The sequence below is a fragment of the Mercenaria mercenaria genome, chromosome 5 (genome assembly GCF_021730395.1).
Source record: "Mercenaria mercenaria strain notata chromosome 5, MADL_Memer_1, whole genome shotgun sequence".
NCBI classification, from domain to species: domain Eukaryota; kingdom Metazoa; phylum Mollusca; class Bivalvia; order Venerida; family Veneridae; genus Mercenaria; species Mercenaria mercenaria.
Genome location: NC_069365.1, coordinates 68,594,442 through 68,882,799, shown reverse-complemented (window position 1 = coordinate 68,882,799; position 288,358 = coordinate 68,594,442). Strand labels below are relative to the sequence as shown.

The window sequence follows — 288,358 nt, the reverse complement described above, 5'->3', positions numbered from 1 at the left end:
TGTCCAATGGGAATTTGTTATTCCCAAACTGACCAATTAGAAATTACCATAAGCTACAAGTATAATGTGTTGTAGATATTTGTCAGTTCTAGCGTGCACTTATTTAGCACTGTATGAATTTCAAGTTTGAAAATGGCTACGGGAGAAAATTGTGACGAGAATAGAACACGGAGTTATGTTATGGAAGATAGAATGATGGAACATTTAGAGGATTTAATTTCTACAAAATTTGCTTGTTTTGAGGAAAAACTTGTCAAAACGCAGAAAAACATTGCCGACAATCAGATTACAACAATACAACAGGACATTTTATGTAATGACAATTACACGTTTAAGAGAAAGAGCTGCGAGGACCAATTCAAATTCAACGTTAAAGTGACGAAAACACTGAAGGACGCAGACACCAAAATTAAAGGCTTAGAAATGAACGAGGCGTCAAAAAGCATCGCAGAAGGTTTGCAACTTCTTCATAGTCGACAAAAATTGATACGAATTGCCGGTTCATCAGATCTTGGTTGGTCAGTTGTTAAAGAATACCAAGCCAATCCGTTAGCTTCAGACTTGGAAGACGAGAAGAAAAAAGCTAGAGCAGAAAGTCGAGCGAACATAAAATTGAAGGCTAAACGATCTTCTACGACTTACAGGCGTTTCGGAGGAAGATTCGTACCTTACACGAGTACTTCTCAGACTCCTCAACAAATGAAGACCGGAACAAGCATTCCAACGATAAACAACGGTAGCGTTGGTAGAACAAACAGGCCTGGACTATGTTTTGGTTGGGTAAACCTGGTCATTGGAAGTTTGAGTGCAGGAGTAACGAAAACAAGATGTATGATAAGATAAGTAGAAATTTTAATTCATTTGATTCTGTAAAGAGCAAATATTGTTCAGATACAAAAGATATGCAGTGTAGCCCTATACGGGCCTCAGAAATAAAATAGGCATGTCCAATAAAAATAGCAGTGTAGAGTCTATTTATAGCGTGGGTAATTACACGCCAGTAGAGGGAGTATCGTCAGTAGGGCGTTTGAAGGATTGTATGCCAGAATGGGATAAAATTGATGTTGATATCTACATAAAAAATGCCATCCAGAACGGATATAAGCTTCCGTTAAAAATTTTGCCAGGTGATTGTTTACTAAAGAATAATAAATCTGCTAAGGATCGTCCGCAATTTGTTGCAGAAGAAGTATCTTGTTTATTAGGAAAAGGGTGCATATCAGAAGTTCACGAAAAGCCGTGTTTGTAAATCCATTGCCCGTTGCTGTCGGAAAACAGGAAAGTTGCGTTTAGTTTTGGACTATAGACATATAAATCCTCATTTAGTAAAATTTAGATATAAATATGAAGATGTTTTGACAGCAGCAGGTTTATTTCAGAGGGAAGATTATTTGTTTACATTTGATTTGAAATCCGCTTATCACATTATTGAAATTGTTGAGGAACATAAAAAATTTCTAGGATTTTCATGGGTGAATGCTGAAGGCAATAGAATGTATTATGTCTTTAATGTACTACCTTTTGGATTAGCAACAGCTGGTTTCATTTTTTCGAAACTTATGCGAGTACCGGTGAGGCTTATCAGGTCACAGGGTAAACAAGTTGTGATGCTTTTAGATGATGGGATAGGGGGACATAGTTCTTTAGAATGTGCGAAAACTCGGAGTTTTGAGGTACATGGTCTTGATAAAATTAGGGTTTTTGATAGCTGAAAATAAATGCATTTGGGAGCCCAAGCAAGAGGCAGTCTGGCTAGGTTATATTTGGAAAATGTTATTTGGCACATTACATGCTACAGAAAAGAGAATATGTCGTTTAGAAAATGCTTTTGATTCTATGTTTTTTTCAAATGAGAGGAGATAGTGTAAATGTAATACCGGCGCGATTTTTGGCGTCAGTGATCGGACAAGTTGTGTCTTTACAGAATGCAACTGGGAAACTTGTACTTTTTAAGACAAGATCTCTGTATCATTGTTTGGACACTCGTTCTAGTTGGAACGGATATGTTTTTTGTTGATAAGAATGCTATAATTGAGCTTCAGTTCTGGAAAGACAACGTTAGAGGTCTGAATGCTAAAGGCAATGATTTGTATAATGATATTGTATATGATATACAGTGTTTTTCTGATGCCTCGATTAGCGGTTACGGAGGCTACATCGCCCTTTGTGAGGGTGACTTAGTTGAAGGCAGTATGGTAACAGGAAACTGGAATGAAAATAAAACATTTGAAAGCTCCACATGGAGAGAAATGGAATCTGTAGAGAGGGTACTGAAAAGTAACGAAAATTTATTGCAAAACAAGGCAGTAAAAATATTTTGTGATAATAAAAACGTAATTTCTATTTCAGATAAAGGTAGCAAAGTTCCAAAGCTTCACAAGATAGCAGAACGCATACAAACTTTTTGTAAATTTAAAACATGTCACTTTTATTTCAGAATGGATTCCAAGAGAGCATAATGTCGAAGCAGACCGTTATAGCAGAATGTTTGATAATGACGACTGGAAAATTCAGTAATGGGTTTTTCATTTGCTAGATAAAGAATGGGGGTCACATAATGTGGATCGATTTGCTTCAAATCTCAACCCACAATGCATAAGATTTAATTGTGAATGTTGTTGCCCAGGTTGTGCAGGAGTTAATGCATTTGAGCAGTCGTGGAGAGAGGGGCTGAGCTGGTGGGTTCCACCTCCAAAATTGATATGTAAAGTTATAGCCAAATTCCAGAAAAAGAAAGCTAGTGGTACTCTGATAGTTCCAAGATAGAAATCTGCGCCATTTTGGCCTTTATTATGTGATGAAAGGGAAATTTTCAGGTCTTTCACTGAGGAATATAAAACATTGCCAAAAGATGATGTTATTGTTTCCGGTTTGGGTAACAACGGTGTTTTTGCAGAAAATCCATTGAAATTCTCAATGATGGCATTGAAAATAAGAAATTGATATTTTCTTTTATTGTAGAAGAACAGAGCAAGAGGAAGATTTATATCTGCTAAGTTCAGTAGAAAGTATAATGAGAGCTGGTTTATTATATGATTTTTAATATTTTCAGGAGTCGAATTAAGATCCAACATCGTAAGAAAACTATAGGAATCTGGTTGTAGCGATTTTTCTAAAGTTGACAGTTTATGTGATCACTTGTTAAAATGTAAAAGTGAAAACACTACAAAGACATATAACTCTGGATACAAGAGACAGAAGGTATACTGTAGTAACAAAGGATATACAGCTTTGCCAGCAAGTCCAATTTTAGTGGCTGTATATTTAACTGAACTTTTATATTCTTCATCATCATATCATACGAGTTCTAAGGCTTTTTACGGTATAAAATGGGCTCACGAGCTTAATGGGTTAGACGACCCAACCAGAAATTCATTCGTTAAAAACTTATTGAAATCAGCAAAGCGCACTTCAAGAAAACCAACTACTAAGAAAGACCCAGCAACGTCAGAAATAATCATAGAACTGTGTGAAAGGTTCGCATCATCAGAAGATTTAAGTACTGTCAGAAATGTGTGCATGATAACTACTGCATATGCAGGTGTTTTTTTAGATTGGATGAGTTAAATAACATTCTAGCTTAAAACTGCTGTTATTGTCACTTTTCGGGGTGTTTTAACAGGAGAGAAAACGTGTGTTAACAGAGAGATTCTCGCGCTCACGTGCTGTTATAACACCTTTTATATATCCACGTTCCGTGGCAAAGCGTAAACGCATTACGGCCCCAAAACGGATAATTCAAAATGAAATGACGTCAACGTGACAAAACAACGTAGACTTTTCCGCGCATTTCATGGAAATTCAATGACGTTGAGTGACAATATATTAATTCACATATTTTTTACGCGTTTTCTGCTAGAATAGCGTTAGCGCATGTTCTTTTCGTGTTATAACATCTGCAGAATCCCGAGGGATTGGTTGGTACCCGAGCCCGTTAGAGCGTTATAACACGAAAAAACATGCGTTATCCCTACATAAGATGCAAAGATATTTCTTTTGCTGAAAATTATTTTAAGATATATATCAGCAAAAGTAAAACTGATCAGTACAGATTTGGTAATGAAATTTTAATCAGTAAAGGAGTTACAGTAGCATGTCCATTTTCACTGTTAAGGAATCGCATGTGTTTGGCAAGCATTGATACTTCAACTGAAGGTTTTTTGTTTAAACCAGTTTTTAAATCAAAATGTGTCAGTAAATATATATATAAAGACAAAAAGATTAGTTATACGCGAGCCAATGAATGTATTGTTAAGCTTTTTAAAGAAGTGGCTCCAGATCTTAATATTGGTCTTCATTCGTTAAGGTCCGGTGGTGTTTCCACTGCAGCAAATAACAATGTTAATGACAGATGTTTAGAGAGGCATGGAAGGTGAAAGACTGAATTTGCAAAAGATATGTATGTTTCAGATTCAGTTGAAAACAGATTAAAAAATTTCACAGTGTTTGAGTATTTAGTTAAAACAGTTGAAATTTAACTTAAATGATAAAGAGGAATTCTTTTTATTTGTTGGTTAGGCGTGCTGCTTTAAGTATAGTATTTTCTTATTAAAAAATTGTAACTTCAAATGTGTACATGTAAACGGGAGTAACATATTTATTTATATATATATGTGTTAAACATGGATTATCTTGGCAAAATCAGATGCATTAAAAATTTTATTGAGCATTTGTTGTTGAATATTTCCTTCAACAGTTAAACTTTTTATAGTTGTTTTAAGTAAGGAATTTATTGGTAGGACTAGGTAGAACATTTGCTTTGTACATGTAAAAGATGGTATCATGAATTATCTATATGCAGGTGTTTAATACAAGGTCTTTAAAAAATGGTTCTAGCCAGAGTGCACAGCTACAAGGGCAAAATAGAGTTTGTGTTTAGTTTTATTTATAGCGAGCTCGAAGAGCAGGCCCGAAGGGGCCTGCTCGAGAATCGAGCTATACGGTAACGCAAGTATACTTGCACACTTGTTGATGGATTTGAAAAGTTTCGTCGGAAGTTTTTAAAAAGCGCACCCTAGCGGATAGGTGCTCACAGGAAGTACTTCTTTCCGGAGTGAATACAGAACTTCATTCAAATGCTAAAAAATATTCATTACTCAACAATAATGAAAGAATGATTTCCAGTTGTTTGAAAAAAAAATATTGTTTTCATTTAAAAGATCAAGCATCGGCCAGAAAATGGAAAAAATGTCATTAATAAGCAGAAAGAAACGGGAACGCGGTAATGACGTCACCGTGACACCGGCTTCCCATAAATTTTGCAACGTATGATATTCACTGTTACAGGTAGGGTGACACTAAATGTAGACTTTTTCAAGTGAATAGGTTCTCCTGAATTCTTGTGACTAGTGAATAGTTCCTTTGTGATCAATAAATGATGCATACTATTTTTAGCTAAATCCGATTTCTTTGAGCTCGCTTTGAGGCTTTGCCTTATTTCATATTAATTCTAATATGGCTAATAATGCTTTAATCATCACAACGATGTTATGTTGACGTCACGTCAACGTGATATTTAGCGCCATGTACGCATCAAGAAATAGCCCTTTAAAATTTCATGAAATATTTTACTTAATAACATGTTTCAAACGAAATGTCACATTGCACAAATGTTTTGAATAATTTATACACATACTGAATTAGTTATTCGCATTGCTGAATAATTCGCAATAATTTTCGCTCGAACTGAATTCTGCCGCAAGACGTATTACCGTTTCCGGTCCTGGCGTGTTTTAACAAATACCTACTATTGGCGCCATGCTTGCGCGAAGAAACAGTTCCATCATATTTGATATAAATTTTACAATAGTGAACATATTAGAATCGCCCTCGTGAAATTATTACGCCCGACGTATAACCGCCCATCGTGTATAAATAGTGATAAAGCACTGAAATAGAAGCTAGTGTGTGTGAATGTGATTATAACATGCAATGATTCACAAAAAGTAATGCTAAAATAGTTAATGCATCCTATGTAATGCTAATTAAATGATTTATTTTGACAAAAATCAGTAATGTTAATTTAATGCCAATTTATTCCGAGTGATGTTAATTTAATGCCAGATAATTATTAACAAGCCTGGTCAATAGTATAGTTTGTTTGAAGGGAACAGTCCATCATATAAATTCAGTTTAAGTATGCGCAGAAAGAAAGCTGTTATATGACAACTTCCCAATTTCCACCACTCATGTCGTTATTAATTTAATTAACATGAAAAACTCGTTTTCATCGTATAAAGTAATAGAGGATATTTGTTTGTTTTTGTGTAAGATCGAAATATATTTCACCGAGTGAACACTATAATGCAATATTTTTACAAGTGGCGCAGCCACGAGTGAAAATGTAAATTATGGTGTTAACGAGTGAAATATATTTCGATTTTACACTAAGACAATCAAATTTTCTTTTTATTTTATTCATTTTAATGGTTTTAACAAAATTATATCCAGTTTGTCAGCGCAACGTCACGTGCATCGTATCTGACGTCATAATACCGTGACGTCAGAATATCTTTGTAGAAAAAATGTAAATAGTTCTATTATGTTTCCTGAAATACAAAAAAAAAAATGCTGCGGTTCAAATAATGTGAATTTACTCTGGTAACATACTTGATTTTTACATGTTTAATGCTAGAATAGCGTTAGCGCATGTTCTTTTTGGTTTGTAACATCTTTAGAATCCCGAGGGATTGATTGGTATTCCTGCCCGGATAAAATGCCACTGATTTAACAAAATCATACAAATCACGACAGTACGAGACGATGCCAAATCTGTGCCAAATCTGTGTTCTGGCGGGGGCGCCAGAAGGCAGAACGACACTATCAGAAATCAGTTACCATATTTAACGGACACAAAATCTAGCCCTTTTAAATGTCAAGTAGAACCAATGTATTTTGAATGCGGCTCTGTCCTTCCATGAAAATACTCAAAATTAGAAAATGATATTTTTTATTCGCAAGTCAGAATTAACGCTTATCTGCGGATTTTATTTTTTTTTAATATGATACCTAGCTTGTACTCGTATCTTTAGTGTGAAGTGCGCAATTGTTTTCGTAGTCTTCGTAACGTAACGTGATTGTAGTGAGAGCTCTAAATTGGAAAATGTCTAAATTGATGATAAAACGAAAGATTCAAATATTCAAACTCAGTCCGACAAAAGACCACCAATTTTACCACTTGGGTATCACAAACGATTGCATAGTCGGCGAAAATCAGTTTTTTAAAGGCATGTATTTTATTCTAGCATACATGTTACATTTATTTCAGCGACCGAAATAACAGTAACAAGAACGTCCTTCTCCACAAAGACATCGACAACGACCACAACTTACACTACGACCTCGTCAACGACTATTTCTGCGACAACAACCACGACCGTCACCAGCTCGATAACAACCACCTCGACATCGTCTCGGAAGCTTACAGCCATCGTACCATGGAAATTGACAAGCTCATCAACTACGCTGATTGAAACTACCACAATTAGTTATACTCAATTAGTGCAGGTGACCAATCCCGCTGTAGGAGACCCGTATGGGTCTGACACCGTCGTATGTTCAGATCTTTTCGCCGTACCTGCCGCTGAAGCTACTGCTGGAAATAATGTTTTCCATTATGTTGTGTCAACACCGACTGCAGTTATTTCGGCAACAGCACACGTAATGTGCATGCCGTCTACTACATCATTTATTTAGTCAAAAGAAGCATTTCTAGAAAATCTTTGAGAACTTCTACAAATAATCAAGTCACATTTTCTTAATGAAGGGGTTAAGTTTACCAACACATTCATTCGGCCAGAAACCTGTCAATATAGACCGCCTTGCTATAACAACCGTTAATGGCAGTGCACCTGTAAAAGTAGATCACCTGAAAATAAAAGGCAAATATGGGTCTCTCCAAGGATATATATTTACTGTATGTTTGCCTTTATTCATAACATTGCATATTTTATGTTTGTTTAAAAATGACAATGTACGCCTTGATAAAACGCAAAATTATGCTTATATTCAAGAATAAATTAATGTAGACATTAAGCCAAGGTGGATACCTGTATGGTTTTTGTATTCAGACGACAAAGTATTTAGTGATCTTTACCACAAGGCAAGAATAGACAAAAGGTAAAAAAGATGAAAAACAATGCATCGAAATTTCATATAGTTTTACCATGTGATGCTTTTTAATGCTGCTAGACACGTATGATTTTATTGACATTTACACCAAAATCCACACTCGATGTATAAATTTCTGTAACAGACACTTTGAAAATGTTTAAGCGCAATTATTTCATAAATAATGTAATAAGCCCTTATTTTTATACTTGTCAAAATGTTTTAAAGAAAACGAACACGCACCACTCTGGTAAATTCGCTTTTATTGTGTAATTTGAGTCTGAAGTGGGCAATGTGTATTTGATTTCGATATCTAACAATCGCGTGAAAATATTTTTTAAGCTTATATCTGTTAAATATGTGTTGTTTTTTTCTGCAAATGTTTTTGGGATATTTGTATTTCTAAAGTTATTAGACCTGAGCCTTTGAATACGAAATTCCTGAATTATTTTTTGAAATTATTAATAAGAATGGTACAAATAGCGGTCTTCAGTATGTAACAGCTAATTAATAGGTTGGTACAAAATGGGCGCAAACAAATGCAGTAGAATACTTCTTAAATTTTTATTACTCTATTTTCAACATGCATAAAGGTATGTTTCTATGACAGGCTTGTTATTTGAAGCCTTGATGTATAACATTAACCTTTATCCCTGGTGAATAAAAGTATAAAACATCGTAAATACGTTTCTTGAAGAAACATATATACAAGACCTCCATCGAAGTAAACTTTTGGCCTTGGCCGAGGATAAGCCATATTTTCCCGTACGATATTCATGAACATCTGTCTGAAAAAAAAACAACAACATGTGACGTTCAAATACATATATATTGCAATACCTTCTTTTAAATGTATTTTCATAACCTATCCGCTAGCTAATGCTATATAAATACACTACAGAAACGCAGTTGGGTAATCAATTTACTATATACATTCTAAGTACTGTGAATAGTGATACATTAAAGACGTACTACAACTCGCTGACCTACTTCCCTACCCCCTACCCCTATACGTTTCATCAACAGTCAATCTCTTTTCAGTATATTTTTAAAAAACATAGATAAATAGAGGATATTTGTTTGTTTTGAGTGAATATGGAATACATCTCACTGGGAAGTGAGAAAATTTCAAATATTTTCACGAGCGCGTGAATGCGTTAATTCATACGCTACTATAACAGAAAAGCGCCTTAAAGAAAAACCTTCGTTTTTCTTTATATCTTCAACAAATTGAAGAATAAGGAATGGAAGAAAAAGAATCAATCACTAGCAGCGGGTAAAGATGGGAATTTCCGACATGAAGGTAACTGCTTAGGCGGTAACGAGGCTCCTGCCCCTCCTTACTTTATGAAGTTTGACGGTTGTGGGTCAAATGCTTCTCAGATTATTGATTGGAATTTGATTTTAGCCAGTGCTTTAGCAACTGGCTATAGTTCTAAATTAACTATCAAGTTTTGAGTTTCTATGTGGCCGCATCACACAAATATTCTGGACGTGTAAAAAAATAGTCCCATATTTGTTTTTATAATCTTGGTATTGTTTGAGTGTGAGCAACTGAGGACTACTGTTTTAAAACAAGCAGTACATGGATTCTACAATTATGAACTTTATATTCACATTCGAAATATTCGGGATCACTCCTCCCTGGGGTTTAGGGTTAGGGTTGAAATTGGCCCCACCTGGGTCAAACTTAGTTTTGCACATCTAGAGTTGTATAGGGAAAACCTCTAAAATCTTCTTGTCTTGAACAACAATGTACAGAGCTTAGATATTTGGCATGTAGCATTGTCTAATGGACCTCTACCAGCATTGTTTAATTCATGACCGGTCTATGCACAATGTAATATTGATTCCAGGTGTTTCGGTTGAAATATCACTCAATAAGCACTGGCTAGTAGTTCATTCAGGGCTTTGATTTTAAGTTCAGACCCATACCTTGACTGCGGGGAATCACAAAATAATCTCTTAACCAAAATAAAAATATGAATAATATGGGATACTATTGAAGAATCTTTAGCTGAAAATCTAAAATATAGCCTATCATATGCCAACATACATGTACCCTAAAATTACAACGATTTCAATCACAATCACCTTCTGATTATCTGGAACACTTTAGGAAACTTATACTTATTATTTTCCTAAGTGTTTGTAATTACAGGATATCTATCATTATTGTCAACTACATGATAATTTAACAATTTTCATTAGGCACATGATAGGCTATGTTTAAATTTCATATCTTATCATGACAGGAAATTTATTCATGTTCATCAAAAAATAACTTTGGTTTAGAGATTATTTTGATAATGTGATTCCCCACAGTGATATTGGTCACAAATTTAATAGGAGTAATCTACTGACCACGACCTGTGTGCATACGCTATTTTCACATTAAAGTGCACAAGCATTGCAGTCAAGTAGTAAAAACAGGTCGAAAGATTTCCTGCGACCAGAAGTAATACAGACCAGAAATTATTATGGCTGTATGTGTGACCACTCAGCCTAAAAAAGTTACTTATGGGTGAATAGTAACTATATTTCCCTTTCATGTATAATCAAGAACTGAAATGTTTTTTTCGGTGTTCATGCGAAATGAACGACAGAATAGGATCGGCAAATCCATAAATCGCGCTATTCGCCAATCTTAATCTGTCGTTCATTTCGCCTGATTCGCCAGCTGGGTTACTTCCCCACATGAAGAATTCAACGAGTGAGGCTCGAACCCACATCGGCATGGGACAAGTGATTCGAAGTCAGTTAACCACTCGGCCACGGAGGCTCCCCGAAATGGTTCTTTTTGAACTAGCTCGAAAGAGAACATAACAATGCTCTACAAATAAAGTTGGATGATAATCCATAAGGTGGATCATCAGAAGATGCCGTAAGAATGTATTTCAATTTTTAGCTATAGCAGTCCCTAAGAAGGGATGGGTGCCTCCATTTGAAAATAAAATTGGGAAGAGGATCTTATACTAATGCTACAGACTAACTTTGACGAGAATACATGGCGGGGTACGTGTGAAGAAGTCGTTATAAGGTACCGTATAAGTACTTTTTCTGCGGGGATAAGTACTTATACGGTATTTAAATTTTTAGCTTTTACTGACCCTTCAAAATGGGCGAGTATCCGCTTCACCCAAACTTGGGAAAAGACCATCAATGATACTACAAATCAAATTTGGAAAGATCCATTAAGCGGTTCATGAAAAGTTGTCTAAATAATCACTTCAAAATATATAATCGAGACAGTTTGACTGGAGTAAAAGCGTGACAAACGCTTTTCGATTTTCATCGTAAAAAGTAGTAAAAACAGCAATTTTTTTTGTTGTTGTTGTCGAACGATCTGGAGACATACCGCTTTAAGGGTCGCATGTCCACTTTTTAACAAAGTTTGGAGAGAATTTCATTATCATCCGTCTGAGCATATTAGATTGAGATCCATCAAGCGACTCATGAGAAAACAAATGTTCTGTGGTATTTCTAAATTTTTTTGGCTGTAATGGCAACGAGTGCCCTCCCCCACCCCCCAATTTAGACAAAATTTAAAGCTGACATTACAATAGTGCTATATACCACGCTTGAAGATCTATCAAGCGGTTCATGAGAAGAAGTCGTTTGAATATATTTATATCTTTAGCTCAAGATGTCCCTAAAGGGAGGAGAAGAAGTCGTTTAATGGTACTACTGTATTTAACACTAGCAACCCGAAAAACGAACCAAATGCTTCTGTTTCAACAAATTTATCGAGAGGATCTGAATGTTCATAAATGCAGTAAACTGCCTCCATTTGAACAAAACAGGGTGCAGATTCTATAATGATGCTTCAGACCAAGTTTGATGAAGATCAATCAAGCAGTTCCTGAGAAGTTATTTAGAAGTGTTTTTATTTTCAGTTTTAACAGTGCCTGAAAGGTGCCGAGTGCTCCCATTTAAATAAAGTTCTGATACGACCTCATAATAATTACAACAGAGGTATTTTAGCTCTAGTGGCCCCTAAATAGGGTAACTTGTCCTGATACAAAAAACACGAGGGCCAAGATGGACATGACATAGGTCGCTCACCTAAGTAACACACCATAACAGTGTAAATATGTTTGACCTAGTGAATTCATGGAGACAAATATTCTGACCAATTTTCATTAAGATTGGACCAAAAATGAGGCCTCTTGAGTGTAAACAAACATTTTCTTTGTTTTGACCTAGTGACCTAGTTCGTGACCCAACATGACCCAGATTATTAATCATCCAAGATTTGACAAAATCAAACATTCTGACAAAGTTTCGGGAATATTGGAGCAAAAGAGTCGCCTCTAAAGTGTATACAAGTTTTTCCTTTTATTTAACCTTGTGACCTAGTTTTTAACCTCACGTGACCCAGATTCAAAATCATCAAGACTCCATAATAAAAAAAACATTTTGACCAAGTTTTATTACGATTGAATCAAAGATGTGGCCCCATGAATGTAAACCTGCTTTTTCTTGGATTTGACCTGATGGCCTAGTTTTAGACTCAATGTGACCCAGATGACGATTCTTCTAAAATTTTATGAAAACAAACATTCGTGTTTCATGAATATCAACTGAAAAATGCAGCTCCTATTACATACACAAGATTTTTCTTTGATTTGCCCAGGTGACCTAGTTTTTGCCCCAGGTGACCCAGATTCGAAACTGATCTAGATTCATCAAGAAAATCATTCTGTTCAAATTTCACGAATATCCAATCAACAAGAGGGACACGATGGCCCTAGGTCGCTCACCTGAGAAACACACCATAACAGTGTAAACATGTTTGACCTAGTGATTTCATTAAATCAAATATTTTCACAAATTTTCATTAAAATTGGAGCAAAAATCTTGAGTGTAAACAAGTATTTTCTTTGATCTGACATAGTGACCTAGTTTTTTAGATGACCTATATTTGATCTTGACATAGATTTCATCAAGGCTATCATTCTGACCAAATTTCATGAAGATCAATTGGAAAGCACAGCCTCTATAGCATACACAAGGTTTCTCTTTGATTTGACCTTGTGACCTAGTTTTGACCCAAGATTACCCATATTCGTACTTGACCTAGATTTCTTCAAGGCAACCATTCTGACGAAATTTTATGAAAACCTAGTGTAAAATGCAGCCCCTATAGCATACACAAAGTCTTCCATTGATTTGATATGACCTCGTTTTTTACCCCAGATGACCCATTTTCGAACTTGACCTAGATTTCTTAAAGGCTATTATTCTGACAAAAAACTATGAAGATCAATTGAAAAATACAGCCTCTATCGCATACAGCAGGTTTTCTTTGATTTAAACTAGTGACTTAGTTTTTGACCCCAGGTGATCCATATTCGACCTTGACCTAGATTTCATCAAGGCAACCATTCTGACCAAAATTTATGAATATCCAGTGTAAAATACTGCCCCTATTGCGTACACAAGGTTTTTCTTTAATTTGACCTGGTGACCTAGTTTTTTAAACCAGATAACTCACATTCAAAATTGACTTATATTTCATCCAGACAAACATTCTGATCAAATTTCATGAAGATTCGTTGTAAAATGCAGTCCCTATTGCATACGCAAGCTTTTTCTTTCATATCATGATCAAGTGACCTACTTTTTGACCCCAGATGACCCATATTCGAACGTGACCTAGATTTAATCAAGGTAATCGTTCTGACAAATTTCATGAAGATCAGTTGAAAAAGTAAAGCCTCTATCGCATACACAAGGATTTTCTTTGATTTGACCTAGTTTTTGAACCCAGATAACCCAATTTCGAACTTGGCCTAAATTTTATCAAAGTTATCATTCTGACAAAATTTCATGAAGATCAGTTGAAAAATACAGTCTCTATCGCATACACAAGGTTTTTCATTGATTTGACCTAATGACCTAGTTTTTTACCACAGATGACCCATTTTAGAGCTTATCCTAGTTTTTATCAAGGTTATCATTCTGACAAAAATCCATGAAGATCAATTGGAAAATACAGCCTCTATCGCATACACAAGGTAAATGTTTGATTTGACCTAGCGACCTAGTTTTTGACCACAGATGACCCATTTTCTAACTTGGCCTAGATTTCATCAAGTTTATCATTCTGACAAAAATCATGAAGATGAATTGAAAAATACAGCCTTTATCGCAAACACAAGGTTATCCTTTGTTCTTGACCTAGTGACCTAGTTTTTGATTCCAGATGACGACAGGCGACAGACAGATGCCGGACATTGAGCAATCACAAAAACTCACCGGAGCATTGCTAAGGTGAGCTAAAAATGCAGCACATACTGCACACAGTTTTTCTTTGATTTGACCGGGTGACATAGTTTTTTAGCCTAGTGACCTTGTTTATAATTCGACATTACCCAGATTCAATCTTTGCCTAAAGATGACCAAGTCAAACATTCTGACCAAGTTTCTTAAAGATAGGGTCAAACATGTGGCGTCTAGAGTGTTAACAAGCTTTTCCTCTGATTTGACAGGGTGATCTAGTATTGACCCACGATTACCCTGATTCGAACTTGGCCTAGAGATCAAGACAATTAATCTGACCAGTTCTCATGAATGTCAAACTTAAACTGTGGACTCTAACAAGACTTTCCTTTGATCTGGTCTACTGATCTTGTTTTAGACCCGACATGACTCAGTTTCAAAATTGGCTTAGAGATCAACAAGACAAACATTCTGACCAAACGATTGTGTCACAACTGTGGCCTCTAGAGTGTTAACAAAATTTTCCTTTGATTTGACCAGGTGACCTAGTTTTTGACCCCACATGACTCAGATTCATATTTGACTTAGAGGTCATCAAGACAAACATTCCGACCAACTCTCATGAGTTTCAATCTTAAGACATGTCAGGCTATAACAGACCAACTTTGATGAAATTCTGACCAGTCATTTCATAGGAGATGTTATAACAAGAGCTGTCACAGGAGACAGCGTGCTCGACTATTTCGATGCTGGATAGTGAAACTAGGCACATCTGAGGTAACTAGAGCTGTAACTGAAGTGTTTAATGACTCCAATTCTGGATAAGATATTGCACAATAGCCTGAGTATATGTCAAAAATATCAACTTAAAGTAATAAGAGAGGTAAAGATAAAATGTATCAAAACACTATATAAGCATATCCTAAGCAAAAAGGGGCATAATTCATTAAATATTGGGCCAGAGTTATGCAGCTTGTTTCATATAGTGTGGGTGATGATGTTGAACAACTATTTTAAGTCTGAATCAAATCCATTCAGTAATAACAGAGAAAAAATGCATAAAACTTTAACCTGAAATTCTAAGTAAGAAGGGGAATAATTCATGAAAAATGGTGCCAGAGTTATGCACCTTATGTCATATGATGTGGGTGACGATGTTTGAATCAAATCCATTCAGTAATAACAGAGGTAGAGTGAAAGTGCATCAAAACTTTAACCTGAAAATCTAAGTGAATGGGGGGATAATTCATGAAATATTGGTGCCAGAGTTATGGCCCTTCTGTCAGATGATGTGGATGATGATGAGGAATAAATATTTCAAGTTTGAATCAAATCCATCAAGTAATTACAGAGATAAGTTGAAACAAGAGGACCATGATGGTCCTGAATCGCTCACCTGTCCCCACATGACCCAGTTTTAAACCGAGTATGATGTCGTTTTTTTTCTATTATTTGACATTGTGACCTAGTTTTTGAGCTCATGTGACCCAGTGTTGAATCTGACCTAGATATTATCAAGATAAAAATTCTAACCAATTTTCATGAAGATCCACTGAAAAATATGGCCTCTAGAGAGGTCACAAGATTTTTATTATTTGACCTACTGACCTAGTTATTGACGGCACGTGACCCAGTTTCGAAACTGACCTAGATATCATCAAGGTGAACATTCTGACCAATTTTCATGAAGATCCATTGAAATGTATGGCCTCTAGAGAGGTCACAAGGTTTTTCTATTTTTAGACCTACTGACCGTTTTTGAATGCAGTTGACCCAGTTTCAAACCCGACCTAGATATCATCAAGATGAACATTCAGACCAGTTTTCATATAGATCCGATGAAAAATATGGCCTCTAGAGAGGTCGAAGGCTTTTTTGTTATTTGACCTACTGACCTAGTTATTAAAAACACGTGACCAAGTTTCGAATAAGACCTAGATATCATCAAGGTGAACATTCTGACTTACTTTCATGAAGATCCATTGAAAAGTATGGCCTCTAGAGAGGTCACAAGGTTTTTCTATTTTTAGACCTACTGACCTAGTTTTTGACCGCAGTTGAACCAGTTTCGAACTTGACCTAGATATCATCAAGATAAAAATTCTGACCAATTTTCATACAGATCCCGTGAAAAATATGGCCTCTAGAGAGGTCACAAGCAAAAGTTTACACACGCACGCACGGACGCACGTACGACGGACGTTGCGTGATCACAAAAGCTCACATTGTCACTGTGACATGTGAGCTAAAAAGAGAAAGTGTAAAACAAGAGCTGTCTGATGACAGCGCGCTCGACTATTCGAAGAATTGATTGAAGAATGGTGTCAAAATATTTCCACGGATATTCAGACAAAAGAAACAAGAGATCACAGAGTGATCTTGGCGCCCACCAATGTGCCATTTTTGAGTGTTCCAAATTTCAAGACTTACTGACTAGCTCAAGGTCAAATTTCATTTCCGTACACAACACTGTGCATGTGGTCCAAATTCGAAAGCTGTAGCTTGAGAAATGTGAAAGTAGGTCACTAGATCAATCTTAAGGTCAAAGTTTAATTCGGTACACAAAACTATGCAAGTGGTCCAAATTTGAAGGCTGTAGCTTGAGAAATGTGAAAGTAGGTCACTAAGTCAAAATCAAGGTCAAATTTCACTTCAGAAACAAATCTATGCATGTAGTCCAAAATTGAAGCCTGTACCTTCAAAAATGTGAAAGTAGGTCACTAGGTCAATGAAAAGGTCAAAGTTTGTTTTGGTACACAATCCTATTCATGTGGTCTAAATTTGAAGCCTGTAGCTACAGAAATGTGAAAGTAGGTCACTATGTCAATCTTAAGGTCAAAGTTCATTTCAGTACACAAAACTACGCAAGTGGTCCAAATTTGAAGGCTGTAGCTTGAGAAATGTGAAAGCAGGTCACTAGGTCAATGTAAAGGTCAAAGTTTGTTTCGGTACACAAAACCATGCATGTGGTCTAAATTTGAAGCCTGTAGCTACAGAAATGTGAAAGTAGGTCACTAGGTCAATCTTAAGGTCAAAGTTCATTTCGGTACACAAAACTATGCAAGTGGTCCAAATTTGAAGGCTGTAGCTTGAGAAATGTGAAAGTAGGTCACTAGGTCAAAATCAAGGTCAAATTTTATTTTGGAATACAGAACTATGCATGTGGTCCAAATTTGAAGCCTGTACCTTCAAAAATGTGAAAGTAGGTCACTAGGTCAATGTAAAGGTTAAAGTTTGTTTCGGTACATAAAACCATGCATGTGGTCCAAATTTGAAGGCTGTAGCTTGAGAAATGTGAAAGTAGGTCACTAGGTCAAAATCAATGTCAAATTTCATTTCGGAACACGAAATTATGCATGTGGTCCAAATTTGAAGCCTGTACCTTCAAAAATGTGAAAGTAGGTCACTAGGTCAATGTCAAGGTCAAAGTTTATATCAGTGCACAAAACTATGCATGTGGTCCAAATTTGAAGGTTGTAGCTACAGAAATGTGAAAGTAGGTCACAAGGTCAAAATCAAGGTCAACTCATGTCAAGGTTCATCTTGCCACTCAAAACCATACATGTGGTCCAAATTTGAATGTTGTAGGTTATTGACAAGAAGTTTTTAAAAGCTTTTCCCTATATAAGTCTATATGAACCATGTGACCCCAGGGCGGGGCCATATTTGACCTAGGGGGATAATTTTAACAAACTTGGTAGAGAACCACCAGGCGATGCTACATTACAATATCAAAGCCCTAGGCTTTGTGGTTTGGACAAGAAGATTTTCAAAGTTTTTCCCTATATAAGTCTATGTAAACCATGTGACCCCTGGGCGGGGCCATATTTGACCCTAAGGGGATAATTTGAACAATCTTAGTAGAAGACCACTAGATGATGTCACATACAAAATATCAAAGCCCTAGGCCCTGTGGTTTTGGACAAGAGGTTTTTCAAAGTTTTTCCCTATATAAGTCTATATAAACCATGTGACCCCCGGGCGGGGCCATATTAGACCCCAGGGAAATAATTTCAATCATCTTGGTAGAGGACCACTAGATGATGCTTCATACCAAATATCAAAGCCCTAGGTTCTGTGGTTTTGGCCAAGAAGGTTTTCAAAGTTTTTCCCTATATAAATCTATGTAAATTATAGAAATAAACAAAGGGCCATAACTTACTAAAAATTTGTTGAACCATTCTGATTTTCAGGGGGACACAACTAGGGTACCAATACATCATTCTGACAACGTTTGGTCAAAATCCCCCTGGTAGTTTCTGAGGAGATGCGATAACGAGAAATTGTTAACGGAAGGACGGACGGACGGACGGACGGAAGGACGCCGGACCACGGACGCAGAGTGATTTGAATAGCCCACCATCTGATGATGGTGGGCTAATAAATAGATTAGACAAACAATGTTCCTGTATTACTTTGATTTCGATAAGTCTTGCACTAAATGGCAATATATGAGCCAATTTCAAAGTCCAAAAAGGGCCATAATTCAGTCAAAATAGTTATGTACTCTTGCCTACAGATGGAAATCATAATGATAAACTAGTGTTCAAAGTTTAAAAGCCATATGTCAAATAGTTTTGACAAAACATGGACTTGTATGGAAACAGAACCAATTTCAAAGTCCAAAATGGGCCATAATTCAGCCAAAATAGATGACAGAGTTATGTTCTCTTTCCTACAGATAGAGACTATTATACTAAACAAGTGATAAAAGTTTCAAAGCCATATGTCAAACACTTTACAAAAAATATGAACTGGTACGAAAAACTTAACCAAGATTTCTCAGTCAAAAAGGGCCATAATTCAGCCAAAATCCTTGATAGAGTTATGTACTCTTGCCTATAACTGGACATGGTGATGGTAAACAGATGTTGAAAGTTTCAAAGCTTTATCTCAAAAGACTTTGTCAAAATATGAACTGGTACGAAATATTAACCCAGATTTCTAAGTCAAAAAGGGCCATAATTCAGCCAAAATCCTTGATGGAGTTATGTACTCTTGCCTATAACTGGACATGGTGATGGTAACCAAGTGTTGAAAGTTTCAAAGCTTTATCTCAAAAGACATTGTCAAAATATGAACTGGTACGAAAAACTTAACCATGATTTCTAAGTCAAAAGGGGCCATAATTCAGCCAAAATCCTTGATAGAGTTATGTACTCTTGCCTATAACTGGACATGGTGATGGTAAACAGATGTTGAAAGTTTCAAAGCTTTATCTCAAAAGACTTTGTCAAAATATGAACTGGTACGAAATATTAACCCAGATTTCTAAGTCAAAAAGGGCCATAATTCAGCCAAAATCCTTGATGGAGTTATGTACTCTTGCCTATAACTGGACATGGTGATGGTAACCAAGTGTTGAAAGTTTCAAAGCTTTATCTCAAAAGACTTTGTCAAAATATGAACTGGTACGAAAAACTTAACCATGATTTCTAAGTCAAAAGGGGCCATAATTCAGTCAAATTCCTTGATGGAGTTATGTGCTCTTGCCTATAACTGGACATGGTGATGGTAAACAAGTGTTGAAAGTTTCAAAGCTTTATCTCAAAAGACTTAGTCAAGATGTGGACTGGTACGAAATATTAACCCAGATTTCTAAGTCAAAAAGGGCCATAATTCAGCCAAAATCCTTGATGGAGTTATGTGCTCTTGCCTATAACTGGACATGGTGATGGTAAACAAGTGTTGAAAGTTTCAAAGCTTTACCTCAAAGACTTTGTCAAAATATGAACTGGTACGAAAAACTTAACCATGATTTCTAAGTCAAAAGGGGCCATAATTCAGCCAAAATCCTTGATGGAGTTATGTGCTCTTGCCTATAACTGGCCATGATGATGGTAAACAAGTGTTGAAAGTTTCAAAGCTTTATCTCAAAAGACTTTGTCAAAATGTGGACTGGTACGAAAAACTTAACCCAAGGTGTGACTTAACCCGTGGTGAGTAGGATAGCTCTACTTATTCTTCGATTAGTCGAGCTAAAAACTTTAACCAAGGTGGGGACATGGAAAGACGGGACCTGACTCACCTGAGAGTCGTGCATGACACATTGTCTCATGAAGAGGAACTTTTAGGCAAGGTAATATCAAAATTGTTGAGTTTAATACAGAAAAGACAGGAAAAAATCCTACTGACCTTTGTCCTCAGTGTAGCCTTGACCTATAAGCTAGATAAGTTTCACAAGGCACATTGTCTCATTATGGGGAAAGTTTGTGCAAAGTAATCCCTTAATGAATGATTGAGTTATATAATGGACAGAAAAAAACCCTGCAGACATTGACCTCTAAATGCGACCTTATATAACCATGTGACCTTTATATAACCATTGATATTGGGGACTGGGTCTATGCATGGCATGTTCTCTTGTTATAAGGAACATCATGTAATATCAAAATCCATTTATGGATGGAATAGTTATGGACAAGACACCAAAGTGTGGACTAAAAACATGTCACAATTTAACCATCCAAAATGAAAGATTGACAATAAACAAAGGACCATCATGGTCCTGAATCGCTCACCTGTCCCCACATGACCCAGTTTTGAACTGAGTATGACGTCGGTTTTTTCTATTATTTGACATAGTGACCCAGTTTTTGAGCTCATGTGACCCAGTTTTGATCTTGACCTAGATATCATAGAGATATAAATTCTGATCAATTTTCATGAAGATCAATTGAAATATATGGCATCTAGAGAGGTCACAAGGTTTTTCTATTATTTGACCTAATGACCTAGTTTTTGAAAGCACGTGATCCAGTTTCGAACTTGACCTAGATATCGTCAAGGTGAACATTCTCACCAATTTTTATCAAGATCTCATGAAAATTATGGCCTCTAGAGAGGTCACAAGGTTTTTCTATTATTTGACCTAATGACCTAGTTTTTCAAGGCATGTGACCCAGTTCTGAAACTGACTTAGATATCATCAAGGTGAACATTCTCACCAATTTTCATGAAGATCTCATGAAAAATACGGCCTCTAGAGAGGTCACATGGTTTTTCTATTTTTAGACCTACTGACCTAGTTTTTGACCGCACGTGACCCACTTTCGAAACTGACCTAGATATCATCAAGATGAACATTCTGATCAATTTTCATGAAGATGCATTGAAAAATATGGCCTCTAGAGAGGTCACAAGGTTTTTCTATTTTTAGACCTACTGACCTTGTTTTGGACCGCATGTGACCTAGTTCTGAACTTGACCTAGATATCATCAAGGTGAACATTCTGACCAATTTTCATGAAGATCCACTGAAAAATATGGCCTCTAGAGAGGTCACAAGGTTTTTCTATTTTTAGACCTACTGACCTAGTTTTTGACCACATGTGACCCACTTTCAAACTTGATCTAGATATCATCAAAGTGAACATTCAGACCAACTTTCATGAAGATCCATTGAAAAATATGGCCTCTAGAGAGGTCACAAGGTTTTTCTATTTTTAGACCTACTGACCTTGTTTTGGACCGCATGTGACCTAGTTCTGAACTTGACCTAGATATCATCAAGGTGAACATTCTGACCAATTTTCATGAAGATCCACTGAAAAATATGGCCTCTAGAGAGGTCACAAGGTTTTTCTATTTTTAGACCTACTGACCTAGTTTTTAACCGCACGTGACCCAGTTTCGAACTTGACCTAGATATCATCAAGATGAACATTCAGACCAACTTTCATAAAGATCCCATTAAAAATGTGACCTCTAGAGTGGTCACAAGCAGAAGTTTACGGACGGACGCACACATGCACAGATGGACGGACGCCAAGTGCATGTGACCTACTTTCGAACTTGACCTAGATATCATCAAAGTGAACATTCAGACCAACTTTTATGAAGATCCATTGAAAAATATGGCCTCTAGGGAGGTCACAATGTTTTTCTATTTTTAGACCTACTGACCTAGTTTTTGAACGCACATAACCCAGTTTCAAACTTGACCTAGATATCATCAAGATGAACATTCTGACCAACTTTCATAAAGATTCCATGAAAAATGTGACCTCTATAGTGGTCACAAGCAAAAGTTTACGGACACACGGACGGACGCCACACGATCACAAAAGCTCACCTTGTCACTTTGTGACTGGTGATCTAAAAACTAGTGTTACAAGTTCTGTTAAGTTTATGGTAATCATAAGAAAACTTAAAATTTAAGATTTGTATAGTTTATTCTGTAGCAAATATTCAAGTAAAGGAAACAAGAGGACCATGATGGTCCTGAATCGCTCACCTCTTCCCACATGACCCAGTTTTGAGTATGATGTCATTTTTTCTATTATTTGACATAGTGACCTAGTTTTTGAGCACATGTGACCCTGTTTTGAACTTGACCTAGATATTATCAAGATAAAAATTCTGACCAATTTTCATGAAGATCCTTTGAAAAATATGGTCTCTAGAAAGGTCACAATGTTTTTCTATTATTTGACCTACTGACCTAGTTTTCGAAGGTACGTGACCCTGTTCTGAACTTTATCTAGATATCATCAAGGTGAACATTCTCACTAATTTTCATGAAGATCTCATGAAAAATATGGCCTCTAGAGAGGTCACAAGGTTTTTCTATTTTCATACCTACTGGCCTAGTTTTTGACCGCACGTGACCCAGTTTCTAAACTGACCTAGATATCATCAAGGTGAACATTCAGATCAATTTTCATGAAGATCCATTGAAATGGCCTCTAGAGAGGTCAAAAGATTTTTCTAATTTTAGACCTACTGACTTAGTTTTTGACCGCAGTTGACCCATTTTCAAACTTGACCTAGATATCATCAAGATGAACACTCGGGCCAACTTTCATACAGATCCCATGAAAACTATGGCCTCTAGAGAGGTCACAAGGTTTTTTTATTATTTGACCTACTGACCTAGTTTTTTAAGGCACGCGACCTAGTTTTAAACTTGACCTAGATATCATCAAGGTGAATACTCTGACCAATTTTCATGAAGATCCATTCAAGGGTATGGCCTCTAGAGAGGTCACAAGGTTTTTCTATTTCAAGACCTACTGACCTAGTTTTTGATCGCAGTTGACCCAGTTTCAAACTTGACCTATATATCATCAAGATAAACATTCAGACCAACTTTCATACAGATCCCATGAAAAATATGGCCTCTAGAGAGGTCACGTTTTTTCATTATTTGACCTACTGACCTACTTTTTGATGGCACGTGACCCACTTTCGAACTTGACCTAGATATCATCAAGATGAACATTTTGACCAATTGTTATGGAGATCCATTCACAAGTATGGCCTCTAGAGAGGTCACAAGGTTTTTCTATTTTTAGACCTACTGACCTAGTTTTGACTGCACATGACCCTGTTTCAAATCCGACCTAGATATCATCAAGATGAACATTCAGACCAACTTTCATACAGATCCCATGAAAAATATGGCCTTTAGAGAGGTAACAAGGTTTTTCTATTATTTGACCTACTGACCTAGTTTCTGACGGCACGTGACCCAGTTTCGAACTTGACCTAGATATCATCAAGATGAACATTCAGACCAACTTTCATACAGATCCAATGAAAAGTATGGCCTCTAGAGAGGTCACAAGGTTTTTCTATTATTTGACCTACTGACCTAGTTTTTGAGGGCATGTGAACAACTTTCGAACTTGACCTAGATATCATCAAGGTGAACATTCTGACCAATTTTCATGAAAATCTCATGAAATATATGGCCTCTAGAGAGGTCACAAGGTTTTTCTATTTTTAGACCTACTGACCTAGTTTTTGACCGCACGTGACCCAGTTTCGAACTTGACCTAGATATTATCAAGATGAACATTCAGACCAACTTCCATACAGATTCCATGAAAAATATGGCCTTTAGAGAGGTCACAAGGTTTTTCTATTATTTGACCTACTGACCTAGTTTTTGATGGCACGTGACCCAGTTTCGAACTTTACCTAGATATCATCAACGTGAACATTCTGACTAATTTTCATGAAGATCTTCTGAAATATATGGCCTCTAGAGAGGTCACAATGTTTTTCTATTTTAAGACCTACTGACCTAGTTTTTGATAGCACGTGACCCAGTTTCGAACTTGACCTAGATATCATCAAGGTGAACATTCTGACCAATTTTCATGAAGATCTTGTGAAATATATGGCCTCTAGAGAGGTCACAAGGTTTTTCTATTTTTAGACCTACTGACCTAGTTTTTGATCGAACGTGACCAAGTTTCGAACTTGACCTAGATATCATCAAGATGAACATTCTGACTAACTTTCATAAAGATCCCACAAAAAATGTGACCTCTAGAGTGGTCACAAGCAAAAGTTTATGGACGGACGCACGGACGAATGCACGGACGACGGACGCTGCGTGATCACAAAAGCTAACAAGAGGACCATGATGGTCCTGAATCGCTCATCTCTTCCCACATGACCCAGTTTTGAGTATGACGTCGTTTTTTCTATTATTTGACATAGTGACCTAGTTTTTGAGCTCATGTGACCCAGTTTTGAACTTGACCTAGATATTATCAAGATAAAAATTCTGACCAATTTTCATGAAGATCCATTGAAAAATATAGTCTCTAGAGAGGCCACAAGGTTTTTCTATTATTTGACCTATTGACCTAGTTTTCGAAGGTACGTGACCCTGTTTTGAACTTTACATAGATATCATCAAGGTGAACATTCTCACTAATTTTCATGAAGATCTCATGAAAAATATGGCCTCTAGAGAGGTCACAAGGTTTTTCTATTTTTATACCTACTGGCCTAGTTTTTGACCGCACGTGACCCAGTTTCGAAACTGACCTAGATATCATCAAGGTGAATATTCAGATCAATTTTCATGAAGATCCATTGAAAAATATGGCCTCTAGAGAGGTCAAAAGATTTTAATAATTTTAGACCTACTGACCTAGTTTTTGATAGCAGTTGACCCAGTTTCAAACTTGACCTAGATATCATCAAGATGAACATTCAGACCAACTTTCATACAGATCCCATGAAAAGTATGGCCTCTAGAGAGGTCACAAGGTTTTTTTATTATTTGACCTACTGACCTAGTTTTTTAAGGCACATGACCAAGTTTCAAACTTGACCTAGATATCATCAAGGTGAACATTCTGACCAATTTTTATGGAGATCCATTCACAAGTATGGCCTCTAGAGAGGTCACAAGGTTTTTCTATTTTTAGACCTACTGACCTAGTTTTTGACCGCACATGACCCTGTTTCGAACTTGACCTAGATATCATCAAGATGAACATTCAGACCAATTTTCATACAGATCCCATGAAAAATATGGCCTTTAGAGAGGTCACAAGGTTTTTTTATTATTTGACCTACTGACCTAGTTTTTGATGGCAAGTGACCAACTTTCGAACTTGATCTAGATATCATCAAGATGAACATTCTGACCAACTTTCATACAGATCCCATTAAAAATATGGCCTCTAGAGAGGTCACAAGGTTTTTCTATTATTTGACCTACTGACCTAGTTTTTGATGGCACGTGACCCACTTTCGAACTTGACCTAGATATCATCAAGATGAACATTCTGACCAATTTTCATGAAGATCTCATGAAATATATGGCCTCTAGAGAGGTCACAAGGTTTTTCTATTTTGAGCCCTACTGACCTGGTTTTTACCGTACGTGACCCAGTTTCGAACTTGACCTAGATATTATCAAGATGAACATTCAGACCAACTTTCATACAGATCCCATGAAAAATATGGCCTTTAGAGAGGTCACAAGGTTTTTCTATTATTTGACCTACTGACCTAGTTTTTGGTGACCCAGTTTCGAACTTGACCTAGATATCATCAAGGTGAACATTCTGACCAATTTTCATGAAGATCTTGTGAAATATATGGCCTATAGTGAGGTCACAAGGTTTTTCTATTTTTAGACCTACTGACCTAGTTTTTGATGGAACGTGACCCAGTTTCGAACTTGACCTAGATATCATCAAGGTGAACATTCTGACCAATTTTCATGAAAATCTTTTGAAATATATGGCCTCTAGAGAGGTCACAAGGTTTTTCTATTTTTAGACCTACTGACCTAGTTTTTGACGGCACGTGACCCAGTTTCGAACTTGACCTAGATATCATCAAGATGAACATTCTGACCAACTTTCATAAAGATCCCATGAAAAATGTGACCTCTAGAGTGGTCACAAGCAAAAGTTTACGGACGGACGCACGGACGGACGACGGACGACGGACACCGCACGATCACAAAAGCTCACCTTGTCACTTTGTGACAGGTGAGCTAAAAATAGATATTATGTTATAGGAAATAACTCTAGATTTTGTAGGTATCAAATTTATTTTTTCTTACTGTGTATTCCCTTCTTAACACCCCAGGGGATTACATTAAGAAGTACTTTTAAGTTTTTGTTATTTTTGACACTTTAAAAGTAAATATAAATTAAAAACCGTGCTAATAATGAATGAACTTTTGCCTTTATAGCACAACAATAGTGCTAGTATTCGCATATGACCTAACTTACCTTATTTTTATTTTTTTATAAATAGTAAGGGTGGGGCTTTTATTATTGGCAGGGCTTTAATTAGGGAATATACAGTATTTCTTTACAAAACATTTATTTTTTAAATCTATGTCTTGACTTTATGGACAATGTTGTTTTGGAAAACTTTTAGCACATTTTCTAACAGTATTCTTTTATTTCAGAAGATCAAGTTTTTTAGTTTCTGCAAAACTTCTTTGACACTAATTATTTCACCAGAAATTCTATACAATTGCTCACCTGAGTATATTGAACCACATGTTTCAATGGCAAACTGATGCTAAAATATTAGAAAGTAGATCAGTAGGTCACACTTATGGTCAATGAAAGACAGTTTAAAGATTGGTGTGCAAAACTGTACATGTCATCCAAATTTCACGGCTGGATCTTAAACTAAAGTGGTCACAAGCAAAAGTTTATGCACGGGCACACGACAACGTAGACTTACTGACCTACTTTTTGACTGCAGCTGACCCAGTTTCGAACTTGACCTAGATATCATCTAGATGAATATTCAGACCAACTTTCATACAGATCCCATGAAAAATATCGCCTCTAGAGAGGTCACAAGCTTTTTTCTATTATTTGACCTACTGACCTACCTTTTTACGGCATGTGACCTCGTTTCGAATTTGAACTAGATATTATCAAAGTGAACATTCTGAACAATTTTCATGAAGATCCATTGAAAAGTATGGACTCTAAAGAGGTCAAAAGGTTTTTTTTTTTTAGACCTACTGACCTAGTTTTTGAACGCATGTGACTGAGTTTCGAACACGACCTAGATATCATCAAGGTGAACACTCTAACCAATTTTCATGAAGATCCATTGAAAAATATGACCTCTAGAGAGGTCACAAGGTTTTTCTATTTTCAGACCTACTGACCTAGATTTTGACCGCAGTTTACCCAGTTTTAAACTTGACCTAGATATCATCAAGATGTACATTCTGACCAATTTTCATGAAGATCCATTGAAAAATATGGCCTCTAGGGAGGTCACAAGGATTTTCTATTTTTAGACCTACTGACCTATTTTTTAAACGCAGTTGACCAAGTTTCAAACTTGACCTAGATATCGTCTAGATGAATATTCAGACCAACTTTCATACAGATCCCATGATAAATATCGCCTCTAGAGAGGTCACAAGGTTTTTCTATTATTTGACCTACTGACCTAGTTTTTGATGTCACGTGACCCTATTTTGAAACTGAACTAGATATCATCAAGGTGAACATTCTGACCAAATTTCATGAAGATCTGTTGAAAAGTATGGCCTCTAAGGAGGTCACAAGGTTTCTCTTTTTTTAAACCTACTGACCTAGTTTTTGACTGCACGTGACCCAGTTTCAAACTTGACCTAGATATCATCCAGGTGAACATTCTGACCAACTTTCATGAAGATCCCATGAAAAATGTGATGGACGACGGACGACAGATGCTGCTTGATCACAAAAGCTCACCTTGTCACTTTGTGACAGGTGAGCTAAAAACATGTAAACATGAATTGGCAGACATCTTTTTCCCAATGGACCACAAACAGGCTACATTAAACAACAAATCCGTGATCCTAAAGTATTTCACAGGTTTTTTTTATATTATTTTCATGGTTTATTCCCACTAAACCAAACACATTAATAAATTTATGGTATGAACTTCCTTTTTTAAAAAATCTGCAAATATATATTTTTAAACTTCAAAATATGTGAAAAAAATGTCTTTTTTAAAATCTGTAAAAAAATTTCCTTTAAAAATCTGTGTACAAAATATATCTTTATCTTTAATCTTTGGAAAAAATGCTCTTAATTTAACATATGTGAAAAAATCTTTAAAATCTGTGAAAAATTGTTCTTTCCCTTTAAAATATGTGAAAAAAGTCTCTCTTTTTTGAAATCTGTGAAAAAAGTAAATCTACACACATTGTTATAATTCATTAATATGAGAATGAAACACACAAGAAAACAATCATTCTGCCTTAATCACAATAATGAACAAGAGCTCCGCCAAGCGGGGCAATATATGCCCGAAGGATTACATCATAGGATGAGAGCAAAATTTAAAGAACTTGACTGTTGTAGCCCAAAGGAGTGGAACAACAAAAGGAAAACTTCAAAAAACAAATCTAAGTCCACAAAAAAATATTTAAAGTCCACAAAAGAAAAATCCTTATCAGGTACAGGTATGTAAAAATACACCTAAATATTAGAGGTACCATCCATGTTGTACCACAGAAAAGTGGTCTCGGTTTTTCCCTACGGCCAATAATAAAAAAAATTCAAAATAAGCTATTTATAGTAACATAAAAGGGAAGTAATTCAAAAAAAATTTATTGTAAGTGAACAAACAAGAGCTGTCTCCATAGGATGACACATGCCCCCGATGGCACTTTGAATGAAAAGTTATGGCCGATGTTAGAGTTTAGGACCTTTGACCTACGGACCTGGGTCTTGCGCGCGACACGTCGTCTTACTGTGGTACACATTCATGCCCAATAATTTTAAAATCCATGCATGAATGACAAAGATATGAACCGGACACGCCCATCAATGCACTATCATGAAATATGACCTTTAACGTCTAAGTGTGACCTTGACCTTTGAGCTACGGACCTGGGTCTTGCGTGCGACACATCGTCTTACTGTGGTACACATTCATGCCAAGTTATTTAAAAATCCATCCATGGATGACAAAGATATGGACCGGACACGAATGCACTATCATGGAAAATGACCTTTAACGTCTAAGTGTGACCTTGACCTTTGAGCTACGGACCTGGGTCTTGCGCACGACATGTCGTCTTACTGTGGTACACATTCTTGCCAAGTTATTTGAAAATCAATCCATGGATGACAAAGATATGGACGGGACACGAATGCACATCATGAAAAATGACCTTTAACGTCTAAGTGTGACCTTGACCTTGAGCTACGGACCTGGGTCTTGCGCGCGACAAGTCGTCTTACAGTGGTACACATTTATGCCAATTTATTTGAAAATCCATCCATCGATGACAAAGATATGGACCGGACACGAAAATTGCGGACAGACCGACAGACGGTTCAAAAACTATATGCCTCCCCTCAGGGGCATAAAAAGAGATCTGCCAAATAAAAACAAGAGCACTGCAATGCATAGCATTATACACAAAGCAAAGTCATATATGACCTTTGACCCTTAAGTGTGACCTTGAACTTGAAGCAAGTCATCCGGAACATGTGCTCTGCATGTTGTCTTGGTGTGGTGAACATTTCTGCCAAGTTTGTTTGAAATCCTTCCAGCAGTTCAAGAGTTACAGAGCGGACATGAAACAAACTGGTATGACTTTTGACCCCTAAGTGTGACCTTGACCTTGAAGCAAGTCATCCGGAACATGCGCTCTGCATGTTGTCTTGGTGTGGTGAACATTTGTGTCAAGTTTCTTTGAAATCCTTCAAGGGGTTCAAGAGTTACAGAGCGGACACAAAACAAACTGATATGACTTTTGACTCCTAAGTGTGACAATGACCTTGAAGCAAGACATCCAAAACATGTGCTCTGCAAGTGGTCTCGGTGTAGTGAACATTTGTGTCAAATTTCCTTGAAATCCTTCAAGGGGTTCAAGAGTTATAGAGCGGACACGAAATTGCTAACAGACGGACGGACAGACAGACACCAGCGTCATAACATAATACGTCCCTTCTGGCATATAAAAATGATTGAAAGCAACTAATTATATCAACACAGTGAATATCATACTTGATGTTCTCAAAGAGTTGACAAACATTAACACTTCAGTCTCCAAACTTCCACAGTTATTGAATTGACCACAACAGTAGATACTTATGATTAGGTTAAAGGTTTTCAATAACATTTGAGCAACATTTTATGACGCATTCCAGTTTTCATATATTCAGTTAGAGATTTATTTGATAAATAAATATTACCTAGATTTAGATCCCTACTGGAAATGTATATTCTATTACATTTTGTGATTTTTTTAATTACCTCTCTTTTATATAAAAGTATCTAAAAGGTGGACGATTTATTTAGATTTCAACATAACTTCTAGTTTTACATTTGCATTTGATAAATATTGGGATATTTCAACTACCTGAAACAAAAGGCAAGTTTTGAAACAGCGTGTATCTTCAAAATTCATCTATTTCTAATATATCTTGGTTGCGCAACCAATATAGGCAAAGGGAGGTAATAACAATCTTATAAACTTGCATTTCTAATAAAATTTGGCAAAATATATACTTGTCCATGCAAATCTTTGACAAATTAGATAAAATAGTGCTTCTATTAATATCATTCCTTATGCAATATATATCCATTAAATTTATACTTATGCTAAAATAGTGTATCTTGGTTGAGCAACCAGGATAGAAAAAAAAAATTTAAAAATACTTCCAGTGAAATTCATACATGTATTAAGACCTCAGTGAACACACATAAGTGTACATGTAAATGATTAGTTGATGTAATTTTAAACAAATCCATCAGTTAATTCAAATCTGGTTAACCAACTTTAAGTTTCAAGGGGCATAACTCAAAATACCCATATGTTATTTTTTTTTCAAAACTGAACAAAATCTTTCATTTATTACTAGTGGATAAATAGTAGTTCTATGCAAAAGGATTCTGGGAGTAAAATGAAGAAGTTATATATTATAAATTTCATAGAAACATTTGTTCAGCCAGTAAATTAAAATAAAAGCATGCAGAAAAGTTTTTTACAACATAATAGTAACAATTTTGTTGTTTTAAAGTTACAGCCAACTCTAAAAAATATGTATAATGTAATTTTTTTTTAAAATCGACTTTCCCCTAAAAAAGTTGTATCTGTTTTGAAAAGACTGAGATTTAGACGTACATCCGAAGAAACCGTACTTCTGTATTTAATATGCATGATAACAGTGTAAAAACAGCGGCAAAACAAGGAAAGCCTTTTCAAAAATATCACTTCCCTAGAGAAAATAAGTTAAAGATTATACATTTGTATGATACAAGTAATGTGTATGTACACAAGATCAAAGGTGTCTGACAATATTTTGTGGTATGTTATAAACTGAGTATTGAACTTAGAAGCCCTTGAAGGTTGTACATAATTAATTGAGCCATGCCATGAGAAAACCAACATAGTGCGTTTGCGACCAGCATGGATCCAGACCAGCCTGCGCATACGCGCAGACTGGTCAGGATCCATGCTGTTCGCTACAGGTTTCTCCAATCCCAATAGGCTTTAAAAGCAAACAGCAAGGATCCTGACCAGACTGCGCGGATGCGGAGGCTGGGCTGGATCCATGCTGGTCACAAACCCACTCTGTTGATTTTCTCATGGCACGGCTCAATTATCTATGTCAGTATATCAGTCCTTCCATGACAAAACCTGTATAAATGACAAAAAATCAAAATTGAGAAAACCAAGTATTAATGTATAACATTCTTTTACCAATCAAATCTGAAAATTTTGAGAAATCGTCTTCACTTTTTCAAGACTTACAATAATTTCAGTTAATGTCTGAATGCATTTAACCTTTAGCTTGCTTGCGGCAAGTAAATCTGTCTTTGCGACCGGTGCAGACCAAGATCAGCTTGCACATCCATGCAGCCTGATCTTGGTCTGCACTGTTTACTAAGCAGTCAGTAAATTTCAGTGAACACCCATTTGAATAATAAATGGTACTGCCCAAATTGAATATAAGACCAGTCCATTTTAGAAATTTAGTGACGTCAACAATGCTGTGAAAGTAGTATCACATCATAGTGCAAAGCATGTATATTTCATGCCCTTACATGTCAAATTATATATATCACTACGGAATTTTGGTTTCTATGGCAATGCAAACAACATTTATTAAATATACTGACTTGTGTCAGAGGGCTGAAGTACAATACGTTACTAGTTTCTAGTTTCTGCATGAACACGAAAACAATGATTTTCCAGTGTTTTAAACAATTTATTATGCAACACTTACATCATGAAACTATTAAATACAGGTTTTTTTTTTCTCATGGAATGGCCCTTACATAGTAAACAGTTGGTTTTGAAAACTTTCACTATTTACTGCAATTAAATTGCAGCCATTTTAATAATTTTATTCTTACCTTTAGTCTACTGTCCAGATGCAACTGGTTCTGCCTTTGTAACAACCAGTGCAGACCAAGATCAGTCTGCACATCTGTGCAGTCCGATCATGGTCTGCACTGTTCGCTATTCTGTCAATGAATTTTCAGTGAACACCCCTTTGAATAATAAGTGGTACTGCCTAAATTGAATAACGGACCAGTCCATTTTAGAAATTTAGCAGGCTAAAGGTTAAAATTAATTACAACAATAAAATCTAATTTTATTCTGTCGTTCACTAAACATTCAGCAAGTCTACCCGAGACTTCAAAGTTCAACAATACATTCATGCATTTCCAACTAGCAATTTAGACCTGTCAGAATTTTGATTTGGTAAGTGCAAAATTAGCTCCCTGATATACACAATATAATCAAGAAACATTCACACTTAATCTAAAAACATTTAAAGAATAATAATGTTTTAAAAATGAAAGAACCATTGGAATCATTATAAGAAAATATTGAATATAATTATGTTATAGTTATGTTGTTAGTTACAACAACCACCGCTTTGTTTTGGTTTCCGACTCAAATCTACAGTATTTCCATGCTGTGGTTTTTCATCCATTAATTCTTCGATTTCTTTTAACCGTTCTACTGCAGCTTTAAAAGCAGTGTCTACATTCGTGGAATCTTTTGCACTAGTCTCATAATATGGACAATGCCCGTTTTGGTTACACCAGTCACGTACCATTTCCTCATTTACCACACGATTTTCAACATCAACTTTATTTCCTATAATCACAAATGGGAAAGCATTTCCATCTTGTATATCTGCGTAATATAAGAACTCTTTTTTCCACATAGATAAGTTTTTAAAACTCTGCATATCATCCACTGCAAAGGTGAGCAAACAGCAATCGGCTCCACGGTAAAACGGCGTTCTTAATGATTTAAAGCGTTCTTGACCAGCTGTGTCCCAAATCTGCATTGTGTATGTTTCCGTATCCACGGTAACATCTTTATTCAGGAATTCGACTCCAATGGTATGGAATGACTGGGCATCAAACTTGTTACTAACAAACCGATTCATCAAGGAACTCTTTCCAACTCCTCCATCCCCAAGCAGGACAACTTTTAACAGCTTTGACTTTCCCGACATCTCGTCTATCCACTGAAAGATGTAAAAAAAATAACATACATTCACAGTTGTACAAAATATTCAAGCTCTAAAGGCATCAAAAGAGTGCTGGTATAAATCCAAGTCTTGTTACCAGCCATATATATTCCTTAGAGGAATTAACATATATGTAAAGCAAGTTACTTATAACATTTTTGTGCTGCTCTATTTTGAATTTAGCCACTAATTGTTCACACTTTTAGGCAAATATTTTTTCTCAAAAAATTCATTAAATGTGGATACTGTGAAAATGACCAGTGATAAAAACTAGATGACAAGATTTTTGCAAAAAAATACTTATCAATTGCAGTAGGGATTGAATCACTGCAATGATTTTTTGAGATAATGGAGAATACCAACATCACTTCTTGCCTTTTTTACCAAAATCTAGCACTCATTTTTAACACTCTCGTTCATTTTCAAAGCTACACACATACTTCATGCCAAACTTGGTGGAAATGAAAATTTTGAAAAAATTCTCCCAGATTGTAGGCAAGAAGCTATAAGGAAGATGCTCAATAAAATAACAACACAACAGCTGATATTATGTACCTATTGTATATATGAGCTGCACCATGAGAAAACCAACATAGTGGGTTTGCGACCAGCATGGATTCTGACCAGCCTGCACATCCGCGCTGCTGAGTGAGTCTGGTCAGGATCCATGCTGTTCGCTGTCAAAGCCTATATATCAATTACAGAAACCATTAGTGAACAGCATGGATCCTGACCAGACTGCGCAGACTGGTCAGGATCCATGCTGGTCGCAAACCCACTATGTTGGTTTTCTCATGGCGCGGCTCATTATATCAGCATTATCAGGGTGGCTAACTAATGTGACTTTTGGATACCGCACACACAGAGAAAATGTCCCGATTCAGGTAATATTTTGCCAATAGTTTCCTTCTTACTTGACAGAAATTCATTAAATAAAGTGCGTCCATTAAGACAACAAAATAAGTGCTTCCCACTGCATTATGAGTGTCTGCCATCAATTGCCCATCTGATTTTCTTGGACTGTGTAGATATAGATAACACATACACTTTCACAGTTGGGCGAAGCGTTTGATGAAAGTACTTAGAACTGCTTGCAGACATTTTGCGAGGAGTAAACTACTCATTCTGCTGTTTTAGACGCTCTTTACCTTATGAAAATCCGTCAAGTAAAAAGGAAAGTATAGGCAAAATATTAGCTGAGACATCCTCTCTTGTGTGTATGGTCACTTAAGTCAAGTGAGTTGGCCATCCTGATTTATGATGTATAATAATACATCTTTTTCTGAACTGTTTAGACAGGTGTACAAATTTTTGCTCTCTGAAAATTTCATTTTTTTAAAAACAGTATCATAAACCAGTATTAATTAATATTTCATTTGTTTGCTTTTATTTGTTTTGTGTTTAGCTCCATTTTTCAACAGCTTTTCAGTGATGTAACTGCAGGCACTTAACCTAACTACAATGTACTGTTCCTGGATTCTGTACTAATACTAACTTGTTCTCGGCAAGTTACTGCCAACTTCTCCACATGAATCAGAGGTGGACGACAAAATGAACTTAGACACAATGTCTTTTATCAAATCAGGGAGAACGTAGCCCAGACCAGGTATCAAATTTACAACCCCAGGTGGATAAATAGATTTGTGCTCTCCTTATTGAGCTAAGTGGACGGAATTAATATATATATTTTTTTTTTCAATCCATGTTTTATGGGTATAACGTTTCACAATTCGAAGTACAACTAAATTTCCTTTTATTTTGCGCAGGACCTTTCAAAAATAGTCATTTTGAGTGACCCTGCTTTGCGTCAGATTTTTCCCTGTGTGACTGATACAGAATTTAGCTTTTCCACATATTTTAGAGTTTACTAGAGTTGCCTCTTAAAGGGACCCCAAACATTTTAGGCGAAAAAAAAATCCTCTTAAAAATCCATAAAAAGTGAGTACTCTGAAAGTGACCGATTTTACAAACTTATTGACATAAGAGTTTTAATGTAAGGTATTCTTATAAATAACCAAAAATACTGAAGGTAGTAAATCACTCTTTTGAAATAATGCAGAAAATTTACATTCTTCTTGCATTTTTACCAATATCTAACATTTATTTTCACCCATTTTGTCATATTTCAGTGTTAGATATACATTCTGATTCAACACCAAACTTGGTGGAAATGAACATGCTGAAAAATTTCACCCAACCTGTTGGGGGGAGTACCCGGTAGCTTTAAAGCAATAGAAAATCTTAACACAAATAAGAGAAGTCAAACTTCAAAAATATACTGATAATTTTTACCTTTAGGTTTGGATTGCCACTTTTCATTTTTCCAGCATTTCTCTTTATTTTAAATTCTTTTATCTTATCTCCCTCCATTTTAAAATTGCTTGATAAAATCTGTGAATTTTAACTTAATCAAATCTGTCAATATTAACACATTTTCCAAAATAAATGCACATATGTTTTGAAATTAAGTCTGACAAGAAATGTTTTTACTGTCTTTAACGCATTAGATAGACTGTCTTTTTTTAGTCACAACAACTAAACTGCTTGCTGACAACACAAAATGTATCGAAAACAATAGTTTTCATTTGGTGAATTTACCCTCTTCATTACAATAGTTTAACAGTTTTGACAATTACCGATTGTAATGTTATAGTAAGACAAAAAGGGACATTGTTGGAGAGATGCACGTTTTAACAATCAAATCTGCCCCAAGCTAATTAATATCCATCAAACTTACAAATGGTATATAGATCTTTTATTGAGACGTTCTTTTATAATGACAGATAAGGTGATTGACATATCTGATCAAGTAATCAGTATTGCTGAACAACTGACCACAACATTCTCCAAAAACTGCTATCGCAAAAATTGACTGGTTTGCCGCACATATCAAACCATCAACTGTCTAGATGCATTATCTTCATCATCACACTATGAGCAAAATAGACAATTTTCTTAGTCAATGAGTATTTTTCTTCTTCAAATTCATCTTATTTACCAAGTGTTATTTTTTCTGGAAATGGTCAGGTTTTAGCAGAATCATAATTTTCATTCATTTATAAATGAGTGCTAAAAACATTCAGAGACATGTTTAATGTACATATTTATGAGCAATCAATTGACACTCATGTGTTCATAGGATATTTTCCCCAATAAATCTACATTGAATTTCCTTAAAAGAAGGCTCTCCCAAAGCAAAAAAAAAAAGTATGTTTTTTTTCCCAATTCTGAACTTTAAATTCCCAAATGAGTGTTCAACCTTTCAGGGTTCTTGCTGTTTAACAATAGATTTTCTACATTATCTGTCGATTTTTGGTTATCTAAACAAAACACATTTGAATATATTACACTTAAGGAAAGCACCTGTTTATACATTATATAAAGAAACTTACAATTTTTCCCAATTAAGACAATATTGGAGAGCATTTTCCCAATTCCACCGATGTTAGTGGTATTCCCAAAATGATGATAAAAAGCTTGGTTTATATAGCTCAAATATAGTGAAACACTGACTACTAAAGCATCATGATCTTGGCTCACCTGAGGAATTCAAGTAAGTCCCTAACCCATTACATGTTCTTTGGATTCTATTTGCTAGAAACCCAGGATAAGTTGAGCCCTATGACCTGCTTCACTTTAATGAAAGAATCTGTGTGAATGTTTTCTTTTTCCTTGAGGTCAAGCAGTTAATATTGTCTTGAATTATAATTAAAATTTAGTTTGAAATGAATAGCGCAGATTACTCAAAAACTCATCTTAACTGGAGCCCAGAACAGTGTGATGGTTAAGCAGAGATATGTAAGTATTAATTATACATTAATTTGAGCAGTGCCATGAGGAAACCTGAAGATAGTGCGTTTGCGACCGGCTTGGATCTGCGCAGTCACATCCATGCTGTTTGCTTCCAAAGCCTATTTCAATTTGAGAAACCATTAGCGAACAGTATGGATCCTGATCAGACTGTGTGGATGCATATGCTGGTCTGGATCCATGCTGATCGCAAATGCACTATGTTGGTTTTCTCATAGTGCGCCTCAAATTATACATGAATTTCACCTTCATTTCTACTCTACAACTTCTACTGTTATATGCTCATTCCCAGCATTTGGTGTCTTCAGAATTTACTCGTAATTAAAAATTACAGGACTGTACAAATATATTTTTTTAGGAAGTGTCTAGACATCTGTTACAGTACATGCAAAATGTAAATTACCAAGGGATACCCACCAATGAGATTGTTGACCAACATGTTCTTAGAACTGGACACCTAGTCCGTAGTCCACCTTTACCTATAGGAAGTGTCTAGGGGTACGGATCCATACCTCTAGACAAGCCTGTTAGAGGTTTTCTAGGGGTACGAACCTCCGTTTTTTAGAGATTAAGGGTCATTTTCGTTTCAAATTTTGTTGAAAATGAAATAACAAATAAGACTTCATCAGTATTCACCTAAAATTTGGATCTAAATGGTTAACATAACAGCGTTCATCCAATTTGTTTCATTTTCTTTCGGAACATAAATAACCGAGACACACCAAATAAATCACGAAGATTCGAACTAGCAGAAAAAAGATATAAAGATTAAACAAAATAATATTAAATATCTTGGGAAAAAATCTATTTTAATTGATAATTAACCCTAAGTGTTTTTATGTTTTTCACACATTTGGTAGCCGATACGAGATACGAGGGACGTTTTCACAAACAGTTTCTTTTACTTAATGTCGCTTAATTGATTATTAAACAATCAGTTCCGTGCCGATTATCATTATACCGTGTTAAATAACAAAATAAATAGGTGCATATTATTATGCCTATTTTTTTTTTTTTTTTATTTGTTGAATTTCAAACAGAATGCATTAAAGGAATAGATTCATTCATTCATCTAGCTGTTATCAACAGTTTTAATCGGCACGGAACAGTGTATTCATTTGGAGTTCCTCGGTTATTTAGGTTTTGAAAGAGAAGGTAAACAATTGGGTGAATGCTGGTAACTTTAAACCATTTAGATCCAAGTTTTAAGTGAAGACTGGTTAAGTCTTATTTTTTATTTCATTTTCAACAAAATTTAAGATATAAATAACCCTAAATCTTCAGAAAAAGGAGGTCCGTACCCCTAGAAAACCCCGAACAGGCTTGTCTAGAGGTACGGATCCGTACCTCTAGAATCAGATTCTAGAGGTACGGATCCGTACCCCTAGACATAATCATTTCCTTACATATATCCTCCTGGGATTTTCTACAGTATCTTGTAATCAATTACATTTGTACCTCAAATTCACAGGTGCTTTGAGCACTGCCAAACAAAGGTGCTAGACACATAATCAAATATTTTACTTAATAGACCTACATATGTATATAATAGACTATAATATGTAGTCTATTATATACATATATAGGTCTATTAAATAAAATATTTGGTTATGTGTCTACTGTGCTGCTAAGGGGCAGAAAACCCTTTTCAGACATTAAATATCTTTATGACTGTGATTCACTAGTTAAATAATCATTTAACCCACATTCAAACCAGACTGCACATAACAGTTTTACTAGCATGTCATGCATTCTGGAAAGAGTCTTTAGACTAAATATAATTTGTTGGGAATAATTTACCCCACCCGCTTTCTGTTCTCTAGTATTGTGTCTTGTGACAATTATTAGGTAAAAATTGTATCCGATAAGTTGTCTAGTGTACCAGCTTTCAAAATCTAAATATAATATATAATACCAACCAACAGAATTTCACGAGAAAACAACTAAAACCTCATTTATGTGTTATTTGTTAAACACAACTTTTGACAGCATGACGTCATCCATGATCATGTGACTGATCACATGAGGCTTCCGCGTTTAGGCCGAAAAAATAATTCTTAATTTATCGCCATCCACATAATAAAGTGCGGGCGAAGAAAATTTCATGTGTGTGTGCTTGTAACTGTTTTTTTTTAAACCTAAGAAATGATGTTTTTCATAAACCAGTTTTACCTTGTAAATAATTAACGCGTGCAGCTGTTTGGTCAACCAAATCTGTATATTTTTCGTGAATTCAATCAAGGAGGTAGAATCTAATATAGAGATGGAGTGCGGACGAAAGCACTTCAAAGGTACACTGTGTGGCACCGCGGCTTTGTTATCCTCTGATAAGTACCTGACAATCAGTAGCAGTTAGGTGTTAATCACATATCATGTTGCTCCTTACGGAGTTTTAATATCGAGTGAGACCCGATAAACGGCCGAAATAGTCCGATACAGAGCTGGAAGGTGAAACCCTCCCACCCTCTAGGGATTTTTGTAGACCCCATTATTTTTGAAGCCCCTTGTATGTAGATCATATTTCTGAATTCTGCCATCTGGCAAGCGGGTTCTCTATGAGTTACAGCTTCCCAGATAGCAGACATGCGTTGGCCCAACGTTGGGCCAACGGCAGACTCTTCGTTGGCCCAACGAAGATTTCCGACGTTGGCCCAACGCCATTTTGCTAATTGGCGCAACGTTGGCCCAACGGTTGGTACACCGTTGGCCCAACGACTGGTATCCTACACTCATCGTTGGCCCTCCATTGGGCCAACAACTGATATCCTACACTCATCGTTGGCCCTCCATTGGGCCAACAACTGATATCCTACACTCATCGTTGGCTCTCCATTGGGCCAACAGCATTTTTTCGTCTATCACGGTTGGTCCAACGTTGGGCCAACTCTGTTTCTTTGTTGGCCAAAGATGGATGCCAACGCTATCCCAACGATGGATGCCAACGCTATCCCAACGATTACGAAATTGAAGAAAGACTAAAACTAGCATTGTTTAATACATGTTTTATTTTCAAATAGTTGTGATTTTGTTAACATTTAACAAAAAGAAATCTAACATTTATTTAAAGTTTGTTTGCAATTTTCCTGAAGAAATATAACAGAATATTTCAACACTACAACATGTAAAATATTGTTTCCAGTCTTTTATAAATCTTAATATTTTTCTTATTGCAGTCACTAATTAAATCCTACTAAAGTGAATTACTGTCTGTATATTAACTCATTATATATCCAAGTTCTGTTTGTTTGTTTTCTTTTCTCACTGAAGTTGCAGCTTTTTATATTTTTATTTTTTCCTGTGCACCACAGTACTAGGCACTCCATTATTACTCCCTTGAACAGCACCCTGTAAAAAAAACAAAAATCATAATGTTGATTAAACCATCTACGTCAAATTGATAACAATAACCAATGTATGAAATTAATTTTTGTCTGTATTTAACCAAGAAAAATATGTTAGAATTAACAAGAAAATGAGTTATTTTATTTACAGAATTTAATACTCAACACAAATACCATCCGCCAGCTTTAGATATTAGTATTTAACATATGTTCAAGTCATATGGATATAACATGCATACAGGACATAAAAAGAAATTCTGTATAAGATTCCATAACTTTATCAAAAAATATTTTTAAAAAAACTTCTACTTACAGTTTATAGCTGGAAGACCGGGTTTTTGTTAAACCTAGACCTATCACATGTATAATAGTTTCCTTTACTTCACATGTCTAAAAAGCTAGAAATCTGGCCTAGAGAGTAAAATTGACCACATTTTCTGGGATTTCTTACATAACTCGGGTTAACGAGAGTTCATGCTCTGGAATATTCAACAGATTTATTGTAAACATTTTATGATTGTATAAAATTAGATATTTGTTAAAGAGTTAGTAAGGGTTTTTTTCAATACTTTTTTCACAATTTTTTCAAGGTAGTAGATTTGAAATAGTTCAAAATATTATTACGGCTGCAGATAAGTTTTTAGTTTAATTAGCCCAAATTTAACTGATTACGAATTGGTGCAGAAAAGTGTTTAATAATTAATTAAATATTGCATGTTACAGCTACACAACCTGTGTATACCTGTGGGGGCTTGTGATAAAACAGTGACCTGTACAATATACAATTATTATATTATTACTTCTAATGGACCAACGTTGGCCCAACGTTGGGCCAACAATGTTTTCTCTGTATAAGTCTTTCCCTGAAAATCAATATCGGGCCAATGCAGAGATATCTGTGACTGAAATTTAAAGTTGGTTCAACGTTGGCCCAACAGCTGTATTTACAATACTTATCAATCATTGTTGGGCCAACAGTGGCCCAACAACGATTATCCTTTGACGGTTTTCCGTCGTTGGCCCAATGACTTCATGTTTACAGGGTTGTTATTTACGTTACCTTAACAATTATTTAATAAACGATAAAACTGTAATGTGGTGATTTATATGGTAGAAACAATCAAAATCAACAGCAAGTGGGTTTAGTAATATGCAGATTATGATGTTGTCAATGTTCCGGCTTAGTTTTGTTCTCTAAATCGATCAATTCATTTTGTAATTTACGTTACCATTCTGTTTTTATAAAAAATACTCATATCAATTAATTCAATAGGTTTAATTGTCAGAAAATATCAGATATGTCTGAAGTAAAGTATTTTCAGATACACATTACATTAGTATTTAAGAATTTAGCGTTCAACAGTTTTCAGAACAAGTATGTTACCATTATTATATACGTTACTAAAATTCACGGTATATTATTTTCATTTCTCAGTCAGTAGATTGTTTATGTAATCCTAATAATGATGTTCAAACTTAGATAATGCGAGTATCTTATCAAGTTCGAACTAGTTTGATAGAAAAATGCATATAGCCCAGCACTGACATTGTAACCTACGTTACGATACGTTACTGAATGTGTATTTTAGTAATTGAAAAATACACGCTTACAACCAAATAAATTCACATAAATCAAATTTGAGAAACAATTAAGTTGAGGGGTTCAGTCACCTAAGTCATCATAATCACTGTCTGTTTCGTATATGGTGTCAATTATTTTGGTCATGTCTACTTCTTCATAGTCATCATCAGAGTCACATGTTGCTGATGTGTCACAAATAATTTCAGCTAGTTCTTGAAGTACTATATTATCGGAACACCAGTCATATGCTAACAAATTTTCTGATTCAAATTTCTATCAACTTTCATCTACTTGAATTTGTTAAATTGATAGTTCACACGTGTTATGTGCATTCTATGACAACTGGCACAGTGGAAATAGACTCATGTCCATACCATTATATGTACTTGGGACATTGCCAGCACGTACTTGATACTTTGCGAGAAACATGTCATATATAAGTTTGTTGATGTTATTGTATTCAACAATCCATATATTGCACAGACAATATTTTCGATGCTGTTAAACAGGTCATCAGATCAGTGATGTCTGGTAATGTTGCAACATACACCTGGTTTTTCTCTACTAATTTATATAGTGGTGCTACTTTCCCTGTGCGAACAAAAGCACCAGTTATGTCAGCCAGTCAGATGGTGGGTGTATTGCAAGCAGAATTGAGCAGATTCTTTCTCCTTTGCTTATTTAGATGTTGTGAGCATTTAAATGGCATCTCTTATTGCCTGGTCCAGTGTAAAATAAAACAGTACTTTGTATTTTTGAAGATATCACCAATAACACAAATGCATCTGTATCTGAGGATCTAACTTTGATTGAGCTTGAACTTTGTTCCCATCTTCACTTGTGAGTAAATAACACTTTTCACCATTGACAAAATACAGTTGTCTTCTCTTCATCTTTAGTGCATAGGAATCACATTTTCATTGTTCGAAAATTAGACTGATCACTTTGTTTTGTTTTCACTATTTGACATGGATGCTTTTCAGTCACGAGGACTGTAAGTGTCAGTTACAAAATCAACTCAAGCTGTCTTAGGTAGTTGACTGAACACAACTTCGGCTACGTCTTGGAATGTTGCAGGAATGGTTAGTAAGCTTTGCAGCAGGACGTTATTGTCAATCAACAAAACAATGTCATCATTTTGGACGGTTGCAGCCTCTACATAGTGAAGTAGTTTTGACTCGTCTGTTTTCATTGGCATTCCAGTCGCAGTAGCTATAACGGCCAGGTGACAGGTCCTAGAGGAAAAGAAAGTGTCAATTCTAGATCTATGCTGTGCTGAACAGCAAAAAGTACCAACTGTTCATATACGTTACGTTCTGCTCTTATCTGTAGTATTTTGTTTTTAGAATTGGTTACTTTTCTTTTAACTTCAGCTGTGGAAAATGTTATAAGTTTTCTTCTCTTAATGGGGTCTTGGAAAGGAACTGATTTTTCAACCAATCTTCTTTTCATAATCCATCCATTGTCTTTACACCTATTTCAGTTGCCTTAAGGTCATGAGTGACTTCTGCTTTCGCAGGAATACCAGACAACACACAGTAAATTTCATCTTTGTTGGTTTTTTTTTCAGCCTGGAATGGCTTTGTGAAGGATTCTATGCCATTATAACCCTGTTAACTTCCTCTTCACGCATGCCTATCAGGTTATACTTCTTTGTGGTTGGACATGTCTTCTCTATGTATGTCTGCATTCTGAAGTGTTGCTTCAACATACCTTGCTCTGTAATGACGAATCATGCACCAGTAGATATATGCAGCATAGTTTCTACTGAAACCAAGTATGCCAACCTCAGACTTTTCATGTCTGTTAATTGTCTGCAATGTAGTAATATCTACAGCATTTCTCAATGCCGGTACAGAAGACATAGATACACTAAAATCATTACTTTGGAGTAGCTCTTCTGCACCTGGATCAATATTCATCAATGTCAACAGGTAAGCAAGGAGGTAGCGAGCAAAATTATTGTGGTCAAATGCGAAGAACAAAGAGCACAGTTTGTACAGAGATGCTATATGTAAATCTAGAGAATTAATGCATTGATGAGCAACAATATCATATGAATTAGGTCTACATGCATTGACCAAAATTGAGCAGTTTGGCCACTTTCACCCTTTCTGACTTCTGAATTGAACTGCTCATGTCTGTTGAAATACTCTTAAAAGTCAGGAGAGTTATTATTTCAAACACCTTTTCTTTGCATGGACTTTCAGTCCATTTCTGTAATATTAGTGTCTTCTGAAATGCTTTCCTTACGGGGTTCTGTTTCTTCAGACTTGCATAGAAGCAAACACTCAAGAGCTTCCATTACAGTCCTGTGTACATTTATGGTATGGTTGTAGCGTTTACCTGGTAATACTTCATCAAGTGACCCACTAGAACAAGTTCCTGATTCTATTACAAGTTCTGCAAGACCATTGCCCTTCATCAATTTTCCTATAGGCCCAAATATAGAGCAGATTGTGTGAAACACACCCATTCTAACAATAATGTTACCAAATCCATCTCTAGACTGCAGAACCAAAGAATATGCATTCTTAGCAACAGCCGAGTCACATGTCACTATAGTATATTTCTGACCAACTTCATTACTTGCATCTACTGATGTTTTTAACATATGCTGGACTGTAGCATTATCATTGATTGAATAATTTGAAGGTGCCATATATAAGAAGCAAGTTGGAGCACTCACTCTTTGCAAATCAGTTCACACATTTATATATTTATTTATTTATTTATTTATTTCATTTTATTTCATTTCATTTCGTTTTCAACTCAATGAAATCAGTTTCATTTCACATGAAAAATGATTTTTTGTTAATCTTGATGGTAAATTCATTTTGAAGAAAATTATATACAATTTATCTAATGAGTAATTTTCGTTACATAGATTTATAATTTGTGATATATTTATGTTTTAAAATATATTATACATATTTATGAAATTTGTACATGTTACATATCTGTTTAAACAAAATATTTTACCACAACCCAAATAGTTTTCGACTTTTTAAAACAAATAATTATTATAAATTTGAAACTCATATTGTCAACATTATGTTATTTTATCTTCTTTACTATACATTACCGCTTATTTTTTATTAATAATTAGAAATATTTTACAACCAGTATAATTATGGCAAGTTCTTATCTGTTATAACAACAACTTCTTTTTATAACACTTTTTACATAGACACTTCAAACAAAATATAAAATCACATAGTTATATTTTCAATTTTCATTACAATTTTTGGTAACGTACATTTGATAACGTAAAGCACATGCCTATAAGTGTCAAATTTACCTGCAAAATATAAATCTGTATATTCTTTCTTTATATATTGATATATTGTGTAGCTAGTAAACCATTTATGGCTAACTGTAGTGCCAGACAGTATTTTCTAGAAATTATAAATGGTAACGTATAAAGCAGGCTCTAACGTAAAAAGAACCCGACTGCTAAGAGGCAGACTTTCTGGAATGATAGCTTATATTATATGCTTTAAGAAAATCATAGCTTAGAAATATCCCTAGAGGAGGGGATGGGGGATTATTTTCAGCTCAAGGTCTATATGACTTACTACCACATCTATGATTTTTACCACTTTTCTTGGACTTAATTAATACCTAGGTGATTATTGCCTGTGAAACCTGAAATCAGTTTTCACTACAGGGAACCACGAGGATCCACTGACTATCATTACCAAATGTTATCTCGGGGGCAATTACCAATCATACAAGATAAGATCAAGTAACATTTTATTGTGTAATTTCATATATAAATACATGCAACTGGAAACTAGTCTACTTTCACTCAGTATAATATATTAATATAAACAAGTATTTTCACTTTGTCAGTAACTGTCCGATACTATTCTTTTTTATTTATTCAATAATTGTCCGATTATGTATACAATCACAATCACAAGATTAATTAATGTATCATGTATCAAGACTTTTAATCAAGTAAATGATTTTAAATCACTGTCCAATATGTTCTGTTTTTGTCATTTTCTGTTGCCATCCATTGAAACAGCATTGGCAAACACATTGTGTTCAAGTTTGGTGAAGATCGGATAAGAAATGTTCGACTTAGAATGCGAACAAGATTTGTGACAGACGGACGGACACACAGACAGACAGGAATAAATCAATATGTTGGTGAGAGAGGCATAATAATTCATCATTATGTTCAGTGGGTTTAGAGCGCCACATACACACTCTCACTCGTATACGGACACGAAATGTGTTTATTATTAATAAGTCGTTTAATAAAAAGAACAACTACTGACAGTCTCACTTTAATCTAGTGCTGTCCCAAGGTGCGCAAAATTGAAGGGCCATTATTCTGAAATTACTTAATTTTTGCTTAACTTATATTTCACAAAATCTTTATTTTTGCTTTTATTAATTCATTGATATTTTTTATTGAAAATGCATTAGAGACCCCTAAACATACTTTTAATGCAACATTTGAAACACTAATGAAAAGTGTCATTAACATGCCTGGATCCTGCCAATTTTCTCAGAGGTGGTCCGACCGACCCCTCACTATGACAAACATCTGTCTCTTTTTATACACTAAACAAACTGATTTTTTGTGGATGCTAGCCGTTTACAAATACAAGGTTGCCAAATTTTTTGTTGAACAGGCTGAAGGAGAAAATTAGCCGACCAGCTAGGAGGGTCCGGGGCATGCCCACCCTGGAAAAAAAAATGAAATTCAGCGCTTCATTTCCTGCATTCTGGGACATTTTAGGAGCATTTAAGAACACCTTTTCAACTGCAATTTTATATACAATATACCCCTTATTTTCACGTTTTTATGAGCTCACCTGTAAAATTTAAGAAAAATAATAAAGGTAAGTTTTCTTAGAGGTAAAATTCTTTATTTCTTTGAGATAATTAACATGAATATGAATTACGTCGAGGTCATATGTACCAGCAGCAACATACACTTTGAATGCGGTCCTAATGTTGCCTTTTTCGAAAAACCATTTTCTTTCCTTATTCTCTCCTTTTAGCTCGACTGTTCGAAGAATAGTCTAGCCTTCGAATAGTCTAGCTATTCTAATCACCCTGGGCGTCGGCGTCACACCTTGGTTAAAGTTTTGCATGCAAGTACATACAGATATTATTTAAAGGCATATAGCTTTGAAACTTATTTTTTCTTTTTTTATTTAGGTCAATTACCAACCTCACTGGGTCAAGTTCCATAACTCTGACATGTATTTTGAGCAAATATGCCCCCTTTTGGACTTAGAAAATCCTGGTTAAAGTTTTACATGCAAGTTACTATCTCCAAAACTAATGCAGATATTGAATTGAAACTTCACATGTGTCTTCGGGGAAATAAAACTAGTTGATAGTACCAAGACCCATAACTCTGACCTTCATTTTGGCCAAATTATGCCCCCTTTTTGACTTAGAAAATCCTGGTTAAAGTTTTGCGTGCAAGTACATACAGCTATTTCTAAAAGGCATATAGATTTGAAACTTATTTTTCCTTTTTCTAGATCAATTACCAACCTCACTGGGCCAAGTCCAATAACTCTGACATGTGTTTTGGGCAAATTATGCCCCCTTTTGGACTTAGAAAATCATGGTTAAAGTTTTGCGTGCAAGTACATACAGCTATTTCTAAAAGGCATATAGATTTGAAACTTATTTTTCCTTTTTCTAGATCAATTACCAACCTCACTGGGCCAAGTCCAATAACTCTGACATGTGTTTTGGGCAAATTATGCCCCCTTTTGGACTTAGAAAATCCTGGTTAAGTTTTACATGCAAATTGCTACATGTATCTCCAAAACTAATGCAGATATTGAATTGAAACTTCACATGTGATTTTGGGGTTATAAAACTAGTTGGTAACATCAAGTCCCATAACTCTGATCTGCATTTTGGCCAAATTATGCCCCCTTTGGACTTAGAAAATCCTCATAATGTCTAATTTTGATTTCATATATTCTTTTTAACATATCATCTGGGATCATCACAAAATAAATCTATTTTATTTATTATTTCCTGGTTCTTATCTCAGTGTGCACATGGTACAGCACCCCAGAAACAGCACTGCTGACCCAGCATGATAATTTGATTTTTATTACTGGTAGTCAATTAACCTAATTAGTGGTACTGATAACTAGAGCATCAGGATGATGCTGGATTTGTCTGTAAGTCGTAGGACTGGATACTGGGATCGAGATGTTCCGATATTTTCCGTTTAGTAACTACACACATTCTGACGTCGTTTTGTAAATGCTGACATTTCGGCAATTAACATTGACGAAATGCATGCATTTTACATGTCTCCCACGACCATGCAATTATAATTGGTATACATGTTGGAAAGACTTTATTATAAGTCCTACTTATAGTGGCAAATAATGATTACGAAAATGACGATTTTTGAGGGATTTTCTTTTCCGATGAATTAATTCAAGAAACAGGGACGTAGAGTGATTCTGACAATTACTGGCCATATTGTCCAAGTGAACAGCCAAACGATATGGAAATGATTAACTGCGAACATGTAAAAGGCACATTCCCCAAATTTATTAAATTGATAGATATTTATCCTATCTTTTTATTTTACAACAATTATGAATTTGAAACTACTGTATCAATTTTACTCTTTTGGGTCCAATAACCTTACTTAAAAACTCTCATAGTTTTAAAAGTAGTTTCTCAGTAAATCTTACAAAACGCATATAAAACTCGTTACTTATGAGGGGTTTTATACATGAAATATCATTTAATATGTGCTGTGATGTTATTGTTTGTACAGTTAAGAGTTTATTGTCATTTGAAATCTATGATGTAAATAGTAATTGTCATAATACTTCGTTTGTTTTGTTGGAAATCTAAAAACATTTGGCCATTTTGCAGGTAAACAGGTGTTAATGCGTGACGTCACGGCGATCTCTCCTATAGGGTACCCTAAATAATCATCTTAAAACTTCAACATTTTTTTCAACTGGGTATCATACAGAAAAATAAGTCCATTACTGTGACTGTACAGTCATACATACATTGAAAAGGCTTGATGAAATGATTAAAAAATAGACTTTTCCTTAAATATATAATACATTTATGCATCCTTAAAGGTGTTTCAGGTAGCAGAAAAATGCATCTTTTCATGTGCCATATTAAAAAATATTCGCCATCGGGAGGGGTATCCCTCCCCCCTCCCCCCTCCCTGCAAAGGAATCCTGCACGCAGGCCTGGACCTCGAGATCGTGCGACAAAAATAGAGAGAAACAAGAAATATCTTTAAAAATGATGGTCGGCGAATTGTAATTAGGAAAGAAGTTTATGAGTTTTTCATCTAACATTCATCTTTCATCTAACATTTTTCAAATCACCGCATTTTAACAATTTAAATGGTTCTCTTTTAATTTTTCGCAAAGGTTTCGTAGGGTTGCAATTTTGTTTCGTTTATCCTTAGACGAATAATTACAGCAGTAGATTGATGAAGATTCATGAAGCGGTTCATGAGAAGAGGTCATTAAACGTGTTTATATTTTTAGCTAAATTGGTCCCTATCCCCATTTGTAACAAAATAGCAGGAGACTTTACGATATTGTTACACATCGAGTTTGATAAAAATCCATTACATTTTAGTGGTAAATGCGAAGAAAGGCATATCTACTTTTAGCTATAGTGGTCCCTAATAGGGCCCAAGTTCCTATATAATTAAATTTGGAAGAGAACCGTATAATGATGCTCCAGACCAAGTATGACAAAGATCCACCAAGTTGTTCATGAGGCGCTGTATAAAGGCATTTCTAGTTTTAGCTCTAGCAGCCCCTAAAAGGGGTTAAATGTCCCAGCTGAACAAAGTTGGCTGCGGGCCTAATAAAGATGCTACAAATCAAGTTAGATTAGAATACATGAGAACAAATCAATTAAAGGATTGTTTTATTTATTATTTTTATTTATTTCTAAAATAGGCCAACTGATCCCGCTTTAACAAATGCATATTCGCTATTCATGAATCTTTGGACAATGACGTCACACCAATAAAAATGTGAAGGTCAAGCAAAACATACAATTTTAATTATTTTAATATTTCTGTTTCATAAGCAAAGTTTGACCGTAGTCATATCACATAGATAAACTGTATGCAGCGTACCTTCATTTCAGTGTAATGAGATTCAGTCATTATATAGCATATATATAATAAAACAGATTTCAACTGAGTTCAATATTTGCATACCATACTAAAGAAAAATATTCATATATAATAAATCAGTTAAATAATTTATAACAAATATATCAAAGCAAACAAGTACACATTTTAATATGCAATCTGAATAAGTCAAAAAAGCAAGAAACCTTTTCGTATAAAGACGACAATTGTAACAAAGAAAATCTTTTAAAAAGCACTTCTCAACATTAAAGACTCTTATCACACCCTTATTCATGTGATACGCAGACCGTATTCAGCTCTTTCTTTAATTTGATATATGTTGGTATTTGAACAGGTTTTTATCATATTTATTAAACTTACTTATCATTTTGAGATATATCAATATTCTTGCTAAATATACTGAGCCAAAGTTAGCTTTAAACAGCGTCGTTTAGGATAAACGTTGTCTACATTTCACTCAGCGCAGCACAATCAACAGAGTGAAAGAAATTGACACTCTCGTCCAATCAGGCAGAGTGTTGCATAAATCTTCCATTTTGATAAATTATCTATAATGCGTTATCAAGTAGTTTGATTTGCAAACTGAAGTCACGTGGCATAGGTAACGAAAACGAATTTAGACGGCGTCGCCGAAAAAGTTCCAATTTAACAGTGAGATTTCACACCAGTTTCAAATCTGCGGAATAAATTAGATAATCAAATAAATAAATAGATAATTGAATATACGAAGAATGAGACTGGTAACTGAATAGCTACTTAAATAAATAAAATTTAAAATAGTTAAGTCGAACGACTTATATAAACTTGTAATCAAGATCAATAACATAAAATATGCAGTCTTAAAACATGATCGATATTCAAAATGCTCACAATTGCTCACGTTGTTAATACCCAGTAAATGAAAATTTGATACCTTGACTTTAATTCAACACGTCTACATTTTTTAGGAAATTTTAGGAAATTTAAAAGAATTTAGTTTAAAACGACTAAGTACTTACTTTACTGAGTCACAGCTGTCTGAAGGGGTTACAATATCACAGAAATGCATGCATAGTACATTTATTCTACCGATGAATTCCCTGCAGTGCGCATTGTTTATATTAATTAGTTTCAATATATGACACGCGCGCATATGTCACCCACAACTTCCGTTTTGTTGAAATTTTGATGCATCTGCTGATTGACGATAAAACCGCGGTGCCACACAGTGTGTTCAAAGGATGATGTTAATTACATGTAAAATAGTGATAATTAGGTGTCTGTGGTGATATCTCTCGTAGGATTCTGAAAGGAGCTCAGCAAGGAACAACATGTGGTATAATAAATAATCAGCACCAATTATCTCGTCCGCACTCCATCTCTATATTACCTCCATGATTCAATATCCTCGGGGTGGGGGGGGGGGGGGGGGGGGGGGGGGGGGGGGGGAGGTATTGGAGAAGGTTGGACCTTTTTGGATGTGTGTGATAGGTTTGATAACGTCACTTTTATTGTCACGGATGTATTTTTGTCCGTGCGTCCGTGTGTCCGTCCGAAGTTCGTGACGCGCGTAGCTCAAAAAGTATTTGATATAAATTGATGAAACCTTGTATGAGTCTTTATCATAATATGAACTTGTGCACCTCCTTTTTTTTCTGACCCCGCCCCCTATTTTTAGAGTTATGGCCCTTGAAGTAGTCAAAAACGCACATTTTCACCTTATGACGTGCCTATCTCAAAAAGTATTTCATATGAATTGATTAAACCTTGTATGAGTCTTTGTCATGATATGATCCTGCGCACCTCCTATTTTTTGTCTGGCTCCGCCCCCTATTTTCAGAGTTATGTTCCCTAAAATAGTCAAAAATGCCCATTTTCACCTTTTGACGCACCTATAGCTCAAAAAGTATTTAATATAAATGGTTGAATACTTGCATAAGTCTTTATTATGATATAAACTTGCACAACTTTTGTTTTTCTAGCCGGCTCCACCCACTATTTTTAAAGTTATGTCCCCTGAAATAGTAAAATAAAACGCGCATTTTCACCTAATTATGTGCCTAACTCTAAACGTATTTAATGTAAATTCATGAAACCTTGCTCGAGTCTTTATCATGATGTGACCTTTAACACTTGGCATTCATCTTGAGAATCTTTGCGCTTATTACAGAGTTATGGCCCTTGAAATAGCCAAAAAAGTGGATTTTTTGTTTGTGATGCTCATAGTTCAAAAATATATGGACTAGAATAATGAATCCTTTGCATAAAATGTTTGTTTACTAGGCTAAACCCCATTAACACTGCAAACATTTGAATTATTGCCCCTTATTTGTGACAAATGTACCAATGGGGGGCACACCATGTGTCCTACAGACACATTCTAGTTGTAACTGGAATATTCTGAAAGTTTTATAATAATCTTTCAACTAATTATGCCAAAGTTGGCATTAATGATTTTATTTTTAAAACTTTGACTGAACTTTGCTATGGAAAATATCCTATCAAAATTGTTTTTGGAAGACAAATTCAAAACTTGGATCTATCAATTAAACTATTCCGAAAAAAACTAAAAACGTTCATGCTTCTAAAACATGTGAAGTAAAACTAATTTTGATCACACGTCGCAAAAATAAAGATTGCTAAATGATTTGCAAAGTAGTAGAATAACGTAAGCTCCAACAACTTTTTACAATAGACTTACGGTTCTTTTGCATTTAATCACAAGATAAAACGGGCTACGGCGTATGTGTTCACATTTTATATGAGCATCATGTCATTTTTTGTACCTGTGGGCTCTCCGAGGGAGGCCGTGAGAAATCCGAACGGACGCTGCGCGGAGATTATGCGGATATTGAGCAATCATCGCGCGGCAACCGTAAAGTGGCCGCACCATTACCGTGCGCAGCCCCGATATTGGCAAAACATGCGCAAAAACTCACGGCGGCTGCACCGTCACCGTATCTTCTCAACGCAGCCTCTGCACGGAAGCCGTACGGACGTCGTACAATTTCCGTGGGAAGCTTCTGGAGGCTGCACGAAGACTGCACAGAAATCTCCGCGCAGCGTCCGTTCGGATTTCTCCCGGCCTCCCATGATAATACTAGTTTACATAAGTAATTCATTTAATACTTTGCAAATCATTTAGCAACCTTTATTTTTGCGACGTGCTATTGCCGTGACAGGTACTGCACAGGCAGCGAGCGATAACCTTGTGGGCCGTGCGAAGGTTCCACGAGTCTACAATCTCCTTACGATTTTATTGGGCATCATGTACACGGAAAATCGTGCGTTGGCTGCACGATCAGTGCGCTGCCCCCTAACGATGCCCCTGCGGGGATTGTGCAAAGCAACCTGCGACATGTCTACTGGCTTATGATTTTTTTTTTTTCATATTTTAAAACTTTTCGCTGAACAAAATCTTAGAGGCTGCGTAGCCCGTGAATCCGTACGCAAATCGCACTGCCACCTCCTGTCTCCGCACGGAAATGAGGATACGGACAATCTACGGGCTCTGCAGATGCATCGCAGGCCAAATGTGACACAGGTATAACACTGATGTTTTAAAGCAGTACTCATACCCGGGTCGCACTATAATTACGGTTTTAATATGTCCTACTCTTTACAAAACCTCGAAGTTTGGCATTAGAGCTGCACGCGGAAGGAAAGTGACCTTTCAGTATTAAGCTATCGGGTGCCATGTATGATATTGTCACGTGTACACATTTTTCTAAACAATTCATTTAGTCGTGCAGATCGTCGAAATATCTATACAAGAGAACAAGCCGGCAGTGTAAATTGTATTATATTACTTACAACCAAATTGTCCAAACACTTAGTAATACATATATCTTTCTTCGCTCGACTGATCGTGTTCAGGTTGTGAATCATTTTCTGCCCTTCGTATGTACGTACGTTCGTTCGGACGTCCGTCGCCCACACTTTTATTCAAGCGGCATTTCCCAAATACTCTACACAGAATTTAGTGTGGTTGTAATGCAAGCTTATTTATAGTCACCACCGTAAGCCCATATGGGCGACTCCTCCAGAAGACGGTCAGTATTTTTAAGTGGGAGGATAGTGCAAGATGGTAGACGCTTTAATTCCAGAAGCTTCCCTTGTCCTTTAATATGCCAGATGTAAAGCACCCATACACGGGACACTTATCCGATTGTTAGTACGTGCGTGGGTGTATTAAGCATATTTATTGTCTAACCGCGGGTATGCAACTCCTTAAAGACCCACCACAACCCAGTGACCTACTTTTTCCTCCTACACGAACTTCGTGCTAATCATTCTGATAATTCTGGTATAAATACAGCTATGGTAAACGATTACAGGTGGTCCACTTAGGCCTTTCCTGAATTAACGTGTTTTCACAACTTCACCATTTATTTAGTCAATCTTTTTTAATATACACTGACGAGATAAAGAAACGCCTCATTCAAACTCGGTATACAATTTTTCGTTAACCGTGATTCAAAATTAGAAAAGAACAATTCCATTCGCAAATTAGATGCTTTACAAGAATTTATGGTCAGTAAGAAATCATTTCATTGTCGCATTAAGCTTAAATCTTGAATTTTAATAGCCCGGCCGGAGAAATTGCATTAGAAAAATCAGTAGCGCGTGTGGCCACCTCAGCTAGCAACCACAGCAGCAAGGCGACGCCTCATAGAGCCGCACCAGTTGCGTAACAGATACCGTGGGATTCTGGCCCACTCCTAGTGCAGCGCTGCTACCAGTTCCCGGACGTTTGCTGGCTGGGGTTGACGTTGGCGTAACCGCCGTCCGAGATAATCCCACGCGTGTTCAATCGGATTGCAGTCCGGTGAACACGCCGGCCAAGGTAAAACATTAATGTTTCTAGCCTGTAGAAAGTCCCTGGTGACGCGTGCAACGTGAGGTCGCGCGTTGTCGTGCTGATAGACTAATCCTTGACGTTGACGGAATAAAGGGACAATTACATGACGTAATATCTGGTCGATGTAACGCCTGGCTGTGAGATTACCTTGGCAAACGACGAGTTGGGACTTAAACCTATGGTTGATTGCTGCCCAAACCATTACTACACCTCCACCGTAACGATTGTGCTCCAAAAAGCAATTGTTTGCGTAGCGTTCATGGCGTCGTCTATAGACACGGATACGTCCGTCGGCATTCCACAAGTCGAAACGCGACTCGTCACTGAACACTACGTTCTGCCAACGCTGGCCGCGATGGTTGCGGGCCCAAATAAGACGTTGGTGACGGTGGCGTAACGATAGAATTAGACCGCGGTAGGGCCTACGACAGGTAATTCCGCGTTCTCTGAGTCGATTTCTCACTGTTTGTCGACTAATTGGACGTCCACGGTTACCTACAACTATACGTGACGTAGATTGCGCCGTCACAAATCTGTCACGTAAATAACGTTGACGTATATAATTATCCTGTCGTATTGACGTTACACGCGGTCTACCTGAACGTGGTCTATCGATAGACGTTCCCGTGTCTCTAACACGTCGAATTAGACGCACAATTGTCGAACGAGAGACGTTAAAACGTCTAGCAACTTGTTCCTGCGTTCGCCCACATTCAAGCATAGCCAAAACCTGAGCCCTCTCTTCAGAATTCAGCCTCGGCATTACGAAAACTAATGTTTTTTTTTCAGAGAATAGCTGAAAATATGGTTGTGTGTCGTATTACACATGTACATGTGCAAAAATCGTTCAATCAAACCACATGGTTTACATGCACGGACTGCACGAGGAAATCATGACCAGGTACATGAAGTGAATAAATGGCTGAATGAAATCGCGCGAGTTTTTGTTCACTGTGTTTGTCGGTCAGAGTACATGTAGATTTACTACATTTCACAACAATTAAAAGCGTTAGGAAAAAAATAACGCCAAATTTCAATGAGGCGTTTCTTTATCTCGTCAGTATAGTTTTAAAGACATAACAGCTATCGTACACAGAAGGAACAAAGTGTGGTCTAAAATCACCGTAATATATCACGTTATTGTGTATACTGCTACATCAATTTAGTGATATATTTAGACATTAAACACTTCGTCTTGGCCTTATATACGTCAACGTCAATTTGCAAATACAGAAAAACTGCAGCTACTGTATTGTTTTTCTAAATTTTTTCGTGCAAATCATGTGTAATTACCATCATGGAAATACAAAAGAATACAGTGGTGTGGCGCTCTTTAAAGACGCACCACAAAATAACTGTATTCTTTTGTATTTCCAGGATGGTAATTATACATGATTTGCATGAAAAAAGTACGAAGTACAAGTATCTACTAGCAAATTTACTGTGACATATTTAAGGCCAAGACAATGTGTTTAATGTCTAAACATTTTATTGGCTGAATGCAGCATTAGAGGCACCACAAAATAACTGTATTCTTTTGTTTCCATGATGGTAATTATACATGCTTTGCATGCATTGACAGTGACATATATTAGGCCAAGACAATGTGTGTAATGTCTTTACATTTTATTGAATAACTGTAGCAATGTGTACAGAAATCAGTGTATTTAGTGAAATTTCAATCACATTTTGTTTCTACAGTGTAGTTATTCATCTATGTTTTTGAAACTATGCTGAAGGTTTCGATGGAGGCCTTGAGAAACAAAAATCAAACACCATCAAATCATAGAAAGAAAGAGTTGTTTGACATGAAAATTGAACAGCATGTAAAACATGTATATTACTTTACGAAACAAGTGTCAGTGTACTGATATAAACATTGAATTCCGGAAAAGGGCTGCCTAAAGGGGCTCCACTTCCAGACAGTTAAACGCCTTTAAAAACTCATCATTTTCAAAGAACTGTTACACATGTTTGTTTTGATGCATTTGCAATAGCGTGCGAGTGGTGAAATTTCACGTAACAAGGTGGAACATAGTTTTCAGCAATTGTTTATCTTTTTTTCTTTACAAATGGCATTCATTTTCAAAGGGAGACAACTTTTTCTCAAAGATTACTTAAAATAATCGGAAAAAGTTGTTTCCCTTTGAAAATGAATGCCATTTGTACTTAAAATAATCGGGAACAGTTGTCTCCCTTTGAAAATGAATGTCATTTGTAAAGAAATAAAGATAAACAATTGCTGAAAACTGTGTTCCAACTTGTTATGCGAAATTTCACCACTCGCACGCTATTGCAAATGCATCAAAACGAACATGTGTAACTGTTCTTTGAAAATGGTGAGTTTTTAAAGGCGTTTAACTGTCCGGAAGTGGAACCCCTTTAGGCAGCCCTTTTCCGGAATTCAATGTTTATATCAGTATACTGACACTTGTTTCGTAAAGTAATATAAATGTTTTACATGCTGTTCAATTTTCATGTCAAACAACTCTTTCTTTCTATGATTTGGTGTTGTTTGATTTTTGTTTCTCAAGGCCTCCATCGAAACCTTAAAAGAGATTGACTGAATAAGTTTGCAGATGAAGTTATCAAAACACATTTATTCAGGAATGGCCTAAATTGTCCACATGAAAACTTGCAGTATAACCCTATATTACATGTATTTCAAGAATGATTTTCATGAAGTTTTTGTGGGTGAAAAAAGTAGGTCACTAGGTCGTGGTGGGTCTTTAAGAGCAGTATTTGATATATTAAGCAGAGTTCAGATCAGTCTTTCTTTCTACTGGGTAAGATAGTTATTTATCAAGGTTTTTAAACCTATACTGAAAAGCGATTGACTGAATAAGTTTGCTGATGAAGTTGTGAAAACATAATAATTCAGGGAAGGCCTAAATTGTCCACCTGTCATCATGTAATATAGCTTATTATACCAGTATTATCAGAATGATTTTCACAAAGTTAAGTAGGTCACTATATTGTGGTGTGTCTTTAAAAACCCACCACAACCTAGTGACATTTCTGTTCCTCCCCCATGAACTTCTGCAAATCATTCTATTACTGGTATAATACAGCTATGGTGGACAACGTAGGTTCTCCTTGAATAAATGTGTTTTCAGCAACTTCATCTGAAAAGGTATTCAGTCATTTTCTTTTCATTATAGTTTTAAAAACATAGAATAATAATTTTCTTAGAGTTTTCTTTAGAAACAAAGTATGGTCTAAACTCACCTTAATCTTTCAAGAAATGTTCATTTAATAATATATTTAGACTTGTAACACATTGTTTTGGCCTTTAATATATATGTCACTGTCAGTTTATAACAAGATACTTGTTATTTGGGAAATACATTCAGCCTTCGTGATTAGGTTACTACAAATTCAAAACCATGTTTAACTTGCCAACAAAGCAGGCAAAACTAAAACCTATTTCCATTCTAACATGTTCGAATTACACCAGAAAGGGATACTAATCTGGAATCCTTTTTTAAGCAGAATAACCAAAAGTAGGTCATTCTGTGAAATGTGTTTTAATCGACAAGACAATACATCAAATAACCCTTCTTTGTTTCTATAAAAGAAAATCTTAAAGTGTTAGAATTCTCATTTTTTTTCATCCAAACCATAATAATCAGCATCATGGAAATACAAAAGACTACAGTTATTCAGTGGCATGTCTTTAAGAAGGCTGTTAGTAACTTCTAATGGGAGGATGGTGCAAGGCATGTGTAGAGTGAGTGAGTTGGGTTTTACTGCGACTCGACACAAAATGGTCATATATCGCCGATGACATGTATAGAAGACATAAGATTTTAGAAGATTCATTCTTTTAACGTGCCTGATGTAGAGCACCCATACACGGAACTTTTATCCCAGTTGTAGTGATATAACAGTAGTTTAGAACGAGTGGGGGCTCAAACCCAAGACCTTTGGTTTCGTAGTCGGACAGTGATATCATTAGACGACTGTGTTCGCTCTCACATAGAAATCTGGATCTTGCCCAAAACCTGATCTTGTTTACCTGCATATGTAACGGGGAAACAGAAAAATCTTCAAATGACGTACCTTTTTCTACACATCTCGTCAAATTTTAAATGTTCTATGGGTGTCCCTCTACTAACAGTATTAAATTATTTGTACGACATATTACTGCACGACTGTATAAATAGTGTTTAAACACTGTTTTGCTTTACATTATTTTGTTTCTATATATCTTTTATTGTAAAATATAGATAAAGTATGATAGAAATGTTTTCTATTGGTGCATGTATGGATTATGGTTGTCATGCCAGGACCGAAAATGGTAATGTGTCTTATGGAAACCATTAGGGCATAAATGCTCATGACAATGGACAATTGTGTGAAGTTTCTAACACTTCCAATTAGTGGGTACTGAGACACCAGCTTATATACAAAAACTTAACAAAAAAAAACAACTGCTACATCAAAAAGGGGCATAATTCTGTAGAAATGCAAAGCAGAGTTATGGAATCTGAGCACTGCAAGTCAGATCATCACAGTGAACAAGCGTGTGAAGTTTCAGTCCATTCCCATTAGTGGGTACTGAGATACCAGCTTTCATAAAAAACCTTAACAAAAAAGTCGAAAAAATGGCATAATTTTGTAAAAAAAGCATGGTAGAATTATTGAACCTGTGCAATGTAATACACTTTATCACAGTGAATAAGTGTGTGAAATTTCAATCCATTCCCACATGTGGTTACTGAAATACAAGCTAACATACAAAACTTAACCAAATCGGGACGCTGATGCCGACGCATGGGTGAGTCCAATAGCTCTACCTATTCTTTGAATAGGCAAGATAAAAACGGCAGTGAAAACAGGTGTATGATTTCTGGAAATCACATGTATTTTTTGAGGGGTTGGTTTTCTGTTTCAGAATTCAACACTGACCAGACATAGTTCCATATAGGCACTAGGGATGCAGGCTTGCATATCTGTACAATGGTAGTCAAAGGGAGCCATTAAAAGTTTTAACTGTGTTCGCTACATTGGAGTGTTTTGTATTGCTTTGGTTTCTTAATGTGTGGGAAAACATTTGTAACTTCTTACATACAGTGTAATTGAACAAACTAGATGTGTGTCCATAGGACACTGGTACCCCCCACTTCCTATCACTGTACATGGTTTTATGATTCAAGGTGAATTTTTTTTTTAAGATATATGCAAAATTTTAAGCATTTTATGTCTCTTTTCACTAAGTCAAGGACCTTTGCTCTGGTCTTACTTGGAACAACTTCACAATCATGCTATATAACAATCCTCTACTGTGGGCTCTTAAATTCATGCAATATCTTTGTTGCAAAGTAAATAATTCTAACGTTATACATAATCATTTTACACTTTATTATGAATGATATAAATTTCTTCTTTGGCACATAAATTAATGAACATTTTAATGCAGTAACAAAGATAATAAGAGCTGTCTGAGGACAGCAATGCTCGACTATTCAACAGCCTTGTCAACTGAATGAATATTAAAGTCCATAATTTTGTAAAATTGCAAAACAGGGTTATGGAACCTGTAAAATGCATATCAGCTCATGACAATTGACAATTATGTGAAGTTTCAATCCATTCCCATACGTGGGTACTGACATACCAGCTTACAATAAAAAACTTAACCAAAAACAAGAGCTGTCACTAATGGTGGCAAATGCCCCGCAGCATATTGACCTCTGACCTGGTGACCCCAAAGTCAGTAGCGGCGGTGTACTCAATAAGTACTACCAGCATGTGAGGTTTGAAGGTCCTGGGTGAAGTGGTTCGCATGTGAAGTGCCTTCATGCAAAAAGTTAATGTTGGCCCCTGTGACCTTGACCTTTGACCTGGTGACCCCAAAGTCAGTAGGGGTGGTGTACTTAATAAGTACTATCAGCATGTGAAGTTAGAAGGTCCTGGGTGTAGTGGTTCGCGAGTAAAGTGCCTTCATGCAGAAAGATAACGTTGGCCCCTGTGACCTTGAACTTTGACCTGGTGATCCCAAAGTCAGTAGGGGTGGTGTACTTAATAAGTGCTATCAGCACGTGAAGTTTGAAGGTCCTGGGTGTAGTGGTTCGCGAGTAAAGTGCCTTCATGCAGAAAGTAAACGTTGGCCCCTGTGACCTTGACCTTTGACCTGGTGACCCCAAAGTCAGTAGGGGTGGTGTACTCAATAAGTACTATCAGCATGTAAAGTTTGAAGGTCCTGGGTGAAGTGGTTCGCATGTGAAGTGCCTTCATGCAAAAAGTTAATGTTGGCCCCTGTGACCTTGACCTTTGACCTGGTGACCCCAAAGTCAGTAGGGGTGGTGTACTTAATAAGTACTATCAGCATGTGAAGTTGAAGATCCTGGGTGTAGTGGTTCACGAGTAAAGTGCCTTCATGCAGAAAGATAACTTTGACCCCTGTGACCTTGACCTTTGACGTGGTGACCCATAAGTCAGTAGGGGTGGTGTACAAACGAACTAACTAACTAACGAACGAACAAACGGACGGACGGACAGTTGAAAACTAATATGCCTCCCTTCGGGGGCATAAAAATGCTATGTCAAAAAAGGGCATAATTTTGTAAAATTGCAAAGCAGAGTTATGGAACCTGTGCACTGCACGTCAGATCATCACAGTGAACAAGTGTGTGAAGTTTTAATCCATTCCCACAAGTTGTTACTGAGATACCAGCTTACATTATAAAAACTTTACTAAATCAGAAAGCGGATGCCGACACATGGGCGAGTCCAATAGCTCTACCTATTCTTTGAATAGCTGTGCAAAATATGATGCCACAGAAGATGCCACACACTCAATATGAAATTTCTAATATCAACATGGAAAACATACGATGTTTCAGTTTCCACTGTAACTAAATGAAGTTCAAAAAATATAATGCACTAACACCACTTTCAACTTTTCATTTATCACATATCTTAGAAAAGTTATAGCTTGACTTGTTCCATAATTTAAGATTATGGTCATACAGCAGACTGGTCCATTTCTTAGACTGGTAAGTGATGAGATCATCCAGCAGACTGGTCCATTGCTTCTATGTCTGACTGGTTTCTCCTCTTATGTTCATTTACACTTGTCTGTAATGGTAATAATATTATTAATCCATATAATGAATATTAAAATACATGATAAAAACTTAATCTCTTATAGGAAGTGGATTCAAAATAGAATAAATTTATAGTGCAGAAGCAAAAAGGTGGCTTTAGAACTGGCCGCTAGCGACTGTACACTTACATACCTTCTGTCTATCTATTACTGCTTTTAACACTGCCATTTTCATTCAAATTCCCACAACTCATACTGAATTTTTTTTTTTAGACAAAGTCTTCCTTTGAACTCCTTTGTTTGTAATTCCGCAAATAATTTAGACTTGCCACTCTTGGTCTGGCTGTGCTAAATCCCAGTTATAACACCAGGTTTACAACTTCACATGCTGAATAACAATCCTGTGAGATTTGATGACTCTAAGTCAAAAACTTTCTGAGATATACACAACACAAATTCAGACGAGTGGACAGACGAGAGCAATCCAAGTGCTCCCCCCTCCCCCATCCACACACACACAAATCAAAAACGAAATGTAATTTTCCTACCTCAAATGTTCGGAGAACATGTTCACATACAGTGTTCAGATCTTTCAATCCTTTCCTTAGAACATCAGTAGCTGGCTTACCTGATGTGAACAAAGTAACAATACAATTTTAGACTTTCTACATTCAAATCAAAGAAGTCTGCATTATGTTCTAAAACCTCTTAATTGAAGTTATTATCTATATCTTTAACATTTACTCTTTACTTGCTCAAAAAATAATTAGTAAACATTTCATAAAATTTAAATGCAAACTTAAACTTGACCATGCAAAATGCTGTTGGAAGGAAACATTTGTCCAGTTTTTTACAGAGCAGCTGTAGACTTATCTTTACACATAATCACAATTCAAAACAAGAGCACCGCCTACAGGTGCCATCACTCCTCTGCAAGTGCTGGACAATATGTAGGAAAAGAGTTTTAGTTCAAATACAAAAATGGCCATAATTCTGACAAAATGCAGGTTAGAGTTTTAGGCTGTCATTGATTGGGTCTTAGGCATATCGACGATACAGATATATCAGAAGACAAATATCGACGATATATCGATTATTAAGTTAGATTAACGACCCATTTGTTCATATGCATACTATATACCTTCCTGTAAATGATATTTTTAGTTTTACTGCCTACTTTTCATATTTCTGTTTGACTGTGTTGTATTTGTATTTATGAAATAAAAGAAATAAATAAAAATTAATAACATCTTTCATTTTTATTTTGCCTTCACTCCTTTTTTTTGCATTTATCCAAATTTACAACTTTGTGAACTTAAGTTGTTTTTTAGGGTCTGAGTGTTTATTTGGATAGATTTTTGTTTCTGTAAAATATCGATTTTTGAAAATGGGAATCGATAATCGATCAACAAAAAAATATCGTTGATACATCAATATCGTTTCTATCGATGACAGCCCTATTAGAGTTATGGTTCCTGGCCTATATAGTCAACTAATGATGATAAACAAGTGTGCAAAGTTTCAAAGCTGTAGCTCTCACAGTTTCTGAGAAAAGGTGAACCTAAAAAAAATTAATTTTTTACCAACGCTGACACCAATGATCAAGTGACTATGTACATGTATATACACAAGTTGAAGTGTTCACTCTATCTGATATGCGTTTCATATGCCTGATTCTCTTAAGTCTTTATTTGACGACTTATTATATATGCTGCAAGCAAATTAAACTACATGTAGAAAATTATGTTTATGCAAAGTGTAATTACTTTAATATAAATAAAAGTGAAAAAAAGTTTTGTTATGTTCTGTTCAGAAACTTACCATATGTTTGTACACGAAAATTAATTTTTTCCTCTGATGGATGCGGGATACTGTAACCACAAAATTGTGTGTCTGGGCTGAATTAGAAATCATACTTGTCACAGTATACATAGCTGAGAAGACTTGTTGTAGTGACGTTATTGCCGCTGACAGTCAAAACTACTAAGAAATTTGTCTGACGAGAATGAAAATATTCAGGCCTTTTCATGAGAGGTTTGTTCTCTAAGTAACAGAATCATTTAAAAGAAGTTATGCTGTATCCTCATTTCTAAATAACAGGTTACACATACAGTAAGTAGCTTATGTAACAAAATATCATATTAGTTAAAATTCTAATATGCTTGTTTCTCTTAAAACATGCTTATGCTTCAACGACATCATGAAAACATGTGATGACATCAATGTTTTTGTTACCACCAAGAAAGAGCGCAACTATATTTTTTCTACTGTTTTAAATAAAGAGCATATTAGAATCAAACTAATGTTTTGAAAAATTGTGTTTTATTTAAAGCAATACACTAAAAATTGATAATACAATGGCAGAATAATTCACTCAGGCTACGCTCTCATGAAATTATTCTGCAGACATATAACCTCTTTTCGTGTATTAATAACATTAAACAAGAGCTCGTAGAACACGAAATGCCCTCCTTGATGCATTCAGTAATTGCACAAGAACCAGGAATTATTTGCTCACTGTAAACAGAAGTTCCATTATTCTGGTTCAATGTGACCTTGACCTTTGAACTATTGACCTCAAAATCTACAGGGGTCATCTGCTGATCATGATCAACCTCCCCATTAAGTTTCATGATCATAGGCCCAAGCGTTCTCAAGGTATCGTCCAGAAAGGGTTTAACTGTTCCGGGTCAATGTAACCTTGACCTTAGGCCTACTGACTTCAAAATCTATAGGGGTCATCTACAGGTCATGACCAATCTCCCATCAAGTTTCGTGATCCTAGGCCCAAGTGTATTCAAATTATCATCCAGGAACGGTTTAACTATTCCGGGTCACTGTAACCTTGACCTAAGACCTACTGACCTACAAGTCAATAGGGTCATCTGCTGGTCAAGATTAAGTTATCTATCAACTTTAATGATCCTTGGCCCAAGCATTCTTGAGTTATCATCTGGAAACCGTTTAACTGTTCCTGGCCAATAGGACCTTGAACTTTGACCTAATGACCTAAAAATCAATAGTGGTCATCTGCTGGTCACGACCAACCTCCCTATCAATTTTCCTGACCCTAGGGCCAAGCATTCTCGAGTTATCATCTTGAAACTGTTTAAATGTTCCAGGTCACTGTGACCTTGACCTTTGACATACCAATCTCAAAATCAATAGGGGTCATCTGCTTGTGATGACCAACCTCCTTATCAACTTTCATGATCCTAGGCCCAAGTTATCTTGAGTTATCATCCGGAAACCGTTTAACTGTTCAGGGTCACTGCGATCTTGAATGATCGTTGACCTACTAACCTCAAAATCAATAGGGGTCATCTACTGGTCATGACCAACCTCCCTATCAACTTTCATGATGACCCTCTAGAGGCCAAAGCGTTCTTAGTTACCATCCGGAAACCATTTAACTGTTCAGGGTCACTGTGACCTTAACCTTTGACAGACTGATCTCAAAATCAATAGGGGTCATCTGCTGGTGATGACCAACCCCCTTAATAACTTTCATGATCCTAGGCCCAAGTGTTCTTGAGTTATCATCCAGAAACCGTTTAACTGTTCAGGGTCACTGTGACCTTGACCTTTGACATACTGATCTCAAAATCGATAGGGGTCATCTGCTGGTGGTGACCAACCTCCTTATCAACTTTCATGATCCTAGGCCCAAGCGTTCTTGAGTTATCATCCAGAAACGGATTGGTCTACATACAGACTGACTGACCAACCGACATCTGCAAAACAATGTACCCCTCCTTCTTCAAAGGGGGGTATAAACAATGTTTTTCTATACATTATTTCTTAAATGAAAGTATGTACATGTGTGTTTACACATACATCTTTTAATAGCTTTTTTTTCTCATAAAGTTACAGAAATGTAATGTCAATATTGTAACTAGAGATGCCTTTGAGAAAAGCGCATGTCTCCCTCAACTGCCCCTATGAAAAATGTTAGTTTCTCTAGATGTTTTAGACGAGTGGATCCAATTAGATGGTCTGGATGAGTGGATCCAATCAGTAATTCAAGGGCCATAAATCAAAAGTGCCAGGCTAGGCAGATTTGGCTAGTTATTGAACTTGGGTAAGGTCTTATGGCCAAACACATTTTGTTCAAGTTTGGTGAAGATCGGATGAGAAATGTTTGACTTAGAGAGCGGACAAGAGTAAACAGATGGATTTTTTCAGTAATCCAAGGGCCGTAACTCTAAAATGCATGGACTGATTTGGCTAGGTATCGAACTTGGCCGAGGTCTCATGGTCAAACACTTTTTGTTCAAGTTTGGTGAAGATCGGATAAGAAATGTTCAACTTAGAGTGCGGACAAGAGTAAAAAGGCCGATTTTTTCGATAATTCACGGGCCGAAACTCCAAAATGCCTGGACTGATTTGGCTAGTTATCAAACTTGGCCGAGGTCTCATGGTCAAACACATTTTGTTCAAGTTTGGTGAAAATCGGATGAGAAATGTTTGATTAAGAGTGCGGACATGAATAAAAAGGCCAATTTTTCGATAATTCAAGGGCCGTAACTCCAAAATACCTGGACCGGTTTGGCTAGTTATCGAACTTGGCCGAGGTCTCATGGTCAAACACATTTTGTTCAAGTTTGGTGAAAATCGGATGAGAACTGTTCGACTTAGAGTGCGGACAAGCTTTGTGACAGACACGCACACACACACACACACACACACACACACACACACACAGACTGGAGTAAATCAATATGTCTCCCACACCACTGTGTGGTGGATTTATTTATTTATTTTGTTGGGTTTAACGTCGCACCGACACAATTTTAGGTCATATGGCGACTTTCCAGCTTTAATGGTGGAGGAAGACCCAGGTGCCCATCGTGCACTATTTCATCACGAGCGGCCCTGGGTAGAACACACGACCTTCCGTAAGCCAGCTGGATGGCTTCCTCACGTGAAGATTCTAGCCAAATGAGGTTTCGAACCACATCGATGAGGGGCAAATGGTTTGAGTCAACGACTCTAACCACTTGGCCACGGAGGCCCCCTGTGTGGTGGAAGACATAATAAAACACAGACAAAGATGAGATGTACCAGTAACATTCCTTGTCAACTAATTATGCAAAATGTCTCTAAATTTTCAAAAATATGCGATAGATATTGTGACTCTTACTTTTTCATGATGACATATCTCAACGAGTTACCAAGTGTGTGGTCTTCATTATTTAGTACAAATGTCTGGCATGTTTCATCTTCTTCACCACCCTCAGTAGGCATCTGCAAAATATGCACTTGTAATACAGTTTTGATAACAAGAAGTTTTATACCAGAAAATGCCCTTCCCCTGCATTTTCACAGAAAAAAATATGTTTGCTTTCATTTTCTTGTTTTGGAGAAGGGTGTGGAGGGGCATGTAGTCATAAGAAAATGTAAACAATAAATAGAAATGGCTCATTAGACATTTTGATCACTAGCTTTACCAGTAACCACATAAAACAAGGTGCTCCGTTCAATAAATGCTTGATGCCCCCGGTGGCATCCGTGTCGATACAAAGCAACCTAAGTCCAAAACGAGGTCAAGTTCAAGGTCAAGGTCAAACTGAGGTCAGGTGATGTCTGAAGATGAGGAATGGTCACAGGTTACATCTGCATTAGTATCAAGTCATTCTAGTTAGGGGTATTGATGCTAGACGAAACTGTCCCATTTGGTTAACCTCGTACGGATGGACTAAAGAAACGGACGGACAGGACAATCACTATATGCCTCCTGCATCAGTAGATGCCGCGGGCATAAAAACTTTAACAAGAGCACCGCCTTGCAGGTGCTGACACTCATCTGATTTTTTTGTATAATAGAAAAATGTCCTACCCATGATTTTCTAAATCCAAAAAGGGCCATAATTCTTGCAAAAAGCAGGATGGAGTTATGTTTCTTGCTGTACAGGGTCAGCTTATGATTGTGAACAAGAGTTGCAAGTTTTAAAGCAATAGCTTTGATAGTTTATGAGAAAAGCTGACCTAAACATAAAACTTAACCAATAAATCTGACATTTTCTAAGTCCAAAAGGAGCCATAATTCTTGCAAAAAGCAGAATGCAGTTATGTTTCTTGCTGTAAAGGGACAGCTATTGATGGTGAACAAGTGTTGCAAGTTTCAAAGCAATACCTTTGATAATTTAGGAGAAAAGCTGACCTATCCATAAAACTTAACCAAGCAACGCCGACGCCGATCAAGTAATGACAATAACTCATCATTTTTTTTCAAAAAATCAGATGAGCTAAAAATGAAGAAATTAATAAAAACAGCATCTTTTGCAAAATACAATGCCTCCTACAGTGTTAATTCAGGAGTACACAGTACACATAAGAATTTTTTTACTCCTTTTGACCTTGACCTTGCAGGAAAACAGATTCTATACAGCACAATCATGTCACAAAGTTGTGATGAATACCTATGCCAATTTTAAATATGGAGCATAAATATGACTTGGAATTTGGACAAACCGTGTCCTCACACAAAATAATACTTCGACGTTTCTAAAATACAAAACTGTTTACTAGGAAATCATTCACTGCTTAAAGAAGAAGTATGACTCGCTACCATGGGGTGGGGGCAGTATCTGATTTAGTGTACAATAACTCGTAGTATTACTTATTTTGTATAACTCAAGAAAGTTAAAAACGCAACATCCATTTTTATGGTGATTTTTTTTTTCTGTGATAACTGGGGCATGACCATTGTCATCTTTAAACATGGAGCCCATGCTGTATGTTATATTAAACAAAATCCACAGCAAGTTTTAAATTTTTTTATTAAATGCTGAAATTGAGTAAAATTGAGCACATATGAAAATGTTTTGCATTTGCAAGAATCAACTCAAACTTTTATAACTGAAAATCCTGGTCAGTTTGATATTCCGTATAGACAACAAATTTCTGTATATATTATTAATTGCATTGTGACTAATTTATAGCAATTTTGCTGACAACATAAGAAAAACAAGAGGACCATGATGGTCCTGAATCGCTCACCTGTTCCCGCATGACCCAGTTTTGAGTATGACGTCGTTTGTTCTATTATTTGACAAAGTGACCTAGTTTTTGAGCTCATGTGACCCAGTTTTGAGCTTGACCTAGATATCATCAAGATAAAAATTCTGACCAATTTTCATGAAAATCCATTGAAAAATATGGCCTCTAGAGAGGTCACAAGGTTTTTTTATTATTTGACCTACTGACCTAGTTTTTGATGGCACGTGACCCAGTTTCAAACTTGACCTAGATATCACCAAGGTGAACATTCTGACCAATTTTCATGAAAATCCATTCAAGGGTATGGCCTCTAGAGAGGTCACAAGGTTTTTCGATTTTAAGACCTACTGACCTAGTTTTTGATCGCAGTTGACCCAGTTTCAAACCTGATCTATATATCATCAAGATAAACATTCAGACCAACTTTCATACAGATCCCATAAAAAATATGACCTCTAGAGAGGTCAAAAGGTTTTTTCATTATTTGACCTACTGACCTACTTTTTGAAGACATGTGACCCACTTTCGAACTTGACCTAGATATCATCAAGATGAACATTCTGAACAATTTTTATGAAGATCCATTCACAAGTATGGCCTCGAGAGAGGTCACAAGGTTTTTCTATTTTTAGACCTACTGACCTAGTTTTTGATCGCATGTGACCCAGTTTTGAACTTGACCTAGATATCATCAAGATGAACATTCAGACCAACTTTCATACAGATCCCATGAAAAATATGGCCTTTAGAGAGGTCACAAGGTTTTTCTATTATTTGACGTACTGACCTAGTTTTTGACCGCATGTGACCCAGTTTCGAATTTGACCTAGATATCATCAAGATGAACATTCAGACCAACTTTCATACAGATCCCATGAAAAATATGGCCTTTAGAGAGGTCACAAGGTTTTTCTATTATTTGACCTACTGACCTAGTTTTTGATGGCACGTGACCCAGTTTCAAATCTGACCTAGATATCATCAAGATGAACATTCTGACCAATTTTCATGAAGATCTTGTGAAATATATGGCCTCTAGAGAGGTCACAAGGTTTTTCTATTTTTAGACCTACTGACCTAGTTTTTGACCGCATGTGATCCAGTTTCGAACTTGACCTAGATATCATCAAGGTGAACATTCTGATCAACTTTCATAAAGTTACCATGAAAAATATGGCCTTTAGAGAGGTCACAAGGTTTTTCTATTATTTGACCTACTGACCTAGTTTTTGATGGCACGTGACCCAGTTTCGAACTTGACCTAGATATCATCAAGGTGAACATTCTGAGCAATTTTCATGAAGATCTTGTGAAATATATGGCCTCTAGAGAGGTCACAAGGTTTTTCTATTTTTAGACCTACTGACCTAGTTTTTGATAGCACGTGACCCAGTTTCGAACTTGACCTAGATATCATCAAGGTGAACATTCTGACCAATTTTCATAAAGATTCCATGAAAAATGTGACCTCTAGAGTGGTCACAAGCAAAAGTTTACGCACGGACGGACGGACGCTGCACGATCACAAAAGCTCACCTTGTCACTTTGTGACAGGTGAGCTAACAAGAGCCGTAAGACAGCCAATGCTTGACTATTTGAATTGTTGTCCAAGACGCATGAATATTACCCTAAATTTTAAAATATCGAATTGTTGTCCAAGATGCATGAATATTACCCTAAATTTTAAAATATCTATAGAGTTTCAATGTTTTGGAGATAGTAACTTGCATGCAAAACTTTAGCTAGGATCTTCTTAGTCCAAAAGGGGCATAATTTGGCCAAAATGCATGTCAGAGTTATGGAACTTGATGCTATCACCTATTTTTATATCCCCAAAGACACACGTGAAGTTTTAATTCAACATCTGCATTAGTTTTGGAGATAGTAACTTGCACACAAAACTTTTAACAGGAAATTTCAAGTCCAAAAGGGTGCATAATTTGGCCAAAATACATGTCAAGAGTTATGGGACTTGACCAAGTGAGGTTGGTAACTGACCAAGAAAAAGAAAATATAAGTTTAAAAGCTATATGTTTTTAAATGATAACCATAATATACTTGCATGCAAAACTTAACCAAGGTATGACGCTGACGCCAATGCCAGGGTGTGTAGAATAGCTATACTATTTAAAATAGTCTTCGAATAGTCAAGTTAAATTAAGGACTTTTTGAAAATTTAGTAAAATGACAATATTTTCATCAATCTGCGTTCAAATCACATAAAATTTTCAGTGTGTCAGTTTAATGTACCATACCTTCTAGAAAGTAACAAACAGAATTATATCATTTGACAACTTTAGGCAAATAAGAGCTGTCACAGGATAGTGAAACTGGGCACATTTGATGACGCTGGAGCTGTCACATGGGTGTTTAATGACTCCAAAATGGATGAAATATTGGATAATAGCTTGAGTCTGTGTCAAAAGTATTAAGTAATAAGAGAGATAAGGATCAAGTGTATCAAAACATTAAATATTAAATATAATTCTCAGCAAAAAGGGGACATAATTCATGAAATATTGGTGCAACAGTGATGCACCTTGTGTCATGCTGAATCAAATCCAATTTGTAATAACTTGAGATATATTGAAAATGCATCAAAATTAACCTTTAACTCTAAGTAAAAGGGGCATAATTCATGAAAAATTGGTGCCAGAGTTATGGACCTTGTGTCATATGATGTGGGTGATAAGGTGGAACAACTATTTTAAGTTTGAATCAAATCCATTCAGTAATAATTGAGTTAGAGTGAAAGTGCATCAACCTGAAATTGTAAGTAAAAACGGGGATAATTCATGAAATGTTGGTGCAAGAGTTACGGCCCTTGTGTCATATGATGTGAGTGATGATGTTGAACAACTATTTTAAGTTTGAATCAAATCTATTTTGTAATAACTGAGATAGAGTAAAAGTGCACAAAAACTTTAACCTGAAATTCTAAGTAAAAATGGGGGATAATTCATGTAATACTGGTGCAAGAGTTATGGCTCTTGTGTCATATGATGTGAGTGATGTTGTTGAACAACTACTTTAAGTTTGAATCAAATCCACTTAGTAATAATTGAGATAAAGTGAAAGTGCACCAAAACTTTAACCTTAAATTCTAAGTAAAAAGGGGGGATAAATCATGAAATATTTGTGCCAGAGTTGTGACCCTTGTCAATGTGCCATATGATGTGGGTGATGATGTTGAACAACTATTTTAAGTTTGAATTAAATCCATTTGGTAATAACTGAGATAAAGTGAAAGTGCACCAAAACTTTAACCTAGAATTCTTAATAAAGGGGGATAATTCATGAAATATTGGTGCTACAGTTATGACCCTTGTGCCATGTGATGTGGGTGATGATGAGGAACAACTATTTTAAGTTTGAAGTTAAACAGGGATATCCAAATAAAACTAAATGTTACACACTTTCTTTGTTGTACCTAAAGACAAGGACAGAAATAATCCTAAACTTACGAAAAGTTTTGATGCTTTTAAAAGTAAGGTGTAAAAAAAAAAAAAATTGTTTGTTTCCGGTATCCCGACCTACCCTAAGCTTTTGGCCCGACCCTAAATGTTTTTATGGCCTTGGAGAAAATCTTTTTCAACTTTTTAACAAAAAGTTGAAAAACTGCACTTTTTATGCTTTTAACATGGCCAGTGATGTTAGAAATCAACTTACTGATGCTCTAAAGGCATAACCCCCTTATTTGTATTTATTTTTTGACACAAAAAATAATTTCCGAAAAGTCTCCCTTAATAAAAAAAATTCCGACCTACCTACCCTAATTTTTTTGAGCATGTTACCGGAAACAAAGAATTTTTTTTTAGGCCTAAGTTTGGACCTCACAACCAAAGGGGTAAAATGGACCCATTGGATATAAGCTTTTCGCTTAAATAAATGGGTTATCCATAGGTCCCTTGCATTTTAAGAACATATGTAATTTAATAGGAAGTGTCTAGTCGTCCGGTAACCGGACGCCTAGCCTGCATTCTAGTCGTCCGGTTACCGGACGGCTAGCAAATCCTCAGAGGGAATTTTCTAGTCGTACGGTAATTGATTTCTTAATGAATAAGTAATGATTCTATATAGTTTTAAATGTTATTTACTTAAAATATCAATACCTATCTGATTTTACAGTCGATTAAACGCAAGAGATCATGTTTGTTTTCTATTTTTAGAAATGATAGAACATTGATCGCCGAACGTCCGTATGCTATTTTGTAAAATGTGATGTTTTTTTCTAACGGCCTAAACTTTAAATATTAAAACACACATTTTTCAAGAATGGAAAGCTTAAAAAAGCAATTCATTCGTTAATTTTGACTATAAATATTTCAAAATAAAATGGATTAATTATGACGCTTAACTACTGTTTTGTCTAGTCGTCTGGTAACCGGACGCCTAGCCTGCGTTCTAGTCGTCCGGTTACCGGACGGCTAGCAAATCCTCAGGGAATTTTCTAGTCGTACAGTAATTGATTTCTTAATGAATAAGTAATGATTTTATATAGTTTTAAATGTTATTTACTTAAAATATCAATACCTATCTGATTTTACAGTCGATTAAACGCAAGAGATCGTGTTTGTTTTCAAATCAGTTGATATTCTATTTTTAGAAATGACAGAACATTGATCGCCGAACGTCCGTATGCTATTTTGTAAAAAGTGATGTTTTTTTCTAACGGCCTAAACTTTAAATATTAAAACACAAATTTTTCTATATTTTTTGAAGAATGGAAAGCTTAAAAAAGCAATTCATTCGTTAATTTTGACTATAAATATTTCAAAATAAAATGGATTAATTATGACGCTTAAGGAGGTAGTTTACCTTGATATTTGTAAGTGCGCATGTCCAACCGGAAGCTAACGTGACGATTTACGACGTCGTTTACGACAAACTAAATGTGTTTGTATATCATTTCTTCTGGAAATTAATCTTGAACCTGCCTCCGATCTTATGTTTAATGGTTTAATAATGCAGAAATAATGAATGAATTGCCGCAGAAATGCTTCAAAACATTGTTGCCTTAAATTGACGTCATGACATTACGTGTCAGTTACCGCGCAAAATTAATAGCTTTTATTTTGAAAGTACGTTATTCTGTGCTTTTTCTTTATTTGAATTATTTTTAAACAGCCATTATTTGCTGAAATACTTTTTATTAGTCTTTTGCTCTGAAAAAATGATCAATATTTTGCTTCTTTTATGTAATCATATTGACATGTTATGCGGAATGTAAGAAAATGGATGATGGTAACTGATGTGATTGGGAATATAGTTGGCTGAAAGGTAACTTATTACGGTCATTTACAAATAAAAATTGGGCAGTTTGATTTGTTATACCTATTTCCCAGTTTCCGTTGATAATTTGTTACTTAAATACTAAAACTAAGCTCTAAAATTGTTCAAATTTCAGTATAAAATTGTGGTGTCTTGAATTAAATTGACGTTACCATGGAAACGAAACCCGTGACCTATATGTCTAATTGTAAAATTCAAAACCGTTGACACTGGTCTATTTAAGGAACACAGCTTGGGTTTTTTATTTTCATTTCAACAATATCCATGAGAATAATAGCAGCCTGCAGAACGATTTCTCAATAAAAATGTCATACGACGGGCACTGCTGTAAGTATTTTAAGCTGTGAAATTTGATTAACTGCAATTCATACGAAAATATTACTAACGTTAGAAATAAGATGTTTTAAAGCTACATTAACAAGAAAGATAATTTTATATAATATTTTATTTATAAGAAATTACGATAAAAAGCAACATATAAGCTGTTTTAAACATCTCTGTTGCCATGGTTACTCTAAAATTTAAGAAAAACATAGTACCATGTAAAGTTCTTGGTATTTTGCTAATCATATTACCCAAATATTCCATGTTGGTCAATAACAGAATGGCACTGAAGTCGTCGAAAAACCTGTTTTCATACATAATTTTTAAAAAAATGAAAGAAAATGCGTTACCATGGAAACACGAGCCCCGCGACATATACATTTTAAGCTTTTATTAGAAAGCTAATGCGCATACTAGTAAAACTATTAATTATGCAGACTTCTACGGATAACAATGAAACCAAAATACACTGAAAAGTGTTAAATATCCGTATTTTCCTTCTTCTTTCTATATAAAATACCTTTAGAGGGTCATGTATTTCAAACCTGGATAAAAATTTTACTTGAAGGGACAGAGATAAACGGAACTGGATTGTAGCAGTTAAAACATTAAATTACACGAAATACAAACAAGCACCGCTTGCGGGTGCTGAACTCATCTGATTTTTTGGTATAAAGAATATTGTCTTACCATGATTTTCTAAGTTTAAAAGGCCCCATTCTTGCAAAAAGGCATTAGAGTTATGTTCTTGAAAGTAATGTCAATTATATGGAAAACTGTTGCAAGTTTAAAGAATAGCTTTGATGTTTATCAGTGAAAAGTTGCTTAAAAATATACTCAAACCAAGAAATGATTTTTAAGTCAAAGGGACGTTAATGATTGCAAAAGCGGAGAGTTCATGTTTGTTGCTGTACAGTCAGCTTATGTGTGAACAGTTGTTGCAGTTTCAAGCAAATTTGATAGTTTAGAGAACATAGTTGACCTAAACATAAAACTTAACAAAATCTGATATTTTCTAAGTCAAAAGGGGCATAAAATCTTGCAAATGCAGGTTGGAGTTAGTTCTTGCTGTACGGGTCAGCTTATGATGGTGAACAGTGTTGCAGTTTTAAAGCAATCTTTAAGTTAGATAACAAGCTGACCTAAACATAAAACTACCAATGAAACTGATTTTTAAAGTCCAAAAGGGGCATATTCTTGCAAAAATGTTCAGAGAGTTATGTTCTTGATGTACAGGGTATTTGCTTTATGGTATGAACAAGTATTCAAAAGTTTTAACGCAATGAGCTTGGTATGTTTTGGAGGTGAAAAGTTACCTAAACATAAAACTTAAACAACGAAATCTAAATATTTTATAAGAAAAAGGGTCCAAAATCCTTGCATATAGCAAGATGGAGTTTATGTTTTTGATGTACAGGTTTGTTATGATGGTGAACAAGTCTTCCAAGTTTCAAGAATTACATTTAGTTAGGAGAAAAGCTGACTTAGAACATAAAACTTAACATGCACGCGACGAGATGCCACGCGACTCCACGCGACAACCGCTCAAGTGATGACAATAATTCATCATTTTTTCAAAAATCAGATGAGCTAAAAAATATGCGTTAATAATCTGAAATTACCTTTAACAAGGTACTACTCCTAAATATTTTTATATAAAGTTTTGAACACACGCTGCCATTTTAATTAGTGCATTAAAAAGTTATCATAAAAAGATGTTGGGAATCTAATATGAAATTTGAAAGTACTTCAAAATGTTTTAAGTTTTGAAAATCCAGTGAAAAAGTAATGTATAAAATTAAAAATTCTGATCCCATAAAAGCTCTAGATGACAGATTTTAATAAGTGACGTCACGTGATCTCGCCATTATTGAGTTCGGCAAACTTCCATTTTATTTTAGGCTGAACAATGCAGTGATTTATTGTAAACGTTTATAGTATGTATTTACACAAAATTTTGTTTGCAGATAGTATCGATATCTTAAGTAAATGACATTAAAACTATATAAAATCATGTCTTAATCTTTAGGAAATCAATTACCGGACGACTAGAAAATCCCCTGAGGATTTGCTAGCCGTCCGGTAACCGGACGACTAGAACGCAGGCTAGGCGTCTGGTTACCGGATGGCTAGACACTTCCAGTTTAATAATTTTTTAGTAATAACATTTGGTAAAGTAAAGTATCCCACTTGTGATACTGTGCTATTTTTAGAAGAGAAAAGTGATTTCTTTTTAGAAAATATGTTTTATGAAGTTATGTCTATGATATTTATATATTGTAATTTGTTCTTTTATGCTATGACGTAAATATAAATAAATCGTACTTTATGTACGAAATGACTCGGGGACGTGTGTTTGTCAAGCGTGCAATAACCAAGACGACTGAAATTGTAAATTAAAGAAATATTCTGAACACCACAAAAAATTTGATAAGTAGAAGGAATTATAAGCGTACAACAAATAGTTTCCTTTTCTCTTTATCAACTTCTGGAGTTTTATGTGGTTTAGATGCGCTGTTTTGTATTTTCGAAGTCATTTTTTCACGTTGTGCAAATTCAGTCTGTATGAACAAATGCTTGAGTTTTAGAATGGTTGCAAAAGTTTAATCCTCTGTTCGCGAAAGAATTGCCCAAGGATTACAACCATTAAACCAGTCAGTCATGTGTTAGTGATGTCATTTCCCAAGTAAACAGAGGCTGTCAAAATAGTGAAAGTAGGAAGAAACTTTATTTAATACAGGTTGAATAATTGACTTTAACGTAAAGATCGAATCAATAAAATTATATGAATAAATAAAGGAATATACCAATTGTTAAAAGAAGCCTGCCATTTTTGCAGCTGACAAAAGTTAAAAAAGGCAGTGGCCCAGAGTCCAGAGGTCTGTTTACCAGACCCCTGGACAACCTGTGTAGAGCTGTTTAGAGGTCCGGTAATCAGTATGAATAATGAAAACTGAAAATGTTGACCAAATATTAGGACGTTTCGGTACAGCGCTAGCGTGGTAACTTTTGACTGTCGCTATCTCTGTCACACCCAAACTTATTCTGCTTATTTCTGTTAGGAAATTCCCAATTAAAATCCATTGGGAACGTTTTCTGGTACATATACAATGTATTTGTAATGATTACATCTCTGATAAGGAATTTATGTTGACATTAAAGCATAAACTTACCTCGTGACGCCATTTTATGAATATATTTTTTTGTGTTTTAAATTGTTCCTGTAATTTAGTGTCATATCGGCAGTCTTCTGTTATTGAAACCAATTATGGATTAAGTTCAACCCATATGAAGTTTCTACATGAATATTAATGTTTAATTTATTAAAGCAAGTAAGTCTGACCAGTATATTACAATGTATGACTTTTTTTGGATTTCTTAAAGTCTACATTTTCCTAACAGTAAAATGCAGATACGGGTAAGGCTTAGAGGAATCATAAAATAAGTCATCCCGATAAATGAGTAAGGCTACGGAAAATGGTATTTGCAGAAGTATAGTCAAATAATTTAACAGTCAGATCGTTTTATAATGTGACGGGTTGAATCTTGCTGTCAAAACTTCCAAGGACCAAAATAATTGAGGATAAATCCCAGTACACCGTCATATAAAGTTATTGGTTTTGTCACTTGAGCATATTGCCATATAGATGCAGTTAAAGTTAATCATGCACAGTACATACATATAGGTTTAAATCACCAGACAATTCGTATTTTGGAAATTATAATATCTCCCCCAAACTGATTGAGACATTATTGTTTTTGCCCAGCCTTCCATCTGTCTGTCACACTTCATTTCTGATCAATAACTGGAAAACAATTGACCTAGAACCTTCAAACTTAATAGGATGGCAGGGCTTATGGAGTAGACGACCCCTATTGTTTTTATGGTCACTCCATCAAAGGTCAAGGTCCCAGGGGCGTGAACATGGAAAACCATTTCCGATCAATAACTTGAGAACCACTTGAGCCAGAATATTAACACTTCATAGGATGAGTGGTCATGCAGAGTAGATGACCCCTATTGATTTTGGGGTCATTCTGATAAAGGTCAAGGTCACAGGGGCCTGAACATGGGAAACCATTTCCAATCAATAACTTGAGAACCACTTAACCTAGAATGTTAAAACTTCATAGGATGAGTGGTCATGCAGACTAGATGACCCTATTGATTTTTGGGTCACTCTGGTAAAGGTCACGGTCACAGAGGCCTGAACATGGAGAACCATTTCCGATCAATAACTTCAGAACCACTTGACCCAGAATGTTGAAACTTAATAGGATGATTGGACATGCAGAGTAGATGACCCATATTGAATTTGGGGTCACTCTTTTAAAGGTTAAGGTCGAATCAGACAGAACATGAAAATCCATTCCTGGTCAATACCTTGAGAAGAATTTGATCTAGAACCTTCAGGGGCTTATAGAGTAGACGACCCCTATTGCTTTTGGGTTTTGGGGTCACTCCATCGAAGGTCAAGGTCACAGGGGCCTGAACATGGAAAACCATTACCGATACAACTTGACCCTTTATGTTAAAACTTCATAGGATGAGTGGTCATGCAGAGTAGATGACCCCTATTGATTTTAGGGTCACTCTACTAAAGGTCAAGGTTACAGCAGACAGAACATGGAAATCCATTTCCGGCCAATAACTTGAGAACCGTTTCACCTAGAACATTCAAACTTCATAGAGTGATAGAACTTACAGAGTAGATGACCCCTATTGTTTTTGGGTCACTCCATCAATGGTCAAGGTCACAGGTGGCTGAACATAGAAAATGCTTTTCAGTCAATAACTTGAGAACCACTTGACCCAGAATGTTGAAACATAATAGGATGATTGGACTTGCAGAGTATTGATTTTTGGGTCACTCAATTAAAGGCCAAGGACACATGGGCCTGAACATGGAAAACCATTTCTAATTCTTAACTTGAGTACCACAAGGCCCAGAATGTTGAAACTTAGTGGGATGATTGGACATGCCAAGTAGATGATTCCTATTGCAGCCAACCATCAGTGTCTCTTTGACTTTCACTCCTGTCCTGTATTGACTTCTTGCCTATACAACTATGCATTTGGGGAGACATGGGCTTTTTATGCCCCCACCACTTTGGGGGGGCATATAGATTTGCTCTTGTCCGTCCGTCCTTCCGTCCATCCTTCCGAAAATGTTGTGTCGCGCGTAGCTCTGAAAGTCTTTGACGTAGAGTCATAAAACTTTACAGGAATGTTGGTCAGCATGTGTAGTTGTGCACCTGGGGTTTCGCGTCCGGATTCATTTAGTCATGTAGAAGTTATGGCCCCTGACTTTGTAAAAATTGGTCATTTTAATGTTGTGTCGCGCCTAGCTCCAAAAGTATATGACCTAGAGTCACAAAACTTTACAGGCATGTTGGTCAGCATGTGTAGTTGTGCACCTGGGGTTTCGCGTCCTGATTCGTCCAGTCATGTAGGAGTTATGGCCCCTGACTTAGTAAAAAATTGGTCATTTTAATGTTGTGTCGTGCATAGCTCCAAAAGTATTTGACCTAGAGTCACCAAAGTTTACAGGAATGTTGGTCAGCATGTGCAGTTATGCACCTGGGGTTTCATGTCCGGATTCATCTAGTCATGTAGGAGTCATGGCCCCTGACTTAGTAAAAAATTGGTCATTTTAATGTTGTGTCGCACATAGCTCCAAAAGTATTTGACCTAAGAATCACCAAAGTTTACAGGAATGTTGGTCAGCATATGCAGTTGTGCACCTGGGGTTTCAAACCAGATTCATTCAGTCATGTTGGAGTTATAGCCACTGACTTAGTTAAAAATGAGTCATTTTAATGTTGTGTCGTGCATAGCTCCAAAAGTATTTGACCTAGAGTCACCAAAGTTTACAGGAATGTTGGTCAGCATGTGCAGTTGTGCACCTGGGTTTTCGCATCCGGATTCATTTAGTATTGTAGGAGTTCTGGCCCCTGACCTGGGAAAAAATTGTCATTTTTGGCCCCTGACCTGGGAAAAAATTGTCATTTTAATGTCATGTAGTGGGGGCATCTGTGTCCCATGGACACATTTCTAGTTTACAGGGCGTCAAGTTACCTATATTTTCCTATATTTTAGCCCTCTACCTATAATAACCTATAAAATCCTATATTTTGCCAAAATACCTATAAATACCTATAATCTGGAAATTTTGTGGTAAGCAAGGAATACAAAGGTCATTCAGACCATTAAAAAAGAAGTAATTCTATGATAATTGAGTTTATAAATATGCTGTTACCTTTTAGGCATTGAAATTTGTATTCCTTTCAGGTGTAGCGACCCTGCCCAGCCCAGCTTTAGGAAAGCTTTAAGTAATGGAAGTTCTTTTTTCAGTTGGAATATTTTCCATTTCTTAAAGCTTTCATGTCTGTAATTGATGCTGAAATTTTGTCAAGGGAGATGCATTTTGATGAAAATATGACTGTTAATATTGTGGATGAATGGAAGGTATATCAAACAGATGATTTGAAAGAAGAAGATAGAATTGACCATTATTGGAGACAAGTGTTTGTGAAGAAGCTTGATAGTGGGCAGCTCAAGTACAGATTTTTACCCCAACTTGTCAAGAAAGCTCCGGTATTACCACATGGAAATTCAGAGGTTGAGAGAAGTTTGTCAGTGAACACTAGTGTAGTGACTAAGGACAGAGTTGCCTTAGGTGAGAAAACTGTTACTGCCATCAGAACTGTGAAGGACATAGTTAAGTTCAGTGATCCTGTAGATGAGCAACCTCACAAAATACCATTAAACAGTGAAATACTTCTGGCAGCAAAAATGGCCCATAACAAGTATAAACAGAGGATTGAGACAGAAAAAGAAGAAAGAGAGAAAAAGAAACAGGAGAGAGAGAAAGAAAGGCTTGAAAAGAAAAGACTGGAAGAACTTGCAACAGAAGAGAAGAATAAGACCTCCTCCATGCTTGAAAAAGAAAAAGCACTGCTCAAAAAAGAAATGGAGATTCAGACAAGGTTGACAGTAGCAGAGGAACTGTTAAAAGATGGGAACAAAAAGCTTTCTAAAGCTGTTGAAAGTAGTGACATGAAAGGTGCTTCTGTAGCACAAATGATGATAGCAACAGCCACATCAAAGATAGAGGGTATAAAAAAGGAAATGGACAGGGTACGTGAAAACCTAAGGGAAGTTGAGCAGCAAAAGAGACAGTTACTGGTTAACAGACTAGATAAGTGCAGTTCTAAATCATCAAGCAAAGGAAAGAAACAAGAATCAGCCATGTCAAGTTCCAAAAGCTCTGCCACTGCTTCAACAAGAACTTCAAAATCTGAACCAGATAAGCAAGCTGCCTCTTCTTCCAAGTCAAGTCCTTCATCAGAAAAGCATTCATCCAAGAGAAAGAATGAAGATAAAGAAACAGATGCCAAGAAATCCAAGAAGGTCTTATGTAACAATATTATAGGACCCTGGGTCAAGGGACTCCATTTGTTATCATGTTTACAGAGATCATGGTATTTATAAGTATGAAACTGTTGTAATTTTGTTCTGTAGATGGTTTGATTATAATTGTTTTCTTTTTCATTCGTGTACAAATGCAGGCCCAACACAATATTTTATACTTGTATTAACAATGTACTGATATATCTTGTTAGCAATATGGCTTGGTTTGCCTAATTCCCTGTTAAACTGATTTGAGTACCAGTATTGGTAAAGTTTTGTTTGTTGGTGAATTAATAGTTTATTATGAAAGTAAGATACATGTTAAAATGTTATTTGTTTAAAATCATAAAAGTAGCCACTTTTTCTGTTCCTTTGTATTTTATGTTTAATAAAAGAGAGTGCTGGTAGGTGGTGGAGGAGGATAAAACACTTGTCTGACTTGTTTTCTTCATTATAAGCAACCTATATAATCCTATATTTCTGGCCCCCAAATACCTATATTTCAGGATCCTACCTATATTTTTGACTCCCAAAAGCACTTGACGCCCTGAGTTTACAAAAGCATCTTCTAGTTTGATCATTTTTACATAAATCAACGAGGAATTAAATCCCCTTTTGATACATGTAAGTTTTATTTGAATTTATCTCATATTCGCAACAAAATCCCGAAATCAGCAGCGATAACAATTTCATCGGAAATTTCCTCCACTATTTTGGTCTTTCGAGTGTTTAACATGTGTGGAGATATTGCCCATAAGAAAAATAACTCAATATTTCCTTAGTCTAAGGATCGCATCAAATTAGTTGGAAATTATCACAGACAGGAAACTTCCATTTATTGGTCAAAAACAGGTGATGATCTTGTTTACATTGCAAGTGACCATAAAGGGAAGTATTTTAATACTTTAATCGCTAGAGAAACTTGATCGCAAATTTAATAAATTATTAATAGTGATAAAACCATAATAAATTTGTGCATAGTAATACAATCTTTCCTCAATTTAGTGTTTTTCTCGGGATTGAAGGATTGAAATAATAAACTGTTGTTTTTCTTTAGTATTTAAGACTTGATTTGTGCTCGTGCCGAATTTGTTTACTGCTAGAGTAAGTCTCCAGCCAGCATGAGAGCTGTTTACAAAAATGGTTATAAAAAAGAAAACGTAATAATGGCAAGTTTATGATAACAAATTATAGCTTTTCCTCGGCAATTATCATAAATACTTGTAATACAACACAGTGCAGTACAAGACTAGATATTGTCAGATTACCGGACATCTAGACTCCGGGTCTAGAGGTCCGGTTACCGGACCCCTGGGCACTTCCTTTAAAAAATGTCTGTTTGTGCTACTTGGTTTTTCTATTGATATTTCTTTTTACAGACATTCTGTAAATAAACCGACAATCCATAAATTTAAAAATTTGTCAGTCTATAAATCTACGGGACTTATTGATTGTTCATTCATTTACAGAATATCTGTAAAAACAACGAAATCTGAGACCAGATTGCACTCGTTGAATTGAATTAAATTGAAATATATGATATAAAGCAATGTTTCTAAAATGTTTTTGTTACAGGATGCCTATCCTATTTTGTACCGTGGCACGAGGAACGACAGTCCTTGCTAAGTATGCAAGCTGTGCAGGAAACTTCACTGAAGTTACGGAACAGATCCTTGCAAAAATTCCACCAGATAACTCCAAACTTACATATTCACATGGAAGGTAAGGTGATTTCCTACCACAAACATTAAGGGCACATGTAGATATTTATTCTGGTATACCTATATTTATGAAATGTGTCATTGTCTTGTTGTTTCTGTTTTAATATTTCATAAATTCGACTTCTTAAAGTGTTCAACTTTTAAATCAATCTTGAAGCTCACAAAATTATTTAAATAACAATTTATATGTAATATTTACAAAATTTACAGTTCTCTTTCCTCTTTCTGTTTCATACATATTGTTTTAATTGATCCATACTTTCAAAGTTTTAAATCTTTTGAATAACACTTTACAGATTGTCAACTTCAGATGATTGTTGGAATAGTAAAACATTCTACTGTAATATCCCCTCGTATTATATACCTCTAATATGAAATAAGGCACTGCCTCAATCGGGAATCGATCCGACTTCAACTCATCACATAAGATTTGAAAAGAACTATCTAATGACAGCATCAATTCAGTATCATTTTAAAGGTAGATTTTGGAATAAAAACAACACTGCCCATATTTGAACTGATGTGCAAGACGTTGCGGTTCAGACAAGTTACGTGGACGCTTATTAGGCACAAGGAAAAAGCGTATTCTTCCAAAAAATCTGTAGTCAGATGCTCTGTACACGTGCCGGAGGGACACATTTTTTAAATTCGATCGTATATATCTCATTCAGTATATCGCATGTTACCGTAGAGGGATCGATCCCGATTTTCGTCGCTTTGCGATGAAAATACAGTAGGACTGATTCCCTATAGATTCTGTAAAAAATTCGGCTTGTATTTGACAAGTAAATATAAACAGACAGAAAAAAATCCATATTGTACCTTTTGTATTGTATGTTCCCAGACTACTTTCATTAATATGTGTGACCTGACACAGTTCTATAAATAGCACTCATAAAAACTGCACTAAGATCCATTTTAACATCTATAAACATTGAAGATTTTGTTCAATACTAAAACAGTGAGTCATTATAACTGTAGCTAGATCTCAAGGATTTTGCAAGGTTGGATTACACTCGGCGCTTGCGCACCTCATGAGATCCGATCTGGCAAAAATCCATTGGAGCTGAATACAGCATCCCATATCGAGCTACTATAATTACAATAACCCTATTATATTTAGCACCTAGTCCAAGGGCAACACTTGGTAAATTGCTAGTAGGTTCTATATCAGATGACGACAGGAAAGTAATATAAATGTGAAAAATGACAAGCTATGTGTCACATCTTGTGTTTGTTATAGTTACCCACAGGTTGCCTATATGGACAACTCCTGCAAAGAAAATGTTAAATATTTTAGGTTTCGTAGAAAAGTGCATGATGCAGAAGGTACTCTAGTTCCAGAAGTTACCACTGTTGCACGGTTTAAGGCACACTACAAGTTACTTTACATTAAACATCTGAAAGGCTATTAATAATTATGTTTCCCACCACACAGTGGTGTGGGAGACATATTGATTTACTCCTGTCTGTGTGTGTGTGTGTGTGTGTGTGTGTGTGTGTGTCTGTCAGTCTGTCAGTAACAAAGCTTGTCTGAACATTTCTCATCCGATCTTCACCAAACTTGAACAAAATGTGTTTGCCAATAAGTCCTCGGCCAAGTTCGATAACTAGCCAAATCGGCCCAGGCACTTTGGAATTATGGCCCTTGAAACTTGTTTTTGATAATCAAAGCACACAAAGTCTGATAAGGCAGTTGAGGTCTTGGTGCATGGTTGATCCATGTACTACTATTCAGATGATTAGGCAGTTGTGGGAGACATGCGCTTTTCTCAAAGGCAGCTCCATTTTTTTATGAAGAGTTCAGATGCCATTGGGGTTTGAAACCACAGCCTTCTGCTTGTGAAGCCAGCTCTTTAATGATAGTGCTACATGTATAAAGAACTTGTATTTGAATAGTTTACCAGAGTCCTAGGCAACAAGACTGAGCTTAAAGACCAGTCTTAGATATCCAGCTTTTGATTGGTTCTTTCTGAGCCTAAATTTGAAATTGACCAATGGCAGTGTTATATTAGTCAGAACTTAGTTAGGTAATTTTTAATTCTTCTCTTTTTCAGTTACTTATTTCATTACATCTGTGAGGATAGAATAGTCTACCTCTGTATAACTGATGATGTAAGTACAATTTTCTGAAAGTCAACTCATTTACTGTTTTACCAGTACATACATTTCTTACACATAAATTATGTCATGGGAAACTATGGAACATAGTATTATGCTTTCTTTTAACATCTTAGATATAGTTCAGAAATATCCTATCAAATGAAATGCAGAAATATTCGTAGTTAAGAAATTGGTTGCTTGTAAGAGGTAAACATGAAATACAAGTTTGGTTGGACTGAGGGAATTATATAGCCAGTCTGAGTATGTATATGAAAAATGTAACAAGTGAAGAAAAATATGCAATTTTTTGTGTGTGTGTGTGTGTATTCTGATGAAACAATTTTTGCGCAATAGAGAGTATTTTCCTTGCGCATCATTTCTTTTTCAACTGTAGATATATTTATTCCTCCTTTAGAGGAGAGGGGATGTATTGTTTTGTTCATGTTGGTCAGTTAGTCAGTCTGTTTAGATACTGGTGTCTGATTAATCACTAGAGAATGCTTCTGTATATAGTGGTCATACTGCAAAGGTTGATTGCCTTTGGCCAGTAGATGACCCCATTTGTTTGAGGGTTAGAAGGTCAAGGGGTCAGAAGGTCAAAGGGTTTCTGATTAATAACTGGAGAACTTGTGGGCTTACAGTGGTGGTACTTCATAGGATGGTTAGTTATGGTCACTAGATGACCTGTATTGATTTTAGGATCAGTAAGTTAAAGGTCAAGGTCACAATGACCTTTAAATGCAACTAACCCCTGTTTGTTATTTTATATCTTTTCAAATGACAGGTTTGATTATTGTAAATCAGCATTTTATGTCTATAACACTAGAACTTGTGACAACTCAGATTATGATTCTAGGTCTTTTGAAGCTCATTAAAGAGATTTCTTATTTTTTTCTTTAACCCTTAGCTTGCTGACGGCAAGTGATTCTGCCTTTGCGACTAGTGCAGACCAAGGTCAGCCTGCACATCCGTGCAGTCTGATCATGGTCTGCACTGTTCGCTATTCAGTCAGTAAATTTTTAGTAAACACCCCTTCAAATGATAAATGGTACTGCCCAAATTGGAAGATGGACCAGTTCGTTATAGAAATTTAGCATGGTAAGGGTTAAACCTGTCCTTTATTCTAACCTGTAATGATCTTTGTTGGTGTAGTATATGTAGACATACAATTGAAACTTGGTATCATTTAATCAAATTTCAAAGGGACTGAGCATTTTTCATTGTGATTCGACTTAAGTTCAATAAAGTGCAGGTGTTTTATACTAAAAAGTGTTGCCATAGTCTCCTGTATATATGCACATGTAAGTGTAGAAAATAACATTTTAAATTTTGAGAGTACATACCAATTTGAAACACATTTTATTTGTAGTTGATTGTTTGATTGCAGTGCATGACAGTGTTTTTAGCTCACCTGTCACATGGTGACAAGGTGAGCTTTTGAGATCGCCCTTCGTCCGCCGTTGTCCGTTGGCATCCATCCACAATTTCTTGTTAACACGATAGAGACCACATTTTGCAACTGATTTTAATCAAACTTGCACAAAACGTGTATTGGCATGATATCTCGGTTCCTTTCGAAAATGGGCCAGATCCCATCATAGGTTCCAGAGTTATGGCCCCTTAAAGGGCCAAAATTTGCTATTTTGGCTTGTGAACATGACAGAGACCACATTTTGCAATTAGTTTTAATCAAACTTGCACAAAACGTGTATTGGCATAGTATCTTGTTCCTGTTGAAAACTGGCCAGATCTCATCATGGGTTCCAGAGTTATGGCCCCTTAAAGGGCCAAAATTTGCTATTTTGGCTATTGCAGCCTTATAGAGACTTCATTTATGGTTTGATTTGATACAAACTTGCAAGATATCTTTAACATCAATAGATCTTGGATTCCATGATGAATCCATCAGATCCAGTCATAGGTTCTGGAATTACGTCCCCTAATTGACCCCTGAAAGAGCCAAAACTTGTGAACACAATAGAAGTGCCATTTTACATTTGTTTTTAACCACACTTATACACAACTTAAGTCACAATAAGATTTCGGTTCCTTTCAAAAACCGGCTAGATTCCTTTATGGATTCTAAAGTTACTGCCCAAATTTTGTATTTTGGCCCTTTCAGCCATATAGAGGTTTCATTTATGCTTTAATTTGATGCAGACTTTGCACAGAATGTTTACCTTGATGATCTCTAGACCAGGTTTGAAACTTGGTCATGTGGGGTCAAAAACTAGGTCACCAGGTCAAATCAAAGGACAATCTTGTTAACACCCTAGAGGCCACATTTATGACCCTATCTTCATGAAACTTGGTTAGAATGTTTATCTTGATGATTCCTAGGCCAAGTTCAAAACTGGGTCATATGGGGTCAAAAACTACGTCACTGCTCAAATCAAAGGAAAAGCTTGTTAACACTCCTGAGGGTCACACTTATGATGCTATCTTCATGGAACTTGGTCAGAATGTTTATCTTAATGATTCCTAGGCCAAGTTTGACACTGGGTCATGTGGGATCACAAACTAGGTCACCTGCTCAAATCAAAGGAAAAGCTTGTTAACACTCTTGAGGCCACATTTATGACCTTATCTTCATGAAACTTGGTCAGAATGTTTATCTTGATGATTCCAAGGCCAAGTTTAATAGGTGAGCGATATAGGGTCATCATGACCCTCTTGTTTTATTTGTTTACATTAATTAACCCTTAGCTTGCTGGCGGCAAGTGATTCTGCCTTTGCGACCAGTGCAGACCAAGATCAGCCTGCACATCCGTGCAGTCTGATCATGGTCTGCACTGTTCGCTATTCAGTCAGTAAATTTTTAGTAAACACCCCTTCAAATGATAAATGGTACTGCCCAAATTGGAAGTTGGACCAGTCCATCATAGAAATTTAGCATGGTAAGGGTTAATAGAGAATGCATAACTGTCAAACTTCATATGATGATTGCCTGTGGTCAGTAACTCATGAAAGGCTTGACAGATTTAAATAATTTTTGGTACACAGGTGTAACATCATGAAATACAGCTCAAGTTCAACTTTGGCTACAAACTGCCAATTTTTTGAAGTTGTTATGGCCCCTTTTCAACTCAAAATTTGCCATACTTCTGCGACAAGGCCATATTGTGGGGGTATTATTTGTCAATCTTGTGACAGTTCTAGTTGTTTTTAGTGTCATCACACAATGGTCAAGTTCACAGCATGATTAAAATTGAAAATTACCTACCCATAACCAGTAACCTTCAACAGTGCATCTGGGTGGTTGGGGAGGGGGCATATGTGTATAACACTTGTTTTTAGCTCAATGCTCAGGTGAGTTTTTGTGATTGCTCGATGTCCGGCGTCTGTCTGTCTATCGTCTGTCCGTCAACATTTAGCTTGTGTATGCGATAGGCCAAGTTCGAAATCTAGGCCAAGTTCAAAATGGGTCATCTGGGGTCAAAATCTAGGTCACTAGGTCAAATCAAAGAAAAACCTTGTGTATGCGATAGAGGCTGTATTTTTCAACGGATGTTCATGAAATTTTGTCAGAATGATAACCTTGATGAATTCTAGGCTAAGTTCAAAAATGGGTCATCTCGGGTCAAAAACTAGGTCACTAGGTCAAATCAAAGAAAAACCTTGCATATGCAATAGAGGCTGTATTTTTCAATTGATCTTCATGAAATTTGGTCAGAATGATTACCTTGATGAAATCTAGCCCAGTTCGAAAATGGGTCATCTTGGGTCAAACAGTAGGTCACTAGGTCAAATCAAAGAGAAACCTTTTGTATGCGATAGAAGGTGTATTTTTCAATTGATCTTCATGAAATTTGGTCAGAATGATTGCCTTGATGAAATTTAGGTTGAGATTGAATGTGGGTCATCAGGGGTCAAAAACTAGGTCACTAGGTCAAATCAAAGAAAAATCTTGTGTATGCAATAGAGGCTGTATTTTTTAATTGGTCTTCGTGAAATTTGGTCAGAATGATTGCCTTGATGAAATCTAGGCAGTGTTTGAATATGGGTCATCTTTGATCAAAAACTAGGTCAAATCAAAGAAAAACCTTGTGTATGGAATAGAGGCTGTATTTTTCAATTGATCTTCATGAAATTTAGTCAGAATGATTGCCTTGATCAAATCTAGGTTGATTTTGAATATGGGTCATTTAGTAACAAAAACTAGGTCATTAGGTCAAGTCAAAGAAAAACCTTGTGTATGCAATAGAAGCTGTACTTTTCAATTGATCTTCATAAAATTTGGTCAGAATGATTGCCTTGATGAAATCTAGGTTGAATTCGAATATGGGTCATCTCGGGTCAAAAAGTAGGTCACGAGGTCAGATCAAAGAAAAACCTTGTGTATGCAATAGAGGCTGTATTTTTCAATTGATCTTTATGAAATTAAGTCAGAATAATTGCCTTGATGTAATCTAGTTTGCGGCTGAATATGGGTCATCTTGGGTCAAAAAGTAGGTCACTAGGTCAAATCAAAGTAAAACCTTGTGTATGTGATAGAAGCTGTATTTTTCAATTGATCTTCATGAAATTGGGTCAGAATAATTGCCTTGATGAAATCTAGGTCGAGTTTGAATATGGGTCATCTGGGGTTAAAAATTAGGTCACTAGGTCAAATCAAAGAAAAAACTTGTGTATGCTGTAGAGGCTGTAATTATTGTCAGTTGATCTTGATGAAATTGGGTCAGAATGATCGCCTTGATGAAATCTAGGCCGTGTTTGAATATGGGTCATCTGGGGTCAAGAACTAGGTCACTAGGTCATATCAAAGAAAATACTTGTTTAAACTCGAGACCACATTTTGGGTCCAATCCTAATGAAAATTTGTCAGAATATTTGTTTCCATGTAATCACTAGGTCAAACGTTTACACTGTTATAGTGTGTTTCTCAGATGAGCAACCTAGGGCCATCTTGGCCCTCTTGTTTAAAGTGGTCTTGTTACTACTTCCTATAGCTGGACTTGGAGGTAAAGACATGATTCACAGCATTTTGAAATGTATCTACAACAGTTTTAATAGTAATGACCAATTCGCTTCTCTTAATACTGCTTGCGAGACATTTTATGCATATGGTACGGACATATGCTGTAACACTATGAGTCGTAGTCTATGACTTTCTGTTTGCCAGTAGTGTAATCTTTCTATGCACCCTGGAAGTAGGCATAATGTGATAGTTATCACTGTTTGTTAGCATGTCTTTCTGTCTGAACAACATTGCATCTCAGCTTTACTTTTTATACGCATGTCTCTGAAAGAGGGGGCGTATTATTTGAACATCCATGGCGGGCAGGTGGTCGGCATCCAAAGCATGTCCGCTCTCTAAGTCGAACAGTTTTCATCCAATCTTCACCAAACTTGCTGACAATGTTTGTGTGCATAATATCTCGGCCAAGTTCGATAACTAGCCAAATCACCCCAGGCACTCTTGGATTATGGCCCTTGAATTACTCAAAAAACTGCGAATTTAGCCTTGTCCGCTTATGGCCCTTGAATTACTCGAAAAAAACTGCAAATTTAGCCTTGTCTGCTCTCTTAAGTCGAACAGTTTTCATCCAACCTTCACCAACTTTGCTGACAATGTTTGTGGGCATAATATCTCGGCCAAGTTCGATATCCAGCCAAATCGCCCCAGGCACTCTTGGATTATGGCCCTTGAATTACTCGAAAAACTTCAAATTTAGCCTTGTCCGTTCTCTTAAGTGGAACAGTTTTCATCCGATCTTCACCAAACTTGCTGACAATGTTTGTGGGCATAATATTTCAGCTAAGTTCGATAATCAGCCAAATCGCCCCAGGCACTCTTGGATTATGTCCCTTGAATTACTCAAAAGTCTGTGAATTTAGCCTTGTCTGCTCTCTTAAGTCGAACAGTTTTCATCCAATCTTCACCAGACTTGCTGACAATGTTTGTGGGCATAATATTTCAGCCAAGTTTGATAACCAGCCAAATCGCCCCAGGCACTCTTAGATTATGGCCCTTGAATTCCTAGAAAAACTGCAAATTTAGCCTTGTCCGCTCTCTAAGACGAACCGATGTATTTTGTGACAGTCTGGCACTCTTTTTAAGCAATTCAAGGGATTCCACTGAAACCTTTCAGTCCCCTCTGGTTAAGACTATAGATTTGCACATTGCCCACTTGACAGTCTAAATTTTATCCCATTCTTGTCTAGTCAATAATTCTTTCAAGGGATTTTGCTCAAAGGTCATGGTCACATCTAGAATTTCAAGATTTTATGTCATTTTTCTTGTCCAGACTTTTTTTCTATCCATAGATAGATACTCGAATAATAGCTTCTCACTAACATTCTCTAGAACAAGATGATGTTTCACATTCAAGACCTAGGCCTCTAACTCACAGCTCAATGTCAGTCTTGGAGGTCAAAGATATTTGGTCAGAGGTGACTTTGTGAACAGTTTTTTTTACATTTTTAATAAACATTTTCAGTAGCATATTTCTGGAACCAAATTCATTGTATAGAAATTTAGAAACAAAATTTTAAGTCTTTGAAACTTAATAATAATGTTCTCATCAGATTTACTTCCCTTTATAATGATTGTAATGATAGTTTTAAAAGATAATCTCATTCGTTTCTATTACTTCTTTTTTTTCCCAGAACTAAAATTACTATGATTAGGTTTAAGTCCTGTGTATGGGTGCTTTACACCTGGCAAACTATAGAACCTGGGAAGCTTCTAGAACTGCAGCATCTTCTGTATCTATAATATTATGCACTGTCCTCCCACTTACAGTTACTATAAGCTTACACACACAGAGTAGTAATGATATCTGACGGCAAAACCAGCAATCGTGAGTTCAGTCTACCGCTCATCCAGCTACGAATGAGAAGTTCCTAACAATGGTATAAGAGTCTCAGTTGTGTAGATGCTTTCACATGTACAACATGTACAGGAGTCAGATCTGTACTTCAGAGGTCAAGGTCACAGACGAGGACCTAATCCTGTTTCTGGTGTGCTGTTTCAGGATCACCAATGTCTCATAAACATATTTCTTGTTCCCTTTCTATTTGCAAAAGAAATCATAATAAGAAATGGCTTATTCTCATGTTTAAAGTGGTATTAGATAACCATGTATGAAAGAATGTGCTTTGGAAAAACTCATTTTAATATATATGTATTTATTTTACCTCCGCAAAACCAGAATTTTTGATTAATTCATCCTTTGACTTTCTGTTGTTTCCTTAATCCTTGAAAAAATTCTGACACCTTTTGACCAGTGGCAGTGTAGCTCTTCATTTCTTCATAATGAATTTGAATTTCTTTAGCCATTAGTTAAAGTACCAGTATATATCTTAACTAATTATTTCATAATTGTACACTGGTCCTTGTACTTGCATTTGCCAAGTGCTGAAATTTATAAAAAGTGTTTAGCCTGATTGAAAAATTGTGTATTAAGATAATTTTGAATATTTTTTCAGGCGATTACCTCTTATTAGTTGTCATATACAAACAAAACAAACTGTAATGAGTATTAAATTGTATGCTGTGGAGCGTTTGTATCATAAATAATCAAGACAAGGCCACCGGTACAGCAAAATACCAGTCATTCCTCGAGGTCATACGGTGTAAAGAAAACTGCTTGCGATGTCATGATTTCAAGAAGCCCAAACAATAAAAAGTATTTTAAAAAAACAGCCTAGACCCACATGACTTCCCAAGAGAGCCCGTATTCTTGAGCCACTGATGCTTGAGAAACCGGTTTCTCTGTATATTTTTTTCATATGAGCCATGGGAAAAACAACATAGTGGGTTTGCGACAAGCATGGATCCAGACCAGCCTGCGCATCTGCGCAGTCTGGTCAGGATCCATGCTGTTTGCTAATGGTTTCTATAATTGCAGTAAGGCTTTAAAAGCGAACAGCATGGATCCTGACCAGACTGCGCGGATGGGCAGGCTGGTCTGGATCCATGCTGGTCGCAAACCCACTATGTTGGTTTTCTCATGTCACGGCTCATTATTATGATTCTATCATCATTTCAGTTTTTCTATTTAAACTTTCAGGATTATGAAAGAGCCAAGGCATTCTCATTTTTGTCAGAAATCAAAAGAAAGTAAGATTTTTTCTTCATTCTCTCTCTTTGTATATCTTAGTGAAACCTATTTTTTGCTAATTATACCCACAGGTACAAAGTATATGGGGGTTATATTGAAGTCATGCAATTTCATGTCAGTCAGTCTGTCTGTCCATCTGTAAATCAATAATTCCTTTCTGAAGGTATATTTCTGAAACAATTTCATGGATTTTCCAGTACCATAACTATACATAAATGTTAATTCACCATGATAATTCAGCAAAAATCAGGTGTGACTACTCCATATTGTCTGAACTGCTGGAAGGATTTTCATAAAACTAGTGTCAATTGTTTGACTCATCAGCACAATGTGCAAAGCAGACAACCCAAGTCCAAGATCAAGTCACACTGGGAGGTCAAAATTCAGATAGTTTTATTTCAGATTGGCTGATTGATTTTCAGATAATTTTTCATAAATGTTCACCATGATAATATGACAAGAATCATAGATGACCCAAGTCACAAGGTCAAGGTCAAACTTTAAAATAAAAGCTATCTTTTGCGTCTGCTTCATATCGTATATACCACTGGAAGGATTTTTGTAAAAGTAGGTCTTCAAGATGACATGCAGAGTTTACAAACCTGGTCAGGAGATCAAAGATCAAGGTCAAACTTGGATATCAAATGTCATGATCATAGCACTTTACCTTACAGATATCAAAGCTGTATCTAGAGGTATAAATCATCTTCACTGATAGCTCTAGTTGATTTTAGATTTACTACTTACTACCTTTATATCTATATATATTTCTTAATTCAATATCTTTGTTAGTGTCATTTCTGAGTCTAAAGCCTTTTGTAACTGCACCCATTTTAATAAATATAGATAAGTACATTGTAAATGTCTAGGTCATTTCTCAGAAATCCTTTTGCACAGTTTTTCCATGAGTTTTTAATCTAAAAATTTTAAAATCCTTTGCTGTAGACTTTTTTTTAATCATTCCAAATTTTGAGGATCATTTTGTAAGTTTATTTGCATGATGACAAATGACATACCTAACATAGGAATAAATGCTTTATTCCCCTCATAAATGGTAAAAATGGGAAAGATAATCATAATATTTATATTTAGGTTCCAGATGCAGTATGGTGTGCGGGCACAGACTGCACTACCGTATGCAATGAACAGTGAGTTCAGCCGAGTAATGGCAACACAGATGGTTTGTATCTTACAGCCAGACTTTTACAGTAAAACTTCTGTTTAAAGCCCATAGCATTAAAACCTGCTTTCAGAGGTCACCTGTGAACAAGGGCAGCACTTCCTTTCACAAAGGGCAGTTTTTAAAGACAGGTGTGACTGGCCTTACACTAATTCCTATAATTTTCTTGGAGAAGGTTACCTTGTTTCTTTTACTATACTCAGTCAGCAGAGCATAAGTAAAATCCAAGAGATTTTTTATATACCAACATATATTGTCACCAAACTTCAATATTTCATTTTTGAAAGAAATCTGTAATATGCGATTATGAACATTTTTGCTTTTAGACATTTTTTACCTACATGTACTTTCTATATACCATGTATGTTTTCTTCAGAGAGTGTCATCAGATAGCAGTAGTAATTCAGCAGATAAAGTGGAAAAGGTACAAGGCCAAGTGGATGAATTGAAAGGAATCACCTTCCTGAGATGGTCAGAATATAGGTATGTTAATGTTTAGAAACTAATTGGATGAAAGTGCTTTACCTTCTGATATCATACAGATTAATGCAGATGAGGCACTGAATAGATTGTAAAGGCGTCATGCTATCACTGGCGATGTACCTTCCTTGAAACATTGCCAGATAATAGATTGTATGGGTCACTGGAGCTGTACCTTCCTGAGATCGTTGCGAGATAATAGTTGTAATGGGTCACTGGAGCTGTACCTTCCTGAAATCGTTGCGAGATAATAGTTGTAATGGGTCACTGGAGCTGTACTTTCCTGAGATCATTGCCAGATAATAGTTGTAATGGGTCACTGGAGCTGTACCTTCCCTTAATCATTGCCGGATTATACAATATGTCATTGTGTGTGATCACTAGAGGTATTCACAAATGTTCCTTAAAAGACCCTTTACTAAATTCTTTCAATTACACAATATTGCCCCCAGTGGACAGCGCTGGTTTTGCCTATATATCTGTATAGAAAACTTTGATAACCTTACAAACCACTGGCCAGATTTCAAAATAAATGTACACAACTATTATTATGAAACGTAAGCAATGGTGAGCGATTTAGGGTCCATCATGGCCAACAATTTCTAAAAAAATCTTCTTCTTCAAAACCACTGTGCAGATTTACACCAAACTTCACAGGAATTTTCCTTGGGTGCCCCCCCCCCCCCCCTTTCAAAATTGCCCAAAGAATTGAAATTCATGCAGAACTTTGGTTACCATGGCAACCGAAAGGAAAATCTTTTAAAATCTTCTCCTCAGAAACTATCAGGCGGATTTCAAAAATACTTTGTAGAAAATTAATGATCTCTAGGTGACCCTCTATCAAGATTGTTCAAGCCGCTGCGTTTCGCTAAAAAACATGGCTGCTAGAGGGTGGGGCTTGTTTTCCCAGTATGGCTATAATGTAAAATTAAATTATGTTAAATTTATGTGTTCAAATGGATTCCATGTTTATCTAGGCAGATAGCTAGTGAACTTGTTCATAGTTACTCTTACTTGCAAGCAAAGGGAAAATTCCTACCTGATGTTATCCATGTTCATTTTACAAAAATGGCTTCCAAAGACACATTTCATGAGGTATGCTGGTGTGACATACATCTTCATTCAAGATGTCTCTTTTTATTTTGCCATATCAACAGCTATGCAAATTTTTTATTATTCTGATGCTGAATGACTTTAAATTTGACCTACTGACCTACTCTGAATAATTTAGCATCAGCTTCGATATTTGGACCATGTTCACAGATTTCAATGCTTTATTTAATCTTCTGACCTACTTTCTTGTTATTGATGATACCGTATGTAAGCAATATTACTCAGGTGAGTGACCCAGAGTCTTCATGACCCTCTTGTTATTATTTCAGATCAAATAGCAGATAGAGGTGAAAGATTGGAACTTTTAGTGGACAAAACAGAAGATCTCAGCGCTAATGTAAGTTTCTGCTGATTCATATGTACTGTAAAATCATTAATTTTCATTGGGGACTAATTTTTTGTGGACTTTATAGATGCATCAATCAACAGAATTAAATCCCAATAAACAATTATAATTCCCATGCAGTTTATCTTTCTTAAATGACGTTTTCTGTTCCTCTAAGGACATACCCCTTCAAAAGAATTAACCTGTTTTAAAAAAAAATGATTTAATTAAAAAATGAATGAAGTTTTACTGATTTTTGTGAGACAGGTATTAGATGCTATTAAATATGCTTCATTATACCAGCTTACTGCAATAAATGTGGTACTTGTGTCATTTTATAAAGCATTTTTGCAATAATTTATTGAAAAAGAGCAGTTTGCATAAGCCCTTACCTTGCTAAATTTCTATAATGAACTTGTCCATCTTCCAATTTGGACAGAACCATTGACTGTTGAAATGGGGTGCTTACCAAAAAGATACTGGCTGAATAGAGAACAGTGCAGATCATGATCAGACTGCATGGATGTGCAGACTGATCATGATCTACACTGGTCGCAAAGGCAAAAACCTGTTGTGTCCAGCATGGTAAGGGTTAACTTTGTCTTATACATAATGGAAAGGTAATTTTTGTGTGTTTATTTCAGGCTGTTACTTTTAAGAAAACCAGCAGGAATCTTGCACGATCACTCTGGTGGAAAAATATTAAGATAACTATCATAATTGCTGTTGTTATAATTGTAAGTATGCGGATATATGTAGTGGGGCTGTGCGCGAAACTATTGTAACTGTACATAAATAAAGAACCAGATACAGCAGTTTTGCACCCAGCCCTTAAATTTGCATACTGTCTATTTCTGTTGATATGAGAATTGTCAATAATGGTATCAGATCCAGGAATATTGGATAGGTAGATTGACTGCTATCGTTACTGCTGAAAATAACACCATTTGAATAAACGAAGTATATACTGGCTAAGATCCTACAATCGGACACTTTTGGCATATTTTTCACGATAAATCAAGAGATAGATATATCTAGTGGTTGAAATTTCGCATGAACAAAGCTAGGTTCTCCTCCCAACTAAAGAGCTAATTTGTTAACTTCTAAAATTAGGTCAAGTACTTTTTTGAGGCCTGAACAAAGGGCCACCAAATCACACTGTTTTAAGGTCAAACAGTACCATGTTTATGGACAGAAAGTGTCACTTTATTGATTTTCAATTTACGTTCAGCATTAATTGAATTAAACTTTATTTTCAACCAAGGGGAAGTATATATAGTCGTACAGTGTCTGAGTCATAGAATTACCTCTCTTGAATCGATAATTTTATCGTATCTCTCCAGACTAAATCTTTTAAAATTTCACTTTTCGAAGTGGATATTTTGATATGAAAATGTGTTTTAGGGTTATCAAAATCATGCACTAAATTATCAAAGCTGTATTTCCCAGGTTTAAGTTTTTACTAAACGTCTTGTCTGCTTACCTCAAATTTGCATGGGGGATTTAGATTTAATGGCGGGACCCTACGGAAATACTGCGCATGCACATCGCACCACTTCCGACTTTCCCCAACATGTAAACATACTTCATGAGTGCAGACGAAATGAAATGTAGCATTTCTTGTAAAATAAGTAAATTTATCCGTTGTAACTTTGCTGTGTTGTTGAAAATCAAGCGTCCATTTGATTGTAAACAGATAAGAAGGTTAAAGACCGAAATAAAGCATTTACGGGCCTGTCCGGTTTGGTGGTCGTCCGGATTTCATGGTCGCCAACCAGTAAAATGATCCTATGGAAGCATAGAACACAACCAAGCAAAATAATAGCAAACTCGGTCTGGTTGTGTTCGTGAGAAGTAATGAAGGGTGCAGCATCCCTCGCACCCCTAGCACCGGCTTAAGTGAAGGTCTATTACTGTGAAATCATTAATATTCGTTGGGGACTAATTTTCGTGGATTTCGTGGTTGGTTCAATCCACGAAATTTAATCCCAATGAAACAGTAAAATTCCCATTCATTTAATGTTCAAAAGTTGAAATCCACGAATTCATATCCCCACTAAATTGCCGTTTTGACCAAAACCACGAAATTTCATTCCCACGAAATTAAATGATTTTACAGTATAGTAAAATTAAAAGGACTCCTTGGTCCCGAAAAAACATTGAAATAATATAACAACACTGAGTCCAAGTACAGGGAGGATATTTACAGCTGCTACAGGGCACTTCAGAACAGAACTCATTTTGCCCTGCATTTTTGTAAAAAATGTATAGCCATCGTTCTACATCTGTCCATCAGTACATCTGTTTATCAAGAAATTACATTGTGGGTCCTTACATTCCTGGATTGCTTCTAACAGTATCCTTTCTCCAAGGAGAGAAGACTTTTGAAAAGTTAGAACTTTGAAATTTTCTGTAGGAAATTTAGGATGTTGACCAAAAGGCAGTGTGTTAAAGTCAAAGACATTCTGCATTTGAAAACTAAGCATATATTTTTATGACTATGTACAATGATTATAATATGAATTTTCTTCTTCAGGTTGTAATATACTTCATAGTATCAGCTGCATGTGGAGGGTTAGATTGGCCATGCACGAGAAAATGATAATGAACAGTTACCTTATAGTGTCACGTGTATAAAGACAACATGATTACAGATACAACTGCAGTATCTAGTGTTTATTCTCTTGTGATAACAGCCCAATTTATTGAAGAAAAAAATCATAATTAAGAATTCAGTGAATGTACAGTCATGTGCCAGATCAAAAGTTCACTAAACCATTTTTTCGCCACAGACTTGCAATGCATTTCAAGGCTGTATGAAAACTGCTATTTTCTATTAATACTTAACACGTAGTGCGACAAAACAGCACAAATTTGAATTTTAGATTTTTCCAATGGAATTTTGTAAACTGACAAAATTAGATTTTATTATTTCCGTCAGGTAGTATTCTGTATGATGTACATTGGTTTTAATAAACAGTCAAAGTTCATTTGCTCGAACTCATATAGAGAGATTTTGCTCGGACTCGATGATGAGACGAGCTAAGGGTGGTGTTCAGATTGTCCGAGTTCGAGCAAATGAGGTTCAACTAACTGTATTTTACAGGTAGCATAATAGTTTTCATTTTGTATGTTTGAATCATTTAGATATAATGAAGTGCAAAACAGTAGTGTTTATGAAAATATGAGAAATATATTTGAGTCTTTAGGTAAAATTGTATAATAAATATCGGTGGAGCACATGACTGCAGTGGGTTGGGACATGTTGACGGGAGGCAGTGTCCTAGAGCTAAATTTATAATGCAGAGAAGAGAATCGATGTTGGGAACACTTAACATACAGACAATCTCATACACTGTGTATCATTATATTTGAATATTTGCATACATTTTTTATGACCCCCTAGGGAGGCTTATTTTACTCCAGCTGTTCTTCAATATGTTAGTTAATCTGTCTATCTGAAAAGCCTAGTGTCTTGGCTATAACTCGTAACTCTATTAGAGAGATTCCAATGAAACTTGACACAAATGATGAACATGAGAAGGTTTTTTTTTTTTTGTTGAGCAAGAGTCATACCTTTACCTCCAATGACATGCTAAAATGGAAGGAATGTAAGTCTTGATACTTACTCTTCAGCAAGAGCACTCAACTTCAGGGGTATTCACACATACTAGAGACATTTATTATTTTGAAAAACAAAGGATTTTTTTTTCATAGTTTACAGAAAACAGAAAAGACTATTTTCAAAAATTCAACGTTTAGTTACTATGGATATTTGATCAATACTGTTGTAGTAATGTAGTGATGTAGTATGGGTTGTACAGTAACTTAACTTCTTAAAGCCCCAGTTGATGTATATCAAGTAACTTATAAAATTTGGGGTTAATTATCGGTACCAGTGTTGGTTTTGACCAAAACACACAGTCGATGACCATTTATTTATACTTGAACATTTACCAGAATATTGTTACTGAAGCAATTGAGTTGTCACCTTTTGCTAATTTGTTGGCCAGTTGAGTTAAGTGTTTGTTTACATTCTAGTGACCTCTGGACAAAGGTTATTGGGAATTGAATATGGGTTGCATTAGGATTATGGGCTATATTGATATGTATGTGAAGTCTTAATCTATGTCAAAGTTAATTTTGTTAATAGCAACCTGACTAACAGGTAGATGATTCCTGTAGGAAAGGTCAGATTCAAAATAAACATATGGCTGATGAATTCAACATTATATATCCAGGATATAATCCTTATCATGCTGGACACGATTTGTTCTGCCATTTCGACCAGTGTAGATCATAATCAGCCAGCACATCTGTGCAGTCTGATCATGATCTGCACTGTTTGCCATTCATTCTGTATCTTTTTGGCAAGCTCCCCTTTAAACAGTTAATGGTATGGTCCAAAATGAAAGAATGGACAAGTTCATTATAGAAATTCAGCAGGGTAATAGTTAAAATGATTTGATTTATTACATATCCATTTGGTTAAATGCATGTGTTCTATTAATTTGATTCTATATACCTTTATAAGGGTTTTAAAAAAATTCTAAATTATATTTATAGCACTTTCTTTTTTTTGCATAATATATGCAATTTTTATTGCATTTTGTGTAATGCACATTCAAGTATGCAAAAATTTTCAGTTTGGAATGTATTGCACAACATGTTGATATAAATTGAAGGTTTCGGAAAAAAAAATACATAGATGGAAGTATTCAAGTTTGTCAGATAATGCCTGTTAAGGTAAAAAAAAAAACAGCTATTCTGTACAAAAAGGGTTTTTAAGTATGTCCTGCAAATTTAACTTTTAACATATATTGTCTGTACATGCTTTTTTGTTCATGAAAGTATTTAAAAGATTGAATGCAGAATGTGTGAATACACCATTTTAGCCATACCATGAGAAAACCAACGTAATGTCTTTGTTACCAGCATGGATCCAGACCAGCCTGTGCATCCCTGCATTCTGATAAGGATCCATGCGGTTCACTAACAGTTTCTCTAATTGCAATAGGATTTGAAAGCTAACACAATGGATCCTGACCAGACTGCGCAGATGCGCAGGCTGGTCTGGATCCATGCTGGTTGCAAAGCCAGTATATTAGTTTTCTCATGGCGTGGCTCATTTTTATCCTGCACATCATCAGTCAGACAAACTGCACTGACAATTGTAATTTGTCAATTTCCTATCTTAATAAGACTTTTTTGCTTGATGTCCAGGGCCCATATTCATAAAGCTCCAAAGGGAAAATTTTCCCTAAGGGACTAACTAAGGGAAATGTTCCAAAGCATTTTGTGAACAATCGTCAAGATAGTTGGAATGTCTAACAATATTGTCTTATAGAGTCTGGCATAGTAATGAAGATTATCAATAAATCTTATAAAGTTTACACTTTTCTTTTGTGCTATGTTGTTTAGGAAATTTTACAAAGTTAAGGATTTTTCTAGGTTTTCTCCTTAGGAGCTTAATGAATACGAGCCAAGACCATTTGAATGACAACTGTTGGAGAGTTGTTTAGCAAAGGAACCAATACAGCTCCTTAGAATGAATGAATGAATGAGTTGGGTTTTAACGCAAATCAACACAAAAAGGTCATATATCTCCGAGAAAAACGATGTTATGTGTTAAAACCTGTCAGAATGTTATAATGTATAAAATACTCCGCTACATTTGACTTTTGAAACCTTGTGACCTTAGCTTTATTTAAATATATTACTGGTTGATGGAACAGCCTGTTAACCTTTACCTTAATGATGGCAATTTAGCCGGGTACAGGTTAAATACCACTTCTTTCTGTGTAGCACCACTGTTGTAAACCTGGTTAGTGGTTACATACTGGGCTCATTTTAATTTGTTGTGTTGAAGAAACATATTTTCATGAATATATGTTAAAAGTGTGGCGTTTTCAGTAAAATAGGGCTTACTGAAATAAATGGGCTAGTTCCTAGTTTTTGTACATACAACTGGATTTTTTTCATCAAAGATTTATTGTATATAAATTTTCATTTATATTCAGAATTCATTAACATATACTTGCTATGTTCCATATTAAACACATTGTGCTTATGATTATTATTTAATAAAACACACACTTTTGTTATTACTTGTATATTGTGTTAGTGTTATAATATTTCAGCTGCAGTAAAATCTGTTATTTTTACTTCGCTTTACTGTAAAATTGTTTAATTTTGCGGAGGACTAAATTTTGTTGATTTCTTTTTTGATGAAATCAAATCCAAATGAACAAGTAAAGTGCCTATTCCTTTCTATGTGCAAAGGTCAAAGTCCACAAATTTATATTCTCATGAAATACTGTAAAATCATTGAATTTTGTGGGCATGAAATTTTGTGGTTTTTGTCAAAACGGCAATTTCGTGGGGATATGAATTTGTGGATTTCAACTTTTGAATATAAAATGAATGAGAATTTTACTTTTTCGTTGGGATTAAATTTCGTGGATTGATCATGAAAATTAATCCCCTACAAATATTAATGATTTCGCAGTAGCGGTTTTGATCGAAATCATTAAATTCAGTTTGGTCAAGATTACTTGAACAAGAGCTCGTAGAACACAAAATGCCACCCTTGATGCATTCAGTAACTGCGCAATAAACAGAAATTACTTGGTCGCTGTGCACTGGACGTTTGATGTACTGACCTCAAATCAATAATTATGGGCCATTTAGTGACCTCAGTATCCATTGTGATCTTAGACCAAAGCATTCTCTAGTTTATTTATTTATTTGGGTTTTACGGTGCACCAACACAGTATAGGTTATATGGCACCAAACAGGACTACAAATTTTGGTTCCACATCTCATTTACATCAAAATAAAAACATGAGGTATGGAATCAAAATTTGCATACCTGCTGGAATCACAGAGTTACTGTAAAACCAAGTGTTAAGACCCTATTAGTCACCTCTTACGATCATGCAAGGGTAAGGCAGTGGATCCAATTCTTTTCATACACAGATCGTCCCAGAACCGCATGGGGCGCATTCTGTAGTTATCTGGCAAAAAAACGTTCTACTGTTCTAGGTCAGTGTGCCCTTGATCTTTGACCTATTGACCTCAAAATCAATAGGGGTCATCTGTTGGTCATGATCAACCTCGTTATTAAGTTTTGTGATCCTAGGCCCAAGCATTCCCAAACTATTGTCTGGAAACAGTTTAACTCTTCCGGGTCATTTGACCTTGACCTTTTGACCACAAAATCAAAAGGAGTCATCTTCTGGTCATGGTAAACCTCCCTATTAAGTTTCATGATTCTAGACATAAGCATTCTCAAGCTATCGTCTGGAAACAGTTTAACTGTGACCTTGACCCTTTGACGTACTGACCTCAAAACCAATAAAGGTCATCTGCTGGTCATGATCAACTTCCCTATCAAGTGTTTCGTAATCCTTCTCAAGTTACCATCCAGAAACATTTTTCCAGGTCACTGATACTTTGACCTTTGCTCCACTGACCTTAAAATCAATAGGGGTCATATGCTGGTCATGGTCAACCTCCCGATCAACCTTTATGACCCTAGGCCTAAGCGTTCTCGAGTTTCATCCCGAAACCGTTTAATTGTTCTGGGTCACTGTGACCTTGACCTTTGACCTATTGACCTCAAAATCAATAGGGGTCATCTGCTGGTCATGACCAACCTCCGTGTTAACTTTCATGATTCTAGGCCCAAGCGTTCTTTAGTTATCATCTGGAAACCGTATAACTGTTCAGGATCACCGTGACCTTGAAATTTGATCTACTGACCTCAAAATCAATTACGGTCATCCGGTGGTCATAACCAATCTCCCTATCAACTTCCATGATCCTACTCCCAAGAATTCTTGAGTTACTATCCGGAAAACGATTGGTCTACGGACAGACAGACAGACTGACCGACCGACTGACATCTGCAAAACAATATACCCCTCCTTCGAAGTGGTGGGGGCATAAAAATGAAGTTTCTACTGTAATCACAAGGTACTTTATCATAGGCGACAATCTAAGTTTGGTCATGATTACTTGAAAAATGATTTGATTTGATTTGATTTAGGCTTTACGGCGCACCAACACAGTATAGGCATGAGGTATGGATTCAACTTTTATACCTGCTTGAATTACAGAGTAACAGCAGCAAAGTGTTCAGACCAATTTAGTCGCCTCTTACGATCATACAAAGGTAAGATAGTAGTTTCAATTCTTTTCATACACAGATCGTCCTAGAACCACATGGGGCTGATTGAAAAATGAATCTTCTACTGTAACCAAAAGTTTGTTTTAATCAGAGGGGAAGCTTAGAACATTCCGAGTCTGACAAACAAGAGCATTGCTAAGCAGAGCAATATACGCCTGAAGGCAGCTGTGGAGTCTAGTGCTGTTTAGCTAAGCATAATAGTCACTTCAAATTAAAAGATTCTGTTTAGGCAATGTGTTTAATGCTATATCATATGTTGTACTCGGTACCGGTAACAGTTTTGTGAGCATCATGTGTTTTAACTTTGCAACAATCAACCTTCTGATGGAAATGTTTTTGTACTCCTGGTCACTGTGATCTTGACCTTTGACTTAGTAGCCTCAAAATATTGAGGGGTCATCTACTACCCCAAGTTCGAGAATCATACATGTAGGTCATAGCCTTCTCACAGTTACTGTTACCTTGACCTAGTGACCTCAGAATCAATAGGGGTCATCCACTGTCCATGGCCATTGTGGCTATCAAGTTTGAGAATCGTGGATCAAGACGTTCTCCAGCTATTGGTCAGAAACATGTTTTGTAATAATGGTCAAACTGGGTGACTAGAGGTCATCTTCTGCCCATGGCAATATGCCTACCAAGTTTGAGGATCATTGATAATATGGGTGAAAGGAAAAGACCCGGTGCACAGCTTCACATGCTAATTAACATTCCTGTAAATTTCATGTCTATAGGTGATATACTTTAAGAGAAGCGCACAACACAAGTTTAAAACAGCTAATTCAAGGGTCGCAAAACCCAAGGTGCACAATTTCACATGCTGATAAACATTTCTGTAAAGTTTCAGGTCTCTTATAGTATGTGTAATACTTCTCGAGCTATGCAAGACACACCAAAAAAGCAGACGGACGGACGGTCATAAAAAGTAAAACAAAACTAAAAGTTTTATTTTTCAAGGTATAAAAATAGACATAATTCTTAAAAAAATGAGTGAGTTATGGTTCTTGTCCCAAGACTCCCTTTCCCTTTCAAATCACTTGACCATTAGCCACCAGATTAACTGACTATAAGTCATCAAATTATGTGACCATAAAGCAGCAGATTTCTTGACCATTAACCACCAGGTTGATTGACCATAAGGCACCAGATTACTTGACCATAATCCATCAGATTGACTGACCATAAGTTACCAGATTACTTGACCATTAGCCACCAGATTGACTGACCATAAGCCACCAAATTGACTGACCATATATTACCAAATTACTTGACCATAAGCCACCAGATTGACTGACCGTAAGCCACCAGATTACTTGACCATTAGCCACCAGACTGACTGACCATAGGTCACCAGATAATTTGACCATTAGCCACAGATTGACCGACCACAAGCCACCAGATTGAGTGATCATAAGTTAACAGATTGAATGACCATTAGCCACCAGATTGCTGACCATTAGCCTTCAGATTAATTGACCGTTAGCCACCAGATTGACTGACCATAAGGCACCATATCAGTTGACCATTGACCACCAGATTAACTGACCATAAGGCACCATATCAGTTGACCATAGATCACCAGACTGACTGATCATAAGCCACCAGATTAGTTGATCATTAGCCACCAGATTGACTGACCATAAGCCACCAGATATTGTCCATGATAATGACATGTTAGTGATAGGAAGACACCTTTGTTTCAAGGTTTGACTCATTTATGTTAGAGACTTTTTCCACAAGCAGTTTGTTTTCTTACTGCATAATAAGACAATAAATGAATCTACACATTTTTGTTCATTTTTGTTCACTCCATCTTTCAAAGCTATAAGAGGCACCGCGGGTGTTCTGGCGATACGTAACCACTGATGTTTTATAGATCACAGACAGAATATGTAGTTGGTGTTTATCACAATCCCAAAGACAATGTCCTGGAAAAAAAAGCATTAGGAGAGCATCTGCTCCAGGTTTTGATTCCTTGCTCAGTTCAAAGACTAATGGAAACATGCCAGGAAAATCGCCCAGCATCACGAAGACATCTAACATCTCTTGTAACAGTGACTTGTTTCTCAATGGTTTCCTCAAATAGTTGCAGTGACCTTAACGATGATGATGGAGTATACTCAGTATAAGGCCCATTGAAAAGCGTATCTGCATCAGACAAACCTACATTACCAGAAATCAATTCCAACATGGTATTGCTTCTGCAATGGAATGGAAGTGCCATATACTTTATGTCATCCCAAGAAAGGACATTTGTGTGCAACACGAGGTTCTGGATCAAACAGAACACCCACTCCTTGTCTTGGCCATTCTTCATATCACCTTTCATTGCAAACTCGTTAGCATTATTGGGCTCATGAGGTAGATGACTGTTGTTGTTTTTGATGCTAGTAGTAAGTCGAATGTCATGGTCACAGGGGTATGGACATTGAAAGCGGTTGATGCTCAATTATTTCAGAACAGCTTGGCCCAGATCATTTAAACTTGATTGAATGATTAGGCTTTTGTAGTAGATGTCTCTTATTCTTTTTGGGGTCAGTAAGATCAAGATCCAAGGGGCATGAACCTTGAAAACATTATCCGCTCAATAACTTGAGAACCACCTGACCAAGAACATACAAACTTGGTAGCATGACTGGGGTTTTGAAGTAGATGACCACTATCATTTTATTGGTCAATAGGTCGAATGTCAAGGTCACATGAGCCTGAAATTTGAAAAAGGTTTCTGCTCATAACTGAAGAACCACTTGACTTTTAACGTTCAAACTCGATAGCATAATAGGGCTTATGAAGTAAATGAGCTCTAATGTTTTGTAAGTCAAGGTCACTTGAGCCTGAACCTTAGAAACAGTTTCTGATCAATAACTTCACGGCCATTTAACCAAAAACCTTCAAACTTGATAGCATGATTGGGCTTATGAAGTAGATGACCCCTATTGTATTGGGGCCACTAGGCCAAATATTAACAGGGACCTGAACATTGCAAACTTTCACTGTAAGGTAACTTAACCCAGATCCTTTAAATTCGAAAACATGATTGGGCTTATGATATAGATGACTTTTACTGTTTTTTGGCTCAGTAAGTCAAGGTAACAAAGGTTTGAACATTGACAACAGTTTTTGCTGAATAATTTCAGAAAACTCAAAAACTCGATAGCATAACTGGGCTTAGAAAATGGATGACCCCTTTTGTATTTGGGTCAATAGGTCAAAGGTCAAGGTCACAGGGACCTGTACATTGAAAACTATTTCTATACGGTCAGAGAACCACTTGACCAAGGATCTTCGAAGTTGATAACATTATTAGGCTTATGAAAGGTCAAGGTCAAAGGGGTCTGAACCTTGAAAACGGTTTCCACTCAATAACTTGAGAACCACTTGACCCAGTTTCTTCAAACCTTACAGCAAGATTGAGCTTATGAAGTAGATGATCCCCATTGTTTTGGGGTTAGAAGGTCAAGTACAAGGTCATAGTGATCACGGGACTGAAAAAGGGACAACCCGTCATGGAGGGGGCGTGGGGAGGCATACGTGTTTTACAAACAGCTCTTGTTGATATAGGTATTTGTATTTACTTATATCATTTGGAATACCAAATAATACCAAATAATTTCGGCCAGAGTTTAATTGATTAAACTGCATTATTTCTGTTGAACCCACTTCTTTGTAAAGGTTAGTCACATTGAGTTGGTATATGGAGTTGATGTTTTTGTGATCTCACAACTGCTTTTCTGAATGACAATTGTTAAATTCACCCTTGTATTATCAGACGCTCCAATTTCAGAAGCTTCCCTGGTTTTTAGCATGCAAAATGTAAAGCACCCAAACAAAGGACTTTATCCCAGTGTTAATCATTTTAGCTGGAGAAGTAGAAGGTCGAACTCACGACTCCTGGTTTGATAGTCTGACCGTGTTACTACTGGACCGCTGCGTTTGCTCCAAATAACTCTTTGTCTGTAAACATATTTATAGCTGTCAATGTTAACCTATATGGACGACTCCCTAAGAAAATTGTTAGTACTGTTAATATGTCGATAATGCAAGATAAAGGAGATACTGCAATCCAAGAAGCTTAATTCCCTTGTTCTTTAGTGTGCCAGCTGTAAAGCACCCACACAGTCGAGACTCTTATTTCAGTGTAAGTATTTTGTAGATGGAGGAACGGGGGATTTAACTCAAGGCTCATGGTTTTGTAGTCTGACAGTGTTACCACTGGACCACAGCGTCTGCTCTCATAATACACAGTGCTCGCTGCTGCCAATCGACATATATTATGCCAAATGGCGATTATTTTACGAAAATGTCGCGAAAAAAAATCCAAAAATGTCGAGAGAAATTGGCGATTATTTTATACTGGAGCTGCAAAAAAATATCATCAAAAATTTGCTTTATAACACGGTTTGTTTATCGACATAGAGCGCATGCCTCTAGGCGATTATTGACATTACACAACAAGAGCGTGTTAATTACCTGTAAATCGACTGCTGGTGCAAAATGCACGGGAGTCTCGTGATAATATAATTATGCCTTTAATAATTCCAATCGTTTAAAGTGTAAATAATATTACTCGTTTAGTTTTAAAGGGTAAGGAAAGCCTGACAATAAGTTAATTTTATATGAAAGCCATCTTCAAGCCTTTTATACCGCTGTGAGAATTTTTAAAAGCGGACCACTATTGAAAAAGATATGGCAGTTTGAAATTTAAGAAACTGGCTGATCATGGAGGCAGCCATTTTAGTGTGTTTATGACGTCATTTACACACTGCTGAATTCTTTATTTAGCAAATAACCTTTTAAATAGATTAATTTTCATGTTTTTGAGTGTAAGGTGTAAAACATGATAATTTCTTTCAATATAGCTGGAAAAAGTAGAGAAATTACTTTACTTAAATAAGTAAATACAGTTCAAATGTGTATCTAGAAATTTGATAAATCCGCCATTTTGTTTTTTGTTGCCATGGAAACAAAGTTGCCGCCAATTTGACCAAATATTTAAATGCTCATAACTTTCTCATTCTTAAGGGGGGATGGGGGAGGCAACCAGATAATTTGCAATTTTATGCTTAAGAGAGAGTCAGGAGTCGATGCTGGACGTCCAACGAGAGATCGTTTTTAATATTCATGCCAAGGTATTTTGCTGAGGCGACAGACTATTGTAACATGGTTACAGTTCCAACTATTGTCACCAGGTATTGATAATAGGCGCGTAGCTGGGACATTTTTCAGGGGGCCGGGGTATCCACCCGTTGATTATTTTTTTTTAATGTGAGAACGGCAAATGGTACATTTTAACGTATATTTGAAGCATAAATATTGCACGAATAAGTTATTCCTTCTCATTTCTTTTATATAAAATGTATTGCTTTACTAGATATTCGTGTAATATTGCACATCTTAGTTGTGGTTCATGTAGGCCTACATGTGTAAATATTTATTTAAAACAGATGGTTCGTGGTAACACAATTTCAAAATATCATTATGACTGGATATATCATTCAAGGGATATGTCTATAAGTATATATACGATAGTTGTTAAAACGAATTTTGCCATAACTCAAGCTTTGCCATCGCAATTCTTCGCTTCACGTATCGCCTGCCTATGATGGGGAAGAGTGACACGCGAAATGACGATGGCGAAGCGCGAGATCATGATGGCAAAGTTCGAAATTAAGCAACGTTCGAGACTTCACGCTTAGCTTTCACGCTCTGCTTTCTCTATGAATATGAAAAGCGCGAGGCCACGACGGCGCATGTTAGCGAAGCGTGAAGAGAGAAATAACGGTGGCGAAGCGTGAGATCACGATGGCTAAGTGCGAAATTAAGAAAATCTCGAGATTTGCACTTGTGATCTTGTGCTTTGCCGTCATGATTTCGTGTTTCGCCGTCGTGATCGAACGCTATGCTTATCTCCTGTGCATGATGAAGAAGCACAAAATGCAAAATTATGTTTGCGAAGCGCAAGACTGCAATGGCGAAGCGCGAAATTACGGAAAATTCAAAATTTCGCGCTTCGCCATTGTGATCTCGTACCTCGCCATTGTGTTTTCACGCTATACAGTTAACTTCAAATATAACGAACAGAGTTATAATGAATTTCCGGTAATTTTTTGGTTATAATTAAGGAACAATTTAAAATGTCCCTACAATGTAAAACAAAATGGTTATAGCAAACATGATTATAGAAAATATCGGATGTAAGGAACATATTTCCATGTCCCAATGTTAAAACATACATTGAAATAACATATATTAGGCTATAGCGAACCCAAAATAGTCCTTTTAAGAAGTTTTATACAAGGGTTGAACATAAGCATTGGGTAGACATTGTACTAACGTACTGATTCATAAAACAAATATTAAAAACATGAGCGTGATTGTTGATATATCTCAACGACATCTAAAACCAAGTATTACACTAAAATTTTGAAGGACATGTTTTAGAATGTTGTTTAAGGTCTTCTGAAATATATTACATATAATTTAGCTACCTAGATCTATAAGGCCATTGAAAAAAACTGTAAGAAAGAACATATTTATCTCACTGTGAATTGGTTGTCAGATTCTGTAATATCGTTTGACTTGTACCGGTGTCAAACCTTGGCGTAGGATTTAACTAGGTGTTATTATTTGATTTCTATAATGTCTTATCTTCTACAACATTAGGACCATGGAATAATTGATAATTTTATACATTTAAATACAATTATAAGATATATCTATGATATCTGAAAATTACATAATAATTATTATGCGTGGCAAATTACGTCTGCAATGTTATACAAATTGTCCTATTAGTGTTGAAAATGTCTCTTTGTTGATTTCTCAGCTAAAAGCTTATCAATTTTTGACATTGTAATATTATTTTATTATAGAAATTTGACTCTTTAAAACCGTTAGCACAGACGGCGTATGAATGTAATATTCCACATGGTCAGGATTATTACAAAATAAGAAATCAAATAGTAGGATAATGACTGTACCTAAATTGTTATAACAAAGGCAATTATTGGTGAATTTAAATGCACGTTAAATCAACTAATTTTATAAACCAGGGCCCAGTTGTTCGAAACTTTAACAGGCGATTAAGCTAACGGTTGATTAACTTTTAGGGTTATTTTTTCGGCATTTCAGAAGACTTTGAACAAGAGCTGTCCATAAGACAGCGCGCTCGACTTTTCTCAGTGCTAGACTCTGAATTAAAGCTTTACCAGTAAAAACTTTATGAAACTTTAACCAAAAGATTCTAAGTTAAAAAGGGGCATAACTATGACAAAATTCAAATCAGAGTTATTTGAGATCATTTCTCCTGGTGTAGACTTTGATAATAAATAACTATTTTAAGTTCCAAGTAAATAGCTTTGACAATTACAGAGATATTTGACTTAATCAAAAACTTTAATCAAAAATTCTAAGTTAAGATGGGGGCATAACTCTGTCAAAATTCAAATTAGAGTTATGGGGATTGTTTCTTCTGGTGTAGACTTGCATAGTAAATAACTATTTTAAGTTTCAAGTCAATAGCTTTGATAGTAACAGAGATATTTGACTTCATCAAAAACTTTAACCAAAAAATTCCAAGTCAAAAAGGGGCATACCTCCATCAAAATTCAATCAGAGTTATAGGGATTGTTTCTCCTGGTGTAGACTTTGATAATAAATAACTATTTTAAGTTTCAAGTCAATATCTTTGATAGTAACAGAGATATTTGACTTAATCAAAAACTTTAACCAAAAATTCTAAGTTAAAAAGAGGGCATAACTCTGTCAAAATTCAAATCAGCTCAAAAGGATGTTCTGCAAATTGAATAAAGAATTTTTTATGAAAAAAATATCCCCTGAAGAGCTTGGGTAATATATATATATATAGTTTTTGGAGAATAGATTTCAGCTTATTGACTGAATAAAAAGTATCCCTTTGATAAGTTTTTCACCGTTTGATCTTCTTGATGTATTATATCTCCTTCATAAATAATTTATAAACCTTTGTGTGCTGGAAGTCATGGATTGGTGCCCTCCCCATGTCGTACCAAAGAAATGAATCAAAGCCTTGAGACGTCTGGTGGTTGCGGGTTTTGGTAGATTTATTTTCTATTTAAATGCCAATCTATAAATATACATGAATGAGAAACAAATACAAATGTGCCTCCTATCCATACCCAACTTTTTTCTTCTTAGGCGTCTTATCAAGCTATCCGCAGCGGGGTGCGAGAACAGCCGCCGCAGAGACTTTCTGATATCAGACAGACCTCTGATTTACATTGAAATATAGAAGGATTAAATTTTGTTTTGACCATTCTTATTTCCTGCTTTGATATTTAAATTTATCACTGTTCCTACCATAAAATTCATTTTCTTATCTTTCCACTGGTGTATTTTTTATTAATGTAACACTATTTCTTCTTGCTTCCAATTTCATTTGAAATCAACCATAGTATTTCCCTATGTAACCTATATAAAATGCAAGCAAACCACGTCTTTCGCTAACTTTAAAGGACATTTAATACTGTTTGTCCTCTGAATCAAATTTTATCACTGTTATGACGTGAAAGTATAACAAACAAAGAGAATGATGATACAAAAATATTTAAAGTAATTCAATAGCATCTTGCTTCCATTTGCATTTAAAAACGGCTAAAATTGCATTTTAGCCACTCTGCCCAAAATGTCCGAGTTATGTTCTGATAAGAGTCTCTGCCTTGCTTGAAGTGTTCCGTAGTAGAGGCAAAGATGTTAGAATTATCATAGCTGGAATTCAATTGTATAGCTTAAGTTTTTTGACTGATTGTTTAAAAATAAAAGATAAAATATTGCCTTTATCACATTTTGCGTTACATATCGTTTATTTTATGTAAAAAAAAAAAAAACTAGTGTCAAATATTACTGTGTATTGCGATCAATGTCAAAGCCACGTGTCATTGTTGCTGTCAAAAATGTAAATTGTCGCAACCACGTGTCATTAAAATATTCGGGGTTTTAGATGTAACAGATTGTTACATGTGAAATGTCAATAATCACAGTTTTGTAAATTTAACATCCGCGCTACACTGTGACTGACATAATATATCGGTTGCATTTTTGTAAAAGTGAAATAAATGAGATATTAGTGCCTGCGAAATAAAAATAGTATAACTTTTGAGATTCAGTTCAGAAAAAAAATATCAGAATTCTTATCGGCTTTTACAGAGTTTTCGCTTCCATAGTTATTCATAAGAATCAGATTAATGCATAACAGAATAAATCACAGCTATATGAACATATGACTGTATTATTTTTATTGTTATTATATGTATTACAAGACTGCTATGATATAATTGACTGATAGATAAATTTAGCACTACTGGAAGTATATAAAATATACTACTGACACACAGATTCGAGTACTTAATTTTATTATCATGTTTACGAAGCTTACAGTCGAACAAATAATTGTCAAAACTATTTTAAGTCTAAATGTGAACGATGGACTGATATGATATATCTTTTAACTTGATATCTTTTAATTTAAAATGGATTTTAGTATTACAGTAATATTGCTTTTAAAATAAAATAGCATATAGCAGGTTGACTTTTTGCTTAGTATTTACATATATAAGCGTGTAATGTGTTTCTGATTAATAGCAAAGTGTTAAGTATAGTAGCTGTCAGCATGATCATACCATAAAACCTCTGTAAACACAGCAGGTATCCGCGCCTGTATAAGGGTCAGTTATAAAAAGAAAAGCTTTATGATGAAAAGAAATGAAAGAAAATTAACTAGATTCTTTAATAAATCATCATATTTCTATACTAAAAATCTATCCTATAACGTTAATTTTTTTGGAAATTTTTATGAATACTTTGGTCACAGAAATGCGAATTTACATAACTGCATGCAGTGTGCGCTATCCATACTGATATACAACCAGATGTTCTGTTGCGCAACACATTATACTTAATTAACTAAGCAAATGCAAATGAGATAGCGGTCAGATAAACCTAAAAATAGAACTTAATTATTTGACTGGTGTCTTAAATTGTCATTTCTTTCTGTACTGTTACATATTGTAAATACATGTGTTTTTAATTGCTGCAAGTAAAAGTTTCCACAATATGTCAGACTGCCTTAGTCCATTTCATAGCTTGTACTCAAATATAATCTTCCATTTAATAACCAGGCATCTCCGCATCGAAAAAAAGCCTAGAAGCGAAATGTTATTGTAACACTAAATGTTACAAGTCGAGTTTTAAAAGCTGTTGATGAATAAAAATTATCTTATCTGTATATTTTTAATTCACAATCTGAATGTTTTCAATTAAAATTTCATTCACATATCACTGCTGAAAATGATTTTATGATTTTAATTTATATGACTATATTTACATCGTAGCTATGTTTTAATGAGGTTGGTTATTTATTCTGTTCATATTTGAGGTGATCATGAAAATATTTTATCCAATAAAATTCTTGCATTAAATATACGGACTCCCATTCCGTCCTTCCTATTCTTTTATGGATGATAATGACAACACTGTTTATTGTTGAGCACTCTCGCATACCAGAGCTCTACCATGGTTCTCCGGTTCGTCTCGGGTACCATGTCGAACATCTGATGAATGAGAATGATTGGTGATAAGATACGTTAAGTTACCTTACGGGTAGATAAGGGGAGAAACTCGCATATCTAATTTGTCTTATCAACGGTAGATACAGGGTATTGTCCCTTGGTGAAAGAAGACTTTAGTTTGACATGCGAAGATGAACTCTGCCTGACCTAGCTTGTGATGTAATCATGGGCTGAAAACCTTATCATTGATAGATCTTATATAATCTAAATGGTCAGTGTGAATGGACACAGGTTGAATCAGAACGGCTTGGTCACTGATAATTCATCCGCATTGTTCATGAATGGGACTATTTTGTGTAGCACATGAACATCCTTTGGATGTGACTTGGAATAAAATAAAGATGCTATGATTGTCAGAAATACACTTGTAACTTTGGTAGCGGGGTAAACCCCGCAACCAAAAATGGTGCTAGTAGCTTCCTGGCTTGCGGCTCAATATTAAGAGGAAAGTACTAGGACTGGTCAGCCTGGTGCCAGTATTGTTTAACTGGGTGAGGGTATTCTAATGATGCAGCACTACAAAGCTTGGTATTGTGCCAATGGCTACAAGTAGGCACCATCGTTTATATGACTGAAATATTGTTGAAAAAGACGCTAAACCGGAACACAAAAACACGCAAACAATAAATGCATTTTGTAAAAACTTTGGTTTTACACATCTTTTTGGAAAAGAAAGCCTTTTAATTTTGAATTACAATTTGGAGCGATCGCAGGCAAAATATTCATTGAAGATCGGAACTTTTTCTAACACAAAATTCAGTTTCTAATATTTTTGAAACCTCAGAACTTTTTTTAAACAATGTTAAAGTTGTCTGGATGAAATGACTGTAAGCAGAGAAATGCTTACCTGTTTCAGTTTTCAGTCATTTAGGATCTGATAATTTTTAAGAATCTTGTTTAAGGTCTTCTGAAATATAATACATATAATTTAGTTACCTATTATGCCACTAAAAATTATGTAATCACCAATGATAAAGAAAGAAGATATTTGATTCCTATTTGATTTTATTTTCTTCAATAATGTGACCATGGAATAATTGATAATTGTTTACACTTAAGTACAATTATAAGATATATCAGATATCTATATCTATATCTATTCTGTGGCGTCTGAAAATAACTTAATAACCATTATGCGTGAAAATAATGTCTGCAGTATTATATAATATATCCTATTCAAAATTTCTTTTAGACTTGAAAGCCCCCAATTTTATTTTTTTTCAATTTTTGATATTGTGCTATAGTTCTATTATAGAAGTTTGCCTTTTTAAACCGTTAGCATAGACGGCATATGATTGTGATATTTCACATGTTCAGGATTATTACAAAGTAAGTAATCAAATAGTAGGATAGAGGGCTCTAGATAACGAAATAAATTGCAAAACTGTATCTAAATTGTTAAACAGAATAGGAAGTAAGCAATGATTGTGTATGTTGCATAATATATACTTCTTATTGCAACGAAAGAGATTATTTAGAGACAATTTAATTGTGTATACTTGCCAAATTTTTACTATAGTACGCAGCTGCGTATCTGCGTAAAGGCAGCTACGTGCCTGACTATGTAAAGTGATGATGATATAGAAGTTTTTCTTAGATCGTTTATGCTTTGTGTGCAGATGATACTGTTATTTAATCCGATAGTGAACACGAATTACAACTAGATTTGAATGCTATGTCTAATTATTGTAATATTTGGGGCCTGCAAGTTAATTCTGCTAAAACTAAGATTATTGTCTTTTGGAAAAATAAAAGGGGCCTAAGAAACATTCCAGATTTTGAATTAGATAATAATAGTTTAGAAAGTGTTGACCATTTTATTTATTTAGGTGTACAGTTCTTTTATAATGGTAAATTTAGCTTGACTAAACGGCACCTGGTCGATCAAGCCAGAAAGGCTATGTTTTCTTAAAAAAGGCAAAAAGGTTATCAAAAAGACACGTTAACTGGCACTTCCTATTGATATGCAGTAAAGTTGGTTTAATACTATAGATGCTCCAATCATTTTGTATGGGTCGGAGGTATGGGGTATAGAAAATGTTTATATTGTTGGTAGATTCCAACTTGAATATTGTAAACTCGTTCTTAATCTTAAGTGGAGCACACCAAATTGAATGATTTATGGTGAGCTTGGTATAACCCCTTTGTCACTGCAAATTATATACTAGTCGTATTTTTAATTACTGGTGTAAAGTTCTTAATGCTGAAAATGAAAAGATATGTAATACGTTGTATAAAAACATCGTTAATGCTATATATACACATGAAAATGTAAATTAAGACTGGATTCGGTATATTAAAAACACATTTGTCAAATGTTTGGTTACACCAACAAGTTTTGTCACCAACATTGTTTAAGAATATTGTTAACTTCAGGCTTAAAGATCAATTTATCAATTTGTTAAACAATGGAAAAGTACACTAACCAACTCTAGTAAATGTCTCAATTATTTTACCCGCCTGCTTAGCTCAGTAGGGAGAGCGTTGGTCTACGGATCGCGGGGTCGTGGGTTCGATCCTCGGGCGGGACGTATGTTCTCCGTGACTATTTGATAAACGAAATTGTGTCTGAAATCAGTATACCTCCACCTCTGATTCATGTGGGGAAGTTGGCAGTTATTTGCGGAGAACAGGTTTGTACTGGTACAGAAACCAGGAACACTGGTTAGGTTAACTGCCCGCCGTTACATGACTGAAATACTGTTGAAAAACGGAGTTAAACTCAAAACAAACAAACAAACAATTATCGTATTTACAAAGAGGATTTTGTTTTTGAAAAATATTCCAGCATTTTGTCATTGGATCTAGTTAACACTTTTTGTAGGTGCATGAATCACAAATTACCTATTGAAAAGGGAAGATTCTTTAATATAGATAGAAATCTTAGAACTTGTAATATATATGCAACCGAAATGCTTTAGGTGATGAATTTCATTATCTTTTTAAGTGTAATCATTTTACGGTTGAAAGAAGGAAATATTTAAAAAGAGTACTATTATAAAAATCCAAATGCTGTCAAATTTTCACAGCTAATGACCAGTACCGACAAAGTAGTTTTAATAAAACTTTCAGTCTTTTGTAAACATATCATGTCCATATGCAAATCACTGCCGTAAAATCTCTCATTCTCCGTTTATATTACATATATGTATAAAAGAGGATATTTGCTTGTTTCGGTGTAGGACTTGGGTGTCTTTTGCGAGCGAGCACCAGGTGCGGTATTTTCACAAGTGGCTTGGCTACGAGTGGGGATGTGGAATGTGGTGTTCGCGAGTGGGGAATTTTACAGAACGATTTGATGAAACTTGAGAGAGATCCACACAAGTAGTCGTCAAGCCGTACATGAGTAAAAGTTGATTAAAAGTTTGTTTTTTTGTTTTTTTTTTATTTTAGCACCGGGATTTTGGATCAAGACCTTGCTAACATTTTGAAATAAACTGATCGGCAGCACAGACAATTGTTTGTTACAATTTCAACATGTTTTCAAAGTGCACTTTTTGCAACGAATGTTCCATATATTACAAGAATTACAGGAATCGAAATAATAGTCGAGTCGACTTTTAAAATAGCACATACCTATCATAGGTGCTAAAATAAAAAAAAAATCAGCTTTTAATCAACTTTTACTCATATACGGCTTGACAGTAGCATACTTGTGTGGATCTCTCTCAAGTTTCATCAAATGGTTCAGTAAAATTCTTGGGACCACATGAGCTCAAGATATGAACCCTTTAAACTTAAATCAAACGACCTGTAATTTACAAATAAAGTTACGATGGTCTAGATTGAAACCGATTTTAATGATTAAGTATCAATTAGAAGCTTAAGCATAATCGAATGTTTACATAATTGTAATATTGAATGAACAGATTTCCTACAGAATTGCCTGAACTTCGACTACGAGCTTGACAAAAGCATCGGCATAAAATGCTTTCTTTTCTCTAACATGATGCCTAGACCACATTCAAGTTTGTTCAAATGGTTCCACTTAACCCCTTTAGAAAGAGACGTTCAGATCTAAAAATGAAAACAAAAATTTAAAGAACTACTTCTGATGCAGTAATTGATGGATATTCACCAAAATTGGCCTGAAGCATGCAGGGTCTTTTTGCTTTACAGCAGATAGGGACACTAGAGCTAAAAATAGAAAGATCCTTAAACAACTGCTTATGAAACATTTCATGAATAATACTTGCTGAACTCGATTTGAGGCCCGCATGTTTAGCCCTCTCTCAAGTTGTTCAAATGGTTTCACATATGACTACATTTTGGGGCTGTCACAGCCAAAACAGAAACCATGTAAATAACTTTGAATGAACTTCTGAACAGATATTCACCAAACTTGGCAAGAAGCAAGGTTGAAAGTTCAATGTCCTCCTCAAGGGAGTGACTTATGCCCATTTGAGCCTCTTGAGTACTGGCACAAATTATGCTAGGTGTTGAAAGTTAGCCATCATGTTTAAAGTTTCAAGTTTATTGATAAAGTCAATGCCCTTTAAGGGCACCTGACAACAACAACATAAACAGTAACAAAATAATGAAATTGGCAAAAATGGCATGATATTCAAGTGTGACAGCATGAAATATTAGTTACTGTATGTTTTCCGAAAGTGATGGAGAACAGAATGTGGTAAAACCAGCAATTTTCGCAGTGAAAAAAAGTCAAATATATCTTCACTGAAATGGGTAAATTAGTCAAAACATGCATTAAAAAGAAAGAAACTTTGCCTGCTCCATATGCACGACCTAAATATCCCCACTCACGAACACCACATTCCACATCCACACTCGTAGCTTAGCCACTTGTGAAAATACCGCACCTGGTGCTCACTCGCAAAAGACACACCAGTCCTACACCGAAACAAACAAATATCCTCTTTATACATGTATGTAATATAAAAGGAGAATGAGAGATTTTACGGCAGTTATTTGCATATGGACATGATATGTTTACAAAAGATTGAAAGTTTTATTAATACTAATTTGTCGGTACTGGTCATTAGCTGTGAAAATTTGACAACGTTTGGATTTTTAGCCCGACTATTCATAAAATAGTAGAACTATTGGGCTCGCCCATGCGTCGGCGTCCGCGTCTGCGTCGGCGTCCGCGTCCCGATTTGGTTAAGTTTTTGTATGTAAGCTGGTATCTAAGCAACCACTTGTGGGAATAGATTGAAACTTCACACACTTATTAACTGTGATTTCACAGGTTCCATAACTCTATTTTGCTTTTTTACAAAATTATGCCCCTTTTTCGACTTAGAATTTTTTGGTTAAGGTTTTGTATGTAAGCTGGTATCTCAGTACTCACTAATTGGAATGGATTGAAACTTCATACACTTGTTCACTGTCATGATCTGACATGCACAAAGCAGGTCCAATAACTTTATTTGCTTTTTTACAAAATTATGCCCCTTTTTCAACATAGAAATTTTTGGTTAAGTTTTTGTATGTAAGCTGGTATCTCAGTATCAACTAATGGGAAAGGATTGAAACTTCACACACTTGTTCACTGTCATGATATGACATGCAGTGCAAAGGGTCAATAACTCAACTTCGCATTTTACAAAATTATGCCCTTTTTTCAACTTAGGAGTTTTGGGTTAAATTCTTATATGTAAGCTGGTATCTCAGTATCCACTAATGGGAATGGATTGAAACTTCACACACTTGTCCACTGTCATGAGCTGATAATTTAGCACTATGCAGGTTGCATAACCCTATTTTGCTTTTTTACTAAATTATGTCCCTTTTTCGACTTTCGTATTCATTCAATCGACAAGGCCGTTGAATAATCGAGCGTTGCTGTCCTCCGACAGCTCTTGTTATAATTGTACTCTTTTTACATATTTCCTTCTTTCAACTTTAAAATGATTACACTTAAAAAGATAATGAAATTCATCACCTAAAGTATTTTGGTTGCATAGATTACAAGTTCTAAGATTTCTATCTATATTAAATAATCTTCCCTTTTCAATAGGTAATTTGTGATTCATGCACCTAAATTTACAAAAAAGTATTAGCTAAATCCAATGACAAAATGCTGAAATATTTTTCAAAAACAAAAATCCTCTTTGTAAATACGATAATTTACTAGAGTTAACAAAATATTCTTAAACAATGTTGGTGACAAAACTTGTTGGTGTAACCAAAAATTTGACAAATGTGTTCTTAATATACAGAATCCAGTCTAAATTTACACTGTTACAAAACGGCGTTAACCCCAAAACAAACAAACAAACAAAACATTTTCATGTGTATATAGCATAAAAGATGTTTTTATATAACATATTACATATCTTATCATTTTTAGCTTTAAGAACTTTACACCAGTAATTAAAAATACGACTACTGTGCAATTTGCAGTGACAAAGGGGTTATACAAAGCTCACCATAAATCATACAATTTGGTGTTCGCCGCTTAAGATTAGGAACGGGTTTACAATATTTAAGTTGGAATCTAACAATAATATCAACATTTTCTATACCCCATACCTTCGACACATATAAAATGATTGGAGCAATCATAGTATTAAACAAACTTAACTGCATATCATTAATAAGTGCCAGTTTACGTGCCTTTTTGAAAACATAGTCTTTCTGGCTTGATCAACCAGGTGCCTTTTGTCAAGCCGAATTTACCGTTATAAAAGAACTGTACACCTAGATAATTAAAATGGTCAACACTTTCTAAAATATTATTATCTAATTTAAAATCTGGAATGTTTCTTAGGCCCCTTTTATTTTTCCAAAAGACAACAATCTTAGTTTTAGCAGAATTAACTTGCAGGCCCGAAATATTACAATAATTAGACATAGCATTCAAATCTAATTGTAATTCGTGTTCACTATCAGGCAAAATAACAGTATCATCTGCACACAAAGCATAAACAATCTAAGAAAACTTCTATATCATCATCACTTTACATAGTGTTAACATTATCAGATAAAAACTGAAGACCGCTATATCGATGGGACATAAACTCATTCAAATCATTCAAAAACAATAAGAATAACACAGGAGATATGTTTTCACTCTGACGGACATCAGACTGACTCGCAAAGAAGTCTGATAATTTGTTATTACCTCTGGCACACGATTTAGCTTTTCCATACATATCATATATTATTTTGAAAAAATTACCCTCTATATTGTAACTGAGTAGCTTCTGCCATAAGGCCACTCTGTTCACAGAATCGAACACTTTCCTATGATCTATAAATGAACAATATAACTTTCTGTTCTGAGCTAAATACATGTCAGTTAACATTTTTAAAGAAAATATATGTTAACATTTTTAAAGAAAATATATGGTCGATTGCACAATATTTTTTTTTCTAAATCCAGCCTGCTCTTCACAAAGAATATATATTATATCTTCCTATAAATTATTTAATCTAATATTTAACACAGAAATAAATTTTGTTTGCCAAAACAGCTAAGAATCGTTATCCCTCTGTAGGGATCAGGGTCATTAATATCACCTTTATCTTTATACAGTGGTAAAATAATTCCTCTACTCTAGATTTCAGGGAACATACCTGCATCTAATAATATATACTGAAAAACTTACAAAACACAGGTAACATAGATACATGAGAATGTTTTAAGTACTCAATCAAAACATCAAACAAAGAGGCTGACTTATTGTTTTTCAACAAATTAATAGCTTTTTGCATTTCACTTTCTGAAAAAGGTGCATTTAATTCTTCGTTTTAATTATTTATATTTTGCAAGTCGATATCGATAGAATTATCATCTCAATCAACAAGGTTTCCGTTTAATTTACTGAAATGTTCATAAAAGACATCACTAGAAATTTTACTACTAATAATATTCTGTTTATCACCAGAATATTTGTTCAACAGGCTCCAAAAGGATATAGGATCAGAATGCTTCAAGCTTTTTAGCTTATGCACAATTTGATTATTAAACAATTTCAGTTTCTTATTTCTTTCTTTCTAATATTTTCTACTTTGAACAATTGTTGATACTCACAACCTTGAAACTGCTTATTTGCTAATAATTCCAGCTACTATTAATAAAAGCAATTTGATTGGTTAAGCGTTGAGGAACACCTTTATATTCCTACATGTTAGATTTAATGCCGAATCAGGTAGCACTGATATTAGAAAAAAAAAATGTGATAACTTTCTTATGTAATTTTAACAAAACGTATATAAACGTGACCACTTATTGTCCTAGTTAAATCATTTCCTATCCGATGAATTATTGGTTTCACGAAATGTTTGGTGTGTAGAGCAATGTTATTTAAATAAAAAATGAAAAATCTATGCAGAAACATGCTAGGATTACAATTCTTGCTTTCTGATGTTCATGCACGTGTAATCTGGGCCTACCTTTCATCGAACACTTTTTTAAATAACATTTAATTGGAGCTTTATTCATTATGTGCATTTGGGGCTCATGAACAGGCTCAATCAAACCGAGCCTGCAACATTTTCGTTTTTCTCGTGTTGAGCGACCTGTGAAGTTTCCACTTTTTTCTTAATTATTACCACAGCAGCGTTGTTTGTGCCGTGTGGCGGCCGTAAAAAGTCTCCCCGTACATTCAATCAGGGCTGTTATATTTCGATCTTCTCAGATCGTTCAGCACAACTTTTATGTCGTGTTATTGGTACTATTTAGTTTCTCAACATGACAATTTCGGCCTGGGTGGTTCCAATACTCCCGCTTTCATAGCCTTGGGTATTGTATAATCACCACTTGGATATGGTGCCTGCTTTTTAATTTTGTCTTTTGACAGTTCCTGTGATACGCAGGCTCCATAACCTCAGATCCCCTTTCTAAATTCCATTTTGTTTAGTTCTGCCCATTGTTTTCTCGTTTGGGGCAAACCTATTATTTTATCTGGGGACCAAACGCCGCTCTTCATGGAATTACACGCCTCAACACGTGTATCATTGAAGGTTTCATGTACACCTCCGTTTGAATACATCTGTGGATGTCTCTAAATTGCTTTTTGTTCTTTTAGCATGTGTAAATGTTGAGTTCTGCTCAACCCGGGGCTAGAGGGCGTGGACGGTAGCATACATTTCCACTACCGTCCATGAACAGGCTCAATCAAACCGAGCCTGCAACATTTTCGTTTTTGTCGTGTTGAGCGACTTGTGAAGTTTCCACTTTTTTCTATTTTATTACCACAGCAGCGTTGTTTGTGCCGTGTGGCGGCCGTAAAAAGTCTCCCCGTACATTCAATCAGGGCTGTTATGTTTCGATCTTCTCAGATCGTTCAGCACGACTTTTATGTCGTGTTATTGGTACTATTTAGTTTCTCAACATGACCATTTCGGCCTGGGTGGTTCCAATACTCCCGCTTTCATAGCCTTGGGTATTGTATAATCACCCCTTGGATATGGTGCCAGCTTTTTAATTTTGTCTTTTGACAGTTTCTGTGATACGCAGGCTCCATAACCTCAGATCCCCTTTCTAAATTCCAGTTTGTTAGTTCTGCCCATTGTTTTCTCGTTTGGGGCAAACCTATTATTTTATCTGGGGACCAAACGCCGCTCTTCATGGAATTACACGCCTCAACACGTGTATCATTGAAGGTTCCATGTTCACCGCCGTTTGAATACATCTGTGGATGTCTCTAAATTGCTTTTTGTACTTTTAGCATGTGTAAATGTTGAGTTCTGCTCAACCCGGGGCTAGAGGGCGTGGACGGTAGCATGCATTTCCACTACCGTCCATGAACAGGCTCAATCAAACCGAGCCTGCAACATTTTCGTTTTTGTCGTGTTGAGCGACCTGTGAAGTTTCCACTTTTTTTCTATTTCATTGTGTGCATTATTCGTCATGATTCACACATGCATGAACACCAGAAAAATATTTTAATTCGTAAAGAAATGAATTATCATCCATTGTACTTATAATTGCAGAAAAAAAATGCAATCTAGGCCTATAGCAACCATTAACAAAGAGCTTTATTTTATTCAATGCACGATGATGTATTAGGTTAGAAACAACAAATTCATTTTTCATAGACTCGATTAGAACATTATGCTTTCTGTAAATCGAAACATGCATATCTAATCCAATTTCTTTTCAAGAACTATCTTAATTCCATTCACGGATACTTGAAACCTAATATTTTTATGTCCTGTATGGGCTGTCTACTATAATGTTGTATATAGTCGATACAGAACATTAAATATTATTTTTCAGTGTAGTTTAAAACCCATATAGAATATTAAATAGTGTATGTTTCTTATGGGATCCATATACACAGACTAACATCAACAAGGTCGAACAGGTGCAAAGAAGAGCAGCACGATATTTTACAGGGGGTTATAGACGTACCAGCAGTGTTACAGCCATGCTTGAATGTTTATCCAGTGGCCAAGTCTCAAAGAACGTCGCGAGACCAGTAAAACAATCATACTCTATAAAGTAGTGTATCAACTTATTGCTATTCCATCAGTTCCATATCTAATCAGGACAAATATCACGTCAACAAGAAGTCACAGCATGTGCTTCATCGTCCCGCATTCAAGACTTCTACTTCACAAGGGTTCCTTCTTCCCAAGTGCAATCAATACGGCTATGGAACAGTCTTCCAGAGTCAGTAGTAGCAGCCAGTACCATCGAGGACTTTTAAGTCTGGGCTGCTATTATCATCACTAAATTAATCTTAAAACTATTTTTACTTTTAATTGTAAAAAGGACATTTAAAATTCACTTGCTGCCCTTGCAACACATGCATGTACAGTCACAATTCCGAGAATACTCATCTTGAGGTTTGGAGTTCAACAGAAGAAGAAGAAGAAGAATTTCAAATAACTATAGAGGTTCGCCAAAATATTGGACGAAAGACATATACTTTTCGTCCGAATGATTTATGTTTACACCGGTAGCAAGGCGGAAGAAAAACGTCTCATGAAACTTTTTTCAAGACACATAATATGTAAAATATGAGAGAGGATGTGCGGTATTTGGTGAAGTAAGTCTACTTAATACCAGTGTTATTTGTATGTTAAAAATCGAAATTGGAAAACAATTCTAAGAAGGTAATGACTTTCCACTGCATTTTATATTAGATTTATAATTTACAATAAGATTATTCCTATTAAATTTTAAGTCTATATTTTGTATAGAATATAACTGGGAGCGCGTAACGCCCTACCGTACATTTAGTGTCCGGTACAATGATAACGGGGAATATACACAAGATTTTGTAACGTAAAGTTTCATTGGTTAAATTTTATGACGTTGACACACCTTTACGCACCAGGTTTCATTCTCGGCGACAAAAAAAGTTGCGAAAAACGCATTTGTGACTCCAGAAGGCTTTGTCAGAATCTGTTCTTTTACAGGTAACAGTATTACAATCAAATTTAATGGAAAAAATTAGTACAGATGCAGAGAACAAGATAGTATTTTGCATTTAGTATTCCCGCCTGTCAACGCTCAAGGTATGGACAAAATGCGGAAGTGACTGCGTCTTGGCAGGTAATAATGATTACCGTTCAGAATCGCTAATTTTGGTGTATTGCCAAAATGAGGTCACTCCAGTTATATATGCAGCCTCATTGCAGCTTTTGAAGAAGTTTCTTGCTCACCTGGGATATTTATCATGTGTTATATTTAACTTAACTCTAGATCGAGCACTATGCAACTTCAACTATATTTTTACTTGCACATACCAAAGAAGTATAAAATACACAGAATGGCAACTTGCTGTAATCTCGCAAGATTAGTAAAAACAAACATCGGCGAGCATGGAGTTATAATTTGTACCTTTAAAACTACAATTACAGCAAGTTGCCATTCTGTGTATTTTATACTTTAAAATACATGTTAGCCTCTAAAACAACATTAGTTTAATGTGAAATAGTTTTAAGACGCATAGTACACGTTTCTTACCTTCAAAAGAAGCATGGTCATACGATGATAATTAATTTACCGATGAATAATTGCTTTCGCATACAAAATGGCGCGTGGAGAACGCGTCACTTCCGGTAAAGGAGATCTCATTCAGTAAAAACTGTTGTGTCACGTTTTTTTGGCGAGATTTGCTCTATATGCCTTTCAGGTTGCCGATCTATTTATTTGTTCTTTGCACATACCCAAATTTTGGTTGCCCAAATATAGCATGATTAAGTGATGAGATACTGCAACAAAAACAGCAATGCAGGATAGGGGTTCCATTTGACATGGGACCCCCGGTCCAGGCCCAGGAGATTTTCAAAAGGGAAGTGGCTAGGGGTCCGGTAATAATATATATCTACTGTATTCCTTGATAAGATAATTGCTGGTAAAAGTTATGATAAGTTATCATAATGTTGCCATTATTGTTTTTTTTTGGTAAATATTTTATTTATCAGAGCTCCAGATAAGATGCGTATTTGCGTAAATACGTTTTAAAATTTACGAAAAACGCATTAAAAATTAATCCTAAGCGTACCGTTACGCATTGAAAAATCGGGATACGTATTTTACTCGATTAGAGTGCGTATTCCAATTTTATCGTAAATCAAGCACATCCATATTGTAATCGAGTATACAACAAACAAAAATGGCGTCTCGTGCCAAGCGAGGACGGTATCGTAAAGAAATATTTGCTTCTTCTTCGTCAAGTATATTGAATTATGTGAAACGAGATGAATCAGAAGACGCTCTTAGGATTGCTAAATCCGTAATTTATGATGTATTATGTTCAAGTGTTGAAAAAGCCGAGAAAAAGTTGAGGCATCATGCAGATGTGTCTGAAAAAACACTGACCGGCTGGCAATTAAAATATCACTGGCTTTTGATAGACCGTAGTGGTGACGAAGTGATATTAAGATGTAGTGTTTGCAAAAACAAAAAGTTAGATCTATCTGGGCGAATGAAGGGTCGACAAATATTCAGAAAAATAGCATTGATAGACATAGCACGTCCACTGAACACATTAATGCCGAACACAAAATTAAACAAACAGACGAACAAAAAGGTGATGAATTAGACACTAGTGATATTGATTTAGGAATGCCAGTAGATAAAGAAGACTTGATATTGTTTAGAACAGTTTTCTATGCTGCATCAGAGGAACTGCCAACTGTAAAAGTGAATTCTTTGCTTGAGTTACAAAGGTTGAATGGGGCTTCCATCACATATCGAAACCTTAGTTGGGATACACTCTCAGAAATTCAGAAATATATTTGTACTATTATCAAAAGGGATTTGATTGAACACATCCGGGAATCAGATTTCTATGCTATTATGATAGACGAAAGCACTGATTTGACTGTGCAAAAGCATCTCTCAATTTGTGTAAGGTATGTCAACAAAGGTGAGCCAGTAACAGAATTCTTAGGGAACATTGGTCTGGAAGATGGAAAAGCACACACTGTTGTAGCAGCTCTTATAAACTACCTGAATGAGCTCCAAATTGACGCATCAAAAATGGTTTCATTAGCAACTGACGGAGCTGCAACAATGATGGGTAAGAAGACAGGTGTAGGAGTCCAGTTAAAGTCCAAATATTCCCCTTTCTTAATACAAACTCACTGTATTGCTCACCGTTTAAATTTGGCAGTGTCTGACTCGATCAAGAAGGACAAAGTACTTGAAAAGTTTAGGGATAAGTTTAATTCACTGTATAATTTTATGAGTGCATCCAGTAATCGAACAACTAAGTTGAAGAAGATGCAAGACCTGCTTGAAGAACCACAGCTGACCATCAAAGAACCACATAGTATTCGATGGCTTGGTCTAAGAAATGCAGTTGCTGCAGTGTATGATAGTTATAACTCTGTATGTGCAACTCTTTCAAGCATTGGTGAGTCTGAAAATAACACAACCTCAATTGGTTTGTTTAAATACTTCACCGACTACAAAACTGTTCTTCTTGTAGCTTTTATGCTGGATATTCATCAGGAGTTGGCTGACCTAAGCTTGCAGCTACAAAAACAAAGTATTGTTTTCAGTGAAGTTGAAGCCCTGATAGATGGAACTTTAGGTAAACTGGAACATTTCAAGTCAAATGATGGGACCTGCCTGGCAGAGATGAAAGCGTGCATTACCATTGAAACTGATACTGATGGAAAGAAATATGCTACTTTAAATGGAGAAAAATTGTTACGGTACAAAGACAGTACTGAAAATGAGCTTCAACGACTGCGAGAAAGCTATGTGTCTTGTTTACAGAAAAATATAAAGCAGAGGTTTAGAAAAGAAGATAGTACAATATTGAATTATTTCAGTCTTGTCTTGGAACCATCCATTGTAAATAGTTCAAGACCAAATGAAAGTGAAGATGCTGTGGAAGCCCTAGGAATGTTCTATGGTGATGAAAAGACAGTTACTGTTATTCATGGAAATTTTGAGTGTGGATTACAGGAAGAAAATAAGAATGTTGTTGACAAGTTGCTGGATAGGGACAAATTAGTGCAAGAGTGGCCAAAGTTAAAAGGAATGTTAACAGGATGCTATAAAGGATTGTCAGCTAAAGCTGTTTGTCAAAGGGTTATACAGATACATTCTGACAAGGGACTTGTGGAGTTTTCAAAACTGTGTAGGATAGGTCTTTGTATAGCTATTACAAGTGTTGAGTGTGAGAGGAGCTTTAGCACTCAAAACCGCTTAAAAAACAAATTCAGAGCCTCTCTGAAAGATGAGAACCTTGACAATCTTATTTCAATCCAAATGAGCCAAATTCCTTTCATCTCGTATGAGCCTAGACGTGCAGTACTACTGTGGGAAGCAAAGAAAAAGAGAAGGAAGAGTAGGCTTCGCCAGGAGTACAAACCTAGAGACAAAATGGCAAAAATATGCCCTTAACTTTAAATGTAGTAAAAACTGACTAAATTCAGTGACAAGCATTAGTTGTTAAATTGTTACTTTTAAAGTTATATAACAGTTCATTCACTACACAAGGAGTGTCATGTTTAACAACATTATTGGCTAATGCACAGGTAGTGCTATGTATATGTTAACTGTAAGAAAAACATTATTTGCCAAGGCACAGAAAGTACAGTGCTTTGTACATAAAACTGCAAGTGAAACTAGAGGTATGTACCAAGAGTTTTATGATTTTGATAATATGATATAATAAATAGTTATTACCCTTTGAATGATTTTGAAAACTGAAAAACCATTTAGAAATTTTAAAATACCCTTTGAAAAAAAAATCAAGGAGTAAAGTACCATTTGAAAAAAAAATTAGGGGGTAAACTACCCTTTAACCTAAAATCTTATCTGGAGCTCTGTTTATAATTAATCTCACTCGGGTTCGAGGCATATCTATTGAAGATGGAATTTTAAAACAACGATTTCCAGTAATCACCGTTATTTATCTACTCTAGCAATAAAACGAACTCTGCAATTCATGAGCAAAATCCATGTCTTAAAATACCAAAGAAAACATTATAAGTTTATTATTTTATATATCAGTCCCGAGAAAAACAAAGCTTAATTCCGATCACGGCATACAAACTGCCATTTGTTGAATTCGCGATCGTATTTTTCTCGGATATAAAGGATTATAAATACTTTTGTTTCCTGTGACTTATCATGCATTTAAAACAACAAGAAATATAAGAGAACAAAGCTTTAAAATCATCTTCCGTTTTTAGAATATAGTCTGCTCTTTGTAAATACAATTTTTGGTATTCATATTGATTACCGGACCTCTAGCCTGCCCTGTATTGATGTCTAGAGGTCTGGTAACAGGACCTCTAGACTCTGGGTCTAGAGGTCCGGTTACTGGACCCCTAGCCTGTGCCTTTCAAAAGACCCGCAAAGGACCCAGCATGTTACTTGCCTGTGCGTCACTCAGGACCCGGGGGCATTTTTCTTTGATAATCCTTTCACTACCATTATTTCATACAATAAAACTGTATCCATGATTAACTTGTGTATTCCAAATAAACACTCGTAGTTCTGGCTACCATAACTTAACTGATGTTATTTTTATATTCTGATGGTTGCGTCCATTAAGACTAAGAGATCAAAAACAGCATAAATTATAACATCTCTGAAGCTGAATTATTTTAGCTATCACAGTCACAGAAAACACGCATACACTAATAATGATATGCGTGACGTAAGCAGTAAGGTATGGAAGGCGGAGTTGAACCACTGTTGACAGGTGATAAATTAAAACAGCTACCTTCAGTCACTTTTTAGCTCGACTATTCATAGAATAGTGAGCTATTGCACTCGCCCATGCGTCGGCGTCGGCGTCCGCGTCCGCGTCCCGATTTTGGTTAAGGTTTTGTATGTAAGCTGGTATCTCAGTAACCACTTGTGGGAATGGATTGAAACTTCACACACTTATTCACTGTGACAAACTGACTTACATTGCACAGGTTCCATAACTCTATTTTGCTTTTTTACAAAATTATGCCCCTTTTTCGACTTAGAAATTTTTGGTTAAGGTTTTGTATGTAAGCTGGTAACTCAGTAACCACTTGTGGGAATGGATTGAAACTTCACACACTTATTCACTGTGATGAACTGATCTACATTGCACAGGTTCCATAACTCTATTTTGCTTTTTTACAAAATTATGCCCCTTTTTCGACTTTGAAATTTTTGGTTAAGGTTTTGTATGTAAGCTGGTATCTCAGTACATACTAATGGGAATGGATTGAAACTTCACATACTTGTTCACTATCATGATCTGACATGCACTAAGCAAGTCCCATAACTCTACTCTCTTTTTTTTCAAAATTATGCCCCTTTTTCGACTTAGCAGTTTTTGGTTAAATTTTTGTATGTAATCTGATATCTCAGTATCCACTAATTGGAATGGATTGAAACTTCACACACTTGTTCACTGTCATGATCTAACATGCACTGTGAAGGTCCCATAACTCTACTTGGCATTTTTACAAAATTATGCCCCTTTGACTTACCAGTTTTTTGTTAAGTTTTTGTATGTAAGCTGGTATCTCAGTATCCACAAATTGGAAAGGATTGAAACTTCACACACTTGTTCACTGTCATGATATGACATGCAGTACAGAGGTTCAATACCTCTACTTTGCATTTTACAAAGTTATGCCCCTTTTTCAACTTTTGTATTCATTCAATTGACAAGGCTGTTGAATAGTCGAGCGTTGCTGTCCTCCGACAGCTCTTGTTACCTTTATTATCAGCCCATTGACAGTTTTGCAAGCTTGTCAACTTGACTGGGATACGCAATGGCCAAATTTCAGCTCCATCTACTTCACCCGAGCAGTGTGAAGGAGGTTACATCACTTTGTGCTTATACATTCTCTTTTGTGCTTTGAAAAGTACCTTGTGGACTTACCTTTCAGTTTTCATTAAATCCAGTTAATTTTACTCGTATTTTTAAAAACACTTTAAAACTCCCAGATTAAGATACATGTACATGTGATAAAAATAACTAACTGAAATTCACGCACATTTTGGCAGTTGTACATGGCTCACGCTGTCAGTCGCCATTATCGCCATCTGCGATTATTTTATTTATATGGCCAATATTTTTATGCGCCCCCCTCCCTGTCAAAGCAGGAGGGGTATATTGTTTTGCAGATGCCGGCCGCTTGGTAGGTCGCTTGGTCTGTCAGTTGGTATGTAGACCAATCCATTTCCGGATGATAACTCAAGAACTCTTGGGCCTAGGATCATGAAAGTTGATAGGGAGGTTAGTCATGACCAGCAGATGACCCCTATTGACTTTGAGGTCAGTAGGTCAAAGGTCGAGGTCACAGTGACCAGGAAAAATTTAACTGTTTCTGGATGATAACTCAAGAACCCTTGGGCCTAGGATTACGAAAGTTGATAGGGAGGTTGGTCATGATCAGCAGATGACCGCTATTGATTTTTACTTGAGAGCTTTAATTATGTCTCCCCCAGGAGACATATTGTTTTTGCCCTGTCCGTCCGTCCGTACGTACGTCACACTTCATTTCCGACCCCTAACAATTTTGGGGTCACTCTGTGAAAGGTCAAGGTCACAGGGGCCTGAACATTGAAAACCATTTCCGGTCAGTAACTTGAGAACCACTTGACCCAGAATGATGAAACTTCATAGGATGATTGGTCATGCAGAGTAGATGACCCCTACCGATTTAAGGGTGACTCTGTTAAAGGTCAAGGCCACAAGGACCTGAACATGGAAAACCATTTCCAATCAATAACTTGAGAACCTCTTGACCCAGAATGTTGAAACTTCATATGATGATTGTTCATGCAGAGTAAATGACCCCTAATGTTTTTGGGGTCACTCCGTTAAAGGTCAAGGTCACAGAGGTCTGAACATTGATAACCAGTTCATATCAATAACTTGAGAACCACTTGACCTAGAATGTTGAAACTTCATAGGATGATTGAACATGCAGAGTAGATGACCCCTATTGATTTTGGGGTCAGTCTATTAAAGGTCAAGGTCACAGTGGCCTGTTCATGTAAAATCATTTTTTTGGAAATAACTTGAGAACCACTTGACCTACAATGTTGAAACTTAATAGGATAATTGGACATGCAGAGTAGATGACCCCTACTTATTTTGAGGTCACTTGATCAAAGGTCAAGGTCACAGGAGCCTGAACAGTGACTTGAGAACCACTAGGCCAAGAGTGTTGAAATTTAGCGGGATGACTGGACATGCCAAGTAGATGATCCCTATTGCAGCCAACCATCAGTGTCTCTTTGACTTTCACTCCTGACCCCTATTAACTTCTTGCCTATAGGACTTTGCATTTGGGGAGACATGCGCTTTTTTTACAAAAGCATTTTCTAGTTTATATTTGAGCCGTGCCATGAGAAAACCCAACATAGTGGGTTTGCGACCAGCATGGATCCAGACCAGCCTGTGCATCCGTGCAGTCTGGTCAGGATCCATGCTGTTCACTTACTAACAGTTTCTCTAATTAAAATAGGCTTTAAAAGTGAACAGCATGGATCCTGACTAGACTGCGCAGATGCGCAGGCTGGTCTGGAACTATGCTGGTCACAAACCCACTATATTGGTTTTCTCATGGCGCGGCTCATTTAACCTTAGTGCATGCATGGAAAGGCTTTTAAAGCTCAGGTGAGATATTGTGATCGCTCGATGTCAGGCGCCCGTCTGTCTGTCTGTTGTCTGTCAAAATTCAGCTTGTGTATGCGATAGAGGCTGTATTTTCAATTGATCTTCATAAAATTAGGTCAAAATGATTGCCTTCATAAAATCTAGGTCCAATTAGAATATAGGTCATCTGGGGTCAAAAACTAGGTCACTAGGTCAAATCAAAGAGAAACCTTGTGTATGCGATAGAGGCTGTATTTTTAGCTCGACTATTCAAAGAATAGTCTAGCTATTCTACTCACCCTGGCGTCGGTGTTGGCGTCGGCGTCACACCTTGGTTAAGTTTTTGCATGCAAGTACATACAGCCATCAGTTAAAGGCATATAGCTTTGAAACTTATTTTTTCTTTTTCTAGGTCAATAACAAACCTCTCTGGGACAAGTCCCATAACTCTGACATGTATTTTGAGCAAATTATGCCCCCTTTTGGACTTAGAAAATTTTGGTTAAAGTTTTACATGCAAGTTAGTATCTCCAAAACTAATGCAGATATTGATTTGAATCTTCACGTGTCTTCGGGGTTATAAAACTAGTTGATAGCAGCAAGTCCCATAACTCCGACCTTCATTTTGGCCAAATTATGCCCCCTTTTGGACTTAGAAAATTCTGGTTAAAGTTTTGCGTGCAAGTACATACACCTATTTCTAAAAGGCATATAGATTTGAAACTTATTTTTTCCTTTTCTAGATCAATTACCAACCTCACTGGGTCAAGTTCCATAACTCTGACATGTTTTTTGAGCAAATTATGCCCCCTTTTAGACTTAGAAAATTTTGGTTAAAGTTTTACATGCAAGTTATTATCTCCAAAACTAATGCAGATATTGAATTGAAATGTGCCTAAGGGGTTATAAAACTAGTTGATAGCAGCAAGTCCCATAACTGATATGCATTTTGGTCAAATTATTCCCCCTTTTGAACTTAAAACTCTTTTGATATTTAACCATTTTTAGGTAATATTTTCCTGCCTCTGGGACAATATTTCGAATAGTCGAGCTTGGCTGTCTTATGGACAGCTCTTGTTCAGTTGATCTTAATGAAATTTGGTCAGAATGATTGCCTTGATGAAATCGAGGTTAAATTTAAAAATATGGGTCATCTGGGGTCAAAAACTAGGTCACTAGGTCATATCAAAGAAAATACTTGTTTAAACTCGAGAGACCACATTTTTGGTCTAATCCTAATGAAAATTGGCCAGAATATTTGTTTCCATGAAATCACTAGGTCAAATATGTTTACACTGTTATGGTGTGTTTATCAGGTGAGCGACCTTGGGCCATCTTGGCCCTCTTGTTTATTGAGGAACAGAGTTTGAACACGTGATTCATAGTTCAGAGCAGACAATGTTGCCACTGCATAACTGCATCAGCTCTTTACATCATAATAATGTATAATTAGTGTATTTATATCCATTCCTCTTGTCAGAATGCCTTTTACATTTATAATTACATGTACTTTCATTTAATCTACTGAATTTGTGAAAAATCAAAACAACCATTGGTCAAGACCCAAAGCTTAGATGTTTCTTATGTAGTATTGTTCAGTGGTTCTCTTCCAAGTTCATTCAAGACTAGCCCCTGGGGTCAAACTTGGTTCTGCCCGTAGAAGTCATCCTCGGGCAGGGCGTATGTTCTCTGTGACTATTTGATAAACGGCATTGTGTCTGAAATCATTAGTCCTCCACCGTTGATTCATGTGGGGAAGTTGGCAGTTATTTGCAGAGAACAGGTTTGTACTGGTACAGAATCCAGGAACACTAGTTAGGTTAACTGCCCGCCGTTACTTGACTGAAATACTGTTGAAAAATGGCTTTAAACCCAAAACAAACAAACAAACAAACACTTGTTTCACCTTCACTTATGAAGAAAAACTTCTAAAAATTCTTTCTTGTTTAAAACCACAGTGCTTAAAATTGGGACATTAAGCAGAGGTTCTCTACCAATGAATCATAATTATACTGTGAAATCATTAATATTCGTAGGGGACTAATTTTTCGTGGGTTTTGTAGTTTAGTCAATCCACGAAATTTAATTCCAACGAACAAGTAAAATTCCCATTCATTTTATGTTCAAAAGTTGAAATCCACGAATTCATATCCCCATGAAATTGCCGTTTTGACCAAAAACACGAAATTTTATGCCCACGAAATTAAATGATTTTATAGTACCTATTTGTATTAGGTGAGTGATTAAGGGCAATCATGACACTCTTGTTTAAATTTCTCACATTTACATCATACTATGTTGTAATAATACCTTGGTATGTTGTAATAATACCTTGGTAAAATTTTCAAATAGATCAGGGCCTTGTCCTTCTGACAGCTAGTATTTCTACAAATAATATAACAAATTTAAAACACATACTATTACCTAAGGTAAGGAAATTACTGCTGGTCAGTTCTTTTCCCACCTAGCCAGTACTTGACCAGTAAGATGGGGGTGGGGAAATGAAATTGACCAGTCCGTTCTTTTCCCCCTAGCAAGTACTTGCTCTGTTAGGTGGGGGAAGAAATTGACTGGTCAGTTCTTTCCCCCCAAGCCAGTACATGACCTGTCGGGTGGGGAGAATAAATAGACCAGTCAGTTCTTTCCCCTCTAGCCAGTACTTGACCTGTGGGGTGGGGAGAAGAAATTGACCAGTTAGTTCTTTCCCCCTAGCCAGTACTTGCTCTGTTAGGTGGTACTGGCTAGGGGGGAAAGAACTGACTTGTCAGTTTCTTCCCCCAGTGACCTGACAGGTCAAGTATATGCTGGGGGGAAGAACTGACCGGTTAATTTCTTCTCCCCACCAGACACGTCAAGTATTGGCTAGGAGGGAAAGAACTGACTGGTCAATTTTTACTCCATCCTGATAGGTCAAGTACTGGCTAGGAGGGAAAGAACTGACAGGTCCAATTCATTTCCCACCCGACAGGTCAAGTACTGGCTAGGGGGGAAAGAACTGACCAGTCAATTTCTTCCCCCACTTAACAGAGCAAGTACTTGCTAGGGGGGAAAGAACTCACTGGTCAGTTTCATTTCCCCAGCTGACAGATAAAATACTGGCTAGGGGAAAAAGAACTGACTGGTCAATTTCTTCTCCTCACCCCACAGGTCAAGTACTAGTTAGTGGGGAAAGAACTGACTGGTCAATTTCTTCCCCCACCTGACAGGTCAGGTACTGGCTAGGGGGGAAAGAACTGACTTGTCAATTTCTTCCCCCACCTGATAGGTCAAGTATATGCTAGGGAGGAAAGAACTGACCGGTCAGTTTCTTCTCCCCACCTGACACGTCAAGTATTGGCTAGAGGGGAAAGAACTGACGGGCAAATTTCTTCCCTACCTGGCAGATCAAGTATATGCTAGGGGGAAAAGAACTGACTGGTCAATTTCTTCTCCCCACCCAACAGGTCAAGTACTGGCTGGGAGGGTGGGGGGGGGGGGGGGGGGGGGGGAGAACTGACCGGCCAGTTTCTTCCACCACCTGACAGGTCAAGTACTGGCTTTTGGGGAAAGAACTGACTGGTCAATTTCTTCCCCCACCTGATAGGTCAAGCACATGCAAGTGGGAAAGAACTGACCAGTCAATTTCTTCTCCAACTTAACAGGTCAGAAAAAAGGTCAAGTACATTCTAGGGTGGTCTATTTCTTCCCCGCGCCTGACAGATATTAAATAATAATGGCAATCAAACAGAACTTAAAAAATTTGATTTGACAAAAAAAACATTGATTAAAGTTACAAAAAAGAAACATATAGCTTTATTCAAATAAAAAAACAATACCTATTTCATCTGAAATTTAAATGGAAAATGAATAGACACTATAGTCTTGTATCCCTAATAACAATACTGAAAGAAACTAGTACTTGAAGGGAAAACTTGACTCAGAAAACTAATTCCAAGGGGGGAAAAAACTGACTAGGGGGGACTAGTCAGTTTTTTCCCTGGGGAAAGAACTGACTGGGGAGGGGAAACTGGGCTGTTACACCAGTATTTTGGAAAATTATCAAATTACCATTGTTCAGGGTGAGCTTAGTATGGGGTGGATGGTCCGTCGTCCGTCCATAAACTTTTACTTTAAACGACATCTCCTCATAAACCGCTAGGCCAATTTCATCCAAACTTCACAGGAATTTTCCTTGGGTGAAGCTCTACAAAAATTGTTCAAAGAATTGAATTCCATGCAGAACTCTGGTTGCCATGGCAACTGAAAGGAAAAACTTTAAAAATCTTCTCAAAAACAAGAAGCCCTAGAGCTTAGATATTTGGTATGAAGCATTGCCTAGTGGACTTCTACCAAATTTGTTCAAATCATGACCCCGGGGTCAAAATTGACCCCACCCAAGGGGTCATATGATTTTACATAGGAAAATCTTAAAAAATCTTCTTCTCAAAAACCAGAAGCCCTAGAGCTTAGATATTTGACATGTAGCATTGCCTAGTGGACCTCTACTAAAATTGTTCAAATCATGACCCCGGGGTCAAAATTGACCCCGCCCCAGGGGTCACTTGATTTTACATAGGAAAATCTTCAAAAATTTTCTAAAAATAAACCAGAAGGCCTAGATCTTAGATATTTGACATGTAGCATTGCCTAGTGGAACTCTACAAAATTTGTTCAAACCTTGACCCCCCCATGGTCAAATTGACCCAGCTCCAGGGGTTACTTGATTGTACATAGGGAAATCTTCATAAATTTGCTAAAAATAAACCAGAAGGCCTATATCTTAGATATTTGATATGTAACATTGCCTAGTAGACTTCTACAAACTTTATTCAAATCATGACCCCCGGGGTAAAATTGACCCCTCCCCAGCAGTAACTTAATTGTACATCGGAAAATCTTCAAAAAAAATTCTGAAATTTGGATGACATGTACTTGCATGCCGATCTTTAAATAGATTTTCAGTGACCATCAATGTGACCTACTGACCTACTTTCTTGTTTTCTAAGATACAGCCTTGAAATTTGGATGACATGTACAGTTTTGCACACTGATCTTAAAACTGACTTTCAGTGACCATGAATGTGACCTACTGACCTACTTTCTTAATATTTTAGCATCAGTTTGACATTTGAAACATGTAGCTCATATAACCCAGGTGAGCGATTCAGGGTCATCATGACCCTCTTGTTTTTAGCTCACATGTCACAAAGTGACAGTGTGAGCTTTTGTGATCGCGCAGCGTCCGTCGTCCGTGCGTCCGTCCGTGCGTCTGTGCGTAAACTTTTGCTTGTGACCTCTCTAGAGGTCACATTTTTCATGGGATCTTTATGAAAATTGGTCAGAATGTTCATCTTGATGATATCTAGGTCAAGTTCGAAACTGGGTCACGTGCGGTCAAAAACTAGGTCAGTTGGTCTAAAAATAGAAAAACCTTGTGACCTCTCTAGAGGCCATATTTTTCACAAGATCTTCATGAAAATTAGTCAGAATGTTCACCTTGATGATATCTAGGTCAAGTTCGAAACTGGGTCACGTGCCTTCAAAAACTAGGTCAGTAGGTCAAATAATAGAAAAACCTTGTGACCTCTCTAGAGGCCATATTTTTCACAAGATCTTCATGAAAATTGGTCAGAATGTTCACCTTGATAATATCTAGGTCAAGTTCGAAACTGGGTCATGTGCCTTCAAAAACTAGGTCAGTAGGTCAAATAATAGAAAAACCTTGTGACCTCTCTAGAGGCCATATTTTTCATGGGATCTGTATGAAAGTTGGTCTGAATGTTCATCTTGATGATATCTAGATCAAGTTCGAAACTGGGTCAGCTGCGGTCAAAAACTAAGTCATTAGGTCTAAAAATAGAAAAACCTTGTGACCTCTCTAGAGGTCATACTTTTGAATGGATCTTCATGAAAATTGGTCAGAATGTTCACCTTGATGATATCTAGGTCAAGTTCGAAACTGGTTCACGTGCCATCAATAACTAGGTCAGTAGGTCAAATAATGAAAAAACCTTGTGACCTCTCTAGAGGCCATATTTTTCATGGGATCTGTATGAAAGTTGGTCTGAATGTTCATCTTGATGATATCTAGGCCAAGTTCGAAACTGGGTCAACTGTGATTAAAAACTAGGTCAGTAGGTCTAAAAATAGAAAAACCTTGTGACCTCTCTAGAAGCCATACTTTTGAATGGATCTTCATGAAAGTTGGTCAGAATGTTCACCTTGATGATATCTAGGTCAAGTTTGAAACTGGGTCACATGCCATCAATAACTAGGTCAGCAGGTCAGATAATGAAAAAAACGTTGTGACCTCTCTAGAGGCAATATTTTTCATGGGATCTGTATGAAAGTTGGTCTGAATGTTCATCTTGATGATATCTAGGTCAGATTCAAAACTGGGTCACATGAGCTCAAAAACTAGGTCACTATGTCAAATAATAGAAAAAAAACGACGTCATACTCAGTTCAAAACTGGGTCATGTTGGGACAGGTGAGCGATTCAGGACCATCATGGTCCTCTTGTTTAAAGTTCATGACATTATTGTAGACAGTTGCTTATGTTAAATAAGTACCGCAGTGATTTTTTTTTGCCATTTTTAGTGCCGAATATGGGCTGTTTCCCCTTGCAAAAAAAACTTCCATTTTTCCCAAGAAATGATCATTATTTCCCAAATTTATTGCATATTTCCCATTCTGATGGAGATTGTTTTCAATTAAAATTCACATAGTCTGCATTGCATCATTGACAGACAGCGTGAAAATAAGTCAGTCAAGAACTAGTCCATTTGTCTTAGATATTTCAGTAGAAAAGGCAAAAAATCATCCAACTTATGAAAAAAACAAGCTTGCCATTATTTTCCCAATTTCTGGATTTGTCGCGCTTATTTTCCCAATTCCACGGGCACAGGTAGTTTAATTATTTCCAAAAAAAAAAAATCATTGGTACCCCAGTTAACATTATTGAAGATACTGTTGATAAAAAAATTAAACCAGGAGTTTGTTTTGGTAAGAGGGGAAGGAACCTGAGCCAGTTGGGGGTGGGTGGGTATAAGGATTTTTCAGAAGAGAGACCCGTCTAAAGAAAGAGAAAAGGCTCTGATCTGAGACATCGTTAATGTGTGACTTATATAAATGTTATATGAATGACAGTTTAAGTAATATAACCATATAAGGAAAACACTCATAAATGTAGTATTTGTTGACAGACGAGTAGGTTTACAACCAAATAAAGACAGATTGCTAGTATTTACAACTGTTAAACCTTGGTTGTGGTATATCTGGCAATTTAACAAGGATATTTTTAAGTTTAAAAAAGGCGAAAATTCCCTATTTTGTTTGTGGTATATGATAAAGACGAGGAAATTTTTAAGTGTCACATTTTTCCAGTAACGAGGAAGCTTAGAGGTGCGAGACAGGAATTTTTTTTTAAAGGTAAATAAACTTTGTTTTGAAATTGGAAAAAAATGTAATAAAGTTTTTACTGCATAATTTTTATTCTCAGTAAACATGTAGTATCTTTCATGGAAAATATGAAAATTTTTCATTTTGTATACAATAATGTAGAAACATACCATTTGAGACACACCTGTTATGCCTGTATTGTATCATTACATTAGATTTAAAAAAACAAACACAACATCTTGATGCCAGAAAAACATTCATTATCTGATAGATCTGTTATTCTAATTTTTTTATATAATATAATTTGATATTTTTGTGATGATACAAATATAGAGCTAAATTCCTTCTAATTTAAAAAAGATTCTAAAAGACACAGTAGGATAGAAGTATTTGAATAAACATACACAGTCTCATTGACAGCATGGTAATTTGTACTATTTGCAGTTGTAATTTCTGAACATTGACAGGTGCATGCATGCCAAAGTAATAACATACCTCCACATCATAACAAGGTATTATTCAAAACAGAAAAAAAAACAATTTATTAATTTGACAAGTTAAGAAAAATTTGTAAATTAATATAATTACTTTGCTAGATTTTACAACCTTCAGGGTTTTAAGTTTCATTATTTGAATGCTTGACTTGCTTTTAAGGTCTGTTAATACCCTTAAGCATATTTCAAAAATGTTAGCATGAAGCTCATGTGAAAATGAAATCCTTGTGACAATGGCATCTTCATTTTGAATTTTCATGTAGCTTTGACACGTCCTGTAAGGCTTGTCATTTTTCAAGGTCAATGTTACTTAATTAAATTTTACTAAGGCTTCGTCAGAGTGAAAACGTTGTTCATCAGATTTGCTTTGTCCTTGTTTCTAGAACACATTTTTAGCTTGTCTGATTTTTGAAAAGGTGTTGTTGCCACTTGAATGTTGGGGTCGGTTAAAATTTTTGTTAAGGTCCACCTTTTCTCAAAAACTGTAAGCACTACAGCTTTGAAGCTTTTCACACTTGTTTATCATCATTAGTGGACTATGTAGGCCAAGAACCATAACTCTGATATGAATTTTGTCAGAATTATGGCCCTTTTTAGTACTAAGAAAACCTGAACTTTGTAACTCTTTTCTTAAATATATCTCAGCACTTGCAGACAAGCGATGGCAACCGTAGGCGGTGCTCTTGTTTTTTCCTGTGCTTACACCATTGAAAAGAAATCTGGTTTAATGTTATGGGTGCACTGCCATTTATGGGCATTTCAGTATGCAAGTGATCATAATTTACTCACAATAAAAACATACAACGTGCACACATTGACAATGAATGTGTCATGATAGGTATTAGTAATTGCTTATAAATAGTTACTTCCCCTTATGCAGCTAACATCATTTTCCGAGATGACTTAATCAGATTGATACCATTAAAATATGAATGAATAAACATCAGCAATTCAATTTGATAATATTGAGCTACATTATAGGGGATCAATCCCTCTACGGTAACATGCGATATACCGTATGCAATATACCGAATGAGATATATACTATCAATTTAAAAAAATTTTCCTTCCGGCAGGTGCACAGAGCATCTGACTTCGGATTTTTTGGAAGAATACGCCTTTTCCATGTGCCTAATAAGCGTCCACATAACTTGTCCAAACCGTAACGTCTTGAATATCCATACAAATATGGGCAGTGTTGTTTCCAAACTCTACCTTTAAAATAATACGGAATTGATCCCTCTATGGTAACATGAGATATTTACTGTCAAATTAAAGATAAGTGTCCTTCCGTGCTGTTATTAGACAGTTCTTTTCAAATGTTATGGGACCAGTTGAAGTCAGATTGATTCTTGATTGAGGCGGTGCCTTATTTCATATTATTTGTATTAAAGGGGAATGCATTTTCATGTATGTCACTTTCCTGTCTGTGTTGCACTGGCATTTAATGTACGGAAGTGGATGGAGTATGGAACTCATAATCTAATGCAAGTCATTGTCTAACAAATGCTAAGAATCATGATAGTGCACATTAATCTCCATTTCAGACTGTAACTGGGTCTTTGTTTTTGAAAATTTAATCATTTAAAAGTGCAAAGTGAGAAAAACTGTCTAATTTCGTCATGGACATTTTATGTGTCATTAAATGTTAGAGATGAAGGTACAGATAATATCAAGTCACATCTGTGTCATCATAGTGGTTAAAGGTTATGCATTGAAGCATATAACGTATTTCATATTCTAACAGGACCAGCTAATAGCCTGCATACTTGTAGAACAAAATCTATCTCTGGTTATTCTGCAATAAAGCGACCTTGAATTATGCTGCACACGCACCGTGTTTTGGATTAATGTTGCTGCGTAGCAAGCAGTTCTAATTTACGTTTGATGAAAATACTAAATAAGGTTTATCGTACAAATAACCCTCGATTGTCGTTCTTATGCGTAGACATACATCACTCAGGGCTTCGGCCTTTGTGATTATTCGTATGCATAAGAACTCCAAACTTGGTTGATTCTACGTTAAACCTAATTTTGATGTTTATTATTACTTAGATAACATTCTCAACCACATATATAATTTAATTTAAATACAATAATAATTTTTTTCACCCAGTTGTCTCCATCCCTGGTGAAATCCTGTTGATGTAAAGGGTTGTACTTTTTTGAGGTTTTTGTTTTAATTACAAATGTAAGTACAAGAAAATATATTTCTCACTCTGCTGGCTCCTGCCAAATAATCTTTTAAATTAATATATTTATCATTCGCTAAAATAAATCGGATGAACTGCTTTTCAGTTTGGTTTGGCACAAATAATGAAACTGTACTAATGCCACTGAAATTGGAATTGTAGCATTTATAAGTATAATGTTTTAAAGTCGGAAAATGCACTAAATTTCAAAATTTGCTAGTTTGACAAAAAACAGCCACAGAATACGTAAACAGTTGCCATGTCAATTGTGGATCTAGGTGTGGAAAACAAGTAACTTGAGATACCAGACTAACTAAGGTGGGATAGACTGATAACAGGTTATTGTACAAAAATGCTTTCTTTCAAAGAAACATTGTACCTATTATGAAGCTGCAGCAGGTGTACTGAAGGTAGTTTACACTTCCTATTGCATATACATTGTACTGCAATGGTTGGTCTGTTGCTTTTACACTTGCATTCTAATGTAGTAGCTATAGCTGTTACGTGCTCACCTAATAAATGATATACCTATGAAAACATAATTAGCAATAATTGCGCATGTAATTACTAATATATGCATTCATAGTACGTAAAACATGTATACTAAGATGCCTTTGATGATACTGGGTGAACAGGTATTAGCAACTTGTACAAATTATAATGTATATTAAACTTTTTTACTCTAAGTTTCTTTCATATTGAGGTAATATGGAAAGTAACGTACAACCATAACCGCCCGCTTAGCTCAGTAGGGAGAGCGCAGATCTATGGATCAAGGGGTCACGAGTTTGATCCCTGTGCGGGCCGTATGTTCTTCGTGGTGATTTGATAAAAGACATTGTGTCTGAAATCATCCGTCCTCCACCTCTTATTCATGTGGGGAAGTTGGCATTTACTTGCGGAGAACAGTACTGGTGCAGAATCCGCAGGAACACTGGTTAGGCTGAATAATTGAAATACTGTTGAAAAATGGCATTAAACCAAAAACAAACAAACTAACATACAACCATATAGAGACAGACAGTAGGGTCACCAATACCCTATGTACACATATTTAGTACATGTACTTGTGTATGTGTCCAAGCAGTAGCAGAAAAAAGCATATGGTAATTATTTGTGACTAGCGATAACAATAAAATAAAATTCAGTATTGAGACATTCAATTCCTAGAACAGTGCAAGGAAATTAAAAGGTTTTAATATCTCATCAGTTATGTGGACAGGTCCTGTTTTGACATTTGAGCTGTGCCATGAGAAAACCAACATAGTGCAGTTGCGACCAGCATGGATCCAGACCAGCCTGCGCATCCGCGCAGTCAGGTCAGGATCCATAGTGTTCGCTTTCAAAGCCTTTTGCAGTTAGAGAAGCCGTTAGTGAACAGCATGGATCCTGACCAGACTGCGCAGGCTGGTCTGGATCCATGCTGGTCACAAATGCACTATGTTGATTTTCTCATGGCGTGGCTCATATTTTATTAAAGATTGAGTGATCAGTCATTGGCTCTCATCTATCTCAGATAAAGATAACAGTGAGAGGGTCATTTCCTTACTTGTCAACAGGGATATAAAGTTTCGTCATGTTACCTTATAGCAGTTGTATTTCTAAATTTATGGCCATTATGGCCGTAAGTTATATACTAAATTGTTGAAAATGTGATTGTAAACAACCAGAAAAAATAGATATCAATTTATCAGTAAAAATAGTCTGACATCCAGTGTGAAAAATAGCTTGAAACCCAGTATAAAAATACAACGTAGTCTGAAACCCTGTGTGAAAAATAGTCTGAAAAAAAAGTCTGAAACCCAGTGTGAAAAATAGTCTGAAATCCAGTGTGAAAAATAGTCTGAAACCCTGTGTGAAAAATAATCTGAAACCCAGTGTTATCAGCAGAGCAGTTTATATTGCTGTGTTCTTTGTGTAGGCGACTTCAGATATGAGATTTAACCTTTACCCTGCTAAATTTCTGAAATGGAGTGGTCCATCATTCAGTTTTGGCAGTACCACTTATGATTGAAATGGGTGTTCACTGAAAATTTACTGACTGAACAGTGAATTGTGCAGACCAGGATCAGCCTGGCTAAGGCAAAATCACTTGCCGCCATCAGCGTGGCTAAGGCAAAATCACAAACTCAGGTTTAAGGTTAAAATAATTTCTTTTAGTACTAAGTATTATTAAGTCTTATTCTTTCGTTTTAAAGTTACATGTAGGATGTCAAGGTTAGTATTTATCAAATGTATATATAAGTAAAACAAAGTATTTTCTATTGTATTTTAACAATTGTAACACACTGAAACCACAATTGCTATATTCCGTTGATATTGTGTTATTTTCTGTGAAACTGCACTGTTATTACATCAAGAGAGGGAAGTTAGCATAAATGCCAGGTTCTTTTTTGCCTTGTTTGTTTTTGCCTTTTTTGCCTTGTCAGTTTGCTAATTTGACTAAAATCACATACGGCACTTATCGTTTAAGTGACTGAAACTTTATTACCGATTAAATAATTTAAAAAAATATTTCCTTCACAGATGCCTTTGTTTGATTTTCTTTATTTTCATTCAGTATTGATTTGAAATTGATGGATAAACTGTAACACTGACAAAAACTTGGTGACTCATTTCCACATCCTTGTAAGAATTTATGAAATTTTTGTGTGGTTTGTACATGTACATTCAGGAGGTTTTATCTTTCAAATTGGGTACTTAACGCAACCGGACATTTGTGTGCTTTTAGGATTAAAAGGAAAAAATATATTGACCATTTTGTGTTCTCCAGGGTTAATCCAGTGAGGTACTATTTTTTTTTTTAAGTTTTCATAATTATATTTTGTACCATTATTATATTATCATACTTGTACAATGTATGTATTTATGATACGTTTTAATATGATCAAAGGTATAAAGAAAAAATAAACCAATTTTCTCTTGTCAGCCTTTTAATAGTTTGGTAATAAGTAGAGAATGCTTTCGAACTTTATAGAATGATTGCCCATGATCCCTTGTTTTTTTGTTTTTTTTTTGGACTCGAGAAGGTCAAGGTCATAGTAGCCTGCTCCAGGCAGAAACTGTAAACTATTTTGATCAATAGCTGTAGAACAGTTTAGTATAGTTTAGTAATAGTATGTCAAGGATCAAGGCTGAAGATTCATAAATAACTGTCGACCTAGGGCCAGTTTGGGTCTTCAGATAATGATTTCTGGTACACTTACTGTTTTGGAGGTCAAGGTTACAGCAGAACTATGTACATGTTCCCAGTTTCCTCAGAAAAGGCAATGGAATGTCTGTTGGGGGCGGGGGGGGGGGGGGGGGGGGGGGGGGGGGGGGGGGGGGTTGGGCGGGGGAGCAAATGGAGAGCAGGGGCACCTATATGTTTCTTAAATTACACTTTATATTGTACACTTTTGTTTCATATACTATTGATTGCAGGGAAGTAAGTTCTGAATGAAGTTGTTTTTTCACCTTGGTTTACAAATAGAAGTACCAGATTATTTATAAACAGGGGCAAGACTGTCAATATATTTCTCTAGACCAGTCAGAAAGAGCAGACGCTTTTAAAGAAAATATGTTGTGAGGAAAATATGTTAACAAAAAAATTTGGAGTATTTCCCATTCATCTTATATAGCTATATATAAAATGCACTTCCCCATTAGTAAAGGAAATGAAGAGATATTGTATACATGTAACATACATTGAATGACCAACTTTTCATATGAATTAAAATGGTGATTCAGCGGCAGCTGATGCACTGAATAGAAAATATCAATAATGTTTATTATTCTGTATAGTTATTTTTAAATTTTTTAATATTTTTTAGCTCACCGGAGTGGAAGATTCACAGGTGGTGTTGGCATCTCTATTATCTGTCTGTCATCCGTCTGTTGTTAACATTCAGATGACTTCTTTGTTCAAACTTGTATATACTTATTTTCATTCAAATTTGTTGGTGAGCATCTTTATTTAAAGGCCAATGTTACTAGATGTCTTAACTTCATTTACACACTGCGGAATTATTTATTTAGAAAATCCTCTTAAAAATATTTGACAAGTTTAAAAGAAATAAAGCATGATAACTCTGTTTGTTCCCGCTGAAAAAAAAAAGCAGAGAAATTATATTACAGAATTAAAAGAAATACAGAAATTTAAAACCAAATTATTTCCACCATGTTGTCTTGGAAACCAAATGACTGTTGTGTTGATGAAATATTGAAATATTCATACGTTTCTCTATCCTTAGCCGATTTTGAAAATTCTTCCATTGCTAAGAAGATTTAGAAGGTAGAATAAAGACTTAACCCTTACCCTGCTAAATTTCTATAATGAACTTGTCCATCTTTCAATTTGGACAGTACCATTAACTGTTAAAAGGGGTGTTTACCAAAACGATACTGACTGAATGGCAAACAGTGCAGACCATGATCAGACTGCACAGATGTGCAGGCTGATCTTGGTCTGCACTGGTCGCAAAGGCAGAATCACTTGCCGCCAGCAGGCTAAGGGTTAAGCAAATTTGCCTTACTGCATTTATATAGATGACAGTCCTAGCAATGATATGATAAAAAACACTATATTCTTTTAAAAAGCCAGTCTGCCATTGAGCACCTTAGCCATTTTGGTACAATTCCATTAACCTGGCTCAAAAAAGTTTGATGTGGCACCTTAAAAATGAGGCTATTTTCTTAAAGTAAAATTCTAATTTCGTTATTTTCATACTAAAAGTGGGCTTCCAGCATCATCTCTTGATACTGATGACACACTGTTCCTGCTAATGTGGCACTACTTGCATCTTTGCATTGTGTATTTTCAGTCAAGTGTTGTTGTGAAAATGACAGACCATAAAGCTGATCCTGCTTTACTGAAAGACATAGAAGGTGGCACAAAATTGAAGCATGCTGAGACAGAGGAGAAAAACCCATTACCCAGTGCTGAAGGTAACAAAAACATGTTGTCCTTTGATTTTGCCTACATATTTGAAAGTACAGTAAAGACTGCCTTAACGAACCCTTGCTTTCAGGGAATTTCTGTCTACAGCGACCTTGATATTTCCTCCCAATTGATTACACATTAAAATTGTCTTGTTTCAGCGACCCCCTGTCTGATGCGTACAGTGACCATGATTTCTTAGTCCCAAACTAACACTGCGAACCTTTATAACAACTTTTTGACCCCTCCTCTCAAAGGGAGAAAACTTCTGTAGTGCATTTCATGGAGTGTTGTTCTAGATATTAATAACTGCGTAACCATCTTATCGATGAAAAGTAAGCGAAGCAGACAAAAAGGTCATTTAAAATATTCCGTGTTTTATCCGTGTGTTTAAAGGTCCTTAATAAAATGCTTACTAGAACATAAACCAAGACCTCTCCCAGTCAGATTGTGTATAGAGATTCCCTGTCTACAATGACCTTTTTGAAATTCTCCGAAGGTTGGTCACTGTAGACAGTCTTTACTGTACAATTCAATTGCAATATGAATTAAAAGACTGTGGCCTACTAGGTGAATTTCTTTCTGACATACTCGCAGTTAATAACCTGATTCATGTTGGGACATTGTTGGTTACTTGTGGAGAACAAGTTAAGTAACTTGGGGAGAAACAAGTTAAGTTACTTGTGGAGAACAAGTTAAGTTACTTGGGGAGAAACAAATTAAGTTACTTGTGGAGAACAAGTTAAATTACTTGGGGAGAAACAAGTTAAGTTACTTGTGGAGAACAAGTTAAGTTACTTGGGGAGAACAAGTTGAGTTATTTGTGGAGAACAAGTTAAGTTACTTGAGGAGAACAAGTTAAGTTACTTGGGGAGAAACAAGTAAAGTTACCTGTGGAGAACAAGTTAAGTTACCTGTGGAGAACAAGTTAAGTTACCTGGGGAGAACAAGTTGAGTTATTTGTGGAGAACAAGTTAAGTTACTTGTGGAGAACAAGTGAAGTTAATTGTGGAGAACAAGTTAAGTTACTTGGGGACAAACAAGTTAAATTACTTGGGGAGAACAAGTTAAGTTACTTGTGGAGAACAAGTTAAGTTACTTGGGGAGAAACAAGTTAAGTTACTTGTGGAGAACAAGTTGAGTTACTTGTGGAGAACAAGTGAAGTTACTTGTGGAGAACAAGTTAAGTTACTTGGGGAGAAACAAGTTAAGTTACTTGGGGAGAACAAGTTAAGGTACTTGTGGAGAACAAGTTAAGTTACTTGGGGAGAACAAGTTAAGTTACTTGTAGAGAACAAGCTAAGTTACTAGTGGAGAACAAGTTGAATTACTTGTGGAGAACAAGCTAATACTGATACAGGGCCTGTATTCCTCAATGTTTTAACTTAATTCATGTCTCAAATTTAGACTTTAATAGACTTTAAATGTAAAAATGTTCAAATTGCTTTCTTTATAATAAATCCATATTGCTGAAACTTCACATAACTTTTTGTTGTATTATATGCCATATTCATGCTAGGTTTCATTAAAATCCATACAACATGACATATATAGGGCAAAAAGTAATTTTAAACATTAATGAATACAAAATGTATGGTCCCAGGGGTCCAGAAACACTGAATTAAATTGTCAGCCATGCTGTTACATAAATTCTTTTGCAAGATTACTTTAAATCCTTACCAAACAAACAGCACTTTGTTTAGATACACAAGATTTGTATTTTAATTTTAACAGACTTATAAATGTTGAAGTTGGTATTTTTGCAAGAAATGAAATTTGTCAAAGGCCTGTGTCATTTTCACACTTTTTAGCTCGACTATTCAAAGAATAGTGGAGCTATCCTACTCGCCCCTGCGTCGGCGTGAGCATCACACAAATGTTAAAAGTTTGCGTACCACCCTAAATATTTTCAAAGTCCATTAAGATATTGCTTTGATACTTTGCATACTTGTTAACCATCATGACCCCAGTCTGTAAAAAGGAGGAGGCAACTCTATCAAGCATTTTGACTGAATTATGGCCCCTTTTCGATTTAGAATATGCTTATTGTAATGTTAAAGTTTACGTACCACCCCAAACATTTTCAAAGTCCATTGAGGTATTGCTTTGATATTTTGCATACTTGTTTACCATCAAGACCCCAGTCTGTAAAAAGGAGGAGGCAACTCTGTCAAGCATTTTGACTGAATTATGGCCCCTTTTCGACTTAGAATATGCTTATTGTAATGTTAAAGCTTTACTCATAGCTTATATTATACTATCAAGCACTGAGAATAGTCAAGCACGCTGTCCACTGACAGCTCTTGTTTATGATACAAATACCTCTTATTATAATATTAAATATGACTACCAACTTTCTTAGTATTAAAATAATAGGTTCTTCTTTCCATTAAAAGGAAGAGCTTTTGCACTAGTCGGCGTCTTAAATTGTCTGCAACCTGATTTGTTTAAGCTTTTTATATGTATGTGGTATCTTGGCACCCACTGACGCAGATGGATTGAAATTTCACACTCTTGTTCACTGTGATGATCTGAAAAGGAATGCAAAGGCTTCATAACATGATTTTGCATTTTTCTACTCAGTTTGTGACATTGCTTTTGAAGAGTCAAACATTGCTGTCCTCCATTACAGCTCTTGTGTCAATACCTGTACTTTACCTGTAGATTAGGCTATTATTAAAAAAAACTTCTGTTTTAGGAACACAGCCTACCCGTGAAAATCACTGCAACCAAACTTTTTTTTTCTGACCAGTCAGATGTAAAAAAAATTTTTTCCCTATATGATTATATGCAAAAAAAATCCCTACCTACCTACGTACACAAAAAAAACGTTAGGTCGCTTTACTGCAAACAAACAATATTTTAATTACAGCTTTATCTACTACTCTAACTCATTTCTGCAGTGACACCTACTTATTTGTACCAGACTTTTTATCTCGTGAGATCATTTTTAGGATAGGAACACTGGTTAGCCACTAGAATGACGGATTTCACCATAAATTGTTAATTTGGTTGATAAAAGTTATGATCTGGACTACTTTTGAAGTACTTGTGTACAAGATCTGTTATTACCTTATTGCGGAGGTGGTTGGCTCCTTACTGTGAAAATAATTTGAGCTCCGCCATGAGAAAACCAACATAGTGCGTTTACGACTAGCATGGATCCGGACTAGCCTGCGCAACTGCACATTCTGGTCAGGATCCATGCTGTTCGCTAATGGTTTCTCTAATTGCAATAGGCTTCGAAAGCGAACAGCATGGATCCTGACCAGACTGCGCAGATGCGCAGGCTGGTCTGGATCCATGCTGGTTGCAAAGTCACTATGTTGGTTTTCTCATGGTGCAGCTCATTTGTACTACCTTAGTATCTTGTATCCTATTGTTTATAATCTTACAGTTCAAAGATCAGAGTAAATCAGGTTTTTTTCTTCCTGTTTTGGGAACATAGCCTATACCCCCAATATTGGGAATTTTGACGCGTAAATGTTCCAAATTGGGAAATATTTAGTCCCATAGGATATAGTAAGGATGTGTTTAAGTACTTTCTCATACACTTGTTTCACATTGTACAACCACTTTAAGATACTACCATTACAAAATTGTCCATAATTTGGTCAATGTTTGTGCAATTTTGATGAAATTTTTTTCAGAATGTAGGATTGGGAATTTTTGCACTCATTTTGGGAAAAATACATACTTTTTGGCATTGGGAATATAGTCCAATAACGGCTATAAAAACAGCGGAAAAAAAACCCCCTGGAGTTCATATAAATATAGTGTATAATCCTGGTAAACAAGCATGAAATATGGGACAAAAGGTGAATACACATTATCATAAATAATGAAAAAATATCGTTAAACGATTTCTGTTATACTGTAAGATGATAGAAATGATGAATTAGTTGCAGGTTAGAATGATAAAAAATAGAGAAATGGCATTAAGTAGCAATGATTCTCAGTGCAGGTGTGGTGCTTTACGACCTGTGATAGGGTTAATGTGTGTCTATACTTGTAAAACTGTCAATATTATAAAATTATGTGGTATGCATGGGCAAAACAATATTGATCAGGTCATTTTTGTCAATCTGTCAGAGCACACACAACTAGGTTAAGTATGTCTATATTTTGGTATAAGACCTCTATATTGTACAACAGTAAATTGCAGTGAAAAAAAAACCCAAAAAACTTCATTCCATTTTTAGATGGCTAAGGAGTTAAACCAGCAGAATAAAAAAAACACCCACAGCAGTTGGCACTGAGTAAAGAAATTACGGCAACAAAAATATTAGTATGATAAAAGACAAATCACCTAAGCGTGAAATCCAAAATACAACAAAGAATATCAGTTTGACAATTTGCACCTACTAAACCTCCAAATTTATTCGCTGAATGTTAACCAAAAAAAAAAAGAACCGCTTGTAGAAGTTGAAGTCAGTCACAGTCTGTCTAACTTCAAAACATTGTCTGGTTTACAAATTTGTTGATGATCTTGAAGAAGATACAGGCTATAGGACATTTGGAACTCATAAGAGTAGGTCAAAGGAATAAAACAGTACTCAGTTCTGCTACGGTACCAGGCTTTTTAAGATTATTCATAGTGGATAGGAAACAGGTCTTAAATCGTAAAGGACAAGGTTCACAAGCCTTACTTGGAAAAAATTCATATTGGTGATAACTGAAAACTATATACATTGTTGCCAGAATGTTTATTTTCTTTACTGAATTAAAACATTTTTTGAAACAAAATAATTATTTTGTTCAAAATAAGTCACTAAATATTTCTACAATCACAGATTTTTTAGAAAATATACAATTTGCTATATATAAAGGACACGTGGGAATGTTTTAGCAGTGAGCTAAATCAAGGACCACAGAAATATTTTAAAGATCGGTCCAGTTTCTTTCACAGAATTTATGGTCATTTTTAGCTTGACTATTCGAAGAATAGTCTAGCTATTCTACTCACCCTGGCGTCGGCGTCGGTGTCACACCTTGGTTAAGTTTTTGCATGCAAGTACATACAGCTATCATTTAAAGGCATATAGCTTTGAAACTTTCCATAACTCTAACATGTATTTTGAGCAAATTATGCCCCCTTTTGGACTTAGAAAATTCTGGTTAAAGTTTTACATGCAAGTTACTATCTCCAAAACTAATGCAGATATTGAATTGAAACTTCACATGAGTCTTTGGGGTTATAAAACTAGTTGATAGCACCAAGTCCCATAACTCTGACCTTCATTTTGGCCAAATTATGCCCCCTTTCGGACTTAGAAAATTCTGGTTAAAGTTTTGCGTGCAAGTACATACAGCTATTACTAAAAGGCATATAGATTTGAAACTTATTTTTTCTTTTTCTAGATCAATTACCTACCTCACTGGGTCAAGTCCCATAACTCTGACATGTCTTTTGGGCAAATTATGCCCCCTTTTGGACTTAGAAAATCCTGGTTAAAGTTTTACGTGCAAGTAACTATCTCCAAAACTACTACAGATATTAAACTGAAACTTCACATGTGTCTACGGGGTTATAAAACTAGTTGATAGCACCAAGTCCAATAACTCTGACATGTATTTTGGGCAAATTATGCCCCCTTTTGGACTTACAAAATCCTGGTTAAAGTTTTGCGTGCAAGTACATACGGCTATTACCAAAAGGCATATAGCTTTGAAACTTATTTATTCTTTTTCTAGGTCAATTACCAACCTCACTGGGTCAAGTTCAATAACTGTTAACATGTATTTTGAGCAAATTATGCCCCCTTTTGGACTTAGAAAATTCTGGTTAAAATTTTACATGCAAGTTACTATCCCCAAAACTAATGCAGATATTGAATTGAAACTTAACATGTTTCTTCGGGGTTATAAAACTAGTTGATAACATCAAGTCCCATAATTCTGATAAGTATTTTGGTCAAATTATGTCCCCTTTCGAACTAAAAACTCTTTTGATATTTAACATTTTGGGTAATAATTTCCTGCTTCTGTGACAATATTTCGAATAGTCGAGCTTGGCTGTCTCACGGACAGCTCTTGTTGGGGTTGTGATCAACAGCCATGCCCGTATTGAAAAAAAGTGTGTTTCCTGTACCAGTAATGTTATATGTGTTTTTATTTATGCTAGAAATTTTCATTACATGTAATGAGTGAATTGCAAACTATTGCCTGCAGTTATTTCCTATCAGTAGTGGAGACTTGGAATATTCTCCATTTTGGGGCAAAAACGATCTTTCTCATAAAATTTTGTAATATGACTTATTCCAAATAAACCTGTTTTATAAGCACCTGGTTTATTTGGAATAATTCTGCTCTTTTTCATGTCATTCCAGAACAGGAAGGAATATGACCATAGAGTTGTTAAAATTGAGTAGTCGTTTGTATTTTGTTCGAAATGTCCGAGCAAAATAACATTTAAGTAAATAGCATGGGAATTCTATCAAATTCATCTGCTGGCAAAATTTTGACACCATAAATGATATAATATCTGAATGTAAAGTATTAGAGTAATACTAAGTTAAGTACAAAAGTCTTGTCATGATAAATCATTCGATACATAATTTAGCAAAAAATGTAAATAAAAATTTGTGCCTCAGGGGTGAATAAACACAATACAGTATATATAAGAAGCAAGATATATGCATAAGTCATAACTTTATCTTTAAATATAGAGTTACGGTTTTTCACAGCAGGGTCTGTGGGCTGCTTCACCCACCACACATCCACACTGGGGTCTGTTTGGGCGGAGTCACTCCATACACAAACCAGACACACACACAGTGGGGTCTATAGGCAGAATCTCTTCCATAATCAAACAGTAGGGTCTGTTCACTGAGTTGTCCCATGCACACACAGTGGGCTGTATTGGCCGAGTTGCCCACCACAAGCCCATAGTTAAATCCATGGGTGGTATGGTTAAGTTAGGTGACTTTGAATCAATCTGGGTTTGAGCCTTGCTCATGACATCATGTGAGGAAGCCTTGTTGATTCCTGCTGGCTTGTTTGGGTTGTTTCTTTATACCACAGTCGCACATACAGCGCAAATAGCTACGTCTAGCTACGGATAGAAACTTAGTAACCCGTATCGATCCATACCTGAGCTGTACAGATTGGTACGAATTGATACGGATTACTACTTTAAGGTACGTCTCAGGTACGTTTCAATATGGATAGATATGGATTACTACGTTTTTATCCGTGGCTAGATGTAGCTTTCTGCGCCGTATGTGTGACTGGGGTATTAACTGTAGGGACCATTCTGTGTCTTAACTAGTATCTAAAGAGGTTGCTAGGGGTCTTCATGCACCAGTGAAAGCTGAAAAGATGTCATACAACCTTAAAACCCATCAAAACAACAAGTTACTGTTAATCACTGTAATGTTTTATATAAAAAATGAATACAGTTTTGTGTATATTTCAGTTATATCTCAGGAGAAGACCAAGCAAGCCATTGAAACGTTTGATCCTTCCAACTTGAAACACACACAAACAGCAGAGAAAACTGGTTGGAAAGAAGGTTTGATTTATATGAGCCGTGCCATGGGAAAACCAACGTAGTGGCTTTGCGACCAGCATAGATCCAGACCAGCCTGCGCATCCGCGCAGTCTGGTCAGGATCCATGCTGTTCGCTTTCAAAGCCTATTGCAATTAGAGAAACTGTTAGCGAACAGCATGGATCCTGACCAGACTGCGCGGATGCGCAGGCTGGTCTGGATCCATGCTGGTCGCAAAGCCACTATGTTGGTTTTCCCATGGCACGGCTCATATTGTAACTTGAGTGACAAAAGTTACCAATAGTGGAGAAACGAGGATGTGTTAATAATTCTTATATATTGCTCTGACCACCGAAGATGTGTCAGAAAAAGAAAACTTGAAATTTGTTACGAAAAAGTGCAGTTACTTATGTTTTACCACCTTGACGTTTAAATGATTTGTTTTGGCACAGTTTTAAGACAAACAAAATTAATCATCAGAGATGATGGCAATTGTTTCTTCTTTCTCTGAATTGGTATTGTTAGATCAGACTGCTTTTTGTGACTTAAACACACTTTAAAATAATGTTGCAAACAGTGAGAAATAATTTTGAACATTGTCTGTTTTTAGCTCACCTGAGCACGAAGTGCTCATGGTGAGGTATTGTGATCACACTATGTCCGTCGTGCGTGAGTGCGTCAAGTCCGTAGTCAGTATTTGTGTTTAAACGTCATCTCTTCCAAAACACTGAATGGATTTTGATGAAACTTGGCCATGATGTTCTGTGGGTGGTCTTCTACCGGTTCCGCTTGGTTGCACATAGGGGCTGCCAGAGCTAAAAGTAGAAAAAACTTCAAACGACATCTCGTAAACCGATGGTCCAATTTTGAAATAATTTCACACAAATGGTCCTTATGTCATCCTCTACAAAGATTGTTCGAATTATACCAATTCGTCGAAAAAACATGGCCGCCAGAGAGCGTGGTCACTTTTCCCTATATGTATATAGAGGAAACTTTAATCTTATTGTATGATACTGCTTGTCCGATTTTAGAATAATTTAGCACAAATGGTCCTTGTGTGACCCTCTACCAAGATTGTTCAAATTATTTTGATTCATCAAAAAACTTGGCTGCCAGAGGGCGTGGTCACTTTTCCTATATGTATATAGTGGAAACTCTAAAAATCTCATGTGAAACTGCTGTCCCGATTTTAGAATAATTTTAGTACACAAATGGTCCTTGTGTGACTCTCTACCAGAATTGTTTAAATTATTTTGATTCATCAAAAACATGGCCGCCTGTATGTATATAGTGGAAACTTTGAAAAACTTCTTGTATGAAACTACTTGTCTGATTTTAGAATAATTTTGCACAAATGGTCCTTGTGTGACCCTCTACCAAGACTGTTCAAATTATTTTCATTCATCAAAAAACATGGCCGCCAGGGGGCATGGTCACTTTTCCCTGTATGTATATAGTTGAAACTTTAAAAAACTTCTTGTGTGAAACTGCAGGCCCGATTTTAAAAATAATTTTACACAAATGGTTCTTGTGTGACCCTCTACCAAGATTGTTCAAATTTTTCCGATTCGTCAAAAAACATGACTGCCAGGGATGTGGTCACTTTTCTTCTCTGAATCAATAATAGCTAGAACCTTGATATTTGGCGTGTGATATCAGATTTGTAATGTATGCCATAATTGTTCAAATTATTACCATAGGTTCAAAAGTGTGTGTGACATGTATGTAATATAGGCTAACATAGAAGAAACCTAACTTTTTACTTAGACAAACACACTTGAAGCCTTGTACACAGGTGAGCGCTTCAAGGTCAATGACCCTTTTGTTTAAAGGAAACACACCATACTGGCCAGAAGTTTAAGTTTGTATTTTGACATATTTCAGCCATGAGTCACGACAAAGCGACAGAAGAATTGGGAAAGTTTGACAAAAGTTCTTTGAAACATGCAGAGACAGCAGAGAAAAACCCATTACCAGATAAAGAAGGTTCGTAGTAAAAAAAAAAAAAAAAAAAAAAAAAAAAATAGCCATTTATGACATTCAGTTTTTTTTAGCTCACCTGAGCCAAAGGCTCAAGGTGAGCTTTTGTGATTGCATGATGTCTATTGTACGTCCGTCCATCAACATCTTCCGTCAAACAACATCTCTGAAACCACTGGGCCAAATTTAAAGAAACTTCAGAGGAATGATCCTTGGGTGGTCCTTTACCAAAGTTATGCAAATGATGTTGTTCCAAGCAGAACTCTGGTTGCCATGGCAACTGAAAGGAAAAACTTAAACAATTTTCTTGTCCAAAACCACAGGTCTTAAGGCTTTGATATTTGGTATGTAGCATGATCTAGTAGTCCTCTACCAAGATTATTCAAATTATCCCCCTAGGGTCAGATATGGCCCTGCCCTAGTGGTCACATGGTTTATAAAAACTTAAATAGGGAAAATTTTGAAAATCTTCTTGTCCAAAATGGAAGGGCCCAGGGCTTTGATGTTTAGTGTGTAGCATCATCTAGTGGTCCTCTACCAAGATTGCTAAAATTATCTCACTAGGGTCAAAAATGGTCCTGCCCTGGGGGTCAAATGGTATACATAGACTTATATAGGGAAAACTTTGAAAATCTTCCTGTCCAAACCAAAGGGCCAAGGGCTTTGATATTTGGTATGTAGCATCATCTGGTAGTGCTCTACGAAGGTTATTCAAATTACCCCACTAGAGTCAAATATGGCCATGCCCTGGAGGTCACATGGTTTATTTAGACTTATGTAGGGAAAACAATTGCTAATCAGTAACTTGAGAACCACTTGACTCATAATGTTGAAACTTCATAGAATAATTGGACATGCAGAGTAGGTGACCCCTATTGATTTTGGGTCATTCTATCAAAGGTCAAGGTCACAGGGACCAGAACATGGAAATTAATTTCCAGTTAGTAAGGTCAAGGTCACAGGGGCCTGAACCTGGAAAACCGTTTCCCATCAATTACTGGAGAACCACTTGACCCAGAATGTTAAAACTTCATAGGATGAGTTGAGATGCAGAGTAGATGACCCCTAATTATTTTAGGGTTGCTCGATCAAAGGTAAAGGTCACAGTGGCCAGAACATGGAAAACCGTTTCAAATTCAGAACTTGAGAACCAGTAAGCCCAGAATGTTTTTGGGGTGATCAGACATGTCAAGTAGATTATCCCTATTGGAGCAAACCATCAGTGTCTGTTTGACTTTCTTTCCCGTCCCCTATTGATAACTTTGTCATGACATCAGGAGTTTCAACTGACCAATCGGAGCGCTTTATTTTCAAGTACCTGCCTGTTTCCACTTTTTGACTTCACATGCCCTAGGTGATGCTACAAACTACAAAACTTCGAAGTTACATTGAAATATTATATGGATTTAATGGTTTGATTTTAGTTTTAAGTTTGAGATTTTACACAAGGATTCTATGATGAAGTCTTGAGTAAAATGTAATCATTACCCAAGTGAAATTAGTATCATTTCGCAATGTTTCGGACATGTTAAAATTATGAATTGAATTCTTGCCTGTTACTTCTGTGCATTGTGGGAGACATGCGCTTTTCTACAGAAGCGTCTTCTAGTTGGTATGTAGCATCATGTAGTAGTCCTGCAGCAAGATTGTTCAGATTATTCCCCTGTTGTTAAAACTGGCCCTGCCCCAGGATGGTGGGGGCACGCAAGCAACTAAACTCAGGTGATCGATATAGGGCCAATATGGCCCTCTTGTATAAAAAGTGAGGTTAAAAATGTAAGTTTTCGTTTCCAAATCCTATTCTTTGTCAACTAGATAATTTGATAGATCAAAATCTTTTCATAAAAACTGCATACAATTTTTACTGTGCACTTGATATTTAGGTTGTTGATCTAGAAAAACATTTAGCAGAGGGTTAATGAACAGACTTTGACCAGACATTGACCTTCAAACTACTTACAACCTGGTTAAAATGGTTTGGCCATTTGTGTAAGGAGTTTGAGCTGACCAAGGCTTTTAAAAAAACTGAATTTGGTTATTGTGTTTCAGGAAGCGAAAGTATATGCAAACAACCATGAAAAAAGTCTGGTTAGGCTGAAAATGACACCCAAATAGTGAAATTTTATATGAACAATAACAAAATGTTACTGATACTTGTTGTTTGTCAGCAGACTGGCCAGCTTAAAACTAGGTTTATTTATATAATGGCCTCGATTTTTTCTGTCCAAAGATTTTAGTGAACATGGCAAGTTCCCTTGCCAGTAAATTTCTTGCTTTTGTGAGCAGCTTGTTAAGTAGGCACAAAGCATTGTTTGTTTATTAGGTGTTGTCTGAAATTTTTAAAATGATAAATGCTATGTAAATGTTTCTGCTTTTTTAGGCAAGGAACATAGGGCCATTAAGGTTCCTGTGTTCTTTTAAAGGGGCACATCTGCAGATTTTTGTCAGATTTTTCATAATCAGAAAAATACTTCCATTTGTAAACTTGTAACGACAAATAAAAAGTAAAAACAGACTGAATTTAATATGTTTTAAACAATATTTATCAATAAATTCTCTTTTGTATACTGCAAGATTAAAAGAAAAAATGTCAACTGTTAATCTCAGGGCCCTCAATCCAGTTAGGGGATCTGCACTTAGTAGAGTCCCTCAGGTAGGGAATTCCATGTTATTTTGAAGGAAAATAGGGAATTTTAAAACGAGGCATTTTAGATAAGTAGAGTCAGTGTACCTGGTTTCGCACACTTTTTAAACACTTCTTGAAATAAACTGAAATATGTGGAAGCAATTTATTATTTTGCATTTTCAGGCAGAAGAATAGGTACATGGCTCTTTATTTATGCACTAAGTTATTCTTCATTTGATAACTGCTCACCACTGTTAGCTCTCCAATAAAGCCAGAAAATGACCCATTATACGGACATATTTGTACCCGGTTTTGCACACCGTGACTAAAAATTCTCTAATTCTTTGTACAGTACGGATATTGGTTGAATCGAAATTGCAAAACACTGATACTTTTGTAGAAACTGTATTTTTAGCTGTCATTATCATGATGTCGCTATACCATGCACAAACGAGGTACCCTCAGTGGTGTCTAATTTTACGCTGTCTGGGTGATACTTTTACTACACTTTTATATATCTTTGTCTTTTATCAGAATGCCTGCTTGTTGTTTAGAAAACTATAGGAACATTCAAAAGGAGACCTGGTCCCTTGATTCCACCAGTTTAAATTTCTCTTGGCAAGTATTTCATTACAAGAAACAGAAAATTCTTTGGTGTGCGAAACCGTGAACTGTGCGAAACCGAGTACACTTACTCTGTTACATTTCAGAAAAAGCTGTTAAAAACAATGCCTTATGGGAAGTTTTACACATAATATACTGAAAAATAACTGAAAATTGTATTTTTAGTTAAATTTAAGTACAATGTTTTGACTCGGAGGGATTTTTTTTACTAAATGGGGAAAAAGATACTTTTGAAAGAGGAGACTGAGCTGAAATTTGGCCCTAGAAACATCATACAAAGGCCACAAACCTTTTAGTTTCTAATAGTAATTTAGTTATGAAAAAAAAAATCATGTTCATCTGCAGAATTGCCCCTTTAATATTGATAAAACTTGAGGTGTAAATCTCTTTCTTGTTATTATTTTATGCATGCATGTTAACCTTATTTCTATATACACAGTAGAGTGTATTGTAAAAATCTTGTCTTCTGTGATGCATATTGCCAAGAAAGATCTATCTTTTCATGCTTTAGTTCCTTTTCATACCAGTATACAAAGTTTGTACAAATGTAAGGATATACTTGTCGCTAAATAATCTAAGTTTTCTTACATTGTATAATGGCAAAATATATATTTTATTAGACATTGCGGAAGTTATTCGAAGTTATTCGAAAGAAAGTATAATCTTGCCAATTATTCTAAGCAGAATATATTGACAATGTTGTGAGTTGCTCTCCTGTTTAGAAATAAAGAAACCAAATGTGCTTCAAATTTACAAAATAAAAAATTAACTAAAATTGAAAAGGAAGATATATTATGGCCGATCGAAAATCCATTTAAGTATTTATGTACTGTTGCAGATGTAGATTTGTGGATAATCACGATGGTTTTATTTTCAGCAATATTTGCGGGCTGTGCATTTTGCACAATAAAACCTTGCGTTATTAGTGTTATTTATAATAGCAAGTTCTGAGCTGTACAGACGGGAAAAAAAAAAAATGATTTGATTGTGAAAATAAAACCATCACGAAAAATTCCAATAAATTTGGGCCGGTATTCATCAATGTTGGGAAAGCGTGAATCTGAAACTTAAACTTTAAAAAGTTAAGTTTTCTTTTAGCCCTAATTACGTTAATAAAAAAACTTGGCAGAAATATGACCTCTATGCCAACAGAAAATTAAACATGTTATAGAAATATAAATTATTTCAAAGAAGTTACAGAAAGTTGATTTTTTTTTAAGTTTTTAGTTTTATAGTTTTGAATCTCAGACATACGACATTAATGAATACTGGTTCAGAACTTGTTTTATGCTGCTGTGTTGCTTTAATTGTATGCTGCTTTTTGTCTGCTGTAACCTTAGTAACGCTTCATGCTTTTATTCCTGCTCTCGCATGTTTAGGGATTGTCAGGTATGATAGATGAAGTAATTTCTTCACATAACGGTAAATATCAATATGCAAAGTTGTGCGTATATAGTGATTGAATTATTCTGCTGTGTTAATTCAGTTTTGTTGAGGTTATGTGTAGATTTCCAGGGAAACTTTGGTACATCAGATTACTATGTTGTTGATCTTACGCTGATGGGAAACCTAGTCTTTCTAATGGCTGTATGAGTTTTTAGATATAGGGTATATGTCAGTAATTCTTTCTTACATGTCTGACACTATTTCCTTTTCATATAATATTCATGTTGTACAATGTACTTTAAAATCTGTATTCGTGCATTTTGTACATCAAAATCTCCATTTCATTTTCATATATTTTAACTTTAAAAATCCTCTTTACAGGACAATGTTGTTCGATTATATTATTTTCATATGATCCAGTCACATTGTCGCTGCCACTGCTCAGTGTTTGTCCTGCAGCCTATGGTGCTCTTGGTCTGGTCGTGGGTTTTATTTTTCGCATTGTCAGCATTACAGTCTCGCAATAAGGCTAGTCTCTGACTAGTCTGTGATTTGTAGTAGACTGATTGCATGACTGGTTGTAGTGTCATGAGGGAGGTGTCATACGATCTCGCAGTACTACAAACGATTGCCAGAGACTAGTGGTGTGAGTGGTTGTGTGTCTGGTTGAGCATAGTATTCTACCTGTTGCACAATGCGAGAGCCTCATGATCATCCTAAGCAACATAAGACCACTCCAGACCTGTAGCACATGAGCACAACTGTCGAAATCCTACCTAGACCAGCTATGACCAATGTTGTCACAAATATTATTGGTTGGGCAGCTACCAGATACCATCCATGACCAACCAGGACTTGTGGCAGAACTTTCTACGATTCCTTGAAATGTTCGGATGAAGGCGGCCTTACCCTGTTGTAAAAAGTCTTAACTCGAAGTGTGACTAGAGCTTAACATTTGTGCAATTAGTATTTAAAGATCTCCTTTTCCTTTGCATTCTATACATGTTCTTTAAAATGTCCTTTCATATAACATTCATATAGTAAACATTTTGTTTTATACTTAAAAATTTCTTCATCATATAACATTCTGTACATTTATTTTATTCAAAATCTCCTTTTCATATCCTCTTCTTAATTCTTTTGTTTTGTACTTCCAAATCACTTTTTCATGTAATATTCTTGGCAAACAGTATTTTAAAACACCCCTTTTATATATCACTGTTATATACATTTTATACGTTCCATACAATACTCGTACAAACTTTATTACATACACATCATACTTACGGCACCAAGTTACCTAACTAAGAAATGGTAATTCTTTTTGTGGCAAAAACATAAATGAGAAGCACCATGAAAAAACCAACATAATGCATTTGCGAACAGCTTTGTTGGATTTTTCATGGCGTGGCTCAAATATACTTTGATTCTTTCCTGTTCAGTTACGTCTCTAGTTCCTCTAGAATGAAGACTTAGCTGCTAGAAAGCATAGTTAAGAGGCTTTACTTGGCCATCTCTGCAACCACTAGTACATTTCACCAAAATTGGTTATAGTAGTCTTGCCTCAGAGCTACCTGAAATAAAAAGATCTCCTCAACAGGTTATTAAACCTCTCTTTTTAATCCCCTGCCGTGGCGGAGGGATTATAGGAATGGTCTGCGTCCGTCCTTCCGTCCGTAACAAAATCGTGTCCGGTCCATATCTCCTAAACCCCTTGAAGGATTTTCATGAAACTTGGGTCAAATGATCACCTCATCAAGACAATGTGCAGAATCCATGAGTCAGCCTTGTCGGTTCAAGGTCAAGGTCACAACTCAAGGTCAAAGGTTTGAGCCTGCCATTTTGTGTCCGCTCTATATCTCCTTAACCCCTTGAAGGAATTTTATAAAACTTGGGTCAAATGATCACCTCATCAAGACGATGTGTAGAACCCATGAGTCAGCCATGCCGGCTCAAGGTCAAGGTCACAACTCAAGGTCAAAGGTTTGAGCCTTCCATTTTGTGTCTGCTCTATATCTCTTAAACCCCTTGAAGGAATTTTATAAAACTTGGGTCAAATGGTCACCTCATCAAGACGATGTGCAGAACCCATGAGTCAGTCATGCCGGCTCAGGGTCAAGGTCACAACTTAGGGTCAAAGGTTTGAACCTTCCATTTTGTGTCCGCTCTATATCTCCTAAACCCCTTGAAGGATTTTCATCAAACTTGGTTCAAACGATCACTTCATCAAGGCGATGTGCAGAACTTATGAGTCAGCCATATCGGCTCAAGGTCTAGGTCACAACTGAAGGTCAAAGGTTTGAGCCTTCCATTTTGTGTCTGCTCTATATCTCCTAAACCCATTGAAGGAATTTTATAAAACTTGGGTCAAATGATTACCTCATCGGAACGATGTGCAGAAATTATGAGTCAACCATGCCAGCTCAAGGTCAAGGTCACAACTAAGTGTCGAAGGTTTGAGCCTTCCATTTGGTGTCCACTCTGTATCTCCTTAACCCCTTGAAGGATTTTCATCAAACTTTGGTCAAATGATCACCTCATCAAGAACTTATGAGTCAGCCATGTCAACTCAAGGTCAAGGTCACAACTGAAGGTCAAAGGTTTCAGCTCTGTATCTCCTAAACCCCTTGAAGGATTTTCATGAAACTTTGGTCAAATGATCACCTCATCAAGACGTTGTGCAGAATTCATGAGTCAGCCATGTCAGTTCAAGGTCAAGGTCACAGCTAAAATCAAAGATTTTACCCTTTCACTATCCAAAGCAGTGGCGGGGGATTTAGCTGTCTTTCAGACTGCCTTGTTCAGCCTAACCTTGAGACTCAGTAGGTGAAGTTCAACATTAAAAATAAATAGCTTCAAGTTTGATCCTTCGGCAAAGTCTGTGTTCTGTTGATAATTTTGCAGACTGAAGCCTGTCTGAAATCATTCCTCCAGTTTTCATGACCATAGTGAATAGTTTATATACTGTTAATAAAATAGTGTCAAGCCACTTTCAAACAACAAAAGATGTTATTAATTTTCAGAGATACGTTAACAAAGCTTGCTTGGTTAGCACAGTAGGTAGAGAATAAGACTGTATACTTATGAGCCCGCCTTCTTAGCTCAAGTGGGTCAGCACAGATCCACGGATTACAAGGTCATGAGTTTGAAATGGATTTGATTGGCTATCTCGTCTTGCATAAATGATTTACCTCGTTAGATCACACTGTAGTCCAAAGATTAATTGAATCACACCAAAGCCACTGTATTTCAAGTAAAGTTCTACACTTTATTTAAGGCTAACTCTTTTCTTTATTTAACTGCACACCAATACAGCAATGTACCTCACTGTTTAGCTCACCTTAACTTTGTTCAGGTTGAGCTTTTAGTATATGCGGATGATCCCGTGCCGTCGTCCCGTGTCTTCTGTCAACATTTTAATTAAACATCATCTCTGAAACTACTGCCCGATCAGAATTGCACTAAACTTGGTCAGTAGCATTCCTTGCATGGACCTCTCTCAAGTTTGGTTCAAATAATATTTTGCCCTTTTAGGGCGGCCAGAGCAGAAAATAGAAAAATATTTAAACGACTTCTTCACATGAACCGCTTGATTGATCTTCACCAAACTTAGTTTGTGGCATTATTATAAGGTCCTCTCATTAGTTTGCTCGAATGGAGGAGATTGATCCATTTTAGGGGCCACTAGAACTAAAAATAGAAATGCATTTAAACAATTTCTTGTCATGAACGTTGGAGGGATCTTTATCAAACTTGGTCTGTAACATTATTATATGTTTGTAGCATCATTTTCAGGTCCTGAACCAACTTAGTTTAATTGAGTGTTGGTGGGGGTGGTTGGGGGTAGGGGGAGGCACTTTGTTCCTTTTAGAGGGTGATAGTGCTGAACCACCAGATGGTTTTTCATTAAACTTGATATGTAGCATCATCCTAAGGTCTCCTGCCAATTTTGTTCAAATGGGGACACTCGGTCCCATGTAGGGGCCTCTAGCGCTTAAAAACGAAATACCTTTAAATTACTTCTTCTCATGAACCTCTAGATGGATCTTCTTCAAACTTGGTTTGTAGCATCACCATGAGGTCCCGTCCAAGATTTGTTCAAGTGGGGATGTTTGGCCCTTTGAGGTGCTGCTAGAGTTAAAAATGGGAAAAAAAACCCTTACATGACATCTTATGAAACGCTGACTGGATCTTCATCAAACTTAGTCTGTACTGACATTGTAAAGTCATCGCCAAAACTTGTTCAAATTAGGGCGTTTGGCCCCTTTTAGGGGCCACTAAGTTAAAAATATAAATAACTCTCATGAAACGCTTGAGGGATCTTCATCAAGCTTGGTCTGTAGCATCACTGTAAGGTCCTCTCCCAAATGTGTTCAAATGGTTCTGCTTGGTCTTTTTTAGGGGACACTCCCGCTAAATTTTTTTTCAAAAATATAAATAACTTATCTTGAAATTCGTTCTAATTGTAAGCATTCTTATGCCATCACAACATAATATAGAAAAAAAAACATTTATTTTAATGAACTGCAGTGAGCGACTTTTTTCTCCTTGTTTTCAAATTTATTGGGCAATCGTTTGTGTGTTTAATATCATAGAAACTGTTTGTTCTCCCGATTAGCCATAGCAGAAGAGAAAAAAGAATTGGAGCATAGAAAATCTATAGGAGAATTCGACAAATCTCAATTAAGGCGACAAAACACTGAGGAAAAAATCGTACTACCGTCCAAAGAAGGTAATGTATGAACTAAACAGCCATGTTCTTCTTATTGTCAGAATAAGTTTCAACGAAATTTTGGGATTGTTGCCAAAAAGTGGGACGATAACTGACACAGCAGAAGAGAGATAAGTTTTCATTTTGCTGCATTTGTCGCTGCTTTGATGTTGCACTTGCACGCAGACACCTTTTGTCACACTGCAGCACTGCACCAGCATTTGCAAATAGGCCCAGAGGTTTATGTCGTGATGAACTTTTTTGATGTTGTTGGGTAATAATATGTTGTAGGACTGTCATCATTAATTTCCATACCAATGTATTGCCAATATATGAGGATATATATCTGTATGTATATCGGATGTTGACTCGATAAAAAAAAAAAAAAAAAAAAAAAAAAAAAAAGATTTCCTTGTCACTGTCACTATTTAAGTCTTACATTTCAGATACTGTTTTATGTTTCCTGTGCAAAAATATTTTCGGGACTTTAAATCTTACTTTAGAAAACTGCTGAAATTTTTCATTTTCAGGCATGCATCTGTGTATTATCAATACTTCTTAGTCAGTATTTCGATGAAAATATTTCATTGACAGTACTTATAAGTAGAGTGTATAAGGTGTTTATTTTTATGGTTATTTTATACTTGGTTTATTTAATAGCAATTGCTGCTGAAAAACGTCATTATGAGCACAGGAATTCAATCGATAGTTTCAACAAAGCGCTGTTAAAACCACAAAGTACTGAAGTGAAAAACTCACTTCCATCAGTGTCAGGTATCTTATGGACTATGGGGTTTTACTGGTGTCAGTTTAATAGGTTAATCATATTAAGAGCGGAATTTTGTCACTTCGGTGGTTAAGGTGGCTGACTTTGAAACAATTGCCTCTTACCTGATTTAGTTAGAGCCCTGCATGGGCCGTCATGTGAAAAAGCCGTCCAGTTGGCCTGCTGAAAGGTCTGTGGTTCAACCCAGGTTCAGATAAACTCTAAACTCTAGCGAGTGAATTAGTAGAAACTAGATTAGTTAAAAAAAAATAACCCCATTATAGTAGGCTTAGATGTAGTAGGCAGTTAACTTACAATGTATAATCCTTTGGGTGTTGCGGCAATGATTTTACATGAACTTGTAGTAGGCTTGGCAAAAAAATGTAGTGAAAGCTCTGTTATATATTGAAGACTGGGTATAAAGATTTTTTTTCTTTAACATTGTAGGCACCATGGAAGCAAATCTTACTGACAGATTATTTTTAGTTTGAAGCAATCATTAATTCTTTTTGTAGGGAGGAAAAAGGAATATTTTGGGAAAATTTTGAAAATAGAAAGTTCTGAGATATAACAGGATTCATATCTTTTATAAATAGTAAGTTTTTGACATAGGTATGCTATTGTAATTATGGCAACCTAAATAAAAATTGTGTAACAGATAAGATACAATAGTTTAATAAAGTGCATGCATATGCTTAGTATTAACAATGTTAGAGAAAGGAGACTAATTAGCAGTAACAGCATGTGAATATCAGAATATGTGTTGTAATGCTTTTGTTTTTGTTAAGATATTGACAGAAAACATGTTTTTATATACGTTTTTCATATTTTATAACAAAGTTGAAAAAGCTGTTACCTGAATAGCTGATTAGCTTAGGAAAAAAGATTTTGCCGTCTTTCAAAGTTTTTGTTGCGGTAATGAAATAGTGCACCAGGTGCCAGATATTTTTCTTTGCGCTATTTTTAGCTCACCTGTCACAAAGTGACAAGGTGAGCTTTTGTGATCGTGCGGTGTCCGTCGTCCGTCGTCCGTCCGTCCGTGCGTGCGTGCGTGCGTGCGTCCGTCCGTCCGTAAACTTTTGCTTGTGACCACTCTAGAGGTCACATTTTTCATGAGATCTTTATGAAAGTTGGTCAGAATGTTCATCTTGATGATATCTAGGTCAAGTTCGAAACTGGGTCATGTGCCGTCAAAAACTAGGTCAGTAGGTCTAAAAATAGAAAAACCTTGTGACCTCTCTAGAGGCCATATATTTCACAAGATCTTCATGAAAATTGGTCAGAATGTTCACCTTGATGATATCTAGGTCAAGTTCAAAACTGGGTCACGTGCCTTCAAAAACCTAGGTCAGTAGGTCTAAAAATAGAAAAACGTTGTGACCTCTCTAGAGGCCATATTTTTCACAAGATCTTCATGAAAATTGGTCAGAACATTCACCTTGATGATATCTAGGTCAAGTTCGAAACTGGGTCATGTGCCGTCAAAAACTAGGTCAGTAGGTCTAAAAATAGAAAAACCTTGTGACCTCTCTAGAGGCCATATATTTCACAAGATCTTCATGAAAATTGGTCAGAATGTTCACCTTGATGATATCTAGGTCAAGTTCGAAACTGGATCACGTGCCTTCAAAAACTAGGTCAGTAGGTCAAATAATAGAAAAACCTTGTGACCTCTCTAAAGGCCATATTTTTCATGGGATCTGTATGAAAGTTGGTCTGAATGTTCATCTTGATAATATCTAGATCAGGTTCGAAACTGGGTCACGTGCGGTCAAAAACTAGGTCAGTAGGTCTAAAAATAGAAAAACCTTGTGACCTCTCTAGAGGCCATATATTCCATGAGATCTTCATGAAAATTGGTCAGAATGTTCACCTTGTTGATATCTAGGTCAAGTTCGAAAGTGGGTCACGTGCGGTCAAAAACTAGGTCAGTAGGTCAAATTATAGAAAAACCTTGTGACCTCTCTAGAGGCCATATTTTTCATGGGATCTGTATGAAAGTTGGTCTGAATGTTCATCTTGATGATATCTAGGTCAAGTTTAAAAGTGGGTCACGTGCCGTCAAAAACTAGGTCAGTAGGTCAAATATAGAAAAACCTTGTGACCTCTCTAGAGCCATATTTTTCATGGGATCTATATGAAAATTGTCTGAATGTTCATCTGATGATATCTAGGTCAAGTTCGAAACAGGGTCATGTGCGGTCAAAAACTAGGTCAGTAGGTCTAAAAATAGAAAAACCTTGTGACCTCTCTAGAGGCCATACTTGTGAATGGATCTCCATAAAAATTGGTCAGAATGTTCACCTTGATGATATCTAGGTCAAGTTTGAAACTGGGTCACGTGCCTTAAAAAACTAGGTCAGTAGGTCAAATAATAAAAAAAAAACTTGTGACCTCTCTAGAGGCCATACTTTTCATGGATCTGTATGAAAGTTGGTCTGAATGTTCATCTTGATGATATCTAGGTCAAGTTTGAAACTGGGTCAACTGCGGTCAAAAACTAGGTCAGTAGGTCTAAAATTATTAAAATCTTTTGACCTCTCTAGAGGCCATATTTTTCAATGGATCTTCATGAAAATTGACCTGAATATTCACCTTGATGATATCTAGGTCAGTTTCGATACTGGGTCACGTGCGGTCAAAAACTAGGCCAGTAGGTATAAAAATAGAAAAACCTTGTGACCTCTCTAGAGGCCATATTTTTCATGAGATCTTCATGAAAATTAGTGAGAATGTTCACCTTGATGATTTCTAGGTAAAGATTAAAACAGGGTCACGTACCTTCGAAAACTAGGTCAATAGGTCAAGTAATAGAAAAACCTTGTGACCTCTCTAGAGACCATATTTTTCAGTGGATCTTCATGAAAATTGGTCAGAATTTTTATCTTGATAATATCTAGGTCAAGTTCAAAACTGGGTCACATGAGCTCAAAAATTAGGTCACTATGTCAAATAATAGAAAAAACGACGTCATACTCAAAACTGGGTCATGTGGGAAGAGGTGAGCGATTCAGGACCATCATTGTCCTCTTGTTACTGTATAGAGGCCTTCATGTACTATGCTCAACATATCAAAACTTGACCAAATTAAGTTCTAGTTGAGGTTTTTAGCTCACCTGTCACAAGTGACAAGGTGAGCTTTTGTGATCGCGCGGTGTCCGTCGTCCGTCCTTCATGCGTCCGTGCCTGCGTCCGTAAACTTTTCCTTGTGACCACTCTAGAGGTCACATTTTTCATGGGATCTTTATGAAAGTTGGTCAGAATGTTCATCTTGATGATATCTAGGTCAAGTTTGAAACTGGGTCACGTGCGGTCAAAAACTAGGTCAGTAGGTCTAAAAATAGAAAAACCTTGTGACCTCTCTAGAGGCCATATATTTCACAAGATCTTCATGAAAATTGGTCAGAATGTTCACCTTGGTGATATCTAGGTCAAGTTCGAAACTGGGTCACGTGCCAGCAAAAACTAAGTCAGTAGGTCTAAAAATAGAAAAACCTTGTGACCTCTCTAGAGGCCATATATTTCACAAGATCTTCATGAAAATTGGTCAGAACGTTCACCTTGATGATATCTAGGTCAAGTTCGAAACTCGGTCACGTGCCATCAAAAACTAGGTCAGTAGGTCAAATAATAGAAAAACCTTGTGACCTCTCTAAAGGCCATATTTTTCATGGGATCTGTATGAAAGTTAGTCTGAATGTTCATCTTGATGATATCTAGTTCAAGTTCGAAACTGGGTCACATGCTATCAAAATCTAGGTCAGTAGGTCTAAAAATAGAAAAACCTTGTGACCTCTCTAGAGGCCATATATTTCATGACATCTTCATTAAAATTGGTCAGAACGTTCACCTTGATGATATCTAAGTCGAGTTCGAAAGTGGGTCACGTGCCATCAAAAACTAGATCAGTAGGTCAAATAATAGAAAAATCTTGTGACCTACCTAGAGGCCATATTTTTCATGGGATCTGTATGAAATTTAATCTGAATGTTCATCTTGATGATATCTAGGTCAAGTTCGAAAATGGGTCACGTGCCATCAAAAACTAGGTCAGTAGGTCAAATAATAGAAAAACCTTGTGACCTCTCTAAAGGCCATATTTTTCATTGGATCTGTATGAAAATTGGTCTGAATGTTCATCTTGATGATATCTAGGTCAAGTTCGAAACAGGGTCATGTGCGGTCAAAAACTAGGTCAGTAGGTCTAAAAATAGAAAAACCTTGTGACCTCTCTAGAGGCCATACTTGTGAATGGATCTCCATAAAAATTGGTCAGAATGTTCACCTTGATGATATCAAGGTCAAGTTTGAAACTGGGTCACGTGCCATAAAAATCTAGGTCAGAAAGTCAAATAATAAAAAAAACCTTGTGACTTCTCTAGAGGCCATACTTTTCATGGGATCTGTATGAAAGTTGGTCTGAATGTTCATCTTGATGTTATCTAGGTCAAGTTTGAAACTGGGTCAACTGCGGTCAAAAACTAGGTCAGTAGGTCTAAAATTATTTAAATCTTTTGACCTCTCTAGAGGCCATATTTTTCAATGGATCTTCATGAAAATTGATCTGAATGTTCACCTTGATGATATCTAGATCAGTTTCGAAACTGGGTCACGTGCGGTCAAAAACTAGGTCAGTAGGTATAAAAATAGAAAAACCTTGTGACCTCTCTAGAGGCCATATTTTTCATGAGATCTTCATGAAAATTAGTGAGAATGTTCAGCTTGATGATATCTAGGTAAAATTCAAAACAGGGTCACGTACCTTCGAAAACTAGGTCCATTGGTCAAATAATAGAAAAACCTTGTGACCCCTCTAGAGACCATATTTTTCAATGGATCTTCATGAAAATTGGTCAGACTTTTTATCTTGATAATATCTAGGTCAAGTTCAAAACTGGGTCACATGAGCTCAAAAACTAGGTCACTATGTCAAATAATAGGAAAAACGACGTCATACTCAAAACTGGGTCATGTGGGAAGAGGTGAGCGATTCAGGACCATCATAGTCCTCTTGTTATCACTCGAATTTGTCACACAGCTATAATGGATTACTTGTTGGCATTGTTTGTAGAAACAATACATGCTAGTACAAATATAATACAAGTCATCACATGATAAAGACTAACCTTGATTTTTTTTTCATTTTTTGTAGTCTTTTTCTACTTCTTGGTACCACATATTGTGTAATTTTTATCCTTGGGGAACTAGTATTTTTGTTTTGAACAACTACAAACATTAAATTTATCTTTACAACAGAAAATCCTTAGAATCATGCTTGACCCACGAAATGGTCATTTTGGACGAAACCAAGTATATGCCCACAGTATGTACTTTGATGAAAAATGTTCAGGCAACGTTATTTGACAAACAAGCAAAAGGAAATAACAAAAATGCGTAAAAGCAATTTATAATGAGCCGTGCCATGAGAAAACCAACATAGTGGGTTTGCGACCAGCATGGATCCAGACCAGCCTGCGCATCCGCGCAGTCTGGTCAGGATCCATGCTGTTCGCTAACGGTTTCTCTAATTGCAGTAGGCTTTAAAAGCGAACAGCATGGATCCTGACCAGACTGCGCGGATGCGCAGGCTGGTCTGGATCCATGCTGGTCGCAAACCCACTATGTTGGTTTTCTCATGGCACGGCTCAATTATATTGTCTTTTTTGGAGACTTGTTTATGATAATTCACATTTGATTTTATCTTTGATCACTGATTAAGAGATCCTGTATAGATCAGAATAGTCCATCTATGTTTACATTTGATTTAAAAATATCAAGTGGTGGATTTCCTGTTAAGTGAAGTGCTTTGACTCATAAACTAGTACAAGGTCCTGTATGGAGTAATTAACAATAACAGTTGACCAGTGCATCTTGTTATCAGTGTTTTACTATCTGAATAGGACTGGTGATACACCATGTAGAATAATTCTTGCCCTTGAGAAATAATGTGCATATAGCCTGTTGATTAAATATATTAAAATTCCTGATACTGCTATAAATTACTTTAATTGTTTTGTATCGAAACAGTTTTACAAGCTCCTTTAATATGTCCTTGATTAAATCGACTCGCAAAGGATATAAAAAAAATATTGAAAAAAAAAAAGTTAAGATATAAAAAAATCTTCCTGAAGGGGTTAAAACAAACTTGTATGAAAAATTATGACCCAAGCTAATTTAAAATGTGAAACATATTCCTGTGAAACCATTCTGACATGATGAGGCACAAATATCGGAAGTTTAAGATGGAATGATTTATTGAGACTTAAGGACAAAATGTATTTTCACTTTTTAATCTGTCTGTTCAGAACAATGGAATTGTCTGCTGTTTCAAATGATTATAAAGAGCAGTAAAACTGTTGAGATTTCATACTGGTAAGGGTTTGTGTATGCATAGACATGTGTGTAAGAAGTTTATAAGCATCAGAGGTACAAGAATTCAGAATATTCAAATGATAATGTTGATAAACCACTAAATCCTACTTTTGAATAGGTAACAAGACACTAAATTATCTTAATCTGTAACACAATTTTTGACAGATACTTATTCATTTGCATAGGCCTTTGACAGCTCAGTGCTTAGCAGCTTGCTTGTAGAAGGCCGGTGGTTCTACCTTGGAACCCACTCAAGTCGAAAGTAATACGTGGAGGGGCATCTGTACTTTTTCCTTGCAATTTATTATTAAAAAAGATGTAGGGCAATGTCATGTGCCACCCTCCAAATCCACTCCTCCCATCCCCGCAACCTAAAAAAAGTAAAAAAAATCTGTAATATGTAATCTCATTGTTGGTATTTTTTATTACAGCAATTAGTCAAGAGAAACAGGAAGTTGAATTGCGACAGTCGATCAATAAGCATGACAGAAGTAGCTTAAAGAAAGTAGACATGTGCGAAAAAGATGGCCTTAAAGAACGTAAGTTGGAAATTCTGCATTGCAAAGATAAATGTGTGGGCCTTCAAGGCCATGACAGTAGTACTGTTTGTGTCTAAATGATTTAATAATAGAGCTGAGAGAAGCATAACTTCATATACAGAATTGAAAAATAGGACTGAGAATATCTGAAAAAGTTCTTGATATTAGTGATTTCATTGGTCTCTTTTTGGGAAAGTGCAACATGGCTGCTTTTTGGAACAGGTCGCATGGTTTTCATTGTGATTTCTCTATGATATCACCATGGCTAGGCTTAGCAACAATACCTCAATGGTTCAAGTATGACGTGCAGTCTGAGTGAATTTAATTTTTCGTTTTTAATGGCAAACTCAGCCTTAGTGAGTGACAGTTGTCTTGTCCTTTGACAGTCTGAGTAAATCGGCTAAAACAGAATTTTCACACATTTTGAAAATCATGTGATATTCTCTGAAATATATACTGGTAAATGTTTTGTGCTGATATATTTGAACTGATAACTAGATTACTTTGTTTTTTTTTTATTGAAAAATAAATGTTTTTTATTAGCTCACATGTCACAAAGTGACAATGTGAGCTTTTGTGATCACGCAGCGTCCGTCGTCCGTCCTTGTGTGCGTAAACTTTTGCTTGTGACCACTCTAGAGGTCACATTTTTCATGGGATGTTTATGAAAGTTGGTCAGAATGTTTATCTTGATGATATCTAGGCCAAGTTCGAAACTGGGTCAACTGCGATCAAAAACTGGCTCAGTAGGTCAAATAATAAAAAAACCTTGTGACCTCTCTAGAGGCCATATTTTTCATGGGATCTGTATGAAAGTTGGTCAGAATGTTTATCTTGATGATATCTAGGTCAAGTTCGAAACTGGGTCAACTGCGGTCAAAAAGTAGGTCAGTAGGTCAAATAATAAAAAAACCTTGTGACCTCTCTAGAGGCCATATTTTTCATGGGATCTTCATGAAAGTTATTCAGATGTTCATCTTGATGATATCTAGGTCAAGTTCGAAACTGGGTCACGTGCCGTCAAAAACTAGGTCAGTAGGTCAAATAATAAAAAAACCTTGTGACCTCTCTAGAGGCCATATTTTTCATGGGATCTGTATGAAAGTTGGTCAGAATGTTCATCTTGATGATATCTAGGTCAAGTTCGAAACTGGGTCAACTGCAATCAAAAAGAAGGTCAGTAGGTCAAATAATAAAAAAACCTTGTGACCTCTCTAGAGGCCATACTTTTCAATGGATCTTCATGAAAGTAAGTCAGAATGTTCACCTTGATGATATCTAGGTCTTGTTCGAAACTTGGTCACGTGTTTTTAATAACTAGGTCAGTAGGTCAAATAACAAAAAAGCCTTGTGACCTCTCTAGAGGCCATATTTTTCATGGGAACTATATGAAAATTGGTCTGAATGTTCATCTTGATGATATCTAGGTCAGGTTTGAAACTGGGTCAACTGCGGTCAAAAACTAGGTCAGTAGGTCTAAAAATAGAAAAACCTTGTGACTTCTCTAGAGGCCATACTTTTGAATGGATCTTCATGAAAATTGGTCAGAATGTTCACCTTGATGATATCTAGGTCAGTTTCGAAACTGGGTCACGTGCCTTCAATAATTAGGTCAGTAGGTCAAATAATAAAAAACCTTGTGACCTCTCTAGAGGCCATATTTTTCAGTGGATCTTCATGAAAATTGGTTAGAATTTTTATCTTGATGATATCTAGATCAGATTCAACACTGGGTCACATGAGCTCGAAAACTAGGTCACAATGTCAAATAATAGAAAAAAACGACATCATACTCGGTTTTAAACTGGGTCATGTGGGGACAGGTGAGCGATTCAGGACCATCATGGTCCTCTTGTTGGATTAAAGGAAAGTTGAGTGTCATGAAAAAAATGATGCAATCTTGATTTGGAAAAAAAATACAAAAAGATTATGTCTTACAGACTTGACCATACAAAAGATTGGGGAAAAATCAATTTCATTGCAAGTTGTTTGCATTGAGTTAGGAAATTGTAATTTCTCGTTTTGTAAAAACCAAGATAATTGTGACAGAATGTTTATCTTACATTATTTGAAAATGTCTAAAGTGTGCTTTCGTCACACATCACAGTTCCTTTCCATTATGATATGTAAAGAAAACATGTGAAGTTAAAGATAAAGTGTTAGTTGGCATACTTGTTTGTTTTGTTCAGAAAATGGATAGTTGAAACCCAGCCTGAGAACTTGAGCATTTTGCCTATATCCTTGCCAGTTTGAAGGATCTGTGTTTTACTGTGTGTTTAATGATTTAACTTTGTGTGGGTGTAAACTAACTTCTAACAAATAACTTTTCAGTTGTAGCACAAGAGGCCACACATAAAGGAATTGAGAATTTCAGCAAAGATCAGTTGAAACACGCAGAAACACAGGAGAAAAATCCACTGCCAACTAAGGAAGGTAGGCCTAAAATTGGACCTTCTGTGCCAAGTCTAGTACTTTGATTTAACGTCATGGAAGGGGCAACATTAGAAGAACCCTAACCTTCCAAAAAATCTATGCATGTCAATTGGTTAGTCGGACTGTAGTAGAAAAAATCCTAATGATTGACATGCTTTTGCTATAGTTTGACAGTGATTTTCCAAGGAGGGGGCTTGATGTCTAAGTGGTTAAGATCACTCTACCCAGATGCCAGTCTCTGCCTGATACAATGCTCGGAGGCCATTCCTCATACCATGAAAGGCTTGAAAGTTGCCATATGATATATATTGTGTTGACGCAACGTTAAACCTCAAAAAAAGTTTTTTTTCCATGATCAGTGGATGACCTGTATTGAACCTGAGATGTCAAGGTGGCAACTGTTTGCAACTGAAAACTGTTCCTGATCACTAACTCAGTGACCCCAAATTCCACAGTATGTTTCAACCAGTAGCCACCAGATTGTTTCCTGTGGTCAGTAGGTGACAAATCTTGTAGTCAGTAGAAGACCACTTTTAGTTTATGCAAAGTTATTTTAGGTCAGTTGCGAAGCAAGTTCTTCGACTTATTCATTCCCCGACACGTTAATTCTGATGGTATTCATTGTCACAATGGTGTGATTATAAGAGTAAAGAATTTCGTCACAAGTTAGTTGAAGATGTATAAACCTAAAGATACCCTGTATCAATACCGGAAATTCCCCGATTTCAGTGAATTCAAAAACTCGCAAAAAAATTGAAATCACGAACCCCCCCCCCCCCCCAAAAAAAATGCGAAATATAAGACTTTTACTGTAAATAGCATGATATAATCAAAAGAAAAATCATGCCCATGAATATAGCGTACCGATGAAATATTTTCAATCAGTGACAGTCTTTATTGTTTCATTTCAGATATCCAGGCTGAGAAGAAAGCGGGAAAATAATACGAGAACTGGAAATGTGTCTGCTGCTTGTTTCAACACTTCTACTGTGGTCCACATTTTCTGCCAAAATAAAATAACACTTACAAAGACTTTGCCACCAAGTGCCTGAAAGTTGATTCTATTTTGTGCTGATTTCTGTTGCTCTCACTAAATCTGCTAATGTTACAGAATTGATTACTTGCCACATAGTATTGTCGGGCATTTAAAACGTGTGCTGCACTAGTATAGGTACTTGCATATGTTTTCAACTGTAAATATTATATTTTTCATACTTTGGGCTAAAGTGGTTAGGGATTTGACAAAATGATTTTTATATAGATCCTTCGCTTAAAGATATTACTTGGGTAGGTATTTTTGTGCCTACAGAATTTCCGTTTGCTTACATAGAGAAAATATTGTAGTTTGGTAAATATTTGTGATCAGTTTGTTTACACAGATATTCTGTGCAACACAAGTTCAGATCAGTAAATATCAGTCACTGTTTTCTACAAAATTGTAACGAGATATTAAGTCTAAATTCTTTGAAGTGTGAACGAGATTTTCATCAGAATGTGAAATTAAGTGACATAAAAAAATGGCCAAGCTACCAAACTATCAATACAAAAAACATCTCTTTATTATTCAATCGCTTCATTTTTGAATAAACAATTAATATGCAAAAACTTTGTTTAAAATAGCAAAAAAAAAAAACAAAACAAAAACTATAATAGAGCAGTTGCGAAAAGTTTGCATTTCTTATGAACAATATAGAAAGGGACCACAAAGAAATCTGGATCAGCATTGTACATATTATGATGTGACCATATATAGCATTAGGTATTTTTGTTCTGTATTGTACACTAGTACATTAGTTAACACACATATGTATTGTGTAACATATACATCAAGTCATAATAATTGTGTAACAGTTCATTTATTGCGATGTATTTGAATAAGTATAATTTCTTTGTAGTTTTCTGAATCTTATTTTCCTACTGACTCCTGTGCCAGTGTAGCATCTGGAATGTTTAAAAGATGGAAGTGACATAAACTGTTTCATTTGACAAACTAGTGTTCGTAATACTGTTAGAGCGGCCTTTAATATTTCGAGAAGTAAATACCTGATATTTTACTGGCAAAGTAAAGGCAGTAGATCGGCAAGAAGCCCAATTTATATAGTGCTGAATGCTGGATCATTAATGTCAAATCTCTTTCCCTGCAGCGTTACGAGATGGATTTTTCAGTTCCCAGTAGCCTTAAATAATGTCAGATTTAAGCTGAAAGTTGTCACATGACCAAAATGTTTTAAGTTTGATGATAAAAGCGGCAAAACAGTTGAATGATAAGCCGTGAAATTGGTAAACTAGGTTCTTTCGAAATTAACTGTTTCTGGATTGATAAAGCAGCTATTGTAATGTTCTTTTAAGAATCCAGGTGTTATACTGGCATATGGTCATGATTTAATCAATATAACTTTTAATTACTGTAATTTAAATAGTCTTTAAATGGAAGTTAGTATTTTGTCAACTTGATCTTAAGTACTGTATTGAATTTCTGAATTTTAGTTTTGTAGATAAATATTATAAGTTTAGTACTCCACAAAAACTAAGAAAAGATAGAAATATTTTTAAAATGAAATGCTGAAAATATTTAGTATTAACTGTTCGGGTGACAAATGATATTTCACATATGGTACAGAAAAGTATTAAAATGAAACTATATGCTTAGCCAATGCGGTGAGCAGGTTTTTTGAAACGGGCATTTGAGCTCTTCTATCTCGCTTTTTGTGCTTCTTGTTATGTGTGTAGGTTTGTGTTTGTAATTGTTTAATGCTACAATATAATTGTAAATCTCTTGTGTATCGTCATAAACTTGCATTGTACATGAACAAAACAGTATTTTAAATATTTTGTTTATTTAAACAAAAAATGAATTTTTTTTATGAATACCTGTACTTGAAGTGTCAACTATTTCCTTTCTGACTCTCACTTTAAACTTTGCATCTGGAGAAAAAAATTGCTGTTTAAGAGAAGGTTCAAGATATATAAAAAAGTTCATACTTATTTTCATACATAAGTATTGAAATCTTTCTGTGGAAACTCTAGAAGAGACTATTTTTAGAATTAAGCAGAATCTTCCATTAGTTGAGAAGTAACCAGTTAGGTGTGATCACCATTCTGAATCTCAGTTCATAAGGCATTGATCAAAACACATTGCTAATGCTGCAATACTTTATTATTGTCATATCTAGTCTTACGCTTTTTAGTGCTTTTTTACGTTATCATTGTAGTAAAATTTCCATAACGCAGAAAAATTAGTGCTTCCAAAGCATATTGCCATAATATTTTGCCAATATTTCATTAAATTCATGATTAGACTTTTTGCTTTTAATATTTTTTTTTCTGCTTTCACTTCTGTTCTTTTTTCCATTTTTGCTCTGTAAGTAGTTTTGAAAAATTTCAAATTGTAGTATTTGGTCTATTTTTTCATTAACTAAACCCTAAAAGTCAAACTAATTTTACAATTCTTTGACTTGCTGCAGCATCATTTTTAAGCTCAAACCCAAATCAAGGGCGATTGCTCTTCTTGCCTATTACAGAAATAAATTGGCAATTCTTGCATTTTTATATTTTGGTGCAATTGGTTGAAATTTTGTGACCAACATTTTATACACGTTTGTTTACCGTTGTTTATTTTCTCTCCAAGTTGTTTTTGTTAAACTGATGACAAGTTACGATACCACTACAAGAAAAAATTGCTTGCGTTTTCAAAACTGTGGAATTGTTAATGACCACTTTGATTATATATATCTATGCAACTGTTAAATAAACCATATATAATTGCTCTTAAATAAAACTATTAACAGTAGGGTTGGCTTGTTCTTTAATGCAGCCTCTTGTTCTTCAATCTGATTACTTTTCATTTGACTTTTGATGCAAGGTGAATCTTTACAGTACAGATATTTGAAAATACCAACGTAAAATACCATGTGTGGATGGTAACATCATCCTGTGGGACAGACCAAGGGTTGCAAGTTCAAGCACCTTTTCATCAAAAAAGATGCGTTAAGTGGAATGTACAGACATACTCTTAACCTGGGGAATTGGAATACTATTCTTAGGTTTTTTACCAGCTGAGTTTATGGGGCCAGCTAATTTAGAATTACAATTCAAAAGATCCAGTAAAGTTCCTACTTAATTTATTGATGCATTTCTCTAATTCCTGACTGTGAACATAAATTTTCATAGTTCAAAAATCCTTGCTACAACATAAACGTTCTACTAAGCTGTTGTTTTCAGTCGAGTATCCACTGGATGTGCTCAAAATTTAAACACATCAAATATTAAAAGTTATTACTGAAACTAACTGCATTAGCACTATAAATAGAGTACGGTAACATTTCTAATAAGAATAAGAAATGAATTTAATTCAAATCTTTTAACAAATGTATGTAAGAAAGAAAAAATGTAATTGGAACTTTGCAACAAAAAAAAAAAAAAAAAAAAAACCAGAAGAAAAGTGAATGAAGTATTGCCATGCAATACAAAGTCCCCTACTGGAAGGCACCTAATTTTCTCTACTGCAGTATAACATAATGAACTGATATCTGTCAATGATGTATAAACAATATTGTACTATATATACAATATAATATAACAAAGCACTTGGATTAAAATTTACATATATAAAAACGTACAGTTGTTTTCATCTGGAATTTTTTTTTTTTTGGCTGATTATACAAAAAGTTATCATAAAAGTTATTTATAGTAACAACAAAGTGAAATAAACCCTACAAAAAAAAAAAAAACTATAAATTTAATTTCCCAAAAAAAACTCTTTACCAGGGGAGATAATCAAAAAAAAACCCAAAATTTTGGGTGTACCCTTTTTTTCCACGGAAATGGTCTAAATTTTTCTACGGCCGTAAAAAAAATTTTCAAAATAATTTTATAAAAAAAAAGGGATTACGGGTTTAATTCCAAAAGAAACTCTTTCCAGGTAGAGATAGATCAAAATACACCTAAATTTGTATGACCATGCATGTTTTACACAGAAAGTGGTCAATTTTTCCCTACGGCCAGTAATAATAAAGTTGAATATAATCATTTATAGTAACAACAAAGGGATTACGGTCATTCTAAAAAAGTGCCTCTAGTGGTGAACATTTCTACCAGTTACATCAAAATCCCTCCATGCATGAAGAAGAAATGCTCCGGACAAACTCATTCTTGAATTTGACCTTAACCTTAAGTATGACCTTGACCTCAGACTAGGGACTGTCTGCCAAGACGATTCGTCTCGTGGGGTGAACATGTGCCAAGTACATCAATCCTCTGAGAGAAAATGCTCCGGACAAACTCTTCTTGAATTGCCTTTAACCCTAGTAGACTTGACCTCAGACCTAGGGACCTGGTTCTTGCGCAAGACAATTCGTCTCGTGGTGGTGAACATTTGTGCCAAGTTACATCAAAATCCCTCCATGCATGAAGAAGAAATGCTCCGGACAAACTCATTCTTGAATTTGACCTTTAACCTCTAAGTATGACCTTGACCTCCGACCTAGGGACCTGGTTCTTGTGCAAGACAATTCGTCTCGTGGTGGTGAACATTTGTGCCAAGTTACATTAAAATCCCTTGATGCATAAAGAAGAAATGCTCCAGACAAAGTCATTCTTGAATTTGACCTTTGACCTCTAAGTATGACCTTGACCTTAGACCTAGAGCCGGGACTTTGCGCACAACATGTTGTCTCATCCAGGAAATGTTTGTGCCAACTGATATTTAAATCCTGTTTTGCATGACAAAGTTATAGACCGGACAGGAAAAAAATCCTATTGACCTTTGATCTCAAAGTGTGACCTTGACCTTTAAGCTAGGGTTCTGGGTGTTGTGCATGACACGTCGTCTCATCATGGGGAACATTTATGCCAAGTAATATTGTAATCCCTTGATGGATGACAAAGTTCTGGACCGGACAGGAAAAAAACCCTATTAACCTTTGGCCTCCAATTGTTACCTTGACCTTTGAGCTAGGGGTCCGGGTTTTGCGCATGACATGTTGCCTCATAATAGGGAACATTTGTGCCAAGTAATATCAAAATCCCTTCATGGATGACAGAGTTATAGACCGGACAGGAAACAGACCCTGTCATGCCATGTTAACATTTGACTGCTAAGTGTGACTTTGAGCTAGGGGTCTGAAAGTTGTGCACGACACATCGTCTTATTATGAGGTACAATTATGCCAACTGATATAAAAATCCCTTCATAGATGGGAGAGTGATGGACCGAACAGGAAAAAAGCCCTGTTGACCTTTGACCTCAAATTGTGACCTTGACCTTTGAGCTAGGGGTGCAGGTTTTGCGCACGGCACATCGTCTCATCATGGGGAACATTTTTGCCAAGTAATATTAAAATCCCTTCATGGATGAAAGAGTTATGGACCGGACACGAAACAGACCCTGTTCATGCCATGTTAACATTTGACTGCTAAGTGTGACCTTGACCATTGAGCTAGGGGTCTCAAAGTTGTGCATGACACATCATCTTGTTATGAGGTACAATTGTGCCATGTGATATTAAAATCCCTTCATGGATGGGAGAGTTATGGACCGGACAGGAAAAAAGCCCTGTTGACCTTTGACCTCCAATTGTGACCTTGACCTTTAAGCTAGGGGTCCGGGTTTTGCGCATGACACATCATCTCATCATGGGGAACATTTGTGCCAAGTAATATTAAAATCCCTTCATGGATAAAAGAGTTATGGACCGGACACGAAATTGCGGACGGACGGAATAGCGCATTCCTATAGTCCCCGAAACTGGTTTTCAACCAGTAGGGGACTAATAAAGTATTGGAACAGCCTGAAAAATTGGCAACAGTCTGGGATAATAATCAAATGAATTGTTATTTATTATGCTCTGAATGGAAATTACTAAAGGGAGTTTGCATTTTTAAATGATGAAGAAAATAACACATGATATTTATAAAGATTTAGAACTGGTTTTCACTTTTCTGTTATTGTTTTAAATTAAAAACAAGAGCTGTCACTACTGGTGACAAATGCCCCCGCAGTGCCTTGACCTTTGACCTGGTGACTTTGACCTGGTGACCCCAAAGTCAATAGGGGTCATGTACTCAATAAGTACTATTAGCATGTGAAGATTGAATGTCCTGGGTGCAGTGGTTCGCCAGTAAAGTGCCTTCATGCAAAAAGTTAACGTTGGCCCCTTTGACCTGGTGACCCCAAAGTCAGTAGGGGTTGTGTAGTCAATGAGTACTATCATCACATGAAGTTTGAAGGTCCTGGGTGCAGAGGTTCGCGAGTAAAATGCCTTCATGCAAAAAGTTAACGTTGGCCTCTGACCTTCACCTTTGACCTGGTGACCCCAAAGTCAGTAGGGGTCGTGTACTCGACGAGTACTATCGGCATGTGAAGTCTGAAGGTCCTGGGTGCAGTGGCCCGTGAGTAAAGTGCCTTCATGCAAAAAGTTAACGTTGTGACTAATGAACGAACGAACAGTTGAAAACTAATATGTCTCCCTTCGGGGCATAAAAATCAAGGCCTTCGTGTTGTTTATCAACTAATAAAAATTTTGTTTTTTTGGGGGGTTTAACGCCTTTTTTCAACAGTATTTCAGTCATGCAACGATGGGCAGTTAACCTAACCAGTGTTCCTGGATTCTGTACCAGTACAAACCTGTTCTCTGCAAGTAACTGCCAACTTCCCCGCAAGTAACTGCCAACTTCCCCACATGAATCAGAGGTGGAGGACTAATGATTTCAGACACAATGTCGTTTATCAAATAGTCACGGAGAACATTCACCCCGCCCGAGGATCGAACTCACGATCCCGTGATCCGTAGACCAATGCTCTTACCTACTGCGCTAAGTGGGCAGGCTCCTAATAAAAAATGGTTCACAGGAACTGATAATTAAATATCAAAACATCTGAATGATAAACTGTGCTAAATCAGACAATAAACCACAGGCCTTGTTCATGCCAATTTTAACATGCTCGTGCAAACCTGGTGATAATTTTACTTCTTTCAACCAGTAGTAATGAACCTGGATGTCTTGAGGCTATTTAATGTCATAATGTTCTCTCCCTAGTATACGCATTATGCACAACCATTGTTTATCGCAAATATACAATGCCTGACTTCCTTCTTTATTTATATGACATGCCGATCAAATTATGTTTGCAAGTCGGATATACATTATGTTTTTCATTCTGTGTGAAACAAAATTTTCAATTTTATTTTCAAGAAAACTTTGACAAGGCAGGTTTCAGATGCATAAATATTCTTCAAACATCAAATGCCTCTAACTCTGTTTCTGTTTCGACTTCTTGTAAAATGTAATCCAGTAAAATCTGATCCAGCAGTAGATAACTCCAATTGCACAATATATGGACGTCAACATCAGAGGAAGAAATGGTAGTTTATAGGCCAGTCCAAGGCTATTGTGTATCACACTGTTATATAATTCTAAAGGCACTATTCCCAGAAGGTACAGTGTTTCTGGTGTTGATAACAATGGAAGTGATGTGTAACTCCAGGGTGCCCTGAAAAATATCAGAAATATTACTTAATGGAACTATGAAATTTCAAAATGATTATTGTAGAAATGACTGCCTCGGTAGCCTTGTGGTAGAGCGTCCGCTTCAAGTGCGGGAGGTCGTGGGTTCGATCCCAGCAACGTATACCCAAAAAGTTAAAAAAAAAGGGACTAGCAGCTTCCCCGTTGGCGCTCGCATAAAGGGGTGTGCTAGGATGGTTCCCGCCCGGGTTTTCAGTTAATGTGATGGGTGGGGTATCATGCCACGTGTCTACGGCGTGATATTCCAGTGAGGCAGGCCACTATAAAATTGGGCATTGTGCTCACTGCTCAAGTAGACACTGTTTATATGACTGAAAAATTGTTGAAAAAGACGTTAAACCCGAACACACACACATATTGTAGAAATGTCAATACTTTGGCTCCACAGCAACACACTGATTTTGAAGACGGAGGAAAAAATCTCTCGTCTTCCTTGTCTGCTTTTGCCCTAGAAGTAAATGCTTTTATTGTAGTTCATTAGACTTCAAAATGTCATAGTAGCTAAGTCTTACAAGGAACTGACAGCTTCCCCATATTGCAAAGATGTAAAAACAATTTTCGACTAAATGATCCCACTCAGACACTGGGTTTGGCAATGCTAAATTCTAGCCCTAGCTTTCTTTGTTTGAAGAGGTCCTCAATTTAAGAATTTTTAAACAATATAGGAAGGGGACATTAGTCTTATGTTTCTCTGTGTGGGGACAACATGCCAAGTGCTTGTGTCCTGAATGCTATAACGAGCGTAAGTCTGAGGGACTACTAACATCTTACAGGAGGGGATTAATGCAAAGAAATGTACAGTAAGGCATGACCTCCCTGGCTCAAGCACCAAAGCTCACATTTAGCAATTCCTGTGGTCCTCGCCAGCCTCCCATCCATTTCCTATGTTTGGATGGCTCAAGAAACCCTGGATACCAGGATCATTTTGCTATCACCTTGTGATCTCCAGCGATCAGTATGTTACTGTATGATATGCGTTTTTTTTCAGTTTTGTATTGTTTTAAGTCACATCAACATAGCTACAGTGAAATGGTGATTTTCATGATTTAAGTTGTAATTCTTTTTTGTGTATTATTTCAGACACACTTTGTATGTGTACATATTTTTACAAATACAATCTGTCCGATGTAAGAGAAAGAAAAAATGTGTAAATCTGTTTAATTCACAATCTTACCTGAATATATTAGCTACACCAGTAAAGGCATACAGTGTGGTAAATGCAAGAAGGCATATCTTTATTGGTGTTTCTGAAAAACAACAATTATTATAAACTGAAATAAATGTCTGACAATTTGATACAACACATTTTATATACAAGTCATAAGTGACAGTAGATGGAACAAGAGCTGTCTGTTGACAGCGCGCTTGACTATTCGAAGAATTGATGTAAGTATGGGTTCCTAGTTTTTTTCGAATCGTCTAGCTAAAAAGATATGAGAAGAAATGTTATTTACTCTTGCCTACACACAGAGACGATGATGGAAAGCAAGTGTTCAAAGATTCAAAGCCATATATCCCCGAGGACACCGGGCACATTTTTATGCAATCTCGCCAGGCATAGGTATGTTTTTGACAACACAGAAAATGACGTCACTCAACCTTCAGCTATTTCCAGAAGTAAAGAAAATGAAATTAGACAGGCTAAACTTGAAAACGAAAGTTGCATTTGCTTTGGTCGATAGTCAGGAGTTACCCCGTCTAAATGTATGCGCTTGGACTTCTTTTTTATTTTTTTGCTAATGGAGAGTCAATTTTCAGCACTTTTTAACTTTTTTAGCACGACATGTCAGCTTTTCATTTTCATCCATGTAACAGAGCAAGGGAGATTTTGGAACTTCATCAAATCGTTCAAAAAGGTCCTTTTTGGAAGTGTCTAGAAAGTTTCGTAATATGCCTCGGATGTATGTTATTTTCTTATTTGAGAGATGCAGACTAGACAGTCAGAAATATTTTCATCAAAATGAATTTCGTGTAATAAATGTCTGATTATATGGAAGCGTGAAAGGGCCATCAGTTACTAATACGTTTTATTATGTTATAGGTGTGGAAAGGATATCAAACAGTCTACACAAAATATGGCATGGTACATGAAACTTGACTAATTTCTATGTCAAACAAGAAGGCCATGATGGCCCTATATTGCTCATCTGAGTTTATGCTTGCTTGAACAAATTTCTTTGCTAAAGCTTCAAAAACAAAACAAGAGGGCCATGATGGTCCTATATCGCTCACCTGTTATCATTGCACTTGAGGACAAGAAGGTCTCAGAAAAAATATCTAAATCCAAAGGACAGGAACCAACAAGGGAGAATTTAACAAAAAGAACAAAAAAAATGCCTTTACAAGGTACAGATCAGCCAGTGTCAAATACACCTAAAAAATTGGAGGTACATCCATGTTGGACACAGAAGTGGTTCGATTTTTCCCTACGGACCAATAATTAAAAGTTACTAAAAATAAGATATCTTTAGTAACGAAAAAGGGAAGTATTAAAAAAACAGAGAGGCCTAGATGGCTAGGTCGCTCACCTAGAAACATCCTAACAGTGGAAAACATTGTTTTGTCCTAGTGATTTCAAGGAAACAATATTCTGACCAATTTCATTACGATTGGACCAAAAATTGGTCTCTTGCGATAAACAAGCATTTTTCTTAGATATGACTTGTTTTTGACCCTCAGATGACCCATGTTCAAACTCGACTAGATTTTATCAAGGCAATCATTCTGACCAAAATTCATGAAGATCAACTGAAAAATACAGCCTCTATCACATACAGAAGTTTTTTCTTTGATTTGACCAAGTGACCTAGTTTTGACCTCAGATGACCCATATTCAAATTCAACCTAGAATTTCATTAAGGCAATCAACCTGACCAAATTTCATAAAAATCAATTGAAAAAAACAGTCTCTATCGCATACACAAGATTTTCTTTAATTTGACCTAGTGACCTAGTTTTTGACCTCAGATAACCCATATTCAAAATCGACCTAGATTTCATCAAAGACAATCATTCTGACCAAATTCATACAGATCAATTGAAAAATACATCCTCTATGGCATACACAATGTTTTTCTTCGATTTGACCTAGTGACCTAGTTTTTGACCCGAGATGACCCATTTTCGAACACGGCCTAGATTTTATCAAGGTAATCATTCTGGCTAAATTTCATGAAGATCAGTTGAAAAATACAGCCTCTACTGCATACACAAGGTTTTTCTTTTGATTTGACCTAGTGACCTAGTTTTTGACCCAGATGACCTATTTTCGACTTGGTCTAAATTTCATCAAGGTATCTATTCTGACCAAAATTCATGAAGATCAATTGAAAAATACAGCTCTATCGCATACACAAGGTTTTTACGTGATATGACCTAGTGACCTAGTTTTTTTACCCCAGCTGACCTATTTTCGAACTTGGTCTAAATTTCATTAAGGTAATCATTCTGACCAAAATTCATGAAGATCAATTGAAAAATACGCCTCTATCGCTATTCACAAGGTTTTTCTTTGATTTGACCTAGTGACCTAGTTTTTGACCCGAGATGACCCATTTTCGAACTCGGCCTAGATTTCATCAAGGCAATCATTCTGACCAAAATTCATGAGATCATTTGAAAAATACAGCCTCTATCGCTATACACAGGTTTTTCTTTGATTTGACCTAGTGACTAGTTTTTGACCCGAGATGACCCATTTCAAACTCGGCCTAGATTCATCAAGGTTATCATTCTGACCAATATTCATGAAGAAGAATTGAAAATACAGCCTCTATCGCATACACAAGGTTTTTCTTTGATTTGACCTAGTGACCTAGTTTTTGACCCGAGATGACCCATTTTCCAACTCGGCTTAGATTTCATCAAGGTTATCATTCTGACCAATATTCATGAAGATTAATTGAAATAATACCGCCTCTATCGCATACACAAGGTTTTTCTTTGATTTGACTAGTGACCTAGTTTTGACCGAGATGACCATTTTCGAACTCGGCCTAGATTTCATCAAAGTTATCATTCTGACCAAATTCATGAAGATTAAATGAAAAATACAGCCTCTATCGCATACACAAGGTTTTTCTTTGATTTGACCTAGTGACCTAGTTTTTGACCCGAGATGACCCATTTTCGAACTCGGCCTAGATTTCATCAAGGTTATCATTCTGACCAATATTCATGAAGATTAATTGAAAAATACAGCCTCTATTGCATACACAAGCTAAATGTTGACAGACGACGGACGACAGACGACAGACGACGGACGACGGACGCCGGACATCGAGCGATCAGAAAAACTCACCTGAGCATTGCTCAGGTGAGCTAAAAAATATATTGTAAGTGAACAAAAGAAAGATCTGCCAAATAAATCTGTTGACATAAATGGAATTTCAGATCAGTATCTTCATTAGTTACGGAGATACACCTATTTTAGTTTGAAATAAAGGGAGGTAATTTGACATAAAATCAGTCCATAGTTATCTACCCTGATTGTCTCACTCCAACAAATAACAATAATGAAATTTCAAATACGTCCTATAAGTACTTACTGATATAAATCCATTCTGATTACAATCAGGGGAGGTAATCAGATATAAAATAACTCTGGAACCTACGATTGGATCTGATTTGTCATGGAATCCAAGAGTTATTGTTGTTGAAGACATTTTGGAAGTTTGTATCAAATAAAACCATAAATGAAGTCTCTATATGGCTGCAAAAGCCAAAACAGCCAATTTTGGACCTTTAAGGGGCCATAACTCTGGAACCCATGAAGAAATCTGGCCAGTTCAAGAAAGGAAGCAAGATCTTGTGGTGATACAAGTTGTGTGCAAGTTTGGTTGAAATCAAATCATAAATGAAGCTGCTATTGTGCAGACAAGGTCAAAATAGCTAATTTTGGCCCTTTCAAGGGCCATTACTCTGGAATCCATTATGGGATCTGGCCGGTTCAAGAAAAGAACCGAGATCTTATGGTGACACAAGTTTTGTGCAAGTCTGATTAAATTCAAATCATAAATGAAGCTGCTATTGTGCAGACAAGGTCAAAATAGCTAATTCTGGCCCTTTCAGGGGCCATAACTCTGGAACCCATGATGGAATCTCTCCAGTTCAATAAAGGAACCAAGATCTTATGGTGATACAAGTTTTGTGCAAGTTTGGTTAAAATAAAATCATAAATGAAGCTGCTATTGTGCAGACAAGGTCAAAATAACTAATTCTGGCCCTTTCAGGGGCCATAACTCTGGAACCAATGGCGGAATCTTGCCACTTCAAGAAAGGAACCAAGATCTTATGGTGATACAAGTTGTGTGCCAGTTTGGTAAAAATCAAATCATAAATAAAGCTGCTATTGTGCAGACAAGGTCAAAATAGCTAATTTTGGCCCTTTCAGGGGCCATAACTCTGGAACCCATAATGGGATCTGGCCAGTTCAAGAAAGGAACCATGATCTTATGGTGATACAAGTTGTGTGCAAGTTTGGTTAAAATAAAATCATAAATGAAACCACTATCGTGCAGACAAGAAATTGTTGACGCACACACGCACGGACAGACGGACGGACTGATGACAGACGAAGGGTGATCACAAAAGCTCACCTTGTCACTATGTGACAGGTGAGCTAAAAAATTTAGGCGAGAAGGTCATGGTAAAGATTCTTCAAGATAAGTACTGAAATCTGTCAAAAATTATACAAATCTCTTTGCTGTAGTTCAAAAACAAGAATGTAGGTCAGTAGGTCAGGGCTAAGAACATTAAAGATGAGTATTGTACTCTTTATCCTAAGTTATTGACGTGGTCCAAATTTCTATGCTGTTATGATCGATGTGCAAAACCGTATATGTCGCCCAAATTTCAAGGCTGTATCTTAAAAAACAAGAAAGTGGGTCAGTAGGTCAAGGTCACAGTCAAGTGACCCCTAATTACTTAGGGTCATCAGGTAATTATAATTAATCTAGGAAATATGATCAGATAATTTTTGAAGTATTTTTTCTTATATAACTCATATACAAGTGAACCCCGGGGCAGGGCCTCTTTTCACCCCAGGGGCATAATTTGAACAATCTTGTTAGAGGACCACTAGGCAATTCTACATACCAAATATCAAAGGCTTAAGCCTTGAACTTTCAGACAAGAAGATTTTTCAATTTTTTTCCCTATATAAGTCTATGTAAAACTTGGGGCCCCCGGGGCAGGGCCTCTTTTCAACCCAGGGGCATAATTTGAACAATTTTGGTAGAGGACCATTAGGCAATGCAACATACCAAATATCAAAAGCCTAGGCCTTGCAGTTTCTGGCAAGAAAATTTTTAAAGTTTTTTCCTATATAAGTCTATGTAAAACTTCTCAACATACCAAATATCAAAAGCCTAGACCTTGGAGTTTCAGACAAAAAGATTTTTTCCTATATGTCTATGTAAAACTTGGTACCCCCTGGGGCGGGGCCTCTTTTCACCCCAGGGACATAATTTGAGCAAACTTAGTAGAGGACCACAAAGCAATGCTACATACCAAATATCAAAGGCCTAGGTCTTGTGGTTTCAGACAAGATTTTAATTTTTTTTTTCCTATATAAGTCTATGTAAAACTTGGGACCCCCGGGGCGGGGCCTCTTTTCACCCCAGGGGCACAATTTGAACAATCTTCATAGAGGACCATTAGATGATGTCACATGCCAAATATCAAGGCTCTATGCCTTGCAGTTTTGGACAAGGAGATTTTTTAAGTTTTTCCTTTTGGTTGCCATTGCAACCAGAGTTCTGTGTGGAATTCAATTCTTTGAACAATTTTGAAAGGGGGCCATCCAAGGATCATTCCTGTGAAGTTTCATCAAATTTGAACTGGTGGTTTTGGAGAAGATGTTGTTTAAAGGAAAGTGCGGCCGGACGGCGGACGGTGAGCGGTCACAATAGCTCACCCTGAGCCTCTGGCTCAGATGAGCTAAAAAGGGCCATTACTAAGCTAAAATCCGTGTCCTAGTTATGTAGTCTTGCCTACATATGGAGACCATGATTGTAAACAAATTGTCAAAGTTTCAAAGCCATATGTCAAAAAGTTCAGACAAAATATGGACTGGTACAAAAAACTTAACTGATTTCCAAATCCGAAAAGGGCCATAATTCAGCCAAATACATTTGCAATAGTTATGTACTCTTGTCTACAGATAGAGATTGTTATAATAAACAAATGTTCAAACATTCAAAGCCTTGATAAAACACTGACTTGTACAAAAACTGAACAAATTTCCAAGTCCAAAATGGGCCATAATTCAGCCAGAATACTTGAAAGAGTTATGTACTCTTGCCTACAGATAGAGACTGTTATAACTAGAGCTATCACTAAAGGTGCTGAATGTACCCCCCGCATGCACTGACACAGTACATTGCAATTTGATGCACACAAGATTGCATAATTATGTGGACTGTATGTATATAGACTGTATGTATACAGTAGAGTAACAAAAAACAAAGTCCCATAACTATGCAGAATATTTATCTAAAAGAATGTAACATGCACCATGCACAACTAGGGTTGGTACTGATCACTTGTGTGAAGTTTCATTAAATTGTGTGTAAGGGTTTGGTAGATTAGACATGCACAAGATTGCATATGCAGACTGCATGTACATAGTATGTTAACAAGAAACAAAGTCCCATAACTCTGCAATTTTTGTCGCTGAAAGAACCTAACATGCCCCATACACAACTACTGTTGTTACTGATCACTTGTGTGAAGTTTCATTAAATTGTGTCAAGGGGATGAGGAGAGATGGTGCACACAAGATTGTGTCTATGTATATAGTATAGTAACAAAAAAAACAAAGTCCCATAACTCTGAAAATTTTTTTCTGAAAGAACCTAACATGCCCCATGCACAACTACTGTTGTTACTGATCACTTGTGTGAAGTTTCATTAAATTGTGTCAAGGGGATGAGGAGAGATGGTGCGCACAAGATTGTGTCTATGTATATAGTATAGTAACAAAAAAACAAAGTCCCATAACTCTGCAAATTTTTTTTCTAAAAGAACCTAACATGCCCCATGCACAACTACTGTTGGTACTGATAACTTGTGTGATGTTTCATTAAAATTGTGTCAAGGGGATGAGGAGAGATGGTGCGCACAAGATTGTGTCGTGTCTATGTATATAGTATAGTAACAAAAAAAACAAAGTCCCATAACTCTGCAATTTTTTTTTCTAAAAGAACCTAACATGCCCCATGCACAACTACTGTTGGTACTGATTACTTGTGTGATGTTTCATTAAATTGTGTCAAGGGGATGAGGAGAGATGGTGCGCACAAGATTGTGTCTATGTATATAGTGTAGCAACAAAAAAAACAAGAGGGCCATGATGGCCCTATATCGCTCACCTGTTATCATTGCAATTGAGGACAAGAAGGTCCTCAGAAAAAATATCTAAGTCCAAAGGACAGGAACAACAAAGGGAAGGAATTTAACCAAAAAGAAAAAAAAATCTTACAAGGTATAGATATGTTAAAATACACCTAAAAATTGGAGGTACCATCCATGTTGTACCACAGAAAACTGGTCTCGTGTTTTCCCTACGGCCAATAATAAAAAAGTTACTAAAATAAGCTATTTATAGTAACGTAAAAGGGAAGTAATTAAAAAAAAATATTGTAAGTGGACAAAAGAAGGATCTGCCAAATATATCTGTTGACATAAATGAAATTTCAGATCAGTATCTTCATTAGTTATGGAGATATAACAATTTTAATTTGAAATAAAGGGAGGTAATTTGACATAAAATCAGTCCATAGTTATCTACCCTGATTGTCTCAGTCCAACTAATAACAATAATGAAATTTCAAATAAGCCCTGTAAGTACTTACTGATATAAATCCATTTTGATTACGATCAGGGGAGGTAATCAGATAAAAATAACTCTGGAGAACATATGATTGGATCTGATTTGTCATGGAATCCAAGATTTATTGTTGTTGAAGATATTTTGGAAGTTTGTATCAAATAAAACCATAAATGAAGTCTCTATATGGCTGCAAAAGCCAAAATAGCCAATTTTGGACCTTTAAGGGGCCATAACTCTGGAACCCAAGACGGAATCTGGCAGTTGAAGAAAGGAAGCAAGACCTTGTGGTGAAACAAGTTGTGTGCAAGTTTGGTTAAAATCAAATCATAAATGAAGCTGCTATTGTGCAGACAAGGTCAAAATAGCTAATTTTTGCCCTTTCAGGGGCCATCACTCTGGAACCATAAAGGAATCTCGCCAGTTCAAGAAAGGAACCAAGATCTTATGGTGATACAAGTTGTGTGCAAGTTTGGTTAAAATAAAATCATAAATGAAGCTGCTATTGTGCAGACAAGGTCAAAATAGCTAATTCTGGCCCTTTCAGGGGCCATAACTCTGGAACCCATAATGGAATCTAGCCAGTTCAAGAAAGGAACCAAGATCTTATGGTGATACAAGTTGTGTGCCAGTTTGGTAAAATTCAAATCATAAATAAAGCTGCTATTGTGCAGACAAGGTCAAAATAGCTAACTTTGGCCCTTTCAGGGGCCATAACTCTGGAACCCATAATGGGATCTGGCCAGTTCAAGAAAGGAACCGTGATCTTATGGTGATACAAGTTGTGTGCAAGTTTGGTTAAAATAAAATCATAAATGAAACCACTATCGTGCAGACAAGAAATTGTTGACGGACGGACGCACGCACGCACGGACGGACGGACTGACGACGGACGACGGACGAAGGGTGATCACAAAAGCTCACCTTGTCACTATGTGACAGGTGAGCTAAAAAGTCCCATAACTCTGCAATTTTTTTTTCTAAAAGAACCTAACATGCCCCATGCACAACTTTTGTTGGTACTGATCACTTGTGTGACGTTTCATTAAATTCTGTCAAGGGGATAAGGAGAGATGGTGCGCACAAGATTGCGTCTACGGACAGACGGACAGACAGACAATGGACAGACAGACAGACAGACAACCTGAAACCAGTATACCCCCCCTTACAACTTTGTTGTCGGGGGGTACAATAAACAAGAGATAAAAGTTCTGCAGGATGTCTTCCCTTATCAAAGTGTATGTTTTCCATCACAATTCTCAAAAGGCATTACATGTATTTCTGAGGAGAGTTTAGAGAACTGGCAAATACTGGTACAAAATCCAGGAACACCATTTATTAGGTCCACATTTATACAACTGAAATTCTGTTAAAATGGTGCTAAAGACAAAGCAAACAAATAGACTGACAGTTGTTGGACTTATCACAGTTGCTACACAGATTATCAATGGGTAACTCTTAAGCCCAAAACGTTGTTCAATGAATTTATGCCATTCTTTAGCAGTACTCAGCTAAACTAACCTGTGTCCCTGGCTTTTATACCAGAACTAACTTCGTCTACCCAATTCACTGACAACTTCCCCACATGAATCAGAGGTAGAGGACAAATGACTTCAGACGTATTCTCTTAAGTAAAATTGTCAGAGGCAGATGCCTTGTCCGTGAATCAACCTCAGAACCTCTCTATTTACAAACTTGATATAATCATCAAAAACAATACATACCAAACTGTGTGAATAGTAATGGAAATAATGAATAATGTCCAATTGTAGACACCACCAGATATATCTGTGCATCCTTCTTTTTATCAATGGTCAGCAGACTGAAATATTAACAAGAGCTGTCCATAAGACAGCACGCTCGACTTTTCTCAGTGCTTGACTCTGAATTAGAGCTTTGTCAGTGAAAACTTTATAAAACTTTAACCAAAATATTCTAAGTTAAAAAGGGACATAACACTGTCAAAATTCAAATCAGAGGTATGGGGATTGTTTCTCCTAGTGTAGACTCTGATAGTAAATAACTATTTAAAGTTTCAAGTCAATAGCTGTGATAGTAACATAGATATTTCACTTTATCAAAAACTTAACCAACTGCGATGGCGGTGGTGACGCTGGGGTGGGTGCAATAGCTCTACTTTTTCTTTGAAAAGTCGAGCTAAAAGTAACATAACAAATTACTTCACAATTCAGCAATTTTAATTAGATTCGAAATATTCTAGCCATGTATAGTAAAACTTCAGCTTAGCTACTTAAAATTTTTAACTATAAACAACTAAAAAGGTAGGTAGAGAATTCAAATTGTGATCTTGTAGCTTTCATGTATATAAGACTGACAGATATTAAACATCCATGCTGAACATCGTGTTTTTCAGACATTAGTAGAAACATTATAAAACCAAAGCTACTGTTTGTTCCACTTTTTTAATAAGTGGTTAATAACATTCATGTTATCCAATATTCTAAAGATCTCTGAATGTGGTAATGTAAACTTTCTAAATTTTCAAAATATCTTGATTAGTTTTGAATTTAGTCACAAAGTGACTTTGATAGGCTAATTTCCATTGTAAATTTCAGCTATTTTAGACATCAAAAGATTTTTAAAATGTTATTCAACTTTCAGAATATCTTAGTTAGCATGAAAACAACATTTCCATTTAAATTATTGTCAGAAACTGTATAATTTTGACACAGAAAAAAGCACTTAAGATGGTCTTACACAGCGAATAATACATTTAATATATATAATAATAATAATAATATAATAATGCATTTTGGCCCTAAAATTGACATTCTTAAAGAAAATGTAATAATTATGTCCTGCATATTGACAGTCAGCCTTACTGTCTTTCTTTAGGTTAATTTTGACAACAGGCAGGTTTTAAAACAATAACGTACAATAAGCAGCAATGTAAGAACACGAATTAATATTTGATGAATTTGGCAAAATTTAGAACATGGATTTATACATTTTATTTAGCCATACAATTGAAAACAGGTAAATCTACAACTATGAAAATTTCATTGAGATCTACAGCATGGAACTTTCTCTCAATGCTAAAATATTATCTAAGGCATAATTTTTCCCATGGAAGCCCATTGTAACAAGAGCACCGCCTTGCGGGTGCTGACGCTCATCTGATTTTTTTTGTGTAATAGAAATATTGTCCTACCCATGATTTTCTAAGTCTAAAAAGGGCCATCATTCTTGCAAAAAGCAGGATAGAGTTATGTTTCTTGATGTACAGTGTCCACTTATGATGGTGAAAAACTGTTGCAAGTTTTAAAGCAATAGCTTTGATAGTTTATGAGAAAAGTTGACTTAAACATAATACTCAACCAAGAAAATGATTTTCTAAGTCCAAAAGGGGCAATAATTATTGCAAAAAGCAGGATGGAGTTACGCTGCTTGCTGTACAGGGTCAGCTTATGATGGTGAACAAGTGTTGCAAGTTTCAAAGCAATAGCTTTGATAGTTTAAGAGAAAAAGTTGACCTAAACATAAAACTTAACCAAAAAATCTGATATTTTCTAAGTCCAAAAGGGGCCATAAATCTAGCAAAAAGCAGGATGGAGTTATGTTTCTTGCTGTACAGGGTCAACTTATGATGGTGAACAAGTGTTGCAAGTTTTAAAGCAATAGCTTTGATAGTTTAGGATAAAAGCTGACCTAAACATAAAACTTAACCAAGAAAACTGATTTTCTAAGTCCAAAAGGGGCAATAAATCTTGCAAAAAGCAAGATGGAGTTATGTTTCTTGATGTACAGGGTCTGCTTATGATGGTGAACAAGTATTCCAAGTTTCAAAGCAATAGCTTTGATAGTTTGGGAAAAAGTTGACCTAAACATAAAACTTAACCAAGAAATCTGATATTTTCTAAGTACAAAAGGGGCCATAAATCTTGCAAAAAGCAAGATGGAGTTATGTTTCTTGCTATACAGGGTCAGCTTATGATGGTGAACAAGTATTCCAAGTTTCAAAGCAATAGCTTTGATAGTTTAGGAGAAAAGCTGACCTAAACATAAAACTTAACCAGGCAACGCCGACGCAGACGCCGACGCCGACGCCGACAACCGCTCAAGTGATGACAATAACTCATCATTTTTTTTCAAAAAATCAGATGAGCTAAAAATTGAAAACATAACTAAATTTCAAATCAACCTTACTAAATATCAAGCACATGACCCTGAGCCGTGCCATGAGATCCATGCTATTCGCTAACAGTTTCTCTAATTGCAATAGGCTTTGAAAGTGAACAGCATGGATCCAGACCAGTCTGCGCGGATGCAAACGCACTATGTTGGTTTTCTCATGGTGCGGCTCACCCTATCTTTTTTATTGGTTGAGTTTCCCATGGATACAATAATGCTTTGAAAGAATATGGTCTACTAATGTTCTACATTGTAGAACAATATTTCTTTCAAATATGCAGAACTAACTTCACTGGGAGCAAAGAAAATATTTCACAAACCTCAGAGGTATTATAATCATAAGAACAGCTTTTTCGTGGACATGCCAGCCAAACATAAACGATCCAAATGCACACAGTATAAGTGCTCGCAGGAAACTCTGCACGCCTTTAGGTCGGATCCATAATAAATATAATGCTGGCTGAAAAAAATGTTTATTATTAACATTAAAAACTTCTGTGGCAGCAAAAAGGCTAATGTCTGTGGTTGACCTGAATCAATAAGAAATGCTTTGTTGACAACACAATGTCATGTCCCTGAAATGGCACATCTGAAACAAGGTTAGAGTAAGTGTTTAGTTTGGGTTAATGTCCTTGCCTGAGACCGTCGAGGTAGAGACCTGCCTCATGCTAGGGATACCCCTCTTCAAGATCATGCTTAACATTTGTTGAAATTTTCATTGGAATATCTTGAACTGTTTACAAGTTACCGCTGAAACACAAAAAATGTTTCAGATAGAAGTACAAAACAAGAGCACCGCCTTGCGGGTGCTGACGCTCATCTGATTTTTTTTGTATAATAGAAATATTGTCCTACCCATGATTTTCTAAGTCTAAAAAGGGCCATCATTCTTGCAAAAAGCAGGACAGAGTTATGTTTCTTGATGTACAGTGTCCACTTATGATGGTGAAAACCTGCTGCAAGTTTTAAAGCAATAGCTTTGATAGTTTATGAGAAAAGTTGACTTAAACATAATACTCAACCAAGAAAATGATTTTCTAAGTCCAAAAGGGGCAATAATTATTGCAAAAAGCAGGATGGAGTTATGTTGCTTCCTGTACAGGGTCAGTTTATGATGGTGAACAAGTGTTGCAAGTTTCAAAGCAATAGCTTTGATAGTTTAAGAGAAAAAGTTGACCTAAACATAAAACTTAACCAAGAAATCTGATATTTTCTAAGTCCAAAAGGGGCCATAAATCTTGCAAAAAGCAGGATGGAGTTATGTTTCTTGCTGTACAGGGTCAGCTTATGATGGTGAACAAGTGTTACAAGTTTTAAAGCAATAGCTTTGATAGTTTAGGATAAAAGCTGACCTAAACATAAAACTTAACCAAGAAAACTGATTTTCTAAGTCCAAAAGGGGCAATAATTCTTGCAAAAAGCAAGATGGAGTTATGTTTCTTGATGTACAGGGTCTGCTTATGATGGTGAACAAGTATTCCAAGTTTCAAAGCAATAGCTTTGATAGTTTAGGAGAAAAGTTGACCTAAACATAAAACTTAACCAAGAAATCTGATATTTTCTAAGTACAAAAGGGGCCATAAATCTTGCAAAAAGCAAGATGGAGTTATGTTTCTTGCTATACAGGGTCAGCTTATGATGGTGAACAAGTATTCCAAGTTTCAAAGCAATAGCTTTGATAGTTTAGGAGAAAAGCTGACCTAAACATAAAACTTAACCAGGCAACGCCGACGCAGACGCCGACGCCGACGCCGACGCCGACAACCGCTCAAGTGATGACAATAACTCATCATTTTTTTTCAAAAAATCAGATGAGCTAAAAATGAAACAACATCTAATAAGTACTTAAATCAAAACTATTCTAGAGACAGATAAACAGTCCTCACTCACCATCATAGACAGGGCAGATAATACGAGGGTGACAAGTGGTGATATGGATGGTAATACTGTATGCTGAAATTCTTGTACCAAACCTCCTGTCATAGACGCTGTCTGGTTCTCTGTTCCTAGCAACCCAAGTCTGGTTCCTACAAAGCAAGTACGCATGTACCAAATTATAGAATTTTGTGAAATCAGTGTCTGAAAGTGGTGTGGGTAAGAGGTTGGGGGGGGGGTGGTGGGGGTGGGGAGTCAACTGTAAACTGTCAAATCAGAAATATTCATGATGGATGAATTTGCACCAATTTTGCATTTCTGATTATTTCCCTAATTTTTTTTCTTGCTTACGCTAAATAAAGCACTATGATATCAGACTGTTTTTAAATCTCTTGAAATTTTGGCTTGAAAAAGGAATTTGATACTGAAGTAAAATTTTTAATGTTAAACACTATCTAGATTTCAGATAAAGATTTTCTCACTTACATATTATTTCTTAAGTTTGGAGATATTTCACAAGCAGGTGGCACTATTTAATGCTGACTCGCAGTTAGTGGCTTCATAATATAGCAAAATTGTTGCAAGTTGTACCTTTTTAATTTTGATACCAAAGTAAACTCTGGCTTAAGAAACATTTTCCTACATTTATTACAAGAACAGTCAAATGTGTGCAAAAGACCACTTCAAAATAAAGGCCAAAATTATAAAATTTATCTATATAGATCACTTTTTTCCCCTTCTCATTTAACCATAGACAGTGTAAATTTACTTATACTGAGAGGCCTCTTGTCAGCAAAGATCTTTTTTTTCGCTGTCTTTAGAGGCTTTTTTTGTTGGACATAACGTCGCATTGACACAGATCATATAGTGACTTTCCAGATTTGATGGTGGAGGAGGACCCCTGGTGCCCTTCCATTCCACATTATTTCATCATGGACAGGCACCTGGGCAGAACCACCGACCTTCCATAAGCCAGCTGGATGGCGTCCTCACCTAAAGAATTCAACGCCCCGAGTGAAGCTCAAACCTGCATCGGTGAGGGGCAAGTGGTTTGAAGTGAGCTACCTTCGTCACTCCACTACGGAGGCCCGTTTGTAAAGGCATTTTTGTTAGTATTGTGCTATATAAAGGTTTTAAGGAAAAGCAAACCTAGTATCAGAATTTCGTGAACTTCATTTACAACAATATGAAAAAAGATCCTTTGCACATAAGTGTATCCTACTTCACTGTTAACTTTGATAAAACATAAAGTATATACAGATATACCTGCAACAGCCAGAGCTTTGTCAGCAATATTATAAATTGCCCAGAAATTTGGTGCCCAGTATGCATGACACAGACCTCTCTTAAAGGGAAATAATCTAGATAAAACTTGCGGTACCTGCCCCTGCAAATAAAAAGTTGAATGTTTATGTTCCCTTTTAATATTAAGACATTCTGAGCCACTTGATTCAGAAGCTGTCTTTGAATTTTTCAAACCTTCTTAGCATCCATGTACATTTCCTTTTTTTCATTTACTCATTCATTTCATCAGTGAATATTAAATATCAGGCTGCTATTACTCAAAATTCCAAGTGCCTCTTGTTCAGAGTAATTACAAGTTTTTGCTTTCAATCTGGTAAAGCAAAGCAATTTCTTCAAACCTAATTTTACACCAAGTTTCATTGAACATTAACCTTTAGCCTGCTGGCGGCACGTGGTTTTGCCTTTGCGACCAGTGCAGACCAAGATCATCCTGCATGTCTGTGCAGGCTAATCATGGTCTGCACTGTTCGCTATTCAGTTAGTAAATTTTCAGTGAACACCCCTTTGAATAGTAAATTTTACTGCCCATATTGAAAGATGGGCCAGTCCATTTTAAAAGTTTAGCAGGGTATAGGTTAAGGATGACTACCCGTAATAGGCCTCAAATTCACCAAAAGCGTACATACAACTTGATAATGTAAGCTTTGAAAAACTCAAACGATAGAAATAACGTGCATATTGACAAGTTATATAGTGACAGAAGTTCTCAAAAATTTCCTTTACATTACCTCCCCTGAAAATTTTGATTTTTTCATAAGTTATCTCCCCTGAAAACTAGAAACAAATAATTTTCTCCTTTTCCCTACGGGGAATTTTAGGTTTCTTTTTGGTATTTGTATCAGAATCATAAAATGCAGCTTTCTACCGCAAAATTTTCTGGAAACTCAAGCTCAGATTCTCATAATCAAAGAAATTATATATTTCCCATAGGCATTAATGTTAACTTCAATACCGATTATCTTCCCCAAAAATGATAAAATTCGAAAAATCTCTCGGTGAAACGTTTTAAATTTTGAATATTTTTAAAGTAACCAAATTTCATTTAAATATTACCATCCAGTTACAAGATATGAAATATGGCTATTACACCATGTTATCCTTAATAATGAAAGAGAAAAACGAAACTGCTGAAAAAGAAGAATCATACTAACCAGAATAATAAAAGGACCAAATGACACAGTAAATACTCCTACGACAATAATACCAAGTCCTATTAACCTGAGCGGAGAAAATGATCTCCATTTTAAACTTCCATCTGAAAATATATATATGTATGCAAATTAGTTTGGCTTTTTTCTTTTCCAATATTTTTATATAAAGGTGAAAAGCTACATTGTCAAGCTGAATTCCACTAATCGGGACATGTTTGCTTTGTTTGTTTGCTTTGGGTTTAACGCCGTTTAACAGTATTTCAGTTATGTAACGGCGGGCAGTTAACCTAACCAGTGTTCCTGGATTCTGTACCAGTACAAACCTGTTCTCCGCAAGTAACTGCCAACTTCCCCACATGAATCAGAGGTGGAGGATTTTTCAGACACAATGTCTTTTACCAAATCGTCACGGAGAACATACGCCCCACCAGAAGATCGAACTCAAACCCCGCGATCCGTAGATCTGCGCTCTATCTATTGAGCTAAGCGGGCAGGCACTAACCGGGACAATCTTAATACATATATTTTATGTAAGATGTGAAAAAACGAACATACTTTTCAATTCAATTCTTCAAGAGCAAATAGTGTAAAAGCATTTGGATAATCTGATATTACTTTAAAACTGCTGCTATTTTCAGGTATCACTGTAATTCATGGAATACCTTCATTACTAGTGAAGACATAACATCTTAGGAGATATATGAAGTATGCTGGTGCTATGTACAGGAAGATATGTTTAAAGTTGAGCAAAACTGCAAACCAAAATGCTGCCGACATGTTACGCCCCTGAAATGTACGAAAACAAAACAGTATTGTTTATGTGGTTTCATTTGTCTCTACTTATATTCAGATATATCTTCACATGTTATATTGGGAAAAACTGGCCTAATGTCCTGAGATGAACATACATGTTATATTGGGAAAAACTGGCCTACTGTCCTGAGATGAACATACATGTTATATTGGCAAAAACTGGCCTAATGTCCCGAGATGAACATACATGTTATATTGGCAAAAACTGGCCTAATGTCCTGAGATGAACATACATGTTATATTGGCAAAAACTGGGTGAATACACCAAGATTTAAAATGTGACTCTGGCAAAATGAAAACAGTTTTAGTCATTAGATTTAACACATAATTTTGGCAAAAAAGGCTTATACCATACGATGTCATATGAGATTTTGGCAAAAACTGTCTTAATGCCATAAATTTTAACATGTGTTTTTGACTAAAACTGGATTTATACATTTAAGAAGTGGTTCTGGCTTAAACTGGCTTTATGCCCAAAGACCTAACATGTGATTTTGGCAAAAATAGGTTTAATGCAATAACATTTATCATTTAACATTTAATCTGTAGAGAATGGCCTCTTAAAATACTTGAAAAGTGATCTTTGTAAAAGGCTGTTGCTCAGGAAGTTAGATTAGAATGGTTCAGTCTGAAAAAAGTCCACAGACATATGAGCCATGCCATGAGAAAACCAACATAGTGGCTTTGCGACCAGCATGGATCCATGCTGTTCGCTTATGGTTTCTCTAATAATAATAGTCTTTGAAAGCGAACAGCATGGATCCTGACCAGACTGCGCGGATGCGCAGGCTGGTGTGGATCCATGCTGGTCGCAAAGCCACTATGTTGGTTTTCCCATGGCGCGGCTCAATATTATATACTTTAGTCTAGTAGATGAATGATACAACATAGTCAATACCTGTAATATCCTGACAATTGACAACAGCAGTATACCATACAGAAAACCATTATACTGAAAATGTATATCTGGCAACTATTGTTAAGGTAACAGAATGGCTTAATATGACTGATCAATTATCTATTACCGTGCCAAGGCAAAAACACATTTTCGAGAATTTTCTTGTACGATTCAAAGTCAACATCAAGCCTTAACACATTTAAACTCAAAGTTTTCCCAAAATGGTCTATGGTCTCATAAAAACTTTTATATTATAAATCAGCAAAAATACAGAAGACACTTTCAGAAGATCTCACAAGACATTTCCTAGTTCATGCTTTAACCCTTACCCTGCTAAATTTCTTTAATGAACTTGTCCATCTTTCAATTTGGACAGTACCATTAATTCTTAAAAGGGGTGCTTACCAAAAAGATACTGACTGAATGGCAAACAGTGCAGATCATGATCAGACTGCACTGGTCGCAAAGGCAGATTCAGTTGTGTCCAGCATGGGTTAAGTCATAATTTTTTTAAGCAAACAGAAGGATACGATCAATAACGATAAGACCAAAATTGGTAAGCAGGACAGCAGCTTGTATCAAGGGAGGTGACTGTAATATATCCTCTGTATCCGCGCTTTTCTTCCGTGAACTTGAGAAATAATTGTACAGTCTGAAATATACAGGAGATGAGTACATACAATGTTACTTCTCTGAACCAGTACCTTTGATATATAGGAACCTCTCTAAGCCAGAACCTTTGATATATGGAAACCTCTCTAAGCCAGAACCTTATGATATATGGAAACCTCTCTAAACCAGAACCTCTGATATATGGAAACCTCTCTAAACCAGTACCTTTGATATATGAAAACCTCTCTAAACCAGAACCTTATGATATATAGGAACCTCTCTAAGCCAGAACCTTTGATATATAGGAACCTCTCTAAACCAGAACCTTTGATATATAGGAACCTCTCTAAGCCAGAACCTTATGATATATGGAAACCTCTCTAAACCAGAACCTTTGATATATAGGAACCTCTCTAAGCCAGAACCTTTGATATATGGAAACCTCTCTAAACCAGAACCTTATGATATATGGAAACCTCTCTAAACCAGAACCTTATGATAAATGGAAACCTCTCTAAGCCAGAACCTTTGATATATGGAAACCTCTCTAAACCAGAACCTTATGATATATGGAAACCTCTCTAAACCAGAACCTTATGATATATGGAAACCTCTCTAAACCAGAACCTCTGATATATGGAAACCTCTCTAAATCAGAACCTCTGATATACGGAAACCTCTCTAAACCAAAACCTTATGATATATGAAACCTCTTAAAACTTGAACTTCTATATACAGGAACCTTTATAAACCAGAACTTCTGATAAAGCAGAACCTTTGATATGTTTTGTTTGTTTTGGGTTTAACGCCGTTTTTCAACAGTATTTCAGTTATGTAACGGCGGGCAGTTAACCTAACCAGTGTTCCTGGATTCTGTACCAGTACAAACCTGTTCTCCGCAAGTAACTGCCAACTTCCCCACATGAATCAGAGGTGGAGGACTAATGATTTCAGACACAATGTTGTTTATCAAATAGTCACGGAGAACATACGCCCAGCCCGAGGATCGAACTCACGACCCCACGATCCGTAGACCGACGCTCTACCTACTGAGCCTTTGATATGTGGAAACCTTTCCAAACTGAATGGTCTTGGTCAGAAGTAAGATTCTTCTACCAAATAACTTACCTGAAACAAAATCCCTAAAAACTGAAGTATTCTTTTGATTCTAAGGTTTTAGGTCTAGAGGGTATTAGTTTTTATATACATATTCAGAGACAATTTTCTTAAATAATTCATAAATTTCTGAAATTCCTCCCAAACTAAGAATTTAGCAATATGAGAAAAAAATTTATACATGCACATAACCAGGAAACTTCAAGTAAAAGTTAGATGGTAAATTTTTAATTAAATTTTAGTTATTTTTAATGTCATATCGACAAAATTGACAATAATAGCAACTTTCCATTTCTTGACGGTGGTGAAGACCCAAGGAGCCCCTCTAGGCATTATTTCAGGCATTTCCAGGAACCTGGGTAGAATCACTGACATTCTGTTAGTCAGCTGGACAGCTTCCTTACATAATTCTTGACCTAAAGCAAGGTTTCAAATCATCAGTGGTGAGGGGTTAAGAGATTAAAAGTCATTGACCTTAACCAATTAGCCACGGAGGCCCTACCATCCAAATAAAGACCTGAATAAAAGGGAGACTATAAAGTATGATAAGGTCTAAAGTACAAGTAAGAGATACCTTAATTAACTGTGATAAATTTTACAAAATATATGTTTTATCACACAAAGAAAGACACTGTAATACAAACTTACTCTTTTAATGCATAGATATACATGAGATCAGTAACAATGACGGAGAGTCTCTGGAACACTACTGTAGCCTCACTTCGGTAATCTATGTTTTCTACCTGTAAACAAACACACAACAACATCTAAAATATCACATATAAAAGTACTGCATCATAAATCAACACCAGTGTAAAAGCTGGAACTTTTTTATTAACAAGAAGGCCCTGAAGGCCCTGTACCGCTCACCTGAAGTAAGGTGAGTAGGTCAGTAGGTCACATTCATGGTCACTGAAGTCAGTTTTAAGATCGGTGTGCAAAACTGTACATGTCATCCAAATTTCAAGGCTGTATCTTAAAAAAACAAAAAAGTAGGTCAGTAGGTCACATTCCACATGACCCAGATTCGACCTTGACCTAAAGATCATCAAGGTTAACATTCTGACCAAGTTTCATGAAGATACAGTCATAAATGTGACCTCTAGAGTGTTAACAAGCTTTTCCTTTGATCTGACCTGGTGACCTAGTTTTTGACCCCACCTGACCCAGATTCAAACTTGACCTAAAGATCATCAAGATTAACATTCTGACCAAGTTTCATGAAGATAAAGTCATAAATGTGGCCTCTAGAGTGTTAACAAGCTTTTCCTTTGATTTGACCCGGTGACCTAGTTTTTGACCCCAGATGACCCAATATTGAACTCGTCCAGGATTTTATTGAGAGTAACATTCTGACCAAGTTTCAATAGGATTGGGCCAAAATTGTGACCTCTAGAGTGTTAACAGTCAAATTGTTGACGATGGATGGACGAAGGACACAGGGCGATCACAAAAGCTCACCTTTGAGCACTTCATGCTCAGGTGACCTAAAAACAGGCTGCTGTTTAGTGTTTCAGACTGCATTGCAAACACAATTTATTTAAAAAAATTAAGATAACATGACAATATATCTTTAAAAACAAGAGCTGTCTCCATAGGATGACACATGCCCCCAATGGCACTTTGAATGAATAGTTATGGCCGATGTTAGAGTTTAGGACCTTTGACCTACGGATCTGGGTCTTGCGCGCGACAAGTCATCTTACTGTGCCACAAATTCATGCGTAGTTATTTTAAAATCCATGCATGAATGACAAAGATATGGACCGGACACGCCCATCAATGCACTATCATGAAATATGACCTTTAATGTCTAAGTGTGACCTTGACCTTTAAGCTACAGACCTGGGTCTTGCGCACGACACGTCGTCTTAATGTGGTACACATTCATGCCAAGTTATTTGAAAATCCATCCATCGATGACAAAAATATGGACCGGACACACCCAACTATCATGAAAAATGACCTTTAAAGTCTAAGTGTGACCTTGACCTTTGAGCTACGGACCTGGGTCTTGCGCGCGACACGTCGTCTTACTGTGGTACACATTCATGCCAAGTTATTTGAAAATCCATCTATCGATGACAAAGATATGGACCGGACACGCCCAACTATCATGAAAAATGACCTTTAAAGTCTAAGTGTGACCTTGACCTTTGAGCTACGGACCTGGGTCTTGCGCGCGACACGTCGTCTTACTGTGGTACACATTCATGCCAAGTTATTTGAAAATCCATCCATCGATGACAAAGATATGGACCGGACACGAAAATTGTGACAGACCTATAGACCAACAGACTGACAGACCGACAGACAGACGGTTCAAAAACTATATGCCTCCCTTCGGAGGCATAAAAATGTGTTAACACCCCCATACAACGTGTACTGGCAAAAGAACTTCTGTAGGTTTTAATTTAAGTAATTCAGACAACATTAATGTAAATTTCAATTACTGTATGTAATGACTGTTCATCGAGGGCTCAGGCAGTGCGGTGCAGATTTAGAGTCAGATTCCCGATTTGGGGTTGTGGGTTCAAATCCCGGTGAGGGAGGATTTTTTAATGCTACTTTCCGATATCCGTAACCAAGGGAAATCCAGGAAGCAGAAATCGAGTGCAACTTACATAAGTTGAGAGAACTTTCTTTACAATCAATGTAAAATAAGTTTAATATGCTTACAATCATGACTATAACTGTATGAAACATTGTGTAATTTATTTTGAGTTTGTGTTAACCAACCAGCAAATATAAATAAATATATACCATTCAGTTCAATGACAATATTAAAATAATCAAAAACGTCACCTTTAGCATTTCTGGATCAAAGAATCCTGCTAGAATTGACAGGCAGTACTCAAACCAGGCAAAGAAAGGAGGATAATCCAGGGTCCATTCTGAAGTTTCCTTTCGTTAAAAAATAAAACAATAACACACTTCAAGTTCATAGTAAAAATAATAATTACTATATAAACATGTTCGAATGTGCTTATGTTTCATTTTGAGTTTTAAGCCAACTTTTCATTCAGTGACCTAACAATACAAACTAACAAACAAGAGCTCGTAGAACACGAAATGCCTCCCTTGATGCATTCAGTTATTGCACAAGGAACAGAAATTATTTGGTCACTGTACAGAAAAGTTCTACTGTTCTGGGTTAATGTGACCTTGACCTTTGACCTCAAAATCAATAGTGGTAATCTGCTGGTAATGATAAACCTCCCTATCAAGTTTCGTGATCCTAAACCCAAGCCTTCTCAAGTTATCGTCCAGAAACGGTTTAACTGTTCCGGGTCATCTGCTGGTCATGACCAACCTACCTATCATTTTTTATGATCCTGGGCCCAAGCATTCTTGAGTTATCATCCGGAAACCGTTTAACTGTTCCGGGTCACTGTGACCTTGATCTTTGGCCTACTGATCTCAAAATCAATAGGGCTCATCTGCTGATCTAGATCAACCTCCCTATCAAGTTTCTTGATCCTAGGCCCAAGCATTCTCAAGTTATCATCCGGAAATGGTTTAACTGTTTCGGGTCACTGTGACCTTGGCCTTTGACCTACTGACCTCAAAATCAATAGGGGTCATCTGCTGGTCATGACCAACCTCCCTATTAACTTTCATGATCCTAGGCCTAGGGGGTCTTGAGTTACAAATGTATCATCCGGAAACCATTTCATTGTTCAGGGTCACTGTGACCTTGACCTTTGACCTATTGATCTCAAAATCAATAGAGGTCATCTGCTGGTCATGACGAACCTCCCTATTAACTTTCATGATCCTAGGCCCAATCTTTCTTGAGTTATCATCCAGAAACCGTTTAACTGTTCCGGGTCACTGTGACCTTGACCTTTGACCTACTGATCTCAAAATCAATAGGGGTCATCTGCTAATTAGGACCAACCTCCCTATCAACTTTCATGATCCTAGGCCCAAGCGTTCTTCAGTTATCATCCGGAAACGGATTGGTCTACATACCGACAGACCGACCAACCAACCTACCGACATCTGCAAAACAATATACCCCTCCTTCTTCGAAGGGGGGCATAATAAAACAAGAGCACCGCCTTGCGGGTGCTGACGCTCATCTGATTTTTTTTGTATAATAGAAATATTGTCCTACCCATGATTTTCTAAGTCTAAAAAGGGCCATCATTCTTGCAAAAAGCAGGATAGAGTTATGTTTCTTGATGTACAGTGTCCACTTATGATTGTGAAAAACTGTTGCAAGTTTTAAAGCAATAGCTTTGATAGTTTATGAGAAAAGTTGCCTTAAACATAATACTCAACCAAGAAAATGATTTTCTAAGTCCAAAAGGGGCAATAATTATTGCAAAAAGCAGGATGGAGTTATGTTGCTTGCTGTACAGGGTCAGCTTATGATGGTGAACAAGTGTTGCAAGTTTCAAAGCAATAGCTTTGATAGTTTAAGAGAAAAAGTTGACCTAAACATAAAACTTAACCAAGAAATCTGATATTTTCTAAGTCCAAAAGGGGCCATAAATCTTGCAAAAAGCAGGATGGAGTTATGTTTCTTGCTGTACAGGGTCAGCTTATGATGGTGAACAAGTGTTGCAAGTTTTAAAGCAATAGCTTTGATAGTTTAGGATAAAAGCTGACCTAAACATAAAACTTAACCAAGAAAACTGATTTTCTAAGTCCAAAAGGGGCAATAATTCTTGCAAAAAGCACGATGGAGTTATGTTTCTTGATGTACAGGGTCTGCTTATAATGGTGAACAAGTATTCCAAGTTTCAAAGCAATAGCTTTGATAGTTTAGGAGAAAAGTTGACCTAAACATAAAACTTAACCAAGAAATCTGATATTTTCTAAGTACAAAAGGGGCCATAAATCTTGCAAAAAGCAAGATGGAGTTATGTTTCTTGCTATACAGGGTCAGCTTATGATGGTGAACAAGTCTTCCAAGTTTCAAAGCAATAGCTTTGATAGTTTAGGAGAAAAGCTGACCTAAACATAAAACTTAACCAGGCAACGCCGACGCAGACGCCGACACCAACGCCGACGCCGACAACCGCTCAAGTGATGACAATAACTCATCATTTTTTTTCAAAAAATCAGATGAGCTAAAAATTGAAAGAGGGTAAGAAAGTGTTGTATTTTGAATTTTCTCTGATCTTACATAATATCACCCAGGACTTAGTAGTATAAATGCAGTCAAAACTATGCTTCAACATCTCTTTAATGTCCCAAATAAAATATCCTTAACTCATACTGGCAGTGAAATACATGTATTGTAGTAGTTTTAGCAGAAATAAAAAGATGTTGACAGCCTACTTTTTGTTACAGGTTTATCTGTTTTCATTTTATATTTTTATAACTTTGTCAAAGTAAGTAAAACCTCTCTCAATGACACCTCAGGAAAGCAAAACACTGCCTACTACATACAAAGGCAAATACTTTCTTTCCTACTCAACTAAATTCCTAGTATTAGAATTAAGTACATGTATAACTATATATTTTGTTAAATTCAGGCGTGTTTAACAAAAATACTTCAGTACTATATATTATGAATAAACATACCTCGAAGTACCATTTTCTGACTGGGAGACTGTGTGTTATGGCCAACCAATTTCTGTGAACATCGAAGTCTGTAGATTTGCTAAAAAATTGAAATGAGTATAAGATTAGGAGTTGCCTCTGCCTTTCAAGATTGAATTTGCAAAATATAGAAAAGGGCAAAATTTCCTGTTTGAGACAGTTTTTTATAACTTTATATAAATACATGTAATGGTAGATGGCATGGCCATAACATATTAAGCTTCATGAAATTTTAGCGTGCTATTTCTTCCAAATCATTTAAAAAATCGTGACAAACTTTCCCAAAATAAACAGACAAAGGCATCTTCACAATTTTTGTAAAAAAAAAGCGCTGAAATCCCTGAAATGCTATTTGATATTTCAACAGAATTAAATATGTAAATACCGGTAACCCATAATGTCTTGAAAAAGAGGTCAGTACTCCCAGACAATCCCTTATAAACTTGTCTATATTCAGTATGTTTACTTCTAGAATCAGTTTCTATAGATAGCAATATCAAAAGAAAATAAGTTTTTTAATTAATTTCAAACATAAAATTTACCGATAAAGTTTTATTGGGTGTTAAAGTCATGTCTTAGATTTTGACACATAACAATTTTTTCAGTTTTTTTTCTTTAATGTGACTGCAGCTAATTGCATTTTTTCTGCTACATGTATTTGATTTATTTTAATACGACTTATTTATCTATTAGAGAGGAAGATTTCCCTAATTTCTTTAGAGATTACGCAGCCATTCAGTAAATAAAATGAAAATGAAATTTTAGCCCCATTCAAATACATGGTAGATTACTTTCACGTTGGAAAACAGTGTATAATTTTCAATCTGTGCACCTTCCTGTCTTAACAAGAGCTGTCACAGGAGACAGCGCGCTTGACTATTTCGATGCTGGATAGTGAAACTGGGCACATCTGAGGAAGCTGGAGATGTCACTCCGAGGGTTTAATGACTCCAATGTGATGAAGATATTGGACAACAGCTTGAGCCTGTGTCACAAGTACTAAGTAGTAAGAGAGATAAAGATAAATGTATCAAAACATTATATATAAATATAAAAGGGACATGGTGAAAAAGCATCAACATAAAACTGAAATTCTAAGCAAAAAGGGTACATAAATCATAAAATATTGGTGCAAGAGTGATAGCCCTTGTGACAAATGATGTGGGTGATGATGTGGAACAACTATTTTAAGTTAAAATCAAATCCATTTAGTAATAACTGAGAAAAAGTGAAAGTGCACCAAAACTTTAACCTAAAATTCTAAGTAAAAAGGGGAATAATTCATGAAATACTGGTGCAAGAGTTATGGTCCTTGTGTCATATGATGTGAGTGATGATGCTGAACAACTGTTTTAAGTTTGAATAAAATCATCTTGGAAATAACAGAGATATAGTGAAAATGCATCAAAGTTAACCTTAAATTCTAAGTAAAAGCGGTGGGGGGGGGGGGGGGGGGGGGGGGGGTAATTCATGAAATATTGGTGCCAGAGTTATGGGCCTTGTGTCATATGATATGGGTGATGATGTGGAAAAACTACTTTCAGTTTGAATCAAATCCATTCAGTAATAAGTGAGATAGAGTGAAAGTGCATCAAAACTTTAACCTGAAATTCGTAAGTAAAAAGGGGGATAATTCATGAAATATTGGTGCAACAGTTATGGCCGTTGTGTCATATGATGTGAGTGATGATATTGAACAACTGTTTTAAGTTTGAATCAAATCCTCTCTGTAACAACAGAGATGTGGTGAAAATGCATCAAAATTAACCTTAAATTCTAAGTAAAAGCAGTGGGGGTGGGGGGGGGGGGGGGGGGGGGGTAATTCATGAAATATTGGTGCCAGAGTTATGGACCTTGTGTCATATGATGTGGGTGATGATGTGGAACAACTGCTTTCAGTTTGAATCAAATCCATTTAGTAATAATTGAGATAGAGTGAAAGTGCATCAAAACTTTAACCTGAAATTCTAAGTAAAAAGGGGGATAATTCATGAAATATTGGTGCCAGACTTATGGCCCTTGAGCCATATGATGTGGGTGATGATGTTGAACAACTGTTTTAAGTTTGAAACAAATCCATCAAGTAATTACAGAGATAAAGAGAAAGTGCATCAAAACTTTAACCAAGGTGCGGACGCGGAAAGACGCCGACACCGGGTCGAGTAGGACAGCACTCCATACCACGTATAGTCAAGCTAAAAATCATACAGTATTTAAGATACCCTCTATGCAACACAATAAGCTAGGTTTAAAAAGCGAATGCAAGCATTTAAATTTTTTGTGGTCACACATTTTGCAAATCTTGAATTCGTGTTTGCAAGTGTAGTAGCCGTTGTCATCTGCATGGATGATTACGGAAATACCCGATTTCCACTTGGAATGTTCCGGTCGGGTGTCCATGGTTACGTGCATAATAATCTATTGGATAAGATTAACTAACCGTCGTGCACTGGCAGGTGCGCACGGTATTAAAAGGCAAAGAAACACCTTGTTTGTGGCGGATAATTGTGAGAAATCGCCCGTTTGGTTAGCCAAACATTAGTGAATTACAGATCAGTTTTATATTTCAATCTAGAACTTTACTATGTTATGGACAGGTAAATAAAATTCATCTAAATATTAATTTCATCAGTTTTCACTTTTAAAAATAAACTAGTCCACTATACGATCTCGGGGCACTGCCTGGACGGGCTTCGAACTATATACCAAAGTTTAGGTAAAGCCTAAACCCCGTCATCACACAAGTTATCTTTCCTGTGGTTATTGCTACCTTCAGGCAAATAGTGCACACTGAAAAGATCAAAATTACCCCATGTGATCAAATAAGCAGCCACTTCATTTCAAATTATCAATCCTTGATGACTGCTATAAACATGATAAAGGTAATGCTCAGGTCAAGGCCTTTAACTCTTGATTTATTTTCGATTTATCTCCCCTTTATTTTTATTTTTTCGCTGAAGCAAGGTATTTTCACTCAATATTGAACTGCATTCTTCTTTCTAGAGTTTCAAAATCTCAGGGTATATTTAAAAGATAAATGCCTATTCATCTGCATAGTTATAAGCGTATATCTTACTACGACGGAAGCAGCAGAAGCTTAAAACAAGACACAGCTGCAGCCACGGACCAAAATGCAGCCATTTTGAAATCTTTGTCAACCAAACGCTTTGAAAATTCTATTACCTGTACCATGCCGTACCATATGACCGAGCAGAATACATAATAAAATGATATATGCCAAAACTCCAAAGTAGGACAGACGGTTCCTACTTAAAGATAGTGGTTAGGGGTTAAGAAATTAGTACCCTGGTATGTGTGCCTCAGTGACAAACATACAAGTTGGAAGAAAAAGAGCCGAAAGACTGGCGTCATGCCAACCATAGTCACAACAATGTCGGTTATGTATACCAAGTTTGATTTAAATTAGGTGGAAAATGTAGAAGAAGTCGAGTACACAATGTACAGGTGTAGCAGTAATATTTTAAAGTTAAAAAGAGCCATAATTCAACAAAGAAAAATTCGACATGAAAGTCCCGAAATATGTGCATGTCTACTTCATAATGAATATTTTTTGATGGGTTTAACGTCGCACCGACACAATTATAGGTCATATAATCATATAGCAACTTTCCAGCTTTGATGGTGGAGGAAGACCCCAGGTGCCCATCCGTGCATTTTTTCATCACGAGAGGGCACCCGCATGGGTAGAACCACGTACAGACCTTCCATAAGCCAGCTGGATGGCTTCCACATATGAAGAATTCAACGTCCCGAGTAAGGCTCGAACCAACACCGGTGAGGGGCAGGTGATTTGAAGTCAGCGACCTTAACCACTCGGTCACGGAGGCCCCTGAATAATTGTGTAGAATCACATGCTTTGTTGTGTGAAGAGTAAGCAGGATTCCGAAAATCTTATAGTAAAGTAGACCATATTTTTTCGCTAAAACTTCTTATTGATATGTATTTATGTAAGAAAAAGAAACTGTATTGCTCTTTTGAAGAATACAATAAAGCGTTTGATTCTGTGTGTAGAGTAACCTAAAAGCGTAAATTACTCGTACTTCTACATGATATAGATTGGGATTGTTTAAAGATGATCCATGAAATGTATGCTAAAGCAAAATCTTGTGTTAAATCAGGTAATAATGTTTCTGTTTTTTTTTGTAGTTATGCTGGGGTAAAACAGGGTGAAAATTTATCACATATACTATTTTCTCTGTTTTTAATGATCTGTCACAGTTTGTCTGAGTAATACCAGCGTTTATCATTAATTTCTTTGAGAGTTAGCGATGTTCAGAGTAGTGGCGACATAGACTCGTGTTTAAGGCTCTTCTTACTACTATATGCGAATGACACGGTTGTCTTAGCTGAAAACGAATATCATCTGCAAATCACTTTAAATGCTATGGCTGATTATTGCAATTTATGGTGATTACAGATAAATGCAGCACAGACTAAATTGTAATTTTTAGTGGTAGCAAGAGGGGCCTGAAAAATATTTCGAATGTTTACTTAAATGTTTCACAACTTAATGTTGTTGAATACTTTTCTTATCGTGACGTACAGTTCAACTACAATAGCATTTTTTTTCTAAAACAAAGACAAAACTTGTTGAACAGGCCAGGAAAGCTATGTTTACAGTTATCAAAAAATCCAGGTCAATGCTATTATCGTTAGATCTACAGCTACACTTGTTTCATGGTATGATAGCCCTTATTTTATTATATGGGTCGGAAATCTGGGGTATTGAGGATTGTATTATTATTGATCAGTTTCAGTTAAAATTTTGTAAGGTTATTCTTAAACTTAAGAAAAGTACTCTCAATTGTATGGTTTATGGTGAACTCGGGGTTACCCCATTATCAATGTAGATTAAGTATAGAAATATTACAGGTCCCATGACCTGCAGGTGTCTCTATTTTTTATTTATTTTTTGGTACTTGTAACATGTGTAAATGTTGAATTCTGCTCACAATACTACAAATATTAGCACCAAATAGCAACTGAATGCGATTAAACGTCACAAATAAAAGGCACCTGATGGACAAAATATGTAGTTGCATTTTCAGTAAAGGGAAATAACTCTGGTAATCTGTAAAGATTCTGACAACATTTGCTCGAAACCATCATCTTGGTAATACTAACATTTACGCAAAATGTAAACTGAAGGTATGTATCAATAAGGTGACATAAGCAAAACTGGTCATTTCTTACGAAATTAGGGGCAATAACATAGGTCGTACTAAGATGACTTTAAAAAAACAACATCAGGGTAGCAGCTAGGAGTGCATTCAAACTTTCACACAAATATATACTGAGTGTGACTTACATTTACCAAAATATGGCCTGGCCATGAAAGGACAGACGGACAGACGGACACACCAACAACGCTACAACTATCCGCTTAGCGGCATATGATAAAAACAGAAATTTACCAAAAGGATCGAGTCCAGTTATATTTGACAGGCTACTACCAGGTGACAATTCACGTGCGCTATATCCCACTACTGTCCAACACGGGAACTTTTGCCTGCTGTGTTTCCACCCTGGGCCGGTACGCTCCTCCTTAGACAACCTGGACCACCCAGGCTCCCCCGAGTGCCCCATATTGATGCCAGACTTAGTGCGGACGCCCGATCGACATTGACAGACTGACAGCAGGGCTCCCACCCTCAAACCGTTCACAGACCCCGGTCTTCAAGTAGCTAGATTACAGTAGTGTCTATCGCTGAATGGACTTATAAACCTAACTTGTCAAGTACGACCCATATTTGTCTTTTATGTCTGCTGTGTTTTTACCATCTTATTTGAATAAACAATGTGGCATTTGAAAATAGATACAATTGTACATTGTTTTCATAAAGATACTGAAATAATTCTTATTGCATACGTGCGCGAAGATGAAAATGTCAGCGTGCGTCTTCTAAAGCACACTGTTAAAAAAAAACAGGCATTTATTCATAATGACACTTTTGTCAGGGATGAGTTAAACAATGTGATATAATGCTTAAAATTTTGAAACAGGCGTTTTGGATAATCTGCCCTTGTGTTGCATCAGTGTATTCCTCCACAAAAAAGGCAGAATTCTTTTGATCATTTTCGCTGATCACAGGATAATAAAATCGTTAAAGCTAAGACTGATACTGAATAGACACTGAACCATATCACTGACGTCAGAACGACACCAAAACTCGAAAGTAAGCCTATAAAGAAATGAGGATTGATCATAAAGTATTTCTTCTATGCATATTCATCGAACATTTTCAAATCTATCAGTTTTACTTCCAGATGATACTATTTTGTCATATCATTATTTTATAGTCTCTTTTCATGTCTCATAAACATAAAATATGACATTGGTAGTGTAGTATGTCGGTCCGTCTGTATAGCTAGGCGCCTTGCCGTATTTGGACAATAACCTTACAGATACTATTTTGATTACTGATTGCACTAATGAATTCATTTACGCGCAAAAGGATGAGGCAGAAATTCATCGCCTATAACAAAGAGTGAAGTTGTTTTTTATCAATCAAAAGACAATAACTCTGGTGTTAATATTTATATTCAGTCAAGATTAGCTGAAACGCACCGCCGGTGAAAACAGACAAACATTTAACGTGTAACATAAAAAAAAAAACAACTAATAATACTATGCTAAAACATATCAGCAAAATGAACATTTTAATCGAATCAGGGGCGATAACTGTTATATTAGTACTTTGATTTAACAACATTTACAGGGAAGCAACTGTAAGTGACTACAAACACTCACAGCCCGCCTGCTTAGCTCAACAGGGAGAGCGCAAGATTGCGGCGTCGCCAGTTCGATCCCCGGCCGAGGCATTTGTTCTCCGTGACGATTTGATCTGAAATCATTCTTCTCTACCTCTGCTTCTTGGCGATAAGTTGGCAGTTACTTGCGGAGAACAAGTTTATACTGGTATAGAATCCAGGAACACTGGTTAGGTTAACTGCCCGCCGTTACACACCTAAAAACAGTTACTGTTGAAACAGCGTTAAACCTGAAACAAACAAACAAATATAAAAAAAAACAACAACAAAAGATTGTAGTTGTTTTATCATCAAAGGACAATATTTTGTTAAGATTCTGACTGAATTTGCTTTAAACCACCCTCTTAGTTATACAAACATTTACAAAAAAGTTCAGGTTATATATTTCTACTGAGACATCAACAAAAACGACAAATCTTAACGAAATCAGGGGCAATAACTGCGGTCATACTAAGATCATTTAAAGATAAAGGGTAATAGCTAGGAGTGCATTCAAACATTCACACAGCTTGCACATACCAAAATAAGGCTATAGAAGGATGGACAGACAGACAGACGGAAGTTCCTACGTATGGGCATTTATGTGGCTACTATTTTGTTCTCTTTATTGTTCTTTTAGCCACGTAAAAGAAAAAAGCCACGTAAAAGAAAAATAGCCACATAAAAGCCATACGGAATGAATGACATCAAAGAAAAAGTACAGTTACCTATTGTTCCTATAGCCACCTAAGTATGCAAATGTGGGCTCGGACGGACGGACATGTGAACAACGCTAAAACTATAACCATTTGCGGGATACGATGAAAAATAAAATGATTAAAGGATCGAGTCTAGTTATATTGGACAGGCTACTGCCAGGTGTCAATTCACGTGCGCTGTCCCATTACTGTCCAACACGGGAAATTTTGCCTGCTGTGTTTCCATTTACGTTCAAAAGGATGTCTCAGAAATTCATCGCCTATGACAAAAATGAAGTTGAATTTTATCAATCAAAGGACAATAACTCTGGTGTTAATATGTAAATTCTGGCTAGCTTAGCTGAAACGCACCACTGGTTAAAACATACAAATATTCAACGTATAATATCAACAAAAACTAATATACCATGATAAAACAAATCTCAGCAAAATGAATATTTTAATCGAATCAGGGGCGATAACTATTATATAAGTACTTTGATTTAACAACATTTACAGGGAAGCAACTGTAAGTGGCTACAAACTTTCACAGCCCACCTGCTAAGCGAAACAGGGAGAGCGAAAATCTACAAATCGTAGGGTTGTGGGTTCGGTCCCTGGGCGCGGCGTATGTTCTCAGTGACGATTTGATAAAGACATTGTGCCTGAAATCCTCCACCTCTGCTTCGTGTCGGGAAGTTTGCAGTTACTTGCGGAGAACAGGTTTGTACTGGTACAGAATCCATGAACACTGGATTAACTGCCCTCCGTTACATTCATGAAATACTGCTGTAAAACAGAGTTAAACCTAATGGAAACAAACAAACAAACATCACACCAAATAGCAATTGAATGCGATTAACAACTACAACTAAAAGGTATCTGATTGAAAAAAGTGTAGTTACTTTTCATTAAGGCACAATATTTGGTGAAGATGCTGGAAAACATTCTCTTGGTTATACAATAATTTACATGAAATATAATAGATGGACGGACTGACGGACACAAACACGCAAAAACGCTAAAACTATAACCATTTGCGGGATATGATGAAAAGGATCGAGTCCAGTTATATTGGAAGGGCTACTGCCAGGTGTCAATTCACATGCGCTATCCCACTACTGTCCAACACGGGAACTTTTGCCTGCTGTATTTCCACCCTGGGCCGGTACATTCCTCCTTAGACAACCTGGACCACCCAGGCTCCCCCGAGTGTCCCATATTGATGCAAGACTTACAGCTAGATTACAGGAGTACGCCAACACTCCCGGCCTGTAGTGTCTATCGCTGAATGGACTTATAAACCTAACTTGTCAAGTACGACCCGTAATTTTTTTTAACATTTTTTATTTTAACATTTTCTTTTATACCATTTTATTTGAATAAACAAGGTGACATTTGCAAATAAATACATTCGTACATTATGTTTATATAGATACTGAAGTAATTATACGTATTCTTTTTATCGCATATATACGTATACAATGATGACAACGTCAATATATTAAAGGTGGTCAATCACATTTAAACAACATTTAATGACATTTTTTACTTTTTGTATATTCTGGTAGAGAATTATTTAAGAAACAAAACGACCGATTACATAGAGTTAGATTCCTATTTGAAATGTATATTTTATTATTTTTATAAAATTTTGTAATTACTCCCCTTTAATATGAAAGTATATAAAAAGCTGGGTATTTCTTTTTATTTCGATACAATGTCTAGTTTTACATTTGCATTTGATAGACATATCAACTATTGAACAATCTGAACCAAAATGCAAGTTTAAAAGCTGTGTGTAGCTTCTGAATTCATTTATTTCCAATCTATCTTGGTTGCGCAACTAAGATAGGCAAAGGGAGGTAATAATAATTTTTCAAACTTGCGTTTCTAATGAATTCCATCTAAATACATAATTTTTAATGCAAATATTTTACAAATATATTACAATATGTCTAATATTTATACATTTCCTTAGGCAAAGTATGTTTATCAAATTTATACTTATGATAAAATAACTCTTATCTTGGTTGGGCAACCAGGATAGGAAAATGAAATTTTAAAAATACTTCCAGTGAAAATCTAATTTGTATTAAGTGTTAAGTGATCATAAATGAGTGTAAATGACCAGATGCTAAAGTTTCGAACAAATCCGTTACATGGCCAAAATCTGATTATCCACCTTTAAATATTTTAAATACATGAATCTACATGACCACGGGGTAAGTTTGTAGGCTACGACTGACATAACGTTTACAATCTGATATTAAATACGGTTTTCAGTGAACCTTTTTGTTAATGGTTGACTTGGAACAACATGTTCTTATTGTAAATATTTTGAAATATTCCTAAGTTTAGCCTCGTTTTCAAAAATGATGTCCAGCATGAAAATAGGCTGTTTTTATCCAGGCATTAACGAATTTACTGAAGCTCATTTTGATGATAAATGATTGCTAATGTGGTCAATATATTACATGAACGTACATATCTTAACGAACTTTGTGTGTCAATATGTGAGTTTATTTTAAGTAGCATATGTCTTCTAAAGCACGCAGTTATCAAAATAGACATTTATTCATAATCACACTTTTGTCAAGTATCAGTTATACAATGTGATATAATGCTACGATTTTTAAAAATTTGAGTCAAAACCTACCTTAAAACAGTAGTTTTGAAGAGCTATGTAAGTGTATGTATTTCTCCACCAAAAAGACAGAATTCTTTCGATCATTTTCGCTGATCACAGAATAACAAAATCGTTAAGCTACTACTGAAACTGAAAAGACACTGAGCCATATCACTGACGCCAGGATGATACCAACCTATGAACCAATGAGGGTTGTTCATAAAGGGGTTGTTCATAAAGTATCTTTTTCTATGCATATTCATCGAACACTTTCAAATGAGTTGGCGTGTTTATATCAGTTTTAATTCCAAATGATAATATTTTGATTACTGAATACACTAGATTCATTTACGCGCAAAAGTATGTCGCCTATGACAAAAGTGAAGTTGAATTTTATCAATCAAAAGTCAATAACTCTGGTATTATCTAGATTAGCTGCCTTTTTTCGGAAACGCACCACCGGTGAAAATATACAAACATTTAACGTATAAAATCAACAAAAACTAATAGTACTACGATAAAACATATCAGCAAAATGAACATTTTAATCGAATCAGGGGCGATAACTATTAGCATATTAGTACTTTGATTTAACAACATTTACAGGGAAGCAACTGTAAGTGACAACAAACACTCACAGCCCGCCTGCTTAGCTCAACAGGGAGATTGCAAGATTGTGGTGTCGCGAGTTCGATCCCCGGCCGAGGCATATGTTCTTTGTGACGATTTGATCTGAAATAATTCGTCTTCTACCTCTGCTCCTTGGCGGGAAGTTGGCAGTTACTTGCGGAGAACAAGTTTGTACTGGTATAGAATCCAGGAACACTGGTAAGGTTAACTGCCCGCCGTTACACACCTGAAAAACTGTTGAAACAGCGTTTAACCTAAAACAAACAAACAAACAACAAATGAAAAAACAACAACAAAAAACACAAACAAAAAACAACAACATTGAAGTTGCTTTATCATCAAAGGAGGACTTAAACCATCCTCTTAGTTATACAAACATTTACAAAAAATGTAAAGTTCAGTTATATATTTTTATGGAGACATCAACAAAAACGATCAATTTTAACGAAATCAGGGGCAATAACTGCGGTCATACTAAGTTCATTTCAAGAAAAAGGGTTAGGAGTGTATTCAAACATTCACACAAGTGTTAACGCAGTGTTACTTACACTTACCAAAATAAGGCTATAGAAGGATGGACAGACAGACGGACGGACGGACACATGAACAACGCTAAAACTATAACCATTTGCGGGATATGATGAAAAATAAATAGACAAAAGGATCGAGTCCAGTTATATTGGACGGGCTACTGCCAGGTGTCAATTCACGTGCGCTATCCCACTACTGTCCAACACGGGAACTTTTGCCTGCTGTGTTTCCACCCTGGGCCGGTACGTTCCTCCTTAGACAACCTGGACCACCCAGGCTCCCCCGAGTGTCCCATATTGATGCCAGACTTAGTGCGGACGCCCGATCGACATTGACAGACTGACAGCAGGGCTCCCACCCTCAAACCGTCCTCAGACCCCGGCCTCCAAGCAGCTAGATTACAGGAGTACGCCAACACTCCCGGCCGATAGTGTCTGTCGCTGAATGGACTTATAAACCTAACCTGTCAAGTTCGACCTATATTTTTCTTTTTTACCATTTTATTTGAATAAACAAAGAGACATTTGCAAATAGATATATCTGTATATTGTTTTTACATAGATACTGATTAATTATACGTGTTCTTTTTATCGCGAGCGCGATGATGAAAACGTCATACGTTTCTGTGCAAACTGTGACAGATTTGCACATTTATATATTTAAATACGTGTGTCTGTCTATATGACCACAGGCTAAGTATGTAGTCTAAGTATGACATATGTGTTTACAATCTTATATTAAATCTCAATTTTTGTAACCTTTTTCTAAATGGTTGACTTGGAACAACATGTTCTTTTACTAACTTTTAGTAAATATTTTGAAATATTCCTAGGTGTAGCCTCGTTTACAAAAATGATGTCGACCCGACTTGAAACTCTATGTAATTAATGATGAATACAGGCTGTTTTTATCCAGACATTGACGAATTTACCAGATGTGATCAGAATATCACGTGAAAGTACTTATTTTAACGAACTTTGTGTTGTTCTGTGACTTTTGTTTAAGTGTCTTCCAAAACATAGTTATAAAAACAGGCATTTATTCATAATGACACTTCTTTAAGGTATGAGTTATACAATGTGATATAATGCAACGAGTTTTGAAAATCTGAGTCAAAACATATCTGAAAACTGGCGTTTTTGAAGAGCTGTGTTAGTGATGCGTCAGTGTATTTCTCCGCCAAAAAGGTATTTTTTTTATATCATTTTCGCTGATCACAGAATAATAAAATCGTTAAAGCTTAGACTGATACTGAAAAGACAATGAACCATATCACTGACGCCAGGACGACATCAAAACTCGGAAGTAAACCTATGAATCAATGAGGGTTGATTATAAAGTATCCTTCTCTATGCATATTCATCGAAAACTTTCAAATGAGTTGGCGAGTTTACATCAGTTTCATTTCCAGATGATACGCACCCCGGTTAAAACATACAACATCGTATAATATCAACAAAAACAAATATACTATGATAAAGATATCAGCAAAATGAGCATTTTAATCGAATCAAGGGCGATAACTTTTATATTACTTCGTTCATCTAACAACATTTACAGGGACGCCACTGTAAGTGACTACAAACTTTCACAGCCCACCTGCTAAGCGAAACAGGGAGAGCGCAAATCTACGGATCGTGGGGTTGTGAGTTCGATCCCCGGGCGCGGCGTATGTTCCCCGTGACGATTTGATAAAAGACATTGTGTCTGAAATCCTCCACCTCTGCTTCATGTCGGGAAGTTGGCAGTTACTTGCGGAGAAAAGGTTTGTACTGGTACAGAATCCATGAACACTGGAAAAATTAACTTCCCGCCGTTACATTCATGAAATACTGCTGTAAAAACAAAGGAAACCCTAATGGAACCAAACAAACATCCCACCAAATAACAATCAAATGCGAGTACTGTTTGAAACAAATGCAGTTACTTTTTCATTAAAGGACAATATTTTGTGAAGATTCTGAATGAATTCGCTGGCAACCATCCTCTTGGTTATACAATTATTTACATAAAATATGATAGACGGACAGACGGATGGACAGACAAACAACGTATAAACTACATCCCTTTGCGGAATATGATAGAAAGAAAATTGACAAAAGGATCTAGTCAAGTTATATTGGACGGGCTACTGCCAGGTGCCAATTCACGTGCGCTATCCCACTACTGTCCAACACGGGAACTTTTGCCTGCTGTGTTTCCACCCTGGGCCGGTACGTTCCTCCTTAGACAACCTGGACCACCCAGGCTCCCCCGAGTGTCCCATATTGATGCCAGACTTAGTGCGGACGCCCGATCGACATTAACAGACTGACAGTAGGGCTCCCACCCTCAAACCGTCCTCAGACCCCGGCCTCCAAGTAGCTAGATTACAGGAGTACGCCAACACTCCCGGCCGATGGTGTCTATCGCTGAATGGACTTATAAACCTAAATTGTCAAGTACGGCCCATATTTTTCTTTTTTACCATTTTTTATTTTAACATTCTTTTAAAAAAGTGACATTTGCAAATAAATAATTTTATTTGTACATTATATTTTTTCTATATATTGAATTCTTTCATCGAAAACTTGCGCACTGATGCTAACGTCACATGTTTCTGTGTTAATTGTGACAGATTTGCACACGTGTATCTATATGACCACAGGCTACGGCCTTGTCAAATGTCATTTAATGTGTGTACAATCGTTTATCATATATTTTTCTAAATAGATGATTTGGAACAAGATGTGCATTTGGTAAAATATTTAGAAATACATGTATTCCTGAGTTTAGCCTCGTTTTTCAAAAATGTTGACCTGATTTTAAACTCAATAAATATTTATATATATGCATGAGGATCTACTTCGACATGGCATAGCAAGTTGTATTTCGCACGTTCATTTTTTTGTTGTTGATATAACTTACAACATGTGCATAAAATTCATCTGTAAAGTATTGGACCGATATTATAAGAATCTTTCACTGGGTGAAGGTGCGGATTTAAACGTCTGGCTCGAGGGCAGCTGTTCTGTGACAAATTCACTCTCCGTCAATTGTGACATTGACCTTTAATCTACAGACCCTCAAAACATCATTTACTGACCAAAGACAGTCATCGTATGAGGTTTGACAGTGACAGTCCTAGGCCAAACATCAGTACATTTGATCGGGAACAATTGTCAGTCTCAAGGTAACAGTGTCCTTGACATTTGACCTTCTGACGTCTCAAGTAATAGGGGTCATCTACTGACTATATGTAATTATTGTATAAGGAATGAAGGAAAACCTGCTTTGGCTATTGAGAAGAGACCGTGTTCAGGCTCAAGTTCGTTACCATAAACATACTGGCCTCAAAATAATCAGAGGCATTTACTGACAAAGGGTAACTTTCGTATGAAGTTTGACGAAAGAAGGCTAAGTCTACTGTAACATTTTTATTTAGTTATTGACTGAAACTGTTTTCAGTCTCAATATCATTGTGACCTTGACCTTTAATTTACTGTTTCCTCAAAATAATTAGGGTTATCCACTTACCACAAATCACCAGAAATTTGATTACGGTAGGTCAAAATTTCGTTAATGAGCGGAAATCAAATAATCTACCGAATGGCCGACAGACAGACAGATACAACATACCTTCCTTTTCGAAGGAGGGCAAAATAACATGTTCCGTGACGCGCGAGTAAACTACAGTAAATCCTGAAAACTGGCTTGTGATAACTAAAACGTTTTTATCTGCGAATGTTCTTTATCCACAGGGTAAAGACACTTTAAATGTTTAGAGCGTAATCAAATGATGGGGTCAATGTCCGACGCTGAGCAACCTACAGCTTCGATCATGAGAAATTTCACGCAGGTCACTATATTTTCTTTAGCTCCACTACGAGTTATTTACTAAGTTTTATTTTTTCATTTATCATTTGACTGTATTTACTTCAATTAAAAACTGCGAACTGATATCATTCAGCATATAACGCTGGGAAACACAAACAAGGAGGGCTATTTAAAGGGGAAATAGTCAAGTAGCTAAGATGCTTGCTCTTTAACATTTATTGTTGTTTTAAAATCTACAGCAGTTTATATAAACTTAATACAAATACATCATACAAAATAAACTATTTACAAACAATATAGAATTACTTTTCGTCTTATTTCTAATTATTTCGATTCATGTCAGAATAATCTTGTGAACATAGACGTTACTAAGTATTCTAACATGTTTTTTTAATAACAAAGAAATAAATAAAGCGTTGTATATTCTGCGATAAACAACGACAGACGCTCGAACCATTGAGAGAACATTATAATGTCAATTATGACGTAAAACAGCCGCTACGCAAATGAATGAAGCTCAGCATAATTTTTATCATTATGTTAAATTAAAAATTTAGAAGATATTCGTGTTGTTTATCGACAGATTTACCACGGGTTGTTTGGTTATTTAACAACTCGGGGTAACGCCCTTGTGGTTCAATTCCTTCTCATTTGAACAACCGTGTTAAATCACAACGCAAATGCCGCGATCATTGTGACCCAGTTTCGAACTTGACCTGGAGATCATCAAAACTAAAATTCTGACCAAGTTTCAAAGAGATTGGGTCACAAATATGGCCTCTAGAGTGTTCACAAGGCAAATGTTGACGCACGACGGATGACGTACGACGGACGCCGACGGACGCCGGACAATGATCGGTCGCAATAGCTCACCTTGAGCACTTTGTGCTTTGGTGAGCTAAAATGATAAACATAATACAACTATATCAATACCGAATCTTTTGAAATTTCATGAAATTTCACAAGTAGCAACAGACGACCTTGTCACTAACAGTCTAATGCCGACTTAAAAGCGTTCAAAGCTCTGAAGATGATAAACAGTGATGTCTTTACTATTAAATTTTGTATGCGTCGGAAAGTAAAATATCTCCTAATTCCAGGGCTATGTATGGACAGGTGAGGAACGAAGACAGTAAGATGACATCACTTCGAGAGTACAACCGTAATTAGCAGAATCTGTCAGAACCAGGATGTATTTCAAGCATAGATGTTAACGTGATTGTCACTAAACTGTTCATTGTTCGGCCGGTATCAATTTTCTAGAAAGGAACCAGCACTCCATTGGGTCCTTTTTGCCTTTCATCTTGACGTGTCCTCTGTGTGTGAAGTGAAACTGGGGATCGAAACATGGACCAGATTTCAGGTATCTGAAAATGAGAGAATGCATCCGTTATTATTTCTAATTTCATTTATAATAATATTATTTTTGAATAATACAGTTTATCACTTTTAAAATGTCAGAAAACCTTAAGACAATATCTAGAGAAAAAACACAAGCTGCAAACTTGTAATAATGATGACGATGATAATATTGATGACGGTGGTGGTAGTGGTAACGTAGGTGATGATGATGATGATGATGATGATGATGACGATGACAATGATGATGACACCGCCGCCGCCGACGACCGATGATGATGATGATGATGATGGCGGTGGTGATAGTGGTAGTAACGTAGGTGATGATGATGATGATAATGATGATGATGATGATGACAAAGTCGACAACCAAATCGATGATGGTGACTATGATGAGAATCTTTTATTGTTTTGGAAACAGATACACAATTAAAGATGGAAAGGATTTGTAATCATCACAATACAGAAAAAATACAGCGAAATACTCACGCATAGGCGTATTGCGAAACGTTAATCCTACCGACAACACCTGTAGTTTCCGTCCTACTGGTCAAGTTTACAGTGTTCCCAAACAGACAATACCTAGGCATCCTCTTTCCAATTACTCCCGTAACTACATTTCCAGAATGCATCCCGATTGTGATCTAAAAGGCAAATATGAATATTACTCATCGTTACACATTTTGAAAGTATCAGATTCTGCTTTGCATATATTTATATGATTGTCGTACTACGACTTAATGTCATTTCTTGTAGAAAACTTTTGCTGAAGTTTCATAAGTTTGTTTTCTATAAATATGATATCGTTCCATATTAGAACTGTAGAACAAACAAAGGACAAGGCAATCAATGATCTAAAACTTAGTTTTAGAAAACCAAGTCGGACTTTGACTACATGTAAAACTTAAACTTACTACAAATTCGTAAAAAATTCAAGGAAACCGGTCTATTTCAAGTAAGTGTATTCATGTCCTATTTTAGTTTCAGGTTAGTATAAAACAAATTTGAAAAAAGACTGATTTGACATATCAATTGATATACATAGTGTGAGGGAACGGATTGTGGCATTTTGCTTATGTTTGATACAAATGCAGATAAAACATTTAATTGATTAAAATTATATTTGATAAGATGTTATCATTTGAATCTCAACACATACTTCAATCAGATGATTATTCGGATCTCTCAGTTCCTTGGACACATCCATCAGATCTAGAGCCAGCCTCGCTATGGATTTTGCATGTGTTACACTCTCTTCCGGTAGGCCGCTTACCGCCATGTATTGTCTCCTCAGTCTCAACCTCGTCAATTTCAACATAAGTAATCACTTAGACATAAATATTGGATAAGAAACATGTTTTTTCTAAATATTTTATAGCTTTTCTTATAAAGGTCATATAGGAAGTGAAATTAATTTTTTTAAAGCACAGAAATATTTAATTTATGAAATGAAGTTGGATAGAAATCGAATAATCGCGTATATGACATATTTTTCTATAGTATGAAAAGTTAAAAAGACTGGGGTCATCTGCGATTCATTGAATTTCAAATACGCATACATCTGTCCAAGACTTCTGAATTTTGACCTGCATCTTCATTATTAGTGTCTTGCAGAGTTATGATGGCTATGAAAAATGCATCATTTCATTATTCTGTAATGACCTTTAATTTGCTTATGTTACAAGTCAAGTAATCTAAACAATAAGTCAATGGTGATTGTAAACGCTTTGACAGACGTTTGTAAATTCACCAATATGTTCTCAGTTAAAGTAGGAATCGATGTGCAATATTTCTTAATGAAATTTACGATCACACATAAGATTCGATAATTGAAGCTATTTCACCTTGAAAACATCAGTATGTTGCGCTAAGATGTCATCGAACTTTGTATACACTGTATTCAGCAATTTTACAATTTTGACGGCTCCATGTACGTCTGAATTGCTAGTGCTGAATTTTGAAAAGCCGACAATACCACTAAACATGATGGTGACGTTTTCGTACTTTCGGGCAGGGACGCTTCTGTTGTGACGTAACTCATTCGCCACTGACGGCGGCAGAATAGAATACATCAGTCTGTTAAGATAAAACAACATGAAACTATCACTGTATCTTTTTACTCAAAACTTGTGATAAACGACTGAAAGAAAAAACATATTGCATCAACTTGAATGTACAAATAATTTCAAAATAACTGTTTTGCTATGCATTCTTATATTAAGATCTTTTGCTTTTTCCATCACATTTTGCTTTATTTCACAGCAAATTAAAATGAGATACTGAGTGCCAGGTCAGCAATTTGAATTCCAGCAGCAAATCATCATCTTCATGTGAGGAAGCCACCGGTCGGTGTTTCTACACAGGTACCCGATCGTGATGAAATATGCACGGAGGGGCACCTGGTGTCTTTCTCCACCATCAAAAGCTGGAATGTCGCCATATGACCTATAACTGTGTGATGTTAAACTCAACAAAAAATCATAATCTATGTGTAACAACAGATGAACTATAAACTTGTTTTACGTTTCTTTTAATTTCCAGGTATTATTCATAGAATCGGTTGCAGACGTCCACGAAAGTCACACGTGACCTTTTAGACCTAAAATTGTTGCGGTATCAAAGAATAAAAGATAAGTAGTGTAAAGAACACGTCGACATTCACTAAATGTAATAATACATAAATACAACAATTTAAGAACCAAAATTGTTCGAGGTTCTCTTTCATCAGGATATAATCAATCTGTAGAAAATTGGAACTGTATTGTGAAATGACTGACATGTCTTCGCATTGTTTTACAATGACTTTCTTACTTGTCAGTTTTCTGTTTCTCTGCCTCCAGTTCACGGTGCATAGTTTGAAGTTTGTCTGTGAGAAACTCCAGCTTCTGTGTCAGACGATATTCTTCGTCAAACTTCTCGGACAGCAACACCTATGGACGTTAAACTTAAGTAGTTTAAATCTTATCAGGGGACATGCTGAATTAAGGTTGTGTACCGACACCGACAACTTACGTATTCTCCGAGTATGTGACATCGGCATTGTCCGTTGTTTTCCGGAAAGCCTTTTGCGCGTTGAGCTATATTTACGTCCGAAGAATACCGGAAGTGCCTATCACACTGACATTGCCCAGTGTTATTACGGGTCCTCTACCATAATTTATTATGTTATAAAACCGGTAAGTTGACTGATAAAATATTCAAACTATTCAGTAGTACCCAGAGTCCATCAGGACTGATTTCCGGCCATATTTCTTGCGCTTACTTCCACAAAATTAATATGCATGCATCAAATGGAAGTTATACGCAAGTAAAAGCGCAAAGGTAATGCAGTCAAACGGCATGCGAGAAAACAACCTGAAGAAAAAACTGTTCCTTTTTATCAGGTGAACTCTTATATTAGGTTAACAGTTTACGGCTGCAGACGAACGAGAAGAAAACAGTCAGCCAAACAGACTATATGGTTGGGAAATTTTATAAATACACATTTATGGTTGTAAAATCCTAAAATAAGTTCGAAAAACAATGTTCACGACTTCTATAACGCTTCAGCATCCACGATATCAGTATTTCAAAGACTTTAAACGACTTTAATAAACTTTTTGATGAAAATCTAGATGTACAACTCAGATGAAGATATCTGAAAGTGCAAAGAATGTTTTGATTTCTTACCAAGTCTCTTGTGGAGTCGTGCAGCGGTATGTCGCTCAAGAAAAGGCCACGCCTACTTAGGTCATCCAGGCTGGTCACACTCGGAGAGCACATGAACAGCAAACATTCAGATTCCGGAACAAATACCATTTGACCTTTCAAGCGCATGCGTGAAGTATCTTGGTGATCAAGTTTGCTTGTACTGTCGTCTGCTTGAGTTTTACATGTGTCTTCTTTGGTACGAAGAACGTACACAGTGTTTATGTGAGACAATATGTGATTGAAATCAAATGTCATGTGCGGACGAATCATCTCGAACACATAATCTATTTTACAGTTTCCTTTTGTGACCCCTGGGATGACTCTGGCCAATGAAAAACCGGTTTGTTTAATTATCATGTTTTTATCAAACAGAATATGAAAGGGAAACGCTCTGCAGAAGGTAGCTGGACTGATCTTAGGTTTTAGGTTTCTGTGTTCCACATTTTTATTTTTATTATTTTCATCCACGACAGCTTTTGGTCCTTTTTCTATGATAACAAATTGTACGTGGTCACATTCTTCCTTTGTTTTGATGATTTGGACATCAACCTCAGAATTATGTAAATTTTTGGCGACTGCTTTCACTATACCTACAACAATAGACTCGAGACCGGGACGATCGGAATAGTAATGCAGAATTAAGGCACCATTCTCATTTGAACACCGGAAAGAAGGAGCTTGCATGCCAGGATAGATTGTTGCAAGATGATCGTGTAGGGCGTCCAAATTCTGCAAAAACTCTTGCGTGTTTGCGCCTAAAACCTTTAAGATTTTGGTGTATCCAGATTCTTTGCAGAAATCAAAGAACATTTTTCCGAATTCTTCCAGCAGGAAGGCTGCAGGTAATCCTGAAACGACATATTTTGAAACAGGTAAAATAAAATTTTAAGGTAAATAACTTTTCAAGGGGAAGTATTTGAAATTCTGTATCAAAATTGTGGCTACATGAGCATCAGCATAATATAGTGTAAGTTTTATTGTTATATATATTTCACTATTTTCGACTGCTTTTTGATACCGATCTTTTTCTGCCCATTTTTACAGAATAGATTTTACGAAATCAATATTTACGGTGATTCATATAATCCAGTGGTACAAAAATGACCAGTTCTAAAGGATAAATTATGAGGATCACCGAATTAGTTTTCAGTGTATTTTTTAACTTACCAAACACCAAAAATAGTATAACTTTAGATAGATATTGTCAGTTTAAATGTACTTCTTCGCCCATTTAAAAGAAGTGGCTTATTAACAAAAATATTAACTCTTACCAAGTACTTTCGATGCTGCCCCAACAACACTGTATGTCGCCGCATCATTGTATATGTTCCGAATGATAAACTTTCCCTCCATTATCAAGTTCGCTTCTTTTCTAATAAATGGAATTTAAAAATTATCATTTACTTACATTTTTGCAGCACACACATTAAAATATACTATGTATAAATTTGACACTGGAATAATGTGAAGGATAGTTTTGTCTGTTATTATATATTTACGACCTGTGTAGGGGAACAGTATATACAAGGAAATTACAATTATTACATTTAATACATTATTATTTAATCCATTATTACAGTTATTACAGTGTATTTCAGATGCAAAGGGATACTTTAAGAAATTCTTTATAAAAATCTTTATCTAGCTTTTATTGTATTTAATTACAAGTACATTTACAGAGATGAAAATATTTATGCTAAAATAATCAATACGCAGCTTCCATTTCTTTGCTATTCGTCCTACATAGGAAAGATTCATGTAAGTATTTTACAATTTTTTTTAAACACACTTAATCACTTTCAGAAGACATTTTTTACTAATTACTAAGCGGTTAATATACGGCTTGGTTCTGCCTTCTTGCCATAATGGTACATCTAGTTTCATAACTGCCCGAGGACTTTAATAATAATAATAATAATAATAATAATAATAAAAAAAGATTCAGGACACTTTCACCACCATAATAACGTTGCTACGTGACGTCAACAGTCAACATGAGCCTTTCCGGTTACCCGGGACCAATATGATTATGGCGCGTGCTGTAATCTGCGCCATTATGGATCCGTCAACGACTTTTTACGGCCTTTTTGTTACTATTTGAGCCGCACCATGAGAAAACCAACATAGTGGGTTTGCGACCAGCATGGATCCAGAGGCGCAGGCTGGTCTGGATCCATGCTAGTCGCAAACCCACTATGTTGGTTTACTCATAGCACGGCTCATTTATAGTAAGGCATATATAATAATGCAATCTAAGACACACGTAAGTACTTGCAAAATTTGCCATATAACTTAACAAAAAGTGTAGAGAGGGTACCTAAAAAATTCAAATTCATCTTCACTGGTTTCTTTTCAGAGTGAAATGGTAGCTAAGTGCACCAATTTTCTAAATATATTTATGGTTTTCCTCTTCTCCATATCAAAAATAGAAATATTTGATATCTTAAAAATGACTTTCTCAAAATATCTGAAGCAAAATGGACAACTCTTGTATTGACCGTTTTTCAAAGATTTTAGGACTTCCCCAATTATAGTCTATATCAAAAGCTCCCACAGCTAAATACATTCAATAGAGTATAATGTAAGTTTACTCTACTTTCAACATTTTGTAGAGATGGTACCTAAAAAATTCAAATTCATCTTCACTGGCTTTTTTTCAGAGTGAAGTGGTAGCTAAGTGCACCAATTTTCTAAATATATTTATGGTTTTCCTCTTCTCCATGTCAAAAATAGAAATATTTGATATCTTAACAAGAGATCACAGAGTGATCTTGGCGCCCACCAATGTGCCATTTTTGAGTGTTCCAAATTTCAAGACTTATTGACTAGCTCAAGGTCAAATTTCATTTCCGTACACAACACAAATCTATGCATGTGGTCCAAATTTGAAGCCTGTACCTTCAAAAATGTGAAAGTAGGTCACCAGGTCAGTGTCAAGGTCAAAGTTTGTTTCGGTATACAAAACTATGCATGTGGTCCTAAATTTGAAGCCTGTAGCTACAGAAATGTGAAAGTAGGTCACTAGGTCAATCTTAAGGTCAAAGTTCATTTCGGTACATAAAACTATGCAAGTGGTCCAAATTTGAAGGCTGTAGTTTGAGAAATGTAAAAGTAGGTCACTAGGTCAAAATCCAGGTCAAATTTTACTTCGGAATACAAAACTATGCATGTGGTCAAAATTTGAAGCCTGTACCTTCAAAAATGTGAAAGTAGGTCACTAGGTCAATGTAAAGGTCAAAGTTTGTTTCAGTACACAAAACTATGCATGTGGTCCAAATTTGAAGGCTGCAGCTTGAGAAATGTAAAAGTAGGTCACTAGGTCAAAATCAAGGTCAAATTTTATTTCGGAATACAAAACTATGCATGTGGTCCAAATTTGAAGCCTGTACCTTAAAAATGTGAAAGTAGGTCACTAGGTCAATGTAAAGGTCAAAGGTCATTTCAGTACACAAAACTAAGCAAGTGGTCCAAATATGAAGGCTGTAGCTTGAGAAATGTAAAAGTAGGTCACTAGGTCAAAATCAAGGTCAAATTTTATTTCAGAATACAAAACTATGCAAGTGGTCCAGATTTGAAGCCTGTACCTTCAAAATGTGAAAGTAGGTCACTAGGTCAATGTCAAGGTCAAAGTTTTTTTCGGTACACAAAACTATGCATGTAGTCCAAATTTGAAGGCTGTAGCTTGAGAAATGTGAAAGTAGGTCACTAGGTCACAATCAATGTCAAATTTCATTTTGAAACACGAAACTATGCATATGGTCCAAATTTGATGCCTGTACCTTCAAAAATGTGAAAGTAGGTCACTAGGTCAAAATGAAGGTCAAAGTTTTTTCCAGTGCACAAAATTATGCATGTGGTCCAAATTTGAAGGCTGTAGCTACAGAAATGTGAAAGTAGGTCACTAGGTCAAAATCAAGGTCAAATTTTATTTCAGAATACAAAACTATGCAAGTGGTCCAGATTTGAAGCCTGTACCTTCAAACATGTGAAAGTAGGTCACTAGGTCAATGTCAAGGTCAAAGTTTTTTTCAGTACACAAAACTCTGCATGTAGTCCAAATTTGAAGGCTGTAGCTTGAGAAATGTGAAAGTAGGTCACTAGGTCACAATCAATGTCAAATTTTATTTTGAAACACGAAACTATGCATATGGTCCAAATTTGATGCCTGTACCTTCAAAAATGTGAAAGTAGGTCACTAGGTCAAAATAAAGGTCAAAGTTTTTTCCAGTGCACAAAATTATGCATGTGGTCCAAATTTGAAGGCTGTAGCTACAGAAATGTGAAAGTAGGTCACTAGGTCAAAATCAAGGTCAACTCATGTCAAGGTTCATCTTGCCACTCAAAAAGATACATGTGGTCCAAGTTTGAATGTTGTAGTTACTGACAAGAACATTTTAAAAGCTTTTCCCTATACAAGTCTATATGAACCATGTGACCCCCGGGGCGGGGCCATATTTAACCCTAGGAGGATAATTTGAACAAACTTGGTAGAGAACCACTAGATGATGCTACATTACAAGTATCAAAGGCCCAGGCTTTGTGGTTTTGACAAGAAGATTTTCAAAGTTTTTCCCTATATAAGTCTATGTAAACCATATGACCCCCAGGGCGGGGCCATATTTGACCCTAGGGGTATAATTTGAACAATCTTAGTTGAAGACCACTAGATGATGTCACATACAAAATATCAAAGCCCTAGGCCCTGTGGTTTTGGACAAGAGGTTATTCAAAGTTTTTCCCTATATAAGTCTATATAAACCATGTGACCCCCAGGGCGGGGCCATATTTGACCCCAGAGAAATAATTTGAATCATCTTGGTAGAGGACCACTAGATGATGCTTCATACCAAATATCAAAGCCCTAGGCTCTGTGGTTTTGGACAAGAAGGTTTTCAAAGTTTTTCCCTATATAAATCTATATAAATTATAAAAATAAACAAAGGGCCATAACTCATTCATAAATTGTTGAACCAGTCTGATTTTCAGGGGGACACAACTAGGGTACCAATACATCATTTTGACAAAGTTTGGTCAAAATCCCCCCAGTAGTTTCTGAGGAGATGCGGTAACGAGAAATTGTTAACGGACGGACGGACTGACGGATGGACGGACCACGGACGCAGAGTGATTTTAATAGCCCACCATCTGATGATGGTGGACTAAAAATGACTTTCTCAAAATATCTGAAGCAAAATGGACAACTCTTGTATTGACCGTTTATCAAAGATTTTAGGACTTCCCCAATTATAGTCTATATCAAAAGCTCCCACAGCTAAATAAATTCAATAGAGTATAATGTAAGTTTACTCTACTTTCAACATTTTGAAAGAGCCTATACTGAACTTCCTTTTGTCTTTTAATAAAGTCAAATTCCAAGACTAGCCGAGAGCCTAAAACGCTTGAAAAAATTCTGAGTGGAAGAAAATGACATGCTCTTTATTATAAGCTTACCAAAACCATACCAAAAATGTACCTTAAAGAAGTTATTAAAGATTTTATATTGTAAACAAATCCCTACACCATTTTACCGTCAATATTTTCCACTCATGAATGCACTCAATTCAGGTGATAATTGTTGATATATTTGTAAATGAGAGGCCCCATCAAAAACCTTTTTTCAACTTGTGTAAACAGTATAAGTTTTAAATTAATGTTGATATCTGAAATTATCCGATTACTTTGTTTTCAACAATAAATAAAACACCTTTTAGTTTGTTTAGGGTAGTTGACCTGTAACGAAAATCATCAAATAGAGTAATCTCCATATGCTTTTTCAGCATTTATTTGTTTTTCAAGGAAAACAAATTATCGTGCTAGTTCCCTCCAGAGAATGTTTAAATTGAGAATTGCTTAAAATACATTACATAGAGTCATTACCTGTCAGCTACCTTAACATGTAGTAATTACAACCACTACCTTAAAACATTATAATTATATTTGACGACAATGAATTTTTGTGTTACCAATTTAACTTTTTTTGTTATTTCTCATTGTTGGATATATACATTTTACATTTTGATATATAAATGTTGTGTAAACCAATGTATCACCAATGAGAACAATAAATAACTAGAAAATGCTTTTGTAAAAAAGCGCATGTCTCCCCCAATGCAAAGTCCTATAGGCAAGAAGTCAATAGTGGTAAGGAGCAAAATTTAAAGAGACACTGATGGTTGGCTGCAATAGGGATCATCTATTTGGCATGTCCAGTCATCCCGCTAAATTTCAACACTCCTTGCCTAGTGGTTCTCAAGTTACTGTTCAGGCTCCTGTGACCTTGACCTTTAATCAAGTGAACTCAAAATAAATAAGAGTCATCTACTCTGCATGTCCAGTCATCCTATTAAGTTTCAACATTCTAGGTCAAGTGGTTCTCAAGTTATTTTCCAGAAATGATTACATGACCAGGCCCCTCTGACCTTGACCTTTAATAGACTGACCCCAAAATCAATAGGGGTCAACTACTTTGCATGTTCAATCATCCTATGAAGTTTCAACATTCTGGATCAAGAAGTTCTCAAGTTATTGATCGGAACTGGTTATCAATGTTCAGGCCCCTGTGACCCTGACCTTTAATGGAGTGACCCCAAAAACAATAGGGGTATTTACTCTGCATGAACAATCATCCTATGAAGTTTCAACATTCTGGGTCGAGAGGTTCTCAAGTTATTGATTGGAAATGGTTTTCCATGTTCAGGCCCCTGTGACCTTGACCTTTAACAGAGTGACCCAGAAATCGTTAGGGGTCATCTACTCTGCATGACTAATCATCCAATTAAGCTTCAACATTCTGGGTCAAGTGGTTTTCAAGTTACTGACCGGAAATGGTTTTCAATGTTCAGGCCCCTGTGACCTTGACCTTTGACGGAGTGACCCCAAAAACAATAGGGATCGTCTACTCCAGCAGCCCTACAACCCTTTGAAGTTTGAAGGTTCTAGGTCAAATGGGTCTCCAGTTATTGCTCGGAAATGAAGTGTGACGTACGGACGGACAGGGCAAAAACAATATGTCACCCCCGGGGGGGGGGGGGGGGGGGGGGGGCGGGGAGACATAAATAACTTTGGCTAAAAGATCAAAACTTATTAACGTTTCTTAATGTTAATTTTCTTTAAAGGAATGTATGCATTATTCTATATAATCTTCATGCATTACTAAACTTTCTATCAGGGCCTCACTACAACTTACGAAATAACTGTCAGTGTAAGTCATGAGAAAAGCGTGCATATTGTATATTGAATACAAAGGGATTTAAACAAATGTACGTCATTTTTTGTCTGCCTGATAAGTTGTTTGAAAAAGGACCTATCTGATTTTTCTTTCACTTTTGATCAATGTTTAATGTTGGCTTCAGTTTATCGGTCAATTCAGAGTTGTCCCCCTTTGATTTATTTGGGTAGGTACCATCTCTAAAAAGTGGTATCCGGAATATTATGCACATATGTCTTTAAGTTCGATAAAATGTTATAAAATTATAAAAGAAATGTAAAAGATATCGCTATATCTTTAGTTGAAAATAACTTGCTTTATCTTACAATCCTAATAATTTTCTTTGTGTTCATGATTACATTGTTCAATAGACGATCTATATATTGATGAGTTTTGTTTTTCAACAATTATTTTATAGTTCTTCCAATGTAAACAGATGGTAACAGAGTGACTTTGTCGACATGTTGCACTTTCTTACTTTTTCAACTGAACAAAATGGTTGCAAACTGACTCACGGGTCAATATTTAAGCATACTACATGGTAGCAAAGTGAGAAATTAAGTAGCAACTGTTTTTCCCTATTCAACGCTTCAAAACATTGACATGTAACGGCCAGACATACCCGGTATAAACACTTTTCCGTGAAAAAGATACTTCTTGAAGCTATGGTGATTGTGGCAAATGTCAAAAGATCTACTTTGCTGATTTAAAGTAGTTAGACTCATATGCATTTCCATACTGAGATAGTCATACAAGTGAGCTTGCAACAAATGACGTTTTTGGGGTAATAAATTCATATTGTTCGGATGGCCGCCGGGATTGCAATCCATCAGGAAAATTAAATATTGTATATAATATTCTATACAATTTGTGAGTTGACCCTTTGGAAATACAGAACGCAGCCATGAAAAATAATATCAGACTCGATTTGAATGGGTCTGTTAATGACAGGTAATAAAATGAGTATCGCTCCATCACTCCTTGCGCCCCCTTGCTCTGGCTTAAGAGGAATTCACTTATAGTAAAACTGAATGTCCTCCATGATCCCAAAGTACCAGCAATTATGTAACACTGAGAGGTCATAGTCCACTATATTTAAATGTTGCATGTGATGCGAAGAAATATTCTTTTTCAACATATACCTAAGAACCCTTTTGCCTTCAAAATATATTTCTACGTAATAATTCAACACCTGGATTATCAGTTCAATTTGTTTTGGGACAAAGTACGAAACACTCTTCACAATATATGTAGATTATGTTCTGTGGACAGGAACAACAAAGGGAAGAAATTAAATATAAATCTAAGTCCTCAGAAAAAATATCTAAGTCCAAAGGACAGGGACAACAAAGGAAAGAAAAACCAAAAGAAAAAAAATCTTACAAGGTACAGATATGTCAAAATACACCTAAAACTTGGAGGTACCATGCATGTTGTAGCACAGAAAAGTGGTCTCGGTTTTTCCTAGAGGCCAATAATAAAAAAATTACTAAATAAGCTATTTATAGTAACATAAAAGGGAAGTAATTAATTTTTTTTTATTGTAAATGAACAAAAGAAGGATCTGCCAAATGAAAACAAGAGCACTGCAATGCAACGCAAATGCAGAGCAATATACACACAAAAAAAGTCATATGACCTTTGACCCCTAAGTGTGACCTTGACCTTGAAATGAGCCATCCGAAACATGCGCTCTGAGAGCGGAAGGGAAATTGCTAACCAACAGACAGACAGACAGACGGACACCGAGGCGATAACATAATACGTCCCTTCGGGCGTATAGAAAAGAATCGAGATCTTATGGTAATACAAGTTGTGTGCAAGTTTGGCTAAAATCAAATCATAAATGAACCTGCTATTGTGCAGACAAGGTCAAATTAGCTAATTTTGGCCCTTTCAGGGGCCATAACTCTGGAACCCATTATTGGATCTGGCCGGTTCAATAAAAAGAACCAAGATCTTATAGTGACACAAGTTTTGTGTAAGTTTGATTAAATTCAAATCATAAATGAAGCTGCTATTGTGCAGACAAAGTCAAAATAGCTAATTCTGGCCCTATCAGGGGCCATAATTCTGGAACCCATGATGGAATCTGGCCAGTTCAAGAAAGGAACCAAGATCTTGTGGTGATACAAGTTGTGTGCAAGTTTGGTTAAAATCAAATCATAAATAAAGCTGCTGTTGTGCAGACAAGGTCAAAATGGCTAATTTTGACCCTTTCAGGGGCCATAACTCTGGAACCCATTGTGGGATCTGGCCGGTTCAATAACGGAATTGAGATCTTATGGTGACTCAAGTTTTGTGCAAGTTTGATTAAATTCAAATCATAAATGAAGCTGCTATTGTGCAGACAAGGTCAATATAGCTAATTCTGGTCCTTTCAGGGGCCATCACTCTGGGACCCATAAAGGAATCTGGCCAGTTTAAAAAAGGAACCAATATCTTATGGTGATACAAGTTGTGTGCAAGTTTGGTTAAAATCAAATCATAAATGAAGCTACTATTGTGCAGACAAGGTCAAAATAGCTAATTTTGGCCCATTCCGGTGCCATAACTCTGGAACCTATAATGGAATCTGGCCGGTTCAATAAAAAAGAACCAATATCTTATTGTGATACAAGTTTTGTGCAAGTTTGGTAACAATCAAATCATGAATAAAGCTGCTATTGTGCAGACAAGGTCAAAATAGCTAGTTTTGGCCCTTTCCGGGGCCATAGCTCTGGAACCCATAATGGGATCTGGCCAGTTCAAGAAAGGAACCAAGATCTTATGGTGATACAAGTTGTGTGCAAGTTTGGTTAAAATAAAATCATAAATGAAACCACTATCGTGCAGACAAGAAATTGTTGACGCACGCACGGACGGACGCACAGACTGACGACGGACGAAGGGTGATCACTATGTGACAGGTGAGCTACAAATGGTAACAACTAAACTAAACAGTATTTTATTTGTTTTCGCGGTAAAATTGTAATCTTAAGTATTTTTCTTTAAATTAATCTCATTTTACACATTTTGCTGTCTGAAAACAAACAAACACAATAAATCAAAGAGAAACTATTTTGAGAAATAACCTCTTTTGAAAGAATTTGATTTAAAAATTGCATATTTTCACTCAAAAATGGAACATTTTCATTTCAATACAGAACATTTCTAGTTTTGACAAATCTGTTTTTTTTAGTACTTGCATCTATCATTTTACAATTGTAAGAAAGTACAGACTGAATTTCAAAGCAAGATCAATGATTTTTTTCTTCGTATTTTGGCAGTTTTTCTCTTTCTCTTGATGCATTCAGAACAAACCTGATGACCTACTTTTATTGATTATTTTGAATGAAATTTCAGGAAAATTCAAGGAAGGAAAGGAACAGTAAAATCGTCTTTCAAACAGACGGTGAATACTCACTTTACTTCCTCCCATTTTTCCTTACCAAAGCGTCTGATAACAAGGAGTTCAAGAGCGTGATTTACAAACCCGTACTGAAAAGAAATATGAACATATATAAATTAATAATTCACAAACCCATACTAAAATAAACTATAAACAAGAGGACCATGATGGTCCTGAATCGCTCACCTCTTCCCACATGACCCAGTTTTGAGTATGACGTCGTTTTTTCTATTATTTGACATAGTGACCTAGTTTTTGAGCTGATGTGACCCAGTTTTGAACTTGACCTAGATATTATCAAGATAAAAATTCTGACCAATTTTCATGAAGATCCATTGAAAAATATGGTCTCTAGAGAGGTCACAACGTTTTTCTATTATTTGACCTATTTACCTAATTTTCGAAGGTACGTGACCCTGTTTTGAACTTTATCTAGATATCATCAAGGTGAACATTCTCACTAATTTTCATGAAGATCTCATGAAAAATATGGCCTCTAGAGAGGTCACAAGGTTTTTCTATTTTTATACCTACTGGCCTAGTTTTTGACTGCACGTGACCCAGTTTCGAAACTGACCTAGATATCATCAAGGTGAACATTCAGATCAATTTTCATGAAGAGCCATTGAAAAATATGGCCTCTAGAGAGGTCAAAAGATTTTAATAATTTTAGACCTACTGACCTAGTTTTTGACCGCATTTGACCCAGTTTCAAATTTAACCTAGATATTATCAAGATGAATATTCAGACCAACTTTCATACAGATCCCATGAAAAGTATGGCCTCTAGAGAGGTCACAAGGTTTATTTATTATTTGACCTACTGACCTAGTTTTTGATGGCACATGACCCAGTTTCAAATTTGACCTAGAAATCACCAAGTTGAACATTCTGACCAATTTTTATGGAGATCCATTCAAAAGTATGGCCTCTAGAGAGGTCACAAGGTTTTTCTATTTTTAGACCTACTGATCTAGTTTTTGTAGGCACGTGACCCACTTTCGAACTTGACCTAGATATCATCAAGATGAACATTCTGACCAATTTTCATGAAGATCTCATGAAATATATGGCCTCTAGTGATGTCACAGGGTTTTTCTATTTTTAGACCTACTGACATAGTTTTTGACTGCACGTGACCCAGTTTCGAACTTGATCTAGATATCATCAAGATGAACATTCAGACCAACTTTCATACAGATTCCATGAAAAATATGGCCTTTAGAGAGGTCACAAGGTTTTTCTATTATTTGACCTACTGACCTAGTTTTTGACAACACGTGACCCAGTTTCGAACTTGACCTAGATATCATTAAGGTGAACGTTCTGACCAATTTTCATGAAGATCTTGTGAAATATATGGCCTCTAGAGAGGTCACAAGGTTTTTCTATTTTTAGACCTACTGACCTTGTTTTTGATGGCACGTGACGCAGTTTCGAACCTGACCTAGATATCATCAAGGTAAACATTCTGACCAATTTTCATGAAGATCTTATGAAATATATGGCCTCTAGAGAGGTCACAAGGTTTTTCTATTTTTAGACCTACTGACCTAGTTTTTGACGGCACGTGATCCAGTTTCGAAGCTGACCTAGATATCATCAAGATGAACATTCTGACCAACTTTCATAAAGATCCCATGAAAAATGTGACCTCTAGAGTGGTCACAAGCAAAAGTTTACGGACGCACGGACGGACGACGGACGACGGATACCGCGCGATCACAAAAGCTCACCTTGTCACTTTGTGACAGGTGAGCTAAAAATAAACAAATCTAGAAAATATTACGATTAACGATTTTCATTTTATCTAAGAAACATGTCCTCTTATATATTTTGTTCGATAATTTGACAATTTCATATTTTGAAAGGAAGGTCTATATACTCTTTAACTTTCCTAGCACTATGGGGCTAACCCGTTAAAACTACTTCACTTGCTAAATGAAATGTGAATGAAACTTCACGGAAAAGAAGGGACAATATAAAATGTGATTAAAGACTGAATGACTATTAAATTATATTAAAAACTGCATCAATTTGGTCCGAAAGCGGCTCTTACAAATGTATCAAGAGATCACAGAGTGATATTGGCGCCCACCAATGTGTCATTTTTGTGTGTTCCAAATTTCAAGACTTACTGACTAGCTCAAGGTCAAATTTCATTTCCGTACACAACACTGTGCATGTGGTCTAAATTCAAAAGCTGTAACTTGAGAAATGTGAAAGTAGGTCACTAGATCAATTTCAAGGACAAAGTTCTTTGTACACAAAACTATGCATGTGCATCAATTTTGAAGACTGTAGTTTGAGAAATTTGAAAGTAGGTCACTAGGTCAATCTTAAGGTCAAAGTTTATTTCGGTACACAAAACTATGCAAGTGGTCCAAATTTGAAGGCTGTAGCTTGAGAAATGAGAAAGTAGGTCACTAGGTCAAAATCAAGGTCAAATTTCACTTCACAAAAAAGATCTATGCATGTGGTCCAAATTTGAAGCCTGTTCCTTCAAAAATGTGAACGTAGGTCACTAGGTCAATATCAAGGTCAAAGTTTGTTTCGGTACACAATCCTATTCAAGTGGTCTAAATTTGAAGCCTATAGCTACAGAAATCTGAAAGTAGGTCACTAGGTCAATCTTAAGGTCAAAGTTCATTTCGGTACACAAAACTATGCAAGTGGTCCAAATTTGAAGGCTGTAGCTTGAGAAATGTGAAAGTAGGTCGATAGGTCAAAATCAAGGTCAAATTTTATTTCGGAATACAAAACTATGCATGTGGTCCAAATTTGAAGCCTGTACCTTCAAAAATGTGAAAGTAGGTCACTAGGTCAATGTAAAGGTCAGTTTGTTTCGGTACACAAAACCATGCATGTGGTCCAAATTTGAAGGCTGTAGCTTGAGAAATGTGAAAGTAGGTCACTAGGTCAAAATCAAGGTCAAATTTTATTTCGGAATACAGAACTATGCATGTGGTCCAAATTTGAAGCCTGTACCTTCAAAAATGTGAAAGTAGGTCACTAGGTCGATGTAAATGTCAAAGTTTGTTTCGGTACAATTACCATGCAGGTGGTCCAAATTTGAAGGCTGTAGCTTGAGAAATGTGAAAGTAGGTCACTGGGTCAAAATCAAGGTCAAATTTCATTTCGGAACACGAAATTATGCATGTGGTCCAAATTTGAAGCATGTACCTTCAAAAATGTGAAAGTAGGTCACTAGGTCAATGTCAAGGTCAAAGTTTATTTCAGTGCACAAAACTATGCATGTGGTCCAAATTTGAAGGTTGTAGCTACAGAAATGTGAAAGTAGGTCACTAGGTCAAAATCGAGGTCAACTCATGTCAAGGTTCATCTTGCCACTCAAAACCATACATGTGGTCCAAATCTGAATGTTGTAGGTTATTGAAAAGAAGTTTTTATAAGCTTTTCCCTATATAAGTCTATATGAACCATGTGACCCCCAGGGCGGGGCCATATTTGACCCTAGGGGAATAATTTTAACAAACTTGGTAGAGAACCACTAGACGATGCTACATTACAAATATCAAAGCCCTAGGCTTTGTGGTTTGGACAAGAAGATTTTCAAAGTTTTTCCCTATATAAGTCTATGTAAACCATGTGACCCCCGGGGCGGGGCCATATTTGACCCTAGGGGGATAATTTGAACAATCTTAGTTGAAGACCACTAGATGATGTCACATACAAAATATCAAAGCCCTAGGCCCTGTGGTTTTGGACAAGAGGTTTTTTAAAGTTTTTCCCTATATAAGTCTATATAAACCATGTGACCCCCGGGGCGGGGCCATATTACACCCCAGGGAAATAATTTGATAGAAGACCACTAGATGATGCTTCATACCAAATATCAAAGCCCTAGGCTCTGTGGTTTGGGGCAAGAAGATTTTCAAAGTTTTTCCCTATATAAATCTATGTAAATTATAGAAATAAACAAAGGGCCATAACTTACTAAAAATTTGTTGAACCAGTCTGATTTTCAGGGGGACACAACTAGGGTACCAATACATCATTCTGACAAAGTTTGGTCAAAATCCCCCTGGTAGTTTCTGAGGAGATGCGATAACGAGAAATTGTTAACGGAAGGACGGACGGAATGACGGACGGACGGACGGACGGAAGGACGACGGACCACGGACGCAGAGTGATTTGAATAGCCCACCATCTGATGATGGTGGGCTAAAAATCTGGCAAAGTTGTCATGTGTATTTAGTGCTGTTAGCACCAAATAATGATAACTATGATGACTAATAATGATATTCTTAAGATAAAATGAGCCTTAAAGAATGCCTTCACTGGAACTTTTTTTGTTATGTCAGTTTATCACATGTTGTTTGACGTCGCGGGAGTGTAATAAAGCCCTTGTTTATATAGTAAAAGAAAGTAGAAGTTTTGATGTTTCGACAGGAGAGGCTAACATGTGATAAAAAAAATATTACATTTGTGACTTTCCACATTGAATTTATTAAACTCGTTGAATAAAATTGATAAAATGCTTGGCAGAGCCTCGCATTTTATTATTTTATTCAACGAGTTCAATAAATTCAATATGGAAAGACACTCATGTAATATCCTCTATATAACATTACAAATTCTTTCACGTCAAGTGAAATATTCAATGTGCGCTGTTGCATGTTGTACAGTATGTTGTATGCTTTATGCGTTAGGCTTTGCTTATTAGGCCTACTTATAGCCGTAATCAGGTTCTTTTCTTATGAAATGTTTAGGTTGTTTTGTGGTAAAGCGTGATTTTAACGGCATTACTTTTAAAACATACAGCTATGACAAATGTTTCCTAATTGAGAAGTTGAAGCTACTAACTTGAAATGTTTTGTGTTTAAACCATAAAGATACGGCACAATTGTGGTCGAGAAGAAGAACTCTGTTGACCATGCTCAGAAATAGATTTTATCAATAATTCATAAACCACTGATTCCATTAAGCACTTTAAACACGAGCCTGATGGATAATTTTTATGTTTGGGATAACTTAAGGTTAAACCGACTTGATCGTTTTTTATGTTTTAGTATTGTAAGACTATTATATATCATAAGTACAATAAAACGTGCAATAAAATATGATAAACCTTCTTAAATCTGTCTTTATTTTCATAAAATAATCGTAACTGTAAGTGGGCTTTATCATTCCTTGCCGGTCTTATCAATTTAGAAGCTTCCTGGCATGAAGAAAAGAACTGATCCTACTTGCTAAATCTGTGTACATCTTCATCTAAACACTAGGACATTGTGTTAAATCAAATAAAATTCTAACATTAACATAATGCTCAAAATAAATACAATTTAAAGGGATCGTATTGTTTTATTTCTATTTACTTGCCATTAAACATGTCACGATGGAATTGCAGCGTTATCAACCGTTCTATTTTCAGCTTATTGTACAGTTTGTAGGTGTAAAGCGGTCAATAAATGTCAAAGATTTAATGTTGCATATTGTTTTTGGCATTTTAGCATTTAGGAAAACCCATGCAAAGCGCCCACTACGATAGCGGGATGTCGAGGGTTTCCTGTCTGGTCGTGTCAAAATGGTTCTAGCAGATCCTTGGCATTCCACGTTAAAATAAATACTCAGTGATTATTATTTGATCTTAAATGGTTCGTTGTCTAAGATTATTTTCCGATGTAAATTTCGTTTTAGTGGTTTGAACATTTCTGGATAAATACAATGTACACCAAAATCATCAACAAAGTCCCGCAGTATTCTCCCTTTACTTACACATGACAAGCTAAGAGGACGAAAGTCCCCAACATCGTGATATTACATTTTGACTTTCATGCATTGTTGCATTATTAAAGAGACAGTAACAAAATGTGCATTTTACCTCGTTTCTATTTTTGTTTTGTTTTTGTTATCATTATGTTAAAAGTCACAATGACGTACTGCGACTTTTTCAGCTTCTGATGTTGGAGGAAGGTATCCCAAGGGCAAGTGATCCTAAGTAAGTGACGTTCACTACTCCCCCACGGAAGCCTCTCAGGCATTTGAAAAAAGCAAATGACTGTGTCCTTTGAGGTATATGACCTGTGAGAGTGGCTTAGGTAGCTTGCTACCAATCATTTGCTATTTAGTTTAGACCCAGACCTAAGTTCATCATATATGCGTGGAATATATCCAGTTGCCATAGAAAGGTCAGTTACTTTGCCTAGGTGCCAGTCCGTATTTAAAATAATGTCAAGTATAGCTCATGGTATCTTCCTCCGCCACTAAAGCTGAAAAGTCGCTATCAAAATAATTTTGACCTAACATGAAACCCAGCAAAACAAAAAGCGAGATAAATCTTGAACTAGCTTGAATTATCTATTAACAAAAAAAAAACCAACACAAAAAAAAAAAAAACAAAAAAAAACAAAAAAACATACAATTACTTTTTATCACTGCTTTGAGAATGCGGGCAATGTTTAAGTCCAAAGTGATAAATGTCTTTGGAGAAACCAAAAATATACTTCAATACTGATAAGGAACATAATAACTGCCAAGATACCAGGTTAACAGGGTAATGAATGTTGCAAATACAAACAAAGATTAAATGATAAAGGAAGTAGAACATTCAATGACTATTTCAGATAAAAGGGAAGATTAATAGGGAAGAGGTTATGGAAGGGAAAATGTTTATTTATAAAAAGGGGAAAATTGCTTGGCGTTACCAAGTTGTTATCATTTCTTTGCTTACTTTCTTTCTTGTGCTGATTGACAATGTGTTTTTAGAGCGAACAACATCAAGTGAAAAACATAAAAAATTATCTTTAACTGTCAGACTTACCATTATCTGATATAGTTGGGCTTGACTGTTCTGAAGAATGCTCCCGATTCAACGCTGAAAAAAAAAAGACAAATGTTATCAAAAATCCTTCTAAGCATCAAATTCTAGAACGTGTCTTTCAGATTTAGTGTTAATTTCTGCCTTTCAGTTTCTTGATAGTCTTTATCTATTAGCTTAATACTAGTAAAATTTACCTTTAGACTATCGACATCTTCATAATTATGTACTATGCCGACATTATACATTGCGTGAAACCCGATAGTTTTTTTTTACATACCACCACCAATTAAGTCGTATGAAGAGTTCTTTAAGTATACTGGTAATATCGAATATTAACAGTATATTGGCAAGTAGGGTAAATCATGTAATTCTGCCATTTAGTGATATGAAATGCACATTGTTTAATTAAAACTATAAAATGTTTCTTCAAAACAATAATAAACGTCAACAGTAACAGGGTAAGGTGTCGTGTCATGTTTCCATAGCGGTGATATCTCGCAGACTTCAACAATTTAAATCAATTTTGTGACGTAAATTACAATAATAACAAAGTTTTGATTTTAAAGTTAAGCTACTGTAATCTTCTATTTTCGGATTAGGTGAAGTCTGAATTAAAGTACTATTAGTGACGAGTTCAGGTAGTGAACCAATAATAAGAAAAACTTTTTTCTCTAAAAGTGTGCCAATTTCATTTGAAATGTACAAGAAACCCAAATGCATGAAGAAATACAAGGTTTTAGCTTGATATCACCAGTTTCCAAGTTTTTACGGCATTTTCAGTACCATAAGACAAAGCGTCAGATTTTGTCAAAAATAGCTGTCGCGACATAATTTTGAAGCAGTTATTCTAAATTCAGCCTTGTTTTGCCCTGTTTTGACATTTTCTACTCTGATCTGCATGCAAATTACACATTTAAACTGTTATAGATGTTCACTTTTACCTCTGATGGCCAGAATATAGCAATCAGTAGCCTATAAATATGCAGTTTTTGAAAAAAATACACCCAAAACAGTGAAAATGTGATATTTTTGGATTTTATCCTCATTTTCAACAAAATTGCAATTAATTTGTCATTTTCTATCAAATTCTAATCAAACTAGCCCATTCCCACCATCATCTGGCCAGATTTCATTTTTTACCAATGTCATCTTATAGGTTATAACACACTAAATAGTTGTTGTTCTTTATTCTATATAAAACTGACCTATTTCCGATGACCGCAGCACACATCAGGACCCATTTTAAATTTCTGTAACTTACATTTTCTTCAAGAATATTGTCAGTGATAACTAAAAATCAAAAGAAAAGTGGGGGTCATGTTTGATGCAAGAAAAATAATTTCAGTCAAACACACAAACAGCAAAATCAGCTAAAAAATGAGACCCCAAATTATACTGGTGGTGTATGATCTAAGTTTTCATGAAAAATTTTGTCATGTTCTTATTTCATTATGAAAATGCTACCTACATGTCAAGCATAGATCTGTCATGTGATTTTAGCAAAAAAAATGCAAAGAAAATAAGGAAAATAGCTCTACAGAGCAAAAAAACTAAGGACTATTTGTGTCCGCCATTATGCGACTACCATTTTTTTTCGCGCCATTTTTCTATTTAGTGTCTGTATGCCATAACACCCTGGAATTTCCGCGCGATCACGTGTTCACATTGACCGATTATGCATGCTTCTGTCATAAATGCAGCTGAACGCGCACATACATAAGGTACATTACCAAGTGTTATCACGGGTCGACTGCCTTCACTTCTCCGCACAAAACAGCTTTCTAATGCAACAGGGGCTTATGATTATAATCACTAAAACATAATTACAATGTTAAGTTTTTTCATAAAACAGTGTAACCCATCATTTAATATCATTCCGAACAGCAACAACGATTAAAAAGAAATCATAAGAATCACAGACCACCTAATCAACATTACCACCATCATCACAGTCATAAATACCGCTTACACCACCCACCAAAATCGACATAATGACATCTGTCAATGACTCAACTTCATCATTCGACTCCATATTTTGTAGCAAGCCGATTTGGCGACTGGAAATCCATTTTCATCCGATTGCCCGTATATATTACTTACAATAATTAGATATAACTATTATTTCACCTTCATGGTGTGATTATACAGGCTACGTATGCAATGGTCCTGACGTGTACGACGACGAGATTGTAAGATTGTAAAATTTATTAATGGTTTGGTAATTTGAATTACATATGTTATCTGCATACTTAATTTTTTCAGCATTTTGATTGACACTGGTAGTGAAAGAGTTTATTGCCCGCACAGAAATTAAAGCACGCTGACGTATGATAAAAATGCTGTAATTACTACCAAAAGTTCAGATCATATTCAATCATTGTGAAATTTTGGCTATTTTATAACAGAAATAAAATAAAGTTTATTGGGACAGGCCGCCAGTCGGCATATCAAAGAAATCAACTTTATAAAACGTTCTGCTATATATCGACTGACCCTCTCAGTCTGGTATCCTGTCTGTTTCTTAATGCGTTATTCACTTATTGGCATCTGTTACGGTATTTAAAACATGTCCGCATACTGCACAGTCTGTAAATCCACCGGCTGGTGAGAAATGTAAATATTGTTTTTATCAAATCCCGGAAGTAAATCTTCTGAATTATAAACATTGCTTCGCTAGTTCGCAGGAAATCTCAATATGTACACCATCGATTTGTTGTACTTCGCGGACTCTCAAAGGAAATAACTAAAGATGACGCAAAATGTCACGTCCGGAATTGTTGCTACTTCTTGTTCCTAATTAAGGCAGTATTGATATTTCTAAATGCAAATTCCTATTTAATTCTCAGAAGAAATAATTTTTGCATTTACCGGTTTTTGCTTTCCGTTGTCTTATACGACAATAATCTTCTTAAAATTTAATATCAATTATTATTTTCCCCCGTAATCCTATGTTTACCAGAAATATAGTTTGGAAGCGCATGGTGTACTTTTACAATTGCCTTTTAACAAACAAAAACAAACCAACATTTCAAAGTTTGAAAAGGAAAATTAACTTACTTGTATCACGTCACTTTGATATCTTTCTATCCGTGACACTTTCAGGGAAATTTATCGCCAGTTTGAATCTGATAGTTCTTTGATATCACCGATTGTACATCATGTAGATCCTTCGTTAAATGATTGAAATCCGCTCCAATATCATCCCAAAAATGCCGTTAAATCAACTCCACTACCATAAAACGGTATCAGAGAGAGCGAGGGTTTATTGGTTAACTTTCAAATTCATAGCTATCGTAAATTCTTATTTCAATTTGAAAGATAGTAGAATTCCGACAGTATCGATCGTTGATAACAGTGTGATCAAACACGTCTCTTTGTCTATGTACAGTATACCGGTATATAGGATATAGTAGTGTGGGGTTCTATATTACAGGAGAATAACGCCGCGTGCGTTGTTCATTTGTTTAGCGACTGTGTTTATAGTATAGAGATGCTGCAGAGAGCAAAAATATATTCACAAGTTAATATATATGTTCGGAAATGTTTAAAGGGTATGATGTAAATATGATTAGAAAAGAAGTAATTCGACCAAGCGTTACTTTAATAAAGTGTTATTTTACTATTTTTGATTGCAGGGGTCACGCGACGGAATGCTGATTTTCCCAGTGTTTTCACTATCATTTTCAAATAAATTTTCAGGACTCTTTGTCTCATAGTGCTTAAAGGAGATCAGTTTGAAAATTGCTCAGTTTTGCACATCGTTCCGGTATATTTTTGTCAGCTACTTCAGAGATATGGAAGCTAGCGAATGAAGTTCTTAACAATGAGCATGTGTACTCAGGGGAGTCTAGTTTAGAGTTTATATATAAAGTTTTTATCCTAGTTTAATCCTATACCCAGCAAAACAAATGAGCCGTGCCATGAGAAAACCAACATAGTGGGTTTGCGACCAGCATGGATCCAGACCAGCCTGCGCATCCGCGCAGTCTGGTCTGGATCCATGCTGTTCGCTAACAGTTTCTCCAATTCCAATAGGCTTTAAAAGCGAACAGCATGGAGCCTGACCAGACTGCGCGGATGCGCAGGCTGGTCTGGATCCATGCTGGTCGCAAACCCACTATGTTGGTTTTCTCATGGCACGGCTCAAATGATGGTCCTTTGAGATCATAGAGTCCATTCAACGTATGTGTAATAGAGTTCCGTTTAAGTCGGTGCTAGGGGGCGTGAGAGGTGTTGCACATTTCGTTACCTCTCAAGAACAGACTCAAGCTAATCGAGTCTGCTATTATTCTTTTTGGTTGCTCTCGTTGCTTCCAAATGTATTTTTACAGATTTTGTTTACAAATAAACTGTTGGTATTGGAATGACAAAATTAATTGCATGCTTATATTTGATAAACGAGATTCAACATCTGATCTGTTGGGCACTAATTCCTTATTTCACAATACTTCAATGCATAGATAGATAATCGTTTTACAATATTAATTTAACAAGAAACATAATAACAGATCCGGTTTGACTGTGTTTGTTCATGAGAGGAAATGAAATTTGCAACAACCCCCATATGCCCATAGCACCAGCTTAAGCGGAACTCTATTATAGTAAAAATGAATGTACCCTATGATTACACTTATATCTTCATGACATAATATATAGAAATAACATGTACATAGGACTGAAGGGAAAGCATGAGTCTTTTTTTTGTGTGAAATAAGAAAGTAAATAGATGATTTAAGTTAGACTCGCCCTACGATTTCACAGTGACCTTGCCGATTAAAGGTCATAAGCATATCTAGTTAGAGGGCAATGGCGTACGGAGCACATTGTTTGAACCCACTGAATAATTACCTTTTAATCAGGCGCGTAGGTCATTGTGAATCTTACTTTGTACCATGTATGATAAGCAATAATAGATGTGCCATTTATTTGCTTTTCTTATGAAGATATGACTCTATTTATAGGAACGATGACGTCATACATACTGAGCGTTCATGCTAACAATACATTGTGGATATAAATGGGATTATAAAACTCAGTTGGACTCTCTATACGAAAAAATACATTAATTTATTAGAACATCAAATAATAGCTGAAATGTTTCGTTTGAATAATTTATACAAATAATTGATGAATAGATTCCAAGCATTGATACTGTGAAAAAAATAACTGGCGGTACTTTGTTTTATCGGCTACTGAGTAGGGCCTAATGGAATTCAGACCATAACAAGATGGCTTATCAATTAAATTATGCTAGATTGAATTGAACTATTCTGATAAGGAAAGACAAATCTGCGTTTCAATTTAATAAATAAAATTACATTTACATTTTTTAAACATTTATCTCCTAACCTCGTTTTTCTCTAATAATACTGGCTAGAATTCCAATCGTTTTAGCTCGAAATACGTCGTCAAATTTTCCTGTCTGTTATTCAAGAACTCGCAGTGATTTGTTATATTGCAAAATCTGACATAAAACATTGATGTGAACGTAATAGTCCTGCATAAAACAACTTTTGGTGTATGCCTTTATCATAGACAGTATCATATATGTTATGCTGACTGATGACTTTATATATAGGGACATACAGAATGGCATTGCTTGCTATTGATATTCTCCCGAGACATTAGCCAATGATCATCTTGATCTCAAGCAAACTATATATCCCCTTGCCCTCGTCAGCAACATGTTAGGTACTTTGAATACCATAATTCTAATGATTTTGCTTTTTTTAAAAAAAAATTATATCTAGATCTCTATTTGGAGACGGAAATGATGAGCGGGATCGAAATACTCGACACTGAAGTTAAAAAGCCACTGAGTTCTCCTAGCGCAATGGTCAGCACTACTACAATAAATGATATACATGACTATACACTGCGGGTTCTATATGTTTTGCAGTTGTAAGATCATGCACTGATAGGCTTCAACAAAATGAAAAGTTTCTTCAGCATCAGAAGCCTTGAGGAAGATAACTTTGGCGTCATCTTGAATCCTTCAGAAAGTTTACTTTAAATAATCAATAACATTTACAGAATTTTAAGACGAACCATTCAAAAGTAAAAACAAAAGAGGTAAAGAAAGCTGTAAGAAATATATCCGCATGCAATTGTACTAAACTGTTTATTAGTGACGTTGTAAAGTAAGTAAGTGCTTGGTCATCTACGAATATCCTAACGTTGACTGGAAACAAAAATTCAAGGCCTCAAATTCGGGTTAAACACTGCTTGAGCTGATAGTGGTCGCGCCAAGTCAAGTCTGTTGGCAACAGTAGGCGATAGAGACATTATTATGAAACAGACCGTATCTGGGCATAGTTACTACAAACACACTGCCTGTATGCAAACCTATTCGCATTCTTTGTATCATTCAACACCAACGACCGTATATCAGATCAGTATTAATATAAAAGCTAACCAGCAGCTAGGGATGCAAAGATGGCAACTTGTAATATATGAATAATATATTTATTATTACTATAGTATTATTAGTGTGTGTAAGATGAATCTTTCAAAAGTAAAAACCAAAGAGGTAAGGAAAGATGTAAGAATATATCCCGCATACAATTATACTAAACTGTTTATTAGTGTGTGTATCAGAACATAAAATAAAATTTATAAGAGGATCCGCTGGAAGCACAGAATGCAACCAAGCAAAATAATAGCAGACTCGGTTTGATTGAGTCTGTTCATGAGAGGTAATGGAAAGTGCAACAACCCTTAGCACCGTGTTAAGCGGAAATCTATTACAAAGATATTGAATAGACCCCAAAGAAAGACATAATATATTCTAATTCATTAAAACTGAAATCGGTTAATTTTCAGTTTCATTTTATACTATATTTGGCATGATGTTACCCAGCAAATTTACTGCTTTATGTAAGATGAAACAGAGCAAAAAAGCAGTTCCGTTAAAAAGTTAAAGCTTATATGATCAAATAACATATACCAACTTCTTACACGTAACGTTTAGAATGAATAAAATGTAGACAAATAAGGCCAGAATGAACAAATATAACTATATAATTATATATACGAAATGTCCGTTTCGTCCTAATGTTTAATGCTGCAGCTCACACATTTAATGTCACATGTTTCAAATGGGTTAGTATTGTCGAAAAGTGCATGTACCAAGCTATAATATGATATCTTTCATTTGTTTTTCTACAAATCACAAGGCCCAGGACGGCAACGTTCCATAACAGAAATATACAAATTTCACCGAAGAAAATTGACAACTGAAGACAGAGAGTCAGTTCTGTTATTTCGTAAAGTAAGCAAGTCCTTGGTCATCAGGGACCATGCTTGCGTTGATTGCAGGCAAAAATTCCGGGTCCCGAAATCGGTCAAAAACCGCTACTTTGTACGTACATGTGTATATAATTATGTATACGAAACGTCCTTTTCTATCACAATGTTTAGTGTACTGCTGCTCATCCGTTTAATATCACATTTCAAAAGGATAAGTGTCGTTGGAAAGTGTATGAAACCAGCTACAATATGGTACCTTTCATTTGTATTTCTGCCAATTACAAGGCCCAGGAGAGTCTCGTGTGCGTATAGAAATATACAAACATGGATGAAATTACACTGAAGAAAATTGACATCTGAAAATGGGAGATTCCTTGGGTGGGGCTTTCTGATATATTGTAAACTAAGTAAGTTATGATCAAGGCGTTGATTTCAAGCAAACATTTCGGGTTCCAAAATGGTATCGAAAACTGCTATTTTCTACGTACATATGTATATAATAATGTATGTTGCTGGTCATCTACGAATATCCTAGCGTTGATTGAAAACAAAATTTCCTGGCCTCGAATTCGGGTAAAAACTGCTTGATCTGATAGCGGTCGCGCTACTATCCAAGTCAAATCTGTTGGCGACAACTGGCGAGTAAGACATTATTTTGAAACAGACTGTATCTAGGCATAGTAACTACAAACACAATGCCTGTATGTACACCTATTCGCATTCTTTGTATTATTCAATACCAACGATTACATATCATTCCATATCATTATTATGTTAAAAGAGGAGAAATATTAATTGAGCCGTGCCATGAGAAAACCAACATAATGGGTTTGCGACCAGCATGGATCCAGACCAGCCTGTGCATCCGCGCAGTCTGGTCAGGATCCATGCTGTTCGCTTTCAAAGCCTATTGCAATTAGAGAAACTGTTAGCGAACAGCATGGATCCTGACCAGACTGCGCGGATGCGCAGGCTGGTCTGGATCCATGCTGGTCGCAAACCCACTGTGTTGGTTTTCCCGTGGCGCGGCTCAATTAATTGTTTCAGGCTTAAAAGCTAACCGGCAGCCCGGGAAGCATAGATCGCAGCTTGTAATACATTATTTGCAAGTACCGTATATTTCGATGACCTTTACTACAATAATAATTGAGCCGCGCCATGAGAAAATCAACATAGTGGGTTTGCGACCGACCAGCCTGCGCATCCGCGCAGTCTGGTCAGGATCCATGCTGTTCGCTTTCAAAGCCTATTGCAAATAGGTAAAATGTTAGCGAACAACATGGATCCTGACCAGACTGCGCGGATGCGCAGGTTGGTCTGGATCCATGCTGGTCGCAAAGCCACTATGTTGGTTTTCTCATGGCATGGCTGATATAATGTTTTATGCCACCATTTATGCGTGTTTACGTAAAGCAAAAAATTAAGTCCAGGAATACTTTAACAATTAATCAAGACCTCAAAATTATATAGTAATAGTAATAGATGATTAAATACTCACTATGCCTACAACAAATATCTTCTCTGATATAATGTTACTGACGAAAAATAATCTTGATCATTTAAAACTAAGTCATTTTCTTTGTTAAGTGAATACAAAACTGTATGCAACAGTGTTGATATAAATATTTTTTCCCACTTTGTTGTTAGTTATTTCTCTGCGTAGCCATCTAGACAGACATTATACACTTATATATATAAGTAACAAGAAAAATATATATATGATGTAACCTACTTCTGAGACGAATACCTTGTACTTACAGTTATTCATATAATGAACTCAGTACACGGTTCAATATGTAATTGCGGATGTAATTTGCTGAAACGTTAATAAAGAAACTCTTGTCGATATGTTTTCTAAATTGATGTCATTTAGATGTAGATTATGATTTTCACCAGTTTGCTCCCGGAATTACACATCGATTGTCTCATTGACGATTGAATCAGGAAATCATTTGTGGTATAGCTTTAACCCTTAGCCTGCTGCAGGCGAATTTAACAGCCTTTGCAAACAGCTTGGAACCAGATCGGCGTCTGATCAGGTTCCAAGCTGTTTGCTACTCTGACAATATTTCTTCCAATTTTGGAGCAAATTGAACGAACTTTACAATTTTAGCAGACGACATTTCCAGCAGACGACAATTTATCTAGCATGCTAAAGGTTAAAAACCCTTTTCAGGAAGCCCATCCCAAAAGGTTGCTTTACGTTTAAAGCAATAATAGATTCTTTTGATAAAACTTGAATAAAACTTCATCGGCGATTAAAGTATTATTCACGTATTATAAAAATCTTTACGTATTACATATTTGCAGATTAAATAAAACTAGTTTGTCACATACAAGATGTATTATAGTAGAAAAATAAGGAGGGAGCCAAGTGGTTACGGTCGCTGACTTCAAAGCACTTGACGTGGATTTGAGCCTCACTCGGGGCATCGAATTCTTCATGTGAGGAAGTCATCTTGCTGGTCGTTCTGCCCATGTACCCGCCTATGATGAAATAATGCACGGAGGGGCACCTGAAGTCTTCTCCACCATCAAAAGCTGGAAAGCCGCCATATGACCTATAACTATGTCGGTGTGACATTAACGTCACCCCCACCCCCCAACTCCGCAACAAAAAAAATCCAACAAATATAATTAGTAGAAGTAACAAACAAAACACAAACGTACATAAAGGAGGAAAACAACATCATGTTAAGATGGATGTTGCGGTAATATTTTCTACTGTTTCAATAACACAAAGTCCTAGAGGGAAATATTGAAATAATGCGTTACCATTATTTCTGCTACACATGCTACATGTAAAATGTATATATCATTCTTTCTTCAGGAAAAACAAAAACAAAAACAAGCGAAATGTATATAGCTAAAGGGGGCAATTATTGTGCAATGAATATTTAATGAATACAATAACGAACATGTGAAATCTTAGTTTATTTCTTGTCAAAGCCTGATGCAAGGAAAAACCCTGTTTCCCCGCAGTCACAACGCGGAGAGTTTCTGATTACAGATAAACAAAATTCAATAATTGTTATCTGGTAATTAAAAACGGTTCTAAATAATCAATTATGACAGTGCATGGGCGGATGGTTTGAATATAGCGTATCGTACTATAATTTTCTCTTGCAGGCACAGTAAGTAAGTAAGTAAGTAAGTAAGTAAGTAACGACTTTATTTCTAGAGGCTACACATTGGGTTTCCCCACCTAACATGTGGGCCTCAAGAGAGGCCAGTATGTATACCAGAGACAGGAACAATATGTAATCATTATGTGAATATTCCGTCCAAATTTTCAAAGTTTTCCAAAGGAAATTCAATACAGTGGATCTCGCCAAATTAGTTGCGTTTTATTTCTTGACAAGCCATTCAGTAAAAGTATTATACTTTTCAGTAATATGTGATAGAAATACTTCAGTTACAATAATGTGATGGAAACACAATGCGCAGCATCTCCCTAGTCTTCAACGCGGCACTTCTGTTTTAAGTCTTCCATGCGTCGGCCTAGACCATCCATTACAAATTCATTAGAAACTTGCAGTCGAGTCATTCCCTTGTTGTTCCGATCATCCATCGTTAGCTTAATCTGATCTTCCATGAGCTTTACTCTCCTACCAGTATGTCGTCCAAAGTGGTGCCATGTATAGGAAGACTGAAAAAATAAACACCCTTTTCTATCAATTAATCTAGATTTTTCTATACTGCAAGTACCTAGGAACAAACAACCTCTGCGCATGAATATTGTCGAACTGTCATAGAAACTATTTGATAAGTTAGTACTCAAATATATTTCTGTTTTGATTGAAAGTTTACGTGCTGAAAGGAGGACAAAAACAACAGTTGTAGCGTATAGTCTAATAATGATACTTTGTGGGTGAGCCAGTTTCTGTTTCATAGGTACCAATGTATCACACACACACAAATGCAAATATATTAAATATGTATTATGTTATATTATGTATTGTATTAATTTCTATATGAAAAATCATCTCTTGTTTTTTGTCATTTGTTTAGGTTTGAATCTATAAAAAACTCTTTATCTATGAATTTTTGTAAGATACAATTCTTGACGATAAAGTAATTGATGTTGAATAAGAGAGGATGCATCATCCAATGGGACAGTTTGATCGGTCAGTATGAATGTTTGGACAGGCAACAACACTCAGTATACGTCAATCCTACTCCTTGTAGATTTTATCATATTGCATTGCTTTGCCAAGCTGAATAACATCAAGATTTTAGTTAACAATAAAATGGAAGAGAATTGTTTTGTAAATTGTTGACATGATATGCTGTTTTGTTAAGACTTTCTCGTGGAAAGCTAATGTTACATTAAGGAGTTAACTTTTTCAGTTTTTACACTAATATCATGAAATAACGAGCCGGAAGTAACGCTGAAACTGTCATGTAAGCTTCTACTAGAAATAAAAATATAGTGATTCCTGCAACAATTCTACCATATTCTATCAATATACAGTACAGAGTCAATCTGTAATGCTCGTATTCACATGTTGAAGAAGGCGGCACCTGTGACTTAAAGTTCTCAAGTAAAGTTATTCAAGTCGGTAAGTCATCAAGACTGTTGAAGAAAGTCAGTATTTTGGCATCCCCATATACCAAAAAAGCGTAAGCAGAATTATTCCTCACCTACATGTCGTATAAAATGGCCATTATTCATCCCTGAAACAAAATAATAAATATCAGGCTAATGTAAATGTCACAGGGTGAGAAAAATGTGCAGCCAGACCGGGACTCGAACCCGGGGCCTTGGAATACCGTTCCGATGCTCTACCTACTGAACTTGCCGGCCGTCTACACACCTTCTCTCCGTTTCAATATTCAATTTCTATACCGTGACATGTTTCCCCACCGTCTTGAAATTCGTCCTCGAATTTCAGCGGGTACTTACATAGAAGCAATTATAGGCGTCGGAGACTAACCAGTGTAATGCCGTCAAGGTCCCATGTTGGGCGCCAAATGTCACAGGGTAAGAAAAATGTGCAGTCAGTCCGGGGCTCGAACCCGGGACCTCTCGCTTACAGCGCGAGTGCTCTACCGACTGAGCTAACCGGCTGCCTGACACATCTTCTCCCCTAACGTGACCAAGTCCGTACCGTGACATACACCCCCACAAATTGGAAATTCGTCCTCGAATTCCGGAGGTACATAATATTGCATGCGTCGTAAGACTGACCAAGCAAACATGCCACGGCCCCACTTGAAATGGCCGCGGAATACCGTTCTGATGCTTTACCGACTGAGCTACCAGGCCGCCTATATACACACTTCATCCCCATTTTAATATTCAAGTTCTATACCGTGACATAAAGAAGACACAAATCCGTCGTAAAAATCATCATGAAAACAATGGCCTAACAATGGCCTACCGGAGCGTTTCAATACAAAGGTCCTTGCCAAATTTCTAATGGACCCAGACTAAAACTTCCTATTCAAACTATCAGATCTGAATATTCTTTTTAATTCAGGAAACAACTTAGGGCCATAATACTTCATAAAAGCACAAATGGTTGTATTTCATTGCACCAAAAGTAGACAGCTATTACTTTAATATATTTGTAAAAAGAAGATAAAACGATTTTGTTTCCTATTTCCATAAGAAAACAACGACGTTGGCTCAGGTGGAAATGGAACAAGAAAAATAAATGAAAAAACATTATGTAATTTACCACGCATGCTGTGCTAATTTGCTAGGAAAGAATCTCGTCTTAAATATTCTACAAACGCGAAACATTTGTTTCAAAAATGTTTAGTAACTGAGCATTTTTCTTACAGTTTTGCTAGGATGAGTAGAATATAAATATTCAATAAATAACTCATATTAGGATTTTAAGCTATTTTTTTCTAATAAACATACTTACTATATAGGTATAGGTCTAAGAAATCTTTGCAGCATTTCTACAGGACATTATATAATGAGTAAATCAGCAGAGAATGGTCTCAGTGGCTGTGTGGTTAATATCATTTATTCATAAATGTAGGTTCGAAACTTCTCTTGGATGTACAGTCAAACCTGTCTACAAAGACCACCCTCCAAATTGTGGTCTTTATTGGGAGTGGTCTTTATTCACAGGTTAAAACACACTGTAAATGTTAAAACGGGAAACAGAACATGTGATCTTTAGAGCCAGGTGGTCTCTATTCAGAGGTGGTCTTTAACACAGGTTAGACTTGTATAATTCATTCATGTGAGGGAGCCATCCAGGCCGGTGGTTTTGTCCAGGTTCTCGCCTGTGTATGCAATTGTCCTTAGCTACCAAAAGCTTAATATGGCAAGATTTTTTACCAACTAAACAGTTGAAACCTCAAAATTCGGCTATCTCGAAGACGTTTCAAGTCTCGTCCCGAAAACACGTGCTCAAAAATATCTAATATTGGTTATCTTGAAGTAAATAACTCGATCTTTTGGAATTCGAGATACAGAGTGTCAACTGTATATGAAACTTCGTTATTTAATGCTTAGTAATGCTCTAGACAAAAAATAAACATTTGCTGTAGAACCATACTAAAAAATAAACTGTGAGTGTAGATTTGACTACATTGGTAATACCAGCAACCAGAGACCTACTACATGTTAATTTGACAGTGGTCTAGACTTAGAAAGGTCACGCATGAAATTCTGCCCCTACTTATGACAAAATGATGGACACATTGCCATTACAATTTACAATTTGGATCTTCCTCATGGCAGTTATCAATAAAAATGGCCAACAAACGTACTAATTCACTGCAAATGATCAGTTTGTGACAAGGAAAAAATAACACCTTGTACACATGGTTCGTCTAGACATATTCATTATGATATGAATATATAACGTTTTTGTTCTTAATTATATAAAAATCCGTCTCCTTTTATTACCGTCATTTGCCTCAGAATTACTTCAGACATGTGATTATGATTTAAACTGTCTTCAAGGCCCTAAGTTTTCTTTTATTTTTATAAAAACGTCTTAATAACAAGTTTTCTCTACCGGGTTTTGTCTTAATTGTAGTCATTTTTACATACAGCGAAGGCAAAAGCAAAAGATCTAATTGTCAGAACGATTACTATTCAATGATTTTTTATATACTTAGAATAAAAAAGAAGTAATCCATTTTTTTACCCTGCTAGCACTTGAATCACCAAGTTTATTCTCAGGTTTCCCAAATCAAAATTTGGCATAGCTATAGAGCTTTTAAACATGCCATAAATTTCATTTACTCGCAACTTTCTCAGAATTCTGGAAAGACTTAGTTTGAATTACTAATTGTTTTTCTCTATAATTATTTAATTCCACTTGACGTCAAATGGCAACATTATTAGCATGTCAAACAGAGCACGAAATAAGATATTTCGAGATTATTTTTTTTTGCCGCAGAAATCGAACTCGGCTTCAGTTGTCAAAGCATGGCCATTTATATTTGGTGTGGGAGTTATACAGAGATAACCTGTTTCTAGAGTAATTTGCTCATGCAAATAAAACATTAATTCCAGTTTGCCTTGAAAGCTTTTAACATCGATTATAGCGCGTCGTTTACTTGCTTATCAAAGACAAATAACTCGATTTACTGAAATAAGAATACTAAGATATCTTACGAAATCTCGTTTCAACTGAATGGCTTATCTATTCAAGGCTTAGAATAATGCTGACATTGAGAAATGTATCACATTTACATACACAAATATTATAGAAATGTGCCTTAGAAATGTGCCTACTGTAAGGTATTCGCACTTAATGAACCTTCATAACACTCTTATTCAGATGTAAAGACTTACGCTTATAATTTTCTTGCATTTTCGGTATTAAAAATATTCTATGTATTGTTCTAGTTCTTGTTGAGTGAATATTCAATTTATTCAATATCTAAGCATTTTAAAAGTTTCATTTTTTTATGAAATATTAATTGATTACTACCAAATTGTGTAATGAATTATGACAAACTTTCTGCAAATGTTCTAGTATGAACGGTAATGTAAACAGAAAATAATAATACGATTGTCTCAATTTGCTTTTGTTTGCTTTGGGTTTGACGTCCTTTTCGCAAAAAACAAAAAAAAAAAAAAAAACAACAACAACAAACAACAACATAAAATGTTTCCTGATTCCAGTGCATAAGTAACTATATTGAGTGAAGTTTGAATTTGATAATTGTGAATAATGTGTCCCTCTTAATTTATATGATAAAAAATTTCATATGTATAGAAATGACAATATAACCCTCTCTAAAGACGTTAACCTATCTATCATTTTTTCTTTCAAGGCGTAAATTTCAAAGCCTAAACATACGGAAGCTATAAACTGGATTGGGGGAAGAGATAAAGAGAAACTAAACAAAATTAAATGGATTTGGCTTTGTGCAGTAATTGCACTTAATTGCATGATATTTCTCGTATTAAAGAGAAGAGAATTAAGTAGAAAATTATAATGGATGAACAGGTGGTGATTTCACTCATTCACACAAAAGAACAGTGCAAGAAAAATAATCCAGCTTTTTAAGGTAAGACACATTTAGATAAGGAAGATTGACTGTTAACGATAATGTTCAATCTTTATCGAAATAATGAATGAATGCCTGTGTTGTCTTAAGTAAAATAATCTGATAACTTTAAGTAAGTCAAAGAAAATTTCAAGTCCTTCTGGCCTACTTCCAAAGTTGGCCGCCATATATCCAAGAACTATTGCTAGTTTAGGTATAGTGTATTGTATGTAGTGTTTTCACTTTCATATTGTTCGTTAACAGTGATAAACTGCCGATCGGTCTTGACAAAATATTATTAATTCAAAACTCTAATGGTATCAGGAGGCTATGTTTCAGTGTATAACATGCATCAGTCTGGTGCTTACGATTGAATAATGTTTTTAATATATGTTCTGCTTTTGCGAAGAAGCTTTGTTCGAGCCATGTACATTGTAAACTGTTTAGTTTATAGCTGTTTTTGGTATATCTTATGATCGTATGGTCATGTTAACATAACAGTATTACATGGTTTTCTTTCATTATTCGCCGCCTATCGCACCTGACGAAGAAGATGAAAAGTAACAATCAAATTAATGGATATCATTTCCCGAGTGTTTCGCCCATTATTGAAACACGTAAAGCATCTGTTAATGTTTTAAATGCCATCGGTATGAAGTTACAAAGGTGTTCGTTCAAAACAAAATTAATTAAAACTCTTATAATTTTATTTCAATCGCTAACTGAATAAGCAAATATTATTACTTTCGCTATAAATAACCTCTTAACTGCTCACCAAAATAAACGTTATGCAAAGGCATATATACTAAGCAGATGATAATTGAAAGCCGAATAAATAACTATCTTATCAGGGTTCTGAAATGTAACATAAGCTTAAATACGGTACAATCTTCCAGATACCTAGAAAAAATCAATCAATGTCTTCATATATACTAAAATTAGGCACGGCCCATTTCAGTCTTAAAATGCCGAATCATTAGATGTCGAAAAACTAAAAACATGCATTTATCTTCTTTTTTTTTCAATCTTGGAGCAAATGCACAACCAATAAACCACGAAACCATTTTCAACCATCTTGAATAAAAACGGATACAGCTTACGGTATCGGCCTAGACCACAGTGACTGACTTGAAAACCTGACATGATTATGAAATGATAAATGAGCCGTTCCATGTGAAAACCAACATAGTGGATTTGCGACCAGCATGGATCCAGACCAGCCTGCGCATCCACGCAGTCTGGTCAGGATCCATGCTGTTCGCTTACAGTTTCTCTAATTGCAATAGGCTTTGAAAGCGAACAGCATGGATCCTGATCAGACTGCGCGGGTGCGCAGGCTGGTCTGGATTCATGCTGGTCGCAAAGCCACTATGTTGGTTTTCTCATGGCACGGCTCAAATGTCTTATCGAATCTAAACAGATGCAGTAGGTAGTAAATGTCTTGCGTGTGGGATAATAGTATCAATTAGACAGATAAAATGATAATAAGCATACGAATTTCTTTCATTTTTTTATACAGAATAAAAAGACTGAGAAATTAGTATTGTTTCGCGATATTAAGAAGTTACAAAATGGGTAGTGTGAAACTCCATTCCTTAACCTCCTACCATGTGATTGTATTGATACAGCTCTCCTGTATTTCTATAAGTACACTCAGTTCTAAAAGAAAGTGTACACTTAGTTTTCTGTTATTTTTTCTCGGTTATTTTCATGAAAACTTATAATGTTTGGTACCAAAATTTAAATCAGTTCGTAAACAAATTGGTGTGCATTTTAGATTTTGAGTTGCAGTCGCTTTAAGTGGTTGCTTTTAATCGAAATAGGACAGGTGTTTAAAATATTTAAACTTAAAAAGTGCACACTTTCTTTTGGAACTGAGTATATCTCGTGTGGCTTTAAAACTTTAAAGGTAAACGGGACTTAATCAATCAATCAATCAATCAAACAATCAATCAAATAATTTGTTTATTCGCTGGGATTTACTTTCTTTCATTGGCGACGAAAATTAATTCCACTTGAATATGAATACTTTTACAGTATGCAAAATATACAATCCATCAAATAATTATTATTTATTTCTTTCCTGGCAAGAAACTTGAAAAAATCCCAGTACTGTTGAGGTTTTAAACAGAATCGGAAAAGTTGTAACTATACAACAGTTTCTTGTATCAAAGAGAAGAAAATGTTACTAGAATAGCAGGTGTATGGTTTATAATTAATTTGTGATCCGCTTCAGTCTTTGGTAATCATGTGTCCATTTTCACGTAATAACATTACAGTCTTGTATTTCTTTACTCTTCACATGCACAAAGCAGCTGAAAAGTCGGATGTATCTTCGATTTACATAATTTCTTTGATGTTTCCATATGGTGCTTGCTTTATGTGTTAATCAAATCACATTAGTACCGTTCGGTATGTTTTCTAGGAGAAATTGGCAAATCTTTTGAAATGAAATTGCTATTTTTGTTTTTCAAAACCAAATTAATTCAAATTGATGATTTCCTCATTTCTATGAAACTGTTAACATGACTGGTTCTAATTTGAAAGAAAAGAACAAGCAATTTTTCATTTAAACACGGAAACATTAACGTCATTTTGACATATCATTTGGCACCATACAGGTGCCGAGAAAGAGTGCTACCACATTTGATATTCTATTTTTAATATATAAAAGAGAAGTTTCAGACTCGAAATGATATAACAGAACGGTTTTACACTTAATTCAAACACTCTGAATCAATTACTAGGCACGCAGAACATCTCACTAGACGTGTACATACTTAATGAGATATTATTATTCAACTTTACAATATTACACACTGTATAAGATCAATTGCAAACATCATATGAAACAGACAGAGCTAATACAAAACATAACTGAGCCAATATGAGAAAAACAGGGCCAATACGAGAAAAACAGGGCCAGTACGGAATTCAAGCATTTTGATTGGTTCAAAAGAGAGGGCCAATACGGAGAAGTCACTTCCGTTATATTTTTAAATGACGCCATTTAGTTTACATCAGAGTTATATATTACATTTTTTTTTTCACATTTTGACAAAAAATCATCTAAAATGTTCATGTAATAACCAAGTATGACTGAGCGGGATGTACGTGTTCATAGATTACAACGATACTTTCGCTTATTCGGAATTGTGTAAAATGCAAGTGTTTCCTGCCAGAAATTCTGGCAGTTGTCAAGGAAAACAATGAGAAAACACGGAAACTCAGATTAATTAAAAGGATGAGACTTATCTTTAACAGACATTTTGATAGTATGGACTATTTGTGCAATGATAAATAGCGATTCAAATGCTGGAAAGTGGATGAATAAATTGGCGAACAAGAGTGTCAGTTGTGAACTGCAAACAATTTCGGATAAGAATTTAACGAGGCATGGGAGTGTATAATTTGTGCTTGGTTGGTTCTATTATCTTGATCAACACATATGTGTACAATTTTGTGTCTCGTTGCCTGCAGCCTAAATGGAAATTACTTTTAAAGAAGTTTTTATCGCATTTCAAATGCTAAGATAACTCGCTAAAGAAAATAAATAGGAATTCAAAAATAAGGTAAGTCCTAGTTACTCTTGATTATGTCACATCAAGAACATCTCTCAAAATTATTCTCAAGTACCTACATACAACTCGTTCTGTTTTACTGGCTAAAATGATTATGATGTCTAAAATAAGTCTAAACAACTTGTCAAGATTTTTCACCTGAATGCGCATAGCTGCAAGAAGGTAACTCACAGAGTTCTTATACTGTTATCGCCAATAGTCGAAAGTTGAATAATAATATTATCATTAATCAAGCAATTTCATATTGGCCTAGTTATTTGTCCTCGGGCAGTCCTACTGGCCCTCGGCCTATGGCCTCGGGCCAATACGACAACCCTTGGACAAATAACAAGGCCAATATGAAATTGCTTGATTAATAACATTATAGTATTTCACGGGACGTGTTACATGTACTGCCCGTATTTTGATATTATAAAATCACAGTTGGCACCAAGCCGACCTTCTTTATTTGAGGCGCACCTTGTGCCGTGCGATATAACTTCCCTATTGCATAAACTTGTTTTACATAAAATACATATTAGAATCGATACAGAATATATAAGGGCCATGTTTTAACAAACCTTAACACTTCGACCGCGTAAAATAATTTATTTGGAGAACGCCCCCTCGTGAAATCATTCCTCTTTGCACTGTGAAGACTTATCAGAAAATGATTATGCTACATATTATTTCTTACATTGTATTTCATAAGAGGTTAAAATTGGTGACAATCTTCTTTATTGTCATTACCACTAGGACCAGACCAGAAAGAAAATAACAACAAGAAAGCTGTGTGTACATGTAAAGTAATTAACAAAACTAACAAGACATATGGTCTATTTCAACCACACATGTCTTACTTGGTTCCGAGGAGAGAAAAAGAGAATTTGGTTTCTGGTAAAAAGTACGTACAATACAGGTGGAAAGATTAAAAATACGAAGCTGCATAATTACACATTAAAGTATTTGATTTACATTCATTTTTTGAATAAAACTTAGTTTGAAAATACTAATATACCAGATTTATATAGCGCTCATGTCATAATAAACAATTTCAAAGGAGCTTTACGTAGTCGAAATGCAGCCAATTAGGGCGCTAAATTCACCTCTGCTAGTACAGACACAGATCGATCTGACCAGAGGGACAAAGCGAGAGACAGCCCCATCCCCTCCCCAAGAACAGAGAGAGAAACATCCGTTAGTAAAGGCCTGTCCGGCTAACTTAGCCTAGCTCTTTGCGAATAGATAGTTTGGCTCTTTAAAGTGCCCGGTGTACTGACCTTTTAGTTAGGTGGAAAACACGCAAAACATCTGAGAAATTTCCAGTGCCTGACCCGGGATTCGAAATACGGACCTTTGGATTGACAGTCAGCTGTAGACCACAAAGCCATCCTTATATACTTCTGTTCGATAGATTTCTTCCTTTTCACCGATCTGAAAAGATACATTTATGATATTTTCAATGTTTTACGTTTGTTTTCGTTTCCTATGAAAATATTTAATTCCAAGCATACAGTGTAGTAATTTGTTTTCAAAGCTTTGTTATGTGTTTTCACATTTATTAGTTTTTAAATAAAGAAAGTTACACATTTTTTTCTGACTGTTAATATCTTTTGTGTCATGTTATTACCGACAACTCAGTTATGACTGGGAATGACACTGGTTACATATGAACTAATTCATATTAAACATTATCACGAGTTAAAAGTAGGAAAAACATTGATGGGTGATTTATCTTATCCGGTTAGCTAGTGGCAATCGTTATTTCCTAGCGAAATTGCATCGAATGATATAAAAGTCACTTTGTTTGAAATAATGACCTCACTCCAAGAAGAAAAGCAGCAAACAGCAAAGATTATGGCATCTTAGAGGTTAGATAAGACAGCAATATGTGGTGTGGGTAAAGATACACAATCTGACATTATGGCAAACATTAAATAACGAGTGTTTTCAATCTTATGTTCCATTTTCCAGACATATGATGAATTTTATACCGTTTTAAGCCGAAATGAAAAGTTTATGATTTACATTAATCAAGAACAGGCTTTTTCATCATTATCTGATGCCATTTTAAGCCTAGTACTAATCTACTTAAATTGAGAGATCTAGTTTATTACAAAATAAAATATGATGATTTATTGATTAGGCGCAGATCTACATATTTATATCTTAGTTATATAACTTGATAAAATTTCCCGATTTAATCGAATACAACTTTTGTTTGTATACCTAAACCAATTCAATTTTCTGAGAACTTAAGAGGTATTCCTGTCCTCAGGCAATAATTCTGTACACTGTTTTGCTGGTCTCATAAGATCGTGTACTAATGCATACTATGACAGTTTTTCCAAAAACAGGTCGCACACATGGCAGTTCTTCTGGCAAACAAATGATTATTAGTAAATTAAGTAAATATAATACTATGTAATTTTAGATGCAAACACTTTCAGATCCAACTGTTTCTTGTTTGACAGAAAATAGAAATACGTTAGAATGAGGCATATATTTCTGCTGCAACGTTGTATGGCTTTTCTTTGCAAAGTTTACTCGTTGCAAAGTTTACTCGAAATAAATACACAATATATAAGCCTGGAAAGCAAGGTGAAACTGTAAGTTATTACTGGGTAAGCTGAAATCATAAGTGTAAAAACTGCTGATCCTCTTTCAGGCAAATAGTGGAGCGAGTTTATTTGAAAATGTCGGTAAGCATGATTTTACTAATAAAGACCTAAACAGACAAATGAGTAACATTACTTTCGTTTAATATCAACCAACTGCATTTGGTGGCTTGTGTTCATTCTAGAGATTTAGTATGTTGATAAATCATACAATAATACAAATCAGGGAATTGTAAATGTTAATTTGACAATGTCCTAGTCAGAAGTAGATCCCCATGTGTATGTCTGCTTACATCAGAGCATAAGTATTTGATATAATTGAGCCGCGCCATGAGAAAACCAACATAGTGGCTTTGCGACCAGCATGGATCCAGACCAGCCTGCGCATCCGCACAGTCTGGTTAGGATCCATGCTGTTCGCTAACGGTTTCCCTAATTCCAATAGGCTTTGAAATCCTGACCAGCGGATGCGCAGTCTGGTCTGGATGCATGCTGGTCGCAAAGCCACTATGTTGGTATTCCCATGGCGCGGCTCAATTATGTCTGCGTGGGAGGTAATTATTCTGTAGAACATACAAGCATGGGAATTCTAAATGTATATTTGTCAGCAAGACATTGTTCCGTTACATAAATCTGCCGTCAGCATGTTGTTAAATTGGATACTTGACTGCATTGATATCTTTGATGCTCTTATAATTATAAAATAATACAGCTTTGGAACTAATTAACATCAATTTGACAGTGTTCTTAAGCGAAAAGGTTTACGCATGGAATATAGTACCTACCGCGTAAACAATTGAGGTTGAAAACGATGCATTAACTAATAATGTCAAAAACATCAATAACACTGACCAATAAAAACTAACTAATTCTCTACAAAGGAAATGTTTGCTTAGAGTTTAGCCCGACCGCTTAGCTCAAAAGGGAGAGTGCAGATCTACGGATCACGAGGTCGTGAGTTTAATCCCCGTGCGTGCCATATGTTCCCCGATGTTGACGATTTGATAAAAGACATTGTTTCTGAAATCCTTCGTCCTCTACCTCTGTTTCATACATGTGGGGAAGTTGGCAGTTACTTGCGGAGAATAGGTTTGTACTGGTACAGAATCCAAGAACACTGGTTAGTTTAACTGCCCGCTGTTACATAACTGAAATACTGTTGAAAAACAGCGTTAAACCCAAAACAAACAAACAAATCCTAACGAAAACAGGTATAGACTTATCATTCTCTTTGATCTTTATGCAGCTTTTTACTCTAGGTTGTCTGACAAAATGGTTCTCTTATAGTCTTTTTTCTCTTATATTTAGGGAACGTCTTTGGTGCGATTCATTTCAGTATGTAACCTGTTAATCGTAAGTAATTGTCAGAATTCATTTCCAATATGATAACTCAAGCTTGCTTGAAAACAACATTTACAGATTAATGACATATTCATGAAAACCACAGGACTCATTGAGAACCACAGGTTAGTTTTACAGCTTATAATTGTTTTTGCAAATGATCAAATAATGTACATATACAGTCAAACGTGTGCTAAGGAATAACGTCCACTATAAAACCTGTTTATAATCGACCACTATAAAATCTGTTTATAAACGACCACTATAACACATGTTTATAAACGACCACTATAACACATGTTTATAACGACCACTATAAAACATGTTTATAAACCGGCCACCATTTCCTTTTTCGTTTAACTAAAATAAATATGTTGAGAGACCCCTTATATCAACAAAGACAGCAATTTTCATTTCTCAAGGATGCTTTTGTTACTTTCAAATAATTTGTAGGTAAGCGGAGTTCATTTGTTAAGACAATACGATGAATGTTCACTTTTGGACATGAACAAGTTTTACCTCTTACGAAAGGCTATCTGCTCGTTGAGCCACATTTACAACTGAAGACTGCCGAATGGTAAACTTGAATATGTAATCCAAGTTTCATTACTGGTCTACTATATCACGTAAATGATGTCTCAGAAATACCATTACAAAAGTTAGACATGTACATCAAGCATTTATCTGGTAATGTATGGTCTGCTTTTTTGATAATCACACTTTAGCGATTGTCACGCGATTATATAATTTACAGTTAAACCATGTGCCATTTGCGTCTTTTATAAACATACGGCAATGTTTCACATGATAGCATTACACTTCTACTTGATATATTTCTGACAAAGCAGTTTTAAGGAAGCAATCAATTTTAGATTAAAGTCATTTCCTGAACGTTTCGCCCGTTATAGAAAACACAGTAAATAAACGTTGCTCGTTATACTGTTAATCAAACCGTATTTAATGTGTTTTCTAAGGGAAACCGTGAACCCTATAGGAGACTCAAAATTATTTTCAAATATAGTTTCTACTTCACATTTGACTTTTTTTTCATTTTTCAAAGCCTTTGGCTAAAAATGAAATTTCAAAACAACCTCTTTTGCATCTAGATGGAATTCATAGTGAAAGGTTTTAAGTGCAATGCTAAACATATACATTCATTGATAACTTGACGACTATATGAGAGACAAAAATAATGATTGAGTATTTAGATAATGTCTCATCAGGGGCTAGAACTATAATGAAGTCAATTTCAATCAGTCTGAAGCACGTAACGATGTTCTTAGCGGTCAGTAACACTAGGACCAGACCAGATAGAAATAAACAAAACAAATGGTAAAGGTGTAGATGCCAAAACCGCTTACATATTATGACACGGTCAATAGCGAAAACAGTTGGACGTTTCTAAAGTTAAACAACCAGATCCTCTAGCAAGCACTTGGCATGTCGGCGAATCACATATTTATCTTCAGTCAGGCAGTAATTTATCTTTCTTAATATCATTATGGTTCTGTTTTCTGCGGCATTGTCCTGTTAGACTAAATAATAATAAACAAGCAGTGTGAAGATATTACACAGCCCTTGTCTATGTATTATACAGATGATTGGTCCAGAACAACAAAGTTGTCCGTTTCAACCACTTGTTTATAATTAAGAACGAACTAAGCATAAAGTGAAATAGTAGTATTCAAAAACAATGGCCCTTGCCTTTTCAACGGGGTGACATTAAAAGATATATAACCGCAATGGTGTATATGCGATTAGTCTAAAAATTAGTAACGAAACGTGAATTAAGACTGGAACTATGTTTACAGAAATATTAAGAATTGGCGCAGGCAAACCATACATCGAGCTAGCAGAAGTGTAATGCAACGAACAAATTCAAAGCAGTGGGTAACATGTTATACCCTTTCTCATTCTCATATTTACAGGAACGACCAAAACATCTCATACTAAATGATAACCAAGCATCCAATGGAATATTAGCTTTAATACAACAATACCTAAGATATGGTATTGCCTGGAATGTGTGTTCTGTTTTTCGAATAATCAAACCTGAGCGACTGTCACGTACGCGGTTATAATGTACGGTTAAATCACCATACGGTGATGTTTCACATGGTACCATTACATTACTACTTGCTATATATACTTTTTATAGAGCAGCTTTCTTTGACGCCATTTCCTGGATGTTAAACACGTTAAACACATGTTTCTCACTATACTGTTAATCAAATCGAATTGGGAAATAGCCAAATCTTTTTATAGGAGATTCTTAATGTGTTTTCTTAAACCAAATCATTTTGATATTTCCGGTTTTCCCTGGAAAATTCATTTTTTTTAAAAATATATATTATTAGTTTTGTTTGAAAATAACCCCTTTTACTTCTAAAATGTCTCTCTTAATTGGAATTTATAGCTCAAGGTTTGAAGTAAATGGTTACGCCTACATATTCAATGATAATTTGACGATTGTGTGAGAGACAAAAATATGACTGAGCATATAGATTGTATCTCTTAAAGGTCGAAACGGAACTCTAATGTAGTCATTTTCAATCTGGCTTAAACACGCAACAATCTTCTTGGCGGTCAATAACACTGAGATCGGACAACACAGAAAATAACAGAACATAATGACGGTGTACAAGTAAAGACAAAAAAACGCACAAAGGCAAAAACATTTTATTTTGAGGAACATAAACTTTAACAAGAAGAGCATTTAATATGTGTGTGAAATTTCAACACTTCTTAGTAAAAATTCAAAATCTACACTTCATTATTTTTATAAATTGTGTATATTCATTTTCTAAAAACGCATCTTTCATGTGTATTTTTGTGACATTTTAAAAACGGGCTTTGGTAGTAAAATGAATAGAATTATATTTTGCATAATTTAACACTATTGAAATTAATTTTGATATGTTAATAGTAATAGACCTGTGTAACTATAATTTCAGAAAAGTACTTTCAGTAATTTCAAACTATTTGCAGAATAGCAAATGAAGGGTTAGCTCTTTGGTTCAGTATACTTATAACATAGATATCCATCTTCACAGTTTATCAAATCCAGTCAAAATGTGATGTTTCAAGATGTATAGTTTAATAATTCAAAATAAAGCGCCGATAGAAAACCCTATCCGAATTTAAAACCGAACAAGGTCCTTAAATATTATAAACAGCTCCTAATTCCAACAAAAGACACCATTAAAGTGTAATAAAACAGTTACTTTGTTAAGAACACATTCGCAATGAATTCCATAAAATATCTGTTGTTACAAGGACGTAACTTGGTACTTACGTTCTTGGTTGTAAGAAAATGTTACTGCTTGTAGAAAATATAAACTCTTGAAACGTCTGAAAGCATCTTGTATGGCCCGCATGTTGTTTCATACTTCCAGTGGGTAATATGATAAAACAATCTTAAGATACTTTCCAACCCTTACGACTTCCATCATAACACATAATCTTGCTGTTATTACATAAGTCAAATTGCAATTGTTAAAACTAATTTTGGTTAGTTTGAATATAAACAAGAAACTTTCTGTCTTCAAGAGTGTCATTGAAGAGAATTTTAACCCAAAATACAAAGCTAACAAATCATGCTCTCTTCAAAATTGTCTTACTCGTCGCTTGGGATATGCGAGAGACAATATTTTCCAATTTTCTGTTTCTAGATGAATGTATCTTTATATCTCTTTTGTAACTGGTCGTCAAATTGGAAGCTAATATTTTTTTTTTTGTATAATTAATTGTTAGACGATCCTGTAGAAATGAATTAGCTGTTTTCCTATAATGTACGAGTAGAATTTGATTTGTGCAATGCTTTCTGGCAACGGTACAAGGCAATATTCACGTCTAAGTGAGTAAGGAAATTTCCATGACACCAAAAGGAAATGTTAAAAGTAAAATATGAGCCGCGGAAGATTTTAGTAATTAGACGGTCGTGTTTTATATAATAGGAAACACACTTTCTATTAATAACCAAGTGGCAACTACTGAAACGTAATTCATTTGTAATAGACAAAGGTATGTAAATCAGGACTTGAATCTTCTTACAGATTTCACTGAAAATGTACGTTATGCTGTGAAAAATGTTTGTTCGGGTATGAAATAACATGGCTGTATCTAAAGCACGCGCAGAAGTCTTTCAGACTTCACACAAAAATATACGATCAGGTTTATATGATAACTACCAGACGACTTTTAATTCTTATTTCGATTACAATGTACCGGGGGTAATTTAAACATTTTTACAACTTAAAAAATGATTTGAAGTTTTTAAAGGGAGGTTACAGTGTAAGTGACAACATGTTTAACGCATTGTCTGCCCCTGTCCATGTAATTATTACTAATATAATTAATTCAAGGAAATAAAATTAATCTATAGCTTGCTTGCGACCTCTTGATTTGTTGTTGCTTGTACACGTTTTGTGTTATCTTTATATTACCACTTCAATAAAACAACAAAATAATTGATTTAACAGTAGGTGCGTTAGAAACACTCAGTGCAACCATCTGAACAAATATATCAACAAAGTGTTCATGGATAAACGTGTAAAATAAATACCGCTCTCTCAAACTAAATATTTATTTGCCTTATAAAACATGTGAAATAATACTAGAAATGTTGGCTGAGCAAATAAAACTATTTCTCCTTTATTAGCACAATCGAATTTCTCCTTTAATCGTCATTACGGATTATCTGCATGTTTGCTTCTGGCCTAAGCCAATTTTCAAAAGGGCTTAAATATCTTGGAACTCTTCATTGATTTTAGTGTTAATCAAATATGATATGTAATTTGCAAAGTTATAAAGTTACGACAAAATAAACGTTTAATTACGTTTGTGCTTTATAGACCAATAATTTGCAAAGACAATCGATGACACATATACGCCAGCCCTTCCTAGTTTGCACTCTAACACGACAAATAGGGCTTATATATTTGCTTAAGCACTCTTAATGATCGGTCACACCTACCTGCAGAATCGATCAGGAAATAGTGTTACCATATTTGATATATAATTAACACACAAGACAAATAAAACAGCAGAGGCGTTGTTTAATTAATTAAAACTCTCCGAATCGGCATAATTCAGTTATGTTACGCCCTATTTTAATTATTTCATTTTGCTATAGTCTCATGCTCATGTTTGAATTTCGTAAATATATTTGATAGATGGTTTGCCATTTAATTAATATGCCTTTTAGTTTTATCCTAAAAAAATAATGTGCAGTACATGTAGCCGTGCATGATGGAAAAGGGTCTCCGTTTTTTATCAACGGTTCTGTAAATCTTCCTCTTTCACTCTGACTCTCGTGCTTTAAATGAAGTCTAATAAATTACATTTATGTAGTAGACTCGAGCATTGACGTCAGCGGGATAAGTATCAAGTACCGTGATAGTTTCACTTTGTCCTTATACTTATTTCTCGTTTCAGATTTTTTTTACGAAAATGCATAACTTAACGAAGCAAATCGCAGAACGAAACTGGAATTTTACGTCGATGAAAGTTATGGCATCTTTTCTTGTTTACCGCTCTTTGTTTTAATACGGTACTGTAAGAATTAGTTCTTTGAAGAAGGTTTTCGTTTTACTTTATTGTACAGGTTGGAATATCGGGTCACTGTTTGGCTCGTTACCGCCTAAACAGTTTCCCTGGAACCGGATATCCCTGTCTGCACCCAACATCAGTGAAGGATTCTGACAATATATGGTGTTGATCGTCATAAACTTTCTTATATTCTTACAAAAAAGCCGATGTGTCATTTTGATGTTTTCAAACATAATCAATTTAGCACAGACATCAGATTGAATAAACTTGATGCCAGTAATTTGCCCAAGTATAAAAAAAGACAAAGATTCAGAAGGAACAACCTCATTTCAAGATAGCAGCCTCCTCATAACAAAACTCCACAGCAATGCATGTATATATATTTATGTAAACGATAGACATATACACATAAAACATTGGCAAAACAAATCCAATGGAAAAAACTAGAACAAAGCCGATACATTTACACCGCCATAGAACGGTCAGTGACAACAACACCAATGGGGAGCTTAAACCGTTTAATTGCGAGCAAAGTATCAACCGCCATATTGTAAAATTACAGGACAGTGTAAATTAAAAGTAATCCGCGCATTTCGAATTAGTCACATACCAAGGTTCACCTGTATGTAGTGTCATTTTGCGACACAATTGTTTTTTAAACGGAGTATGGGAGAGAGCCAGCTAGTTTACCCAGACGGAAATTTGATAAAGTTTGAGAATAGACCTATTTTACGGTGGATGATCACAAATTTCGTCAAGCCTAACTTACTTTAATCCAGCTTCTTGCTGACAAAACTTTAATAAGAACTAGCTTTCTTCATTGATCATGTACCTGTAAAACGGGGAATAAATGAGGGTGGTTTAGTAAACAAACATTCATATCGTTTAAAAATCAAATACAATTAGTCGAATACCGTTACCTCGATATTCAAGGGACTGTAAAAATTGCATCGACGTATCCGAAGTTCGACGTAATGATATCGACTATCTGGGACTACTTTGTACTTGTGTCGAACGTCTATATTGTCATTATATCCAATTCTTTTTTCAGAGGGTTTAAAAGGGGGGAAGAAAAAATATATAAAACGTAAATACGATTTTAATTTTATTGACAAATAAAACATCTTAATTGAATACATACATACAACTTTTTATTTTTTCGGCGACGCCGTCTAAATTCGTTTTCGTTTCCTATGCCACGTGTCTTCAGTTTGCAAATCAAACTACTTGATAACGCATTATAGATAATTTATCAAAATGGAAGATTTATGCAACACTCTGCCTGATTGGACGAGAGTGTCAATTTCTTTCACTCTGTTGATTGTGCTACGCTGAGTGAAATGTTGACAAAGCATTTATCCTAAACGACGCTGTTCACAGTTTTAAAGCTAACTTTGGCTCAGTATATTTAGCAAGAATATTGATATATCTCAAAATGATAAGTAAGTTTAATAAATATGATAAAAAACTGTTCAAATACCAACATATATCAAATTAAAGAAAGAGCTGAATACGGTCTGCGTATCACATGAATAAGGGTGTGATAAGAGTCTTTTATGTAGAGAAGTGCTTTTTAAAAGATTTTCCTTGTTACAATTGTCGTCCGTATATGAAAAGGTTTCTTGCTTTTGTGACTTATTCAGATTGCATATTAAAATGAGTACTTGTTTGCTTTGATATATTTGTTATAAATTATTTAACTGATTTATTATTTATGAATATTTTCTTTAGTATGGTATGCAAATATTGAACTCAGTTGAGATCTGTTTTATTATATATATGCTATATAATGACTGAATCTCATTACACTGAAATGAAGGTACGCTGCATACAGTTTATCTATGTGATATGACTACGGTCAAACTTTGCTTATGAAACAGAAATATTGAAATAATTACCATTGTATATTTTGCTTGACCTTCACTTTTCTATAGGTGTGACGTCATTGTCCAAAGATTCATGAATAGCGAATATGCTATTTGTTAAAGCGGGATCAGATGGCCTATTTTAGAAATAAATAAAAATAATAAATAAAAAAAATCCTTTAATTGATTTTTTCTCATGTATTCTAATCAAACTTGATTTGTAGCATCTTTATTAGGCCCGCAGCCAACTTTGTTCAGCTGGGACATTTGACCCCTTTTAGGGGCTGCTAGAGCTAAAACTAGAAATGCCTTTATACAGCGTCTCATGAACAGCTTGGTGGATCTTTGTCATACTTGGTCTGGAGCATCATTATAAGGTCCTCTTCCAAATTAATTTATATAGGAACTTGGGCCCTATTAGGGACCCCTATAGCTAAAAGTAGATATGCCTTTCTTCGCATTAACCACTAAAATGTAATGGATTTTTATCAAACTCGATGTGTAACAATATCGTAAGGTCTCCTGCTATTTTGTTACAAATGGGGATAAGGACCAATTTAGCTAAAAAATATAAACACGTTTAACTAACTCTTCTCATGAACCACTTCATGAATCTTCATCAAACTACTGCTGTAATTATTCGTCTAAAGATAAACGAAACAAAATTGCAACCCTACGAAACCTTTGCGAAAAATTAAAAGAGAACCATTTAAATTGTTAAGTGCGGTGTTTAGTTTTGCAATTTGAAAAATGTTAGATGAAAGATGAATGTTAGATGAAAAATTCATTAACTTCTTTCCTTATTACAATTCGCCGACCATTATTTTTAAAGATATTTCTTGTTCAAAATATACATTAAAACATTAGCATTTTTATTCCTTCCCTAAACAAGTCTGAATGCAGTAGTTATGTTCCTAGTTGAGTAGTCATTTTGATTGTGCTTCGATAGCGAAAATTTGCCAGTTAAATCCGTATATTGTTACTCAATCCTAAATGGCAGATTTTTACCCGGACAAACAGAAAATATTTCATCCAAATTAGTTGTTTCATCGGAAAACAGCTTTCCTGCTTGCATGGTGTTTTATAAGGGTAATTATTGGGAATTAAATGCAAACGTCCTGACATTTAAATTTGATTAAAGATTAAATAACAAAAAAATAAAAACAAATACACAAACTAACTTGAATATGATTGATACATCGCCGGACAACAATAGGTTGATTTTCACACCTTACCAATAACATGGATATTTTTTGACAAGCTGTGATATCGACGAAACCAGGTGTAAAAACAGTACAGATAAGTAGACGGGACTGAAATATCTCATCGAGCTAAACAAAATATCGAGCTAAGCATATCGAGGTAATGATAAATAGTTACATTAAGATAAATAGGGAAAAATCGGGACCGACTCGAACACATCGTACCAACCGGAGTATCGAGCTAATCGATATCGAGGTAACGATATTCAACTGTATATGTTTATGAGAAGAACTCAATATAGGTGCCAGACATAGAACCTTTTGCATCCAAGATGCCAAAGTAAACAATATTGCCGCTTATGGAAAATCCGTTCACATATGCACTGTGATAACCCCCTATAACAAACGATTAAGGACGTTTGCATTAGAAAGTTAAAAGCTATCCATTTTAAACACGTTTTTTATTAGATAGTATAATATACATATTATGTCGTATTTTCCTCAAGCACTTCAATGACCTCTGATAACTTTTTACTCAATCAAAGAGCGGACATGGTATAATCTTTTTTTTGTATAGTGATTATAACAGTTATGATTAATATGGTAACATATAATTTTATCAATATTATACCTAGAAATTCAAATCTATGAACAGCTAATATGTTTAAAGCAGCGAAAATGACATGAAGAACCAGTTACAATGATGACAGAAGCTCACTCATTTCCTCTTAAACTGGTGCTAGGGGAATGAGATATGATATATGTTTCATAACCTCTCACGGACAGACTCTATTAGACCAAGTCTGCTTATTTTACTTGGTTGCATTCTATGATTCCAAAGGATCTTCTTACAAGTCTTATTTTAGTGCTAGTAGAGAAGGGTGTCATCGTTTATTGGCTGTTCATTTTAACTTTTGGCGTTGAACTAAGTAATATGTTAGGAAATAAAACACAGAAAAAAGTTATCAAAATATCATTTGCACATGTTTAAGATATTGCATCAGGAATTTGTAAGCAACGTCTAATACGTATTGTAGCCATATGCTGTATTGTTCTACTTCTGGTATACTATACCAAAAAGGTTTGCTTTGAATATTAAAAAATAAATAAAAGAAATATATTAAGATCTCTAAGAAGTCTCTACCATCTTTGACCAAAAGTATAGGATTAGCCCACGCACTTAGCTCAATAGGGAGAGCGCAGATCTACGGATCGTGGGGTCGTGAGTTCGATACTCGGAAGTGCCGTATGTTCTCCGTGACGATTTGATGAAAGACATTGTGTCTGAAATTATTCGTGCTCCATCTCTAATTCATGTGGGGAAGTTGGCAGTTACATGCGGAGAACAGGTTTGAACTGGTACAGAATCCAGGAACAACAGCCCACCGTTACATAACTGAGATACTGTTGAAAAACGGTGTTAAACTCAAAACAAACAAACAAAAATCATGGGGGTGTCAAAATTCAAAACATAAGTGTTAAAATTCAGAACATAGAATTTCTAACCAAATTTATACCTCCATATTTCTAAAACAAACTCGTCGGCATTGGAGTTAAAAGTGGTTGAAAACCAAACATGTATATCTCAAAGTCAGAAACAAGAAAATAAATATTCATAGGGGATTCGTAAAACAAAAATGTATTCACAACATTACTGCAGATGGGTGGGGGTACTTGATAACATTAATATTTTCTCGAAATTCATAAGCAGTTACAGCAGTTATTTACAAAATGCTTCTTAAAATGCTTTATTATATAATGCATGCATATGAATAAAGAAATGATACTAATATAATGTTTAATTAATTTTTATTAGAGAGATCTGCAATCTAAAGGAAGCTGCACATAAATATCACTTAATATTCAGAGTTTGGATTGGATTTTTAAAAAGATTTTTTTCCGTATTTCATTTGTAACTAAAGGTTATAAATCCTCAATAAATGATTATGTAAAAGAAATGCAAAATTTATGGCTTATGTAAAATGCATTCAAGTACAATAATATAAGCCTGGTTTCATTTATTTATGACAGACATGCACAATTTATATAATCTCAAACCATGTTTATCTCGTCGTTGTTTGCAAAACCTCTTTGTTCTGGTTTTATATCCAATTTTATTTACATAACAGCATATACTTGCTAAGTCATAAATTATTTGTTTTCGACACTGAAGAGTTACTTCAAGGAAAGTACTCGTAAATTGCAGTGTATCAGTTTATCAGCATATTGCTATCACTGTTTGTTTATACCTGACCTTTCTAAAAGTCTGATCCCCAAATTGTGCAAACGTCTTACAGTTTTCAATAGATGTTTCTGTTGCGGACTTGTATTGTACATTGCTTGTGTAATACTGCTATACTTGTGTGTCATGTAATTACATTTCCACCTAACTCATGAAGGATTACCGAGAATCATGGTTGAATATATAATGACGTTTGTGGTGCTTCAATGTAAAGTCAACAAAAAAATGGTTGTTAAAGCCCTGATCCGCGGCTATTCAAATTCTATTGTGCGTATGCAACCCATGATTGCAATAGGTAACAGTTAACGGCCACGTGCCACACTTTAGCACGCAAAACCACAGGTATTTTTTATAGAATTTTATATAAAATAGACTCTATTTTGACAGGCGTCACTGTTCATAGTAAGGATTTTCATGCTTTTTTCAGTGACAATTTAAGTTTAAAAGGTAGGACTGGAGCAGGTCTGTAAATTAATGGATAAACCTATACAAATCCGAGAACTAAGATAATTGACCTTGTGTTCAATTCCAACAATGCAATATTGATATCGTATTATTATAGAACAATACACATTCGTCATATACATATTCAGCGTCTCTCTTCTGGAATAAGATTTTTTTTCTCAATATAAAGCAGCTCGTGACTGTTTTGGGAATATAAATAGTTCTTTTCTGCCCCCTAAAACATAAAGAACGCAGGATTGTCTACTGAGAAAATGTGAATGATACAACGTGGAAGAAAAAGTACCAAATGTTCAATAAACATAGTACCCATTTGTCGAACTGCGCGTTCTATGTGAGAATTGCGATTGAATTTCCTGTTCATGACCAAGGTTTTTGAAATATACCTAGGGGTAGGGTATATCATATGCAATGATAGTTTCTTTCTGGACTGGTTCCTGATTAGAAAAACATTTGCAATAAATCCCTAAAAAACTTTGTTTTGTTGTAAGAAATGGTTAGATCTACTAAAACGATACTGCTTGTAGAACGTGTATATAAATTCTTGACACTTCAGTAAGCATCTAGTACTTTCCAACCCTTGTTACTGCCATCATAACAAGCAATCTTGCTATTGCTTAATACATAAGAATGCAATGGGTTTCTTGCTGAAAAAAAACTAATTCAGCCTATTTTAAGTATAAACCGGAAATTTTCTTTTCAAAAGTGTCAATGAAGAGAACTTTAATAAACAATATTAAGCTAACAAACAATTCTCTCGTCAAAATTGTCTTATGTGCATCTGTTTCTCGTCGGTTGGTGATATGCAGTTGACAAAATTCTGAACAATTTTCTGTTTCCATAAAAAATGTACTTTTATATGTCTCTTGTAATTGGTCCTAATATTGTAAGGTACTTTTTGTATAAGGAAATGTAAGACGAACCTTCTGAAGTGATTAAGCTGTTTTATAATGATGTATGAATAGTGTTGAGCAGAATTAGATACGTGTAATGCTTTCTGGCAACGATACAAAAGAGAGTAAGGAAATTTCCATGACACAAAAGGAAATTTTTGTCAGTATTTTAGTTGGACCGATTGAATGGGACAACACATGAAAGATCTAGGAAACATTCCTTGCTAGTGGCTAAATGGGAATAGTATTTATTAACACATTAGGAACAGCGTTATTTCTACATTAAGTTATAGCGTAGAAATCACAAAGACAGAGAAACAAAGATTAAAAAAAAACCGGTTATGAAATAACTTACTGTACAAATGTCGAAATCAAGAGGAGATATATATGTAAATATCTAAAAACTGTCTTTTTCTAATTCCTAAACATCTGCAATTAATTGATGGACCAGTCCATTTTTGAAATTTAGCAGGGAAAAGGTTAAAACAGATTTCATTTGTAATAAACAAAGGTGTGAAAACAAAGACTTGAATCTTCATACAGATTTTGTTGAAAATGTACGTTATGCTGTGAAAAATGTTTATCTGGGTATGAAATACATGGCTGCATCTAAAGCACGAAGTCTTTCAGGCTTCACATAAAAAATATACGATCAGGTTTTTATGAAAACTACTTAATTCTTAATTTCGATGTACCTGTGTGTAATTTAAACATTTTTACAACATAAAAAATGATTTGAAGTTTTTAAAGGGAGGTTACAATGTAAGTGACGACGTATTTTAACGCATTGACTGTCCTTGTCCATGTAATTATTACTAATATAATTAATCCAAGGAAATGAAATTAATCTATAGCATTCATGTAACCTCTTGATTTGTTGTTGCTTTTACACGATTTGTATTATTTTTACACTACCACTTAAATAAAACAACAAAATAATTGATTTAACAATAGGTGCGTTAGAAACACTCAGTGCAACCATCTGAACAAATATATCAAC

At 35.9% G+C, this 288,358-nt stretch overlaps 7 protein-coding genes and 1 long non-coding RNA gene across 11 annotated transcripts; 4 read left to right on the top strand and 4 right to left on the bottom strand.

The window, feature by feature from the left end:
* Positions 1–6,500: 6,500 nt before the first annotated feature.
* LOC128557115 (uncharacterized) lies at positions 6,501–8,792 on the top strand. Its single transcript, XR_008371043.1, has 2 exons — positions 6,501–6,600; positions 7,268–8,792. It is a non-coding gene; the product is annotated as an uncharacterized LOC128557115 (long non-coding RNA).
* A 13,697-nt stretch (positions 8,793–22,489) lies between these two features.
* LOC123557526 (ras-related protein Rab-9A-like) lies at positions 22,490–39,903 on the bottom strand. The gene is made up of 2 exons (XM_045349034.2): positions 39,803–39,903; positions 22,490–34,070 (listed from the first exon to the last, which is right to left on the bottom strand). Exon 2 carries the CDS (start codon positions 34,056–34,058, stop codon positions 33,447–33,449), a length of 612 nt encoding a protein of 203 aa, XP_045204969.2. The 5' UTR covers positions 34,059–34,070; positions 39,803–39,903; the 3' UTR covers positions 22,490–33,446.
* Positions 39,904–61,145: 21,242 nt separating this feature from the next.
* Positions 61,146–78,091, bottom strand: LOC123557525 (DNA-directed RNA polymerases I and III subunit RPAC2-like). Its single transcript, XM_045349033.2, has 5 exons — positions 77,924–78,091; positions 67,993–68,096; positions 64,671–64,747; positions 63,398–63,477; positions 61,146–62,881 (listed from the first exon to the last, which is right to left on the bottom strand). Exons 1-5 carry the CDS (start codon positions 78,002–78,004, stop codon positions 62,813–62,815), a joined length of 411 nt encoding a protein of 136 aa, XP_045204968.1. The 5' UTR covers positions 78,005–78,091; the 3' UTR covers positions 61,146–62,812.
* On the top strand, positions 78,046–103,982 carry LOC123557523 (vesicle-associated membrane protein 7-like). The gene is made up of 9 exons (XM_053543841.1): positions 78,046–78,181; positions 84,457–84,603; positions 86,660–86,717; positions 94,721–94,770; positions 95,864–95,951; positions 96,328–96,405; positions 97,795–97,881; positions 98,514–98,606; positions 100,406–103,982. The coding sequence occupies exons 2-9, from the start codon at positions 84,458–84,460 to the stop codon at positions 100,469–100,471; spliced, it is 666 nt and encodes a 221-aa protein (XP_053399816.1). The 5' UTR covers positions 78,046–78,181; position 84,457; the 3' UTR covers positions 100,472–103,982.
* Positions 103,983–127,843: 23,861 nt separating this feature from the next.
* Positions 127,844–183,355, top strand: LOC123557521 (thymosin beta-like). Of its 4 annotated transcripts, none has more exons than XM_053543838.1 (8): positions 127,844–128,001; positions 150,519–150,642; positions 158,052–158,147; positions 160,013–160,114; positions 169,363–169,476; positions 177,025–177,132; positions 179,464–179,565; positions 180,477–183,355. In XM_053543838.1, the coding sequence occupies exons 2-8, from the start codon at positions 150,537–150,539 to the stop codon at positions 180,506–180,508; spliced, it is 660 nt and encodes a 219-aa protein (XP_053399813.1). In that variant the 5' UTR covers positions 127,844–128,001; positions 150,519–150,536; the 3' UTR covers positions 180,509–183,355. The 4 variants fall into 4 exon arrangements, with proteins under 4 accessions (XP_053399813.1, XP_045204960.1, XP_053399814.1 ...); XM_053543839.1 differs by lacking the exon at positions 127,844–128,001 and adding an exon at positions 142,868–143,060; XM_053543840.1 differs by lacking the exon at positions 127,844–128,001 and adding an exon at positions 148,370–148,504.
* Positions 129,656–131,449, top strand: LOC123563350 (zinc finger protein 862-like). The gene has a single exon (XM_045356088.2). It carries the CDS (start codon positions 129,656–129,658, stop codon positions 131,447–131,449), a length of 1,794 nt encoding a protein of 597 aa, XP_045212023.2.
* Positions 183,356–187,647: 4,292 nt separating the features above from the next.
* On the bottom strand, positions 187,648–217,569 carry LOC123557520 (probable dolichyl pyrophosphate Glc1Man9GlcNAc2 alpha-1,3-glucosyltransferase). Its single transcript, XM_045349024.2, has 14 exons — positions 217,476–217,569; positions 214,382–214,460; positions 211,649–211,747; positions 209,492–209,586; positions 207,646–207,767; positions 207,116–207,183; positions 206,067–206,190; positions 205,405–205,508; positions 204,215–204,335; positions 202,964–203,100; positions 201,394–201,533; positions 198,646–198,743; positions 189,266–189,338; positions 187,648–188,056 (listed from the first exon to the last, which is right to left on the bottom strand). Exons 1-14 carry the CDS (start codon positions 217,538–217,540, stop codon positions 187,816–187,818), a joined length of 1,566 nt encoding a protein of 521 aa, XP_045204959.2. The 5' UTR covers positions 217,541–217,569; the 3' UTR covers positions 187,648–187,815.
* A 12,106-nt stretch (positions 217,570–229,675) lies between these two features.
* Positions 229,676–255,334, bottom strand: LOC123557519 (guanylate cyclase soluble subunit beta-1-like). Its single transcript, XM_053543834.1, is given in 10 exon segments — positions 229,676–230,841; positions 231,323–231,477; positions 231,993–232,128; positions 232,670–232,909; positions 233,645–233,763; positions 234,503–235,371; positions 235,795–235,895; positions 245,137–245,210; positions 251,906–251,959; positions 254,963–255,334. Coding segments are annotated over 9 exon segments (1,830 nt in total). The 5' UTR covers positions 251,909–251,959; positions 254,963–255,334; the 3' UTR covers positions 229,676–230,708.
* Between the last annotated feature and the right edge of the window lie 33,024 nt (positions 255,335–288,358).

Coding starts and splice junctions, on each gene's coding strand:
- LOC123557526 (XM_045349034.2), bottom strand. CDS start 34,058: ATGTCGGGAAAGTCAAAGCTGTTAAAAGTTGTCCTGCTTGGGGATGGA.
- LOC123557525 (XM_045349033.2), bottom strand. CDS start 78,004: ATGACTTCGAAAATACAAAACAGCGCATCTAAACCACATAAAACTCCA. Junction 68,097..77,923: donor AGAAAAGGAAACTATTTGTT/GTACGCTTATAA, acceptor CATATTTTGCAG/ATGCCTACTGAGGGTGGTGA. Junction 62,882..63,397: donor ATGTTCTCCGAACATTTGAG/GTAGGAAAATTA, acceptor TTACCATTACAG/ACAAGTGTAAATGAACATAA.
- LOC123557523 (XM_053543841.1), top strand. CDS start 84,458: ATGCCTATCCTATTTTGTACCGTGGCACGAGGAACGACAGTCCTTGCT. Junction 86,718..94,720: donor ACCTCTGTATAACTGATGAT/GTAAGTACAATT, acceptor TTAAACTTTCAG/GATTATGAAAGAGCCAAGGC. Junction 94,771..95,863: donor TTGTCAGAAATCAAAAGAAA/GTAAGATTTTTT, acceptor ATTTATATTTAG/GTTCCAGATGCAGTATGGTG.
- LOC123563350 (XM_045356088.2), top strand. CDS start 129,656: ATGCCAGTAGATAAAGAAGACTTGATATTGTTTAGAACAGTTTTCTAT.
- LOC123557521 (XM_053543838.1), top strand. CDS start 150,537: ATGACAGACCATAAAGCTGATCCTGCTTTACTGAAAGACATAGAAGGT. Junction 158,148..160,012: donor GAAAACTGGTTGGAAAGAAG/GTTTGATTTATA, acceptor GACATATTTCAG/CCATGAGTCACGACAAAGCG. Junction 169,477..177,024: donor CGTACTACCGTCCAAAGAAG/GTAATGTATGAA, acceptor TTTTTATTACAG/CAATTAGTCAAGAGAAACAG.
- LOC123557520 (XM_045349024.2), bottom strand. CDS start 217,540: ATGGCTGCATTTTGGTCCGTGGCTGCAGCTGTGTCTTGTTTTAAGCTT. Junction 207,184..207,645: donor TGGTCTTATCGTTATTGATC/GTATCCTTCTGT, acceptor AATAGTTGCCAG/ATATACATTTTCAGTATAAT. Junction 198,744..201,393: donor ATGATTATAATACCTCTGAG/GTTTGTGAAATA, acceptor TTAATATTTCAG/TCTGCTGACCATTGATAAAA.